The sequence below is a fragment of the Ovis aries genome, chromosome 9 (assembly GCF_016772045.2).
Source record: "Ovis aries strain OAR_USU_Benz2616 breed Rambouillet chromosome 9, ARS-UI_Ramb_v3.0, whole genome shotgun sequence".
NCBI classification, from domain to species: domain Eukaryota; kingdom Metazoa; phylum Chordata; class Mammalia; order Artiodactyla; family Bovidae; genus Ovis; species Ovis aries.
Genome location: NC_056062.1, coordinates 79,032,327 through 79,268,551, shown reverse-complemented (window position 1 = coordinate 79,268,551; position 236,225 = coordinate 79,032,327). Strand labels below are relative to the sequence as shown.

Below are 236,225 nucleotides of genomic sequence, written 5' to 3'. Positions count from 1 at the left end.
ACTTTAATGTCTAGCTCTGTTCTGTTTTGTTGTCTGCAGAGAACAAGAACAGTCATTACCTCAGTTGCTCTCATGCTTATATACTTTCTGGTCACTTGACTGATGAAAACCGATGAGAGATCTGTGGGTTTTTTCATCTTGAAACCCCCAAACCCCATTTTAAGGTCATGGATATTCAGCCCAGCACCAATAGATGTGCAAATGGGCCCACTGATAAGCAGCCTGTGGGAGGGGTTGGAGCCTGTTTGCTGGACAGAGGGAAGAGAAAACCACATCTTTGGGCTTAGATGGGGTCTGCCCACACTAGAAATCCAGCTTCCATCGAACGAGCCAGTCGGGTTTCCAGAATCTTGCATCACATGAAAGGGCCAGTTGACTAACTGCTCCCCTTCCTGTACCTTCTTTCTACATAAACACATGAGCAGCATCTCCCCCAGATTCCTTGTCCCTATCCCGTTCTGCAGGATGCCAGACAGGTTCTCTCCATCCTTTTTTTTTTTTTTTTAAATATTTATTTTTTTATTTTTAGTTTTTTATATCTCTCCATCCTTCTTTCTCCCCCTATTTTTTTAAACTCTAATGGTCCCAAAATTTGTTTGATTGCTTAGCCAAACCACACTTTACTGCATTTGTCTTTTCACCTTCACTTCAGTTCATTAATCAGCAGTACTCAGTAATATTCTCAAGAGACCATTTTTAGAGACACAGCATTCAAGTTTTCTCCATGGAGGGGATGTATTATATGTGAATCATTGGAGTCATCACTGGAGGAAAAAATCCTGCTATACAAATGGGTCTTCTATAAAAACACTATTTCCACTTGAAAAGATGATGTTAGCTTTTGCAGCCAATCTGGAAAACGACCTAAATATTGTGACTGTTAATATTGCTGCTGGTCGCATAGACAAAATTCTGTGTTCTGGTAGGGAGAGGGCAGGTGAGGTGTAACGCCAAAGGACAGCCAGTGTAAAGTGAGACATTTCAATACCAGAAGTAGCACCCGCTTCTGTGTAAAATGGGTTTTGGGCAGCTCACATGCATGTTCTAAAAGGGAAGGAGAAAGGAGGCCTTGCATAGATGTCTCCACACCCATGAAATTGACTTCAAGTGTTTTGCCTGCTGGCCAAGTTTTCTGCCAAAGGACTGGTGTGTGGAAGCCAGCCAGGTCTGCAACCTTCTGCTGAGAAGCCTGTGCATGCCTGCTGCTGAGTCGTGTACAGAAGCAGAAGAGAAACTTATCGCCTGGCCAACCCTGGAGAAGTGACATCAGAGCAAAAGTCTTAGCTCTCTACCCCCATCGATACAACCCTAAGTAGAGGAAAGGGCTGCTGCTTCAGAATGAAGAGTTTGGCTCAAAACAGCATGATGGACTAAAGTTTTATTTATTTTATCCCATCTAAAACCTAACATACTTTTTTTTAAAAAACACATGCTTTAAAAAAAACCATTAGCAGACTGATTCATGTTGAGGTTTGACAAAAAACAACAAAATTCTGTAAAGCAATTATCCTTCAATAAAAAAAAATTTTTTTAAGCCATTAACAACAAACACAATAAAACAAGTTTTTGCTTACTAAGTAGAATTTATTATCATGGGATCTTCAGCTGAGCAAATAGAACATATATATTCCTTGGTGCTGGTCAAGTTGTCCAGGGTATATTGTTGCAGTAGAGAGTTTGGAGAGGAACTGTGTGATGGTGGGTAGATAGGGCATAATTAGCCAGCAATGGGGGCCTCATTTCTCTTAGAAGAGCCTGGCAGCGGATGTACCATCGATTGTCTGCTGCTAGTCACTGTTCAGTTCTCTGGCATATCGAGTCCTGCTGTGAAAAAAGATACCAACAACAGGTGCCGGATTCCTGGGACCCTAAGTTTGGAGCTTCCAGTCTAGACCTAGAGAGCTGATGAGGCTCCCGTCTGTGGTCTCCACCTGAGAAACCCCCGGCTCTGGGAAGACCGGGAACACTGGGTCTGCTTTCTGTGTGACCCACCAGCACAAAGGACAGTGTGCCTTGTGTGTGGGGGGGCCTTCGTGTGATGTCACGTTTCCCCCAGTATTCATTTTAGCTAAGCAAATGTATCCTTATTTAACTATTTTGCTTTCTCAAGATAATTTCTTTAATTCTTTTAAATGTTTGTTCAGTCGCTGAGTTGTGTCCAGCTCTTTGCAACCTCATGGACTGCAGCACACCAGGCTTCCCTGTCCTTCACTATCTCCTGGAGTTTGCTCAAACTCATGTCTGTTGAGTCAGGGATGCCAACCAACCATCTTGTCCTCGGTTGTCCCCTTCTCCTTTTGCCTTTAATCTTTCCCAGCATCAAGGTCTTTTCCAGTGAGGCAGGTCTTCAGGTCATGTGGCCAAAGTATTGAAGCTTCAGCTTCAGCATCCAGTCCTTCCAATGAATATTCAGGGTTGATTTCCTTTAGGATGGACTGGTTTGATATCCTTGCTGTCCAAGTGACTCTCAAGAGTCTTCTTCAGCACCACTGTTGAAAAACATCAGTTCTTCAGCGCTCAGCCTTTATGGTCCAACTCTAACATCCATACATGGCCACTGGAAAAACCAGTAGGTTCGACTATATGGACCTTCGTCAGCAAAGTGACGTCTCTGCTTTTTAATACAACACTGTCTAGGTTTGTCTTTCTTCCAAGAAGCAAGCATCTTTTGTTGCTGCAGTCTTGATATGTCTTTTAAATCTTTCCTGTAGATTAGTGTTAGTCTCTCAGTCATGTCCGACTCTTTGTGACCCTGTGGACTATAGCCCACCAGGATCCTTTGTCCTTGGGATTCTCCATGCAAGAGTAGATTGCCATTCCCTGCTCTAGAGGATCTTGCCAACCCAGGGATCGAACCTGGGTCTTCTGCATTCCTGCATATAGTCCCCTGCAATAAATAATGGCAGCTCTAACCCTGCTTTTATCAACACTTCCAGTCTTCTCTTGATGACGTCAAAACCCTGCTTTTATCAATGATCCCAGTCTTCTCTTGATGACATCCCGACATTAAATATTCACTGTGCCTGAGATGAAGCATTGTTTCCTCTTCCCCCAGATCTGCTCATTTTGACCCCTGTATCTGCTAGTGGTCTCCCCATCATTCCTGTCACCCCCAACTTGAGATCACGGGGCCTCTTTGTCTGTCCCTTTCTCTCTAATCAGCCCCCAGACCTGTGGCTTCTACCTTGCTATCTGGCAGAACGACGTTGACTTTCTATGTGCCAGCCATGCTGCTAAGCCCTTTACACTTATTAACTCTTTATCCTCGTCTTACAGATGGAGAAACAGACTTTTAAAGGAAAATAACTGATCCCAAGTTTCCACAGTACATGGCAGAGCCAGTATTTTGTTGCTGGTTGAGTCCATCTAAGCATCAATTTCATATCTTTGAGACATCAAGAATCTCAGAATTCTGTACCAAACCTCTCAGTTCTTACTAAGAAGGTTGATTGCTGCTAACTGGAATGAAGACATTACAAGAAGGAAGGCAAGTCGTGTAAAGCCATATGAAGTTTGTAAACTTGGGGTGGATTTTTTTACTTGAGGTTTGTATTACACAAGTAAAGCTGTCAATTTTCTATTTAATCAGGCTTAAGCATGTTCTGTGAATATCAGCTTTTAATTCTTATTATAAGGAAAGTATTCAGCTAGGAAGAACGATCAACTGAGGTGGGCCTTTTGGAGCAGTTAATTGTTTTAAGTGAGCAATTTTCTTTTGAGACTATTAGACACTCTTTAAAATGCACTAGTTTATCTTTCCTTTTCTTTTTTTAACTTTTTTTTGTTTTTTTTTTGGCTGTGCTGGGTCTTTGTTGCCGTGCATGGGCTTTCTCTATTGCAGAGCTTCACACTAGCTTCACATCGTGGTGGCCCCTCTTGTTGCAGAGTACAGGTTCTAGGAGCACAGTCTTCAGTAGCTGTGTCTGGCTTAGTTGCTTCTCCGCATGTGGGGTCTACCTGGACCAGGGATCTAACCCATGTCCCCTGCATTGGCAGATGAATTCTTTTTCTTTTTTTTTTTTTTATTGAAGGATAATTGCTTTACAGAATTTTGTTGTTTTCTATCAAACCTCAACATGAATCTGCTGCTAAGTCGCTTCAGTCGTGTCTGACTCTGTGCGACCCCATCAGCAGCCCACCAGGCTCCTCTGTCCACGGAATTCTCTAGGCAAGAATACTGGAGTGGGTTGCCATTTCCTTCTTCATAAAAGAATAAATATGCTCAATTAAAATCATAAATTGTGGATTAATATCAATTAACTATCTGTATTGAAAAATATTTTCAAAGAATCACTATGTACAACACAGGGAATATAGCTAATATTTTACAATAACTGTAAATGAAATGTTACCTTTAGAACTGAATCACTGTATCATACACCTGAAATATATAATACTGTACATCAACCACACCTCAACAGAAAAGCAATATGTAATATTTCATTACAGATCAGCACTTACAGATGAAATTTGCAATCAATTTGGATGATAGGGAACACTAACTTTGAGCCCCAGCTCATTGACATGTTTTTTTTTTTTTTAATTCCATTCTTCTGTCACGTGAGTGTATGTTCCTCGATCCTTTGTCTCGCCACAACAAAGATTTGGAGTGATGGACATTAAAGCCCCGTCCGTCAACATGAATCAGTCACCGGTATACATATTCCCCCTCCCTTTTGAACCTCCCTTCCACCTCCCTCCCTATCCCGCCCCTCTAGGTTGATACAGAGCCTGTTTGAGTTTCCTGAGCCAGAAAATTCCCATTGGTGATCTATTAAAAATATGGAACGCATCATGAATTTGCTAATCTCCTCTGTATCGGTCCAATTTTAGTCTGTGCTGCCGGAGCGAGCACTGGCAGGTGAATTCTTAACCACTGGACCACCAGGGAAGCTCCTGGACTGATTTCCCTTTTAAGAAGACTGTGTGCAGTAAGGTTCCAAGCATAAGTGAGTAGATTAGTGATGTAATGTGTTTACATTATCTTGGAGGAAAAATGGGCCTTGAGACCCAACTCTCTTTCCCTCCCTGCCTGCCCCATAAAGCCTATCTCACAGGGTCTGTTTCCACATTTCCCAAACAGAGGCAGAATACAGCCCTCTCCCACGAAGCTATAGGCTTTCTTCTGCCCTGTGAGGTTAATACACTAAATCATCTATGTCCCTGAGAACCAGCTTCCTTGAACATCTTAGGAGTGAATCCAGGTCTGACTCTGACATCAGTAAACTTGTGCATTTCAAAATAAAATTATATAAGGGAATTTCCCAGTGGTCCAGTGGTTAGGATTTAAGCACTTTCACTGCAGTGGCCCAGCTCAAGGAAGATCCCACAAGGTGCAAATAAAATTGCATAAGTAACATATTGCAAGAAAAAATAGAAAATAAAACCAATAATTTATCCTTTGGCTCTCATCCTGAATGTCACTGCCTTCTGGAAGCCTTATGTGACCCTCTAGTCTGGGAGGGATTCGTTTTCTGTTCTGCCATAGCATAACATGGGCGTCCCTGATAGCTCAGTTGGTAAAGAAATCGTGTGCAATGCAGGAGACCCCAGTTCAATTCCTGGGCTGGGAAGACCCACTGGAGAAGGGCAAGCTACCCACTCCAGTATTCTTGGGCTTCCCTGGTGACTCAGCTGGTAAAGAATTGCCTGCAATGTTGGAGACCTGGGTTCGATCGCTGGGTTGGGAAGATCTCCTGGAAAAGGGAAAGGCTACCCACTCCAGTATTCTGGCCTGGAGAATTCCATGGACTGTATAGTCCATGGGGTCGCCAAGAGTCGGACACGGCTGAAGGACTTTCACTTTCATAGCATAACATACCATAGCATCCCAGTCAAGGCACACCTTACATTCTGATTCCTGTCACCTTTCTCACCTGTCCTCTCCCAGTAGATTAGAAACTCAGACCGAGGCTGTGTCTATGTTCCTTAGTGTTCCGTCCCCCGCGCCTGGCATTTGTTTGGCAGATAGAAGAAGCTCAAACGTAGTCACTAGAATAAGAATAGAATAAACATAGGAGAGGAATTAAAACCATCTGTAACCCCACCCATGGTGAGTGCGACAAATTCTCAACAATTCAGGGGGACTCAAGCTCCACCTGGAAAATCCTATGGACGGAGGAGCCTGGTGGGCTGCAGTCCATGGGGTCGATAAGAGTCAGACACGACCGAGCAACTTCACTTTCGCTTTTCACTTTCATGCATTGGAAAAGGAAATGGCAACCCACTCCAGTGTTCTTGCTTGGAGAGTCCCAGGGACAGGGGAGCCTGGTGGGCTGCCGTCTATGGGGTCACACAGGGTCGGACACGACTGAAGCAACTTAGCAGCAGCAAACTCCACAGAAACTACTTTTTCCAGAAAAGACCCCTGGGGGAATAAAAAGACCTCATTCCTGTAGACGGAACGAGGGAACAAAGAGAGGTCTCTCCACAGACCCTACCAGTGTGTTTACTGTGGGTTGGGGGTGGGGTGGTGTCTCAACCTCTAGAAGTCGTAAAGGTGATGGGCAAAACCCAGCAATACAGAAATAGAAGGCCTGATCTCTCAAGAAAGATTAGAGGACAGCTGAGATGAGGGGATAGATGACACCCTGCTGCAGTTCGCATCCAAAGGGGAAATGGCATTTTTAGCTCTATGCTTGTGATTGAGCTCTTTTGTGTGAATTTAATGCAGGAGGGCTCTGAATGAAGCATTAAATCCCTAGATGTGTGGCTCCCTTAAACTTGCTCCTTTCCCTTTCCTCGTAGATTAGTGTATTGTTAGAACAATCAGTAACCAAGTCTGAGACGCTCTGGAACTCTGAGGACTTGGGGATGTGAGGGAAAATTCCGAACAGCCAACTTGCAAGTCAAGTCCAGCTGATACGTTCTACTTCCTGGGCACTTCAGACTTACATAAAACCCCTGAAACCCTATGTGTGGTAGAGCATGTTTGTCTTTCAGCCTTTACAAGAGTAGTCTCAAGATTCTATCAGGAAAGCTTTGTGCATTTCCCTGTGGCGGGGACCACAAACACTAGCCCAGAAGTCCCCACCAGCTGGCAAGTCCTGTGGTGGAAGACAGTGATCAGAGGAGGAGTACAAACTCCAGGACCGGTGTGTGAGAGCACAGGAATGGGAGCTGAGGAACGGGGCAAGAAGCCCGCCCTGCCCATGTGCGACAGGCCTGCTTCCGGGAGGGAGAGCATTCCGAGAGGGGTGTGCAAACGTGGAGGGGGTGCGGTCTGTTTCAAAAAGAGATGAAAACATGTTTACGTGAGGACCCAGAATTAAAACCTACCATCTTCCCATAAACCCACACTTTATTAAGATGCAGTTCACATGCCATAGAATTGCACGACTTAATGGTTTCTTAATATTATCCAGTCGTGCCACCATCTCTACAATCAATTTTAGAACATTCCCATTACCCTTCAAAGAAACTTCTCATGTGTAAAGAGTCACTCCCCCTTCTTCCCCAAAACTTCTCACCTCAAGGCAACCACTAATTTACTTTCTGTCTTGATGGATTTTCCCTGTTCTGGACATGGAATCATACAGCGTGCAGTTTTAGGTAATCTAGCTCTCACTTAGCTATGCTGTTTTCTAGGTGTATCCATCGTGGTAGCACATATCAGCATTTCAGTCCTGTTTATTCCCAAATAATGTTCCATTTTAGTTATCCATTCATCAGTTGGTGCACATGAAGGTTATGCTCACTTTTTAGCTATTATGAATAATGCTGCTAGGAATATTTGTGTACAAGATTCTGTATAGACATGTGCTTTTATTTCTCTCTCCTACATACCTAGGGGTAGAACTGCTGGATCTTACGGTAACTGTATGCTTAATTTTTTGAGAAGCTGCCAAACTGTTTCCCATGGTGCTTGCTCCATTTCATGTTTTTACCAGCAATATTACTAGGGTACCAGTTTGTCCACATCCTTGCCAACACTTGTTTTTGCTCATTTCTCTCTCTCTTTTGTTTTTACAGTCATCCTAGAGGGTGTGGAGTGATGTCTTGTAGTTTGGTTTTTCGCTGTTGTTTTTTGACTGCACTGCGTGGCATTTGAGATCTTAGTTCCCAGGCCAGGCATTGAACCTGCGCCCCCTGCAGTGGAAGTCTTCACCACTGGGTCGTTAGGGAAATCCTTCGTGTTTCTTTCTTTTAATTAGAGTATAATTGCTTTACAGTGTTGTGTTAGTTTGTGCTGCACAGCAAGGGGGATCACGTGTATGCGTGTATACATGCATCCCCTCCCGCAGCGTCGCTCCCGCCCCTCTCGGTCATCACGGAGCACTGAGTTGAGCTCGCTGTGCTATGTGGAGGCTTCCCACTAGCTGTTTTACACATGGTGGGGTATATATGGGAGAAGGCAATGGCACCCCACTCCAGTGTTCTTGCCTGGAGAATCCCAGGGACAGCGGAGCCTGGCGGGCTGCCGTCTATGGGGTCGCACAGAGTTGGACACGACTGAGGCGACTTAGCAGCAGCAGCAGCAGGAGGGCATATATGTCAGTCCTCACCTCCCCATTTGTCCTCCCCTCCCGCATCCATACGTTTGTTCTCTATGTCCACGTCTCTATCCCTGTACCGCATGTAGGTTCGTCTGCTTCATTTTTCTAGATTTCACATGTATGCATTAATATACAATATTTGCTTTCCTGACTTAATTCACTCTGTGTGACAGACTCTAGGTCCATGTACATCACTACAGATGACCCAGTTTCATCCCTTTTTATGGCTAAGTAATATTTGGACGTGAGTCTGAGTGAACTCCAGGGGATGGTGATGGACAGGGAGGCCTGGCGTGCTGCGATTCATGGGGGCACAAAGAGTCGGACACGACCGAGCGACTGAACTGAACTGAATATTCCATTGTATATATGCACCACGTCTTTTTTATCCATTCATCTGTTGATAGACATTTAGGTTGCTTCCATGTCCTGGCTATTGTAAATAGTGCTTCAGTGAACATTGGGGTACATGTGTATTTTTGAATTATGCTTTTTTTCAGGGTATATGCCCAGTAGCAGGATTGCTGGGTTGTATGGTAGTTCTATTTTTAGTTTTTTAAGGAAACTCCACACTGTTCTCCATAGTGGCTGTATCCATTTACATTCCCACCAACAGTGGAAGAGGGTTCTTTTTTCTCCACACTCTCTCAGCATTTATTGGTTGTGGATTTTTTGATGATGGCCATTCTGACTGATGAAAACAAATCTACGGGCTTCTCTGGCAATCCAGTGGTCCCCTGGTGCCTCAGCTGGTACAGAATCCACCTGCAATGCTGGAGACCTGGGTTCGATCCCTGGGTTGGAACGATCCCCTGGAGAAGGGAATGGCTACCTACTCCAGTATTCTGGCTTGGAGAATTCCATGGACTATTCCATGGGGTCACAAAGAGTCGGACACGACTAAGTGACTTTCGCTTTCGCTTTCATTCTGACTAGTGTGAGGTGACACTTCATTGTAGTTTTGATTTGTATTTCTCTAGTAATTAATGATGTTGAGCATCTTTTCATGTGCTTTTTGGCCATCTGTATGTCATCATTGGAGAAGGAAATGGCAACCCACTCCAGTATTCTTGCCTGGAGAATCCCATGGATGGAGGAGCTTGGTGGGCTACAGTCCACGGGTCGCAAAGAGTCGGATACGACTGAGCGACTTCACTTTCACTTTTATGTCATCTTTGGAGAAATGTCTATTTAGGTCTTTCACCCGTTTTTTGATTGGGTCGTTTGTTGTCTTTTGATGTCTCTTGTGGTTTTCATTTGCATTTCTGTGATGGCAAATATTGTTAAGCATCTTTTCACTTGCTTATTGGTTATCTGAATATCTTCTTTGTAGAAATGTTTATTCAGAAACCTTGTCTATTTCTTAATTTAAGTTGTTGAATTTAATTTAGAGTCCTTTAATATTCTATATACAAGTCTCTTATCAGTCTATGATTAACAAAAAATTTCCCTCATTCTTTTCAAAAAGTTTCCCCCAGTCTTTTCTTGACAGTGTCCATTGAGGTACAAAATTTTTAATTCTGATCAACACCAATTTAACTGTTTTCCTTCCGTCATTTGTGCTTTCAAAGTCATATCCAAGAAACCATTGCCTAATACAAAGTCATGAGGATTTACTTCAGTGTTTTCTTCCAAGAGGTTAATAGCTTTAGCTATTACGTCTTTGATCCACTTTGAATTAATATTTGTATGTGGGATGAGGTCAGGGTCCAAGTTAATTCTTATCCATGTGTCTATCCAGTTGTTCCAGCACCAGCTGAAATTCTTTCCCCCATTAAATGGTCTTGGCACCTTTGTCGAAAATCAATGACCTGTGAATGTGAAGGCTTATTTTTAAACTCTCAATTCTAGTTCAGTCGATTTTATGTCTGTTTTATGCAAGTACTGTGTTACTTTGATTACTGCAGCTTTGAAGTGAGTTTTGAAATTAGGGATTGTGGACGCTCCTACTTTGTTCTCTTTCAAGATTATTTTGGCGACTCTGGGTCCCTTGAATTTCCATATGAACTTTGGCATCAGCTCATTAATTTCTGTAAAGAAACCAGCTGGGATTTTTGATAAGGATTGTGTTGATTCTATAGATCAGTTAAGGGAGTATTCCATCTAAACAATACCAAACCTTTCAATCTATGAATATGGGATGTCTTCCCATTTGTTTAATATCCTTTCATTTCTTTCAACAATATTTTGTAATTTTCAGAGTATAGGTTTTGCACTTCTTTTGTTAAATCCTTTTCTAAGTGACTTATTCTTTTTGATGCTATTTTCAATGGAATTGTTTTCATTTCATTTTCAGATTGCATAGAAATATAATTGATTTTTTGTCTATTGATCTTATATCCTGAAACCTTGCTGAACTACTTCCTTAGCTCTAATACTTTTTTAGTAGATTCTTTCGGAGTTCTACCTACCAGATTGGGCTTCCCTGGTGGCTCATTGGTAAAGAATCCACCCACCAATGCAGGAGACACAGGTTCAGTTCCTGGGTTGGGAAGAGCCCCTGGAGAGGAAATGGCAACCCGCTCCAGTATTCTTGCCTGGAGAATTCCATGGACAGAGGAGCCTGGTGGGCTACAATGAGTGAAGTCACAAAAGAGTCAGACACAACTGAGCAACTAAGCCACCACCACCTACCAGATCATGTCTCCTGCAAATATAGTCTTACTTTTTTCCTTCCAGGCTGGGTACCTTTTATTGCATTCTCTTGCCTTAGCTAGAACATCTAGTCCAGTGCTGAACAGAAGTGGTGAGAGAGCATGTCCTTGTCTTGTTCCTGACCCCAGAGGAAAAACTTTCAGTATGTTAGTTGTGGATTTTTTACAGATGTTCTTTACTAGATCAAAGAAGTCTCTTTATACTTCTAGTTTGTTGGGTGTTTCTATCATGAAGAAGTGTTGAATTCTATCAAATACTTTCCCAGCATCTACTGAGATCATGTGGTTTTGGTCTTTTATTCTGTTGCTGTGGTGTAGTACACTGACTGGTTTTCAGAAATTTTTCTGACATATTCTTTGCTCCGTGATAGTCTGGAGTTAGTGGTGAAGCATTGTTGGTCCGTGCCCTCTCTTTAGGCCTGGCCAGGATGCTGAGCTGTCTTAGAACTTTTGCTTTAACTAAAAGAAAATTTCAGTTCTTTCACACTTTGGTTATTGCATCTTCTTTTCAGCATCTTTTTGTTCACAGATAGTGTTCATGTAGCCAGTAATGTTCTGGCACTTTCTGTACTTGGAAATTGCTTTGTCAATTCTTGCTTTAAATGAGACAAGACATTTCCATTGCTTCTTTTCAGAGTGTTCTCTACCAACAAAAAAATTGTTCACTTTATTGCATTACATCTTATTTTTCTCCATCATATGATTTACTGTGGCTCTCAGGAGTTCACTGCCTTATTCCTTATTCTTTCCACTGGACCATCTGTAGTGTTTCCCCTTCTGTTGGACGCCGGTAATAACTGTGTCCTAGTTATTTTCTCCAGCAAGACAGAACGTAGAAAAGTTCTGACTTCTGATATTTTTGTTATTCTTGAGTTTATTGAGTTCTGCCAGCATGCTAGAGGATTTTATAGGACAGATACACAGACCAATTGCCCAAGTCTCCTGCAGTCTGATTTAACACCAGGCAACCAATGCAGACAGAGACTCAGCAGTGGCAAAAGGTGAGAAGGCAGTTAGCTGAGTGTCACAGACACGAGGTTATTGGCTTCTAACAGCAGACTGCTTTGTGCCAATTCCTGGGCTTCAGGAGGAAAAAGGCAGCAATCTATGTTGCTGAGCGATGCTTCCACGCACAGCAGGTCCATCCTCCACTTCAGAAGTGGAAACTAGTCTCCAGGGAGACGGGCAACGTTTCAGCCTTGTCAATATCCAAGAACACAAGTCAGATTTCCACTCAATCTTGCCCAAGTTTTAAGGCTCCCCAGTCCATCTTCCTATCTCATTTTTGATAAGCAGCCTTATCAGCCCGATTTCACAAAAGACTACTCTAAATTCCAAGTTAAAGCCATAGCAACCCAGTCTCTTCCAACAGCATGGCCTAGGGAAGATGGTAAACAAGCTAAAGAGGGCCTGGTCCCTGCCTTCCGGAACCCCTGGTCCAAGTTCAAGGTCACAGCAACACACTGGAGTCCGCTTTCCAAGGTGGGATATGTTTATTTAGAAATCATTTCACTTGGGGTGATGGTGCAATTAGCCAGCCTGTCCTCAAGGGGACCCTCTGACATGGAACCTGCTGTCCACGTTGAGGGGCATCTGGAAGGAAGCGCTCCCCCCACCCCCGCCGCCCCGCCAGGTGTGAGGGTGCCTCTCCCAAGGCTGGAGTGGAAACCCAGCCACTGCATCTGCAGTGCTCTGCTCTCTCCCTTCTCTCCTGCTCTGACCAGTTGGCAGGTGGCCCAAAGGAGGGAAGGCTCCTCTCCCAGGTGAGACGCCCTGCCCTTCTACTTGAGCGGGATGGGGACGAGCTCCAATGGTTCACATGGGACTCACACGTCAGGCCCCTTCATGGATCCCAGCTTTGTCATGGCAAGGGGGCTTGCATAACTCAATGAAGCTATGAGCCATGCCATGCAGGACCACCCAAGATGGATGTGTCATAGTGGAGAGTTCTGACAAAACGTTGTCCGTTGGAGGAGGGATTGGCAAAGCACTCCAGCATTCTGGAAGACTGCATGGACAGAGGAGCCTGGCGTGCTACAGTCCATGGGGTCGCGAAGAGTTTGATACAGCTGAGCACACACACCCATCAGCAGTCTCTTAGAGAAACACAGGGCGAGTGAGACAACCTCGCAGTTCTAGGTTCCTCTTGGTGTTCTGCAGAGCTTGCCTGGTATGGCTCTACCTTGTCAACAAAAGCGATGTTTCTATTATCAATAAGGAAAAAAAAAATCAGTACAAGATTTATTTTAGGCCTCGAGTTCTGTGAGCCAACCTGTCTGCTCTTTGTTTTGCTTATATGCTGGTCCTCTTCTGTTTGGTAGTCTCATTTTAATCTGCCCTCTAGGAAGGATTCTAATGCAACATAGAACAAAAAGTTCTACTGTTTACAAGGAACCAATGAAATGGGCAAAGTCTGTATTTGAGGCTCTTCATGAACGTGAGGTCTGGGTCAAACGACTGCCCTCCCACCCCCATCCTTACTCCACAATAGACCCCCCTGCCAGAGACAGAGAAGTGAGTTGAACCCAGTATAGCTATCAAGGGGTAAGTCGTTTCAACAGTTACAGATTCTAACTAACTCAAGAGACCTGAGATCCTACACACCGCCGTTCTTGTCTGCTTGTGTGAGTGCCCAGGTAAGAACTAGAATCATAGCCCCATACTTTTTATGAATAAGGTTCTCTACACTAAGCCAGTAGTAGAGACTTTGGTAGAAAAGGCAAGTTTGGACTTTGCCTAGCAGCCTTTATTATTATCAAATTGCATTCACCCCCAAATGTAACTGGGAAATGAATGCCATTGTTTTATTCTGACGATATTTCAGGATACTGAACTCACTTTTGCTTCTCCCTTTTTTTTTTTTTTTCCTTTTTCTGGCAGACCTGAAGATCATTTCACAAGGTAGAACAGCTCACTGACCTATTTGACTTGGCCCTAGACATACTTTGTACAGAGACTTCTTCTGGGGAATTCTGATAGAACTCCCTGGGGCAAAACATCCATCTTAGTTGGCATACACCAGAATCACAGAAGTCTTTTACTAAATTACAATTCGTTAACATTTGGAAGGATTTCGGAATTGCTATTGTTTTCCTGGTAAATTACTGGATCATACTGGTGTCTTGGAATAAGGCAATGCATTTAAACTCTAAGTTTCCATAAACTGTAACTCAACTTCCCCAGCTCCTAAGGGATTTTCACTGGCTCAGACTTAGGAAGAAATTTTCATTTGTGGGATCCAAGACTTCAGAGACCAAACATTTCCTGAAGGCTTTCCTCTGCTTTCCGACCTCCACCTACCTCCTCCCAAAGACATACAAAGAAACTATTTCTGATCAGTGCAGGCAGCCAAGAGTGCCCAGTGTGCCTAAGGTACAGGGTAAGGGAACAGGAATCCAGTATTCTTTCTTGGCTTCATGACACCACTGAGCTGCCTTGATGGCTTGAGTATGTTGACCCCTTGCCTTATGGCTAGAATTTTAATTACCCATCTGAAGCTTTCCTGAAGAATCACTTTTGTACATGTTTTTTTATTCATATTCCAGAAACCAAATCATCAAATAAGAGTGATGGTTCAGTGTCAGGCAGCTAAGAGTGCTTAAATGATCAGACGCTGGCACCAGACATTTCGAAACTCATTAATTCTACTGCCTCCCCCCCATAGCTTGTTAAAACCTGAACTGAGTGGCTGGGTTAATGGTTTGGGGTTATAATTTTGGCGTGATTATTAGAAGATGTCCTAGCCTGTTGGCTTCCCGGGTGGCTCAGACTGTAAAGACTGCCTGCAAGTTGGGAGACCCAGGTTCGATCCCTGGGTTGGGCAGATCCCCTGGAGAAGGAAATGGCAACCCACTCCAGTATGCTTGCCTGGAGAATTCCATGGACAGAGGGGCCTAACAGGCTACAGTCCTCGGGGTCGCAAAGAGTCGGGACAACTAACACACTAGTCTGTTGTACAGACCCCCACTCACCCCAGCTGGCCAGAAGCAGGGAGAGCTGGCAGGCTGGCAGTGCCAGGCCCTTTCCCTGCCACTGACCAGCCCTGTTTCCTGCATCCCTCCAAAATCCCCCAGGGGACCTCTAAGGTCATGTTCCCCTCACTTTACCAAACTGCAAACATCTTTGCCCATAATTTCAAAAGTCTGGCCAGGACCAGACCTCTGCTCCTTCAGGATGGGAACCCTGTTTCCCTTCCCTCCTGGCATCCTGACTCCCCTCCCCACCCGGAGGCCTGGTCTCTGGCCAGTGGACGCTCTGTTAATATGAACTGGCAGCGGTGCTCTGGGCAGCTCCTGGCACTTGTCACCAATTACCCCAATTCTCGCCACTTTCTTCTTCATCGTCATCGTCGAACGACCGATCATGCCCCTCGGTTCAGGACCCGGGACCCTATCACGCCTGCCTTCCTCCAGGAGATGCTCTCCATCGCATCGCCCCAGCCCCCACGCCAAGCCCCCAAAGCTCCTAGCTGTTCCCGAGCCCGCGGCTCCCGACCCTGGGAGTCAGATCCTCCCCTGGGCTCGCGCAGAGCGAGGTGGCAGCAGGCAGGACGCGCGGCCAGGGCGCCCGGTTCCCGGGGCTGCCTCCGGAGTGGGGCGGTCCTCGCGCCGCTCCCTCTCCGCGCCCGCCCCGTCCCCAAAGAGGACACCCCTCCTCCCGCCGGCCGGCTCCCCACCCTCCGCGGCGCCGCCTCCCGCGCCCGCCCGCCCGCCCGCGCTGGCCCCGAGCCGCCCCGGCAGCCAGCGAGCGAGGGGAGCGCTCTGGGATGGGACTTGGAGGAAGCGGCCAAGGAGGAGACAGCGGCAGCGCCTCGGGCTTCTTCCCCGGCTCCCACGAGCGGTCTCCCCGAGGAGAGCCGTGGCTCTCGGAGCGGCGACGAGGCCAGCGAGGAAGACCCGGGCGGCTGCGCCCCTGTCTCGCTTCCCAGGCGCCGGCGGCGGCGGCAGCGGCGGCTGCAGGTGAGCAGGGCGCGCTCTCCCCGGGGCTCCTGCCTGGCCCCGCGGCCCCGAGGCGCGGACGACCGACCGACCCCTACCGACCGACAGGCGAACAGATAGGCAGGGCTTGGGCACCCACGCACGCCGGCGCTGCCCCCAGGCTGGCGCCCGGCCCCCGCCGCCAGGCGCCCCCAGACCACCACCTCTTGCCCAGGCCCGTGGCTCCCGACCCCTCGGGGCAGGCAGAGCCCGAGAGGGACGGCGGCGCTGCGGGACCCCAGGCTGGGGCAGTCGGGCCGCCGCGGCCGGGCGAGTTCCGCGCGCGCTCCCCGCGTCGCCGGGCGCCCAGCGCAGCAGCCACCCCGGGGTCCCGTGGGGGCGCTGTGCCTCGCCGCGGGGACGCCCGGATCCGGACTCCACTGAACCCCGGGAAAGGCAGACTCGAGGAGCACGGATCTGCGGTGATTCCTGTTCTGCTGGCGAGCGGATCGATTCCGACTCCTCGCCTCGGCGGGCTTGGTCTTTTCACGCCCGTGTCATCAGCATTTTGTTCTTGGTTTTCTATGGAGCTAAAGCTCCCGCTTCCTTACGTGCTGGGGAAAGGAAAGAAAGGTGAGGGCATTTGTGGTCGTTGCTACAAACCCCCAGGACAGTAAGGAGAGAGGAGAGAAAAAATGAGGGAAACCCCCCACCCCTCCCGTTAAGGTCTTGGGACTAGCCTCACAGGAAGATAGCTCCAGAGGAACACACTCCGGGCCCTGAGCAAACCCAACTGACCGAGTTTCTGATCGTCATAAATCAGGGAGCTGGGCCCTATCTGCACTAAGTGCATTTAATTGGCTTCCAGCAGCGGGGCAGCCAAGAGACCAGCAAGAGGCTGCAGGCGGGTGGGGGTGGGGGGCATGGTCAAGACCAGAGACTCTGGGTTGGCCTGCTGAGGTTCAGACCCTGGCTGTAAGCGGAGCTTACAGGTTGGTAACCTTGGAGTTACCCAGCTACTCTGTGCCTCACTTTCTTCATCTGTCTAATGGGATGATCATATCTACAGGGCGGTGAGGATTAAATTCAAGTGCTTACAACCGTTCCAGGCATCTTAAGACTAGTTCCATGACCTGATTCTCCAGAAGAGGAAGGCATTTCTTTCTAGGAACACAGTCACCTCTCCAACTCAGGAAGCTAGGCTCTGAGAGGATACCTGAGGCTGGCAGATGATCCACGTGTATTAAACTGGAATTTTGCACTCAGGAGTGCGCCTGCACAGTTCTCCCTGCCTGCTTCCAACAGGACAGCCTCAGAAAATCATATTGCTGTTCCAAGATGAGTTTATGGTCTGGGAAGTTTCCTTTCAAACTTGGAAGTTTGATTCCTTGAAATTCCCTGTTGAGACTGCAGATAGATATCTGTGGTTCTTCACCTCTGTTTCCCCATCTGCCCTTTTTTTTTTTTTTGCTGCCAATAGAATTCAGGCAGGCCGCTCTTCTCTACAAATCCAGGGTCTCTGGCTCTAGAGTCCAGTGCCCCTGGAGGCACTGAGGCCGGAGCTCCCTGACCAGAGGTGCAGAGTCCACCCCGGAGATCCCCTCAGATGGCTGCCATGCTCTGAACTCCACCATCTCCACGTATCTCTGTTCAGCAAGAGGTAGTTGAAATGAGGCTGAAGACTTAAAGAAGAGGGAATCAAAGATTGCTTCTTCATTTTGAAATTTATTTATTTTTGGTTGTGCTGGGTCTTTGTAGATGTAAGGACTTTTTCTAGTTGGGGAGGGCAGGGCCTACTCTCTAGCTGCGGTGCACGAACTTCTCACTGCTGGCTTCTCTTGTGGAGCGTGGGCTCTAGGCATTCGGGCTTCAGTAGCTGCAGCTCCCTTGCTCTGGGGCCCAGGCTCAGTAGTTGTGGCCCACGGGCTTCCTTGCTCCGCGACATGTGGGATCTTCCCAGATCAGGGATCGAACCCGTGCCCGCACCGCCTGCATTGGCAGGCAGATTCGTTACTACTGAGCCACCAGGGAAGCCCCGAAGGTTACTTCTTGAAAGATAGAGAAGGAAGAAGAGGATCATTGAAGGTTCTAGAAAGAAATCCCCCCTTTTTTCCTAGAATCAGCTCTGGCAGGGGCCTAAGAGAAGGCAAGAGGTGAGGGGGGGGGAGATGAAGGAGGGGCAGAGACAGGCGGTGAGGGAGCACCAGGGTCAACGCTGGCCTGCAGGGGCACTGGGCGTGAGGCTGGGCGGGTGGTGAGGGGGACATGCTGGGGCTCAGGGCTGAGTCGCTGTTTGAGAGCAGCCGAGGGCACCAGAGTCTCTGATGCTTTCACTGGGACGGGACTAGTGGCCTCTGGTTTTTAGGTTTTTAGCATGTGCGTTTGAGAGAGTCCTTTCCTGGGACTCCCTGTTTTTAGGGAAACTCTGGAGGGCTCCTCTGTTTGTAACATGTAGGAATAAGTCAAGAGGGTCAGAAAAAGAGGGTGCGGAAGTGCCAACGAGAGATTGGAGGCTATACTCGCTGTTGCTAGTAAACAGGGCCAGGGAGGCCCTTCCAAAGGACTGGTTGCCACTTGGAGCTCCAGCCGTGAGGTCATCTTTGAACCTGCCATGTGGCTCGGCAGACAGCCACCGCTGCCTTACCCGGCAGGACCCTGAAGGGGACTCAGAGAGAGAGAAGGGCAGGTCTGTGCTCCATCCCAGAAGCCTTGGTTGTTGGTGGTAATGATGCAGACAGTGATGAGAAGCTGTGCGGTGTGACGCTGATCTTGGCGCCTGAGAGACTGAGGTTCCAGTCTCAGACCTGCCACTCATTACTTGCAAGGATTGTGAAAAGTTACTGAGACTCCCTGCCTCAGTTTCCTCATCTGTAAATGGGAATAGGACTGTTGGGAGAATTAAATTAGTTAACACAAATAAAAATGCTTCGTGTAATACCTAGCTCAGAGTCAGTGCTCAACATTAATTACCTATGATTATCGTTATCTGAGCCTCAGTTATGTCATCCATCAAATGGGATGATGCCATCTGCATCATAGTGTTGTCATAACAGTTAAATGAGTTAATAAACTGTGAATTAATCTGCCAGTGGGTAGTATGTAATAATGCTCAGAGTGAACTGATTGAAAATAAGATTTATACCAAACTCTTTGCATGTAAAAGCAGTGGTTGAGCAGGGGAACTAGCTATCATTTTTCAAAAGTTCGTTTAAGAGTCTTGTCAGAGAAAACTTTACCACTGGGGGCCGTGGCTCACTCCCCACTGGAAGACCCCACTGCTATTTCTGGTTACTATACCAGTTTCTTATTGCTGCTGTAACATATTACTACAAACTTAGTGCTTAGAGCAGCACAGATTTATTGTCTTTCAGTTCTGCAGGTCAGAAGTCTGAAATGGGTCTCACTGGGCTAACATCAAGGTGTCGGCAAGGCTGTGTTCTTTCTGGAGGCTCCGGGGGAAATCTGTTCTCTTGCCTTTTCTGGCTTCTGAAAGCTGCCTGTGTTTCTTGGCTCCTGGACTTTTGTTCCATCTTCGAAGCATAGCAGCTTCCAGTTCTCCCCTTCCTTCCCCCTTCTCTCCCCCTCCTCTCCCTCCCCACGTCTCTCTCTTATAAAGACCCTCGTGCTTACTTTGGGCCAACTTGGATAATCCAGGCTGCTTTTGCCACAAAAGGCAACAACATATTCACAGATTCTGGGATGATTAGGTCATAGACATCTTTGGGGGCATTATTCTAATAAACAGTTACTATTAGAGAAAATGATGTCGATCAAAGGATTTTATCTCATTTCTGTTTAGGGCGTATCCCGGCACCTTCCCAGTTAGGTGAGTTTGTTTTCACTTGTCTAAAAGATGAGACGCTCAAGACCACAGGGGTCAAGGCTAAGGGTCAAATTTTTTGCGAGCCCTAGGTTTCTTCAAACGCAATTCTCAAGTTGCTGCTTTCAGTTTCTCCCTTTCCGTGACAAACCTTAACACTGGCCCCTCAGAATGGTCTCCTTTTCTCCATCAACAGTGCCTTCTGATTTTTCTAATTCCTTTCCTTCTCCATTTCAGTGAAACATAAAGAATGCCCCCATCCCCCGAGATCTCCTCTGAGAATACCATCACCTTTCTGAGATTCCCTAATACAGACAAGGCCTGTATTAGTTTTCCATTGATGCTGTAGTAGTTTACCACAGACTCAGTGACATAAAACAAGTTTATGCAACCTATATGTCCACTGACAGATGAATGGATAAAGAAGATGTGGTATATCGAGCTGAATTACTCAGCCGTAAAAAAGAATGAAATAATGCCAATTTCAGCATCATGGATGGACCTAGAGGTTATCATACTAAGTGAAGTAAGTCAGACAGAGGACAAATATCCTATGATATCACTTCTATGTGGAATCTCAAAACATGATACGAATGATACAAAACAGACATAGATTCAGAGACGGGAAATAAACTTATGGTTACCAAAGGGGATAATGGGTGAGTGGGGAGAGGTAAATTAGGAATAACACACACACTACTAAATATTAACTAGGTGAATGCCAAGGATCTACTGTATAGCACAGGGGTCAATACTCAATATTTCATAATAACATACTGGAAAAATCTGAAAGAGAATATATATACATATGTGTGTGTGTGTGTAAATATACATGTATGTATAACTGAATCACTCTGCTATTCACTTGAAACTGATACAACATGGTAAACTAACTGTCTTTCAATTTTAAAAAGTCTCTTATCTTCTGTTTCTGGAAGTCACAGGTCTGAAATAGTTCTTGCTGGGTGTTATCGTTCCTTCAGGAGGCTTTAGGGAAGAATGCATCTCCTTGCTTTCTCCAGCTTCTAGACTCCCTCGTCATTGCTTGGCCTACTGCCTCTTGCCATCTGCAAAGCCAGCAGCGTCAGGCTGAGTACTCCTCACGCTGCTTCCCTCTTACGTTTTTAAGGACCTTGACGACTGCATTGGGCTCACCTGGATAATTCAGGATACTCTCCCTGTTTTTTTTTTTTTCTTCTATTTTTTAAATTGAGATATAGTTGATATACAGTAGCTCCCGATTTTTAAAGTCAGCTGATTAGCAACCGTAATTCCCTTTCACTGTGTAATGTAAGATATCCACAAATTCTGGGGATTAGGACATGGACATCTTTGGAGGGACATTATTTTGCACATCCCAGGGCTTAAGGAGTTCCAGGTCAGGACCACCAGTACAGCTTTATTCTTATTAACACCTCTTCCAGTGTGTGCACAGTAGTCCATTCAAGAGAGAACACCCATTAAACTTCCTCCAGAGTCTCTGCTGCAGCTCACATCTCTCCCTGAATCCCTTTGTCCATGGAATGATCTGGGAGCAAGGCGGGCAGGAGTAGGACTGCACACACTTCATTTGTCAAGTAAACTTAGAATCAGAAGCACATAGAAAATGATGCAAAACAACCATAAGGGAGCAGTTCAATGGACCTTTTGAAAATGAACACTCTCATGTGACCGCCTCTCAGATCGGCACCCCAGAAGCCTCCCTTGTACCCTCGATTAATTATCACCTCCCCCAAAGGTAACTGCTATTCTAACTTAGCATTACCTGTTTTTTAAGAAAACATTTTACTGAAGCACACATGTAAGAAAGTGCACTAATCAGGGATGTAGCTGGATTATTTTTCATTAATTGAGTAATCATTAATTTCATTAATGAGTCAGCGCTGAGTAATCCGAAGAACATTTCTAGCACTCCACAATCGGCCCTCAGCTCCTGTCCTTTAAGGACACTTCTCTGAAGTTGTACATGCAGCTTTGACTTCTATCCCCCTGATCCATGTATAGCCACCCGGTAGGGAAAAGACTGAGCATTTGGTCTTAATTCCCACCCATGTTCAGTGAATAAGGGAGGATTTTGTTGCTAAAGAGGAGGGGAAAATATTGGAGGACAACTAGCAATGTCTGCCAAGACCTTTGTAGTCTCTCCAGTGTGAATAAGGGCCAGGTCTAGGGCTGTGACCTTGGTATGGATGGAAAGGGGAGAAGGCATGAGAGACATCGCATGGTAGAATGTGGTGCTTGCTTATTTGGAAGGGAGAAAAGATATGGTAGAAATGCCCTGTATACCAAAATATGAGGTGAGGATATTTCCCCCAGAAAATGATTCCCTGGAAAAGAGGAATTTGCTCTATATTTGAGTTCTTGCGGAAACTCTCAAAGCAGGGGGGGCTCTGTCAAATATATTGAACATATTTGGGATGGAACGTTGGCTTGAAATGTCCTCAATCAATGTACTAATTTTGGATAATACACGTAGAAGTCGACTGACCAAAACAGTAAAAGAAAAATCAATTCAAATTTAGTCATTATTCTTCTGGACACAATTTCACAATTATAAGTGTTGGATGACACTGGATATAATACCTTAAGGGCAACACGATGAGTAAGTTGCAGAGGTGGTGAATTTATGTTTCCAGGACATTTAAAAACCCAACTGTCCTCATATTACATAAGTGGGGACTGGTGGCCTGAGATAAAATTTCCAGTGACAGCATCATATATTGATTCAGAAAGTACTGTATCTCACACAACTTAAACAGAAGTGAAGGTGGCAGAAGACTCAAAAAACATCTTTAGTTCGATGAAATACTGATGTTGGAAAGCCAAGCATTTGAAAACTGTTTTATGAAGTTAGAAAAAAACACTTTTATGAAAACACTTTTCATATGAAACATTTTTAATGAATAAAGCATTATTGCTAAACTAATCTGTATTTTGCAATTTGAAATGTTTTGAATATGCATGTATGATGAAATGGATACTTTAATTATTACAACTACTGCTACTGCTAAGTCACTTCAGTCGTGTCCGACTCTGTGTGACCCCATAGACGGCAGCCTACCAGGCTCCCCTGTCCCTGGGATTCTCCAGGCAAGAACACTGGAGTGGGCTGCCATTTCCTTCTCCAATAATTTATTGATCAGCAAAAGATCAATAAATGTTGAATCAAATTGGCCTTAGTTCTGCACCCACCATCTTGACAAGGCCAAGCAGGTCTTCATCTGTGTACGCTGTTTGCCAGGATGGGGGCGACCCCAAAGGCTCTGCCTTGTGATGGGAGGAAGCTCTCCCCTAGATTTCATATGTGTTCAACATGGCCAAGAAATCTGGGCATAGATGAAGACCTGCTTGGCCTTGTCAAGATGGTGGGTGCAGAACTAAGGCCAATTTGATTCAACATTTATTGATCTTTTGCTGATCAATAAATGTGTTTATTCAGCATTTACCTATTTTCTAAAAGTTCATTTACAAAATTCAGCACCTGGGATACAGAGATGACAAGGTGTGGTTTCATGGAACCGCTCAGAGTCTAGTCAGGGAGGCAGATATGGAAGCAAGAAAAAGAAACCCAGGGCCAGAGCGGACAGCCGACCCATTGCTAAGAGGGTGTAGGAACATCAATCCTCACTGGGAAAATCAGAGAACATTCTGGAGAGGGGCTGAACGTCTGAGCTAAAACTTGAGAAATGAATGCAGTTTTGTTTCTTCTTCTTTTTTTTTTTTTTCCTTTTAGCTGTACCGCGTAGCGTGCGGAATCTTAGCTCCCCTACCAGGGACCGAACCCAGGCCCCTGGCAAGGGTAGGCATAGAGCCCTAAACACTGGGCTGCCAGGGAGGTCCTCCAAGGCAGTTTTGATGAATGTAGACTGGACTGAGGGACCAGCATGAGTGAAGGCACCCAGCTAGGACAGGAATCTGAGTTCCTCCGGCAGCGGTCAAGGGGCTGGGGTGCATGTGGGGGTGGAGGGCGGCTGGTGGGCCTTAAGCGTGGATGGTAAGCAGGCCGCAGTTGGGAAGCCAAGCAGGGAAGGGGCAGGACCCCAGGCGGTAGGAGCAGTTCCAAAGCTTCTGGAGGAGTCTGGGTGAGAAATCGAGAACCTCCAGCATTGCTGCAGTGGCAGGACCTGCTGGGAGGTCTGGAGCAGGGAGCCCGCAGATGCGAGAAAGCGTCCACCAGTGGATGTGATAGTGACTCGAGGAAGACACAGGAGCTGAGGCCAAGTCTCCTGTTACCCTTGACCGTGCGTGGACTTACCGTTCCATGAAAGAACTCGAGTCTGTGCCTGGAAAGGCCGGGCTGGCAAGCAGGCCTAGACCATGGGGCGAAAATCACAGTCAGCATCAGGTCAACATCTCAGCATCGAATACTGAGAGCGTCCCAAGCACCATGACCTTGAGTCCGTCCCAGCAGAAGCTGGGCTCCACTTGCCGGCCCTGCGGGAGCTGGGGGTTCCGGTCTAAGGTGGGGGACCGGCAGGAAGGCCTTTGGGGCCGTCCTGTGTGACAGATTCCCGGTGGACACAGCAGCGGTTAGTGTGGACGCAAGGTGTGCCAATGGAGCAGCAGCTTGCGAGGGACAAAACTATTGTATCTGATGTCTAAGAACTTTCGGCTCGGAGGAGGGGACTCAAAATCTCTTTTTTTAGCAAGTAGGCTGGCTGCCTGAGAGATGGCGGGGGTAAAATCTGGGCTTTGTCACTTAACTAGCTCTGAGGCCCTGGGGGAGCATCTTTCCCCATCTGTAGTTCTTGGTGTCCCACCCAAGGAATTGGGAACTAGTCCACCTCACAGAATGGTTGTGGGACCAGATGAGATAATAATACACAAAGTGCCCTGCTCACTGCCTGGCCCGTAGTAGGCACTTGGGAAATACTAGAACCTTAGCCCCTGTCTCATCCAGGGGCAGGGTTTACGGCCTGGGAGGGTGTCAGGTCCAGGCTTCCTCAGGAGAGCAGCGTCGTCCCGGCCTGTTACCTGGTTTAGGCTGGGAAACGTGGCTTCCAGGTCACGCCTCTCATTTTATAGCTGACTAGTTAAAGCCCAGAAAGTTAAATCACCTAACTGAGGTCACAAGGCGTGTGGAGACAGAGCCAGGCCTCTCCTCTCAAGGCCCGGGCATGTGGTGTTGGCTCCCGTGAGATTCTAAGCGCCTGTCAGTTGACTTGGAACAGTGATGCTTAGAAGTTATAGCTAAGATGGTCAGAACAATCTCCTCTCTCTCTCTCCTCCACCCTCTTGTTAAAGCTAAATGAAAAGACTCATTGTCTCATGGAGAGGAGAAAAATTGCTAGAACAAAAGTCAAAACTGGTGTGTGTGTATGTGTGTGTGTGTGTTTTAATATTCTTTCCATGCCCCCAAATGCTTCAAGGAATCTGTTCTGATTGAATTAACCTCTATTTCTCAGTACAACAATTCTTCTCATATGCCCATCTATGAAAAGAACTGTTTCTCAAATATTCCATTTTCTGGTGAGGATTGGCTCTGGCTTCTGTTCTTCAAATGCTAGCAGTTATAAATGCCACACTGAGAAACAATGATTAATGTGGGCTACATGTACTGACTTATTTTTTCTTGTTCCACTGCCATTGAATTGTTTAAAAAGGTCTATCTTGTCAGATATTAATAGTGCCATACTGGTTTTATGTTGACTTGTATACAGTATCCTTTCCCCTATTTCTTTAGATTTTTTTTTTTTAAAACAGCTGTTTTGAAGTTGAACTTGAACAATAAAATTCTCCACTTTGGGATTTTCCCTGGTGGTCCAGTGGTTAGGAATCTGCCTTGTCATGCAAGGGACACAGGTTCGATCCCTGGTCAGGGAACTAAGACCCCACATGCCATGGGGCAACTAACACCTGATGAAGCCAAAAATAAATATTTTTAAAAAGAAAAAAAAAAATCTTCAGTTTTAAGCGTATAATTTGATGGGCTCTGACAAATGTATAGAGCCATGTAACCTCTACCACAATCATGGTGAATACTTATGTCACCCCCCAAATTTCCCTCCTGCCTCTATGTTGTTGTTCAGTCACTCAGTTGTGTCCGACTCTTTGTGATGCCATGGACTGCAGCACGCCAGGCTTCCCTGTCCATCACCAACTCCCGGAGTTTGCTCAAACTCATGTCCATTGAGTCAGTGATGCCATCCAACCATCTCGTCCTCTATCGTCCCCTTCTCCTCCTGCCTTCAGTCTTTCCCAGAATCAGGGTCTTTTCCAACAAGTCAGCTCTTCACATCAAGTGGCCAAAGTATTAGAGCTTCAGCTTCAGCATCAGTTCTTCTAATGAAAATTCAGGATTGGTCTCCTTTAGGATGGACTGGTTGGATCTCCTTGCAGTCCAAAGGACTCTCAAGACTCTTCTCCAACACCACAGCTCAAAAGCATCAATGCTTCAGCACTCAGCCTTCTTTAAGATCCAACTCTCACATTCATACATGACTACTGGAAGAATCATACCTTTGACTAGATGGACCTTGTTGGCAAGCTAATGTCTCATGCTTTTTAATATGCTGTCTAGGTTTGTCATAGCTTTTCTTCCAAGGGCAAGCATCTTTAATTTCATGGCTTCAGTCACCATCTGCAGTGATTTTGGAGCCCAAGAAAATAAAGTCTCTCACTGTTTCCATTGTTTCCCCATCTATTTGCCATGAAGTGATGGGACCAGATGTATGATCTTCATTTTTGAATGTTGTTTTAAGCCAGCTTTTTCTCTCTCCTCTTTCACCTTCATCAAGAAGCTCTTTAGTTCCTCTTCTCTTTCTGTCATAAGGGTGGTGTCATCTGCATATTTGAGGTTGATATTGATATCTCTCCTGGCACTCTTGTTTTCAGTTTGTGCTTCATCCAGTCCTGCATTTTGCATGATGTACTCTTCGTATAAGTTAAATAAGCAGGGTGACAATATACAGCCTTGATGTACTCCTTTCCCAATTTTGAACCAGTCTGTTTTTCCATGTCTGGTTCTAACTGTTGCTACTTGACCTGCAAAATTTCTCAAGAGGCAGGTCAGGTGGTCTGGTATTCCCATCTCTTTAAGAATTTTCCACGGTTTGCTGTGATCCACACAGTCAAAGCCTTTAGTGTAGTCAGTGAAGCAGAAGTCGATGTAGCTGACCCTCTTTTCCCATCCAATCCCCTGAGATCGAATCAGAACCATTGATCTCCCTTCTGTCGTGGAGTGATGCCCTTTGTTGGATGTCACATAAGTGAAACTGTTCACTATGTGTTCTTTTTGTGTCTGGCTACTTTCACTCAGCCTAATTAGTTTGAGATTCATCTAGTATATCATTCCATTCATTGGTATTAGTACATTTATGGATGTACCACAATTTATTTATCTGTTCATTAATATATGGACATTTGTATTCCCAATTTTTAGCTTTTACAAAGAAAGCTTCTATGAGCATCTGAGTATGTCTTTGTGTAGATGTGTTTTTATATCTTTTGGATAAATATGTAGGTTTCTGCTTGGCCCAGTTTGCCCAGGACTGAGTTTTCTGGGATAAAAGGCTTTCAGTGCTAAAACACAGGCAATTCTAGGCAAACCAGGCCAGTTGGTCACCTTGTGTTGTCTCATTTGGGAAATGTATGTTGAACTGTATGAGCAACTGCTATCTTGTTTCTCTAAATGACTGTATCATTTTGCATTCTTACCAGCAACATATTAGAATTCCAGTTTTTCATATTTTTGTCAATGCTTGGTTATATCAGTCTTTTAAGTTTTAGGTACTCTGGTGAATTTGTCATGGAAGGTCATTGTGATTTTTAATTTTTTTAAATGTTTATTTATTTTGGCTGCTTGGAATGTTAGTTTTAGCTTGAGGGATCTTCGGTCTTCATTGTGGCACTCAGGATCTTTAGTTGTGGAATTTGAGATCTGGTTTCCTGAGCGGAGATTGAACCCAGGCCCCCTGCATTGAGAGTGCAGAGTCTCAGCCACTGGACCATCGAGGAAGTCCCTGTCATTGTGATTATTAATTTGCATTTTTCTAATGACTGAGAATGTTGAACATTTTCTCATATGTTTATGTGTTATCTGAACATCTTCTTTGGTGATGTGAGTGTTCAAATATTTTGCACATTTTCAAGTGGGTCGTTTGTTTTTGTGTTGTTATAGAAATGTATGTGTGGAATATAAATGATATATAGATATACAGACATATAAGGATATATGTCTTGGAAATCTTTTCTACCAGACTGTGACTTGCTGTACCACTGCATTTTGAAAAAGGAATTTTAAAAATTTATTTTATTGAAGCATAGTTGATGTACAATGGTGTGCTAATTTCTTTGTGCTCTACACAAAGTGACTCAGTTATACACGCATTCTTTTTCATATTTTTTTCCATCATAGTTTATCACAGGACGTTGACCGTAGTTCCCCGTGCAGTACACTGGGGCCTTGTTGCTTACCCAGTCTATACATAGTAGTTTGCATCTGCTGACCCTAAACTCACCCACTCCTCTCCCTGTTGGCAACCACAAGTGTGTTCTCTCTTCTGTGGGTCTGTTTGTTTCATAGATACGTTCCCTGTGTTATATCTTGAATTCCACGTATGAGTGGTATCATATGATATTGTCTTTCTCTTTCTGACTTCACCTCAGTATGACGATCTCTGGGTCCAGCTGTGTTGCTGTAAGTGGCATTATTTCACTCTGTAGAAAGAAAGTTTTAAATACTTTAAGATACTAACTTGTATTTTTAAATTATGGATTTGTGTGTCATTGTTTTATTACAGTAGTCATAAGTCAGCATCAAAGTTAATATAAGGTTCATTAAGTGGCTCAGCATGACAAAATCAACAGTGTGCACTTCATATTAATTGGTTTGATGGCATAATGATAATAATAATAAAAAGTAGCTGTCACTTTTTGGACACTTACTATGTACCAGGCAGTATTCTATGTGCTTTATTTTTAAAATTTATTTCATTTTAATTGGAGGATAATTGTCTTGCAATATTGTGTTGGTTTCTGCCATGTATCAACATGAATCTGCCATATGTCCTGTCCTCTTGAACCTCCCTCCCACCTGCCACCTCATTCTATATGCTTTATATCAGTCCAGTTCAGTTCAGTCGCTCAGTCGTGTCCAACTCTTTGCGACCCCATGAACTGCAGCACACCAGGCCTCCCTGTCCATCACCAACTCCGGAGTTCACTCAAACTTACATCCATCGAGTTGGTGATGCCATCCAGCCATCTCATCCTCTGTCATCCCCTTTTCCTCCTGCCCCCAATCCCTCCCAGCATCAGAGTTTTTTCCAATGAGTCAACTCTTCGCGTGAGGTGGCCAGAGTACTGGAGTTTCAGCTTTAGCATCAGTCCTTCCAAAGAACACCCAGGGCTGATCTCCTTCAGAATGGACTGGTTGGATCTCCTTGCAGTCCAAGGGACTCTCAAGAGCCTTCTCCAACACCACAGTTCAAAAGCATCAATTCTTCAATGCTCAGCTTTCTTCACAGTCCAACTCTCACATCCATATATGACCACTGGAAAAACCATAGCCTTGACTAGACGGACCTTTGTTGGCAAAGTAATGTCTTTGCTTTTGAATATGCTATCTAGGTTGGTCATAACTTTCCTTCCAAGGAGGAAACGTCTTTTAATTTCATGGCTGCAGTCACCATCTGCAGTGATTTTGGAGCCCCCCAAAAATAAAGTCTGACACTGTTTCCACTGGAGCTTATTTAATTCATACAACAACCAGGTTAAACTTTATTATCCCCAGTTTAAAGGTGAGGAAACTGCGGCAGAGAGAGGTAAAGTAACTTGCTCCGGGTTAGACAACTAGAAATGCTTAGTTCTGTTCATTCTTTTTTTAAAATGTATTCATTACGGCTGCACTGGGTCTTCGCTGCTGCTCGCGGGCTTCCTCTATTGGGGCGAGCTCTTTCCACTTGCACCCTTTGGTTTTGGGGCACAGGCTTCTGCTTGCCCGGTGCGGTGGCTTCTTTTGTTGCAGAGCGCAGGCTCCAGGGCGCTTGGGCTTCCGTAGTTGCTCAGCTTTCAGGCTTAGTTGTCCCTCGGTAAGGGGAATCTTCCACAGCAGGGATCGAACCCATGTCTCCTGAATTGGCAGGCAGATTCTTAACCACTGGACCACCAGGGAAGTCCAGTTCTGTTTATTCTCAACTCCCTATCGCTCACGTATCTCCAGGGCCTTCTGGTTAGCAATGGCAACTCGAAAGTGCAAACACCTCTTAAAATCCACAGTAAACCCAAGCCACATGAAATGGTGTTTGTTTTTTTGAAAATGATCATTATCCACCACAACGTGTTCTAAATGTTTGGATTTTAATTCCAGATGCGTCGGGATGGACGTGGACCCTTGAGAGCATGTTGTATATATTTTGAAAGGAATAAATGTGGATGTTGCGCATATGGGGAGAAGGAGACCATCACTAAAATAATAAATCACATATAAATGACATAATACACTTAGAATTGATAAAACCAAGGACACTTGAAATAAACAGTAGATTTAGGATCAGAGAAAGAGGGAAAATCTTTTTTCTTCCTTTTCTAAAATGGAACCTCACAGGTTAAGCTATGAAAAGGGACCAGTTAGTAAAGAGTTTTATTTTGTTATAAGGGGTGGGCATAGTTATCCATAATGAACTAGCAGTGCTCTGGAGCTTCACCCCTTTATCACCTGCATAATCTTAGGTAAATTATTTAACTACTTACTGTAAGAATTAAATGGCTAAATACATTTAAAACACTTGGCTCAATGCCTGGCACATAGTAAGCTGAGTAAACATCTGCTATTTTTAATGGCACCTTAAGGCAGAGTGAAAAGTGAGCTAGTGCAACACAGCAAGTGTGAAAAACTGTGGTCTTTGAAGGCCAACAGGCCTAGGTTCATCTCCAGGTCAATTCCTGAAAGCAGCTTGCCGAACAAACAGTTCACTGAATTACTAAGGTGTTCCCCCCCCAAACCCGCCACGTTTTGGGAAGTGATCCCTGCGCTTGTCCTGCCCTGATCCCACCTCTGATGGTGAAACAGCTATGGCTTTTCATGAATTGACTTCTGGGGGCTTGACTTGCAGCTAGCCAAGTTTTCTGTTAATTGGTGAATTGGTAAATTAGCCGTTTACCCTGGGTTTGAATCCCTTCTTTGCTACTTATTTTAGCTGGGTGAGCTCAGTCAAGTTACTAAACTTCTCTGAGCCTCAGTTTCCTCATCTCTAAAAAGGAGAAACAGTAATTCTGATTGGTATGAGGATTAGGTGAAATCAATTGGATGAAATGGCCAAGCACAAGATGCTGCTGCTGCTGCTGCTGCTGCTGCTGCTGCTGCTAAGTCGCTTCAGTCGTGTCCGACTCTATGCAACCCCATAGATGGCAGCCCACCAGGTTCCGCCGTCCCTGGGATTCTCCAGGCAAGAACACTGGGGTGGGTTGCCATTTCCTTCTCCAATGCATGAAAGTGAAAAGTGAAAGTGAAGTCACTGAGTTGTGTCCAACTCTCAGTGACCCCACGGACTGCAGCCTACCAGGCTCCTCCGTCCATGGGATTTTCCAGGCAAGAGTACAAGACGAGGACTTAGTAAAGAAACTTTACAGGCAGATGATCTTCCTTAAATGTTGTTCCTCCTTAAATATTCCCTCCTCCCCACTAATTTGTATAAATTAATAATTGCTTATGACATCCATCGTGGTGACTGAAACTAGAAGAAAAACAATTTAAACCTAGTCCCAGGACACTGCCTTCTCCATGAGGGTTTGCCAGGCAGAAAAGCCCATATCATTCATCACATGGCAAGTGCCTTTCTCATCCCACGTGAGGCACTGACACTGGCCAGCCTGGGAAAGCCTGGATCTGATCACGTCACTTCCCTGCTCAGAATCTTGTCTCCAGAGCCTTCAACAGTGGCTACTCTGCAGGACCAGCACAGAAAACGGTTCAAGTCTGGTCAAGAGTGTGCTACTCCAATTGAAACTCCCTCGCCTTTGTGGATATCTGAAACTCAACTCAGGGCTAAAATTCTTTCTGCATCTGAGAGCTTCTTGCTCAACATTGCAATAGATCTTGTTCTTCTCTGGTCTCCTAACACTTTTGCTTGCTTGCTTGCTTGCTTTTCCCTACCTCCCCATGTGTGCCAGACACTATCCTGAATGCATCAGTTACACAAATTAAGTCACTCATAATATTACCCCATATTCCCACATGGCATGGGGAGGTTAAGTAGCTTGCCCAAGGTCGCACACAGTTAGCAAGTGTCAGAGCCAGAATCCAGAGCCCGGGAGTCTGGTGCCAGAGTTCAAGCCTTTAACCACTGAACCACGCTCCCTCTTAATAGACACATGTGGGAGGCAGGGAGGCTGGGAGGCTAAGTCATGTTAACTTATTGCAACTGTATGTGAATTCCTTGGGAAACATACAGATTAATTCCTGCCATCCACCATTATTAGACTAAGAAAATATTGTTACTTGGACTCCTCGGGTGGAGATTCTCCTTTTTCAAATCCAGGATATAGAATGTGACTACGAATAACTGAAAATAAACTTGATTGAAAAGAAACTTCAGGGTAGACTTTTTTCCCCCTAAGTTTTCCGTTCAGTCTTATGGTGACCAAAGTGGTGAAAAATTCCAACTATGCACGCCCTGCTCAGACCATTCAAGAACCTACCAGTGGGGTCTGAGGGTCACACACACAAACGGCATTTTAAGTACCAGCGGCACGTCTGATTGGGGAAAGGCAGGTGGGGAGGGGGCGGGGGTCCACGGCTTGTCGGGTTCAGGAAGACCCGGAAACCTCACCCAGCCCTCTTCTCCCGTTGTGTTTGTCACAGCCTAGCCCCTCTTCCTCTTATTGAAGATGGAGAAGATGCTGGTGGGCTGCTTTCTGCTGCTCTTCGGACCGACCCTCCTCCTCCTCCCCGCTGAGGCCAGGGAGCGGCGGCCTCCTCCCAGGTCCATCTCCAGAGGGAGACAGGCTCGGACCCACCCTCAGACGGCCCTCCTGGGTGAGTGACGGGTGGGCGGGGCTCCGCCCCAGAAACAGGCCGAGATGGTCGAGGGCGGGCCTCCGATGGGGGTGGGGGCCCGCCCTGGGTGCCCACTTTGGGTGTGCTAGGGGAGAGGGCATCTCGTTGGCAGGGAGTCATCCTGCGTTGAGGATGTGGTTGTACATTGGTTTTCAACTGAAAACCTCTTCTATTGCAAAACTTTCCATTTAACCTGAAGCTCCTGACTTCTCTCCAATAAGCAAGGGAATGGGTTTTCATCTGAAAAGGTCCTGGTTGGACTTACCTGGACAAGGGTGTTGTAAAAATGTTTTCTTGGGTCTGTCTGCTGATCTGTATTGATAATGCTTCCCTACCTGGCACCTTGGGAAGAAGAGCAGGTTTGTGGAAGGTGGCATGAAAGAGAGATGGAATCAGGAAATTAGAAATAGAAGATGTCAGAGGTCTGTATTTCTCTCCTAGTGAATGTGTTTCCTTCAGGTGAATTTTTTTCTTTCTCCAAGAGAAAGGAAACACATAAGATATAGAGGAATGGGCCTGGTTCTGAACGTGGGCTCTGGAAGGCCAAGGATTCAGGGGGAACAGGAAGGCTGGCCAGTGGCAAGATGGTGGTTTTGGCACAGACCTGGCTTCGTAAACCTGGCCCTGGTGCTGACCGAGTGGGTACACTTGGGCCACGTCGCCTCTCTGAGGTTCAGTCTCCTCATCCATAAAATGGGAATGCCAACACTGATCTTTGTGAGAAGAAGGCCTGGTAATGAATATATGTGAATTATAGGTATGCAATGAATGAAAGCTTTCCCACAAACGTCATTCCATGAAGTTGTTCTCCAAAACTGTGGGGTTTTTTTTTGCTACATGGCATGCAGGATCTTAGTTCCTCAACCAGAGATCAAATCTGTGCCTATGTAGTGAAATAAGAAGTCTTAACCACTGGACCTCCAGAGAAGTCCTTCCAGAACTGTGTTTCATGTTGGTATCTTGTTGGCCAGCCCCTAAAATCTGACCCCCTCCGACGGCCACTGAGAGAACTGCTATGTGTCTGGTTGCCTCAGCATCTGAGATGACAGGAGACCGGAGGAACCAGAAGCTCTGTGCTGAGAGGTCTGCATCTTTACGGTGCTATAAGCAATGACCCCAAGGATGCTGGCCCTCCATGTCTTTAGTCTCCTGAGAATCTGTTTCCATAGTGACATAAATATGATTTCTGCAAATGTGGGCAGGACTGGGGGATGTTTAGTATACTGATTAAAGGGCTTTTTAAAAATGTTTCAAGATGATAAACATACATCATCATATGATAAACATATCTATCTATCATCCATCTATCTATAAAGAGAGGTGACATAGGTGTGTGAGTGTGTGAGAGGGAGAGAGAGAGAGCTCGAAATGCCTGATTCCTAGATCAGCAGCAGTGATTATACAGTCGGGTTTCCAATGGGGCTGTTTTTGGAATGAACCACCCCACACTTCGCCAGAAGAGCATACAGGCACCTCTTGGTATTAGCTATCTCTGTGCCTACTCCCTGCCTCTCTCTCTTCCCCCCACACATACTTTCTGATACACACATATGCACACAGGCACACACACTCACACACTCTCACCTCCCCCCACACACAGACACTGGGCCTTCCCTAGTGGTCAGCATTCACTGCTCTCTCGGGCTCTGAAATAGAAACCTCCTGGTCTTCGCACGTAAGAGATCCTGTTTTGCTAAGGGCATCAACCCCGAGTCTAGCATCCTCCCCGTCCACTTTTCTGATTTTGCAGGAGAATGTGTCAGGGACAAAGAGGGGGTAGGATATGACACCCCTCTGCCCTCCAAGGAATGGCGTCGCCACTCCCTGATGTGCGGGAGGGCAGCCTGACTTGGGAACGTGGGGAGTGAGTGCGAACTATGAAACTGAAGGCAAACGCCCCCGTGCTGGCCTGGATTCTCTAGCGCCATCTGCTTTCAGTCTACCTTTGATGGCGAACAAAGATGGAGAAGCTGGGCTCCTTGGAGTCCTTGCCCTGACCGCTTTTTTGATGGCTGGATCTGTGATATCCACTGCATGGTGTATTTCACCAATTACTTGCTTGCATGACTGTCTCTGAATGTTTGACAGAGTAGAAGCAGACTTGTTTCTTAGGCTAATTTTTCATTTGAATTTTCTGATTTTTTTTCAAATTTATATCTAAATTCAAGTGAGAGGCTGGGTAACAACTCAAGCCTATTAAAAAAATTATGCAGATATTTTTCTACCTTCCTATAGATGTTTGCATGTCACTCAGGTGGTAGTCCGTGACGTGTGTCCAGGAGGGCTTACCTTCTACTTCATTCATTTATCTGGAATTTCTGCTCTGTGCCAGACTTGAGGGAGTTAAAGTACAACCAAGAAGTACACATGCAGTGGGGAAGACAGACGTGTGAAAAGGTCATTAACTTGGTGGAATGTGTGTGCGATGGTAGAGACATAGCTAAGTTACAGCTCTACTCTGCCTGCTGTTGGCTCTGTTTAAGAAAGTGGTTCTCAAACTTTTGGATCTCAGGACCTTTGTATACTCAAAAATTATCAAGGATCCCAAAGGGCTTTTGTTTTTGTGGGTTAAGTCTACTGAGGTTTACTGGATCAGAAATTGAAATGGAGGGACTTCCTTGGTGGGTCAGTGGTTAAGAATTCACCTGCTAGGCTTCCCTCGTGGCTCAGCAGAAAAGAATATGCCTGCCAGTGCCTCAAGGCAGGAGACTCAGGTTCAATCCCTGGGTCAGAAAGATCCCCTGGAGAAGGAAATGGCGACCCACTCTAGTATTCTTGCCTGAAGAATTCCATGGACAGAGGAGCCTGGTGGGCTACAGTCCATGAGATCTCGCAAAAGAGTCAGACACAACTTAGAGAGTGGTGTGGATGCATGGGTGAGCACTCAGTTGTGTCCAACTCTTTGCAACATCAACAAAAGAGAATCTACCTACCAATGCAGGGGATAGAGGTTCAATCCCTGGTCTCGGAAGAGTCCACATGTCACAGAGCAACATGCGCCTTAACTACTGAGCCCGAACTCCAGAGCCTGGTAGCCACAGCTAGTGAGCCAACACACTGCAACAAGAGAAGCCACCACAGTGAGATGCCCACACACTGCAGTGAAGACCCAGTGCAGCCAAAAATAATAAAGTTTAAAAGAGAAATTGAAAAGGAAAACTATAAAAATATTAATTAATTTTAAAATAACAGTAATAAACACACAGAGTTTCCCTGGTGGCTCAGCTGGTAAAGAATCTGCCTACAATGCAGCAGACCTGGGTTCAATTCCTGGGCTGGGAAGATCCCTTGGAGAAAGGAAAGGCTACCCATTCCAGTATTCTGGCCTGGAGAATTCCATGGACTATAGTCCATGGAGTCGCAAAGAATTGGACATGACTGAGCGACTTTCATTTCACTTCAATAAACACAAAACCTGATGCATAATGCAAATAAAAATATTTGTATAATAATACTTTCAAAATAAAAATATTATGAGAAGAATAGAGGATTTTACATTTTTGCAACTCTGCTTCACGTCTAGCTTAATTAAAGACACCTGGATTCTCATTTCTCATTCATTCAGTCTGTCATGAAATACTGTTTGGGTTGTGTTACTTGAAGAAAATATGGCCTCACACAGATATGTAGTCAGAAAAAGGAAGAACTTAATCATAATAGCCATTTAAATGAGTATGGATATTCTTCTTTGACATGACACCAAAACTTGACAAATGATAGTTTCTTCAAGATTAATAGTAGTGTGGACTCTAAAACCACCTCAGTATACATTTTGAACTATATACACACGTAAGAGAGAGTATAAAAGGTAAACATCAGTGTTGTTACACAAATAGTTTTGATTTCATGGACCCTCTGGTGGGGGTCTCCAAACCACATGTTGAAAGTGGCTGGTTTAGGGGAGCATTCCAGGGAAAGTTGAGACTGTGTGAAGCTGGGAGATGAGGGGCCAGGAAAGGAATGAGGATGGAGCATGGAGGTGGGGGCTGGTGAGGCCATCACGACCACCATGTCTGTAAGGCAAGGGGTCTGGGCTGGAGACAAGCCCAGAGGAGGTAGGAACCAGGTAACTTAGGACCTTGGGGGCACCAACAAAAAGTCTGGGCTTTGTGCTGCAGAGGTGGGAGCCCGGAAGACTTGAAACTGGCAACAGTGGTGGTCACTGCTGATTCCCCTTCTACCCACTGTGCCACCTGGACAGCCCAAGCAGGGTGTGCTGTGTGTGTGTGTGTGTGTGTGTGTCCGGCCCTTTGCAACCCTATGGATTGTAGCCCACCAGGCTCCATGGAATTCTGCAGGCAAGAATACTGGAGTGGGCTGCCATTTCCTTCTCTAGGGGATCTTCCCAACCCAGGGATCAAACCTGGGTCTCCCACACTGCAGATAGACTCTTTACCACCTGAGCCACCAGGGACACCCAGGATGGGCTGTATGCAAAGCTAAGCTCATGGAAGCTGTTAGATTCTTCCCTCTGTACCTCTCCTGCCTCAGCGGCACCTGTCCCCTCCCAGACTCCCTCTTAAGTTCCCTTCAGAGTGGTGCTAGCTGGAAGTAATGTTGCTCCCACTCCTAATTACCGCCTGCTCTGCGTCTGCACACTTTTCTCTTTATTGTATTACAATCATGTGGGGATGGAGCTGTCACCAGGGCCACCAGTGGGGGCATATCAGCCTTTTTGGAAACTTTAACCCTCCTTGCCTAAAGTCCCACTGTATCGGCGATGCCCCTCACCCTTGGAATGAGAGTACATGCAAACCGTCTGTGCGCTTCTACCTCCTGGCTCCCCTGTTTTGTTTGTCTTTTACGAGGTCCTGTTGACATGTGCTGTCTTTTCTAAATTTACCAAGCGCACTCATTTTATTTCTACTAACTAACCTTGAAAGCTTTTCCTTTCCCTGCAATAGACTCCCCTTTCAGATCGATGGCACCCGCAAAGAATTCGTGTTTGTGATTTAAAAGAGCACTTTGTGACAACAGAACAGTAGGTTTGAGAAGTGGGAGGTGGTGCCCCAAAGTGTGTTGGAAAGGGGATGGTGGGAGCTGACTTCCCATCCCCTCAACTCTGCTAGGAAAAATTCCAGAGGTGTTCAGGGGGTAAAGGTCATGGAATTTAGTAAAATTTCTTCCAAACAGTTAATTCACTACTTAAAAATAAGCTAATGAAGACAATCAAAGAACTCACAGTATACAGGCCCAGATTCTGTTCCTGGGAAGGCATAGTACGTTGCTGCTAAGTCGCTTCAGTCATGTCCGACCCTGTGCGACCCCGTAGACGGCAGCCCACCAGGCTCCCCCGTCCCTGGGATTTTCCAGGCAAGAACACTGGAGTGGGTTGCCATTTCCTTCTCCAGTGCATGAAAGTGAAAAGTGAAAGTGAAGTCTCTTAGTTGTGTCCGACTCTTAGCGACCCCATGGACTGTAGCCCACCAGGGTCCTCCATCCATGGGATTTTCCAGGCAAGAGTACTGGAGTGGGGTGCCATTGCCTTCTCCGGCATGGTACATTACTAGGCATTTATTTCCAATTTTGCATACGTCTCTAATTAAACCTGATCTCAGAACATCAGAAAAAAATGAAATGTTTCAAACAAGGAGCTGAAGCCTAAATTAGCAATGTGACTGAAGGAATTGGCTGGCCTAGGGAATTAAGTGTAAGAATGCCCTACTCTGTGTTGCCAATGGAGGTTCTTGCCTAGGCTGATAATTATTAACATTTTCAAGCATTGGCTGCCAGTAAATGAATTTCCACATCCTGAAACAATCCCCTTCATTGACATTTGTTGGCACCATCAGTGAGGGAAGAAAAGCAGATGCCAGAAGCCTTCTGAACTTTTGGCTTCTGGAAGGACAGACCCATTGAGGCCACCAGTCTTAACATGCCCTGAAGCCGCTCTGTCACGGATACAACTTTTGTCTCCTTCTCCAAGCTTTCTGGGGCTTTGTTCAGCCTCTTCTACCTGGAGTATTTTCCCTTTGTTGCTGTTGTTCAGTCACTCAGTCGTGTCTGACTCTTTACGACCCCATGGACTGCAGCACACCAGGCTTCCCTGTCCTTTACCATCTCCAGAGTTCGCTCAAACTCATGTCCATTGAGTCGATGATGCCATCCAACATCTCATCCTCTGTTGTCCCCTTCTCCTCCTGCTCTCAATCTGTCCCATCATCAAGGCCTTTTCTAATGAGTCGGCTCTTTTCTTTCTGTAAGGCTTATTATCAGCCTTGGAGAAGGAAATGGCAACCCACTCCAGTACTCTTGCCTGGAAAATCCCGTGGATGGAGGAGCCTGGTGGGCTAGAGGCCATGGGGTAGCAAAGAGTCGGATACAACTGAGCGACTTCACTTTCCCTTTCACTACTGTCAGCCAAGGGCAGGTTAAATGCCACCTCCTCCCCCTGCCAGCCAGGCAGGACCCTCCCATCCCGAGATGGGCCATAAGCACTCAGATCCTCTGCCAATATGTCAACTCACTTTGCTTTATATTCTGAGGGGTAATAATGGCACCTGCCAAGGATTCCTATTCTGGTTATTTTTGTACTTGCCTTGTTTTTAGCATCAGATTGCAAACCCTTGAAGGAGGGGACCGTTTTTCATGTCTCATGACACCTCTGGAGGTACAATCACTTACTGAGACCTTGCTGTGGATAGGGACAGGCCCGCTCATTGGATTTATGTAAAAAAGACAAAACACTGCAAGGTGGTTATAGGTTTATCTCATTTTCGGACAAGGAAGCCCAGGAGAAGAGAAGTAAAGCGATTTGGTAAATTTGCTAAGGCTTCTGAAAGTTAAAGTCGCTCAGTCATGTCTGACTCTTTGCGACCCTGTAGACTATAGCCCGCCAGGCTCTCTGTCCATGGGATTCTCCAGGCCAGAATACTGGGGTGGGTAGCCATTCCCTTCTCCAGGGGATTTTCCCAACCCAGGGATGGAACCCAGGTCTCCTGCATTGCAGGCAGATTCTTTATCGTCTGAGCCACCAGGGAAGCCCAAGATACCACAGTGGGTAGCCATTCCCTTCTCCAGCGGATCTTCCCTATGGAAGAATCAAACCGGGTCTCCTGCATTGGCAGGTGGCTTCTTTACCAGCTGAGCTACAGACTTCTGAAAACCCAGAATGAAAAGTTGTCCCTCCCAGCCCCACCCCACTCCACCAGAGGATGCATGGCTAAGGAGTTGTATGTTTGAGCAAAGAAATACTGAGCAGACCACGATGTGCCCATCAGTCTTTGGAGGTCTTGCTGCTACTGCAGGTCACACTGGGGTCGCTGACTTCAAGCCCACTCTTTGTTCCCCCGCACAGTGGAAGCTCCGTGGGTGTTGGACCACAGAGAGGATGAGGCATACCGATGGCTGATTTCATCCTCCTGTCCATGGTTGCAGTCTCTTAGCACGTGACTCCAGGAAAGCTGCTTTTTCTTGTCCAGTGTATTCACCTATAAAGGGAAGTGGCTGGAGTCAGGGATCTTTCATGTCTCATCTGGGGCAAGGTAACATCACCTATTCCCGCCTTCTCATTGTCCCTTCTCCGGCTCCTGGTAGTGAACCTCCTCTCGCTGCCATCCCCGATGCTATCTTTGGCTATCTTTCCTTCTCTCTGGATGAGAGGGAGAAATTTTAAGACAGAAGGGATGGGGCAGTAGAATCAGGCAGGGGGTTGGTAGCGGGTAGGGTGCACAGTAAGATCTGGGAGACTGAACACTGGTCCTCACACCTAATTGTCTCTCAGAAGCTCTGAAAGACTCATTACACACAGACCGCTGGTTCCCCGGATCAGAGTGCTTGATTCAGTAGGCCTGGGTTGGGGCTTGGGAAGCTGCCATTTCTGGAGACCTCAGTTTGAGAATCTTTGCAGAGAAGAAATCTAGGAGTTGGGTTGGGGATGGGCAGGAGGAAAGGATCTTAGTAAGAGATGCTAAGCATGAACCAGAGAGACAGTGCGGGATGAATAACATTTGCTGAGAAAATTGCAGCTGCAGAGTATAAGCGAACTGTCAGCTGGGTCGACTCTTTCTGTGGCTTTGAATAGGCTGCAAGCATTTTCCTACGCAGGGGGAGTTAGCAAAGTGGGGGGAGCCTCAAGCCTCTTAAAGCACAGTGATTAGCACACATCTAAAAAAGCCAGTGGCCGACGTGCATCTTTATCATCAGAACTGGTTATAAAAATGAAGGTTGATGCATAGAGCTGATCGAATTATTTTTAAGTATAGCAAAGGCTTAAAAAAAAATAAACCCTTTGAAGTGAGATCACACCCTCTTTATCAGTCTCCCTCTGTGCATCCTCTGTGACGTAGTCAGGGCCCAATTACGGACCTGACGGAGGGACTGTCGTGGCGGCTGCTCAGAAAGTACATCTCGTCTCCTCGCTCTCTGCCTGTTTTATATATAAAGCAACGTCTCTGTTATTATTCAGTTGTTATAAACTATATGAAGTGAATTCTTCATTCCTATCTTGTGATTAATACTGAGAAGCTCCAAAAAGAATAGTATCTGACTTAAGCCACAGAGTTAAGAACGTTCCTAGCCAATGAATACGTAACTTGACTTTCTTTCTTCTACAGAGTCTCTCCCCTTCTCTAGTAAACTCTGTCCGCTTCCTTTTCTGTAACTCTTTTATCTCTTCTTCTCCACTTCCATCCCTCCCTCATTTCCTTCTCAGTTCCAGGATGGCTGATCCTCAGCTTGCCCGTGTGTTTGGCACCTACAGTGTGTATGCGTGCATGTCCTTTCAGTGGGGGACATAGCCACTTTTTCTTTTCTCCTCTTTGATGGCCGCTGCTCTTTGGGGGCAGAGCATACCGCCTTACCCTTCCAGAGCCAATCAAGTGCCAGGTTTCCCTACCAGATGATAATAATAACAACATTAATGATGGCTACCCCTTTTGAGAGAGCATCTACTATGTGCTAGGCAGCTCACCCTTCCCTCTACGTGGTAGTAATATTATTATCCCCATTATACAGATGAAGAAACTGAGGCTTAGAGAGGTTAAATGTTTTGCTCAAGATCGTGCAACCACTGAGCAGCAGAGGTGGGGTTGGAGAAGCCAGCATTACATTTCCTTTGGCTCAGATTCTTTTCTGCAACCCTTCTCCTCTGTTCCAGCCAACCGAATTGGACTCATCTTTCAAGTGTTCATGGAAATGGCCCTAATTTCTCAGTTGGGATTTATTAATAATGCCCCAACAACACACCCCTGCAGCAGGCTGTCTGCCCCAGCTTTTCAGCCTGGACAGTGATTGCCAGCATCATTGTCTGCATTGTATCAGCGATGCTGATAATGTGCAAGGTACATACAGACACAGTGAACACCAAGAGAAGGAGCAAATGAACCAGTGAGCAAAGAGGAAGAGTCTCCAGAGAGGAGCCACTGGACTGGGGGATGTTCCTGAAGCCAAGGCATGTGGAAAAAAGTTGAAAGATCTGAGGATGTTTAGTTTGAAAAAAAAAAAAAAAAAGAACATGAAAGGCTCTGAAGGCTGTGTTATGGCAGAGTTTAGACTTGTTATTAAGACCATCAGACCTTAAAGAGGAAACGAAGACCCAATTACCTGAGTTTTTAAGGAAACAGATTTTTTTTTTCCATGTGAAACTTTGTCACCACCAGATTAGCACAGGGAATGAACTGCCTCCTCAGGCTTCAGGGATATCAAAGGCCTTTGTGCAGGGGGTTAAATAAACATCTCATCTGTAAACTGCCACGTTCCAGGATTCTAGGGAGGTGCCTGCAGAATTAAGAAATGAACCCAAAGATAAGGACCTTCTCCTCTACTAAAAAAAAAAAAAAAAAAGCTAAATATTTGCTTTCCAAGAAAAATCTGCCTTAGGAACCTTTGAAATAATGTTTTTTAAGCAAGGGAGAAACTAGGACTTTTTCAGTGACTGGCAACGTATAATTTGTCGAATTCCTGGGTTTCTCTTCTGGCAATGTTAAGTGAATGAATGAAAGAATGATTACAGGTAAATTGCCTTAGCTTTTTTAGTTAATTCAGTGTAGACCTTGCAGTCAACAAAAATCACTAAGCCTTTATTACAGATGCTTAGTATCAGATAGCAGACTTTTTTTTTTTTAGCTTAAGTGGAATACTTTAAAATTTTTTGTATTAAATTTTACCTTGTTTAGGTTCATCATTCTCAACGAATACGCTTTTCCTCCTTAGCAAGCTCGAATCATTTCCAAATTTGATGAAATATTTTCTGTATCTTTTTCCAAGTCCCTACTGAAAATATGAAAAGATATTGATATCTTCTATTCTTTTGAAATTATTATAAAGAATGATTAATGATCATCTTTACTTAAAAAATTGATGTCTAAATATTTAATGACTCTTAGATACTGAAAATACAAGGAGAGCTAGTTCCAAAATTGTCTAAATAAGCAACCCATAAACGTTTCATGTATTCTTAAGAGGAAATATTACGGAGACTTGAGCTGTATATTCGTTTCTAGGGCTGCCATAACAATGTGACACAGACCTGAACGACAGAAATTTATTTTCTCGTGACTCCAGAGGCTAGAAGTCCCAGATCAAGGACTGGATTCTTGGTGATGTTATCAAATGCAAATTCATGTGCCTGAGGCACTGTGAGGCCCCAAACCCCAAATTGTTGGAGTCTGAAGCTGAGAAAGGTTTATCGCAAGACTGAACAAGGAGACCAGGTGGCTCATGCCCAAGAAACACCTGAACTCCCTGAAGGGTTTCAGCAAAGTGCTTTTAAAGGCCAGGTGAGGAAGGGCATCCCAGGGTCTGAGGTCAGCTCATGCATAATTCTCTTGTTGGTTGATGGTGAAGTAGCAGCATGGTTAACAGTGTCAATCCTTAGGTGCCAGGAAGTCTGGGGGCTGCTTGCTCATGATCATCGGGTAGTTAGTTTCTCCCATTTGGTGGTTTTTAGCATCTGAAAAACTCAGGAAATATGCAGGAGATCCCCTTCTCTGGGTGCTTCAAAGAGGAGCTGGGGGATATGCGGGAAGGGTCTGTCTCTGTGGAGTCCTGCTCAGTTAAGTGAGGCTTCTCCTCTGGGTTTGCAGATGACTGCCAGCTCCCTGTGGCATGTGGGCTTCCCTCTGTCCCCGACTGCATCCACATTGCCTCCTCTTATAAGGACACCAGTCACATTGGATTAGAGTTGGCCCTAACCTTTGTCACCTCTTGAAAGACCTCATCTCCAGATACAGTCATATTTGGAGATACTAGACTTCAACTTACGAATTTCCCAGTTTGTGGAAGACAGTATGTCTTCTCTGACACGTTCCTAAGTAGCCTCTTTTCCCTTTCTGATTCACCTCACCTTCCCGTTTCAGGGTGATATAACTGTTCCTGACATGTTGAGAGACTCCAGCGGTGTGGTTCTTATTAGTTTACCATTGTGTGTTCCTGAGTCTTAAAAGCAGGTCGGACAAGCCCGATGGGTTGGGCAGCCAACATCTTCGGGCTGCAGATGGGAAACCAGTACCATCTGGCCAGGATGTGAAACCAGGTCCAAGTAAGATCTTTCAAAAGCCAGGAATTAAAACCACTAACTCAGAAAAGCTTCCTTTCAGTATACCCAGAGAAGGCTGATTTATAGGCAAGGATGAAAGGAGGGTAGTGTGTGTATTTTGGCTCCTTGGAGGACGGTGAGGCCGGGAGAGGAGGAGGAGGGAGACGTTTTCGTAAGCCCGCAGCCAGCCAATGAGTAAGAACATCAAAGAGGAAGCTGGACGGCCAGATACACAAAGAGCTGATGCAGGGGACAGGGCTGGGGGAGAAACCGGAGGGATCTGACCACTTGGGCTGGGAGCCAGGAGGGGCCTTTGGAAAGGCACGATGCAGTATGTGCAGTGAGCGACATTTGGCCTTGAGAAACCCTGGGAGGATGAGCTCCAGAGGCCTTTCAAGTCAGGCTAGACCATGAAGTAAACTGCGGAGGAATCCGGTCCAAAGGGCTCAGATCTGGCCAAACCTATGAGAGGCTGCTTTCCATCTCCAGCTCTTCATTCCCCAGCCCTCACCCTGGGCCTTCTCCTAGTGTACTCCATCCATTCATTGAATAAATATGTTCTGAGAGCCCCCACCTTCCAAGCACTGTGCTAAGCCTGGTGCAAAATGAAGAATTCCTACATCTTTGGGAATTGTTAATGGGACAGCCAGGGAGGTACCCCCTCCTCCTCAGGATCCCATTCACCAGTGTCCTGCAGCTGTCCTGGCTGGTTGTCCCAACCAGTGAAGGCAGCCGGCTCCTTCACTCCCCTCTTCCAATCCAACTTGAATTTGTCTCCTCTCTTCTAATCAAACCTGACTTTGTTGCCAAAGCGAAGAGGAATAGGCAGACCATCCATTTTACCAGCTGTGTTTCCTGTACCAAAATAATTTAGTTCTAATACATGATCTTCATTTAATGATTTGTCTTGGTTTTTTCATTTATTCATTAATTCAAGGAATACACATTGAGTATCCTGGCAAGGCACTGTTTAGATGCCAGTGATACTGCAGGGTCAGGCCTGGTCATAGCTGTCTCACTCATGCTTTAGGGTCTGGTACACATTCCACAGTTTTCTGGCAGCATGGGTCTTTGGGGGGAAATAGAATCAGTGAGGGAAGATGCCCTCAAGAGCCAGTAAAACTTACTCATAAAACCATCTGGGCTTGATGCCCTCTGTAGAGAAGATACATTTGACAACTCATTCAATTTCTTGAAGAGTCATTAGTCTGTTCAGGTTTTCTATTTTTTCTTGAATCTATTTGATAATTGGTATTTTCCTTAAAAATGGTCTGATTTTTGTATTTTTGAATATAAGTGAAATATTTGTATTATTTGTCTGTATTTTTGAATCTGCTGGCATAGAGTAGTTCACAACACTATATGTTAACGTGGCATACATTCTATTCTTTGATTTTCTCTTTTTTGGGGTTTTTGTTGAGGTTCTTGGGCTCTGCATTGCAGCATGCGGGCTTTCTCTAGTTGACTGAATGGGCCTAGCTGTCTCACGGCATGTGGGAATCCCCATTCCTCACCCAGGGATCGAGCCCATGTCCCTTGCATTGGCCTTCAGACTCTTAACCATGGACCTCAGGGAAGTCCCAGGACATGCTATTCTTTAACAAAGAGTGCAAAAAATGCCCAGCATTTTATCCCCGGTAGTCCATAGAGCTCTGAGCAAAAATTCTGAAGGAATGCTGAGCCCTGCGGGACAGGTGTGCAGACGATAGGGAAGGTATCTTCATGTACTCAGGTTTCCCTGATACTATGTGGTATTTGCAAGAGAGCTTTACAGTTTTACAAAGCTCCTAATGAGTGACTCACACACACACACACACACACACACAATGCTTTCCTTACTTCCTTTTCCTCACAAAGCCCTTGAGAGATAGATTTTGTAATAATCACCAGCTACAGATAAGAAAACAATCCAATCAGAGATGTTAATTTTTCTGTGATATTCAGATAAAGCCAGAAATCACTCCTAGATCACACCATTTTAATTAGAAGAGAGTTTAGAGATCATCTTGTTAAAAAGTTTCTAACCTGGGGTCCATGGGCCTCCAAAGATCCCTTGGAGAGACTTCAGTCAGTGCATAATCTGGATGGGGAAAAAAATAACATCCTTTCCCACTGACCTCTAACGGCAATTTAGCATTTCCTTCTATTATAATCGTAAACCACAAACCACAAGAGCAGCAGCAGTGCTTTCTCAGCGATAGAGATCACAGACCTGTTCATGGTACGTTACAGTCGTCAGAGATAACTAAAATAGTGCTTACACTGCTCCCTACTTCAGACTTAATGCTTGTCAGGTACTCGCCTTTCTACCTTGTTATTTAATGTCATTTTAAAAAGTCCATCTGGACCCAGAAAGATGTTCTGGGGAGGGAGGTGGGAGGGGGTTCATGTTTGGGAATGCATGTAAGAATTAAAGATTTTAAAATTTAAAAATAAAAACAAACAAACAAAAAAAAATAAAAATAAAAATAAAAAGTCCATCTGTTACTCTATTCCCAGTTTTTTTCTTTTAAATATCTTGATTCACTGTAGTTCAAATAATTGACCTCCTTTTACATCCTAGGCATTAAAACATTTGTATTTATTGTGCTCATATATGCATAACATAAAATGAGCCATTTGAGTCATTTTAAAGTACACTGTTCAGTGGCTTTAAGTACATTTACATTGTTTTGCAACTATCGTCACTGTCTATTTCCAGAACGTTTTGAACATTTCCATTATTCCCAAGCAGGAGTTTTCTATTCATTCAGAAATAACCCCCAGCCCTCCCTCTCCATCCCTCAAGAGTTTCTTTCCTACTGTCTGTCCCTATGTTGCCTATTTTAGACACCTCGTGTAAGTAGAACGAGGCCGTGTTTGTTCTTTGGGCTGACTTTTCTCGCTTAGCGTCACGGTTCTGAGGTTCACGCGTGTTGTAGCATGTGTCTGAACGACATTGTTTCATGGCTGAGGAATATTCCAGGGTGTGTCTATACCGCGTTTTGGTTGTGCATTCCCCTGCTGATGGACACTTGGGTCGTTTCCACCTTTGGGCTACTTGAATAATGTTGCTATGAACACTGGCATATAGGTATCTGTTTGAGTCTCTGCTTTCATTTCGGGGGGCATATGTACCAAGGAGGGACTCGCTGGGAAACGTAGTCATTCTGTGTTTAACTTTTCTGAACAAATGCCAGACTGTACCACAGTGGTACACTTTGCACCATTTTGCATTCCCACCAACAGTGCACCAAGGTTCCAATATTTCCACATCCTCACGAACACTTGTTATTCTCCTTTATTTTTTTTCCTGATAGCCATTCTCGTGAGTGTTGCATTTCATTTTGGACTTTTAACAGCTGTATTCTGAGAAAGCATCATGGGCTTAAACTAGACTGCCGTGGAAGTCCCTGGTACAAATAAGGGTTAAGTGAGGGAGCCAGAGTCCAGAAATACTGTTCCTTGCTCAAGGTGAAGTAATTGACCAGCAGCAGCCTTGGGCTTCACACCAAGTTGTCTAGGGCTCAGGGGAGCACTTTTCCCTCCTAACACATGGGCTGTTCTCATGTAGACATTTGCCTCAGCCAGTGGTCAGACTGAGTCAGGGCTGGAACAAAGCCATCAACCAGCCAGTCACTGAAGCTGAGGCCAGCCCCAGACGCAGACGAGACGGACAGAATCCCTGTCTGCAAACCACTGCGACGTAAAACTGCCACATGCAACCACGGCAGCTATATCTTTATTTGTTCAACAAACATTGAGTGCCTTGTGTGAAATCAAACACCATATTCAGTTGGAGTGTCTCAGGGGCACCCAAAGGGACATCCCTTGGAGATGCTCAACTGATAGTTTGGTTTCCGGGTTAAAGTTCAAGAGGGAGAAATAACCCTGCCCATGGTTCCTTTCAATACAGAATGGTGTCCTGACCTGTTTTTTTCAGACCAGGAGCCTCTAGTTCTGCAGAGACAGCTTAAGATGGCCTCAGTCTTATGGCCTCATTTTCTTACTGACCTTCCAATCAACCATGGCTCCTGAACCTTTCCACACCTGCCACCACACTTGTCAGCCTGGTTTTATAAATAACCATAGCTAAGCTCAGTTGGTAAAGAATCTGCCTGCAATGCAGGAGACCCAGGTTCACTCCTTGAGTTAGCAACTGGGTTCAATCCCTGAGTTGGGAAGATCCCCTGGAGAAGGAAATGGCAATTCACTCACTCCAATATTCTTGCCTGGAGAATTCCATGGACAGAGGAGCCTGGTGGGCTACAGTCCATGGGGTCATAAAGAGTCGAACATGACTGAAGAGACTAAACCACCACCTACTTTTAACAAGTATAAATTCTAGCTTTCCATCATGTGACCATGGGTAAGTAAGCAGAGCCATTCTAACCCCAGCTGTGTTGTCTGTGAAACGGGGATGATAGTCACACCTCCTCCAGAGTGGGAATGAGGATGGGATGAGATCCTACAGATAAAGGGCTTTGCACAAAGCCTGGTATGGAGTTAGCTTTCAATACCTGCTTATTGCTGTTATTGTCACATTTTTAAGTTTATTTAAAAAAAACATTTTGTACATTGCAAATTGGTGTTAACAGCTCCCACTCTACTGTGAGATCTTTAAAAGTAGGAGCTAGGTCTTTTCATCTCTGGGTATAAAGCATCTGGTGTAGTAGCCTCACAATAAATGTGAAGAAATGAATGAGAGATGACATTTATTAATATTATTAGTACTGTTACCTTTATTTGAGCATCTACTTATTTAAATATAAAATACCAGTTTTTTTCTTTTTCAACTTTAAATCAGGTATTGATCTTAGAGAAGAATGTCTAAAAAACTGGTTACATGAGCATTTCAGAAAATACGTGTAATTAACCAAAGAGTTCAATTAAATTTTATTCTTAAAATGTCAGAAGGTGTACCATGAAATTCATTCATTCATTCATAGAACACATTTCTGTTGAGTAACTACTCCACAGCAAGACTGGTATCAGTAGTGAAATCTCTGTCATGTTGATATATGGCAGAAACCAACACGATATTGTAAAGCAATTATCCTCCAATTAAAAATAAATAAAGTGGAAACTTACATTACCGTATGTTAAATAGATAGCCAATGGGAATTTGCTGTATGGCTCAGGAAACTCAAACAGGGGCTCTGTATCAACCTAGACAGGTGGGATGGGGAGGGAGGCTCAAAAGGGAGGGGATATGTATGCCTATGTATACCTAAGTATACCTGTGTATACCTATGACTGATTCATGTTGAGGTTTGACAGAAAACAACAAAAATCTGTAAAGCAATTATCCTTCAATTAAAAAATAAATTAATTTTAAAAATAAAAAAAATTAAAAGTAGTGAAATATCTGGATATTAGTTAGGGTGCAGTTGGCATAAGCTAACAGTGTTTTTATTAAAAGATATTTGAATATCTTACAAAAAGTCTGGAGGTCAGTGATTCCCGGTTCGTGGCAGTGGCTCAGCTTCATCACTGCGACCAGGGTTCTTTCCAACTTTAAGCTGCCTCATCCTGGGATATTGACTTTCCTTTCTTAGGCCTCAGCCTTTATAGTCACAAGATGGCTGCTGCAGCTCCAAACATCACATCCTTCCACGGTTATGGTCAAGGCAGGAAGAGAATAGGGGTGGAGGAAAGATTTTTTCACCCCTTTACGTACTCCTTTTATTAGAGACCAAAATCTTCAGTACCCTTTCCTTTCCTCCCCACTAGCGAAAACTGCATTGCCTGCCTATCCAACTACCTCATCTGGAGGCTGGAATAACCATGTCCTCCAAGGAGTCATTCCTGGCAGGGGATGAGATATCTCCTCACAGAGATGATGGTCGCTTCTTTGTTCCTTGGAATCTTAGCAGGGGAGCAGGAAGGGAATGGGGAAGAAATGAAGTTTAAGAAGGCATCTACTAGTGTGATCCACTCTACTGTGTTAAGCCATTTTCTTGAAAGTGGCAAGGATATAGCTTCTGAATCCAGGATTTTCCAGGCTCACCTGGAGCATTTAGAAACAGCAATGCCAGGGTAGTGTGGCTCAGGGGAGTAACATGGTCCATTCTAAAGGAGATCAGTCCTGGGTGTTCTTTGGAAGGAATGATGCTAAAGCTGAAACTCCAGTACTTTGGCCACCTTATGCGAAGAGCTGATTCATTGGAAAAGACTCTGATGCTGGGAGGGATTAGGGGCAGACGGGGAAGGGGATGACAGAGGATGAGATGGCTGGATGGCATCACCAACTCGATGGACCTGAGTTTGAGTGAACTCCGGGAGTTGGTGATGGACAGGGAGGCCTGGCGTGCTGCAATTCATGGGGTCGCAAAGAGTCGGACACGACTGAGCAACTGAACTGAACTGAATTAATATTAGCTATCATTATATATGTATCTAGTCACTTGTAAAAGTCAAGGTATATCTCTATTTAACTCATTTTTCTTAAAACCATAGCATGCAAGAGCTGGAAAGGAACTGAGAAATTATTTAGTCCAACCCTAGAGATCAGAGTAACATAGCCACCCTCCCTCCAGAAAAGAAGAAGGTTTTGTGGCCACTGTTGTCTAGCAGGTGGCAGAGGGGAGACCAGAACATGCGTCTCTGGGCTCCCAGTCCACAGCAATGCTTTCATTGCCTTGCCATGTTGCTTCCATGCAGCCCTCAACACAATACCAGGTAGAAATAATACTAATAACAGAAATAATCATTTGACTTTCACTTCATGCCAGGCACCATTGTAAGCACTTTATACATGCTCACTTATTTAATCTTCATGGCACCCCTCTGAGATAGGTACAGTCATTGTCTCTGTCTTGCAGAAGAGGAAACTGAAGGTCAGAGAAAGCAAGGACCTTGACCAGGAAGGAGAATGTGTGTGGTGTGGGCCGACAAGGGGTCAGAAGGCTGCTCCAGGGTTTACCCTACATGATCTTCCCATTTGTAAAATAAGGAAACTGAACCCAGTCTTTCAAGTCCCTTTTCAGCTTTAGAATTTGCATATCCTCAGTGCTTTGTGATGATTAATTCTGCAAGAAATACCGTTTCAGTTCATTAAATTTGCTGTCTTATTAAGTGCTCTTCATCTTAATTATCAGCTGGAAGAAAGAACTATTTGTGAAACTGCCTAGAAACCAAAGTCACCCAGTCTGTGAGGGATTCCTGAAATGTTATTTCGGGTTTCCATGGCAACCCTAACATTGGGTGGATAGCTTAATGGAGTCAACTGCAGCAGCTGGAGCCCAGCATTCGCTGCAGCACCCGAGTGATGAGGAAACAAGTCTCTGGCTCAGTAGATTTCCTTTTGTGTCGACTGTCTCAGTGTACTTAGGGAGTGGAAACCCAAGCCAAGCTAAGTAAGAATGGAGGAAGTGGAGTAGTGTCTCAGAGTGGAGCAAGAAGACAAGTTTCCAAATGAAATAGTGATGAGAACAGTTCAGCTGCCTGAGGAAGTCACTGCAGAGAGGAGGTGGGGTAGGCATACAGAGGCTTCAGGGGAGGGGAGGGGAGGAGAGTTAGCTCCACTTCCGCAAAACTTGGATGGACTGAGCCTTCAGGTGAGCTTCGAGAAGAGGACTGAGCATGTCCTGTTATGTTTTTTTTTGTTCCAGTATATTTGGAGTTTTCATCAGGTACCCACTGTGGATGAAGGAGGCATCAAGAAGGCAGATATACTGAGGAGCTGAGCGGACAGCCGGGGCCAATGCAGGAAGCAAAGCTCTCTTGGTATATTAAGCAGAAAGGGATTTCATACAGAGAATTAGGTGCTTGTGTAATTTTGGAAAGGTTAGAAGAGTGGAAGTTCAGGGCCATCACCTAAGAACCATTGCTGGAATTGGGATGTTGTTGTTGCTGTAGCTGCATCTGTGAAGCTGCTGGGCTGACACTAGAACATGGAGTCTATGTTCCTACAACCTTACTTGCCAGCAGAAACAGGCTCCACCTCCCTTCTTCCTTTGTGAGTGTTATCTAGTTGATGTTACCTAATTCTCACCCCGAACCCTAGCTGCAAGGGAGTCAGGGAAATGTGTTCCCTGTGTTTTTAGCTCCTGCAGTATAGAAGTGAAGTGAAGTCGCTCAGTCATGTCCAACTCTTTGTGACCCCGTGGACCGTAGCCTGCCAGGCTCCTCTGTCCATGGGGTTCTCCAGGCAAGAATACTGGAGTGGGTTGCCATCTCCTTCTCCAGGGGATCTTCCTGACTCAGGGATTGAACCCAGGTCTCCTGCATTGGAGGCAGACGCTTTAACCTCTGAGCCACCAGGGAAGCCTCTGCAGTATAGAGGACTCATAAAAAGAGGTGGAGTTCATGCGGAGTGCCACTTGTCATTCAATCCATAGTCATTTCCTTGAAACATTGAATTAACTAGGGAAAGAAATAAAGGAAGAGGTGTTGGACACCCAAGAGGGATGAGTTGGAAGGGCCCAAATGCTGACCTAAGTTTTCTGCTCCACCAGCTGAAAGGCCTTCGCTCAATCCAGGATTAGGTAACCAAGGGGCAGAAACTCAACTCCTGAACACAAAGGAGTTGTCTTTAACATACAGATGGCTAACAAACACATGAAACGATGCTCAACATCACTCATTATTAGAGAAATGCAAATCAGAACTACAATGAGATATCACCTCACACCAGTCAGAATGGCCATTATCAAAAAGTCTACAAACAATAAATGCTGGAGAGGGTGTGAAGAAAAGGGAACACTCTTGCACTGTTGGTGGGAATGTAGATTGATACAGCCACTATGGAAGACGGTATGGAGCTTCCTTAAAAAACTAGGAATAAAATCACCATAGGACCCAGCAATCCCACTCCAAGGCATATACCCTGAGGAAACCAAAATTGAAAAAGACACATGTATCTCATTGTTCATTTCTGCACTATTTACAATAGCTAGAACATGGAAGCAACCTGGATGTCCATCGGTAGATGAATGGATAAACAAGTTGTGGTACAAATACACAATGGAATACTACTCAGCCGTAAAAAGGAATGTCTTTGAGTCAGTTCTAATGAGGTGGATGAACCTAGAACCTATTATACAGAGTGAAGTAAGTCAGAAAAAGGAAGATAAATATTGTATTCTAACACATGTATATGGAATCTAGAAAAATGGTACTGAAGAATTTATTTACAGGGCAGCAATGGAGAAACAGAACTAGAAACTAGACTTAATGGACATGGGGAGAGGGGAGGAGGGGGTGAGATGTATGGAGAGAGTACCATGGAAACTCACATTACCATATGTAAAATAGATAGCGAACCAGAATTTGCTGTATGGCTCAGGAAACGCAAATAGGGGCTCTGTGTCAGCCTGGAGGGGTGGGATGGGGAGGGAGATGAAAGGGAGGTTCAAAAGGGAGGGGGTATGTGTATACCTATGGCTGATTCATGTTGAGGTTTGACAGAAAACAACAAAATTCTGTAAAGCAAGTATGCTTCAATTTAAAAAAAATTAATTAAAAAAAAATACAAAGGAGTTGTCTTTAAATTCTCCCTAGTGCTTTCTCTATAGTATATACATAGGGGGCATCTATTTACACCTGAGACCTGGCTGGGAACTCTGGCAGGAGGGCCTTTGGGTTATCTAGGAATGGAAAAGACTGAAGCCTGGGCTGAGTGAGGAGCCCTTATAATGTGCCCTAAAAGAGGATGGACACATTTAAAAGCCTTCTGTGTCTCCTTAATGGAATCCAAACTTCTCAGTAGCAGGCACGTGTGCTCCTTCCATCCTTTAAGACACACCCAGGGCACCCCATCTGCATCACCTGAGCACATGGTACCCTGCTTGTTCTGGCTCCCAGCCCTTTGCTCATGCTGACCCTTTGCCTGAAATGCCCACCCCGACTCTGCCTGACCAGTACCTGCTCAGCCTTTGATAGTGGAATAAGATTGTAAGATATAATATAATATGGTACCCATCAGCTTCTTTAGGAATCTTCCCACCCACCCTCTTGGGATCAAGCTCTCCTCCAGGCTCCAGCTGCATGTGCTTTTTGTGAGTCTTATGAAGCTGTCTTCTCTACAAGGTTGTAAGTGTCTCCCAGGCTGAGATCGTTCTTGTGCTGTGTCCCTAGTGCCTAGCACAGAGAGGGGTGTCCTACGGTGTGTGCATAACCCAAGTAAACGAAAATGATGAATTTTTCCTTGGCTGGTGCAGGGCTATGGAAGCTTCCACCCCTGCCTCTGTGTGCCTGCACCCCTCTCCTTCCAGGGAAGAACTACAAGACTGCATTCAGCAAGGCCCCTTCCTGTGGTCCTCATCACCCCCAGCCTGACGTGGCTTTGTTATTATTCACATGTCTCTGCCCTGTGCCCAACTTCCATCTGGACTCTCAGAAAGCTGATGAGGCCATTGCTCAATGTACTAAGTTAAAATGCTCCTAGGGGCTGAATACCAGTTTTAAAGCTCTTTTTTCACTTCGAAGAGAGGCGAGATCACCTGTTTCCCTGTGCTTTCTGTACTGTCTTGTATTGGGGGATGGGCACTGTGTGTGTGTAAATAACAGTTTTAAGTGATGAGTCGTTTCTCAGTTTGAGCAAGAAGGAAACCTGGTGAGAAGGGTTTTGCTAGAGAATATCAAATCAATTCTGTATCTATTCAGTCAGCTCAAGGAATTTTAAAACCGTTGTCTATTTCAAAACTTCTTTATACTTCTTTTCTCAATTAGAAGAAAGCTTATATTTGTAAGACACTGAGAGGAGGTGTGAGGGGTGTTTTTTGTTTGTTTTTGTGGTTTTTTAGCACAACTTAAGCAAACTGCTTTACCTTGCAAGGAAATTCAATTCATTGGAAATTGTTTTTCTCTCCAGGGCTAAACTGGGGCAGCTTTCTTTCTGGCTCCCTTGCAAAGAAAATTGTCCAGGGTTCTGGAAACCACAGTTGTTGAACTTCATACGATGGCCCTTTTCTTTCAGCTCATGTAACAGTTACGAGAGGAGACTGGTGTGATGTGGCATGTTTTTTCTTTCTTCGTGTTTTTTTTTTTTTTTCTTTTCCATTTCACTGGCTCGTTGGTGCAAACTCCCTGAGGACTTTAGAAAGCTGTGTTCCTAAAGGAATTTATGACAGTCTGCAGGGAGAATAGAAATTTGAGCTGGTGTCAGCCTAGGATCCCTCAGGGTACTACTGGCCCATGTCTCTGGTTTACGGAGCACCATTGCTAGCCAAAGATGCAGGCTCATCCACAAGGACCTTCTTTTAAACAAAAACAAACACATCATGACATTGGCAAGTACATTTTACATAAAAACTTCCCAGTGAGGATCTCTACAGGCAGACAGAATCTTTCCTGCAGGGGCTCTTCTTGGTTTGGGTTAAAGTGTACACAGATCAAATCTGGCAATGAGTTTCACCATGTGCCACAGAACTTTGGTGCTGCTCGTAGGTGTTGGAAAGAAGGTGATGGAATGAAAGTTGACGTTCAGACCATATCTCAGTGCTTGAGGGAAGCGCGTGAATGCTATCAACTGGCATTCAAAGCAGGTCTGTGTGGGCAGACGACCACAGAAACCACCTCCGTGGATGTACACGGTTCCTTTTATCCTCAGGAATGGGCCAAGACATAGAAATGTATTTGCTCTGTGTCTTTGCTGGATTCATGCCTCTGTGTTCATAAATACAGTGTCTACTGACTGTTCTTTGTGGTTGAAGGTTCAGCTGTTCTGGCTAAGCATATGTTATGCTTACCGAATAATAATTCATTTTCCCTGCCTCATCCTGCAGTCATCTGTATGTGTGTGCCACTGACTCCCTGGACTGCGGCCCTGTAAGGCCAAGGACTTCACTGTCTATGTGTCAGCAGCCACACAGCACCAGCACTGTACAGACAGATCTTGTTTTATTGGGCTTTGCTTTATCGTGCTTCACAGATACTGTGTTTTTTTGACAACCCTGCATCAAACAAGGGATCGAACCCGCATCTCTTATGTGAAGAGGACTTTGCACTTAGGAGAGTATGTCTTGAGTTGAGCTTTAACTCCTGAGTCTCATTCGAGTCTTTGCCACTGGCCCTCCCATATATTTAGTTCAGTTCAGTTGCTCAGTCGTGTACGACTGTTTGTGACCCCATGGACTGCAGCATGCCAGGCTTCCCTGTCCATCACCAACTCCCGGAGTTTGCTCACACTCATGTCCATTGAGTCGGTGATGCCATCCAACCATCTCATCCTCTGTCATCCCCTTCTCCTCCTGCCTTCAATCTTTCCCAACATCAGGGTCTTTTCCAGTGAGTCAGTTCTCTGAATCAGGTGGCCAAAGTATTGGAGCTTCAACTTCAGCATCAGTCCTTCCAATGAATATTCAGGATTGATTTCCTTTAGGATTGACTGGTTTGATCTCCTTGTGGTCTGAGGGACTCTCAAGAGTCTTCTCCAACACCACAGTTAAAAAGCATGAGTTCTTCAGTGTTCAGCTTTCTTTATAGTCCAATTCTCACATCCATACATGGCTACTGGAAAAATCATAGCTTTGACTGGATACACCTTTGTCAGCAAAGTAATGTCTCTGCTTTTTAATAAGCTGTCTGTGTTTTCTTCCAAGGAGCAAGTGTCTTTTAATTTCATGGCTGCAGTCACCATCTGCAGTGATTTTGGAGCCCGAGAAAATAAAGTCTGTCACTGTTTTCATTGTTTCCCCATCTATTTGCCATGAGTGATGGGATCAGATGCCATGATCTTAGTAATGGTAAAGAATCTGCCTGCAACGAGGGAGACCTGGGTTCAATCCCTGGGTCAGGAAGATCCCCTGGAGAAGGAAATGGCAACCCATTCCAGTATTCTTGCCTGGAGAATCCCATGGACAGAGGACCCTGGTGGGTTACAGTCCATGGGGTTGTAGAGTCAGACACTTTCACTATCAATGTGTTAACTGGTGACTGGGAGGATAACTTCATTAGGCTCTTCTCTGGGACATTTTTCTGTTCAGAAGAGACACTTCATGCTAGGTCACCTGCTGAGAAACAGTGGCTAAAAATGCAGGCACCAGACTCAGACTGGCTAGGGTGTGAAATCTCTTCTCCTCACCATTCATTCTTCTCATGCCAGCAGACTTGTCATTTAGCCTCTCTAAGACTCAGCGCCCTCAACTGTAAGTTAAAGGTAATAATTGTGCCTATTTTGCTTTTACTGAGTCTAATCAAAAGCCAGGAAACAACTGACCTGTGCATGATCTGACAATGAATCAGAACACACGAGAGGTAGGAGGGGGGCTCAGGATCGGGGAACACATGTGCACCCATGATTGATTCATGTCGATGTATGGCAAATATCTCCACAATATTGTAAAGTAATTATCCTCCTATTTAAATAAATTATTTTTTAGAAATAAAGGAACCCACGAGAGAATATAGGATGTAAGGTTTCCATATTTACCAGGTTGCTCCTGGCCTGGGGGAGGGAGGAGGGTGCTGGGGCATAAGAAGGGGTCTCTTCTAGATTCTTGCTCCCTGGCCTTTCTGATGGTCTGTTAGGCGCACATGCCCCTTGGGGTAGAGTCTTATTCGCTGCACCTAAGAATCACCAGGAACAGTTGTCTAAGTGCAGATTCCTGGGCCTCAGCCTCAAAGACTCTAATTCGCTGGGTCTAAGGTGCTGCCCAGGATTCAGCATTTTAAATAAGCACCCCCAGGTGCTTCTGATGTAATCAGGACATTGAAGGTCCCCACTGTGGGCTGTGTTTATTGCACCTGCACTGACCAGCTGCCACAGCCCACTGTGCAGAAGAGAGTCGGCAACTTCTCTTTTCGCTCTCCCACACCTCCCCCCACATATGCACATTGACAGAAAGAAGCCAGGGCAAACTGAGCATCTATGTGCGTTGCACTCTGCTGGGTACTAGGGATTTATAGAAGACACTGCACGTGGCCACTGTCTCCATACACGAGATGCTGGGAGGAGAATGCTTAAGACATAGGTGACCACAGGGCTGAGTCTTGGTTGAGGAGGTATTTGAAGGAGCATGGTGTATAAAGAACTACTGAGTTGGCCAAAAAAGTTTGTTAGTTTTCCATACCGTCTTATGGAAAAGCCCGAACAAACTTTTTTGGCCAACCCAATACAAACCATTCGATTGCTGGGGTTTAAGGTATAGGGCAAGGCAAGGTGGGTGGGTCTAGGAGGCTCAAGAGTTCATTAGTTCACTCTCCCATGACCTTGCTGTCAGTGACCTTTAGGAGGGTGGCTGTTGGAGAAATTGCTTTGAGGAGAGAGCATCCTGGGCTGGTTTATACTGAGAACTCACAACTGCCAAATTGAGCTACTGTGACTGATGAAACTCACCAAATATTTATTCAGAGGAAAGTTCTGCTATAAAGAGGGGAAGAGTAACGTCCATTTGTTGGGAGAGTCTCTCTTATCTCCCAGGTCAGGAAAGCCATTGCTGAGATGATGGGGCCTTAAGGTCTGGAGAGGGATCTAATGGGAGGGAGCGGAAAAAATGGCTGGCTGGGCAAATTGGTTTCATCTTCGTAAGCCCCCTGGCCCCCTACTCCAGGCACTGGGTGGTGCAAAGGGGGTGAGGGATATTGTGCTGAGAGGACTCCTGCAGCTGAGCTTCAGTTCTGAGGCTGGAATGGATTAGTGCAAGGGGAGGGGGCTGGCATTCTTGGGGTCCATGTGCAAGGCTTGGGATTTGCTCTCCTGGCTGGAGATTTTATCATGAGACTGGCTATCAATCCGGTTGTCTCCTTTCTGTGGTTTATACAGTTGATTTTTTGAACTTTATGTGCAGGATTTGACATTTATACCACTTAGATTTCCTCCTGTTAGTTTTGACTCATTATTCCAGCCCTCAGAAATACTTTCTGGCCCTGACTCTGTTATTCAGCTTTTTACCGATTCCTTCCAACATTGTGTGTAGTGGTGTACAGAGAACCACAAATGCCCCCAGAATTTGGAAAACGGTGTGGAAAACGTTACCAAGTGGGGAGTGACTTGCTAATGTGTCTACGATATGTCTTCAATCCCATTAAGAAGTCCAGGGTGTCTCCCTAATATAATATAATCAACTTTTCAGATCACTCCCCAGGGGTTCTTTAGGGAGATGTGAGTGGAGTGTGATTGATTCGGAGAAAGCCATGGCTCATCAACGGCACTGTAAAATGGCTGGCGTGAGGTAACTCAGCAGCTGCTGACTGACTAATAAGGGAATAAGGGAAGGGAAGAATTGAAATGTAGTCCTTTCAGCCTTGGCCAAGGACCACCGTGCCCCAGTCAAGTGCCCTAAGTACAGCGCAGTTGCAAGCTAAGTCTCACTGGGAGCAAAAAGCAACGGTGCTCCAAACTGCCTCTGAAATACCCATAAAATCACCTGCAAACCTCAGGGCTGGTCACAGTTTGCAGGCACAGAACACTGGCGCATAGGGACAGAACACTGAGGCAGCCGCAGGGGCCACACCTCAGGCGTCCGCGAGCAGGCGCTCATTGAGTGTAGTGGTGGGTGTTACAAGGTGGTCTTTTCTCTGTCTGTCTTTGTTAAGCCCATCTAGTTCAATACACACAGACTAAATGCTTATGGGATGCAATTTCCTGAATTCCAACGTGCTATTTTATATTCTTGTAATGGAGAATACATACCACTTGTATAGCCTGAGGAGACCATTTCTTAGGACTTTTCTATTTCCTTTGCCCTGACCCCATGCCTGCAGCAGCCCTCCATCCCAAGTGTGTCTTTATGTAGAAGTTTGTGTGCACATCGTCCACATGGCCACCCTTTTTATTTCTCATTGGAAAGTAGTAAGTTAGCACTAATTATCAGATAATGTCTCAAAAGTACGGTTAGCTAACTTACCTTTATTCGGTTTCTTAGAAGTGAATAAAATTGAGCGCTTCAGCCTTTGTTGCAGAGGCCCCCGGACTCTGGAACCAGGTTGGCAAAATGATTCCATTATTTGCAGGGCAGTGTTGATGGTATCCTGAGGCTGAGTCCAGGCTGAGTGGGAGAGGACAGGAATTGATTAGTAATGTCTGCCAGGGACAAGGGAGGAAAAGGGGGCCTTGCTGAGCCTGCCTTAGAGCCTGGGTACCCACACCAAAGACGGCAGTCACGCTCTCCCTCTCACTCTGAGCCCTCTGTTTATCTTTTTCGTCTGCCTAGTTTATTCAATTCTATTATCATTATTTGTCTCTGTGCCTGCTATTCACAATTGGGAGTCTTCCCTTCATTCTATTCCCAGAGCCTGACACACAATAGGTCCTCACTAAATATTTGTTCAAAGATTGGCTCTACTTGAGTGTTCTACCTAACTGGTCTGGATATGTGGAATCTGCATTTTTTCCCCCACTGTGCGTGTGTGTATGTGCGCGCATGCGCACGCGCACACCCAGTTGCTTCAGTCGTGTCCGACTCTGTGCGACCCCGCAGACTGTAGCCCACCATGCTCCTCTGTCCATGAGATTATCCCAGCAAGAATACTAGAGTGGGTGGCCATCTCCTTCTCCAGGGAATCTTCCCGACCCAGGGACTCAACCTGCGTCTCCTGCACGGGCAGGTGGATTCTTTACCTCTGAGCCACCAGGGAAGCCCCTTCTTTCTCACTGGAGTCAATTAATGGCCTCGTTGAGATCCAAATGATAAATCTCCTCTGATTCTCCTGGTCTATCCCATCTAGGAATAAAAACATAAATTGTGCATTTTTCCCCCTTCTCAATCTCCTTCTGGTTCATAAGCATCAAGTTCTCCCTCCCCCTCAGGCCCCCACCCCTGCTTTCTCTAATCATAAAACTGCTTTTCTCCCTTTGAAACTCTTGGTGAGCTAGTTTTTCCTCTGTCCCATTGTGACCTTTGAATCATGTTTCACGGTGTTTCTGGTTACTCTTGGGAATTTAAGTCCTAATAATAAGAAGAGCTTTAGCTCTTGGCTCACTGCCACTGTCTCCAACATTACTCTTAAAATAACCACATGAATGCTCCCTTCTTCGCGGGATCCTTCCTGGAGTATTCTTGTCCCCCACCATATCTCAGCCAGTGACCTCTCTTATACTCCTGCCCCTGTGATTACGATAACTGCAGTTCCTTCATAATCTCCATTTAAACCTCCTATTTTCCCTCAGCTCGCCCCTTCTAGGATTCCAACTTCAACAGTCCTTTGACCGTATCTAGACTTTCAATCCATTGGCCCCACTGCTTTTCCTCTGCCCTTCAACCCTTCCTATCTTCTGCTTCATATTCCCCAGCTTAATTTCATGGGAAACCTTATAGTGGCTCTGCCACCTACCTTTGTTGCTTTCCTGATCCACCAACTCTTGGCTGCACGAGAACTCTGGTTGTATCAACTTCCTCCTGCTTTCCTCCTGTACCCGTGTAGCCAAGTGTAGCCGGCGCAAAGCACGCAACCATGCTATCAGTGTCCCTTCCGGTTCATGCTCGCTACCCTCAAGTTGGCCTTTAATGCCTCCTGGAAGTCCTATTCCGGTGCCCTTGTCCATCCACTCTTGCGCTGTCCTAGAAATTACTCCATTTCCCCCCTTGTGTCATTCCTTTTTTAAAGTTCTTTTTTTTTAAATATTCATTTGTTTGGCTGCGTCAGAGCTCGGTTGCGGCTCTCGGGACCGTCGTTGCCTCGTGCAGCGTTTTTCGCTGGGGTGCACAGCCTCTCTGTGGCTCGGTCTTCAGTAGCTGCAGCACGTGGGCTTAGTAGCTCTGTGGTGTGTGGGAGCCAGCTCCGACCAGGGATGGAACCTGAGTCCCCTGCATTGCAAGCCCGACTCTCCCCCACTGGATCACCAGGGACGTCCCCACAGTTCTTTTTCAAGTGCCCACACACCGTCTACTTGTGGGAACTTTGCTGGGAATTGTTAGGAAGCTCCCACTTTCTGAAATTTGTCTCCCTTCTCCACCCCACCTTGGGCATTTGCCTGTGGTCCAGGTCATGCTTCTCCTGTTCCCCACAGCCCATCAAAGGCCAGTGACCTTGACTTTCTATCTCCCCCAGGGCCCTGCTTCTCCTGATCTCGCAGGAGGCACTTGTCAAGCACAGGAGAATGTGAATAACCAGCAGCTTCATTTACTGAGAAGCTGCTCTTCAGGGAGGCAAGCATCTGTTTTCATCATTTTATTAAATTAAAAAAAAAATTACAAATAGGCATTTAGCAGGGGGAAAGCACTTGGCAGGAGGCAGGCAAGTTCGAGCCATAGCTTCAGGCCCTGATTCCAGGGAAGGAAAGAACTGACCTCAGAGAGCCAGTGCTGTTCTGGTGCATCTTGAGTGTGCTGGGAAGGGCAGGTCTAAAAGGACAGAATCTTTTCTGAGCATTGCCTGGTGGTTAACAGCATGGGCTATGGAGCTGGGTTCAGATCCTGGCCCCTCTACTTTCTAAGTATGAGACCCTAATCTAGGCATCTAACCTTTCTAGACTCACTGTTCTCATCTGTAAAATGGGAATAGTACCTACCTGCTATAAATTACTGTTATATTCTCTTTGAGTCTCACGATAGCCCTGTGAGGTATTATCATCAGTTCACAGAAGAAGAGCCTGAGGGCCAAAAAGGTGAAGGGGAGGCAATAGGCCGCATGGATGGTAAATGGCATTGGCTGGGCTTGCCCTGAGGTCACAGGCCAAGCCTGTGTTTGCTTGTTTCACTAAGCATTTGTGACCTTTGAATCATGTTCCATAGTGTTCCTGGTCACTCTTGGGAATTAAAGAAACCCCTCTGGTTGGTCCTAGTAACAAGAACAGTTTTAGCTCTTGGCTCATGGCCAATTTCTCCAACATTAGAGAAATGTTGCTGTTTCACAGAGTCCCTTTCAGTGTCTGGATGAAATTATTTTACCCTCATCATGGAGATTCACATACCTTCCTTCTCCAAACATGCCCTGACCTCTCTGGGCAGATGGTACCAAATATTTGCTGTACAATTACATGGCTATAATTGAATTTAGCCGCAGCAAGGGAGACCGATTAGCAACAAATCTACAATCCTGAGAGGAAGGAGATGGTTCCAAGGCTGCACATTGTAATCCTGCTGGGGTGGGAATGTGGCTTAAAATTGTTCTGGCTCAGGTTCACCTTCTCTGCGGGGGAAAGAGACACTTGTTTGCCCAGTGAGTAGGCTGTGGAGTTGAGCTGACAGAACTGGAAGTACTGTGCACAAGGCTTAGACGGTCACTTTTTGGTTTGGGGTATGGTGTTTTGTTGGAGAAGGCAGTGGCACCCCACTCCAGTACTCTTGCCTGGAAAATCCATGGATGGAGGAGCCTGGTAGGCTGCAGTCCATGGGGTCACTAAGAGTTGGACACAACTGAGCGACTTCACTTTCACTTTTTTCCTTTCATGCATTGGAGAAGGAAATGGCAACCCACTCCAGTATTCTTGCCTGGAGAATCCCAGGGATGGGGAAGCCTGATGGGCTGCCGTCAATGGGGTCGCACAGAGTTGGACACGACTGCAGTGACTTAGCAGCAGCAGCAGCAGCATGGTGTTTTATGATGTGCCCAGATACCCTCTTCCAACTGCTGCAGAAAGTCTACAGTGAAAGGCAAGATGGAAGAGTATGTGTGTTCTTCTCTTGGGCTAATTAGACAGGGATGCTGTTTATCAGAACTGATATGTGAGAGGAACACATACAGAGGAGATGTTTCTGGAAACATCTCTCAGTAGTTCCCAGGTGGAGAAACTGTGAAGGCAAATATTTCAGAATGTCCTAGAGTGTTTACAAAGCTCATATTGCAATGCCAGCGGTATCGAGACTTTTCCCAGGGACCCGGATGGTCCCAGGCCTGACCCTAGTGAGCCCTGGGGTCTCGTGGAGGTGGAGTCACCTCTCTGAGCCTCAGTTTTCCCTTCTGTAAGGTGAATAACTTGGACTCCATTTAGATCCTTCCAGCTCTAAGACTTTATTGGTCTGTGAGTTCCTGGACCAAAAGTTAGAAAGTGACTGTTCCCTCATAAAGTGGCAAAGATTTGAGTCCTAGACTCAGTAGGACCTAGACCTGAGGAGAAGGGGACGACAGAGGATGAGATGGCTGGATGGCATCACTGACTCAATGGACATGAATTTGAGTAAGCTCCAGGAGTCGGTGATGGACAAGGAGGCCTGGTGTGCTGTGATGCATGGGGTTGCAAAGAGTCGGACACGACTGAGTGACTGAACTGACTGAACTGAGACCTGCTCTAGCACTTTTTGACTCTGATTTGAATCCATCTCCTTGAACTGCCAGTTCTGACTCAGTCCCTTCCACCTGAAGCCTTGCTCCATCACCTGGAATTCCGCTTAATTCTACAAACGTTGACTCAAGACTTAAACTGTATCCCCACTGCATGGCTGCAGAGATGACCAGTTTCCCACACTGGGTAATCCACAGTAAGATATGAGGTCAAGACTTACCAAAACTTCCTTTCTCCAGAAATCTCTCTAGGTCCTACACTCATGGTTTCGCAGAGTGTGGTCCTTGGACCAGTGACATCGACTTCACACAGGAACTTGCTGGAAATGCTTATTTTCAGGTGCCAGCCTTTATCAACAGAATCAGAAACTCTGGAAGTGAGGCCCAGAGACCTTAGTTTTTAACAAGTTCTTCAGGGAATTGGGAGACACCTGGAGTCTGAGGACTACTGAACTAGCCCTTTCCAGGACAGGCTGCAAAAGCTATGTCTCTGAGCTCTCAAGGGACCTGAGGAGATGTCCAGGAGAAAGTCGGTCACTTGGGCCGACTTGGATCACCTGTTGTTTTCAACTCTCAGCCACAGCTCCCTGGAGGGTCCCTCCAACACCGTTTCTAACCTCTGAGGTGGTTTTGTGAATGCCAGGCGTTGTGAAAAACTCACTTGTTTTGATGAGGAGTCCAGCAGAGCACATCATTCCTTGTGCAACTTCCAAACTCCCCTTTAAATTGATTGTGATGCTTGCCAGGATGCAAGGGGACCAAGACCCACAGAAAGAATCCCAGTCCCGGCAGGACCCCTGCTTCCAGAGGAAGAGCGTTCTTAGGGAGCCAATGTGCCGTCTCCATGCCACCCTCCCTTCCAAGGAGCCTTTTGTTAATATCCTCCCACATGGCTGGGTCCAGGCTGGTTCCAGTCCTTCTGAGCAGGTGGAGATCACTGGGTCCTGTTCTCCCTGCAGTCAGTTCAGACTGAAGCTGGTAGAGCAGGGGGTGTGTGTCCAGCCTAAGTCCTGGGAGGTTTATCATGTGTTGCCTGGACCCAGGGCCACACGCTAGACCACAGACACTTCTCATGGAAATCAGAGAATGGCACTCCCTCCAGGGGCCTCCCAAGTGGACACAGCCCCTGGGGCTCAGGACTGAGCCCTCGCACTTCCTCGGGCAAGTACACAGCTGTCCGCGGCCACCCTGCCCCTCCCCAGCCGGAGCCTGGCACAGGGAGGACTGAGGAAGGAGAGGGGTCGGGGGTATTGTGGGTGGAGCAGAGCCTGCCTGTGAAGCTCCCACATATTGTGGGGGGGTCCCGCCTGCTGGGCCCAAGACTCAGCTCTTTACCCGCAGCTAATCCTCAGAGCCTCGGTGAGGTGTTGTCCTCCACAGAGTTTTTCTGTTCCTAAATTATAAGAGATTTTCAAACTCTCAACACCTTCATGCTCTCATCTATCCAACGGATATGGTTCCCTTGCTCTTCAGAGCTTGTTCTGGAAACCACAGGAGACCATAGTGATGAAAGCTGTCTGGAGTCAAGATGTTAAAATGTCACGGTTGATATTGATCTTATCCCTGGGTTCTCAAAGGCAGTTTCTGGAGGCTCTGGTTTGAGAAACTCACCTTAAATTCACCCAGCCCCCAGTGTTATGTGTGGGTGCCACCAAAGGTCGGCTTTCTGCCATGATGCTGGTCTGAGGGGTGGGGGGTATGTGCTTCTGCCCCTAAAATTGTTAGGTGTGTGAGGCTGCAGTGCACGAGCTGTATGTGAGCAGGCGCTCAGGGGAGAGGCAGGGCCTGGCAGGCTGGCCTGGACAGGGTGACCTCACTGGCCTTTCCCACTTGTCATTTCAATGACTGGGCGAACTGCTTCATTTTTGGCTTTTTCCCTCTTTTTTGCAGCTGCACTGATTGGGATTTAGGGCAGGCATTTGAGATCCCTCTTCTAATCTCTGTCAAATTGGGATTTACCAGTGGGAAGCCTGGGAAAGGGAGGGAGGAAGGGGAGAGAGGCTGAAGGCCGTCGCTTAGTACATTGGAGAAATTCCAGGAGGAACGCCCAGCCTCCACCTCCACCCTCTGGGGCAGAAGGCCTCTCATCTCATTCTCTTTCCAGAATGCCTTCTTGCTTCAGCACTGGAGGAGTAAGCCTCACAGTTGCGCTGGTAACGGAGAGACTCTGATACTTGCCTTTTTTTCCAGCTTAACTGTGCCCTTTGTTGAAATGTTTCTTGGCCAGGTACTGTCTCCATCTCCACTGCTGCCCCCACCTGCCAGCCCCCTACCCTGGTTGAGATTGTTTCCTTCTCAACCAGATTAGTGCAGCAATGGTCTGGATTGTCCACACTGTGCACCCGTACCCGACTCAACTGACCTTTTTTTTAAAAAAACTGAGGTATAGTTGATGTACAATATTATATAAGTTACAGCAACATAGTGATTCGCAGGTTTTAAAGGTTAACCTCCATTTATAGTCATTAGAAAGTATTGGGAAATTCCCTGGCAGTCTAGCAGTTGGAACTCTGCTTTCACTGCCTAGAGCACAGGTTTGATCCCTGGTCAGGGAACTAGGATTCTGAAGGTTTCGTTGCAAGGCAGAAATAAATAAAATGAAACATTGACTATATTCCCTCCATTGTACGATATATCCCTGTAGCTTATTTTATGCACAGAAGTTTGTACCTCTTAATCCCTAACCGGTGTATTGCCCCACCCCTTCCCTGTCCCCACTGCTAACTGCTAGTTTGTTCTCTATAGAGGACTGTTTCTTTTTTGTTTTATTCACTAGCCTTATTTTTTAGGTTTCACATATAAATGATAGCAGTTTGTCTTTCTCTGTCTGACTTGTTTCACTTAGCATAATACCCTCGAGGTCCATTCATGTGGTCACAAATGGCAAAATTTTCATTCTTTTTTATGACTGAGTAATATTTCATTGATTATATATAGCATGTCGTCTTAATCCATTCATCTGTTCATGGACACTTAGGTTGCTTCCTTATCTTGGCAGTTAGAAATAATGCTGCTATGAACATTGGGGTGCCTATATCTTTTTGAATTAGTGTTTTTGGGTTGTTTTTTTTTTTTTTCAGATAAATATGTGGGAATAGAATTGCTGGGTCATATGGTAGTTCTGTTCCTAGTTTTTTGAGCAACCTCCATAGTGTTTTCCACAGTGCCCGCTCCAATTTACATTCCCACCCACCATGTATGAGGGTTCCTTTGTCCATATCCTCTCCACAAACTTCTGGCCCATTCAATTGACCTTTTATTACATAACTTCCCTGCGGAAGAGATAAGTTACATAATATAATGCTAATCATATTATGCCCATCAGCTGTGGTATCAGTACAAATTCCAATCTGAATTGAAAGTCTTTTTGTAACTGACTTCAAGCTACCCCTCCAACTTCATTGCTATCCATAACTCTTAGCAGTGCCTTCAACGCTCATTCTATTGTCTGCTATATTCATGCCGTCTTGGGCTTTTGTTCATGGGCTCCTCTCCACACGTTCCTTCTCACAGTCCAGACACTATACATCTGTAAAGCCAGCCTGTGTCCCATCTCCTTGACCCCAGCCCAGTTCTCTGAACACTTATCATCTGCACCAAACAGTGTCATACTAATTATTCTTTCCTTTTTCTGTTAAGTCTCCCCAGGTAGACTGTAAACTCCTTGACTTGGGTCCCCACCGTAAGCATCTTCTATACTTCCTGCAGTATCCAGCTGAGCTAATGTGCTGTGCAGTAAATAACAAAGTAATTTTGACGCTGCTCAGATGTTTGCCCACCTAAAAACTACACTGATAACTTTCTAGAAGCTGAAGTTCACTTCTTTTGTAAAAAGAAATAGTATCTTGTTTGTTGCCGATACTCATGATCACCCAAACACATATACATCCTTACAACCTTCCAGAGTGAAGGAAATGATGAAGATTTGAAAGGCGACCCCTGGCCCTAGGATTTCCAACCTGCATTGGGTCCTTAACAATCTTATTTTATTTATTTTTAATTGAAGTATATTCGATTTGTGATATCATGTTAGTTTCAGGTATATAGCTCAGCAATTCAGTTATGCAGATATATATAACTTCTCCAGATTCTCTTTCCTTATAAGTTATTACAAAATATTGAAAATAGTTCCCTGTGGTATACAGGAGGTCTTTGTTGGCTATCTGTTGCTAATTTATTGTTGTTCAGTCACTCGGTCGTGTCGAGCTCTTTGCAGGCCACATGGACAGCAGCACGCCAGGCTTCCCTGTCCTTCACCATCTCCCAGAACTTGCTCAAACTCATGTCCATTGAGTCAGTGATGCCATCCAACCATCTCATCTTCTGTCGTCCCCTTCTTCTCCTGCCTTCAATCTTCCCAGCATCAGGGTCTTTTCTAATGAGTTGGCTCTCTGCATCAGGTGGCCAAAGTATTGGAGCTTCAACTTCAGCATCAGTCCTTCCAGTAAATATTCAGGACTGATTTCCTTTAGAATGGACTGGTTTGATCTCCTTGATAACTTATATATAGTCAGATATTTATGCGTAATACTCTTATGATATGTTTGGCTTCTCCCTTTTCCCCAGAGAGCACCTGTGAGAACAAGCGAGCGGACGTGGTCTTTATCATTGACAGCTCACGCAGCGTCAACACCCACGACTACGCAAAGGTCAAGGAGTTCATTGTGGACATCTTGCAGTTCTTGGACATTGGCCCTGATGTCACCCGTGTGGGCCTGCTCCAGTATGGCAGTACGGTAAAGAACGAGTTCTCCCTCAAGACCTTCAAGAGGAAGTCCGAGGTGGAGCGTGCCGTCAAGAGGATGCGGCATCTGTCCACGGGCACCATGACAGGGCTGGCCATCCAGTACGCCCTGAACATCGCCTTCTCGGAAGCAGAGGGGGCCCGGCCCCTGAGGGAGAACGTGCCTCGGGTCATAATGATCGTGACCGATGGGAGGCCCCAGGACTCGGTGGCCGAGGTGGCTGCAAAGGCCCGGGACACAGGCATCCTGATCTTTGCCATTGGTGTGGGCCAGGTGGACTTCAACACGCTGAAGGCCATCGGGAGCGAGCCCCACGAGGACCACGTCTTCCTGGTGGCCAACTTCAGCCAGATTGAGACGCTGACCTCAGTGTTCCAGAAGAAGTTGTGCAGTAAGTCCTGCTCCCCTGTGGCCCTTCTGGAGGCATTGTTGGGATGAGGTCATTCACCTTCCCGTGTTCATTCTGTGCTACCTGGTCCCAGGTACTGTGCTGGCAAGGGGTCTTTAGCAAAGGTCGAGATAAGACACAGTGTTCCCTTGGGGCTCACACTCTGGCCAAGGACGCTCATTAAGGATGCAATTTACAAATAAGTAATGAACTGTAGCTGTAAGTGTAACGGGGGAAGAATTCAGGGCAGGACCTGACCTAGGCCAGGGGCTCAGGGAGATTTCCCTGGGGAAAGGACATTTATACTCAAGCTGCTTAATGAGTCAGAATAGGGAGGGGAAGTTTTCCTCCAGCACCGTGGATTGGCCTGGCATTACCTAGGTTGGAATTCATGAGTTGGAGTAAGCATGAAAATGGGGAAAATGTAACTTCTTCTTGGATGGCGTGGAATACTAGGCATTTTTGCTCGACAGTGGTGCTAGCTGGGGATGTTTTCTCAACCCAGAGAGAAGCCTAGTGTATCGGGGGTGAAGACGTGCTCCTGGTGCCCCCTCACTGGACAGGATGGCAGGTGCCTCCCAACTTCTTCTGCAAGGTCATGCCTCCCCAAGTCCTTGAGCTGCCTTATTCTGCGTTAGAGGTCTTCTCCCCCTTCTTGCTTTCCAGCCCTGCTCTCCCTTCCTTGCCAGACTCCTCCCAGGAGCTGCCAGGCTGAGCTCCTGTTTCCGCTCTCCCAAAGGCCAGCTTGTCCTCGTCTCGGTCTCCAGCTTCTGCCACTGTCTTCTCGTCCTTTCTTCCTCCAGAAGGGCAGGGGCCCAGGGTGCCAACGCAGGCTCTGCGCTGGTCCCTGGAAATGGAACAGGCCTCCTGACCTGGTAAAACACTGTTCAGTCCTGCCTTGCCCACCCCAGTGGCCTCTGTCCCCTCCAACTGCCTTGCTTCTTTGAAGGGAAAACAAAAGCAAGTGTCTATTCTGAGATGACTAGTATTTCCCTGGAGTCTGAGTGGAGATTGACCTTATGGACCAAACTCATCTCCAACTCCCCAGGAGCAGGAACCTTTGGATCACTTCTCAGAATGTGAAAAAGTCCCTCCATCACCTCTCTCCTGCCCCACCCCATCAAAGCCTCAGGAAGGAAGAACAGTGTGCTTTTGATGTGTCTTTAAAGTTCTCTACTGAAACTGACTTCAAAAAGCAGAGAGCCCGTTGATTTTTTACTCCAAAATCAAAAGGTTTACTTGAAAAATCAATGCCATGAAGGAAAAAGAACCTTTCGCTGTGCAATGTCACTTGGAAAATATTCAGAAGTGCCATTTCCCTGGTGCCACAGAGGGTCTGGGCCGCTACAGTGTGCCGTGGCCTGAGTCACCTGGAAAACTTCACCTAGTAGAATGCGCTGCAAACATTTTTAAGGTTTATGACTTTAAATGACTTCTGCAGAATTTATGCTCCCCCTTTCCTGGAAATATTTTTAAAAAAGAAAGAAATTGGTCCTGTAACAGTTTTGACAGGTTTATTCATTTGTCTCGGAAAAATGTTAATGGAGGAGCTCTGCTCTAAACGCTCTGAATTGAGCATCGAAGGGAAAGGTAATATGACGAGGGTGAGGTTGTGAACTTGCTCGTAGAAGAACCTTCTCTCTGCTGTCTGACCAGGCAGCAAAACTAAAAGACAGTTTGGCTACCCACCTCATTTCTGTAAGAGCTCTAAGAGAACATCAGTATTATGCCATTCATTCATTCCCCAGGGCCCAGAGACTGAATCCCTCTTCCCACCCTGCAGGAGGCCAGCTCCTGAATCTCCGCATCACAGGGCTCCACTGAGCAGAGCCGTCAACTGTCTCGAAAGGTTAAGGGGGCCCCAGGGCCTCTTTGTCAACTGTGCAGTAAAGATCGCAATAACTAACATTTACAAAGTTCTTTCTCTTGTGTTTTCACACTTGATCCTCACAAAAATCTGGGGAGGTGGCACGGTACTATTCCTCCCTTTTATAGGACTGTAAACTTGTCAAGTGGATTCCCCAAGAACAAGCAGCCAAGAGATGGGGGGCGGTGGGCATTCTGCTTCCAGACCTCTTGCTCATTTCACCTCTCTTCGCATTGGGAGGTAGACATTCCTCTTTTAAGGTAAACGGTTTTCTGCGAGCAGCATCTGCACAGTCCAGCCACGCTAGGTCCACCAGCTCTGAGGTCGACATTCACCTTGGAGTTGGATGGGAAGCCTTTGTAGCGGGGGGAGCTGTCTCAATGACCCCCCCTGCCAACTGTGCAGATGCTGAGCACATCTGTAAAATGGGGGTTTTACCCGCAGAGCGTAGATGCATGAACAGATGGCATTATAAGCTGTAGAGTCCTATTCCATGTGCACCGTGGTGTGTGTGACTACAGTCAGACACACAGAGGACCAGCAGGGTAGGCAGATGGCCTTGGGTTTGACCTGCTCTCCAATTCTCAGACAACAGCAATGAGTGACTTCCGTGTTTCAGACAGCAGTTCTCTGGGGTTTTGGAAATCTCGTTTGTTCCTTAAACGTTTATTGAGCTACACTCTGATAGTATAATTACAGCTAATTTTGTCCTAGGCTAGGTACCTTCCATACATTATTTGACTGAACACTTATAACAGCCCTGTGAAGCAGGTATTATTATTACCCCATTTTACAGAAGTAGAAACTGAGGCTTAGAAAGGATAAGCAGCTTCAAGTGGCAGAGTTGGAATCTCTCTGGTTCCAGAGTACTTTCCCTCCACCTGCCAGGCCCAAGGGTTTCAGGATGGTGGGAAAATGCTCTTATCACAGATAAACAGGACGTTTGCTGTATAAAATGTACACTTCAGAGACCTTGGGAAGTCACCTGGAACTGGGGGACCTCTGATCACAGAATGCTTGGTTCTGTCTAGGGAGTCCAGGAGAACTTTAAAGAGGAGATCATAATGATGATAGCTTTTATTCTCACAACAAACCTGTGAAGTGAGTGCTCCCATAATTCTCATTTTACAGAAGAAACAGCGACCCAGAGACATTCAGTAACTTGACCAAGGTCACACAGCATTTGATGGTAGAGCTGAGGTGTGAACCCAGGCATCCTGGCTCAGAACCTACATTTTAACCACGATGTGCTACATGGATGTGAAAGGTGAATGGCAGTTTATTGGATAGAATGTGTAGGAAGGGTGATTGCAAGGAAAAGAATGATATTTTTAATAGTTTTTTTCTCTTTCATTTAAAAACAAAAACAACAACAAAAAACGAGTCCAGAGTCTCTGTTAATTTCATGACTTCTAAGGAGACACAACTCACAGCTTGAGAAGTGGTAAACAACAGGCTCGGCAGGGACACAGAGGTCAATAGACATGGAGAAGAGGTTTCAGAGGGAAGATGGACTAAAGCTGGTGTGCTTTGGGCGGAAGTGAAAAGCACGGCTGGATCTGTGGATTGGGAGAGAGACAAGGTGTCTTCAGGTATGATGAAAACAGACACTTTTATTGTACAATTAGAAGGTCTGACCTTGACTGGGAGTCCTGGCTCTGGCGCTCACTGGTGTGGACATGAACTCAGGCACAGCAGTGGCCTTGTACCCACTGGTAGTGAATCCCTATACCAGCCACAGCTGAGGGTGGGGGCCTCCTGAGGTTGCATTCTCAGGCTGCCAAGAGAAACTTAGAGGCCTGGTGCCCTGTGAATGAGGCCCTGTTTGCAAGGTGACCAAAACCTACCCGTGCTGAGGCCCAACGTTTTTGCCACCCAGTGAGAGAGGACACTGAATTTAGAGGCTGAAAAATGCGTGTCTATCCTGAGCCTTCTGACAGCTTGTAACCTGGGTAGGCTGTCAGTTTTCTTTCTTTTTTGTTTTTTGCTTTTGGCTGCACCAAGCCACTCGCAAGATCTTAGTTTCCCCGACCCGGGATTGCAGCCGGGCCCTCAGCAATGATAGCACAGAGTCCCAACCCCTGGGCCACCAGGGAATTCCTAGGGCTGCTTTTAATTAACCTCTTGGCATCGGCTTTATCAGCTTAGCCTGGTATTTAAAGCCTGGAGGTTGGTCGTTCCTATGCTAAGAGCCCCACCTTACCCAGGCACCATCAAAGGCCCTAATGGTGTTCCTGGGCTTCTCTGGTGGCGCAGTGGTAAAGAATCTGCCTGCCAGTGCAGGAGACGCCAGAGACACAGTTTTGATCCCTGTGGAGGGGTCAGGAAGATCCCTCAGAGTAGGAAATGGCAACTCACTCCAGTAGTCTTGCCTGGAAAATTCCATGGACAGAGGAGCCTGGTGGGCTACAGTCCACGGCATCACAAAGAGTCAGACACGACAGAGTACTCAGTCACTCGATAGTGTTCCTAAGACACATTTCCCATCAACCCGCCTGGATAAAGCCCGCACTTACTGCAGTCCTTCAAGGCCCTGTCACTCGGTGGGAGGCCAAATCAACTTCCACATACCTTGACTTTCCATGCCCAGTAATAGTTCAAGACCCCCAGTCAGCCCACCCCTGCTTTGATCATTCATTGGTCAATCACACATCCATTAATAAGCATTTATGAATGTTCAGACTTACTAGTTAAAAAAATCCAAAATCCAATCCTGCCAATGACTTAGTGTGCTTATTAGTGATTCTTTCTCCTGAACTCAAAGCCTTGTTCCAGCTTCAACCTACAAGGCCTTCGAGGTGTGAGACCCCTGCAGGCCAGTGTAGGAGGCAGGACAATCCCCCTCCCTTCGGTCACATCACAAAGGCTCATCCCCCGGGAGAGGAAGGCTCTAGGGTCAGATGCTCTTAGGATCACTCATTCCTACCTATAGAATTTCAGAGACGGAAATTTTTATACGACCTTAGTAAAAACGTTTGGGATTCTTTTGATTGAAAGTAATAGACGTTCAGCTTGAGCTAGCTTTAGAAGTGAGGGGATTGCGTTATATTACTCATGGAAATAAGAAGGGTAGTGAATGACAGTCCAGCTTAGCTTCCATCTCCACTCTCTGCTTCCCCTTGGATTTATCTGGTTCCCTGGGCAGACAGCATGTACCCTGTCAGCCCTCAGATATTCTTGCCCTCGGTGTAAGCGCCCCCTTCCTCAATTCTTGTGCCTAAATGCCAAGAAAAGACTCCAATTGACAAACGCTATACACTCAACAGTGGCCAGGGGTGGGACTGCCTCACACCAACACATAGTTCCCCCTGTCATCCCACATTTAGAATGAGAAGGAAGGACAGCTTCTAAAAAATAGAAGTGTCTGTACTGAAGGCCCCTAGACACCAGACATGCCTTTGTTCTACAGGTGAAGAAATAAGTCAGAGACAGCTCCCCAACTTACCTGAACGTCCCTCGCTTGTTCTAGGCAGAGGGAAACTGGAGCAGAGGTCTTCTGGCTTCTAATCCAGTGCTCTTTCCATTACACCAAATTCCTGGTTCCAATTTCTTTTATAGTACCTAGCCAAAACAAGCCTTAGTAACAAGCTGTCACTCCAAACCTTATGCAGTGGTTCTTTTAATTTCCCTATTTGACAAGTGAAGAAAGCGGAGCTCAGGGAAATTAAGGAATTCATGCAAGGTCCTGGTGAAGCTTGGCTTTAGTCTGTTCCCAGAAGTCGTCCGCTATGCTGTCTGCAGCTGAGCAGTTATTTTCTCTGCCTCGCGTCTCCTGTCTAAGTAATCCTGTCAGGGTCTCCGTGAGAAGTCAGGCAGCGGGCTCATCACTTGGGCCTCGCACCAGTGGATAGCGGCTGTGTTGCTGGTTGCCTAGACTTCAGATTTCCTTCATTACAGAGGAGAATCACGACACGCTGAGAGTTGCACAAGAACCCCCTCTGTGTCCGTGGGTAATTTGATGCCAGCAGCCTGGAAAAGAAGAGAGCTTTTCAGGGTGCAAAGCAAATGCAAATTAAAAACAGGATAATGATTTTTCCCTGTCAAAACTTAATGTTTGCTAATCCTGAGAGCTAAAGTTTGGAGGAAGTGGGAATCACTACTCTCATGCATTGCTGGTATGAGCTACCTTACAAGGCAATCAGGTGGTATCTGTTTAAAGCAGGACCCAGTCCTAGAGAAACAGTTGCACATGTGCTCAAGGAGATGTGTTTGAGAATGCTTATCACAGCATTGGGAAAGTGAAAATGTGGACTGGTTGGGGAAATGGCTAAATAAAATGAGGCATAGTCAATGACCAATGGATAAAGCAATTCAAAGGAATAAACCAGACCTAATGTACTTGATCACCTGCTTCCCAGGTGGCACTAACGTGCAGGAGATGCAGGTTTGATCCCTGGGTTGGGAAGATCCCCTGGAGAAGGGAAATGGTGCCCCACTCCAGTATTCTTGCCTGGGAAATCCCATGGACAGAGGAGCCTGGAGGGCTACAGTCCATGGGGTCGCAAAGAGTCGGACATGACTGAAGGCGACTTAGCAGCAATGTACTTGATCAAATCTAAGATGTACAGTTGATTCTCATTATTCTTGGTAATAATGTTCTATAAAGTCCTGGTGAATACTGAATTACTAAGTATGAACCACTGCTCCTAGAGGAAATACAGGGTTAGGTTCCTCTGAGCCTCTGGTCCAGCATTATTGTCAACTGATCAATACATTATCTTGTTTTATGTATGTTTCTGTTTAAAGACACCATAAGGACTTCCCCTGTGGCTTACCTGGTAAAGAATCTGCCTGCAATGCAGGAGACCTGGGTTCAGTCCCTGGGTTGGGAAGATCCCTTGGAGAAGGGAAAGGCTACCCACTCCAGTATTCTGGCCTGAAGAATTCCATGGAGTGTATAGCCCATGGGGTCACAAAGAGTCAGACATGACTGAGTGACTTTCACTTATTTATATATTGTGGATTCATTAACATTGAACTCACAGCCAACAGCACTATCACTCATGCCTGGATGAAGTTTATTAAACACACATTTTCTCTGAAACGCACCTCACAGCCTTCTCGCACTTAGGAACACCAGACACACTTCACTTCAGCAAACACCAGCACTTCAGCACTACGCTTGGGGCCATCCTAAACAGCAAAATCACCAACAAAAAGCACAGAAACACAAGAGGTGTGGCACCTAATAGGCCTTGAAAAGGACACTTGTTTCCAGCCTGAGAGCAGAAACAAGAGGGCAGGGCATCACCTGTGCAGCTGCAGGTGGGAGTGAGAGCATCAGGCAACTTACATTTTCCATCGCTCTGCATGTGTCCTTAAATGATGTTGAAAACACTGTGAATACTGATTTTAGGGTTACAAATAAATTCTTGCAAGTAGGCAAATTTGCAAATATGGAATCTGTGAATAATTAGGATCAACTGTCTGTGTCCTCACGTTTGAACATCTCCGGAAACTGGACGGATCTTAGATTCCATGAAAGGGAGTATATATCAGTAGAGATAGAATCTGTTATTGATGTTGAGTGAAAAGCCAAGTTGAAGATGAATATATATAGGATGAACCCAAACATGTAAAATAAAAGCCCACCACACTTCTCCTTTGCTACATACAGTTAATGCATATCAAACATTCTGCTAGGGAGTGTTCTAAGCTTAATTTTAAGCTTAAATTTAAGCTTTACCATCTTAATTACTTTAACCCTTACAAGGCCCTTATGAAATTAGTACTATTTTTACTCCTATTTAATATTTTAAAAGTTAAGAAAATTGCTCATGGTCACAAAAACTGATATTTCAGGACTTCTGGGGTGGTCCAATGCAGGAGCATCAACGCTCCCAATGCAGGGGGCCTGGGTTCCATCCTGGTCAGGAAACCAGATCCCACGTGCACAGCTGAGAATCCACATGCCACGCGAGATCCCGTGTGCCACAACTAAGACCTGGCACAGCCAAAATACATTAAAAAATAAACAAAAAAATCCCCAGCTATTTCTTTCACACTGAAGTAAAAATGACTGATTTTAATCTAGAAGCTTTCCTAACGTTATTTATGGGCTTACCAGGGGGCACGAGTGGTAAAGAACCCACCTGGTATGCAGGAGACATAGAGACACTGGTTCAATCTCTGGGTCAGGGAGATTCCCTGGAGGAGGGCATGGCAACCCACTCCAGTATTTTTGCCTGAAGAATCCCATGGACAGAGGAGCCTGGCGGGCTACAGTCCATAGGTCCCAGAGAGTCAGACAAGACTGAGGCGACTTAGCAGGCACTCAGTGTTATTTATATCTTAGGAATTAAAACACAGACAATTGTAAACTCAGAGCAATCACAATCATTCCAAATTGTAATCTTATGAAATAAAAAAGTTTTACCTCCATTTACTGCCCACCATGTTTCTTACTTTGAAGTAAAGGGACATATACTTAGGATATGCCATTGATTTAATCAGAAGCTGAGTTTTCCAACACAGGGTTAAGAAGACTGTTCTTAGCTTTTGAAAGCCTCTTCTGTTTTGGCTTTATAAAAATAAATTTCTATGCATGGACGTCCTTTTTGTTTATGAGAACATTTGCATAACTTGTACTCTGTTTATACTGATACTTGTTAATTTTAAATATGTTCAGGTTGAATTATATGAAGCCAAGTAATAAATTTAAGGTGTAAAAAACAATAAGAATTTTTGTGAGCTCTGGACAGACTTATGCAAGCATTGATGAATCTGAAAGCTGAGGTACTTCAGAAACTAAATGTGGACATATTTATAAATTGAGACATAAAGATTATGGAAACATATGAATGCATTTTTTTACTCCAAAAATTTTATAACATTTTGCCTATTAAAAAATTACATTATTCTTTGGATTGCTGAGCCTGAGACATTGGTGATCTTTAATACATCCTCATTTAACTAATAACTTTTCCTCCAAGCCCATTTCTGCGAAAAACCCATACACTAACCAAAGCCCTTTCTGGTATCAGTAAACCCTCTGCTCACCAATTGGATGTTATTAATTGCACTGTGAAATGTCTGTCTTATGACAGTGACCTATGGTCACTTTTGACCTGTTTTTAGTTGTTGTTGTATTGTTTAGTTGCCAAGTTGTGTCCAACTTTTTTGCAACTCCATAGACTGTAGCCCGCTAGGCTTCTCTGTCCATGGGATTTTCTGGGCAAGAATACTGGAGTGGGTTGCCATTTCCTTCTCCAGGGGATCTTCCCCACTCAGGAATCGAACTTGCGTCTCCTGTGTTGGCAGGCAGATTCTTTACCCCTGAGCCAGTTGGGAAGCCCCTGTTTTTAGTTGGATATCAGCAATTTCATATGACTCAGCCTAACTTCATTTCCCTTTGACCCTCCATGGCCCTCTAGCTATACATATTTTTTTTTATTGGAGTATAGTTGCTTTACAATGTGGTGCTAGTTTCTGCTGTACAAAGAAGTGAATCAGCCATATGTGAAGTGCTAACTTCACATGTCCAACTCTTTACAACCCTGTAGACTATAGTCTGCCAGGCTCCTCTGACCATGGGGCTCTCCAGGCAAGAGTACTGAGTGGGTTGCCATGCCCTCCTCCAGGGGATCTTCCCAACCCAGGGATTGAACCTGAGTCTTGTACCTCTCCTGCACTGGCAGGCAGGTGCTTTTCCCCTAGTACTGCCTGGGAAGCCCCATATGTATACATATATTCCCTCCCTTTTGGCCCTCTCTCTGAACCCCCTCCCAACCCACCCATCAAGGTCATCACAGAGCACAGAGCTGAGCTTCCTGCGCTTTATGGCAGGTTCCCACTAGCGATCTATTTTACACATGGTAGTGTATAAATGTCAATCCCAATCTCTTAATTTATTGATGATGGCATTTATGTAGAACTGTCTTGTCCAACCAAAGGCTGTAAACCCCCCTTGAGGGCAGGGCCTGCAGCTTGTTTCTCTTTGGGTCGTGCTTGCTCCTTCACTGTGTAGCTTCTGGATGACTGTTTGCCGGAGGATGAAGTTAGAGAAGGCATTGTTGCCCTAACGTCCCACCTCTTCCCTTTCAGCGGTCCACATGTGCAGCATCCTGGAGCATAACTGCGCCCACTTCTGCATCAACACGCCTGGCTCATACGTCTGTAGGTGCAAGCAAGGCTACATCCTCAACTCGGATGAGAAGACCTGCAGAAGTAAGATTGCTTTGCTGATGTGTCCGTTCTGTCCTCCTCGGCTTTCTCGTGCTTTCTTCTTTTATCTGGGCCCATTTAACTCACCTGCGACCCCCACCCAACCAAGTCATCATTTCCCTGAAGAACAGAAACAAGGCTGTCTAAGATGCATATTTTGCCCTGCCCACTCAGCCTTCACAGCACTAAGGCCAGAGCCGGGCACACAGTAGGCCATCAGGAAGGGTTTGGAAGCTCGCTGGAGGCTCCTTCTCAGAAATAGCTTCCTTGGATTCTTGAGCTACTATCCTTGACTTCCAAGCTGTTCTTTAGGGGATCTGCTGAAGAGCCTTTTCATCCGTGGTCTTTATGAACTGTGCCCTTGTCACCAAAAGGGGGTCTGGCTGCTCACCACCCAAAAGCCAATAAACAGGCCAGGCTGGTGGAAAGGAAAGTTTGCTTTATTTCAAATGGTGGCAAATGGTGGGGGGCAAATGCTGGCAACATCTGTCCAAAGGCCAGCCCCTCCAGGGGCAACCAGTGGGGCAGGAGCTTGTATAGATGGAAGGAGGGGGCTATGTACAGAAACAGCACGATCGGCTCTGACACCTTCAAATTGGTCAGGGTGGTAGCGTCATCATGGTCGTTTCAGGTCACATTCAGAAAACTAAGATCATGGCATCTGGTCCCATCACTTCGTGGGAAATAGATGGGAAACAGTGGAAACAGTGACAGACTTTATTTTGGGGCTCCAAAATCACTGCAGATGGTGACTGCGGCCATGAAATTTAAAGACGCTTCCTCCTTGGAAGGAAAGTTATGACCAACCTAGATAGCATATTCAAAAGCAGAGACATTACTTTGCCAACAAAGGTCCGTCTAGTCAAGGCTATGGTTTTTCCAGTGGTCATGTATGTATGTGAGAGTTGGACTGTGAAGAAGGCTGAGTGCCAAAGAATTGATGCTTTTGAACTGTGGTGTTGGAGAAGACTCTTGAGAGGCCCTTGGACTGCAGGGAGATCCAACCAGTCCATTCTAGGGGAGATCAGTCCTGGGTGTTCTTTGGAAGGACTGATGCTAAAGCTGAAACTCCAGTACTTTGGCCACCTCATGGGAAGAGTTGACTCATTGGAAAAGACTCTGATGCTGGGAGGAATTGAGGGCAGGAGGAGAAGGGGACAACAGAGGATAAGATGGCTGGATGGTGTCACTGACTCAATGGACATGAGTCTGAGTGAACTCCGGGAGTTTGTGATGGACAGGGAGGCCTGGCGTGCTGCGATTCATGGGGTCACAGAGTCGGACACGACTGAGCGACTGAACTGAACTGAACTGAACTGAACTGAATCTGCAGTTCCAGGGTCCATTTGTTCCCATTCCTTTGAGGTCAGTTCTTGGAATTGTGACAGCGTATGTCATGGGTACAGTCTGATCATCGTGTAGTTAACTTCTTCACCCTGGTGTGTTAGTAGTTATAAGCCAGCTCACAGGATATGGCTCAGAATATTATCTGCAGTCCTTGAGAAGGAACTAAAGGTCCTTGACTATACTTAACGACTATAGTATTATTATTTGGTCTCCTTTGACTGTTCTCTTTTGTTTCTGTATTTCTCATTTCTCTGATTAAACTTATTCGTTGACCAAAGTTTTCTACAGATAAAAGGCAGGCAGAGGACATGGGGTGGTGGAGGGAGGGGTTAAAGACCATAGGGTCCTGCTCTGTTTCACCCTGAGGAGTTGTTTCTGTATTTTTTTTTTAATCTTCCTTGAAGCATGGATTTAGGGTGAGTTATTAATGTTGGCTGGGAATGATTATTCAAGTTCTGTTTTAGAAGAGTGCAGGAATCTAATTGGTCTGGTGGGGGACGCTTTATAGGTCTCCTAAATAAAAAAGGGCAAACAGATATAAAGTGTTAATAGAATTCACATTCTCTTTTTTTGGCCAAACCCCTGTACTGGACAATATACTGACATTAGAGCCGCATGACGTAATCCGCCTCTTAGAGGAGAGAATTACACATACGTTGAGTGTTGTGCCTATACTTTTTTTTTTCAAGTTATAAATAAAGACATTAATAGCCTAGAAAACAACCAGACTTCCTCAGGACATGAAGGAGACCAGCCCACGTGGAGGCAAATAAAACTCAGCAAATCTGACATGTAGGTCATGTAATGCGTAATTGTGATTATACTGCATGGTAAGTAATTAAGCCCTAATGGAAAGCAGTTTGCACAAATGGCTGTAATTAGTATCGCGTTTATGGAGCCAAACCACATTTTCCTTTTGTCTTCTCACTTTTCAGTGGGTTGAGAGTGGTTGGCTAGGGGCCTCCCTGCCCCCCCCAAGATTAGGGAACATCTGCTCCACTCCTCCGGTTGGTGGCCTGTAGAAGCTCAAAGCACCCAGACTCTGTGAGCCCCCCCTGGGGGAGGGGTCCCTGTGTTCTCCAGCTGCTCCCGGAACCCAGGATCCCAGGTTGCTTGTTGAGTGGAGTCTGAATCATCCTGGTCTTCCGCTTGAACCCCTGACCCTTCTTTGGTTTTCACAACGAAAATCACTTATACCATATGCTCATGGGTTGAATAGAATTTACTGGAGGACTGAGGGAGCTCAGGCAGAGTCACCTCACACACTGCTCAGCAAACAAGCTAAACATCTCAGACATGCCCTGTCCTCTCCAGGAGCCTCCCCCCACTCTCCCCCTCCCACCCCAGCAGGGTTTCTCTGCAGAGCACTCAGCCTCCCTCCACTTTGCTAACTCCTGTCCTGCTCTTCCCTTCTTTCAGTTCAGTTCAGTTGCTCAGCCGTGTCTGACTCTTTGCGACCCCATTGGACTACAGCACTCCAGGCCTCCATGTCCATCACCAACTCCTGGAGCTTACTCAAACTCATGTCCATCACATCAGTGATGCCATCCAGCCATCTCATCCTCTGTCGTCCCCGTCTCCTCCTGCCTTCAATCTTTCCCAGCGTCAGGGTCTTTTCCAATGAGTCAGTTCTTCGCATCAGGTGCCCAAAGTATTGGAGTTTCAGCTTCAGCATCAGTCCTTCCAATGAATATTCAGGACTGATTTCCTTTAGGATGGACTGGTTGGATCTCCTTGCAGTCCAATGGGCTCTCAGGAAATTCTTGCCTTTGTCTCCTGCTCCCTTGATCTGCTGGGATCCCGGCATGTGCCAGGATCCGTTTTCCATGCTCTGGCTTAGTCAGTCCAGAGATATCTTGAGATCAGCAAATGAAACATAAAAAGTTCTCCCCCTGATGTCATGAGCAGGCCTTCCCCACACACCAGGTTTGCCAGACCCCCTGCCTGGCCCCACCTCAAGTTCTGAGGCCCCAAGCTCTCCCGGGTCTGGGGCCTGTGTTCTCTCCAGTTCTGGGGCTGTGGGTGCATCACACGGCATGAGGCAGAAACTGTCTGGGCTTCTGACATACTGACCAGGTGGAGGGGGGGGGAGGCCCAGCTCGGAGGGGCCTGAGCCCAGGTAGTGGTTCTCAAGCTTCAGTACCGGGGGAAGAGACACCCAGGAAGCTGACCCCTGACCCCGCCCACCTCCCGGCGCCCCCAGATTGATAGTCAGCAGCTCTGGGTGGGACCTTGGCATCTGCATTTGCTATGAACTTCTCCCATCCAAGTACTAACCAGGCCCGACCCTGCTTAGCTTCCGAGATCAGATGAGATTGGGCGTGTTCAGGGTGGTATGGCTGCAGACTGTTGTGAACTTCTGACCTAGGTTGCTGCTGCCATGGTTTGAGATTCCCTAGCTTCAGCCAGCCAAGGCAGTTGGGAGGGAACGGAGCAGGGTAGGAGGGGAGTAGGGCTCAGCTGTCCCAAGTGACTCCGCCCCCCTTCCCAAGTGACCCCGCCCCCTTGTCCCAGCTGACCCCACCCCTCGTCCAAACTGACCCCGCCCCCATCCCAGCTGACCCCGCCCCCATCCCAGCTGACCCCGCCCTCCGGTCACCTGGAAGCAGAGGAACTACCTTTATTGTCGGCGCCGGACTTACCTTAATATGTCCAGTCAAAAAGAGCATTTTCTCTCTCTCCCAGGAAAAGATCATAATAATGACTCTTGTTTGCCCACCTGAAATTGTACACCAGCGGGCCTTGTGGAAGGATGAAGGCCTTCAGAGTCTGCGGACCCTGACATTCAACCCTCTCAGTTTCAACTGTGACATTCTAGCTGTATGTCACCCTGAGCTGGTGATTTAACTCCTTGACTCAGCTTCCTCACCCACAAGAGGGGAAGGGTGGTGACAAACCATCAACTGATCCTTGTCAACCCTGAGTTTGGTCTGGTGGACAGTTCAAAGTTGTGCAGAGGGGAGTCTGGGCCAGACCCTGACCTCTGTTTCTGGGCTGCTCTCTGCCAACACGGAGAGGAACTCTCTGGACCTGGAGAGGAATGAGACACAGCCCTTTCCAGCTTTGAGCCTTTAAGATGTGCCAGGCCCTGGGAGGTCCTGGCAGTCCAGTGGTTAAGACTCTACACTTCCTCTTCAGTGGACATGGTTTGATCCCTGGTCAGGGAACTAAGATCCTGCAAGCTATTCAGCATGAAAAAAGCCGGAGGGGGAGGGGGGGTAGAAAAAAAAAAAAAACAACCTTCTAGAAATGAAATAGTACCTAAAACATCAATATTCCTGCTCTCTTGAAGTTACATTCTTGCATATGTATCAAAGTCAAATAAATGACCAAGATAACTGCAGCCCAAAGTGATTGCAGGCCCTGCTTAGCCCAGTATGCTACACACAAGGTCAGGACTAACTATAATCACTTACTAAGTGTTTATACCGTGTGCCAGGAGCTCTCCTGAGTGTTCTATATTTGTTATCTCATTAATTCTGACATCAAGCTCTTAAAGTAGGTTTAGCATTTTATTTTACAGATAAGGAAAATGAATGCCAGAAAGGTTAGACAATTTACTTGAGGTCATAGGGCTAGTAATGAGACTAAGCCAGAACCCAAGTCCCGTTAGGTATGACTGCATGGTCCTGGCTTTTGCCCATCATTCGATGCTTGCCAGCATCGCTTGTCCCATGATCCTTGAGGTGGCAAGCAGTCCTGCAGCCAGAGACACTCCTCCAAGCACAAGAGGACAGGCAAGTTCAAAGCACTTCCTTATCTCAGAGGAGACTCAGAACCAGTTCACCAGGTCTGACATTCAAATGATTGTCATTCCCACAAGTTCACTACTAACTCCTGTGATTCTGTCATGTACAGGATGATTGTGAGAGGCGATGGCCTCCAAACACACACATACACACACGCTATAGTTGCCATTTTCTAGTCATACCCTGCCTGTGTGGAGATGGGAGGTAGACATTGCTGAGTCATAGGTTCTTCAAGTGGAAACAGACCTTGTCTATCAGACTGTTAGCGTCCTCTCCCTCTTAGCCCAGGAATTCTGTTTCTCCTTGGTGTCCCAGAGTGATGATGCCTATCCATCCATCGTCACCCATCTGGAACGCAGATCATTACAAAGCACCCGTATCCCACCTCCAGGGTAGCTTGGGTCAGTGGTTGAGCTGAAATCCTACTCTTTGTAATTCCCACCTTTGATCCTATTTCTGAAGGATCATATACTGAAGTGTATGGCCAACTGAAGCCATATACTAAAAAGTTTATTTCCTTTTCCAGCTAAAAAGAGAAACCCTTTGATTATTGAAGAATGTAATCGCCCCACCTCATTTAATTTTCTCTTTTTCAGGGGAGGCATGAACACATCTTTAGGTGACCTGGATTTGGGTCTCTTCATTGTCCAAACAACCCTTTTTTGGACATCAGTTAGTCAGTGTCTCAAAATATGCCCCTTTATTTAAAGACAAGATCAAGTACATTAAATAATTTTACCTTTAACATTTTGTCCATACCATATGAGCTATTTGGAATGTACTGGAGGCAACACTGTAAGATTCTTCGGTCTCCAAAAAGTCTTCCCCATCCAAAGCCATAATATATACATAAAAGCATTACCAAGTGCATAACCCATATGGGCTCAATAGAAGTTTATGTTCTTCTCTTTCCCCATTTAAAAATGTGAGGGGGAGTTGGAATCCTCATGAAATGCGCCTGTCTTCATATATCTCTTTTCCTCCACCATTCCCCTATCCTTGAATTCTTTTCTCATTAACAAGAACAAACTTTATCTTATTTTAAAAAAATAAGGAATTTTCCCTTTTTGTCTCCCTTCTGGAATATTTAATCTGTCTGGAAGAATAATGAAAATGCAACACTTAGAAAACTTCACTTGGCAAGAAAATGTAAACTTTCTTGTCCAGCTTTCTCATTTTTTCTCAAGAAACATATCAAATGCATTTTACAGTTTTATTGTTCAGATATGTTCCTGAGATTATTTTCCCAAGTTATATAAGCAACTTAATAGCTTTTATATTACAGTTTAATCAAAGGACATGACCCCTTTGATGTGACAGAGAAACAGCCACATTATTAAAAACAGAAAATAAAGCAATAAGCAACATTCCTCATGAATGTGAATGAAAAAAATTCCTAAAAACTTCTCAAATAGAATCCGTATATATAATGTAATCAAGACCAAGTAGGATTTAGTACAAGCATTGGTTTAACATCAATAATTAAAAATCAATAATTAAGGCTTCCCTGGCTGGTAAGTGGTAAAGAATCCACCTGCCAATGCAGGAGACGTGGGTTCCATCCCTGATCTGGGAAGATCCCATGTACCACAGAGCAACTAAGCCTGTGTGCCACGACTGCTGACCCTGTGCTCTAGAGCCCAAGAGGTGCAACTTCTGGGCCCACATACTGAAGCTACTGAAGCTGGTGCTCCCATGTTCTGCAACAAGAGAAGCCACTGCAAGGAGAAGCCCGAGCACCGCAGCTACAGAGCCGTCCCACTCACCACAAGTAGAGCAAAGGTCCAGTACAGCCAAAGACAAATCAATGAAGCTTTTTAAAAAATGAATTAATATATGACTGATAGTCTACGTAGAAAAATTGTAAGTGTGCCACCAGAAAACTGCTAGAACCCATTAACAACTTTGGTTGTTCAAGGCAATCTACAGACTCAATGCAATTCCTATTAAAATACCAATGGCATTTTTTTTGAACTAAAACAAATAATTTTAAAATTTGTATAGAAACACAAAGACCATCAATGGTCAAACAATCTTAAAAAAGAAGAAAAGAACTAGAGGAATTATACTCCCTGGTTTAAGACTATGTTAAAAAGCTGTAGTAATTAAAACAGTATGTAATCTCTCTCTCTCCTCTCTCTCTATCTCACACACACACACACAAACCTCACAGACTGATGGAACAGAATAGGTAGTCCAGAAATAAACCCATGTACTTATGGTCAATTAAACTATGACAGAAGAGATAAGAATATACAGTGGAGAAAAAAGAGTTTCTTCTAAGTGGTGCTGGGAAAACTGGACATCTACATGTAAAAGAATGAAATTAAAACATTCTCTAACACACCATACAAAAATAAATGCAAAATGGATTAAAGACCTAAATGTTAGATCAGAACCACAGAACCACTCCTAGAGGAAAACATAGACAGAACATAAATCATAGCAATTTTTTTTTGAATCTCTCTCCTAAAGTTAAGAAAATAAAAGCAAAAATAAACAAATGGGATCTAATTAAACCTAAAAGTTTTGTACAGTTAAAGAAAAGACAAAACAAAAAGATAACCTTCAGAATGGGAGTAAATATTTGCAAATGATATGACTGATAAGGAGTTACTATCTTAAATACATAAACAGCTCATGCAACTCAACATCAAAACAAACAACTGAAGTGAAAAAAGAAAAAAAATGGGCAGACCTGAATAGGCATTTTTCCAAAGAGGACAGGCAGATGGCAAACAGGCTCATGAAAAGATGCCCAACATTGCTAATCATTAGGGAATTGTAAGTCAAATTCACAATGAGATATCACCTCGTATCTCTCAGAATGTCTATCATCAAAAAAGAAAAAGAAAAAAACCCCACAAATAATAAACACTGGTGAGGATGTAAGGGAAAAGGAATCCTGTTAGTGTAGCCACTGTGGAAAACAGTATAGAGGGTTCTCAAAAAACTAAAAACAGAACTATATATGATCCAGCAATTCCACTCCTGGGTGTACATTGTAAAGAAACAAAAACACTAATTCAAAAAGATATGCACTCTGTTTTTCATAGCAGCATTATTTACAGTTGCCAAGGTATGGAGGCAACTTAAGTGTCCATCAGCAGATGAATGAATAAAGAAAATGTGGTATACACACACAATGGAATACTTCTCAGCCTTAAAAAGGATTAAATCTTATCATTTGCCACAACATGAATGGACCTGGAGACTTTTATATTAAGTGAAATAAGCCAGACAGAGAAAGACAAATACTGGGTGATATCACTGATATGTGGAATCTAAAAATGTACAACAAACTAGTAACTATAATAAGAAAAGAAACAGACTCACGGGTATAAAGAACCAATTAGTGGTTACCCATGGGGTGAGGGGAAGGGGAGGGGTAAATAGGGATAGGAGATTAAGGGATACAAACTGTTGTGTATAAAATAAACTGCAAGGACATATTGTACAACACGGGGAATATAACCAATATTTTATAACTTTAAAAATTGTGAATCACTATATTGTATACTTGTACATATTAACTATACTTACACAATATTGATTATACTTCAATAAAAATTAATATAATTTAATTTACCATATTAATAGCCTAAAAAATGTAAAATCATAAGATCATTTTAACAGATGTCCAAAAAGCATTGGCCAACACCCAATGTTCATTCATGATAAAACACTCTCCAATAAACTAGAAATAAAAGGGAAATTCCTCAACTTGATAAAAAACACATATGAAAAGACCTAGAGTTAACATCTTGGAAAATATCATGATGCTGGAAAAGATTGAGGGCAGGAGGAGAAGGGGGCAACAGAGGAAGAGATGGTTGGATGGCATCATCAACTCAATGGACATGAGTCTGAGCAAACTCCAGGAGATAGTGAAGGACAGGGAAGCCTGGCATGCTACGGTCCATGCAGTCAAAAGAGTCAGACATGACTGAGTGACTGAACAACAGGAGTTAACATCATACCCAAGAGTAAAAGACTAAGTGCTTTCCTTTTAAGATAAGGAACAAAAAAGTATGTCCTTTGCCATACTTCCATTCAATGTTGGACTGGATGTCTTAACTGATATAATAAATCATATAATATTTATATGAAATAAAAAGAAATTAGAAATTAATACAGATTGGAAAGGAAAAAGTAAAACTGTCCTTACAGACTATTTGACTGCATATGTAGAAAAGCTAATCGGATCTTCAAAAAACCTCCAAAATTTATTAATGAATTCATCAAGGTTGCAAGATAAAAGGTCAATATACAAAATTATTTGATTGTATTTATTTATTTATTTATTTTAATTGGAGGCTAATTACAATATTATAGTGGTTTTCGCCATACACTGACATGAATCAGCCATGGGTGTACATGTTTTCCCCATCCTGAGCCCCACTCCCACCTCCCTCCCCATCCCATCCCTCAGGGTAATCCCAGTGCGCAGCCCTGAGCACGTTGTCTCATGCATCAGATCTGGACTGGTGATCTGTTTCATGTATGATAATATACATGTTTCAGTGCTATTCTCTCATTATTATATACTGCAACAAAAATCTGAAATAGACATTTTAAAAGTTTTACAATAGTATAAGAAATATAGAAATTAGAGATAAATTAGCAAAACGCGGCATGATCTATACATTGACGAATACAAATGATGTCTGCAGGAATTAAAGAAGACCTAAAGAAATGGAAAGATCAGCAAATCATCAAATAGAAGACTTACTATTGCTTAGATGTCAATCCTTTCTAAAATGATCTATAGATTTAAAGCAATCCCTATCAAAATCCTAGCAGACATTTTTGAGTAGAAACTGATGACCTGATTCTAAAATATAGATGAAAATTAAAAAAAAACAATTGAATACTCAAATAAAATCACTGCTTATTACTCACAATAGTTATAGTTTGTAAGTCTCTGTGAACATTGAACTAGTGGTTACTGGATTATGGTTCCTAGGGGAAATATAGAGTTAGTTTCCTGCAAGCCTCTGGCCACAGTTCAGTTCAGTTCAGTTGCTCAGTCGTGTCCAACTCTTTGCAACCCCATGAATCGCAGCACACCAGGCCTCCTGGTCCATCACCAACTCCCGGAGTTCACTCAGACTCAACGTCCATTGAGTCAGTGATGCCATCCAGCCATCTCATCCTCTGTCATCCCCTTCTCCTCCTGCCCCCAATCCCTCCCAGCATCAAAGTCTTCTCCAGTGAGTCAGTTCTTCGCATGAGGTGGCCAAAGTACTGGAGTTTCAGCTTTAGCATCATTCCTTCCAAAGAAATCCCAGGGCTGATCTCCTTCAGAATGGACTGGTTGGATCTCCTTGCAGTCCAAGGGACTCTCAAGAGTCTTCTCCAACACTACAGTTCAAAAGCATCGATTCTTCGGTGCTCAGCCTTCTTCACAGTCCAACTCTCACATCCATACATGACCACAGGAAAAACCATAGCCTTGACTAGATGGACCTTAGTCGGCAAAGTAATGTCTCTGCTTTTGAATATGCTATCTAGGTTGGTCATAACTTTTCTTCCAAGGAGTAAGCGTCTTTTAATTTCATGGCTGCAGTCACCATATGCAGTGATTTTGGAGCCCCCAAAAATAAAGTCTGACACCGTTTCCACTGTTTCCCCATCTATTTCCCATGAAGTGATGGGACCAGATGCCATGATCTTCGTTTTCTGAATGTTGAGCTTTAAGCCAACTTTTTCACTCTCCTCTTTTACTATCACCAAGAGGCTTTTTAGTTCCTCTTCACTTTCTGCCATAAGGGTGGTGTCATCTGCATATCTGAGGTTATTGATATTTCTCCTGGCAATCTTGATTCCAGCTTGTGTTTCTTCCAGTCCAGCGTTTCTCATGATGTACTCTGCATATAAGTTAAATAAGCAGGGTGACAATATACAGCCTTGATGTACTCCTTTTCCTATTTGGAACCAGTCTGTTGTTCCATGTCCAGTTCTAACCGTTGCTTCCTGGCCTGCATACAGATTTCTCAAGAGGCAGGTCAGGTGGTCTGGTATTCCCATCTCTTTCAGAATTTTCCACAGTTTATTGTGATCCACACAGTCAAAGGCTTTGGCATAGTCAATAAAGCAGAAATAGATGTTTTCTGGAACTCTCTTGCTTTTTCCATGATCCAGTGGATGTTGGCAATTTGATCTCTGGTTCCTCTGCCTTTTCTAAATCCAGCTTGAACATCAGGAAGTTCACGGTTCACGTATTGCTGAAGCTTGGCTTGGAGAATTTTGAGCATTCCTTTACTAGCATGTGAGATGAGTGCAATTGTGTGGTAGTTTGAGTATTCTTTGGCGTTGCCTTTCTTTGGGATTGGAATGAAAGCTGACCTTTCCCAGTCCTGTGGCCACTGCTGAGTTTTCCAAATTTGCTGGCATATTGAGTGCAGCACTTTCACAGCATCATCTTTCAGGATTTGAAATAGCTCTGCTGGAATTCCATCACCTCCACTAGCTTTGTTCATAGTGATGCTTTCTAAGGCCCACTTGACTTCACATTCCAGGATGTCTGGCTCTAGATGAGTCATCACACCATCGTGATTATCCAGGTCATGAAGATCCTTTTTGTACAGTTCTTCTGTGTATTCTTGCCACCTCTTCTCAATATCTTCTGCTTCTGTTAGGTCTATACCATTTCTGTCCTTTATTGAGCCCATCTTTGCATGAAATGTTCCCTTGGTATCTCTAATTTTCTTGAAGAGATCTCTAGTCTTTCCCATTCTGTTCTTTTCCTCTATTTCTTTGCACTGATTGCTGAAGAAGGCTTTCTTATCTCTTCTTGCTATTCTTTGAAACTCTGCATTCAGATGCTTATATCTTTCCTTTTCTCCTTTGCTTTTCACCTCTCTTCTTTTCACAGCTATTTGTAAGGCTTCTCCAGATAGCCATTTTGCTTTTTTGCATTTGTTTTCCATGGGGATGGTCTTGATCCCTGTCTCCTGTACAATGTCACGAACCTCATTCCATAGTTCATCAGGCACTCTATCTATCAGATCTAGGCCCTTAAATCTATTTCTCACTTCCACTGTATAATCATAAGGGATTTTATTTAGGTCATACCTGGATGGTCTAGCAGTTTTCCCTGTTTTCTTCAATTTCAGTCTGAATTTGGTAATAAGGAGTTCATGATCTGAGCCACAGTCAGCTCCTGGTCTTGTTTTGTTGACTGTATAGAGCTTCTCCATCTTTTGCTGCAGAGAATATAATCAATCTGATTTTGGTGTTGACCATCTGGTGATGTCCATGTGTAGAGTCTTCTCTTGTGTTGTTGGAAGAGGGTGTTTGCTATGACCAGTGCATTTTCGTGGCAAAACTCTATTAGTCTTTGCCCTGCTTAATTCTGCATTCCAAGGGCAAATTTGCCTGTTACTCCAGGTGTTTCTTGACTTCCTACTTTTGCATTCCAGTCCCCTATAATGAAAAGGACATCTTTTTGGGTGTTGGTTCTAAAAGGTCTTGTAGGTCTTCATAGAACCATTCAACTTCAGCTTCTTCAGCGTAACTGGTTGGGGCATAGACTTGGATCACTGTGATATTGAATGGTTTGCCTTGGAAACGAACAGAGATCAGTCTGTCGTTTTTGAGACTGCATCCAAGTACTGCATTTCGGACTCTTTTGTTGACCATGATGGCTACTCCATTTCTTCTGAGGGATTCTTGCCCACGGTAGTAGATATAATGGTCATCTGAGTTAAATTCACCCATTCCAGTCCATTTTAGTTCACTGATTCTTAGAATGTCGACGTTCACTCTTGCCATCTCCTGTTTGACCACTTCCAATGTGTCATGGATCTGACATTCCAGGTTCCTATGCAATATTGCTTTTTACAGCATCAGATCTTGCTTCTATCACCAGTCACATCCACAGCTGGGTATTGTTTTTGCTTTGGCTCCAACCCTTCATTCTATCTGGAGTTATTTCTCCACTCAACTCCAGTAGCATATTGGGTACCTACTGACCTGGGGAGTACCTCTTTTAGTATCCTATCATTTTGCCTTTTCATACTGTTCATGGGGTTCTGAAGGCAAGAATACTGAGTGGTTTGCCATTCCCCAGTGGACCACAATCTCTCAGACCTCTCCACCATGACCCACCTATCTTGGGTTGCCCCGTGGGCATGGCTTAGTTTCATTGAGTTAGACAAGGCTGTGGTCCTAGTGTGATTAGATTGACTAGATTTCTGTGAGTATCTGGCCACAATATTTCACAAATCAATACAGAACCTTATTTTAGGGGTGTTTCTGTTTAAAGACACCTTAGTGATTCCCTGGTGGCTCAGACAGTAAAGCGTCTGCCCGCAATGTGGGAGATTTGGGTTGGATCCCTCGGTTGGGAAGGTCCCTTGGAGAAGGAAATGGCAGCCCACTCCAGTACTCTTGCCTAGAAAATTCCATGGATGGAGCAGCCTGGTGGGCTACAGTCCATGGGGTCACAAAGAGTCGGACACGACTGAGTGACTTCACGACATGACTTTGATCGAGTATACATTGTTGATTTATTGACATTGAACTTACAGCCAACAGCACCGTTACTCATGCCTGAATGAAGCTCATCTAACATTCTTCCTCCCTAAGGCAGAGCATGGCCTTCTTGCCTTAGGGACACCAGACAGCACTTCAACACTACTCGGAGGGGCCGTTTTAAACAGTGAAGTGACCAACAGACAGCACACAAATTCTAAAATTATGGCTTTAAGGGGAGCACAAAAAAGATACTTGTTTATAGCATGAGTGCCAAAACAAGAAGGCAGAGCACTGTTTGACTTTCACTAGGAAAGTGCAGTGGCTCAATAGTTTCACCACTCTGCACAGATCCATGAATGACCACGAAAAGGCCTAAGTATCGTTTCTAGGTTCCCAGTACCTTTTATAAAGTAGGTAAATTGGCAAGTCTGGAATCTGCAAATAATGAGAATCAAGTAAAACTTTGAGAAAAATAAAGTTGGAGGGGTCAAATTATCTTAAGACTGACTATAAAGCAGTGGTAATCAAAGCGGTGTGGTAGTCATGTAACAGTGGACATCACTGGCACAGAATAGAATCCAGAAGCAGACCCACACATTTACGGTGAAATGATTTTTGACAAACATGCCAAGGAAATTCATTGGAAAAGAATAATGTCATCAACTAATGGTGTTACAACAATTGGATTCCCATGTGTAAAAAAAAATGGACCTTGACCGTTACCTCATACCATATACAAAAATTTATTTAAAACTGATTTTAAATGTTAATATAAAGGAGAAACATATAAATGTCTAGATTAAAATGTAGGGAAAAAATAGATGACCCTGGGTTTGGCAAGGATTTTTTAAATAGGGCACAGAACACAAAAGAGAAACTCAGTAAATTGAACATCATCAAAATTAAAATATTTGCTTGCAAAATACACTGCTATTAAACTGAAAAGGCAAATCACAGACTGAAATTAAATATATCCAACAAAGGACCTTAGAATTTATAAAGAATTCTTATAACTTTATAATAGGAAAATAAACAGCCCAGTCAAAACGGGCAAAAGATTTGAATAGACACTAAACGAAAGAAAATAGATAAAGAAGAGATGCTCAACCTCATTAGTCAAAAAGAAAATACAAATTAAAGCCATAAAAGGATACCCCCACTCTACTTCCACTAGATTGAATACATTTTAAAATATTGACCATGTCAAGTAATGGCAAAGTTGGAAACAGAGTCATCATTTTTCCTGGCAGGAAGACAAAATGGTTCAACCACTTTGGAAGACAGATTAGAAGTTTCTTACAAAATTAAGTATGCACTTACCATGATATCGAACCATTCCACTTTTAGCTATTTACTCAAAAGAAATTAAAGTTTAAGTTCAAACCAGGATTTGAGCACAGATGTTTACTTGTAATAAGCCCAAACTGGAAACAACTCAAATCAAATCAAAACAACTCAAATCATCAACAGGTGAACTGATAACAAATTGTGAGACATGCATACAGTGTAATACTAGTGGGCAATGAAAAGAATGAACTACTGACACATGTTGGAGAAGGAAATGGCAAGCCACTCCAGTGTTCTTGCCTGGAAAATTCCATGGACAGAGGAGCCTGGCAGGCTACAGTCCATGGGGTCGCCGCAGAGTCAGACATGACTGAGCGAGTGAGCACAGCACACTGACATGCAGCAGGTTGGATGAACGTCAAGGCAGCCCAGGTGAATGAAAGAAACAAGACCAGAAAAAGAGTACATACTGTAGGATTCCATTTATATGAAATGTTAGGGAATGGTAACTAAGCTGTGTGATACAGATCAGCAGATGAGTGGCTGCCTGGGACCAGCGGGAGGGATGGGGCAGGTGGAGGGGCTACCAATGGCAACTAGGAAACTGGGGATCTGGAGGTGATGGGTATGTTATCTTGATTATGCTGATGATATGTTGCTATGTCAAATGTATCAGACTGTATACATGAAACATGTGTAGTTTATGGTATAGTTTATATAGACACACACATACACACAGAACAATGTGGTTTGGGAAGGTAAGTGGTACTGAGACAGAAGGCTGCAAGAGAAGAGATTAGAGAGCCATGGAACAATCAGGGCTTGGGGAGGAAGGGATTTTCTAGCAAGTCAAAGAAGAGGAAAGAACTGCAGGGCTTGTGGTCTTTGGAGGATGCTAACTAGAACAGACTGCTTGTTTGGAAGAGCATGTTTGGGGCATTAGTGGGGGATGAGAAAAGGAATTTAAGCTGGAACAAATTATGGGGTGATTTGATTTCTCAAGCTGACTTCCAGCTGCAGTCTTTGGTGGATAGAGGGGCTGAATACAGGGTGTCAGAGGGAAAACCACATTTTAGTACATTGACCCTGGCAGTAATACATAATGTAGTATTAGATTTAGGTAGAGAATGAGTGCAGAAATCTACCTATCCCCTCACTCTTTCCTTTATTCATTCAGCACTTACTCATTCCCCTCTATGGGCCAGACACTCTGGTGGGGTGTGGGAGAGAAATAAGCTTGTCTCTCATATGTTGGAGATCCAAGGAATACTCAGATCTTGGCTTCCCTGGTGCTCTGCACGTGCGGAGCAGAAGGTGGAGGATGCAATCAGTTTACAATTCAAATCAGTTCAATCAATTCAGTGCTGATGTTTCTTATGCCCGTGGAATTAATTAGATCATAGCAATAATCCCCACCCAGGGGAAGAGTTTATGACCTAAGATGGGGAATAGTGGGTGAAGGGTGTTTGCTAACTTCAGTTATCAGAGAGGAAACCTGGTTTTGCTGGGGAAAGCAAGAGCGAGTCTGGGCAAGAGCCCACTCTTGGTTGGGTGCAGCAGGAGATGGGGGATAGAGTTAAAGGAAAATGCCTGGCTGGATATGCTTGGGGTGGTCATTGGCCCTGAAAATGCATGGAATCTTGGAGGGAGAGAGGGAGTGAGGAAAGAGGTGGTCGGGGTCTCAGCTTGGGGCAGCCCACAGAGCTCAGACCTAGTGCTAGAAGGAGAAGACTGCGCATGCGCACACAAGCGGGCGGCTTTGTGGGGGCGGGAGCGGGGGCTTGTTAGGAATGCAAATTCCCGCGCGGTACCTATCCCAGACCTACTGAATCAGGGACTCTAGGGGTGTGGCCCAGGAGGATGTGTTTTAACAAGCCCTCCTGGGAGTTCTGATCTTAAACTCGAGTTTGAAAACCACTGGCCCAGCTATTTTAAGCTAGATCACTCCCTGAGAGATGGCTGCTCCGTAGGGAGTTCATAATGAGAAAGGGATGCTGTGATTGACAGCCGTTTAGAAATTGCAAAGCGCTCAGCAAGACTAGGGCCTTATTCGTTCACGCTTATTTCTGATTTCGATCAACCTCATTCGGTCAGATACACTTATGTTTTCAGGCTTTGTTTTGGGGCTCCTCCTCTTTTTCCCCTCTCAAACGGAAACTAAAATCTCAGTTCATGAATAGGATAACTGATTGAAAAAGCATGAAGCTTTGGGGGAGGAGGGATGCGAGCAAGGCACAGCTGGAGTTTGCCTGAAAGGACAGGTTTGTTTTTGTGGGTGACATTGGCTTGCTTTTGTTTCTTCCAGCGTGGAAGCACAAGGCTGATGACTCACATTAACTGCTGAAAGTCTTTAAATTCAAACAGCAGCTGTCAAAATACGATTAGGGCTTTCAGACATAATGAAAGAAGGGGGATAGTCCCTAAAAATGCAGGCTTGGGTTTCTCAGGCTTTTGCGGAGCCTTAGCTCCAAGTGAGATTTCGGGTTGGAGCAGGCAGAGATCCCATTGTTTCCCAGCAGAGAGAAATAGCAGCTCTAATAATACATTTCTCTTCTCTCTTCCTGTGATAAATAATTTCTGATTTCTCCATCTCAGGCTCAATAGCAGCATGTGTGTGTACTAAGTTGCTTCATTCGTGTCCAACTTTGTGTGACCCATAGACCTAGACTGCCAGGCTCCTCCGTCATGGGATTCGCCAGGCAAGAATACTGCAGTGGGTTGCCATGCTCTCCTCCAGGGTATCTTCCCAACCTGGAGATCGAACCCTTGTCTCTTACATCTCCTGCATTTGCAGGCAGGTTCTTTACCAAGAAAGTAGAGCATGTCTTTAAAGGTGTTCATTTTGCTTTAACTCTAAAGGAGAGATTAGATTGTCACTGGTATCAATAGCATGCCATGTGGCTTGTATAAAATTCTGAAAAGTCAGTAAAAACCCTTTTATTTCATCTAGGATGATGTCAGCTGCAACCGCTACAGTCTTTGTCCCGTGCTTCTTTCTTGTCCGGGGTAACCAGATGAAAGTTTTCCAAGTTCTCTGGGCTGAGGCCCTGTGCCAGGCTTTCAAGATTACACATGGAGGAAGGCCCTTAAATCTAGAATGCCTGTGAGCCTCAGGGGAAACACCAGGGATAGATGTGAGCACAGCCCCGGGGCTCTTAGTTATCAAATCCTCCCTGATTTATTTCATCGGGGAGACCGAGCAGATGGGGTTTACATCCCTCCTAAAACTCTCCAGGAAGAGAAGCCAGCAGATTTTGCTGACTGTCAGCTATATACTAACACATGCCCTCTGGCAAGGCATTGTTTGAGTTTGTTGAGATCTTTTGCTGTAAAATTCAAAATTGCCTACTTTGCTGTATCAGATCAAGTCAGCCTAGAACTCACAAACTAAAACTTAGCCAGATGCACTGATGTTGTTTAAAGTGATCTGAATCTAGTGTCCACATGTGGGGGTTTCATGCTGCTGCTGCTGCTAAGTCGCTTCAGTCGTGTCCGACTCTGTGCGACCCCACAGACGGCAGCCCATTGGGCTCCGCCATCCCTGGGATTATCCAGGCAAGAACACTGAAGTGGGTTGTCATTTCCTTCTCCAGTGCATGAAAGTGAAAAGTGAAAGTGAAGTCGCTCAGTCGTGTCTGACTCAGCGACCCCATGGACTGCATCCTACCAGGCTCCTCCGTCCATGGGAGTTTCCAGGCAAGAGTACTGGAGTGGGATGCCATTGCCTTCTCTGGGGGGTTTCATAGGCACCCAATAAAGTGATGTTGTATTAAAATTGTGATGTAGGCAAAATCTGGTTGGGGTCACCTCTTCGCCAAGCTTAACTAGGCCTGCACTCCTAAGACATTTGGCACTAGTGGTAAAGAACCCGCCCACCAATGCAGGAGATGCAAGAAATGCAGGTTCAATCCCTGGATTGGGAAGATCCCCTAGCATAGGAAATGGCAATCTACTTCAGTATTCTTGCCTGGGAAATCCCATGGTCAGAGTAGCCCAGGGCCTGCAGTCCATGGAGCTGCAAAGAGTTGGACACGACCAAGTACAAGAAAAAAGGAAGCTTATATTTGCTGAGTACCTACTATCTCTCAAGTACTTTATCATCTATATTATCTCATGTAACCCTGCAATAAGATGTTTTCTTGACTTAATTATTTAACCTCTGTGAAAATTCAGTCTCACGGAAATCACTTATGCGAAGTCACACAGGTCACCTTGCTGAAGCCAGGTCTGACTCCAAAGGCAATATTCTTTTCATCCTATCTGATCGCCTCCCTTGTACCCTATGTAAAGAAACATGGGACTTCCCTGGTGGTCCAGTGGCTAAGACTCTGCACTCCCAATCACTCATGGGACTTCCCAGGTGGCCCAGGTTTGATCCTGGTTGAGGGGACTAGCTCCCTCATGCCACAACTAAAGATCTGGTGCAGTCAAATAAATAAATATTTTCTCTAAAAAAGAAGAAGAAACATAACTGCCCCTTATCTCCTCCAAGATTCAGTCCTCCTGACCCCTGCTTTTTCATATTACCTGCCTCAGGTCCTGGTATACAGTAATCTTTTCTGTGAGCTGGCCTTCTGACCACACTGTGTAAAACAGAAGCTCCCTTCCCTCCACACTCCTATTGCTCTGTCCTGCTTTTGTTCCACAGTACTTCTAAGTAATATATGGTTTAAGCTGTTCATGGTACATCTGGCCGCTGTCCATGGTATGCTAGTGAATGTTCAACAACCAGATCTCCAGGGGGAAAATACCCAGTTTGTAACGTTCACCAATTCCTGTGGTGTCAATACTGCCACCATGGCTGATTTCACGCTACCCACTTGGCCTTGCTGAATGCAGAGTTGGGAAGAGGTGGGCATGGTCCGTCAATGTGAGTCAATAGGAGCCGGCTTCCCACTCGGATATCAACTCCATGGCAAGAGGGATCATTGATTGTTTTAAAATCAAGGGATCAATTATTTCGTTCACTGTTGTTTCCCCAACAGTTTGAACAATTTGATGAATGATTGCATTCAGTCATTTAAATATATTTTAAAAAATTGACCACATGCGAAACACCATGCAAGTTGAGCTGGAGGGCTGAACAGAACAAGCACTGGCTTCAAACGGCAGGGGAAGTTTACATTAAATTATCAATTGCAAATTAAGCGCTACATCGTAACTGTGGTAAGGGAAACCATGACCGGGAACTTGACCTCTAACAGGGAGTGGTCAGATAAGAGCCCTCCATCGCGGAGTACTCCAGGCTGGCTACTCTAGAGTCAGTTCAACACACGTCCACTAAGCACCAGCTGTGTGAAGCATGTGGGTATCAGGGGTACCCTGAGAACCACCAAGACTTACCCTGTGCCCCTCAGAGCTTACAGCCTGGGTAAGAAGGATGAGCGAGGAAAGCCTGACAACCCTGTGTTTGTCATTCACCCATTCACCCATTCCCAAGCACTTGATGAGCTCCTGTCATGTGCCAGGCAGTGTGGTAGGCACCAGGGATGCAGGAGACAGCAAGACAGCTGGATCCTTAGCTGTTGTGAGGATTCCCAGTGTCTGTAGCTGGAGACCGGCTCCCTGATGTCACTGTCCTCTGCTGGGAGAGGACTATCTCTTGCTGGGGACGAGGAGAGGTACAGAGACTCGGGAAGAGTTTTGTTCCTGTCTCACTCATCTTCCCAGGACCCAGGACCCCATATCTAGTGGAGGAGATATTGCAGGACTCTAGGACATCCCTGTTGGGAGGCAGGGGGGTTGGGACTCTGTCACTGTTCTTTCAGCAAATGAACACTTATGGGACACCAATTCCATGCGCTAGGGCACTGGGGAATCAAATTGAGTCACATCAGCTCACTTTCCCGTGAGGCCGTCAGACTTGTGATCGGGTTCTTCTAATACTGTGGGATAAATACTGTTACTAAGTTTTGGTTTGTGAGTTCAAAGTGCCTACTGTGGGATAATACTGTGGGATAAATGCATAAGTGCTCTAGTAGAGCCATGTGTAGAGAGCTCAAGGAGCCCAGGGGAAGAAAACGTGAAGCCCCGCCAACCTGGAGAAGGCTTCCTGGAGGAGGTGACGTCAGATTGAAGTCAGTAGTCATGAGTGGGAGTCATGGGGTAGAGAAGGCTTGAAAGGGTAACGGGAGCTCTGAATTTAGAGCTTTTCCCACCCCCCACAGTTTTATCATCCTTCACTGAAATCTACCCAGGCTGTGAGAAAAAGAAGTGCTATTTCTCTAAAGAATAAAGAATCATCCAAAAACATCTGTATTTGTTTCCAATGAAAGCAACCACTGCCAGAAAAACAACAAAGTTGTTTTGTCAGAACCTAGTCTGTATTTATTCCTTTGTCTTTGTTTAATTAAATTAATCCCTCAATGGTTTCCTTTGGGACAGTACAGATCACTAGTGGCCATAAATCCCCAATGTTCTAAAAACAATATGAAAGGCCCGAGGCCAACTGGCAGGCCTGCTGTTTGTGGGATGTTCTTCTGGAATGCAAGCCATGATCCTCCTGTTCCTACCACACTCTGCGCCCTCACGTAGCGTCCAGGGTCTTTCAGACACTTGGAGAGAGGTCCAAGGACAGGAAAAAAAAAAAAAATCGAGATTTGTTTAAAAGAATCTGAGCCTGGAGACAGTAGACAAAGGCTGACTCTTGTGTCTTTCCCTGGATGAATATGAGGACTTTTTACCTGGGAGTTTCAATGACTCAGCCTGGCTGCACACTTGGGTTATCTGGGAGCTTCGGGAACACTGCTGCCTGCACCCCGGCCCTTGCTGCCTGATTCAAGCTGGGCGTATTTGCCGAAGGGCCCTAGATGGTTCTGATGGGCCACTGAGGGGGTGCACGCTGCTCTGACGGATTGGACCCTGCAGGGCTTCAGGGCTGTCCTGTCCCAGAAGGAAGGAGCACCTCGTGACCTCTCTGCCTACCCTGTTGGAGGGAGTCTTGGGGGAGAAATGGTTATTGCTTCAAGATCTTGGTTCACTGCTTTCATCCACATTTTTCAATCTATTTCAATTGGGATTGGAAATTGGCCGCAAGCTTGGGACTTGGGGGTTGGTTGTACCAGTGTCCTGGGGTGTCATTGTCCAGCCATTAGGAGTTCATGCAGAGATGCTCCTCTCCTGATTAGGGAGCCTGGCAAGGGAGATACTTTATTCATTTATCCATACACTAAATCCTTTCAATTTCCCAGAGCTAAAGTAAACTGTGATGCCACCAAAGTTACTCTTCCACAGCACAAGTCAGGTGAGACAGCCCTTGATTTTTTTTTTCATTATTATAAAAACTCTTGGTATAAACTCTTGTTAGAAAATTCAAAGACAGATAATTATTGCTTCAAGATCTTGGTTCACTGTTTTCATACAATCTACATTTTTCAACCTATTTCAAATGGAGATGGGAACTGGGCCTAGAGGGATAGACGTAGTTCAGGGTACTATGTCTGTGTGCTAAGTTGCTTCAGTCTTGTCTGACTCTTTGTGACCCCGTGAACCATAGCCCATCAGGCTCCTCTGTCCATGGGATTTCCCAGGCAAGAATACTGGAGTGGGTTGCCATTTCCTTCTCCAGGGGATCTTCCCGACCCAGGGATCAAACCCGGGTCGCTTTCATCTTCTGCACTGGCAGGGTTCACTGCTTTTAAAATGCTTCTTTCAAAGAGGTTCTTTTGTAACATTGATTTTTTTTCATTATTATAAGAGCTCTTGGTATAAACTCTTGTTAGAAAATTCAAAAGCAGGTAATTATAAATAACAGAAAAAATGAAACTCTCACCCCTCCTTGGTAACCACTGTTAGGCAGGGTTCCTGCTGGACAAAGAGAGGAGGCAAAGCAACTGTGGGAGCTGAGCAGGGGGACCCAGGTGGAGGAGTTCCCACCCCACCTTCAGAGATGGGCTTGAGGCTTGGGGGCTGGCTGTTCCAGTGTCCTGGGGTGTCATTGTCCAGCCATCAGGAGTCTGTGCAGGGACGCTCCCCTCCTGGTTAGGGAGCCTGGCAAGGGAGACAGGGTATATACGTCAGTATATAAATGCCTATGGCATTAACATGGTGATACATGCCAGGAAGGGCTTCCCAGGTGGTTCAGTGATGAAGAATCCACCTGCCGATGCAGAAGCCGTGGGTTCCCACCCCGTGTCGGGAAGATCCCCTGGGGTAGGAAGTAGCATCCCACTCCAATATTCTTGCCTGGAAAATTCCATGGACAGAGGAACCTGGCGGGCTTCAGTCCATGGGGTCACAAAGAGTCGGACACAACTGCATGACTGAGCACGCACGCACGCACACACGCCAGGAGGGAAAAGTCAGAGGTGCACAGACACGCGCTGACAGCCAGTGGGTGTGGCCAACAGCTCTGACGGACAGTGGAAGGTCCTCGTGTCAAGAAGTTGATTTTCCCGTCCGCACACGCGCAAACCAAAGCTACTTTGGCATGGAAGTCAGAGAGCTACCACTTTGTTCCCAAAGAGGTGGCTTTCATTTATCCGTACACTAAATCCTTTCCATCTCCCAGAGCTAAAATAGACTGTGATGTCGCCAAAGTTACTCTCACAGCACAAGTCAGGGAAACGGCCCATCTCCCTTTCTGAGACGTCCCCCGATGAGCAGGGTTGAGACCAGGCAGCCTGCTCCCAGGCCCTCTGCCGTCGGTGTCAGTTGTCCTTCCGACGCCCCCTCCTGCTGCTTCCCTTGGAATTCCCGGAACGGGGGTCAGCTCCCCTATCTGTCCTGCTTTTTCCTCCACTTCTGCACGTTTACTGTCCCCTCAGCTCCAGGTGGATCCTCTTCCTTTTCTCCGCGTCTCTTGCTGGCCTCCGTGTCTCTTGCTTGCCTGCCAGCCTCTTCTGATTGATCCAGCTTGGGCTGGCCGTAATCCATCCCCGTTCTGAACTCCCGTTGTATCAGCAGCACCTCTCTTGTGGATTTCTAGCATGTTCTGTTTTGTATTTTAGTTATTTAGGGTGCATCTGATAGCTACTCTGGCTCTCCCAATCCTCAAACAGGGCTAGTTTTTTCCACATGAATGCCTTTTGCATCCACTGTTCTTTCAGTCAGAAACACTCACACACATATATGGTGGAGGCGGTGGTTTAGTCACTAAGTTGCATCTGACTCTTGTGACCCCATGGATTGTAGTCCACCAGGCTCCTCTGTCCATGGGATTTCCCAGGCAAGAATACTGGAATAGGTTTCCAATTCCTTCTCCAAGGGATCTTCCTGACCCAGGGATTGAACCGGTGTCTCCTGCAATCCAGGCAGTCTCCTGCATTGCAAGCAGATTCTTTATTGCTGAGCCACAAGGGAAGCCTATACATACATACACACACACACACACACACACACACACACATATATATACTAGTTTAGTTTCAGGTATGCAATATAGTGACTCAGTATTTTACATTTCCACTGCATATATTATGAAACAATCACCACAATAAATCCAGTTACGATTTGTCACCATATTAAGTTGTTATAATATTGCCTATTATATTTCCTATGTGTACATTATATCCCAGTGGTTTATTTATTTTACAGCTGGAAATGTGTACCTCTTAATCCCCTTCACTGATCCATATCCCCAATCTGTACCTTCTGGCAACCACCAGTTGGTTCTCTGTATCCATGAATCTGTTTCTGTTTTGTTATGTTACTTCATTTGTTTTATAGATTCCACATATGAATGAGATCATGCAGTATTTGTCTTTGTCTGATTTATTTCACTTGGCCTAATACCCTCAGGGTTCATCCATGTTGTTATAAATGGCAAAATTTCATTCTTTTCTATGACTGAGTAACATTTCATTGACTCTATGTAGCACGTCTTTATCCATTCATCTGTTGATGGGCACTTAGGTTGCTGCCATATCTTGGCTATTGTAAATAATGTTGCAATGAACATAGGGGTGCATATATCTTTTTGAATTAGTGTTTTTGTTTTCTTTGGATAAATTCCACTTCTGTGTTTTATCAGAAATGCTCTTCTTAGAACTTCACCTTCCTAACTCTTAGACTACAAGCTGCATGATGGCAGGAGCCCCTTTGTTGGTTCACACTACATCCCCAGTGCCTGGGACAGAGTAGGTGCTTTGTTGATTCAATAAATGAAAAGTATTTGATGGTTCCGATTTTTCTTGTATCTCTGGCTTAGGCTTGTAACTAACTGTAAATTTTGTCATTCTTCAATTATTCACTATGATTTTTGCATGAGCTGAAGTTTCTTCTGATTATTGTTATTTTCCCTATATCTGGATCCATGGGAAATATCAATTGGAGTTCCCAATTGGAAATATAAGATAGAAATAAGATAGGTAAAGAAAGGAATTTGCATCTGTAATTTTTTCATCTACTTCATTGATTTAGGAGTGAAAATAATTCTTTTAGCATTTTAAAACCAGAATCCTTCTTTATGGAATTTTAGACCTAAATATTTTTTAATCTTATGATGTAGCTTCTATTTTTTAAAAAATTAATGCATTTGATAGAGGTGCTAAATATGTCAGCTTTTATCTTTTTATCATTTGATATTCTACATTTATCAAAAAGTATAATAAACTATAAAACTCAAAGACCTAGGAGGTTACAGTAAAGTGTAGTCACTGGATTCAGGGATTAATCAAACTTTCTAGTGAATTAAGTTTTTACCATAGCTGTCACAGTGATAACTTTTAACCAGAGGAAGAAAAAATTTTTAATGTATTCAATCCCTTTAATGCTCTCTGATTTTCTCCAAGTTTAATGGTAAAGTCACTGAAAGAGCTAGTTATGAAACCAAGTCATGAGAAATAATGTCATAACGTCAGCCAATTTCTTCAAAGGGGACACTGAGTCGATGAAGGATTAAAAATGCCTTTAAACTTTTCATCCTCTGATATATTCTTAGTTCTGTGCACTACTGTGAATGTATTCTTACATTGCATTTGAATAAAGAGCCAGAGCTCAGCACCTTGTGGACACATAATAAATATTTGACTGGAATAGCATTGTTAATCACCATAGAGGAGCCTGTTGGGCTACAATCCTACGGGGTCACAAAGAGTCGGATGTGACGGCATGACTTTCTCTTCTCTTCACTTCAGACCATATATTGATTTCTCCCTATCTTTGTTATCTCTACCCAAATTCTTCTGGCTTCCCATTTTCCTTCTTTATTACTGGGATGCATAAATGGAACACAAAGAGGATTTTCAAACATCCTTCTGATAGAGAAATGGAATGAGGGAAAGTATGTCCAAAGAGACCAAGGCAGACTTGGAAATAAGGGACTCTTCCAGACCTGCTGTGTTTTTGGTGGAGTAGCAGGTCTTTTCACCGTGCTCTCTCCCAGCTTCTGCAAAATGTCAAAGACAGCACCAAATGATCTTGTTGAGACTGTGTACATAGGTGGGTGCATTGGTGAGACTGATTACAAAGCCTTTAGGTTCTCAGAGAATACGAATGGTACTTGATTCGGACAAGCACAAAGGCCTGCTCATGATAACTTCAATCCTCAAGAACCATCCATCATTCTCCTTGACATGAGAAAAATACATATTGATGTTAATTTAAAAATTTCTAATGCATTTAATAGAGAAGAAAAATTCCAGCTTTGAAAAATGTGCTTTTATGTATACATAAGTGGCTGTGTGTGCTCACTCACATCTGTCTCTCTGTGACCCCATGGACTATCGCCCGCCAGGCTCCTCTACTCTAGCCATGGGATTTTCCAGGCAAGAATACTGGAGTGGTTCCTACTCCATTTCCTGCTCCAGGGGATTTTCCCAAGCCAGGGATCGAACCCCTGTCTTTTGCGTCCGCTGCCTTGGCAGGTGGATTCTTTACCACTGCACTACCTGGGAGGCCCTTACATACATAGAAACTCACCCAGCTATTAACAGAGGTGGTCTCTGGATGGTAGGACTGCAGGTGGGGAGATTACAGTTGAATTTTCTTTTCTTTTTTTTTTTTCGTTTTCCAAAATTTCCAAAATGTTCCAAAATTTCTTATATCACTTTCAGTCAAGAGTTATTTTGCCAAGCGCTGTAGAGTTGCTCATTGACAGCCCTGTGCCAAGAGTCACCTCCTTCTGAGCCAAGTTCTAATGGTGCCGCTTTGCCCCAGTCCAGGATCTGTGTGCAGCGGACGACCACGGCTGTGAGCAGCTCTGCGTGAACCTGCTGGGCTCCTTCGTCTGCCAGTGCTACAGTGGCTACGCCCTGGCCGTGGACGGAAAACGGTGTGAGCGTGAGTGTCCCGTCCAGCCTTGCCTGATGGGGAAACACCAGGAGGGAAGAGAGAGGGGAGGCCACGCAGCCAGTTGCTCTCCTTTGAGTTTCAACCAAGTGCTCCCAGTTCTCTGTCCTAGTTGTTAGTCACCATTTGAATTTTAAAGACTTCGTTTGTGGCTGAGCTTAGCATTTTCCCAGTCTGGGTCCTCAGCAAAAGGCATATTTATGATAATCTAGGTTAATAGATCAATCCATTACTGCTTCCCTTGGCAAGGACTGGGTGGATTTGCATTCAGTTTGGAGCGGGTGTCTGGGCTGGTCTGCCTTCAGTAGAGTTCAGGTGTTATACGCGAGGTTAGGTGGTGATGGGTGGCGTTGCTGAGTGGCACCTCAAAGAGGTGGGCAGCCTTCCTTCTAAGCGTGGATCTGCAGTTCAGAGACGGTCCCAGGGACCGCCAGCTGTGAGAGGCCAGCTGTGGGTAGTAGTAGCGTTAGTCGCTCAGTCATGTCCGACTCTTTGCGATCCCACGGACTGTAGCCCACCAGGCTCCTCTGTCCATGGGATTCTCCAGGCAAGAACACTCTTGTGAAAAAAAAAAAAAAACAACCACTCTTGTGGATTGCCATGCCTTTCTCCAGAGGATCTTCCTGACCCAGGGATCAAACCCGGGTCTCCTGCATTGCAGGCAGATTCTTTACCATTTGAGCTACAGGAAGACCAAAAAACAAACAGCAGCCTCCAACACTGGCCGCAGCTAGGAAGTCTCAAGGGCAATACTTGGAACCACAGGCACCACTTGCAGTCAGCTGAGTGGCTTCCCACTCAGGCGACTCCACATTTCAGGGGCTGTGAGAAGGGGGGTGGCATCTCATTTCTTCAGTGACAGGTAATGGTTTTCCTCGGCACCTGTAGGGCAGACCAGTGAATCCCTAATATGCATGTGGCACCTCCCAGCCTGTCTGCAAAGCCCTTTAAACCCGCACAGACTCATTAGTCTTTCCACCAGCAAACAGTGCCTGGCATAGTAGGTGTTCAATAAGCTGAGCCAGGGTACTTATGAGGCAGACAATCCATAAGGAAAGGAAGGAAAAGGACTTGATTGGCATCAGAACTGGAGCCTTCCTTTTCCAAGTCTAAATCCTCCATTTCTTGTTCCCTGTTCCATTGGTTTCAGAGGACCTGTTCTGTCTTGCTTCCCACAAACAGTAAGTGATGATTTGTTTTTGCACATGGAACTTACACTTTCCAGCAAACTGTGATTCTTAGCTGGGAATGTGGAAGGAAAAAGCAACAAAACAAAAGTATAGGTGGAAAAAAAAAGTAAAGGTGGTGGCCTAGTCTTTGCAGGTGATGATGAGAATAAAATGGGTTTGTTCGCTTGCTTTTACACACTGATGGAGATGGAAAACCAGCTGCATCAGAAGTCTACAGTGGAATTGGTCTCCTAAGCCTTAGAGTTGTTTTTTCCCCCTTATTCTGTCTGTGGTGACCATGATAGGTAGCAGGGTACCACATCCATTAACAATGGCAAAACAAGAAGTCAATCTGGAAACACCAGCCCTTTTTTTTTTCACTACAATAATTTTTATTATGCAAGTACCTATTTTCATTGAGAAAGTTAGACGAGAAAATCACTATTATAGCTTGTCGTATTTTCTGCTGCTGCTGCTGCTGCTAAGTTGCTTCAGTCGTGTCCGACTCTGTGCGAACCCACAGACAGCAGCCCACCAGGTTCCCCCATCCCTGGGATTCTCCAGGCAAGAACACTGGAGTGGGTTGCCATTTCCTTCTCCAATGCATGAAAGTGAAAAATGAAAGTGAAGTCACTCAGTCGTGTCTGACTCTTTGCGACCCCATGGACTGTAGCCCACCTGGCTCCTCCGTCCATGGGATTTTCCAGGCAAGAGTACCAAAGTGGGGTGCCTAGACCCACAGAAATATCTACTTCTAGACATTTGGTTAATGCTTAACAAAATGAGGTCATATGCTCTATCTTGTTTCACATACTTTTCCCCTGTGTGCCTAGTCACTTAGTCATGTCTGACTCTTGGCAACCCCATGGACTGTAGCCCACCACACTCTTCTGTCCATGGGATTCTCCAGGAAAGAATACTGGGGTGGGGTGCCCTTTTGTCCTCCAGGGGATCTTCCCGACCCAGGGATTGAGCCCAGGTCTCCTGCATGGCAGGCGGATTCTTTACCCACTGAGCCATCAGGGAAGCCCGATTTTTCCCTTCAGTTCAGTTCAGTCGCTCAGTCGTGTCTGACTCTTTGCAACCCCATGAATCGCAGCACGCCAGGCCTCCCTGTCCAGCACCAACCCTTGGAGTTCACTCAGACTCGCGTCCATCGAGTCAGTGATGCCATCCAGCCATCTCATCCTTGGTCGTCCCCTTCTCCTCCTGCCCCTAGTCCCTCCCAACATCAGAGTCTTTCCCAGTGAGTCAACTCTTTGCAACCCTTGAAGTGAAGTCGCTCAGTCGTGTCCGACTCTTTGCCACCCCATGGACTAGTAGCCTACCAGGCTCCTCCCTCCATGGGATTCTCCAGGCAAGAGTACTGGAGTGGGTTGCCACTTCCTTCTCCAGGGGATCTTCCCGACCCAGGGATCGAACCCAGGTCTCCCGCATTCCAGGCAGACGCTTTAACCTCTGACCCACCGGGGAAGCCCCTTCGCAACCCTTACCGGTTGTTAAATGGGTAGAAACTTTGGGTGCTGTTGGGTCAGAAGGAGATTCCACCATTGGAAGTAAGGCCAGGGGATGAGCTTCAGGAAACAAGGCCAGGGCGTCTGGGAACTTAGGGTGAGGGAAGGAGCAGGGCAGGCCCAGAGCTTGTGTGCATGACAAGGGTCAGGGGCAGTTGGAGCCAGGGCTGGGGCAGGGGACCTGCCGTGGCCCTTGAGAAACTGGAAGGCAGTGAGAAGCCCAGTTCTCTGGATGTTGCCAAATAATTGTCTAAGGGTCCCTGTAGTGGAGAGCCTTTGAGTCTCTAAGGCTTTTGCTGAGACTTCTGGAGTTTGACATTTACTGAAGAGTGTCAAGCATGAGAGGGGAAGCTGTGGTTGCCTGGAAGCTGTCATGGGCCGTGTTTGCTAGAACGTGCTTTGCTCTCGCTGCCGCCGTCAGCATGTAAGAATGTCCACCCTCCTTGGAGCCGGGGTCAAACCGAAGAAGAGGAGAATGGGAGAGACTATACGTGACTCCAGCCTCATCCATCAGATGTTATCCTCTTCCTCGTCAACCAAATATTTGACCCATTGGAAGCTGAGTGTGCAATGATTGAGTGGCCGTGGACCTCTGTTGCCAGTTACTTTGGTTAGGGAGACTGAACACAATGCCAAAGTGTCAAGTGCTGCTCCGTGAGGCTGTGCTGAGTACAGAGCAAATGATGGAGATATTAATAGAGGCTCCAGGAGGTCAGAGAGGAGGGAATCCTCATGGCCAGCGTGGGGAAGATCTGGGTGAGGAAGGACGGGTAGCGATTGGATAGATGTCCAAGGCGACGGGAGACATGAAGGGCAGCGATCATGTAGAGGAGGCCGTGCTCTCGAGGCTTGAGGACTGAGACCACCTGTGTGTCGGGCCGGGGTGGGGGTGTGGGAGGGTGGCAGACAGAGATCTAGTAGATGAGAAAGACTGTCACCGCAAGAATGCCAGGTTGAAGGCTATAACCTGAAGACACCAGTATGAAGGGACTTGTTAAAGATGGCATGGCCAGGTATCATTACAGCAGGGAATTCAGAGGAGAAGCAGAGGCTGCTAGGGACCCTGGGAGCCTTCCTTTAGCCCCTGCTCTAGGTGGTCTGGATGTGGATGGGCAGAGAACGATAAGACTGCAGGACATTAATCCCAGTTCATCCAGAGGGATCCCAGTTTATGGCGGTTGGCTCAGTTCTCGATAGCACTCTCTCTCACTTTGAAGGGGATTCCATTCTAAATGAGAGATTATAAGGTCACCCTAGTTAAGGCCAGCCTGACTCAAACAGCTGAAACGGCTAGCTCTGTTGAAGCAGAGAATTCCTGTAGGTGCAAAGCAGGAGATGGAGTTGAAGACATCAACCAGAATATTCTGGAACCAGAATATTCAAGGCTTTGAACACCAGGCTGAAGAGTCTGAACTTCATCTCTGATAAAAAGACACTAAAGGGTTTCTGATTGGGACGGATAAAGGCAATGCCTCATTTTAGAAAACTTGGTCTCATGGTGCAGGACAGGATGGATTCCAGGAAGAAGAAAGAGGGCTGGAAAGACCGATTAGGAGACTATGATAGTCCTCTGATGGAGGGTGACCAGGGCCAGGTTTGAGTAGTGACTGTAGAAATGCAGAGAAAAGGAAGGGGTTGAGAAATGAAAGGAGGTGCAGGAATGAAAGAAGGCATGATGAATAAAGAGGAGGAGGAAAAGTCACGATCGAATCCCAGGTTTGAGCTGCCATGATTCTGAGAGTGATGGTGAGAGTGATGGAAACAGATTTTGTTTTTTAATGTTTTCATTTCCGGCTGTGTCAGGTCTGAGTTGCTGCATGCGGGCTCTTTATTGATGGACCCTCTAGTTGTGGCACACAGACTCAGCAGTTGCCCCGCGAAATATGAGATCTTGGTTCTCCATCCGGGGATCAAACCTGAACCCCAGTATTGGAGGGCAGATTTCTAACCCCTGAACCACCAGGTGAGTCCTGGGAACAGATTTCTTAGAGAAGATAATAAGGATCCGGTGGGTTTCAAGCTGAGATGGGACACCTGCAGGGACACGAGGAGAGGGAACAGAGGCCGCACCAACGCCAGGAGGGGAGGGTGGGACGAGTGGAGCAGGCAGGAGGCAGCGCAGCCGGTTCCTTCTGAATTTCCATTTCCAGCGTTCACGTCTGTGTTTGTTTTGAAAGTGTCTGGACCTTCAACACAGTAAGACCTGGGCTCAAATCCTAGTTCTGCTACTTGCTAGTCATCTGTCTTTTATTTCCGAGCCTTGGTTTTTTTCATCTGTAACACAGAGTAGTAATACCTACATCACAGATTTGGTGGGATTAAATTAGATATCGAGTACAGTTCCTAATACACTTGGGCAACTGTTGCTGTTATTGTTATTACAACACATGTGATCACCATCATTGTTTCCTGGATGCCATGAAGTATAGAGTTAGGAGACAGTGAAGCCTGAGCCTTGGGCTCAGTCACAACATGCAGGGAGCAGGCGGGGGACATGGGGGCAGGGAGGATATCTGCGAAGAAACCGCCTAAGGTGGGGATGGAGGAGTTGAGGAGAGATGGGCAGGAGAACCAGAAGTCATGCACTAGGATGCGAAAGAGAATTTCTAGGCCAGGTCAATATCAGGGTCACGCCCCAGCGAGGCCAAATGGAACAGAACATAGAGAAAAAGCCACCGAGTTGAGTCACTGGTAATTCATCTCAGCCAACATTTCCAGACTCTCTGCCAGGCACTCTGCTAGGCGTTAGGGACCCAAAAATGACCAGGAGGCCATTGCTAATGATCAAGAGGGGTGAGGTAAAGGGCAGATTTCAAGGGGGGAGCAGTGAGGGGGTGAGAAAGTGGGGATAGCAAATCTGACCTCACGGGAGGAGATTTGCTAGAAATTCACCAAGGCCAGCTACTGTGAGTGGACCCCACGGGAGTGCTTTGACTCATCCCAGAATTATGACAGTGGCTGCATGAGAAGTCAGTTCTGAGCCAGGAGCAGGACCTTTGAGCCAACATTTCCACACTTTCTGAGTTAGTGGAACCGTAACTTCATTTTTTCTAACTGCTCATTTAACTCTGGATGGAACTGAATTTGTTTCAACATTCAGGTGATCAAGGGTGGATTACTCACTACAGAAAGTCCTCATTTTGCTTTGGTGGAGTCTTGGTATTTGTAACCCAGCAGCTTCCACTAAAGCTGTATTAATTTCCATCCAAAACTGTACATTTTTCAAACACCCTTAGGCTTCTGTAAAGCAGTTGAAGGGCAGAGTCTGTACATTTTTAAGAAAAATTTCCTGGTCCTTTACATTTTTCATCCATGCCTGGTTCTAGAGTAATTTTGGTTAGCAAATTGCCTTAATTAAGCTCTGTCTCTGAGAGTGAGTTTTTTGCTGTACTTGCTCTCCTGATGTTTACTTACTGCCTTGTCTTTTTGGGTAACCTGGGTCCTGTTTGCATCTTACCTGCCCAAGCAGACTGTAAACCCTTGGGGTGAAGAAGGTACAGAAGCCAATTCCTTTAATTTTCATCTTTCACAGAAAGATGACTTGTAAAATGTTTTTCTTGAATCATTAAGATTGACTAATCACAATCTCAAGCATTCGTTTTTCTAAAAAAAGCTTTTCTCCTTGATTGATTTCTAAATTACAAAATCAATTTTTGTTTATTTAAAAAAATCAGAGTACATACAGATGTGAAAGTGAAAGTCACTCAGTCGTGTCCAACTCTGCTGTCCATGGAATTCTCCAGGCCAGAATACTGGAGTGGGTAGCCTTTCCCTTCCCCAGGGCATCTTCCCAACCCAAGCATTGAACCCAGGTCTCCTGCATTGCAGGCAGATTGTTTACATTGAACCCAGGTCTCCTGCATTGCAGGCAGATTGTTTACTAGCTGAGCCACAAGGGAATCCCAAGAATACTGGAGTGGGTAGCCTATCCCTTCTCTAGGGGATCTTCCTGACCCAGGAATTGAACCAGGGTCTCCTGCATTGCAGGCGGATTCTTTACCAACTGAGCTATGTGGGAAGCCCGCATACAAAGCCCAGATTTCTATGAAATCAAAACCTGAAAGACATTCCTCCTTAATTTCACTCCATGGAGATAATCACCACTGAAAGCTTGGCCTCTCCTTCCTGCTTTTCTTCAAAGATGACTTACTACCTTATGATGTTCTTTGCTGGTCATTACATCCAGAGTTTAGCACAATGCCTGACACACAGTAATTGTTCAGTAAATGGTCATGGAACAACTGAATGGTATTAAGATATCTCTTTACTCCCAAATTCAAACCTTATTTTATTAGGCAGGCAACGTGATAAAAAATAATTTATACTCCTTTAATGTTACTAAATTCCAGGACCTGTGTGAAACATTTTATATATAACTGAGGCCATCCTTTGAAGTAGGTACTGTGGTCACGCATATTTTATAGGTCTCTTCCCCTGTCTGTTTCACAGACTTCATCTGTAAATTGAGGATAACAATACTTACCTCCAGGGGTTGTTGTGAGGGTGAGATGAGTTAATACATGGAAAGCCTCACTGACTCTGTAGAGACCTATATAGGAAAAGAATCTAAAAAAGAGTGGATATGAGCATAACTGATTCACTTTGCTGTACACCTGAAACTAACACCACATTTTCAGTCAACTGCACTCCAATTAAAAATTTTATGTATATGGCAAGCACTTGGAACTGTAGTATACATGGGCAACTGATACACGTTAGTTGAATTTGCATCTTTTATGAATTTTTATCTTCTTATGAATGCTTGCATGTAATAATGCATGAAACATGGGGTACATTTGAAAAAACATTGAGATCCATACCCCGAATGCTGGTGGCATTTAGCACTGGTGTTTAGCCTGCTGCTACTGCTGCCTTCAAAACTTCCTTCTATATTCTTCTATACCAGTCACCTTCAATGAGAAGGGAATGCTAAGTTGCTTCAGTCGTGTCTGACTCTACGCAACCCTATGGACTGTAGCTCACCAGGCTTCTCTATCCATGGGATTCTCCAGACAAGAATCCTGGAGTGGGTTACCATGCCCTCCTCCCGGAGGCAATCTTCCCAACCCAGGGATGGAACCTGCGTCTCTTACGCCTCCTGCACTGGCAGGCAGGTTCTTACCACTAGCGCCACCTGATGGCTGATATTTAAGTTGGTGATTAGGGATGGGAGGATCAATCTTTGTACTGAAAGTCACATTTTTACTTCATCAGCTTACTCCTCATGCTTAAAGCTTGATCTCCCATGAATGCAAAGATTTCTCCATGCCTTAGTTTGCGAGGGCTGCCTTAACAAACTACCGCAGAGTGAGTGGCACCAGAAGTTTATTTTCCCAGTTCTGGGGTTAGAAGTGCAAAGTCCTCGTGTCAGCAGGCTTGACTTGTTTTGAGGTCTCTCTCCTTGGCTTGCCGCTTCTGCATGTGGTCTTTGCTCAATGCCCAGGCATCCTTGGTGCCTCTGTGTGTGTGTCTAAATTTCCATTTCTCCTGAGGACACCAGTCAGATTGGATTAGCACCCACCTTAATGGCCGCATTTTAACTTAATTACCTCTTTAAAGGTCCTTTCTCCAAATGCAGTCACCGACTGACCAACTGGGGATTTAGAACTTCAGCAAATGAATTTAGGATGGGACATTCAGCCTGGAACATTTCCCTATTGTTATCAAAATCAATAGGAAACTTTCTCTGAGTTTTAAACTCCTACATATAGGAATCCAGTCATGCCCTGGGAAAGAGGTTTGTGAAGCTGACTGTGCGTGTATCTGATATATACTCAGCAAGTAAATTGGTTCTAAAATTTCTCTAAATGACATATTGGTTTTTCTTACTCTGTCATCAACAAGCTAACAAACCCAAATGCTACTCTTTAAAATATCCTGTTTCTAGTAAGGCCATCCTCTTTGCAGACTAATCCCTGCTGAGGAGACCTTGGAATTCAACTAGATTATAAATCAGAGACTGTCAATCTTAGCCTTTATTCAGTTCAGTTCAGTTCAGTTGCTCAATCGTGTCTGACTCTTTGCGACCCCATGAATTGCAGCATGCCAGGCCTCCCTGTCCGTCACCAACTCCCGGAGTTCACTCAGACTCACATCCATCGAGTCGGTGATAACATCCAGCCATCTCATCCTCTGTTTTCCCCTTCTCCTCCTGCCCCCAATCCCTCCCAGCATCAGAGTCTTTTCCAATGAGTCAACTCTTCTCATGAGGTGACCAAAGTACTGAAGTTTCAGTTTTAGCATCATTCCCTCCAAAGAAATCGCAGGGCTGATCTCCTTCAGAATGGACTGATTGGATCTCCTTGCAGTCCAAGGGACTCTCAAGAGTTTTCTCCAACACCACGGTTCAAAAGCATCAATTCTTTGGCACTCAGCTTTCTTCACAGTCCAACTCTCACATCCATACATGACCACAGGAAAAACCATAGCCTTGACTAGACAGACCTTAGTCGGCAAAGTAATGTCTCTGCTTTTGAACACGCTATCTAGGTTGGTCATAACTTTCCTTCCAAGGAGGAAGCGTCTTTTAATTTCATGGCTGCAGTCACCATCTGCAGTGATTTTGGAGCCCCCCAAAATAAATTCTGACACTGTTTCCACTGTTTCCCCATCTATTTCCCATGAAGTGATGGGACCAGATGCCATGATCTTCGTTTTCTGAATGTTGAGCTTTAAGCCAACTGTTTCACTCTCCTCTTTCACTTTCATCAAGAGGCTTTTAGTTCCTCTTCGCTTTCTGCCATAAGGGTGGTGTCATCTGCATATCTGAGGTTATTGATATTTCTCCTGGCAATCTTGATTCCAGCTTGTGCTTCCTCCAGCCCAGCGTTTCTCATGATGTACTCTGCATATAAGTTAAATAAGCAGGGTGACAATATACAGCCTTGACGTATTCCTTTTCCTATTTGGAACCAGTCTGTTCCATGTTCAGTTCTAACCGTTGCTTCCTGACCTGCCTACAGGTTTCTCAAGAGGCAGGTCAGGTGGTCTGGTATTCCCATCTCTCTCAGAATCTTCCACAGTTTATTGCGATCCACACAGTCAAAGGCTTTGGCATAGTCAATAAAGCAGAAATAGATGTTTTTCTGGAACACTCTTCCTTTGTCCATGATCCAGCGGATGTTGGCAATTTGATCTCTGGTTCTTCTGCCTTTTCTAAATCCAGTTTGAACACCTGGAAGTTCACGGTTCACGTATTGCTGAAGCCTGGCTTGGAGAATTTTGAGCATTACTTTGCTAGCGTGTGAGATGAGTGCAATTGTGCGGTAGTTTGAGCATTCTTTGGCATTGCCTTTCTTTGGGATTGGAATGAAAACTGACCTTTTCCAGTCCTGTGGCCACTGCTGAGTTTTCCAAATTTGCTGGCATATTGAGTGCAACACTTTCACAGCATCATCTTTCAGGATTTGAAATAGCTCTGCTGGAATTCCATCACCTCCACTAGCTTTGTTCGTAGTGATGTTTTCTAAGGCCCACTTGACTTCACATTCCAGGATGTCTGACTCTAGGTGAGTGATCACAGCATCATGATTATCTTGGTTGTGAAGATCTTTTTTGTACAGTTCTTCTGTATATTCTTGCCACCTCTTCTTAATATCTTCTGCTTCTGTTAGGTCTATACCATTTCTGTCCTTTATCGAGCCCATCTTTGCATGAAATGTTCCCTTGATATCTCTAATTTTCTTGTACCTTGCACCAAATATGGTTTATCCTTGGAAACAGCTGAGTGCTTTCTAGCGTGTTAGGCAGAGATTGAACACAGCAAGACTGGCTTCCAACCCTGAGATCTTAGCGCTCTGTGATCCAGGGTGGGCAAAGGACTGCAGCGAGAAACTTACTCTTTTGCTTGTCTCAGGCAGAAAGACCAAGGAAGGATTTTGTTGAAGTAGGAGAGGACTTGGAACAACAGAGGATCTCTTGAGTTACACACACCGATCACCTCCATACATCCTCCCTCTAAACTTGGCGTCTTTTTATAAGTACAGTTTTGCAACTAAGGAAGTTGTGCAAAGAACCTAAAACATGCAGCGAAGGATGACAGAGTTGAATGGACTGGAACTCTCTCAACCTTAGGAAGCTTTTGGTTCACGTGGGCTCCTCCATGTCTTGCAATCGCCTCATCTGCTGTCTTCAGAGACCTGGCAGAGAGCAGTAGGTGGCCCTCAAATCAAAGTGGGATTTTGACACCTTTAGGTTTTGCGGGCCAGGATCTTGGACCCATGAATGCTTGAGTCCTGCCTTGCCAGTCTCTCCTCTCCCCTTCGGTTCCCCCAGAGAGCTGTGCACACGAAAAACAAAACCAGCAGGAAAATCGGAGTCCAGAAGAAACCTTCTTGTCGTGTGAGATCAGCTAAAGAGCAGAATCATGAAAAGTGCATATCCAAACCTACCTGAAGTGTTTACATTTTCTTCAGAACACATACTTATGCTTTTAATAAAACTTCTTTTGAGTACACCTCCAAAAATTACTAATTTTAAGTTCATTTAGAAAATATGATTTAAAAACATCTTTCTTGGATAAACATACCCATAATATGTTGTCTGTGGTTTTCACCTTTGATTTCTTTAAGTTGGAGCAAGAATTTGAAGACTTCTATAAAGCAGTCTAAGGGCAGAATCTGTAAAATTTTTATGAAAATTTCCCTAGTCTTTTACATGTTTCGTCTATGCCTGGTTCTAGAGCAATTTTAGTTAGCAGGTTGCATTTAAGTGCCAAAAAACTTCGATCTGTTCCAGTGCTTGCTTATATATTTAATTAGTTTTTATAGTATTTCAATTAATTACAAAAAGGTATACAAATAGCACATAGAGGTTTGGAAATAAAAATAACTTTGACTCATTTTAACAATGATTTTAAAATTTTCACATGCATCAGTGTCACCTAGAGACCTTACTAAAGCATATATTCCTGGGCCCCATACACAGAGTTTCTGATTTAGTATGTCTGGAGTGGGGCCTGAGAATTTGCATTCCTAACAAGTTCTCAGCAGTGGCCGCAGGACTGGAAAAGGTCAGTTTTCATTCCAATCCCAAAGAAAGGCAATGCCAAAGAATGTTCAAATTACCATACAATTGCACTCATTTCACATGTTAGCTAGATTATGCTCAAAATCCTTCAAGCTGGGCTTCAGCAGTACATGAACTGAGAAATTCCAGGTGTACAAGTTGGATTTAGAAAAGGCAGAGGAACCAGAGATCAAATTGCCAACATCCACTGGGTCATAGAAAAAGCAAGGGAATTCCAAATATTTCTTCTACTTCATTGACTACGCTTAAGGCTTTCTGTGGAACACAGCAAATTGTGGAATATTCTTAAAGAGATGGCCAGACCATCTTATCTGTCTCCTGAGAAACCTATATGCAGGACAAGAATCAACAATTGGAACTGGACATGGAAAAACAGACTGATTCAAAATTGGGAAAGGACTACATCAAGGCTATCTATTGTTGCTTGCTTATTTAACTTAAATGCAGAGTGCTGCTGCTGCTGCTGCTGCTAAGTCACTTCAGTCGTGTCCAACTCTGTGTGACCCCATAGACAGCAGCCCACCAGGCTCCCCCGTCCCTGGGATTCTGGAGTACATCATGCAAAATACTGGGCTGGATGACTCACAAGCTGGAATCAAGATTGCTGGGAGAAATATCGACAACCTCAGATATGCAGATGATACCCACTTTAGAGGCAGAAAGTTAAGAGGAACTAAAGAGTGTCTTGATAAAGGTGAAAGAGGAAAGTGGAAAAGCTGGCTTAAAACTCAACTTTCAAAAAACTAAGATCATGGTGCTTAATCCCGTGTGCCATGAAGTCCCATCACTTCACAGCAAATGGATGGGCAAAAAGTAGAAACAGTGACAGATTTTATTTTCTTGGGCTCCAAAATCACTGCGGATGGTGACTTCAGCCATGAAATTAAAAGACGCTTGCTCCTTGGAAGAAAAGCTATGACAAATCTAGACAGCATAATAAAAAGCAGAGGTATCACTTTGCTGCCCAAAGTCCATATAGTCAAAGTTATGGTTTTTCTGGTAGATATATAAGGATGTGAGAGTTGGACCATAAAGAAGGCTGAGTGCTGAAGAACTGATGCTTTCGCACTGTGGTGCTGAAAACTCTTGAGAGTCCCTTGGACTGCAAGGAGATCCAACCAGTCAATCACAAAGGAAATCAACCCTGATTGTTCTTTGGACTGATTCTGAAGCTGAAGCTCCAATATTTGGCCACCTGATATAAAGAGCCAACTCATTGGAAAAGACCCTGATGCTGGGAAAGACTGAGGGCAGGAGGAGAAGGGGACAACAGAGGATGAGATGGTTGGATGACATCACTGACTCAATGAACATGAGTTTGAGCGAGCTCTGGGAGATAGTGAAGGACAGGGATGCCTGGTGTGCTGCAGTCCATGGAGTCACAAAGAGTCAGACACCACTGAGTGACTGAAAAACGACAAGTTCTCAAGGGAGGATTGTTGGAGCTAGGTCACCACCACATTTGGAGAACTGAATAAGCGTGCAGCAAGTCCATAGGAAAAGTACACAGGTGCTCTGGGGCATGTGTTCCTCCGAGGCTGCTTTATAAGCATGCAGCCCAGCCAATGAGAGATGTGCACAGGTATTCAAAAACATAGCTATTCCAACAGCTTCGAGCATTTAGCATGTTCTGGGCGTCAGGTCCCATATTTTTCAGAGGTAATGAAAAGCAATGATTGATCAGAAGTTGGTTAAGTGTTGGTCAGTTAAAAGAGCTCCTTCTGTGCAACTTTATTAACACCTGATTCAACATTGGATACCCTGTTCTAGAACATTCTGGGGGATAAAAAAAGGTGAGATCGGAGTATGTGGCTTAGACTTTAGGCCCAAGCAAAGCTTCTGGTCTCTCCCCAGTCTAATATGGGACCAGCACACGCAAGTGTCTCTCTGAAGAACAGAGATGATTGGGCTCAGAAATTCCAGAGAGGGGTAGTGTCTGAGTTTTAGGCTTTTAGGTACAGTGACCTGCCCACTCATCACTGTGGTACTGTCAGTGGCCTGGAACATGGACGTCAGATAGATCAGCAGCTATTTCTGTGGAAGGGACACTGTTGGCTGGCGAAATCTTGGCTTTCTCTGCCCACTGAAGCCAAATAACAATTACAGAGACAGAATTTGGAGGAAATAGAAAGGTGGCTTTAAGCTAGCGGAGAAGGAGACACAGTCGGCTGATGCCTCAAGAACTGTGTCCCCCCTCCATGAAGAGTCTAGGGCCTTATATAAGATGAGGGCTCACAGTCAGGAGTCAGTGGTGAGGAACTAAGGTGATAGGATCTCGATTTCTTCCTCTCCTATTGTTGCAAAGACTGGCGTCAGTAGCCCAGTGGTTGAGTCTGGTGGTTCGGGGGCTCTGCAGCCTTCTTTCTGATGTATAACTACAAGGCGAAGGGTGTTGTAAGGGTAAGCACCAGATCTGGGATGTATTTAGCTTAGAATCAAAGGAAAATAGGTGTGAAGTGTGTAATTCCTGCAGAATGAGGGGGCAGAAAAGCAAACTTAGAGACATGCAGAGTTTGGAGCAGTTAAAGTTAAAAAAACCAACTAGGAATGTTCAGCCCGGCTCACTGTTCTCTTTATCTTCTTTGTTCCCAGGAAAGGGAAAGAAAAAACCTCATTCCTCTTTTTTTTCCTTTTCACGGCAGCAACACTAACAAGTGGGTAACCTGAAGTCGGCCCAGCTAGCTGACAGCAGATAGCCATATCCAGGGTTGGGAGATTTTCAAGACAGCAGCTGGGGCTCAGGGTGAGGAGGCTGGAGGTGGGGAGTTGTTGTTGTTCGGTCGCCCAGTTGTGTCCAACTCTTTGCGACCCCATGGACTGCAGCACGCCGGGCCTCCCCATCTCCTGGAGTTTGCCAAGTTCATGTTCCTTGCATCGGTGATGCCGTCCAGCCATCTCATCCTCTGATGCCCTCTTCTCCTCCTGCCCTCAATCTTTCCTAGCATCAGGGACTTTTCCAATGAGTCGTCTGTTCACACCAGATGACCAAAATACTGGAGCTTCAGCTTCAGCCTCAGTCCTTCTAGTGAATATTCAGGGTTGATTTCCCTGAAGATTGGCTGGTTGATCTCCCTGCTGTCCAAGGGATTCTCAGGAGTCTTCTCCAGCACCACAGTTCAAAGACATCAGTTCTTTGGCATCCTGCCTTCTTTACGGTCTAGCTCTCGCAACTGTATGTGACCACTGGGAAGACCATAGCCTTGACTGTACTGACCTTTGTCAGCAGAGTAATGTCTCTGCTTTTCAACACACTGTCTAGGTTTGTCATCACTTTCTTGCCGAGAAGTAATCGACTTCTGATTTCATGGCTGCAGTCACCATCTGCAGTGACTTTAGAGTCTAAGAAGAGGAAATCTGTCGCTACTTCCACCTTTTCCCCTTCTGCTTGCCATGAAGTACTGGGGCCAGATGCCAAAACCTTAGGTTTTAAAAAATCTTTAGTCTTACGCTGGTTCTTTCACTCTCCTCCTTCATCCCCATTAAGAGGCTCTTTAGTTCCTCTTCACTTGCTGTCATTACAGTGGTATCATCGCATATCTGAGGTTGTTGATGTTTCTCCTTCCTGTCTTGATTCCAGCTTGTAACTCATCCAGCCCAGCATTTCTCATGATGTGCTCAGCGTATAGGTTAAACTAACAAGGTGACAGCAGACAGCCCAGTCGTACACCTTTCTCAATCCTGAACCAGTCAGTTGTTCCATACAGGGTTCTAACTGTTGCTCCTTGACCTGCATACAGGTTCCTCAGGAGACAGGTAAGATGGTCTGGTTTTCCCGTCTCGCTAAGAGCTCTTCATAGTTTGTCATGACCCTCATAGTCAAAGGCTTTAGCGTAGTCGATGAAACAGAGATAGATGTTTTTCTGAAATTCCTTTGCTTTCTCTATAATCCAGTGAATGTTGGCAATTTTATCTCTGGTTCCTCTTCCTTTTCTAAACCCAGCTTGGACATCTAGAAGTTCTTGGTTCACATAATGCTGAAGCCTAGCATTTTAAGCATGACCTGACTAGCATGAGAGATGAGTGCAATTACGCTCATTACTGCTGCTGCTGCTGCTGCTAAGTCGCTTCAGTCATGTCTGACTCTGTGCGACCCCATAGACGGCAGCCCACCAGGCTCCCCCTGTCCATGGGATTTTCCAGGCAAGAGTACTGGAGTGGGTTGCCGTTGCCTTCTCCAATTACACTCATTACTGTCACCCAATTACTGACAAGTGGGTGACCCAAAGTGGGCCCAGCCGACAGCAGACAACCATATCCAGGGTTAGGAGATTTTCAAGACAGCAGTTCAGGCTCAGGGTGAGGAGGTTGGAGGTGGGGACTGTCTCCTGCTAATACAGGCTAGTGTGAGCTACAGCAAGGCCCGTCCTGTGACTTGCAGCCTGGGGCACGTGCCAGGGCTTGGTGTCCTTCACCTCTGTGCCCTGAGTGTCCCCAGCTATTCATTTAATGATATATTAGTTCTTGAAAGCTGATACATTAATTTTTAGAAAGATCTGGTGCTAGCTCAGGATTTATGTTGTTACTCAACTCCAGCAGCTGGCTGACGTCCATGACTTTCAGATCCTGAGACTGTGTGAACGCACTGTTCCCACCAAAATGGCTTGTGTGTTAAAACCACAAGTAACAGGCCTTATTAGAACTCTTTAGGGAGGGACATTAGAAAAAACAACACCTTAACAGAAACTTAATGAAGCCTAGGAGCAAAAGAATAAACACAACACACATTATCAGCCTTTAAAAATCTTTAGCTTTTCCCTTTGTGCCTTTTGGTTACTGTGTTTGTATGTCATTATTTTCTCAATGCCTGGTTTTGCTTTTTAAAACTGTACATGCGCATTAATTTGCAGATTCAATTTCCTTGTTATTATTTACAAATTTTTTGGTATTCAGATAGCCTAAGTCGTTATTTAGAGGGAAGCATTTTTAAGGAGGAAAAAAAAATCCATAATCCTACCACCTTAACACAGGAAGCAAAGCATTTTTATTTTTAATTTTCAGGTTTTGCCTTAGAGCTCTATTGAAAGTGGATCTAATCACTGTAAATATACAACTTTCAAATCTACTTTTTTTCACCAAATTTTATTTTCCTATTTACGTTTATGTTATGCTGCTAATAACTACCTACTGCCTCAAATGGAACTCCTGAGTATTCCCTACAAAACCCACCCCACTTGCACCTTCCCCATCCCCGAGTCAGCCTGAATCCCTTTCTTTCTCCCTTTACCTCTAATATGAAAGGAATCTGACTGGCCCCCTTTCAGCCTGGTGCACTGTCCCCTAGGGTTGCCAGAACATAGAACCACACAGGTGACTGCTACCCACGGAACTGCATTGTCTCCTAGCTCTGGGAGGCAGAGGTCTGACAAGCTGCTGGCAGGGCCATGAGCCTCGGAAACCCATGCGGGAGAATCCTTCCTTGCTTCTGATGGTGGCTGTTGGTCCTCGGCACTCCTGAGCTGCAGCTGCTTGCTCTCGTCTGTCTTCATGCTGCGTTCTTCTCTTCCTATAAGGACGCCAGTCACCCTGAATTTGGAGAAAGAGAAGGAGACCCACTCCAGTATTCTGGCCTGGAGAATTCCATGGACTGTATAGTCCATGGGGTCGCAAAGAGTTGGACACGACTGAGTGACTTTCACTCACTCACCCTGGATTAGGCCCCAGACGGATGACCTCATCTTAACTTGATTGTATTTGCAGAGACGCCAGTTTCCAAATAAGATCACATTCACAGGTACCCGGGCTCAGGACTTCACCATATCTGTGTGCAGAGGGTGGGGACACGCAAGTCCACGAGAAGCACCCGGAGCACCACGCCTTTCTCTCCTCCCACCTCCTTCCCACGCTGCGCCGGCTTAAGTCTCTCCCACACTTTCCTCACTGGGGTTATTATAGTAACCTCCTAACTGGTTTTCTTTCTGTTTTTTCTTCTGGCTGTGCTAGGTCTTTGTTGCGTGTGCGGGCTTAGTCACCCTGTGGCATGTGGGATCTTGGGCTTCCCAGGTGGCGCCAGTGGTAAAGATTCTGCCTACCATTGCTGGAGACCTAAGAGATGCGGGTTCGATCCCTGGGTTGGGAAGAGTCCCCTGGAGGAGGGCATGGCAACCCACTCCAGTATTCTTGCCTGAATCTGGTCCAGAATCCTATGGACAGAGGGGCCTGGCGGACTACAGTCCGTAGGGTCACAGAGAGTCAGACACGACTGAAGTGACTTAGCACTCGCACACATATGGGATGTTAGTAGTTCCCCCAGAGATGAACCCGCATCTCCTGCACTGGAAGGCAAATTCTTAACCACTGGACCACCAGGGAAGCCCCCAGCTGGTGTTCTAGTCCCACCTGATGCTATCGGCGCTTCTCGATTTCTTTGTTCAGAACCCTCCCCCTGGGGTGTTTCCCCCTGCTCACCCAGAGTAAAAGCCAAAGTCCTGGCAACGGCCCTGCGGGCCCTCCTGACCTGCAGTCTCTCTGCTCCAGAGATGCTGGCCTCCTCGCTCATTCTCCAGCTCACAGGCGTGTTGCCATCTCTGGGCCTTTGCCCCTGCTGTCGTTCCCTTTGCCCGGGGTGCTCCCTCCCAGTTGGTGCTCCCTCCCAGTCATCCTCCTGGCTCTACCACCTGCCACCTTCCTGGTGAGCCTTTCCTCACCACTGCTGTTACATCACACCCTTTCTCTTACCCCCAGACAGCCTCTTTTCCTTTTCACCATTTTACTTTTCTCCAAAACACTCTCTACCTTCTCAGAGGCTATGTTCTTTACTTACTTATTTTCTTTTTTATCTACCACCAGCATCCAAATGTAAGCTTCTCAAGGACTGGAGTTTTCGTCTGTTTTGTTATTTCTTCCGTTTTAGCACTGAATATAAGGTGGGGCCCAGAGTAGGCAGACAGTGAATATTTGCAGGATTAATGAGTAAAGAGGCTGGTGTATTTTCTCATAAACTACTAAACCGTTTATCCTTATTAAGTGTTCATCTTATTTTTCAGAATTTTTTGGTCACTTGTGAATGATACTGCTATAAATAGCTTATTTCATATTATTAATTTACCCTTTTTTTTCAATTATGTTTTGGGGTCACAGTTCCAGAGTGAATATTGTCAAATGTCCTTCCAGAAGAGTTTTTATCGGTTTATAATGCCACCCACTTTAAGTAAGTCTGACTCTGTTTCCCTGCTGCCTCGCCACCATGGGTTTTATCTCGTCTTTACTTTTGCAGTTTACTAAGTTTGCCTTGTGATTATTTTGCTTTGCATTTCTTTAACTTTTAAACACAATTGTTAGGGAATGCCCTAGAAGAAGGCAATGGCGCCCCACTCCAGTGTTCTTGCCTGGAGAATCCCAGGGACGGGGGAGCCTGGTGGGCTGGCGTCTACGGGGTCGCACAGAGTCGGACACGACTGAAGCGACTTAGCAGCAGCAGCAGGGAATTCCCTGGCAGCCCAGTGGTTAGGACTCCGTGCTTTCAATTGTTCTTATGTTCTTTAGTACTTTCTGGTATGAATTGTCTGATCCTGACTCCTGATTTTTTTTCTCAAGGGGGATGTTTTAGTTTCATGTTTATTTATCCATCTTCTTTTGGGGGCAACGGTATTAATCCTTGCTTATATTTGTTGCAGGTATGCTTCCAATCTACCATGCCCTTTACCTCTGTTTGTGTTTCTACCTAAACTCTGTGTTTTCATCTCTACAGCTGTGGACTACTGCGCCTCAGAAAACCACGGATGTGAACACGAGTGTGTAAATGCCGACGGCTCCTACCTTTGCCGGTGCCCGAAAGGATTTGCTCTTAACCCAGATAAGAAAACGTGCGCAAGTAAGTTACATGAACTTTTTTATTGCTGTTGCTAGGCAGCCCAGCCGTGGAAATCTTCCAGGCAAAGAGTAGCATAGGATTTTGTGCTGGAGTTGGGGGACCTTACGCCTTCTGCCCCTGTTCCTCCTCTGTCAAGCCTTTCTTCACTTGTCCTAAGACCACAGCCCAGTCGAGCTCAATGTCACCCTTCCCAGCATCTGACAATGGTATGTATCTGTTATCAGAGGCCACATGTGGGAGCGCCCCTCCGGCATTTGCAGAGGATGCTGGCGATCAGATGGTATTACTTCATGCTGGCTCAGCCTGGCTGTGCCCACCAGTATTAACAGGCCTTGAGAAATTCTTTCACTGAGGCTCTGTGGCTTGTGGGCTTCAGCTCGGACTTCACACAAGTAGAGGAAAATCTCCGAGCCAGAAGGAGTTGACTGCGGTTGCCCCTGGGTGGGGGAGGGGTAGGTGGAGGGCATTTTGCAGTGAAACTGCTCAGTCTTTGTTTAAACTCTTTAGTTCTATTTGATTCCAACAATACACATCCACCGGAGAAGGCAATGGCACGCCACTCCAGTACTCTTGCCTGGAAAATCCCATGGACAGAGGAGCCTGGTGGGCTACAATCCATGGGATCACAGCACTGGAGACAGCTGAAGCGACTGAGCATGCAAGCATACGCATCCACCTCACAATTAATTTGACCTCCCCACATGGGACCAATTTATAAACGGAGGGTCGTCACTCATTTTGCCAAAGGATTCCAAAAGAGTGTTTTTGAATGTGAAGCTATGTCAGAACATTCAAGGGATTGTATATAGATAATCATCATGCTGTAGAAAAGTTCACTTGAGAGAAGTTTGTTTTTAATGGATCAGGACCCAGTATTTTTTAAAAGTGAAGTTTAACAGCAATTTAGAATGTCACCTCTGAAGCATACATCAATTGGAAAACAAAATTTCAATTCATAAAAAGGTCATGTACCGACCACCTTTCTAAAAACATGTATTATGTAAAGCAGGATGTGCCTGCACAGTTTGAAAAAGCATCCTCCCAAACTCCTGGACCATCACCTTGCTCAGCCCCCGTGCCTGTCACATGCTCAGTCTCACAATCATGTCCGACTATTTTGCAGCACCATGGACTGTAGCCTGCCAGGCTCCACTCCTCTGGAGTGGGTTGCCATTTTCTTCTTTAGGGGCTCTTCCTGACCCAGGAATTGAACCTGAGTCTCCTGCATTAGCAGGTTGATTCTTTACCACTGAGCCCCCTGAGAAGACTGGTGGCCCTTCAATCCCTACATCTCAAACAAACATCAGAGCTGGCATCAGGGGTGGAGGATGGAACTATAAGGGACACAGGAAGTCAAAGCATGGATTTCTGGAGCCCAAACCACATGCCGGTAGCAATGAAGAAGGCCAGGTCCTTCCTAGAGAAGATATCTTGGCTGAGTCTTGAAGGCAGAGCCATCCTTCACCAGGTGAAGAAGAGTGAGGTGGAGGTGGCTGGGAGGAGGTAAGATGTGCAAAAATATCAGCCAGACAGACTCAGTGCCACGCCTGGCACCTGACTGGCTTACAGTTGCTTATTGAAACAATCAATGACTGTGTGAATGGACTGGGCTGTCCCTAGTCTCCCGTCCTTTGTGAAGCTATGACCCAGCAGCCTAGGCCACGGTAGCATTCAGGGAGTTGTGGTTGCTGGGCTGATGAGTCAGTTCTGTCCATCAAAGTGGAGGCCATTGGCACCAAGGGCACTTCCAACCCCAGATCATCTGTTTTTGCTAGGTGATCTTGGGCAAGTCGTTGATGCCTCAGTTGCCTCAACTGATATAGGGAATGTATTACCACCTATTTTGTAGTGTTGTCTTGAAGACTAAATGAGAGAATTCCTCTAAACCATTTAGCTCATGACCTGGTGCCAAGCAATTCTTTTAAGGCATGATACTGGCTTCAAAGACTTTAAATCGGGACTTACTGAGCATATACTTGAATATTCATTGGAAGGACTGGTGCTGACGCTGAAACTCCGATACTTTGGCCCCCTGATTTGAAGAATTGTCTCATTGGAAAAGACCCTGATGCTGGGAAAGATTGAAGGCAGAAGAAGGGGATGACAGAGGATGAGATGGTTGGATGGCATCACCGACTTGATGGACATGAGTTTGAGCAAGCTCTGGGAGTTGGTGATGGACAGGGAGGCCTGGCGTGCTGCAGCCCATGGGGTTGCAAAGAGTCAGACACAACTGAGCGACTGAACTGAACCGAGCATATACCACATGCCTGGGCTCTGTTTAATAGGGCATAAAAAATTCAAAATTCAAGACTTCCACTGGAGGTTGGTTGGGAACACAAGCCAGGCGGAGCAGCTCAGTCACTGGCAAGGTGTTACATGACTGAAAGCTCCCAGGGTGATGCAGACAAGACTCTAGGCAGGAGTTAAGGGAAGGAGGCCAGCTGGATTAGAAGAGGTGGGGACGCTGCTGCCACCCTGGGATGAGGCCCGGAGGAAGGCATGGATGCCATCCAGTCTCCTTCCTGCCCCTACAGAATGGCTTCCCGGGCCAGGCTCGCCTGACCTCACCCCAGCCCCTGGTCCCAGAACCTCACCATCAGCATGTTCCGTAGCCCAGAATCTCCCAGGATGTGGAGAATGACAGGCCCCAGGGGAGCAGAAACAAGGAGGCCCCAGAAGTAGACAGCACAGTGCAGGGAGCCTGGGAGAGGCATTCGGCTGAAAGTCAGGTGCGGTGGGGAGGGTGGCAGGCACTGTCCGGCTGGGAGGTCTCACCGGCTAGATGCAGAGGCCGGCAGGTCAGCTGTCTCTCGGCCTTGTTGGAGTCAAGACCCAGAAGGGGGCCACCCGCGTGTGTGGGCTGAGAAGAGTAGCTAGGCAGTCAGCCTGTGGTAGACTTGTCCCCTAGAAGGGTCCCCTTCTTGCTGTGCTTGGGGCAGGGCAGGGAGCCCAACCTGGGGAGGGGACTGGCATGGGAGCAGAGGCCCCCAGAGGACACGGGGCGCTGTAAGCGTGGGCGACAGGCAGTTCGATTGTAAGAACCGAGACACCTGGGAATGTTCCAGATCTGTGAGAAAAACAGGAACGCAAGCTGAGAAACAGGAATGGTTAAGAGGACAGACACAGGATGGAGGTGGGAGCTCAGATATCAAGGCAGGAGTCCTGTTAATGATTCATGAGGTGTCGCGTTGCCGTCCAGCCAAGCCAGAGCCTGGCCACTGCTGTGATGTTGAGAGATTTAAAACAATCGCTTTCCATTCCTCATTAACTTGCAAAAAATGAAATAAAAGAAAAACTTAGTTCTTTAATTTTGAGTCTCTATTTTTAATCAAAAATATATTTGAAAGCTAATCCAATTAGTAAGTGTGCAATTACTGTCTAGAAAAAGTAGACTAGTCAATCTAATAATATACCAAGCATGATTAATTTATGATACATAATAGAGCTTTATGTTCCTGAACAAATCATATAATTAAAATACGTAAGTAGCGTTCAAAAAAGCACCACCTTTTATATCAGTTCCTTACCCTAAAGCATCCCATACAAATCTATCTGAATATTTTCTAGACGGGAGAAGGCTATAAATATGCAGGTGCTGTCAATCTGCAAAATATTGGCAAGACTTTTTTTATTGTAGTAAAATATACATAATATGAGATTTATCATTGTAACCATTTTTAAGTGTGCAGTTCAGTGGCATCAAATGCATTCCTACAACCATTACCATCATTCAGCTCCAGAACTTTTCATCTCCCTAAATTGAAACTCTGTGTCCATTAAACAGTAATTTGCCCCTCCTCCACTTTCCCCATCCCCTACCCCTGGCAATCACTTTTTAAAAACTCTTTATGAAAAAAAAAAAAAAAACTCTTTATGTGTTTTAAAATACATAAATATTTGTGTAGAAGGCCCTGTGCTGGGTCTTCGTTGCTGTATGGACCTTTCTCTAGTCGCAGAGAGCAGGAGTTCCTCTCCAGCTGTAGTCCGAGGGCTTCTCATTGCAGTGGCCTCTCTCATTGCAGAGCAGAGGCTCTAGGCTTGCAGGCTTCAGTAGCTGTGGCTCCCAGGCTCTAGAGCAGAGGCTCAATAGTTGTGGCCCACGGGCTTAGCTGCTCCATGCCACGTGGAATCTTCCTGGGAGTCTGGCAGACTACAGTCCACAGGATCACAAAGAAGCAGACGCAGCTGAGCACACAGGCACATCATACGGTCGATGAAATAGAAGAGATCAGTGTTTGAGTTTCCTAGACAGCTTTTCATTAACCTGCTGAGCCCCAGTATCTTCCTGCCGTCTGCAACGTGCCACTTAGAGTCTGCAACATGCCACTTCCTACCGTCTACAACGTGAGACCTGTGTGCATGAATCAAAGACTCTTGGTAGAAGTAGAGTTGCCGTATGATCTAGCAATCCCACTCCTGGACATATATCCAAACACAACTATAATTCTTAAAGATACATGCACGTCTATGTTCATGTATTCACAATAGCCAGGATGTTGAAACAACCTAACTGTCCATCGACAGATGAATGGATAAAGAAGATGAGGTGCATGTGTACGATGGAGTATTTCTCAGCCATAAGAGAGAAAGAAAGAACGCCACTCGCAGCAAGATGGGTGGACCTAGGGCAGTAAGTCAGAAATGGAAAGATACATACCACATGAGAGCAGTTATATGTGGAATCTGAAACATGACACAGATGACCTTATCTACAGAAACAGGCTCACAGATACAGAGAACAGTTATGATTGCCAAGGGGGAGGGAGGGCTGGGGAGGGGTGTGTTGTGAGTCTGTGACTAGCAGATGCAAACTATTATATATAGAACGGATACACAGCAAAGTTCTTGTGTATAGCACAGGGAACTCTATTTAATATCCTGTGTTAAACTATAATGGAAAAGAAAATAAATGATTTTTTAAAAAATGACCCAATTGGAAGAGGCCTTCAGGTTCAACCTACTTCTAGCCCAACCACCCATCCTACAATATCCTCACCATGTCATCATCCAGCCTCCACTTGAATACCCCTAGTGACAGGACACTCACTACACCCCCTGCAGTGCATTCCACTTTGTACAGCTCTGCCTCTTAGAAAGTGAGTCCTTACACTGAGCTGATCACCACTTTCTTGCGCTTTGAGACCAACAGATCAAATTAAGCATCTCACATTTTCTTGGTCACTAAGAATGAGTCGTAGCAGAATAATTTTATTTCATTTAGTAGACTAGCCAGGCATAGAAAATGTGGGAGCCACTATCTAGACTGTAATAGACAGTCTATGGGTTTGCTAAAGAGATCCCTGTGCCCTGTAGACCAGATGGAGAAATGTGTGCTGGAAGAATCATTGGTTGAGTTTGTAACTGGCTGAATGTCTCAACTGAGATCCTCCTGGGGGGATGTGTTTAAACAGCCTGGCAGGAAGAAGCATCAAGGAGGGTCCATGAGATGTCTTCTACTCTTAGTGACTCCTTGTTAGTTCTTAGTGGGCAATGTTTACACATCTAAACTTTCAGAAAGCACTTCATTAAGAGTAATACCAATAACCATTTATTTATTCAACAAATACCTATTGTTCACCTACTATATCCTAGATAGTTTTGTAGACACTGGGAATGCAGTGAATATAACAGACCAAGGACCTCCTGTTCTTATGGAGCATACATTCTATTGGGGCAGAGTGACAGAGGATTACAGATCGCAACAAGAAAGTCCCATTTGATCAAAGACTTGAAGGAGGTGAGAGAAGGAGGAGACTTTTGAAGCAGAGGAAACACAGCACCGGTGCAAGGGTCCTGAGGCCGAAACTGACGCCAGGCAGTGTTCAGGAACAGCAAGGAAGTCCACATGACTCGAACAGAGTGAGAGATGGTGAGGCAGATGGTGTGGTCCGTGGAGCATATAGCTTGCCCTCTTCACAGTTATCCATTTGCTTCCCATCTCCCCAAATTCCTGTATTACCTGGAAGCTCATAGTCATTTCCCAAACAAACTGGTTTTGTTTGCCTGTGTCTTGTATGTCTGATATAGACATCAAAAGCAACACATACTGTTGCCAGCAGGTTCTCTGATTATTTTCTTCTCCAAACACTGGGCACCTCCCACATTGTTCTTTATTCTATTTTACTTCTGCCATTATCCATAGCAACTAGTTCATGATTATGTATGTATATATTTATTTTTAACATTTTTCTAATTGCAAAAGTAATATAGACTCATTGTAGAAAACTGAATAGTATAGAAATGAAAGTGCATGAAATGAAATGATCTGTACTCTTGTCACCCACCAATAACCATTGTTTAATATTGATTTGCTACATTCCTCCTGGTCTTTCTTTTTAATGCATATGTACATATTTTTATAGAGTTGAGATCATATAGTGTAACATAAAGGGCTTCTCTGGTGGCTTAGATGGTAAAGAATCTGCCCACGATGCAAGAGACCTGGGTTCGATCCCTGGGTTGGGAAGATCCCCTGGAGGAGGGTGTGGCAACCCACTCGAGTATTCTTGCCCGAAGAATCCCCATGGACAGAAGAGCCTGGTGGGCTACAGTCCATGGGGTCACGAAGAGTCAGACACAGCTGAGCAACTAAGCACAGTGTAACATAAAATCATGAGCATTTTCCTGTGTCGTTTAAACTTTATCAAAATCATTTTAATGTCTGTATAATATCATATGTATGTTTCACAGTTTATACAGCACTTTTTTAACTATTCAAATTGTATTGTGATAAATGTTCTTGACTATAAATCTTTGCATTTCTGTTCATTTTCTTAGGAACAAAGCATGAAAGGAAATGTATTGAGTCAAAGGCTATTAACACTTTTAAGGGTTTTGATGTATATTACAAAATTATTTTCCAAAACCCTTGTACTGATTTTTATGCTATACCATAAAATTGCCTGTAAAATTTTTTTGCTGACTTACTAGTTCTCATCACTTTATTTATTAAGTCTTTAGTTATCATTGCTTCATAAAACTATGTATGTTCAATTTATAAATGTTTATTCATTGGTGTCATTTGATTAATGAACAATCTGTTCCATCATAAGAAAGTATAAGTGACTCCTATTAGCTCTATGAGGAAAAGGACTGTACCTTTTTGCCCACTGCTGATTCCAGTGCCTGACCTATGGTAGATGTTCAGAGAATATTTATTAAATGAATAAGTGAATGAGTTAATGAATAGTGAGGTTAACACTTTTTCACATAAATTAATTGATGTGCAAAAGAAAGGAAATAAATATCTGAGCTGAAATTAAAGAAATAGATGATGGGTAACCAACAGAGAAAACTAGTAAAATCAAAAAGTGTTTTTTTGAGATTTAGTAAAATTGATTAATCTGTAGCCAGACTGGTCAGGGGGCAGGAAAGAGAGAAGACACAGATTTCCAGCATCAGGAATGAGAGAGTGGACATCATTATAGATCCTATAAACATTGAAAGGATAATAAGAGCAATTAGTGAACAAATTTATGCCAGTAACTTCAGCAACTTACATTAAATAGACAAATTCCTTGAAAGACCCAAACTGCTCATTTTTTCTTTTCCATTTTAGTTTATTATACGATACTGAATATAGTTCCCTGTGCCATACAGTAGGGCCTGTTGTGTGTCCTGTCTATCGACAATAGTTTGCATCTGCTAACCCCAAACTTCCAAGGCATCCTCCCCTGCACTCCCTCCCCCTTGGCAACAAGTCTGTTCTCTGTGTCTGTGAGTCTTTTTTTTTCACAGATAGGTTCCCCTTGTCATACTTAAAATTCCACATATAAAGTGATACTTGGTTTTTATCTTTCTCTTTCTGGCTCTTCTTAGTGTGATAATCTGTAGATCCTTCTATGTAACTGCAAATGGCATTACTTCACTCTTTTTTATGGCCAAGTAATATTCCACTGTGTGTATATATACCGTATCTTTATTCATTCATCTGTCAATGGACATGGAGATTGTTTCCATGTCTTGGCTATGAACTTTGGAGCGCATGTATCTCTTTGAAATATAATTTCATTTGGATGTGTGTCCAGGAGTGGGATTGCTGGATCCCATGGCAACTTTAATTTTAGTTTTTTGAGGAACCTTCATATTGTTTTCCATAGTGGCCATATCAGTTTACATTCTCACCAACAGTGTAAGAGGATTCCCTTTTCTCCACACCCTCTCCAGCATCTGCTATTTGTAGGCTTTTTAACCATGGCCATTCTGGCCAGTGTGAGCTGGTACTGCATTGTACTTTTGATTTCCATTTGTCTAACAATTAATGATGTTGGTCATCTGTATGTCTTCTTTGGAGAAATGTCTATCTGCATGTATCCGTGCTAAGTCGCTTCAGTAGTGTCCAACTCTTGTCCATGGGGTTCTTCAGGCAAGAATACCTGAGTTGGTGGCCGTGCCCTCTTCCAGAGAATCTTTCCAACCTAGGGATCAAACCTACATCTCTTATGTCTCCTACATTGGCAGGCGAGTTCTTTACCACTAGCACCACCCAGGAAGCCCCTGATGTCTATTTGGGTCTTCTGCCAATTTTTTTATTGGGTTGTTTGTTTTTTGTTATTGAGTTGTATGAGCTGTTTGTATATTTTGGAAATTGAGCCCTTGTTGGTTGCATCATTTGCAAATATTTTTTTCTCCCAGTCCATAGGTTTTCTTCTAATTTTGTTTATGGTTCCTTTGCTGTACAAAAGTTTATAAGTTTGATTAGGTCCCATTTGTTCATATTTGCTTTCATTTCTGTTGCCTTGGGAGACTGACATTGATATGATTTATGTCAGAGAATGTTTTGCCTGTGTTGTCTTCTAGAACTTTTGTGGTGTCTTGTCTGGTATTTAAGTCTTGAAGCTATTTTTGAGATTACTGTTGTGTATCATGTAAGGATATGTTCTAACTTCACTGATGAATGTGCGGCTGTCCAATGTTCCCAACACTACTTGCTGAAGAGACTGTCTTTTTCCCATTGTATAATTCTTACCTCTTTTGTCCATAGGCATGCATGTTTATTTCTGAGCCATCTATTCTGTTCCATTGACCCATATGTCTGTTTTTGTGCTAATACCATGCTGATTTTTGGAAATATTTTATTTTAATTAATTAATTTATTTGGCTATGCTGGGTCTTAGTTGTAACACATGGGATCTTCAATCTTTGTTGCAGTGTATGGGATCTTTAATTGTAGCATGCAGGATCTTTAGTTGAGTCATGTGGCATCTAGTTCCCTGACCAGGGATTGAACCCAAGCCCCGTGCTTTGGGAGCACAGGGTCTTAACCACTTGACCGCCAGGAGAGTTCCCCATGCTGTTTTGATTACGGTAGCTTTATAGTTGTTTTCTGAAGTCTTATGTCTTCTGCTTTGTTCTTTTTCCTCAGGATTGCTTAGGAATCTTTATCTTCCATATAAATGTTAGGTTTATTTGTTCTAGTTCTGTGAAAAATATGAGTAATTTGGTGGGGATCATATTAAATCTGTAAATTGCTTTTAGTAGTATGGCTATCTTAACAATATTAATTCTTCTGATCCAAGAGAAATGGGATATTTTTTCATTTCTTTAAGTCGTCTTCAGTTTCCTGTAACAGTGTTTTATAGTTCTCAGCATATGAATCTTCCACCTCCTTGGTCAGGTTTATTCTAAGTATTTTATCTTTTTTTGATGTAATTCCTTTTTTTTTTTTTCATCTTAGAATAGCACAAATTTATTATCTTATAGTTCTATAGGTCAGAAGTAGAACATAGTCTCTCCAGGCTAAAATCAAGGTGTCTGCCTTCCTTTCTGGAGGCTTTTGTTTTTTTTCTGTGTGTGATAAAAGCAATTTTAATGATTGGTGACTTATCATCAAAAATTGTGGAGGCCAGAAGACAACTTTTTAAAAGGAATTGCCTTTTCCTTTCCCTTTCTGACATTTCATTGTTACTGTAAAGAAATAAAACCAGTTTCTGTATGTTAATCTTGTATCCTATTACCTTGCTGAATTTATCAGTTCCATTAGTTTTTGTATGGAGTTTTTAAATATATAGTATTATGTTATCTGCATATAAGGACAGTTTTGCCTCTTCCCTTCCAATTTGGATACTTTTCATTTCTTTTTCTTTTCTGGTAGCTGTGGCTAGGACTTCCAGTACTATGTTCAATCGAAGTGGTGAAAATGGGCATCCTTGTCTAGTTCCAGATATTAGTGGGAAGGTTTTCAGCTTTTCACCGTTGAGTATTATGTCAGCTGCGAGTTTGTCATAAATAGCCTCTGTAATCACTTTGGTAAGAGTTTTTAATCCTGAATGAATGTTGAATTTCATCAAATGCTTTTTCTGCATCTGCAGAGATGATCATGTGATTTTTTACTTTTCTTTTGTTGATGTGGTGTATCATATTGATTGGTTTGTGTGTGCTGAGCCATCCTTGTGACTCTGAGATGAATCCAACTCCGTCATGGTGTATAATCTTTTTTACATGTTGTTGGATTCACAAACTTCTAAAGTGAACTCAGGAAGACATAGGTCATCTGAATAGGCCTCTCTCTAGTAAAAGAAATTGAACTTATAAACCTTCCTACAAAGAAAATTCCAGGGCTAGCTGACTTAACTGGTAAGTTCTACCAATTTATACCCATTTGAGGAAGAACTAATGCCAGTTTTATACAAATTCTTCCAGAAAATGGGAGAGAAAGGATCATTCTTCAACTTATTCTATAAGGCCTGCATGATACCAAACCCAGAAAGGGACATTATAAGAAAAGAAAATGACACAAAAATCCTTCATGAAATACATGCAAAAGATCTTTGTTTTTAGCAAATTCCACAATATATGAAGAGGATAATACTTCCTGAGATTTATCCCAGGAATTCAAGGATGATTTAACATTCAAAGCTTGATTAATGAAATTTAAAATATCAGCATACAAAAAGCAGAAACTGTATGATCCAATTCAGTATATACAGAAAGAGCTCTAGACAAGATCTGACACTCATTTGTGATTAAAAGAAACAGAAAGACTCGCAGCAAACTAGGATTGGAAAGAACTGCCTCAGTCTGATAAAGTGCATCAGCGAAAAAATTATCCGCTAACATCATGCTGACTGGTGAAAGATTGATTTCCTTATTAGATGAGGAATAAAACAGGAAACCCACTCTCACCACTTCTATTTAGCACAGCCTGTAAGGTTCTGAGGGCTTCTCTTGTGGCTCAGTTGGTAAAGAATCCGCCTGCAGTGCCAGAGACCTGGGTTGGATCCCTGGGTTGGGAAGATCCCCTGGAGAAGGGAAAGGCTACCCTTGCCAATATTCTGGCCTGGAGAATTCCATGGACTGTATAGTCCATGGGGTCACAAAGAGTTAGGTACAACTGAGCAACTAAGGTTCTAACCGTTGTAATAAGGAAGTGAAAAAGAAAGAAAGAAATGAAATCTAGATTGGAAAGGAAGAGTTAAAACCGTCTTGATTATGGTAACTGTAAGTAGAGCACTTTCCTGAGTTCTACTGAGAGGAACTAGTTGTGGGTACCCCCAGGATTGTAGGTGGCTGTGCAGAAGTGAAGGTAGGCTGGGCAACCCCTGAAAACTGGTGTCTGAAGTAAGGGCAGTCTTGTTGGGGACCTTACACTTTACCTTGTGAGACTGGATGTTAACTATAGGTAGTTAGTGTCAGAACTGAATTAAATTACAGGGCTCTAAATTGGTGTTGGAGAATTGCCTACAAAACACAAATTGAAGCAAATGAGCCTAACTGTAAATCAAGTTGTTGGCATAATCACCAAGAGAATTATTTTAAGTGATGGGCATGGAATATATTGACGTTACATTCCAAGTGGCAGATATCCAAAAAACAAAAGAGCTTTAACTGTTTCCAGCAGTCCTAGCATTAATAGAATTGTTATTCTTACTTTGAAATTATACATATACACATATAAATATATGAAATGATAAGTATATGTAATGTTAATGTCCCATTGACCTATATTTTCAGTATAATGGAAAATAAACCCAAATGTAAAATCAAATGTTTAAATTTTTTTAAAAAAATTTATTGAAGTATAGTTGATTTACAATATTATGTTTAATTTCTGCTGTATAGCAAGTGATTCAGCTATATGTGTATATGCCCTTCATATTCTTTTCCACTATGGTTTATCACAGCATATTGAATATAGTCCCCTGTGCTCTGCACCTGTTGTTTATCCATCCTACACATACTAGTTTGCATCTACTAATCCCAAACTCCCAATCCTTCCCTCCCTACCTCCCCTCTCCCCTGGCACCCCCAGGTCTGTTTGCCATGCCTGTGAATGTGTTTCTCTTTCACAGATCTGATCATTTCTGTTGTGTTTTAGATTCCACATATAAATACTGTCCTATGGTATTTGTCTTTCTCTTTCTGACTTACTTCATTTAATGCAATAATCTCTAGGTTCATCCATGTTGCTGCAAATGGCATTATTTCATTCTTTTTTATGGCTGAATAATATTCCATTATTTATATACCTGTATACCCCACCCCTTCTTTATCCATTCATCTGTCAATGGGCATTTAGGCTGTTTCCATTCCATTTTAATTTAAATGGCTACAACAGACAACATGGTTTCCAGATTAAAGGAGGCTAAGCATACATGAAATTAAATATAATCTCTGACCCTTTACTATATTCTATACTAGAGGGTAAAAAAATACTACAAAGAATATTATTAGATCAACTGAGAAGACTAAAATGTGGATGGTAGATTAAATAAAAGTCTTGTATAAATGTAAATTTATGAAGTTATGGCTACACTGTGGTTATATCACTGGCAAATACATGGGGAAACAGGGGAAACAGTGTCAGACTTTATTTTTCTGGGCTCCAAAATCACTGCAGATGGTGATTGCAGCCATAAAATGAAAAGACGCTTACTCCTTGGAAGGAAAGTTATGACCAACCCAGACAGCATATTGAAAAGCAGAGACATTACTTTGCCAACAAAGGTCCGTCTAGTCAAGGCTATGGTTTTTCCAGTGGTCATGTATGGATGTGAGAGTTGGACTGTGAAGAAAGCTGAGCGCTGAAGAATTGACACTTTTGAGCTGTGGTGTTGGAGAAGACTCTTGAGAGTCCCTTGGACTGCAAGGAGCTCCAACCAGTCCATCCTCAAGGAGATCAGTGCTGCGTGTTCATTGGAAGGACTGATGTTGAAGCTGAAACTCCAATGCTTTGGCCTCCTGATGCGAAGAGCTGACTCATTGGAAAAGACCCTGATGCTGGGAAAGATTGAGGGTAGGAGGAGAAGGGGACGACAGAGGATGAGATGGTTGGATGGCATCACCGACTCAATGGACATGGGTTTGGGTGGACTCCGGGAGTTGGTGATGGACAGGGAGGCCTGGCATGCTGCAGTTCATGGGTCACAGAGTCGGACACGACTGAGTGACTGAACTGAACTGATACCTACTCTTAGGAAGTACTCTGTGTTTAAGGAAAAAGGGTGGCAATATGTATAGCTTTGGAGAGGGAAACAGCAACCCACTCCAGTATTCTTGTCTGGAAAATTCCATGGACAGAGGACCCTGGCGGGCTACAGTCCACAGGGTCGCAAAGAGTTGGGCACGACTGAACTACTAAGCAACAAGTGTATAGCTTACTCTCAGATAATTCAGAGATGAACAAACGATACAGCAAATGGGGTAAATATGAACAATAGATGAGTCTGGATAGAGAGTCTATAGGTGCTTCTTTTACCTGTCTGCTTGTATTTTTACGTTTGAAACTTTTATAAATTTAAAATCATTTCCAAATAAGAAAGTTTTTTAAAAATACTTTATAGATGATTGTGTATTGCAGTTATATGTTTAAAGAGTTCCAGTCTTTTAAGGATACATTATGAAATATTTATGGACAAAATGATATAACATCTGGAGTTTAGCTTCAAGTTATATGGCATCTTTGCACGGGATATAGGAGTATCCAGGAAACAAGGTTTGCTGTAGACTGATTCTCTTGAAGCCAAGTGATATACATGTGGATTTATTATACTGTTCTTTTTTTTTTAATGTTTAAAATTTTCCATGACTTTAAATTGGGAAGAGTTGGCATCCTCTCAATATTTTTCCTTTTGAGAATACTGTGCACTTTTCTCTCACTCATTCTGTTTCCTTTGGTATGGGCTGGGAAAACTCATTTATACCAAATGCTTCATTATGAAAATAATATATGTAGTTCATATGTTCCTTGAAACAATGAAAACCCTCATTGAAACAAAAAGACTTCTCTTAAGACCCCATTAGTGGTCACTTATTTCAAGCAGTTTTAGACAATGCATTCAAGTTTCAGACCCATCAGTAGAAGAGTCCCATTCCATATCTACAAAACACTTACACAATAATATCTCATTGTTAAAAATTCCATGTGACCTTTTTTCTATTTTGATTTAAATTAATGTGTACTTGGGCTTTGCTGGTGGCTCAGTGGTAAAGAATCTCCCTGCCTGGGTTTGATCCCTAGGTCAGAAAGATCCCCTGGAGGAGGAAACAGCAACCCACTCCAGTATTCTTGCCTGGATAATCCCATGGACAGAGGACCTCGTGGGCTATAGTCCATGAGGTCACCAAAGAGTCAGACACGACTTAGTGACTAAAACAACCACACTGTATACCTAGAGATGTGAAATCTTGATATGATTTAAGTGCAGATGAGGCCAATAATGTAACAGGGAGGTGTTTTGCCTCAAAGGATGCCTTTCACTGTCAGGCCTTCTTTTTTCCAGGATTTAATTTCGTATACTGCTTGGCTAAGTGTTTCACTCAGTTAAGTGGTTTGAAGTCATTGTTTCAGTTGCATGCCTTCTGTAAAACATTCAGCCAGGCTCCCTCTTCCCAGCCTGCAACACAACAAACAATGCTTATGTTTTGGTGGCTCTGACATGAACCAGGACAAGGAAAGCCTCTTCACAAGGCATAAACATCTTGTAATATGTCAAGAAAGTCCTCTTCCTGGGAGGCCGTATCCCTAAACACAGAAATAGCTTCATTGAGAGATCCCTCGATGGCCTGAGTGTTTTGAGTGTTTGAGGTCATAGGAATGTATCTGTTTAGGGAAAGTTAAGACTGCGAGTCCTTTGGTTTTCCTATGCTAGATTTCTAGTTGGGTTCATCATTACGATTTTTCTTTCTTTGCAGAGATAGACTACTGTGCCTCACCTAACCACGGATGCCAGCACGAGTGTGTTAACACAGATGATTCCTATGCCTGCCGCTGCCTGAAAGGCTTTACCCTGAATCCCGATCAGAAGACCTGTAGAAGTAAGTTGCGCTGCGTGTGGAAGAGGGGCTTGTTCCACAGAGGGCCCCGTTGGCTTTCCATTTTCCTGCAGATCTCCAGCAGATGTGCTTGGTCTCAGCATTTGTGCTCGCTGACATCATTCTGCCCCTTATTTTACCTTTTGTCTCGCCTGATCCTGTGATGGGGGTGATTTTTAGCCAGTGCACAGACTGGGTTTGCCCACTGGTTTCCTTTAGTGAAGTCGAGGCACCAGCTGAATCTCTCGCCTATCTGAAATGAGGACGCATGTCCCCACCTCCTTACCCTCACAACACGTATTTGGGACTTTGAGAAAGAAAAGGCTGGGTCCGGAGTTGGAGGGAAAAGGAGCTGGTTTCTTCCTGTCCTACCTGATGAGACACTTTTTAAATTTAATGTTTACTTTTATTTATTTGAGTGTGCCGGGTCTTAGTTGCAGCACGCCGGATTTTTGATCTTTGTTGCAGCATGCGGGATCTTTAGTTGTGGCATTTCGCATATAGTACCCTTACCCGGGATGGAACCCAGGCTCCCTGCATTGGGAGCTCAGAGTCTTAGCCTCTGGACCACCAGGGAAGTCTCAAGATGAGACACTTGAGGGTCGCTAAGAAGGGGGGCATTGTATCTTTCCTTGATATAAAGGAAGAAAAAAAAATAGGAAACTCTGGGGCAACCTCGCAGCATTGGAGAGGTGCCTGGTGTCAGCAGGGTGATATTAAAGATGTGCTGAGTGGCTCAGATGGTGTCCTCTGGCACCTCAGAGGGCTTTATGGGGGGTCTAGAGCATGAACCTCCAGTGGGATCTCTTTAAGTGACCTGTCCCTGAGAGACCCCCTGGAATGGAAGGTCTACAAGGACAGGGATTCTTTTCTTTTTCTCACTTGTGAATCCTCAACACCTCAAGTATTCAGCACATGCTGGTGTGGCACAATATTTAGTGAATCAATGAAAGAGCACATGGATCTCTGAGATTTATCATCCTGGAGAAACAGCAACTGTCACCCGAATTAATCTTGTTAGAAAGGTGGCCTTTGTAAGGCACATAAGTTGCGATTTTTTATCAAAAAGCATTCCCAAAGTTAGGCCACACATATGCACACTGAGCTGTCCCCATTCTCCCAACTGTTGATTCACAGAACTCCCTGGAACTCCCACTGAGGCGCAAGTCCCTCATCCCCTGCTTCCTAGTGGTAGGTGCAGCAGTGTTCTGCACCACAGGACTGGATTTTTAAAAGGCTGACCACACATCGTTTTTTGAAAAGCGCCGTGGGCTACTGAGCTGAATCCATAAGCCACAGCCTGCCCACAGCACATGTGGACTCACGTGCTCATTCTACTACATATGAGACCTTGGGTGGTTAAAGGTGGCAGAGCCCATATTTTGCAACTGAGCCTCTCTTACAAAAGAGAATTCCCACCACCTTGCCTGGATGCAAACTCTGGCGACGTTCAGGCATCAGATGGGAATTTTAACTGGGAGGTTCAGAATGTGAAAACAATTAGATAGACTATTTTCCATCAGACCACACATGCCTGCAGTCCGTGGGAGAGGCCAGCCCGGCCGCTCCTGCCTGTGCTATGTACACCTTTTTCTCGGGGCGAGTGTGTCAGCGGCTGGCTACCCCCAGGGAAAAATCACTCACCAGTGGGACTCAGCTGTGGGCCTAGACCTCTTCCATGGGGGAAAATTAGATCTGCTCCAAGTCAGTCGCTGGAGTTGCAGGCTTCACTGTGTGTTGCTAGTGGAGGGAGGAGGAAGTGAGCTGGGCACGTGGCCATTGGTGGAGGGGAACTGGCTTGAAGTTCCACATCACTTACAGTCATCTGAGATTCCCTTGCCCTCTGTCCCGCCCTCCACATCCTGCCTGGAGAGGCACTTGGAATAAAAGAAGGGTCCAAGCAGTGCTTGCATCGTTATCAAGGGAGGAGAGAGGCCAAGAACAGAAGGATAAGTGGAGAGGAAGTGACCATTTGGAAGCAGTGTGACCACCACAAATTAGCCTGGAGACAGGCCTGTCTCCAGCCCAGAGTCCTTAACACTCATGTATATATATTCAGGGATAGCTCCATTTCCTCTTCAGCCAGGTGCCCTAGTTTTTCATCCAAGAAAAATGGAATTTGTTTCTTAAAACCCAATGTCCTCATCAGCCCTTCTCCCAACATCCTGCCTCGTCATTACTTTTTCCATTGTCTTTGCTGCAAACCCAGCCCTCCACTGCAGAGATCCCTCTGAGAGCCACTCCTGCCCTGATGTGTGCACGCTGGCGATTATGGCAGACAGCTGCTAACGGAAAGTGAGCGCTCAGTGGCTCTCTGGAGCATTCCGTGGGATCAGGAAGCAGAGAAATGGGGTTTAAAATCAGGGCTTGGTTGTTAGGAGCCTGAGGATCTTCAGAGCGTTAACCATCTCGAGCTCAGAGTACAGCCATTTACATTTAATGGGCAGTTGATGGATGTGGGCTGTTTGCAAATCTAATAAGAAATCTATTTTTCAAAGGAATTTGATGTCATCCAATTAAACCGGGGGGTGGGGGGTGGGAATTCAAGGCACAATCCTACTGAAGAAAATACTCTTGGCCTGGATTTGTTCTTTCTCCTCATCCAGGCATAATTTCTTTTTCTGGAAAGTGCTGTCATCGACTTAAAGCATAAATTATTGAGGCAAGGATGCCGAACATAGAGCCCAGGATGTACTGTCAAGGCGGGGACCCCAGGGTGGAGTCAGAGGTGGGTGGGACCCCAGGATTGCTCATGCTGGCACTGAGCCTGGCCCCCTGCCCCTACTGAAGGCATCATACTCTAAGCAGCAGGGTACAGGGTGCACAGGTTGAGCTGAGTAAGGGGGGCAAGTCTTGGCAGTGTCACCCATCCTGGCCATGTGACCCTGGACAGACTGCTTTTGCTTCTCCGAACCTCCGTTTCCTAAACTGAAGGAGCATGACTTTCTGCTTTCACATTTTGTAGCCTGTCCCATCTTTCTAAAACTTCCTCTCTGTGCCACTCAGTTGGCATGACAGCCTGCAGTGACCTATCTCTGATCTCTCGTGTTTTTATGTCTTACCTTCTCAGTGAGGTCTCCAGCTCCTTTTTGAGCTGGTGCTCATATGTGCCGTTTAGTTGCTGACAGCCCAGCCGTCTCATCTCGCAGGGTTACTGGACACTCCGGGCTTTGCCAGATAAACCCACACCCAAGCCTGGCCTACGTGTAGCTCATCACAGTTAATGAGCAGACTGGACCAGAGGTAGGGGGCATAGTGGGTACCCAGTGAATACTGAGCGAATGAGTGAGTAACTTACATACATGTGAAGAACTGTGATTCAAGCACATAAAGAAGACAGAGCTCTCTACAGGTCACCCTCTGTGGCAAGGAGCCATCGGAGAAGAGGCATTTGGGAACTGCGGTTTGCCAGATAGCTGAGTGCTAACCTTTTTAAGAATCGCCATGTTTTAAAATTATTTATTTGTCTGTTTTTGACTGCGCTGTGTCTTTTTTTTTGCTGTGGGGGGCTTTCTCCGGTTGTGGCCAGCCGGGGCTACTCTCTAGCGGTGGTGCTCGAGCTTCCCGTTGCGGTGGCCTCTCTTGTTGCAGAGCACAGGCTCTAGAGCTTGCGGGCTTCGGTGGCTGTGGGACGTGGTGGGCTCAGTAGTTGCGGCTCCCAGGCTCTAGAGCGCAGGCTCAGTAGTTGTGGCCCACGGGCTTAGTTGCTCCATGGCACGTGGGATCCTTGCAGACCAAGAATTGAACCCATGTCCCCTGCCTTGGCAGGGGGAAGGACTCTTTACCACTGATTCACCAGGGAAGCCCCAAGAATCTTCATGTTTTTGAATTTAATTAGAGTATGTAAATCTTTCTTAAAGATAGTGTTGGCCCTTTAAAAGTTGCCATAAAATATACAGAATAAGGGGCTTCCTGGGTCACTCAGTGATAAACAATGTGGCTGCAATGCAAGAGATGTGGGTTTGATCCCTAGGTTGGGAAGATCCCTGGAGGAGGGCATGGCAACTCAACTCCAGTATTCTTGCTTGGAGAATCCCATGGACAGAGGAGCCAGGCGGGCTACAGTCCACGGGGTCACAAAGAGTTGGACACGACTCAAGTGACTGCCTACAGAACAAAATTTACCACTGTAGCCATTTTTAAGTGCACAGTTTGGGCTTCCCTGATAGCTCAGTTGGTGAAGAATCCGCCTGCAATGTAGGAGACCCCAGTTCAATTCCTGTGTCGGGAAGATCCTCTGGAGAAGGGATAGGCTACCCACTCCAGTATTCTTGGGCTTCCCTTGTGGCTAAGCTGGTAAAGAATCTGCCTGCAATGCCGGAGACCTGGGTTGGATCCCTAGGTTGGGAAGATCCCTTGGAGAAGGGAACAGCTATCCACTCCAGTATTCTGGCGTGGAGAATGCCATGGACTGTATAGTCCATGAGGTTGCAAAGAGTCGGACACGACTGAGCGACTTTCACTTCGCATCACTTCACTTCAGTGGCATTAAGTACATTTTTATTGTTACACAACCATCCTCACCATCCAGCTCCAGAACTGTATCTCCCCAGACTGAAACTCTGCACTGATTAAACAGTAACTCCCCACCCCTCTCTCCCCCAGTCCCGGCGATCACCATTCTATTTTCCATCTCTATGACTGCCTACTCTAGGTACCTCATATAAGTGGAATCTTACAAGATTTGTCCTTCTGTGACTGGCTCGTTTCACTTACCATAAGGCTCATTCCACGTCAGAACTTCCTTCTTTTTTGAGGCTGAATAATATCGCATGTCCTGTATTTGCCACGTTTTGCTGATCCATTCAGTAGACACTTGGGTTGCTTCCACCTTTGGGTCATTGTGAATAAAGATGCTGTGAACATAGATATGTTCAAGGCCCTGCTTTCTGTTCTCTTGGGTATAAACCCAGAAGTGGAATTGCTGGATCACATGTAATTCTAGGTTTAATTTTTTTTTTTTTTAATTTTGAGGAACCTCCATACTGTTTTCCATAGTGGCTGAATGCTGGCTTTTTAGAACAGCACTTACTGAAGATAACTACTTTTCTCTGATGGTGTGATGGAGACATTCCTGTAGGTCCTGCACTACGTGGCCCAGTCTGTGGGGCCCTTTGTGTTCTGTGCCTCTTTACTTGGCTCTTTGTCTCTTTGCCTGTGGCCGGTGTTTTATTGCTAGGTCTGTTTTTCTTCACGGAATCTCACTCCTTGTTTTCTGACGTTCGCGTCCGTTTCACACAGGTGAGGCTGTTGGTGAACTGATAGCCGCACACAGTGAACAACTGTCTGCCTCTCCTCGTGCAGAAGGGGTGAAGCACAGAGAGTGTGCCCAGGGCCTGCGGCTCGTGGCGGTGTCTCTTCTCTCAGGCCAGCCCCTGCGGGTCATGGGAGTCCTCTCTGTATGCAGTCTGCAGCCACTTCTCTGCGCATGGAAAGTTCCATCCACCAGTCATGTGGGAGGGCACAGCATGGACCCTTTACGGGATGGTCTGAGGTCCTTTGAGTATGGGTTTCATTTCATTTCTTTTCATACATCTTTGTCTTCTCAGGAAGAGACATCTTTCCTAGGGGCCGCAATAAATTCTTCTGTCTCGTTGGCGAGAACTAGGCATCTTCCCACCTCTAGACCAATTCCTGGCAAAGGAGAACATGCTTGCCAGGCTGGCTTATACTACTCATGACTCATGCCTGGGGGGGTCAGGGTTCTGGTTTCAGGAAGACAGGGTAATGCTTGTTGGCAAGGCAACCAACAGTGTCTGCTGCATCCCCGGGAAAAAGAACAATGCAGCTAATGGCTCCAGCTCAGCCCCTGAGGTTGGTGACCAGTCTCATAGAGGCCTTCCGCAAGCTCATTTTATTTCCCTTTATAGTTCTTCGTCTCTTCCATTACCTTCTCTGTGGGGGAGGGGGTGGGGGTGATCCAGCTTGCGGTTTTAGCATTTTCTACCAGAAAATGAAACTGCTAATTGACTGCTGGTGCTGATGCTGCCGATGTCTGCCGGCAGAAATGCAGCTTGGATGGGGGTGAATAGGGCAGAGCTGTAACAACCTGGGCCAGCCTCAGAGATGCGTCTTCTCCAGTTTCTTGATTATGGATGGTGTCACGCTGTCACCCAGAACCCAGTGGGGCTTTGGACCCTTCTTAATATAACTGCTTTTTCCTGCCTGTCCAAAATCGCTGGGTATCTTGCAAGATCAGCTGCTGTTTATTCTGCCTTGTGCCATCCCATGTCGTTGTCAGATGTCACTGCCGGCAGCAGCTCCATACATGCTTTGAGCCCTAGTAATCAGGTTAACTGGCAGAAGAGATTGAATTTTCCCAGCGTTTCCATCATTCTTGGGAGGAGATGGGCTGGGAACCGTGGTGCTCAACCCATTTTGTTGCAGGAAGGGGGACCCCTTCCAAGGCCTGAAACTGGGCTCTTGTCTAACACTTGGAAATGAATTATCCGAGGAGACACATGTGCTGACAAAGCAAGAGATTTTACTGGGAAAGGGCACCCGGGTGGAGAGCAGTAGGGTAAGGGAACCCAGGAGAACTGCTCCGCTGCGTGGCTCGCAGTCTCGGGTTTTATGGTGATGGGATTAGTTTCCAGGTGGTCTTTGGCCAATCATTCTAATTCAGTCTTTCCTGGTGGCGCACACATCGCTCAGCCAAGATGGGTGCTAGCAAGAGGGACTCTGGGAAGTGGATGGACACGTGGTGTCTTCTTTCGACCTTTCCCGAACTCTTCCGGTTGGTGGTGGCTTATTAGTTCTGTATTCCTTATCAGGATCTCCTGTCATAAAACAACTCATGCAAATGGTTACTATGGTGCCTGGTCAGGGTGGGCGGTTTCAATCAGTGTGCTTCTCCTAACCATTTCACCAGCGTTTTGGCCATCTATTGAGGAGGAGACCCCTGCTGGAGAGTGCAGAGGGACATACCCCAGGTGCCAGGTTCTCCCAAACAAGCTCATGCAGAACTGGAGCTGCCATCTGTGTCCCGTGGAGCACCTTCCTTACTGAATATTTGCTGGGAGGGGCCAACCTCAGCCCTGGGAGAAGCCCCAAGCCTGAAGGAATGTTTGCCCTTTCTCCCTTCAGGGATCAACTACTGCGCACTGAACAAGCCGGGCTGTGAGCACGAATGCATCAACACGGAGGAGGGCTACTACTGCCGCTGCCGCCGGGGCTACACCCTGGACCCCAATGGCAAGACCTGCAGCCGTGAGTGTCCCCGGGTCAGGGGCTCATGGGAGGGCCAGGTTCACACACAGGCCCCGGGGCTCAATAGCAGTCAGTCACTTCTGAAGCTCCTGGGTTTCCTATGAGCCTGATGGTCCAGCAGCCTTAACTTTCCTGGCCTCAGTTTCATCGTCTGTAAAATGGGACTACTCATGCTGCTTACCTCAGAGACTGGATTGTGAAGAGTGAAAGAATCAGCATGTAGAAAACACTTAGAAAAATGCTGCTAGACACATAATAAAAGCCCAGTAAATATTAACTAGGCTTCCCTGGTGGCACAGATGGTAAGGAATCTGCCTGCAATGCAGGAGTCCTGGGTTCGAGCTCTGAATCAGGAAGATCCCCTGGAGAAGGGAATGATTACCCACTCCAGTATTCTTGCCTGGAGAATTCCATGGACAGAGGAGCCTGGCGGGCTACAGTCCATGGGGTCGCAAAGAGTTGGACATGACTGAGCAACTAACACACACACAAATATTAGCTAATATTACCATTTGCTCTTGAGAGCCTTGATTAAGTCAGACCAGCCTGATTTCATCCAGACTCTGCCTCATACTAGAAATGTGACCCCAGGTAAGGTATTAAAGTTCTCCAAGCTTTGACTTTCCCATCCATTTAAAAAAGGGGAAGATGATAACAGCATTGATTTTCTGGAGTTGTTAAGGGGAATCATGAGGACTATTTCAACCTCTTAGCACAATGCTTGACACAAGGAAAACATACAATTAAAAATAAGAGCTCTTTGTTGCCACAGAGCCTGGGACAGGAACCAGAAAAGAGACAGACCTCAGAAGGCCCTTGGGCCACTGCAGACCTCATCTGAGGGCAAGCTGAGAAACATGGGACTTTTTATGAAGCGTTGTCTTCATTTTCTTGTGTAAGAGGTGAAACACAACTCGGTCTGGTGATGTCAACATGGAAACTTGCAGGATGTGCCAGCTGGATGGTTCCATCTCTTTTTTACGAGGCACAGTCTCCACTGGTCCAAGCCAGCAGGGGTGGGGCGCGTGACACGGCGGGGGACGCCCTGACCCTGGGGGGTGCCAGCGAGGGGCTTGGTGACACGGCTGGCACAGAAGGGGCCCTTTGTGTAGCTTTCCACCCAGCGAGCTGCACATCTGCTCCAGCTTTGGGGACAGAGATAGATTGTGAGTGAGAACAGTACAGCTGTTCAGTATTTGGACCCTCCACCGCCTGGAGGGGAAGCTTCACAGATGAAGTATTAGGTGCAGAGCAGTCCTCGGGAGACCTCGTGCCCCTTTCGGTCTTCAGAGGAAACAGAGTCCTCGATCGGGCTTTCGAAGCATCAGTCTCGGAAGTCAAAGCATTTTTGAACCAGAGAGTTGGCACTGCTCTGCACTTGCCTCTGGAAGTCTCTGAGTCCTTGTGAGAAGCCAGTGGTGAACAAGGGTCCTTCCGCTTGACGAGGAGACGCCCCGGTGAAGATGGATCTGTGTACAGCCTGCCTGCCTTCTCTTCCAGGAGCGTGGGGCCTGCCAGCTGACAGCTCTGACAGGCATCCCAGGGCAGGCTAGTCGTGACCTGGATGAGCCCACGTAGAGCCCCAGGGCCCGTGACCTGCCTCCCCCTCCCTGCACGCCTTGGAGCAGAAGAGATTGAGCCATCTTTTCTTTCTGGAATCTAGTAAGAAGGACCATCTAGTCGGCTTCAAAAAAGTATAAACCCAGCTATTTCTTCCTAGGGGTCCCCAGAGATAGCCTGGTAATCCTATTCTCCATGGGGGCTCAGGGAGCCCACAAACCATCACGATAGGAAGCCCTTATGAGGTGCTTGCTCCATGTAGGCGTGGCTGGGATCACTTCCCAAGTACTCACTCACTTTATCTGCACCAGATCCCAGTGAGGCATCAATATTCTTACCCCCATTTAAAGTCGGGGAAACAAGCGCAAGGAGATTAAGTTACGTTTCCCAGGATCACGTGACGGGTAAATGGTGAACTAAGATGTGAATAGAAGTCTCTGGCTCTTGAGATTTTGTGAATGTTTACAGTAGGCACAGCCACAGGTGGAATGTTCCAGAAGGCATAGTCCCAGGCCCTGTGGGAGTCAAAGAGGTCCACCCCATGGCCCTGCACAAGGCCTCCAGTGTCTCTCCAGTCTCCGGGTGTGCATTTTCTCCATCAAGGAAATCTGGGAGGCAGCCTGCAGGGCTGTCTGGTGGGAACCAGTTCACCGCAGCTGTGTGTCTGTTATCCTAGCTGGGCCAGCTGTGCAGGGCTCGGGTGCCAGGACTGGCCACACACGCAAGGCCTTGGCGTTGGTTTGTTTTCTGAATCTGGATGTCCTGGTTATGGGGGATAACAGCACTTTTTCTCTTTCAGATACAAAGGAACTATGCAGTTCTTTCTCCCCTAGCCATATACTTTGTAATGACAGGCATTCACAAAGTGATTATGCGTGCCAGCCACTGTCCTGAGGGTTTTAGGTGAATCCACTCTTCCCACCATGTTCCTAGAAAAAAGCGAGCCTCAACCCCATTTCTCAAGTCATGAGATGCTGGCAGAGAGGCCAAATGACCGCCCAGCAAGCATCTCACAGCTGGGAAGTCAGTAGGGGGAGGTGGGATTTGAGCCCAAATAGTGTGGCGTGGAGCCCTCCCCAATCCTGAGACAGGGCTGTCAGCCTCAGGGAGCCGGTGGGGTCCGCGGCTCCACCTTCCTGAACATGGTTCTCCTCTCTGTGCCATGGGGAGGGCACCTTCTCGCAGCGGTGCCCCCGGGGATTGCAGGTGATGCCCAGACCTGGCCCAGGTGCAGAGGGCTGCTGTCCTTACCGCCTTGGCTGGAGTCCCATGCACCTTACTCCTCAAAGAAATACGAAATAAAACCAGGCTGGTGGCACAGGAAGGAAACCATACACCTCTCTCTTTGGGGCATCAACGGAGTGAAACTGCCGGGCAGCCGCTCCCTGGGGAGGTGGTTTTGTTCTCTGATGCCCTCCTGGCTTACTTCAGGGGTTTTCCCTGTGTGGTCGCCCGCAGGGGTGGATCACTGCGCCGAGCAGGACCACGGCTGTGAGCAGCTGTGTCTCAACACGGAGGACTCGTTCGTGTGCCAGTGTTCGGAAGGCTTCCTCATCAACGACGACCTCAAGACCTGCTCGCGTGAGTGCCCTTCGTGCTTCTCTCACAGGGAAGAGCTTTGCCACCTGCGTGGAGAACGTGACGGCCGTAGGGGACGGCGGGCTCCCCTCTGTCCTCTGCTCGTTGCTCCGGGGGAGATGGTGGGGCTGTCCCCTGGGGACCGCGCGCCTTCCCGGGGCAGGAGGAGGAGGGTTAGGGGGGCACACAGGTCCGTGATCTGATTCCCTGGCTGTGGGATTTTGCAGGAGTGGATTACTGCTTGCTGAGCCACCACGGTTGCGAGTACTCCTGCGTCAACACGGACAGATCCTTCGTCTGCGAATGTCCCGAGGGACACATGCTCCGGAGTGACGGCAAGACCTGTGCCAGTGAGTGTTGTGACGTCGGAAGAGGGGGACCCGGCACGGGCGATCGTGGGTAGGGGGTGCCGAGGACAGTGACCACGGGTGGGTCTGCCCCTCCCCGACCCCGGGTTCATGGCTGAACGTGTGCGAAAGCCCCCTCCCAGCGATGTCAGCCTCGGTGGCTGCCGCTTTCCTGCCCCAAGACGGCTTCTGCCTCTTCCTTCCCGGCCCGTGGTCATTTCTGAGCGGGCATGAGTTATAGTGAAGTAGATGCCTTCCTGACTGCGGACTTTCGGCTGCGCTGCCCGCTGAGCGCGTGCTTTCTCTGGGTCTCAACCTCAGCAGAATCCTCACCTTCAGACCAAGTGAAAAGCCTAGTGACCAGCTGTTACGGGGTGGGTTCAGACTCTGGACTCTTGTGACTCCAAAGTCATTTCTGCGAGAAGGGGAGGCTCCTGAGAACCCCGTCCCCTCCCCCAATCCAGATAATTTGGCAGCAGATGGGTGGGGGGTTCGGTGAGGTTGGCAGTGAAGTTCCCTGGGGACATATTTCCCGGCAGCTGGTCCCAATTCCTGTCTCCATTACTTTAAAAAAAAAAAAGCTCCCAGATGCCCTCCTCTTCACTGAAGGGTGCTATGTTTTCTGCCTTGCAGTCCTGTTTCCAAGCGGACAAAGATTAAGACTTAAAAATAGTCATTTTGAGAGAAGGGGTCAAAAGTGGAGGAACAGGATTGCCATGTACCTTGCGGGTCCTGCTAGTCTTTCCATAGGACCAGGTTCCCTGACCACTGATAGAACTGTGGTCACAACCTAACATGTCCACCTTTTTATGTCATCTGTTCACTTGGGCAGGTGCCCTGATTGCATAGCTGGGTGTGCCTCTCTAACTCCGCCGGCTGTGAGAAAAGGTTTCCCCCGTTTGGGATGGAGTCTTGAGTTTTATGGCTTGCTTGTGGCTGCCTGCCCGGCTGTCCTGGCCAGCACAGCCAGCACAGGGAGGAGCTGGACATCAGGGTGCAGAAAGGGTGGGTGTGTGGAATTGCATGTACATTTGACTGCATGCCAAGGCCAGAAGCCTGCTTTTTAGCTGACTTATTTTAATTCTCATCATCTTAGATTATCCATGCATTTGTTTGGACCTCCCCATTGCTGTGATAACCAAGACCTGACTATAAGATAATTGCAGGACATCTAAGAAATTTTCATGACCCTTCCAAACAAATGCTGCCCCTCTTCCTTACAATTGCGTGTCCCACTCCCTTCTTCGAGCCACATCTGTTATGGCCACTGACACTTTCAAATATCCATCTTCTCATTTATAGGGCTTGTAGCTAATGATACAGTGATATCATCCATTTGGGTAAATGTGCAACAATACCATTAGAAGTGAATTTTGATATGTATTTGTTCATTATATATGGTGTGTCTACGTGAGATGGTCAGATGAGTTAGAATTATCCTATCCTTGGGCAATGGTTGGAGAAGGCAGTGGCAACCGACTCTAGTACCCTTGCCTGGAAAATCCAATGGACGAAGGTACCTGGTAGGCTGCAGTCCATGGGGTCGCTAAGAGTCGGACACGACTGAGCGACTTCACTTTCACTTTTCACTTTCATGCATTGGAAGAGGAAATGGCAACCCACTCCAGTGTTCTTGCCTGGAGAATCCCAGGGACAGGGGAGCCTGGTGGGCTGCCGTCTCTGGGGTCATACAGAGTCAGACACGACTGAAGCGACTTAGCAGCAGCAACAGCAGCAGGCAGTGGTTGGAGTAGGAAATGGTGAAAGAAAGTGAGTCACTCAGTCATGTCCGACTCTTTCCAAACCCATGGACTGTAGCCTACCAGGCTCCTCCGTCCATGGGATTTTCTAGGCAAGAGTACTGGAGTGTGTTGCCATTTCCTTCTCCAGGGGATCTTCCCAGCCTGGGGATCAAACCTGGGTCTCCTGCATTGTAGGCAGACACTTTACCGTCTGAGCCACCAGAGAAGTCAGGGCCCCTTGATAGCTCAGTTGGAAAAGGAAATGGTAATCCACTCTAACACTCTTGCCTGGGAAATCCCATGGACAGAGGAGCCTGGAGGGCTGTAGTCCATGGAGTTGCAGAGTCAGACATGACTGAGCGCACACACAGACAATGGTGGTATTTGTAAGAGATGCATTTGACCCGCGTTCTGACACATATCTGTTGAGCTTGTCCCCTATTTGAAGCCTGTGTCTGCCCCGGGTTGATTCTGTCTAGCTGCTTTGTTCTGTAATCATGGGCTGTGTTTTCAGTGTGGCCACAGTAAACTGGGGTTGGGAATGTGTGTTTCCCAGCTCTGTACCAAATCACAAAGAGCCTGACACCATGACTGCATCTTTTTTGAAATCATGCTGGGCTGTGGGTGGGGAGCCTGTTGGAGTTCAGCCAGGCCTGCTCAGCAGATATGGGTATCCTTGGCCCTTCATAAAGGCAGCCTCCACTTACCGCCTTGATAGCAGGTGGCCTGAAGAATACTCCGCTCACTTTCTGGAAGGTTCTTGGAAGCATGGTGAGCAGGCGCAGTTTCCCAGGGCCCTGGAAGGAATGGACCCTGTTATTCTCACAGCCCTGCAGGCACCTTGGGCTTTCTGGCCTCTGGAGTGACCCCACCCTCCCTTCCTCTTGGTCCCCTGACCCCAAAGCTGAGATCACCCCTTGGAGGGTTGTTCCACAACCCTTAATGGGGTTGAGGTGGGGAGGGAAATCAGGGGGTCTCTCCTGCAAGCTGCAGCTGAGAAGACTCCTCCCATCTCTACCTCCTGGAAATTTCTGAAATAAACCTACTTCAAGCCCATCTCAGCATCAGGAAAGACTCGCTAGTCTAGATGTGCATGGAGCACACAGCCCACAGGCCTGCGAGCTTCTGGAGGTTAGAGACCCTTACTCAGAGACTGAGTTCCAGGCCTTACCCACAGGAAATACTCCATAAAGTTCAACGAATGTTGAGTGAATGGGCAGAGACCACCTGTGTTTTCATCCTGTGGCACCTGGCACAGGGTCCATCTTCTGTTCCAGACCCTTCAGTGGACCTTGACTTGGCAGGTGGCAGAGAGCACCTTCCTCCATCTCCTGAGCCCCACCCAGGTCTTCTTCCCCGTTCCCTCCGGTTCTTCAAAGGAGGCAGCTCCCCTCTTCTCTGAGCAGGGCCTGAACCTCCAGCCCAGCCTGTCTCCACTTAGGACAACTTCCATATCCCACCTCTGCTGGCAGAAACCCAGCCCAGGGCCAGCATCACCTCCACGGGGAACTTCCTGCCCTCCTGGCCTGCTGGGAGCATCTCTGCTCCACCTGCTGCAGTGAGACCCCATCAGGACCCTTCCCTGTGGCCATCTGTGCACAGATCTAGAATCAGCATGGCAGAGCAGAAAGAACACTGAACTAAGAGCCCGATGAGTGGGCTTAAATCTTGGGAGGGAACTGACCTCTCTGGATCTGACTGCATGCATGCTAAGTTTCTAAAGTCGTGTCTGACTCTGTGACCCTCTGGGTTATAACCTGCCAGGCTCCTCTGTCTATGGGATTTTCCAGGCAAGAATACTGGAGTGGATTGCCATGCCCTCCTCCAGGGGATCTTCCTGACCCAGGGACCAAACCCACATTTCTTAGGTCTCTTGCCTGCATCTGACTGTTCACCTATAAACTGGGAATGATCATTTATGCCTCCTTCTCAGGGTCACTTTGTGGCACAGGGAAAGACGTTCACTGAAGTGCTTGGGAAACTTGTAAATTGCCATAAACCTGAAGGTACTCTTGTTGAAATCTTACTTCCCACTGTTAGACGGCCCCACACTAGGAGAGGGCTAAGGTAGCCTGGAAACCCACTCCTGGTAGGCCTGGCCTGCCCTCCATGTGGTGACTAGCTGGGAGGAGTCAGACTCAAGAGCCCAGGCGCTACCTTCCTCTAGCAAGTGGCTGGTGCTGATACAGATCTGAGTGACAAGCATAGAGCACTGGGCATTTCAGCTGGGGATACTCCTACACTGGCCACCAGAGGCGGGTGTGCAAAGGCTTTTTCCTACCTGAGGCCTCCTGACTTTGACGGACCTAAGCAACCCTGAGCAAGACAAGAGCAGTGTGTTACTGTATTTAGGCAGTATCAAAAACTGCATGCTTGGTGACTTAACAGCCAAAATGCAATTATCTGCAGTTCTGGAGGCTGGACGTCCAAGATCAAGATGCCAGTGTGGTCAGCTCTGGTGAGAACCCTCCTCTGAGCTTGCAGATGTCTGCCTTCCTGCTGTGCCCTCCCATCATACACAGACACACACATAGAGAATATGCTCTCTTGTTGTCTCTTGTTAGAAGGGCACTAATCCCATCGTGGGGGTCCCATGCTCATAACCTCATCTAACCCTAGTCACCTCCCAAAGGCCCCACCTCCAAATACCAGCACATTGAGGGTTTGGGCTTCAACTCGGAATTTGAGGAGAACACAATTCAGTCCATCACAGAGACTGCAGAGAAAAGACCACTTTATCCTCATGTATTTACATTAGAGGTTGAAAGGAACAGAAGGAAACTTGGAGATCTTTTCTTTCTTTTGTGGCATGGGGAGAAAACTGATGCCGCCCAGGCTGACCCTGGGGGTCGACAACAGAGTCGGGGCTAAGACTGGGGTCCCCTGACTTCAGAATCTCTTACCCGGGGTGACCTCTAAAAATATGTCTCAGTTGAGCTGCTTCTGGTTTGTCTGAGGAAAAAAAAAAAAACAAAACCTACACAGAGTTAGCAAATGAATGGCTGCTGCTAGATTTATTATTTTTTTAAATGCCAGCAAATGGTGTAATTCTGTCTCTCAGCCTTGGTCACCCTCTTGGCAGGCGGCCACTGTGGCTTTCTCCCTCTGGGGTTGGGGTTGGTTTTATTAACCTCCTACGTGGAGCCCCAGACACAGAATTGCTGTCTGTCATCACCACAGAGGTGTGAGTCCTCGGAACACATTACCCCATGATTGCTGCACCACAGCCCGTGCATGAGTCACCAGATGTGGAATCCAGATGTGAGGAACAGACTGTATCAGTGTGTGGGGCTGTGAGACTCAGGCCCTAAAACCTGTGCTATGTCCTAAAGCGTCTGCTCGGCTTGATCACGAGTGGTGCAGACCCCCTTCATGATAAGGCTTTAATTAATATGTAGACCTGCCTTCTGACATGTTTTTTGTTTTTTTTTTTTAAAAAGAGGATCCTTCTCTAAAGGGAAGATGTTTCATTCTTGCATCCTGAGATCTCTGCTAAGTCCTTACACCCACGTCACATGAAGTGGTGGTTCCGTCTGTACTCACTCTCGTCTCTGGATTCGAGTCTAGGTACTTCTGGCTCACTGATGCTCAGTTTCCACGAAGCACTTCCTGTGGACCTGTGTTGTGCTGGTCATCTTGTGCTGACCCTGGGCCACTGTGGGGTTGATGCAGGTTCAGTTTCTGCCCTGAGAGAGTTTAAAATTTCTCGAGGAAGAAGGATATTAAGGATGGATCTTCCATTCTGTGTGATGAGAGTTATGATGGGGGAAGGAGAGGTGTCATGGGGCATCTGGCAGGGGGACCCTCACCTGGTCCAGAGGAAGTCTTCCTGAGAAAGAGGTGTTTGATCTGACCTTTAGAGACTGATGGAGGGAGCTATGCAGAGACGGAGGGTGTTATGGACTGAATATTTGTGCCCCCACCTCCAAATTCATATGTTGAAAGTCTAACCGTGGAAGGTGATGGTGTTAGGAGGCAAGGCTGTTAGGAAGTGATTAGGTCATGAGGATGGAGCCTGCGTGAATGAGATCCCTGCCCACAGAGCTCTCCAGTCCCTTCTGCCATGTAAGGATACAAGAAGTCTGTGACCTAGAAGAGGGCTCTCACCCAACCTTGCTGACATCCTGACCTCAGACTTCCAGCTTCCAGAACTGTGAACAATACATTTCTGTTGTTTATAAGCTAGCTACTCAGTCTGAAGTGTTTTGTTAGAGCAGCCCCAAAGGGCTAAAATGGAGGGGGTGGTCTTCCTAGGCACAGGAAATAGAACATGCCAGCCAGGGTCCAGAGAGTGAACTGAAAGAAGCTGAGGGTACGGAGTACTAAGTACTGAGTACTAAGTATTGAGTACTGAGTAGTAAGTACCGAGTGCTGAGTTGAGAGGAGACTGGAGAGATGTGAGCCTGGAGGAGCCACTGAGACAGACCACTGCAGCATTTAGAGTTACATTATGCTATTTGGAGGTTCAGCTTCCCTTGAGAAAACTGTTTTAGTTTGCCTTCTGAGAATCTATCAGCCTATCTGAGCAGCCTCTGCTGAGTCTGCTGGGTGAGGATGACCCCTGGACCACAGAGGTGACAGACCTGTGATCTAATCACACCTCTGCCCCCAGCACGGCTGAGACTAATCATCTCTGCAGGGCAAGGGGCTTTGGGAAAGTCACGCCCGCTCTGTGTCCTTCAGTTTCTGTGACTTTAAAGGAAGGTGTTGGATCAGTTCGTCCCCAGGGTCCCTTCCAGCCTGAGAATGAGGGTAGAGGCTGGCAGGGTAAGGGCTCCATAAACACTCACTGAATGAATGAACTCTTGTCGGAGTGCCCACCATTCTCCCCAGGCTGAAGGCCCCCTGTAATCGTGAGTCAGGGATGTTGGCTCTCTTTGCCTGTTAGGGAACCACTGACATGCTTTCCCAGCAGGGAGTACCCTTAGCTCCAGAGAGATGCTGACTCCAAGCTGGTTTCCAGACTTGGTGACTGAAAGGCAGCTGAAAGCCTGTGGTCGGGGAGTTAGCTAGAGTACAACTTTGGCCTTCTCTAATTTACCATATGTGGTTCTTTAATTATGAGTGACAGGAATGTCCCTGATGTGCAGAAACTGGACGTTTTGCTGAACAAATGCGAATCGCACTCTGCAAGGCTGGAAGGAGGGAGAGAAAGGGGAGCCCTGCTGACCGCCACCATCCACACGGCGTGGGTTCTCATTTAAAACTCTCGTGACCCTTGGTTTTCAGAGTAGAAAGCTGAGGAAATGTTTCCTTTAACTCAGCAGGCATTTGCTGAGGACCTGCTGTGGAGGCCAGGCATTAAGTTAGGAGCTGGGAGACGCAGCAGAGGAGGGCAGGTGCAGCCCGTGGTCCCCTGGAGGTCAGAGCCCGTGTAAGTGTCGTCCAGTGAGGAGGCGGGCATAGGTCCAGAGCAACTAGTAAGTGTTTGGTGATAGCTGTGATGCTGGGCTTTCCTATAGCTCAGATGGTAAAGAATCTGCCTGCAGTGCAGGAGACCTAGGTTTGATTCCCTGGGTCAGGAAGATCCCCTGGAGAAGGGAATGGCAACCCACTCAAGTATTCTTGTCTGGAGAATCCCATGGATAGAGGAGCCTGGTGGGCTACAGTCCACGGGGTCGCAAAGAGTCAGACATGACTGAGTGACTAATACTACTGCTGCTAGCTGTGACATTACCAGAGGGAGCAGGGGCCTGGGACTGAGCAGCTCTGTGCAGGGAGGTCCCAGAAGACACCTAGAGGAGGTGGAGGCAGCAGATCATCGGCTGGGCAGAGCCCTGTAGGGGGAGGGCTTCGGGCTTGGCGGGCTTCCCTGGTGACTCAACTAGTAAAGAATCCCTCTGCAGTGCAGGAGACCCCAGTTGGATTCCTGGGTCAGGAAGATCCACTGGAGAAGGGATAGGCTGCCCACTCCAGTATTCTTGGGCTTTGCTAGTGTCTCAGCTGGTAAAGAATCTGCCTGCGATGCAGGAGACCCGAGGGTTTGGTCCCTGGGTTAGGAAGATCCCCTGGAGGAAGGGAAAAGCTTCCCACTCCAGTATTCTGACCTGGAGAATTCCATGGACTATAGTCCATGGAGGTTGCAAAGAGTCGGACACGACTGAGCTCCTTTCACTTTCTGGCTTGGTCCTGAGATACTGAAAGAAAGTACTCAGAGGTGGGGGGAGCGTGGCTGAGATGAGGCAGCGGGCAGGTCCTGCGAACCTCACCAGTGAGTCCTAGCCAGACTCTCAGGAGGCACTAAAGGGTGTCAGGCAGACGGAGGGAGGGATGTCTGCAAGCACGCTTTAGAAGAGCACTCTGGCTGAGTCCAGGAGAGTGGGCTGCAGGGGGTGAAGCAGGCCTGTGAAGACCTAGTTGGTAGGTAGAGTAACAGCCCAGGAGAAGGATGATGGCAGGTGGTTCATGATGCTGGAGGAGTGGCATCACCCCTCTGGACACTTGGGAAGGTCTCTGAACCTACGTTCTGGGTCCCACGCTTGCATCTTACTACTGGCAGTTTGTTGGTGTCATCCGTGGGGCTTTATAAAACGTCCCTGGACCTCCCGAAATAGAGATTATTTTACGTTGACTGATGCAACCTCCTTGCAGGACAATTTGAAAAATATTTATCTGGGGGTAAATGTTCCTACCCTTTAGTGAGGCAGTCCTACTTCTAGATGTTTATCTTTCGGACTTGCTTTCCCGTTGTATGCAAAACTACAGGCACACGAGTATCCCCTGCAGTAACAATTGTAACTGCAAAGCCTAGGAACCACCTCAGTGCGCTTCCAATAAGAAACTGGTTAAATGAATCACGGTGCTGCCTTTAAAAAATAATGACGTAGGGTGTCAAAGGTGAGAGAGAAGGGTACTTGTATAAGATTTTTTTGTCTGTTTAAATCTGATTTTATTTGTAGAATGTTAAAAGGTATACATAGTTTAAAAATCAAAACAATATGAAAAGACGTGCATTAAGGAGTTTGGCTCCCACTCTTGCCCACCCTTCCATCCCCCTGCCTCCCTCTGATTCCCAGGTAACAGGTGGTGGGCAGCCTCCATCCAGGGCAGCCCCTCCTGGATTCACACATGTGTGTTCCTTCCCTCCTTCACTGTCCGCCTGCGTGACCGACAGCATATGGAAAGAGCGGTGCTGTGTCACGTCTCCAGTGAAGTTATCAGACACTGTGGCTGCTTTCTGCGAGCTCTCTCTGGCTTCTTGAAGTCGTGTTGGCTTCACTCTAAGGGAAGCTGTGTTGGGAGCAGCCCTGTGGAGAGGCCCACATGTTGAGGGACTGAAGCCTTCGGTCAACCGCCAGGGAGGAACTGAGGCCAGTGCACACACCACTGAGCTCAGAAGCAGATCCTCCAGCTCGAGTGGAACCTTGGGATCAATGCAGCCCCCAGGGGACCAGCTTGACTGCAGCCTCACAAGACACTCTGAGCCAGAACCTCCCAGCTGAGCCACGGCTGGCTTCCAGGCCCTCAGAAACTGTGTGACATCACACATGTTGCCTTAAGCTGCTAAGTGTTGGCATACCTTGATTCACAGCAACGGATAGCTGCTGCTGCTGCTGCTGCTGCTGCTGCTGCTGCTGCTGCTGCTGCTGCTAAGTCGCTTCAGTCGTGTCCGATTCTGTGCGACCCCAGAGACGGCAGCCCACCAGGCTCCCCCGTCCCTGGGATTCTCCAGGCAAGAACACTGGAGTGGGTTGCCATTTCCTTCTCCAGTGCATGAAAGTGAAAAGTGAAAGTGAAGTCGCTCAGTTATGTCCGACTCCTAGCAACCCCATGAAGTGCAGCCCACCAGGCTTCTCTGTCCATGGGACTTGCCAGGCAAGAGTACTGGAGTGGGGTGCCATTGCCTTCTCTACAATGGATAGCTAACATTCCATTTTATTTCCATTCTGTTCCTGTTTCTTTGGGGCTTCCCTGGTGGCTCAGCTGGTAAAGAATCCACCTGCAATGCCGGAGACCTGGGTTCGACCCCTGGTTTGGAAGGATCTCTTGGAGAAAGGAACGGCTACCCACTCCAATATTCTGGGCTGGAGAATTTCATGGACTGTATAGTCCATGGGATCACAAAGGGTCGGACACGACTGAGCGATTTTCACTTTCACTTTTCTTTATATGAATAAAAGCCAATACAAATATCTGTTTATATTTTTCCCATTTCCTTAGGCACACACAAAACGGTGCACTATGTACCACATTCTATGCCTTTTTTTCTTCACTCAATGATATTTATTGGAGATTTCTTCAAACCATTACATAAACAACTTCCTTATTTTATTTACAGCTGCTTAGCGTCTCATTGGGATTTCCCTGGTAGCTCAGCTGGTAAAGAATCTGCTTGCAATGCAGGAGACCCTGGTTCAGTTCCTGGGTCAAGAAGATCCCTTGGAGAAGGATAGGCTACCCACTCCAGTATTCTTGGGTTTCCCTGGTGGCTCAGCTGGTAAAGAATCTACCTGCAATGCAGGAGACCCTGGCTCAGTTCCTGGGTCGAGAAGGTCCCTTGGAGAAGGGATGGGCTACCCACTCCAGTATTCTTGGGCTTCCCTGGTGGCTCAATTGGTAAAGAATCTGCCTGCACTGCAGGAGACCTGGGTTCGATCCCTGGGTTGGGAAGATCCCCTGGAGGAGGGGCATGGCAACCCACTCCAATATTCTTGCCTGGAGAATCCCCATGGACAGAGGAAGCTGGCGGGCTGCAGTCCATGGGGTCACAAAGAGTCAAACATGACTGAGTGACTAAGCACAGCGTCTCATTGTGTAGAATATTTGTTCAGCTTGTCTCCTGAGTAGTCGTGGACATCTGGATTGTTTCCCACTTTTCATTATTACAAGCGATGCTGCTGTGAATGACTTGAAAGTATATCTCTTCATATGGTGCCCGGGTATCTGCAGGAGAGGATCCCAGAAGTGAAGCTGCCAGGTCAAAGGTACCTTTTGTACTTTAGGCAGATACCGCCAGATACCCCCTCCAAAGGGGACATCTCCCCTTAGTATGTTTGAATTTTGAATCATGGGCCCGTTTTGCCTTTCAAATAATCTCTGCAGGTGACTGGTGTTCCCCTGAGATGGAGAACCATTGCTCTAGTCTCTTGATCAGATGCCCTGAGCGGGTAAGAAGGGAAAAGTTAAAAACTCAAATTCTCTACATGCTTTTAAAGCATGCACACAACAAAATTTCCAAGCAGCTATTAGTACAAAAGCCCAGGAGAGCTCAGAGGCTGGGCTGGGAGCTCCCAGGATCGTCTGCAGCCAATGGTGAGGATGCCCCCTGAGAACAGTGCTTTCAGGCTCAGCAGGCTCCCGAGAGAGGAAAGCAGTGCCCCTCTGCCAAGTACAGACTTGTCCTGAAAGAGCCTGGGGGGCCAATGACCTTTCAGGATCCTTGTGGAAAGACTCAATCACTCTTCAAAGCTGCAGCCTGAGATGAAGCTACAGAGACAGGACAGGGCATGGGGGATGCTCCAGAAAGAAGGGGCGTGCTCAGGGGGGCCTGTCTGCATTATGGCTTGACAAGGCTGGCCTGAAAGAGTTATAGCTATTTTATTACATTGGAAAATGGAGTATTCTTAATATAAATTCATGGTGAAGAAAAAAAACCGCTCACCTCCACAGCCAGCCAGCTGTCTGTATTATGGATCACTCAATTGTATTTCCACTCAACACTACGTGAGGGATTACCCCAAGCCATCGAGAAATGTTCTGCATCAATAATGAGTCTAGATTGTGCCCGGAGAAGTAAGTCATGTTCCGAGCAAAGAGCAAGGGCCAGCTCTGCTTTGACTCTCGTCTGCAGTTATAATTTCAGTTGATGCAACGCTTTCCCACTGTTCAGATTTTGGCGGCCCTTCTGCCCAAACGAAGACAAAATTCCCTTCATGTTTGGAAGCTTACTTTAGAGTATAGCAACGCAGTGTAGCTGAGGAAAACATGGTATTTATTATCAGAAGATTACATTTTTAATCTGGTGCTGTCACTTATTAGCAACTGATGTTGGCAAGCCATTAATCTTCCCAAAGCATAGTTTCCCTGGCTGGTAAATGAGAATAACAACAGCTGCTTTAATTAACCCATAGGGTAGTTCTCAAGACTCCCCTCCAATAAAAATACTGCAAAAATGCCTTAGAAAAAAGTGTATGGTCTGTGCCTGGCTATAAAAGTGATTATGCGCTTTGGAGCATTCATTTTAAAACCTCACTTCAAAGCCACCGTAGAAATTCTGCTCCATCTGAAATGATGGTGTTGACTCTCAGAATTATGTTTGGTTCTTAGAAAAAGTCCCTTTCCATCTGTCCTCAGTATCAGGCTTTAACATATCAGCCTGGATTTTACAGCCTGCTGTCACAGAAGCTGCCCCAGCCCCGTCTATGGCGATGCCATTCTTCAGTGGCTCAGCCCTAGGACCTCAGGGTCACCCATGACTCTTCTGTCATATCCATGTGAAGATGGACTCTTTGTACTAACCCATCAACAAAGCTTGCAGGCTCTGCCTTCAAAGTCCAGCCGCAGTCTGACCCTCTTACCCACCTGTCTGGGCCACCAGTGCAGTGGCTCTCTTCCCACTCTCCTTGCTCCAGCCTTACCCATGGCCCTTTCTGTGCACGGTGGTCCTTTAAGGAAAAAGTCAGTTCATGTCACTCCACTGCTCAGAACCCTCCAGTGACCCCTTCTGACTTAGATGCAACCACCGCGTGTGACCCCTTCTGACTTAGATGCAACCACCGCGTGTGACTCCCACGATGTCTGTCCTGGCTCATCGCCTGCCTGGTCCCCTGATCTCCTTCCCTTTCCTGAAACCAGCCGCACCCGCTCCTGCCACTGTTTGCGGATGCTGTACTTCCTTGGGTGTCATTCTTTTCAAGCACCGCGCATTCACTCGTCTCTTTCTCCAGGGCTCTGCTCAGTGTCACCTTCTCTGACATGGCATGGAAAAGAATAAGCCCTCCACACGCTCCAAATCAGCAGGCCCCCTCCATCCTGCCATCGCCCTCATCCTGCTTTTCTCTGGAGCACCTTCTCCTGACATATACCTTTGTCTGTCTGTCTTGCCCCTCTTTCCTTCCACCCCTGCCACCACATGTAAGCTTCACAAAAGCAGAAACTTGGTGTTACTCATTGTTACGTCCCCAGAGACTGGAAGAGTGCCTGACTCAGAGAGACGGAACTCACAAAATATTCCACAGATCAGTGAACAAATGAATGACTGAATGGATGGAGGGAGGGATGACCAAAGTAGGACGCATACATGCACACATAAGCAGATACGCAGATAATGATGGTTATCTGATAATCTGACATTATGGTTACATGATAATCAATGATGTGGAACTTATTTCTAATATTTATAGGCCATTTCTATCTCTCCTTTTATAACTTGTCTTTCCGTGTCTTTCGATTATTTTTCCTACAGAGATGACAGTATTATTTTATTTTATGTGCTTTTTATATATTAGGACATTTTGCTCATAGACATGCTTTCTATTTTGAAATGTACCCTCTAGGATAAAGTACTGCTTTCATTTAAGGTGTCTGAAATATCTTAAGAGATGAAAGAAGTCACTGATGTATGAATCATTTCCTTCTTTTGTTTCTCTGTTTCCACCTGGCTTCTCAGAACTGGATGCTTGTGCTTTGGGCAAGCATGGTTGTGAGCATTCATGTGTAAGCAGTGGAGACTCTTTCGTGTGCCGATGCTTTGAAGGGTATATACTCCGTGAAGATGGGAAGACCTGCAGAAGTAAGTTCCTATTGGAGTGGGTTCCAATTATTATGTCTGATCTCTGCCTGAAATCTACCAGCCTGATCTCTGTATAAATCAGTTACTCTCTAAAACCATTGCCACAAGACCAGTAAGTGTAATGTGGGATCCTAGATCAGAAAAAAAAAACAAAACCTGACATCAGGTTGAAAACTAAGGAAATGTAAATTAACTATGGGCTTTCTTTGATATTACTGTATCAGTATTGGTCCATTCATCATAACAAGCGTATCACACTGATGTAAGATGTTGATACTAGGGGAATCTGGGTATGCAGTTTATAGGGAATCTGTATACTGTCTTCTCAATTTTCCATAGATCTAGAACAGTCCTAAAAAGAGAGAGAGAGCCTATTAAAAAGAAAACAAACAAATGGACAAGTGACAAAAGTCAACGCCAGAGCCACAGCTGAACGTGACACGCCCCGTGACAAGAAACAGTGTGCTCTACTGGAAGGATGTCCAGCCCGAAGCCCGGGCTCTCTCAGCTTCCAGAGCTGCCATTTATTAGCTAGGCAAGCAGCGTAACTTCTCTGAGCCTCTGCTTCTTTATCTTTAACAATATTGTTGCTATTGTTTCTGGTGGCACAAATCCCTCTTAGAGGCCCCCTTTTGATGAGCCCATTCTTACATCTCAGAAAGCAAGGCCTCTTCCACAGGGCTAAGACACGTCTCCATCAAGTCAAAGGGGAGTGTGTAACCCTGAGCAAATGATTCCTGCCCTTGTCAGTCATCTTCTCAAGCTTCTCAAAGCTCTCTTTATTAAGAGAAACTCATATTGATGCATTTAAAGAAAAGATGGGTACCTGGAAGTATTACTCTCATTTTTCATAAAGGAAAGGGAAACCTGCAAGAGGTTAAGTGATTCTCCAAAGGCACGTTGTCAGGGAAAAACTCAAAACTAGATTTCGGCATCACCAGTCCAAATTGAGGTTTAATGTCCTAAGTAATCATACCAGCGCCTGCGGAAGGCCCGTGATGGACTGCGTTTTTACAAGACACTGAAGTAGGTGCTGGTGGATGGCGGTGGCTGTGACAGTGAGGAAGCTCGGAGAGTGAACCCGAGGTAGACCTGCTGAGCTCAGATGGGCCTGGAGTCCAGGGGCTGAAAAGGATGCATCCTCCCAGGTGAAGCCCAGGGGAAACTGACATTAGTGAAATTTTTAACCTTGCTGTCCTCAGGGAAAGATGTCTGCCAAGCAGTGGACCATGGCTGTGAGCACGCTTGTGTGAGCACGGGGGAGTCGTACGTCTGCAAGTGCATGGAGGGATTCCGGCTGGCCGAGGACGGGAAACGCTGCCGAAGTAAGTCGCTTCAGCTCAGGACAGTTAGGGAGCTTCTTTTAACGTTGGAAGTTTTCTGTTATAATCAGTGTCACTATTTTAAGTTCCTGCCTTGGATGCTCTGAAACTGCTGTGCTCGTGATCAGTACACTGGACCCTCAGTGCTTCAGGAATTTCTCAGCCAGGGTCCTGAGTTGTCAGGCTCTTCGCTGCTTTCACTTCTCCCAGTTGTAGCCCCTTTCCACAGGAGTTGTGTGGATGCGCAGAGCCTAGCAGAGTGCCTGGCTAGTCATTGGAAGGGATTAGAATCTGAGTCAGCAATCACGGTGAGGGTCAAAGCATAGTTGTAGCGATTTTTCTTCTTGGAAAACCTTGTAAGTAAGGGCAGAAGGTGAGAGAAGGAATGAAGGGGGTTTTTTTTGGGGGGGGGGGGGGGGGCGGGGATCTGGATTATCCATTAACATTTACTTCGGTGGGTCACTCAGAACAGATTACGAGAGTTTTCTTAGAAGGTATATTGCTCAGGGTTCTCCAGAGAACCAATAAAGTGTGTGTGTGTGTATATGTGTGTTTGTGGATAGATGATAGATCAATAGATAGATAAGGAATCTGCTGGGTGGGTTGGTGGCCCAGGGAAGAGCTGATACTGCAGCTCCAATCTGAAGGCAGTCTGGAAGCAGAATTTCCTCTTCTCTGGGGGAAATTCAGTCTTTTTCTCTCTAAAGGTCTTCAAAATAGGGCCCACCCATATTATGGAGGATATTCTGCTTTACTTAAAGGCTCGTGATTTAAATATTATCTCATCTAAAGAAGTACCTTCACAGCAACATTTAGACCAGTGTTTTATGCAACAACCAGGTGCCATAACCTAGCCAAAGTGGCTCATAAAATGAACCATCACAGCCCCAAGAGGGAGAGACGGGGACACATGAGCTCAGTGAAGTGGGCAGGAGATGAGCACGGGGTCAGGATTTCCACCCTCTGTGAGATTCTGAGGTGTTAACCCCTATTTTCGGGGGGTCTTGACATGGTATACTTTTTTTTGTGATACTCTGCTCCAGTGGGCAGGATGGCCCTTCTTTAGTTTTAAAAAAGGACAAAAAAAACCTCATCTGCGGCAGAGGTTGATTTGAGGGAATTGATGCTTTTGAACTGTGTTGTTGGAGAAGACTCTTGAGAGTCCCTTGGACTGCAAGGAGATCCAACCAGTCCATCCTAAAGGAGATCAGTCCTGGGTGTTCATAGGAAGGACTGATGTTGAAGCTGAAACTCCAATACTTTGGCCACCTGATGCAAAGAGCTGACTCATTTGAAAAGACCCTGATGCTGGGAAAGATTGAGGGCAGGAGGAGAAGGGGACGACAGAGGATGAGATGGTTGGATGGCATCATTGACTCAATGGACATGGGTTTGGGTAGGCTCCGGGAGTTGGTGATGGACAGGGAGGCCTTGCGTGCTGTGGTTCATGGGGTCACAGAGTCAGACACGGCTGAGTGACTGAACTGAACTGAACTGAACATCACAGATTCCTGAGATAACTTGGGGCTTCCACAGGGGTAAAGGAGAACTCACTCCTCATTATTCCTCCAGGAGGAGGGGCTTTTCTGCCTTTAGCAGGAAGTTCTGTTTGCAAGACCGATTCCTGGGATGCCTGTGGGTCCAGGGCCTGGCTCTGTGGGGCACCCTACACGAGGCTATGTTTGCCTTCACACGGCGGTGTCCTTCTGCGGGGACCACGGCTGCAGTTCTGCCCATTATGTCTTCCTGAGCCGTTCGTTCATGCTTCTGCTTTTGTAAGAATGGAACGCACGTGTGCATCATTTCTACACTCAACATGCTTTTTGCTCAGTAGGTTGAGCTTGTACAACTTGTACCCAAGGCTCAACTTCTTCCTCTGAAATTTGATTGCTAAATCAAATCCTTCCAGAGGGATCTGTAGTCACTGATTGCAACTTTATAGGAAGCTTCTCAGGGAGCTAATGACAGGAAGGAAGCAGAGAACAGAAGGCTTTCATACTGTGGAGGAGGACCACTCAGGACGCTTCCTGGCTCAGCCAAGTGGCTGTGTGACCTTGGGCCGCACTGTCAAACTTCGTTTCTTCATGTATCCATTGGGCGTGACTATCCCTGCCCTCCTCTCTCCACAGGATGCTGTGAGGATAAAAGAGCTGTCACTGCTTTGAAGAGTCTGAAGTGCCTCACACATGAGAACTGTACATTAGACAATTGAAACTGGGATGTCTATGGGGAAAAATCGGTAGAGTGGGAAAATCAAACCTCAAAGTACATTGAACAATTTTAAAAATTATTAAATCCAGGACACCTGATCACCCAGCTTACCATTCAGTTTCATGGAAACTCGAGCTTTCGAAGAGGAGATTTCCTTTACCATGCCCTCTCCTGAGTATTAGACTGAAAGGGGGGATGTTATAGAGGAGGTTTGAATGGAGGTCTTAATGGTTTATTTCCATGATCTGTCCTGACATGACTGTTCAATCCAGCTCGTTTCTACACTGATGGGGTTGCTTCACTTCCTATGTTACCCTCAGGGAAGGATGTTTGCAAATCGACCCACCATGGCTGTGAACACATTTGTGTTAACCGTGGCAATTCCTACATCTGCAAATGCTCAAAGGGATTTATTCTAGCTGAGGATGGAAGACGGTGCAAAAGTAAGTGATCTGAACTGGGTTTTTCTTGCTTTAATTTGGTTTGGGAGCAATTGCTTTTTGGAGTATGTGCAGGAAGTAAATCCCTCACCTCTGCTTCTACCATAGATATAAATGTGTATGCATAGATAATGAATGGGGAAGAGAGCTTAACTGCACCTGTGAAAACACTTTTGGTTTCAGTTGACAGGAAGTTCACTATCAGCTAAGAGGCTAGAGTGATCCTAGCTGAATAAGAATATCAGGAATGAGGGAGGTAAGACTTGTGCTTTTAAACTTAAAAAATAATATCTCTAAAGTGGCAGAAAAAGCCTTGAGAGAGTTATTTTATAATCTCAGAGTAGAGAATTTTCTGAACATGACATAAAAGAAAAAGGAAAATGTATAATGAGAGATTAAAGCTACAATACATTTTCTACCTTTTGGTTATCGGAGTTCAGTAAGTTTGATGATTCCTTACATTGGCAAACATATGTTGTAATAGGCAATTGTAAATTTATCACTAGGTGTCTGAATTGGTACAACTTTTAGGAGGGCAATTTGGCAGATATTTTAAAGGCAGTTCCTGCCCAGTCCTGGTGTATGAGTGATTCCCTGGCCCAGCAAAGGGACCACGTTTCCAGAGCTCTGAAAGCAGGGAGTAACACCCCAAAGTATGGCCTCATTTTCCACTCTAGCTTCATTGGCCAAGCAGCTGCCAAAAAACAAAGGCTGCATCTCCTGATACCTGGCAAACAAATGTGGGACTGCCTCAGGAAATGGTTGCTTCTCTGAGGTAACCCCCGGCCCCAGTGTATTTGGGGAGGAGCTTCGAGAACAAGTTGGGGAGTGGCTGTCCTTCTCTGAGACGGGAGAGATTCCACAAAAGAATCTGGATGTCGTGGAGGAGACAGTGGTTCAGGCAGAGGAAGCAGCTGATGAGATTCCTAGAAAGCTGGAGAAACAGGAGAAGAAACGCTTGAAGAAGGAAAAGACTGGCTGCCATTGCCCTGGCATCGCCAGAAAAAAGCAGTGTGAGGAGACAAGTGAAAGACCCAAAGAGAATCGAAAGCCCCAGAAGGCTCCTCAGGAGGATGGGATGGAAGACCCGTCTGTCTCCTTCTGCAAACCCAAGAAAAAGAAACCTTTTTCCAAGAAGGAGCTGGTTAGTAGTGATCTTGAAGAGACAGCCAGCAGTGGAAGTCTTTCCAAGAGGAAGAAATCTTTCCCCAAAGAGGAACCAGTTGGTGACCTGAAAGAGTCAGGAAACAAGAGGGTCCCCGAGAAAAAAGAGGAAAAATTCTTTTCCAAGGGGAAGCCACTCTGCAGCGGACCTGAAGATGCTGCTACCAGCAAGAGCAGTGGCTCCAAGAGAAAGAAAACACTCTGAAAACTATCCCAGGAAAAACAGAATGGACATTTCCCTAGTGGGGCGTAACTTGCAGAGTTATTTCCCTAGTGAGGCATAACTTGCAGAGTTATTTCCCAACTATCCCCTAGAGCCCAATAAAAATAAAAACAAACTCACAGGAAAATAAATAAAGGAAGGCAGTTGCAGTTCTAGGAGTTTATGCTGCAGAGAAGTACATGTGTCCACATATGAGGGAATATTTTGCACAGTGTTATTTGTAGAGAAAAATGGGAAATAAGTGCCTATTCATAAGATGCTGATTAAAGAAATCATGGTGCATCTATACATTAGAATACTATACGGCTGGTAAAAGGAACGAAGCAAAACTTCCCTGGAGGTCCGACGGGTAAGAATCCACCTGCCAATGCAGGGTTCACGGGTTTGATCCCTGGTCCAGTAGGACTCTACATGCTGCGGGGCAACCAAGCCCTGCATCGCAACTACTGAGCCCACTTGCTGCAACTACTGAAGCCCAGGCACCTAGAGGCTGTGCTCAGCAATAAGAGAAGCCACTGAGACGAGAAGCCCGAAGCACTGCAGCAAAGAATAGCTCCAACTAGCCACAACAAAGACCCGGTACAGCCAAGAATAAATAAATAAATATGAAAAAAGGGAATGAAGCAGCTCTAAATATATCCTCAAGATATTTTAAATGAAAAAAGCATGGTATCGAGTGGTTTTTATAGTGCTACCTTTGATGTATTTTGCAAAAGGCTCCCTCTAACATACTCTCTCTCTCAAGATAGGTATCGCTATAGAGGAGGACGTAGATAGAGAGATTTAGATATAGATAACCTTCGTAGTGTTTGAACTTGGTTCCATGTGCATGTAATATTTTTTAGAAAAAAAAAAAGAAAGATAAAGGATAGAGACAAAATCTAGAAAGCATCATGGTGAAGAAGTTCAGTATGATGTCAAGTGAAAAATAAAGGAAGAAACTGGGGATCTATGTAGAAAAAGAAAGACTTGAGGTACCTTTCAAATACCAAAGTGACAGTCACCTCATCCATTATTTATAGGGCATCCCCCAAACCCTGGGGAAAGAAAGGACATTGGAGAAAAGCCACAGCTCAGTACAGGGACAAAGACACTTTGTCTCAGAGAAACTGTGTGATTAATTAGTTAAGATCATGAGCTTTGATCTTACGGATTTTCATGAATTTGAACCCACTATTCCTACATTAGTGTGACCTTGGAGAAATTATTTAACTGCTCTTGAGTCTCAATTTCTTCCTATGATATTAGGATAACACCTTATAGAATCGTCGTGAGAAATACATGGCATCGTGTGTTTACAGGTGTTTAGCCCAGTGCTGGCACCATCTCAGTGCCTGAGAAATGATAGCTACTGTCATCCTCACCGCAGAGCTGTGAGCAGACGGGGCTTCCGTGGTAAGGCGGTGAGTTCCGTATCAGAAGAGCTGTTCAGGCCCAGGCTGAGTGAATGGCAATAGAGTTGCAGTAAAGATATGAGCAACAGCGGGGCTGGACCAGTGACCTTTAAAGGGGGCTGGACCAGTGACCTTTAAAGGGCTTGTCCAAACCCGAACTTCTGAAGCTCTGAAAGTTAAGCTCAGAAAGCAAATCACAGCTCTGCTCCAGTCTCACTGACTCAACTACCAAAAGAAAACATTCAAGGAAAGCTGAGTGACCTTCCTGCAGATAGGTAGCCAGCAAGCCGGGCTGTCAAAGTGAGAAAACGGCACCTCCCGCCCTGGTGCTGTTCCGCTCCATCTAGGATCCTTGTCTCCTGCTGCTGAAGTCGTCTGCTCCGCTCCCTGCAGGGAGGCTGCAGGTGTTCGTTTTATTCTCTAAGAAAATAATATATGAGGGAAAAGAGAAAATAGATTCGCTGCTGAAAAATTATTCCACTATTTATGAAATCTGCTAGAGAGCCAGGTGCACGCTGCCTGAGATTCAGGCTATGAATGAAAATGAAGTTCTGAATTGGCCATTTCCTCTTTCACTAGCAAGAAGTCAATAGGTTGAGTAATGAGGACAAGCGCTTAAAAGGGGAAAGACGGGAACCCAACTCTTCCAACACACACACACAATTATTTTAGCATGTTAGTCGGGCCAAGAATAGAAATACTTTTGCATGTGTGTGTCTTTACTTCCTAATATTGCTGTGCTTCACTTTCAAGTGTTAGACAACTGCCTTGATATGTAAAAGAGAATGTTGCATACTGTGGACCGCTTGATATGAGATCATCCATCTGGGGTCTGTAAATTTTTCTTACGCAGCCCTAAATAGCAAAAAAATCTCTCTATACCCAGCTTGCTAACATATTTGCATAAAGCTTTTACTGTCAGCCATCTGAAGTGCCTGGAAAACGTCCATGTAGGTAAGGAATTCACACTGACAGTTCATTTTAAAACTTCAAAAGGTCAATGATGGGGCCCTGGCGGTCCAGGGGTTGGGACTTCAGCTGTCACTGCCAAGGGCCTGGGTTCGGTCACTGGTCGGGTAGGTAGGATCCCACAGGCTGTGCAACGGGGCCAAAAAAAAAAAAAAATGGTGAAGAGGGTACTTAGCGGTTGTACTGCCGAATGGATACCACCTCCTTCGTGTATTTTGTCAACAAGCATTTTTGGAACAACTATTGTGTACCAGGTACTGGAAGTACAGAAATTAATGAGAAATGGCTCCTGCTGAGCAGGAACTGGTGCACTAGAGGAGGAAGCTGACACTCAGCTAGCCGGCTGTTGTGCAGTGTGGCACGCTGCATGCTGCACTATGGACAACACGGTGTGGGACTCTGCCTTGGTCACTTGTGGTCCTGCCGCACTGACTGCCTTACACAAAGCAGGAGCTCAATAAACAATTTTTGTTGACCAGATTAGTAGTGTGAGGGCTACACAGAGAGTAACAAACACAAGCTGGGCTATGAGGAAAGCTCCCTAGAAGATCGAGGTGACTGAGCTGAACTGGAAGAATCTCCAAGTCTGGTGTGTGTCAGATGCCAGCCCTGGGGTGATGTCACTCTCCTGGAGTAAAGTTTTTGGAATCTTTTGGGGGTGCTATCAGGCCCTAAAGGTACTCTACACACAGTCCTGACTGCTGGTGATCCGGGGTACAGTGTGGGTCTGGTTTCCAATTTGTGTATCTGCCATGTGTTTTTGCTTGTGGAAAATGCTATTTTTAACAATTTGACAATTGTTTAAAATTGCCACACATAAAGGCAGTTGTGAACATTATGGTTGTTTGTGACTCTTCTAACACTTTGTGTCTATCTCGTGTTACTATCTAAAGAATAAAAATAGCTCTCCAAAATAGTTATGCCTCCAGTGGAAGTGTAATTTCCTTCTCTTCTTGTGCATAATTTTTTTTAAATCATTTAACCATTACAACTTTCCTTTTATTCCCGTAGGATGCACTGAAGGCCCAATTGACTTGGTTTTTGTGATCGATGGGTCCAAGAGCCTTGGAGAAGATAATTTTGAGATTGTGAAGCAGTTTGTCACTGGAATTATAGATTCCTTGGCGATTTCTCCCAAAGCTGCTCGAGTAGGGCTGCTCCAGTATTCCACGCTGGTCCGCACAGAGTTTACCCTGAGAAACTTCAGCTCGGCCAAAGACATGAAAAAAGCCGTGGCCCACATGAAATACATGGGCAAGGGCTCTATGACCGGGCTGGCCCTGAAACATATGTTTGAGAGAAGTTTTACCCAAGTAGAAGGGGCCCGGCCTCTCTCCGCACGGGTGCCCAGAGTGGCCATCGTCTTCACGGACGGACGGGCTCAGGACGACGTCTCCGAGTGGGCCAGTAAAGCCCAGACCAGTGGTAATATGGGATGGGATGTGTTTTGCCCCACTCAGGGTTCAGGTTTCTTAAACTCGCTTGGTGGTCACATTGGGGTGGGGGAGCATGGGAGTGAGATTCCTTGAGGGGACAGAATGGCTTGCGGTTACACACCTTTACTAAACTGCCACCTAGTGGCCTTAAAGGGACCCCACAGGGATGCCAAAGTCTTGTGGACTGTAAGGGAGTCTGCACACAGGTCACACCTGAGTAATCATCTCCTGTGACAATTTACCAGCCAGGCTGTGACCTCCAGAGCAGAGAATCAACCCTACATGTGCTGTTTAACCAGAAAAATAAACAATGCTTCCCAGACACTGGTCCGGTTGTTTTAGAATCACCTGAAGAACTGGTTAAAAATAGATTCCTAGTAGGAGGAGCTCTTACCAACATTTTTTTAATTTTTAAATTTTTTATTGGAGTAATATACCTTTTTTTTTTAAGCAACACTACCAGTGAACATACTGGGAGTGCAGTAGCCTTTAAGACAGCAAGTAGTCTTGTGTTTGCAGGAGGCAAAAGTGAGCTTTTGAGAAAATCAAAATGTCGGATGAGATCATGACTCTAAACTCTGTTGCTCAGTAAAGCTTAGCCTCTTTGAGGTTTGTCTGACTCCATGTATAATGCCGGGGGGACTTGAGGTTGCTTTAGATGTTTGACTATGCTGCTTTTGAGGTGTGACTATAGATGTCAAATGTGGCAGAGGAATATGGCTCTTGGCAAAAGGAAACCCCGAAGCTAGGATGGTGGGTAGACAGCCTGAGGGAAAGTGTCTGGATTCCTTGGGAAGACGGGAAGACCTGAGGGTCGTGAAGCAGTTTGCTTGAACGCTGTTTCTTTAAGAACTTGTCGAGAGTACATGGCTTCAGCAGTTCCTATGAGGGGGAAAGTGTGTGCACCAACTTTATGGAGTCAGTGCCTCAGTCAGGCCTGGAACATACTACCTGTGTGACTAATCCTTGCTGAGTGAAGGAACAAAGGATCAAAGTGCTGAAGTGCCGCTGGTGAGCTCCGTTCCTCCTCACAGAGAGGCTGGTTCACCTCAACCTTCAGTCACCGCCTTTGTGAAGGGGCCATTTTACTGACACTGCTTATTCACTCTTTATTCTTCTTTTCTGAGCCCCCAAAGCACAGGAGCCCCCAAAAGTGTCCTGCCTGAATCAGCCGGGTAGATTGTAAAACTGGCTGCTCACACCTGGTTTCCTTGCTTCTGGACTAGCTTAGCTGAGCTCATGTCAAACCCACCAACCCCTCTAGCCTGCATTCTTAGAATGTACTGGGGCAACACCTTGTCTCCAAAGACAGTGGTTAGTCCTTTTATCTGTCTTATGGAAGCCAACCTACCTTACTCTCTCCCCCACTCAAATTTCCACAAATCCTCCAAAGGCGGGTGGTGGGAGAAACAGATATATGCTTGGTTCTTAAATCAATTAAGACTTATCTAAAGTGACTTCCTCTGATTAATTTAATTACTCCTATGTATAATGAACACAATCTTAAAATAGTAGTTATCCTTTTTAGGAGACTGTGTGTAAAGTCACTGGGCTCTCAAACAAATATGCTGAACTTGGCTGTTGACCTTACATAGACTTTAGAATGAGGCACAATTCTTGCCCTTTGACTTAAAGGGCCATTTTATTGTCTATTTTTTTTTTTTAAATCTAGTTTAATGAATTAGCCAGAGTACGATATCTGCTGAGAAATGTTGAAAATCAAGCAGAACTTAAGTTCTTATTAATGTTTAATTTTCAAATGAAGAGGATATTGGAGAAGAGAATCTAATGATTAATTTTGTTTATAAAAGCTTTTGGAACACTCTCACATGCCTGTTGAAATCTAAAGTTGATACTTGTGTTTGTTCTCTTTTTTTTCACTTAGATTTCCAGTGGTCTGCAGATTCTCCTTTTCAGCTTAGCACCTTCTTACAAGGCTTTATCCTCCCAAGAGGGGTAGGCAGAAAAGGTTCATTTGGCCGCAGGTCACTTACTATCTGTACCTTTGACAAGTAGAAACTAGGTTACAAGGTCATAAACTGACCTGTTTCTTAAGAATTCTCCCAGAGGAGATTCTTATTTAGTAAGCCATGAGATAGTGTTCTTTTTGACTTTATCCACAAGACTAATTCAGGGGAAAGTTGAAGATTTGCGAATGACCTTGTCCGGAGCTGAGCAGGTCGGTGGTCAGGTTCCCCAGCCTCTCCTCAGTGCCCCCTCTTCCTCTCTGGGATCACTGTCTTTTGCTCACAACGCCAAAATAAAAATGGTGGAAAAAGCAAGGGAGGCTGACATGGATGCCTCACATCACACCAGTTATTAATATCCAGCTGGCTCTGAGGGCAGAACATACAACTTCCAGATGCTGGGAACACAACTCTCACTACTGTGTTTGTTTGTTTTTTAAGTTGGCTTACAACATGTATTAGTTTCAGGTGTACAGCAAAGTGATTCAGATAATACATACATATTTTTTATATATATATATATGTATATATAAAGTAGACAATAAGGTCCTACTGTATAGCACAAGGAACTATGTTCAGTATCTTCAGATTCTTCCCCATTATACAAGATGTATAGTAGTGTATCTCTGTTATATACCCAAGCGTCTAGGTTATCCCTTCCCCTCTGGTAACCCTACGTTTGTTTTCTGTCTGTGTAACTACCCTGTTCTTCATTTGCTTTGTACCTTAGGTATAACTATGTATGCTGTGGGGGTAGGGAAAGCCATTGAGGAAGAGCTGCAAGAGATCGCCTCTGAGCCCACAGAAAAGCATCTCTTCTATGCGGAAGACTTCAGCACAATGGGAGAGATAAGCGATAAACTGCAGAAAGGCATCTGCGAAGGTACTGCAGGTTACGTCTAGCAGAGAGCTTAGCAAACAGCAGCGCGAACCCTTGAATGAGAAATTCTCAATCCGTTCCTTCAAAGTGCTCAGAAAAGTGCCTCCCTTGTGGGCAGGGCCCAGTGCTGTCTGGAAACAGTAGGCACAAAATGTAGAATAGGGGAGAGAGAAGACAGTAATAGCCCACATTGAAAATGAAAGTATTAGTCACTCAGTCGTGTCCGACTCTTTGCGGCCCCATGGACGGCAGCACGCCAGGCTTCCTTGTCCTTCACCATCTCCTGGAGTTTGCTCAAATTCATGTCCATTGAGCTGGTGATGCCATCCAACCATCTGACGCTCTGTCATCCCCTTCTCCTCCCGCCTTCATCTTTCCCAGCATTAGGGTCTTTCCCAATGAATCGACTCTTTGCAGCAGGTGGCCAAAGTATTGGAGCTTCAGCTTCAGCATCAGTCCTTCCAATGAATATTCAGGATTATTTCCTTTAGGGTTGACTGGTTTGATCTCCTTGCTGTCCAAGGGACTCTCAGGATACTATACTTATTAGCTATTATTAATAGCTAATAATAATGCTAATAAATTGCTTGAGCATTTGCTCTGTGTTGAACAGTGTAGTCAGTGTTTTAACACATGGCATACTTAATCCTCACAAAAACCCTACGGAGATGATCATGTAACTACAACCAACAGTTATGTAAATCAGGAAAGCTGATGCACAATTTCGGGATACACCTGTAATTAGAGTGGAAGGGATGGAAGTCCTTCCAAGCCCACTGATAAAAATGTAAAGAATGCCTCTTGCATGGACTGCTTCAGTTTACAGAACATTAGGCTGCCCTTTGGAACTTAGATGTTCTTATATATAGGAGCCCCTTGTGCTTTCCTCCGGTTCACTATGGTGCCGGTGTGCTTATAGAGAGCAGTTCTCCCAGGTTTGTCTGACTCCGTGTATAATGCAGGGAGACCGGAAAAGCAGTTCTGCCCATTTTTCCTTTTATTCCCATCCCAGGTTCAGTGGCCAGTAAAATCCCGGTCAAAGTGATGTGTCTTATTCCTCCCCAGCAAAGAGCACTGGGATGAAGGGGGCCAGGAAGGGAAGGCCTCTCGGATTTCTAATGCAACTTGATGTTTAGCCTCCAAGCTCTTTTATTTAAGTGGAGCTGCTGCCAATGCAACTTAGTAACTGGACAAACTTTTTTCCCACCCTACTTTCCAGACATAATATTTAGGGGGACATTCTTAAGTAAGAAGATGCATTTAAAGGGTCCAGGCTTCTCTTACAGGAGAGAATGCCTCTGCAAGGTCTTGGGTTATTGGGGTAACCGACTGCTTTTCTGAATTGGTGGTGTTACCGAATCAGACCAGAACATCCTGGGTAGGGGCAGGCAGGTAAACAGTAGGTCTGGGACCAGTTTCCTAAGAACATATGCACCCATGTGGACAACTATCACTCTTCTGGTTGCCTTTTACCTCTCAGCTCTGGAAGACTCTGATGGAAGACAGGACTCCCCAGCAGGGGAACTGCCAAACAGGGTCCACCAGCCAACAGGTATGTTTTTTAAAAGCAACATTTTTAGAATCTTCGGTGGCTGCTTCCACCCTGGTTTCCCCTCAGACAAATGAAGTGTAAGTAAGAAAGATCTGAATTACATTAACTATGGCTTTTCCCCCTCCATCACATAGGAAACATTTACTCTACCCTTTTTTAGCCATAGTTGCTAAAAGCCTCTCTGCTGATGGTCTTTCTGCCATCGTTATGTCCTAAAGAAAAGCTATGTACCTCATTCTAGGAATAACAAGTGACCTACTCTGACAGCTGATGGCTGTTTTATAACCACAACCATGTTAAACAGGTTTGACTTCAGTTTTCTTTCTCTTTACAGAATCTGAGCCAGTCACCATAAATATCCGAGACCTACTTTCCTGTTCTAATTTTGCAGTGCAACACAGATATCTGTTTGAAGAAGATAATCTTGCACGGTCTACACAAAAAGTTTTCCATTCAACAAAATCCTCAGGTAATTCCAAGTAAAATATTACTATAAGGTAGCTTGCTATCAACTTGCCAACAAACTCAGCGTCAGGGAGGACAGGAAAGGAGCAAGTAGGTGGTAGGTGGGGTGGGGAAGAGAAGAACTTAAGAAAAAGGAGAACTAAAAAAATAAACAAGAAGAAACTGCAGCAGCCTTCCCGCAGTCCACAATAAAGGCCACTGCAGCAGTGGACGCATATACAGCTCTGATATCTACTGGATCTTGCCACATGGAAGAAGTTGAACATTGCTTTCATTATGGTTTCCTCCATGTGCTGATTCAGTCCTATCACAGTTGTGTCTGGGAAGTCTGGTGGGTTATAGAGGTGAACACTTTCCATCTGCTTTCTTAGGAAGTCCTTTGGAAGAAAAACAGGATCAATGCAAATGTGAAAACCTTATAATGTTCCAGAACCTTGCAAATGAAGAAGTAAGAAAATTAACGCAGCGCTATATCCTTTTCTAATGTTATGCCTCTGTATGGAATGCAAAGAATACTATCACAACCTCAAACACTTCTATATATGGGTATATTTCAAATGAAGTCACCTATAAAGTCAAGAATAGTGAACCCCAGGTAAAGCTATTTCTTAAGCAGTCTGACAGGTGCTTGAGAACCGAGGGCAAGCCAAACTGCTGACAGGGGTCAAGCTCTCTGTGGTTGGTTCTAGGAGGTTGAGCAGTAAGGCCAGTTAGCCAGTCAGTATGCAAAGTAAAGAAAAAACATGTTTCCTTAATTCCCTCTTTGCTGGGAGGAAATGAAAGATAAAACTGAAGTGCATCACAGATACAGTACATGTAGGCAAAGATATAGATACAGATCTGAAGTGCATCAGAGATACAGTACGGGTAGGCAAAGAATGCTGTAGAATGAAGAGGTTTCAAATTCTACCTAAACTCCAAACCTCTCCTTTCGTCCCAAGCCACCCCGCCGCCACATTTGGTCAGTGTGTAGTGTGTAGAGGACTGGGGTTGGGATTTTTCTATTTGGCAGCAGACAGATTTTATATCAGCAAAGATGAAACATTCTACCGAGGGAACAGCAGGATCCAGTGAGTCATTAAAATAGAGTTACAAATAAAAGGCATGCTTTGGGATGGTGGAGAAATGAGATTCAGTGCTTTTATGCACTGAACACTCCGCCAACTGTTCTGAACTTAAAACTGTAGTAAGCTTACTAAAACTGCCCGATAGCTAGCTCAACATTTATCAACTAAAGGGAAATGGTTTAATTCTGAACTATTTCTGTGCCAGTGGGTTTACAAAAATCAGCTTATAGCCATTTTCTTCCTGAAAACTGGAAATATGCTTCCTAAAGGAAAGTAAAATAATCTGCCTGCCCGTGGTTAATCTAGACGATGAATCCAGGCTCTCATGCTGCCATGCAGGGGGCAGGTGGAGGGTACTAAGCAGCTTCAGGAAGGAAGGCAAATGTTTATTCTAATGCTGCTCTTACTGTTTAGTTGCTCAGTTGTGCCCAACTCCTTGCGACCCCATGGACTGTAGCCTGCTAGGCTCCTCCATCCATGGGATTTCCCAGGCAAGAATACTGGAGTGGCTTGCCATTTCCTTCTCCAGGGCACCTTCCCAACTCAGGGATCGAACTCCTGTCTCCTGCATGGGCAGGAGGATTCTTTACCATTCCAGGATGCCCTAATGCGCCTCTACTCTGCCTTCTCCCGGCCCGCCTCTGAGGGTTTACTGCACAAGGTACTAAGGAAGTTGTATGTGTCAGACGTCCTCAAGGCTGCTACCCTATGGTCTCATCCGGCCTCATGGGTGAAAACTCCCCACTTTCTTCTCTTCTGATGTCGTATCTTACTTTCCAAGACCTAATCCTTTTTTTTTTTTTTCTCCTCTCCTCATTCCCAGCATTATCAGTTCAGCTCCCAGAGGTGTGCTATGGTAAATTAATTTATAAGCAACAGGGGAGTGAGTAGAATTCAAATTTTTAAAAAGAAAAATGTGAACTGAGCTATCTGGATTTAATGTTTTAAAAAAAAAGTATTTAACCCAACACAGATCTATAGTCTTAATCGTATGTACTAATGGGTTACTATAAACTTGTCAGAATTACAGAAATGGAAAAAACAAAAGCCCTGTATTTTGCAGGACACAAATTCGTTTGTAGATTAATCAAGTTGCATTTGAATGTAAATACGCCTTTCAGATTCCTCTTCCTTAATTTGAGATTTACTAGAAGAAATGACACAGAGAATGGAAGCCCTGGAAAATCGCCTGCGATACAGATGAAGATTCAAAATGCTCTACGTATTTGTACGTCATTGTATCAAGGATTACAGTGAAAACAGTTCAGAGCCCTCAAAGCTCAGGCTGTCACTGATTCTGTAAGGTTGTAAAGTAAAACATAACAAGAGTTGAGAAAGCTGGTTTGCTATAGAACAAAGGCAAAAAGTACACACTAACTTGTATGAATTCATTGAGGAAAAAATAACACCTGTCAGAATCCTAAAATGAGTTTTATCAAGTGAGAACAAATAAGCTATGCAAGATACTCTGTAACATACTGTGGACATCATTTGCTTTGGTCTTGTTCTGCCTTAGTGTTACAGTGTCATTTGACAACAAAATAAAATCTGCACAGTTTTACAGACTTAACTCCCGTAAAACACTGGCCATGGGAAAGCTATTTTTTTTTATCAGACTTTACCTTGATATATGTATATGGATGTATGCATAAAATCATAGAACATATGTACTTGTATAAGAAGTTGGATTTTTTTATACAATATTAAAATGCACTTCAGAGAACAGTATTCTGTGTAAAATTCTTAATCTTAAATGCAAGATAGGTATACATGAGAAATGGCTAAGATAGGTATGAAAAAAAACATTGAAGCTCACTGATAATCAGGAAAATGCAGGTCAAAGCAATCAGCTTGGCAAAAGTTACTGTGTCTTGACGACAGTGTTGGTAAGGCTGAGGAAACATGGGGCTCCCACACACCGCTAGTGAGAACACAAATGGGCAGTCTCTGAGGAATAATCCGTCCCTACCTAGTAAAACTAAGAATGCAGCCCCACCCTGTACTCTAGCAACTGCACTTACAGGTATCTAACTAGATGATTTTAACACAAACACACAAGGAGGCCTGTATGAGAATGTTACTAGAGTTTGTAAAAGTAACAAATTACAAATAACCTAATCATCACCAGAGGGGGAACAGATAAATTGTGGTACAGTCCGTAACTCAGAAATACTATGCTACGTTTAAAAGAATGTACTCAATCTACATGTACATGGTAAAACTTGAAAACAAAGATAAAATTTAAAAGCCAAGGGAAGGACTTTCCTGGTGGTCCAGTGGTGAAGAATCTGCCTGCCAGTGCAGGGGACGTGGGTTCAACCCCTGGTCCAGGAAGATCCCACATGTCTCAGAACAACTAAACCCACGTGCCACAGCTACTGGCTTTCCCGTGGTCTAGAGCCACAGAGCTCCAACGACGGGGCCCACATGCAGCAACTGCTGAAGCCCAAACGCCGAGAGCCCGTGCTCCGCAACGAGAGAAGCCGCTGCACAGAAGCCCGAGCACTGCGATTACAGAAAGCCCATCCCCAGCACCGAAGACTCAGCGCAGACAAAAAACCACCATAATAATGAATAAAAAAACCCAAAGGGCGGTGTAGCGGAGTAGGAAGACCATCTCCTAGGCCTCAATCTTATCTGGAACCATCTAATTCTTTCCAAGTATAAAAGTTGTGATTCGAGGTATTAAACCTTCAGTTTATATTTATATTTTAGTCCTCCATGCGATCCTGAAAACGGGTTTTCACCCCAAGTGTGGATTTGGGTTGGCGCTGCCTTTTGAGACGTGATCCCAGTTTAGCCCTTGCTTCCAGCTGTCTCCAGCCTGCTTTGCGTTGAGTCCTGGCTCCCCCTAGCGGCTCTAGACGGCGTGCACACCAACACACGCGGCCGCTGCCCCTGCCCTCCCCCCACGTATGCTTTAGCTGTTTAGGACATTTCACTGTACCGTTTTCAACTTTCTTCAACTTGGGAAGGAAGGTGCCTTCGTGGGAGACAAAACCTCCAACTAATCCATTAAATTCACATAGTAACCCAAGATATTTAACTTGAGAATTGTCTAAAATTTAAACTAGTTCCGGACTTCCCTGGTGGTACAGTGGATAAGAATCCGCCTGCCAGTGCATGGGACACCGGTTCGATCCTTGGACTCGGAAGATTCCACATGCCGTGGAGCAAGTGAAGCCCGTGCGCTGGAGCCTGTGTTCCCCAGGAGAAGCCACTGCAATGCGGCAAGAAGACTAACCAACATTCACTGCAACTGGAGAAAGCCCGCGCACAGCAATGAAAACCTAGCGTGACCAAAGAGAAAAAAAAATAGTTCTCCATTTCTCGTCTGCTCTCTGTATGTCTCAGGTACAAAGGTTTTGCTTTCCACTTTCACTGTTTGTGTGACCATCCCTCATCTAATAGTAGTAACTCAGGGCACTAATCAAGACGGTGGAGTATAAGGATGTGGAAATCATCTCTTCCCACAAATACATCAAAAACACAGACACAGGCAACAGTTCTCACAGAAGACCTACTGAACACTAGCAGAAGACCTCAGACAACCTGAGAGGAAAAGACCTCCACACAACCCCGGGTGGGACGAAAGAGAAAGAAAAAGCAGGAGGGAACCTGCGCCCCTCGGAAGGGCCTGTGAGTCGCCAGGACAGAAAGGGAGCTTCAGAGGCGAGTGTCACAACCAGTGTGTGACAGAGAAAGAGAGCTGCACTCTGTGCACCTGCCTGCGCTGCCCAGCCCGAGACGCACGTCTGCGGGCCCGGCTGGGGCCGGGTGCTGAAACACAGAGCTGGGGAGAGGGCTGGGGCTTATCGGCTCGGAGACAGCCCGAGAAGCCAAATGCGGTTGTTAGGTGGGGGGTGAGGGCCTGCCCGAGCAGCCTCTTTCCTCCCTGCACCAGCCGCCGTCCTGGCAGGCTCCGGAATCAGGTGTCAGAGGGTTGCCCAATGTAGGAAGCAGAGCTCAGGTCTCTCCCTGTGGCTGTGCCAGACGCAGACGGACACCCGCACTGCCAGCCTTGTAAACTAAGCTGCAGGATGTGGTTCAGTCACCCAGTTGTGTCTGACTCTACACCTACACTGCCTGCTTTGTAAACTCAGCACTGCGCGACATCCAGGTGGAAAACAGGTGCTTCCGTGGCTGAGATGGAGCTACTCTTGGCAGCTGTGGGCTTCCTGAGTGCGTCCCTGGGGGGCTAGGCTGGGACAAGGTCTGGGCTGCCTCCGTCACTCCCCGACGGTCCAGGTGCATGACTCTGCGCTCCTGGGACCTGACTAGAGTGGATCTGTGCGGGTGGCCTCGTGAGCCCGCACACTGGTGACAGTGCAGAGCACTCTCCCTGCGGACAGCTCTGGTAGAGGAATACTCAGTGGCTCTTCTCCTGGTGGAAGCGCTCCAATTCTGCCTACCTCACACCACAGCTCAGACAGGTGACTCAGAAATGGATCTGGGGGCCTCTACTCCAATAACCAGGGAACAGACTCTGTCTCCAACAGGGCTGTGGCAACCACAGAGCAAAGAGGAGACCCCACTCAACATCCACTACAGACTGGTCATCATATCAGCCAGACTCCTCACCAAAGGGATATTAAGGCCAAGACACACTGAGGAGAGGCAGCAGGCATTCATACTAAACACAGGCCTCACATCAAAAATATTAATAAATATTTTAATTAAATTACATTAAATGATATTAGTATAAATATATATTAATATATTAATAATTATATTAATAAATTATATTAATATTAATAAATATTAAATCCATGCAGGCTACACATCCCTCCAAAATCACAGTAAATAACTGTTTCTCCTAAACTCAAGAGTAAGAGAAATACAAGTAAAATGAACCAGGACCACTCGCAGTTAAAAAATCAAGAGTACTCCCCTGAAAGAACAATGAAACAGATCTCTTCAGTCTGACAGACACCAAGTTCAAAAAGGAGATAATGAAAATACTGAAGGAATTAGGAAAGTCTATGAATAGAAATGCAGATTACTATAAAAAAAAGAACTACAAACTATAAAGAGGAGCCAAGAAAAATCAGAAAACTCATTTGCCAAGATGAAAGCTAAACTAAAAGGCAGTGAAGAGCAGACTGAAGACTGCAGAACAAATAAGTGACCTGGTAGATTGCACAGAAATCACCCAATTAGAACAGCAGACAAAAAGCCAGACTGGAGGGAAAAAACATGAAAGCATTATGAGACTGGTTCAGTTCAGTTCAGTCGCTCAGTTGGGTCCGACTCTTAGCGACCCCATGAACTGCAGCACGCCAGGCCTCCCTGTCCATCACCAACTCTGGGAGTCCACCCAAACCCATGTCCATTGAGTCAGTGATGCCATCCAACCATCTCATCCTCTGTCATCCCCTTCTCCTCCTGCCCTCAATCTTTCCCAGCATCAGGGTCTTTTCCAATGAGTCAACTCTTCGCATCAGGTGGTCAAAGTATTGGAGTTTCAGCTTCAACATCAGTCCTACCAATGAGACCGGTAGGATAATATAAAAGTGTGCCAATCTACACATACATAGGAATTCCAGAATGAAAAGAAAGCGAAAACGAGGTTTTAAAAAAAATGTATTCTAAGAAATTATGGCCAACAACCTCCCAAACCTAAGGAAAGAAACAGATATCCAGGTGCAGGAAGCAAAGAGCCCTTCAAGTATTTTTTCTGACCACAATGACATGAAACTAGAAATCAACTGCAGAAAAAGAAATGAGGGGAAAAAATGGTTACACGGAGACTAAAACAACATGCCGTCAGAAAACCAATGAGTCAAAGATGAAATCAAAGAAGAAACTAAAAAATACCTTGAGATAAATGACAATGAAAACACACCCATACAAAATTTATGGAATACAGCAAAGGCAGTTGTTAGAGGGAAGTACATAGTGATACAGGCCTTCCTCGAAAAAACGAGAAAAATCTCAATCTTACCTATCACCTAAAAGAATCTGAAAAAGAACAAAATCTAAAGACAGCAGAAGGAAAAAAATAATGAAGATCAGAGAGGAGACAAATAAGATTTTTAAAAAATTGAAAAAAATCAATAAAGCCAAGAGCTGGTTTATTGAAAGGGTGCTCAGTCGCACCCCACTCTGTGGGCCCATGGACTGCAGCCTGCCAGTCTCCCCTGTCCATGGGATTTCCCAGGCAAGAGTACTGGAGTGGGTTGCCATTCACTCCTCCAGCGGATCCTCCAGGGATCGAACCCAGGTCTCCCGCACTGCAGGCAGCTTCTTTACCACTGCGCCACCTGGGAAGCCCTTGGGAAGGGTAAACATGGACAAATCTCTATAGTCATGCTCACCAAAAAAAGAGAAAACCCAACAAGAGAACGAGGCCTTCCCTGCTGCTACAGTGGGTAAGAATCCACCTGTCAACGCAGGGGATATGAGTTGGATCCTTGGACAGGGGAGACAGCATAAGCCAGAGCAACTATGCCTGTGTGCCACAACTGCTGAAGCCAATGGACCCAGAGCCTGTGCTCCCCAACAAAGTCGCCGCAGTGAGGCCACAAACCGCAACTGGAGTAGCCCTTGCTCTCCTGCAACTAGACAAAGCCAGTGCCTGGCGACAAAGATCCAGTGTAACCAAAGTCAAAAATAATAAAAACAAAGGAAGAAATGAAAAAGAAGTAACAACTGATACCGCAATGGAACAGAATACAGAGCCCCCAAATAAACCTACCTACCTATAGTCAATCGGGGCTTCCCTGGTTGGCTCAGACGCTTGCAATGTGGGAGACCTGAGTTTGATCCCTGGGTCAGAAAGATCCCCTGGAAGGAACAGCTAGCTACCCACTGCAGTATTCTCGCCTGGAGAATTCCATGGACAGCAAAGCCCGGTGGGCTACAGTCCATGGGGTCACAAAGAGACAAAACTAAGATACCAACATGCTGACTTTAAGTTCAGCAAATACTCGACTTTTTGGACAGTGTATTGAAGGCATTCACATCTCCTGTGTCTCATTCCTTTATCATCAAAAACTGCCTTCACACATTGACTGACTCTAAAGTCAAAAAAACATTTCTAACACTTCTGCAAACTTAGAACCCAACACAACATGTCCTGAGTATACCCCATCAGCAATATTCAACTCTATAAATCTGAGTCACCATTTTCCCCTAATTCCTTTCAGTGTTTCAAAGGGTATTATTAGATGTGGGAAAGGGTTACACAGGACATACTTGGGAGACGTAGTATGTGGTATCCCCCCAATCTGAACGTCAAACCTACTTCACAGTACATCTTTTAGGACTGAAAATATATAAAACACGCTTTGCGAAACTGTGAAACACTTTAGATCTGAGAATATTCTGAAGTTGTCCCAAGTATATTTTTCCTACAAAGGCTTCCCAGTGACAGACTTATTCGCTTCAACTCTAAAATTATTGCAGATGGTGACTGCAGTCATGAAAATTGAGACAGTTGATCCTTGGAAGAAAAGCTATGAACAACCTTGACAGTATACAAAAAAGCAGGGACATTACTTTGCCAACAAAGGTCCGTCTAGTCAAAGGTGTTTTTCCAATAGTCATGTATGGTTATGAAAATTGGACCATTTAGAAAGCTGAGGGGTGAGGAACTGATGCTTTTGAACTGTGGTGCTGGAGAAGACTCTTGAGAGTCCCTTGGACTGCAAGGAGATCAAACCAGTCAATCCTAAAGGAAGTCAGGCCTAAATATTCATTGGAAGGACTGATGCTGAAACTCCAATACCTGATGTGAAGAAATGACTCATAGGAAAAGACCCTGATGCTGGGAAAGATTGAAGGTAGGAAAAGGGGCCGACAAGAGAATAAGATGGACATGAGTTTGAGTAAGCTCCGAGAGTTGGTGACGGACAGGGAAGCCTGGCGTGCTGTAGTCCATGGGGTCGCAAACAGTCGGATATGACTAAGTGACTGAACTGAACCGTACTACTACAAACCCTTAAGTAAGACCTTGCTTCATTAAAGTTCAATAGAACTTCTCTCACCCTGTGAAAATCTGGAGGTGGAAGGAACATATTTCACTTAATCCTCTTTGCTAATGCTGGTTAGATTCTGGGTATTGACCCTTGTTGCCTCTGACATACTCAACAAAATGACGATACCAGAGACTTCTCTAGTGATCCAGTGGTGAGGAATTTGCCTGGCAATGCAAGGGACACAGGTTTGATCCCTGGTCGTGGAACTAAGATTCGACATGCCGCAATTAAATCTGTGTGCCTAACCGCCACTAAGACCCAACACAGCCAAATAAACATTTTAAAAAATGACAGCAATATCCTGGGACTGAAATTATGAAAACTAAGTTTTAAAAATCAAGTACTGGAAAGGAATTCAGTGCACTCCCTTTACAAAAACAGGGAAAGTGAAACTGGGATACTGGGCTCTTTACCCACAAGTTTTACCACTGTATCTTGATGCCCCATCCTCACTAATCTAGCTTCAGGCAAGTATACTGGGACAAGAAGAAATAAAAATAAATAACTGCAACGAATACAGTGTTTTTAAAACAAGCTCTGGCCAGTTTTATTAAAGAAAAATTGTACATGATTTACTTTTCACCAGTCTGTTCTGGCATGCTTCTAATAATATCAGAATCACCTAAAAAATAAAACACAGTAATTTTTACAACTTATTTAGTGGCAACTGGTAATCATCAAACTAGCAATGGTTATCTTCAAAAGTTATCACACTAGCTGTGCTACCATTTCTCAAGGTTGATCAGATACCTAGAGTCACAGACATTTCCCACACAAGATGTGTCATGTAAATCAGACTTGGTATATCACCAGCATTTATAAAACCAGACCTAGGCAAAGAACTAGGTCTGGGGACACATGCATGGTCTTAATATAGCGAATGTTTAGCCTGCCCTGATTATTAAAAAAATCAGAACAGCGAGAATATTCGCAGTAGCTTCATGAATTAGAAATTCTTAAGTTCAAAACATGATGTGTATTTGTAGGCCCTTTCCCCTCCCCACCCCAATCTAATTTTATCCATCTATTCTCAGGCAGCCAGTAAGGACTGCTTTCTTCTACTGTTTCACCTGATTATTCTCCCCCTTTATAATTCCACCTTTTACCAAGGCCCTAAGATGTAATTTCTTAGGTGCGGTATGAAATTAAACTCATGATCTCAAAGTAAAAAGAATTTCATTTATAACAAAGATAATTATGTATTGACATTCACTACTAACTCTCCATGACATAAGCCTGCAGGATATCCCTTGCTATATGCAAATTCTCAGTAACTGAACTTAGGAACCAAAGACATTTGTATAGGAAGAAATCCTTGTATTACATCATAAAGGAAAAAGACTTATTTTATGACTGAAAAAGCATACCTGGATCAATGATAGCCAGTGTGCATACTCTGTAGTATTTTCCACATGCTGTGCCCAATTCAATATTATTGCCACTGTAGTGATGGACACCAGTTTTGGCCAACATGGCGTAATACTCTATTTCAGATTTCCTTTGGGAATTTAAAAAAAAAAGGCAAATAAATACCATACCAACTGACACAGATTAAATGTTACTTCTCTCATTAGTTCCAATGTTGTAAGACCGTCAAACAGTAAGCCATTTATTCTTCTTAAAAATATATTCATTATCCAACACCAACCATCCTTTGGATCCTCTATAGTATATATTTGTGCTCATGGAAAAAGAGGGTACAGAATAAAAGCATCATTTGCTTAGCATTTACTACCTGCCAGACACTACAGAATTCCCATGACAATGTCTAAGCCATTTCTATCACCCTCTGGTGCTGAGTCCTAGATGGAGAGTAATAGAACAGGTATACCTCAGATACTGCAGATTCCTTCCAGACAATTGCAATAAATCAAATATTGCAATAAAGCTAGCCAAAGGAATTTGTTAATTTCCAAGTGCATATGAAAGCTGTTTAACCTATATGTAGCCTGTAAGTGTTCAACAGCATTATGTCTAAAAAAGAACCCCAATGTACATACATAAATTAAAATATTTTATTGCAAACAAACAAAAAACCCCACCATCACCTGAACCTTCAGGGAATTGTAGCAGTAAAATCAAAGATCACAAATTATAACAACAAAGAAAAAGTCAGCACCTACAGACTTATACAATGCAAGGTTGCCACAAACCTTCAATTTGTATTAAAAACAAAGAGCAACTATGAAGTGAAGAAAAGCTAAATGCAATAAAATAACAGGCATGCCATAGCCTTGCACTTGCCCAATTAACATTTTTTGTGACCACCAAGTAGGTAGAGAGCCATCAAGAAGCTTGTTAAAAATGCATCAGGCCCCAATCCAGATCCATTAAATCTGAACTTGCATTTAAACCAAATTACTTGAGACTGTATGTACATTCATGCTGAAAGGCACTGCTCTAATAGGTAAGTGTGAACTGTTTGAAGTAAGACCAAAGTTTTGGGATGAGATGCAAGAGAGCTCTCCAGTCTTTGCCCATTTGGTACAGACACCCTGTATGAAATGCTCCGAGGTTATGCATTACCATAGAAAATAAACAAGCACAGGGCTGAAAATATGGCTGATACTCTGCATGGTCCAACTTGAACTTATGTACACCTCATAAGATCAGTTTCAAAACAGTGAATCAGGCAAAAACTGGGTGACTGGGAGCATGCAGATCCACAGGCCAGCCTGAACTCTTCTATCTTAGCTTCTCTATACTACAAGTAATTCATAAAATGAAGTCCCTTTAAAACACCTCAAAGTAGAAAGAACAAGCAAAAAAAGGCAGGACATAAGGAAAAGCCATTTACGTTTCTGCACTACCCTCAAACTTTGCCCTTCTTTGATTTCTGTCACACATTTCTCCTAAGGAGAACCACACAGGAGAGACTATGAAGGGGAGAAAAATCAAGAGCCAAACACAACAGAAACCCTTAAATTATCCTGCAAATGTGTCCCTGTAATACAAATTCTACCTGACATCCAGTTCATGCTACCCAGATGCAAGCTCACTCTTCCTGGATATTCACTCAGGACGAACTTACAGTGGAAGACACACACCCCCAGGTTCTTTCAATTACCTCAAGGCTGGGCAGTTGTTGGCGAGGATGACCAGTTTCGCTTTGCCTTGTCTGATCATTTTCAGAGTCTGTTTGTACCCCAGCACGTACTTTCCACTTTTCATAACCAGCTGGAGCCTAGAGTTGATCGACTCCAGTGACTTTTTCTACAAAGCAAACATTTAATACCAACTTGAAGGCCTTGTTTGTAACCACTCAAAACTGGATCCAGGGACCTCCCTGGTAGTCCAGTGGTTGTCTCCCCCGCTTCCAAGCAGGGAGCACGGGTTCCATCCCTAGAAAGGGCACTAAGATCTCGCAAGCCTCGGCCAAAAAAAACTACAGTGGATCCAGTTTCCTGGAACCAGAGCCCCTTAATAAATCTCCGAAGTAGAGGGTTCCAAAGCACTGAGAAGGTCTCTCGGATTCTTTCTGGAAGCCTCCAAGGCCAGCGGGAACGCTGTCCGCCCAGAGAGCTCAAAACTGCCCGCCCCGGCCAAGACTCATCTCTCCACGTGAAATAGGCTTCCGGCCCTGGCCTGCTTCACTCACCGTCTTCTTTGCGGCCACCATCTTCCTGCCTTAGATGCGGGACGCCCCCAACCTAGAACACAGAGGACAGGACAGGAAGTTTACGATCTGAAGTTCCAAACCGGCAACTCCCTGGGCACCGGGCGCTGCCAAAACCTCGGCCCGGAGGAGCCCACTCACCAAGAGCAGCCGCCAAGATGGCCGGGGAGCGAGAAAGGAGAGAATTCCCACAATGCCAAGCTCTTCACGGCGGGGCGGGGCGCCGTCACGCCGAGACCGGAAGCGGAAGCAAATGTCCAGCGGAAGGGGCGGGACACGAAGAGGCGGGCTCGTGCTGGTTACTCTGGCTGCTCAGTCGTGTTCGGCTTTTTGCGACTGTAGCCCGTCAGGCTCCTCTCTGTGGAGATTCTCCAAGCAAGAATACTGGCGTGGGTTGCCATTTCCTTCTGCAGGGGCTTTTCTGACTCAGAAGTCGAACCCAAATCTGCATTACAGGCAGATTTTTTTTTTTTTTTTTTTTTTAGCCGCTGGAGCCACCAGGTTTTGCAGCCGAGTGGTCTGAAGTCTCCCCTTGCTGCTCTGAAGCGGAGCGCTGCGGAACTGAGGGAAGTGGAGCAGGACGGGAGTTAGAGAAGGCGACTGAGAGTGAAGGGGAAGGGGCACTGGGAAGAGGCGGCGTCTGGATCTCGGCCTCAGTGCCACAGAGCGCACCTCTGCCCGAAACCCCGGCTCTTAGGAGACGCGGGGAGGACCCAGGTGCGCCTGAGCTCCTGGGATTATCCTCTGCCGCTGGCTTCCTTGAATTCACCTCTTCTGTAGCGTGTAAGCCGAATTTTCGGAGACAGCGATAGAACAGGTCTAACTAAAAATCTTTTTGTTGTGAATGTTGGATATTAATTAAAAAAAAAAAAAAGTCCAGTGACGAATCACTCAGAATATTAGGCACAGGAAGTCTCACCACCACACATGCAAGCAAAAAAAAAAAAAAAAGGTAAAAATCAGACAAATAAGTAAGCTGTCATCATGTGTCAACTTTTAGGAGTCTGTCCTAAACAGGCAGTCACTCGTGCCCAAAGACATATGAGAATAGGGCTGTTTGTTTCAGCATTAGTTTAAATAGCAAAACAAAAATGGAAACATCAGATGTTCATTATTCTTAACAAATATATGTGTTTGCATGTGCAGAAAAGTCATGTCTTGGGACTTCCCTGGTAGTCCAGTGGTTAAGAATCCATCCTGCAGTGCAGGGGACACTGGTTGGATCCTTGGTTGGGAAAACTGGGATCCCACCTGCCATAGGGCAACTAAGCCCAGGCACCACAACTAGAGAGCCTGCACAGCGAAAGGAAGACACAGTCTAGGACAACAAAATAAATAAAATAATCTTAAAAAAAAAAAAAGAAAATCCAAATCTTGGGAATTGCCTCGTGGTCCAGTAGTTAGGACTCTACGCTTCCACTGCAGGAACACAGGTTTCATCCGTAGTCAGAGGACTAAGTCCACATGCTGAATAGCCAAAAAAAGGAAAATTCAAGTCTGGAAAGTTAATCATTGAAAGATATCTTTGGATGAGAGATGAGCAGAGTAGGTGGTGAAAAAAGAACATTTAATTGTACTTTGTATGTCTCAGCATTGTTTGAATTATTTAAGCATTCATTGTTATGTAAAGAGCTCATTTTTAATAAAATAGTGGTTGATTTAAATAAATCTTATGAAACTTCACTTATTTCTTAAAGCAGTAATTTTCAAAGTATGGCTTCCAGATGACCAGATTCAGAATCACTTTGATTCCCAGGTGTGTGAAGAAATCCTTGGATGTGGGGCCTGGAAATCTGAGCTTAATAAGCAACCTCTTTGATTTTTTTTTGTTTTATGTATTTATTTGACTGCATTGGGTCTTAATTGTGACTCGTGGTATCTTTCATTGGGGTGCCTGGACTCTAGTTGTGGCTCGGGGTTAGTTGCCCTGTGGCATGTGGGATCTTAGTTTCCCTACCAGGGATCAAAGGCGCATCCCCTGCACTGCAAGGTGGATTCTTAACCACTGGGTCACCAAGGAAATCCCTCCATGGTTCTTAGAAATACTGAAATTTGAGAAGTAAGAATGAAATAGCCCAGTTGGTTTTGAGGAGTGCATGCTTAGATAAAGACACTAATGGTGCCTTACACTTTTATAACGAGCTCTGTACTTTGAATGTTTTTTAATATCTACTTTTCCTCACAGTAATCAGCATAAATATTACCCCCATTTTAGAAAGTAGATGATTAAAACACTTGAGGTGACTTTTCTGATGCTTTTCATTTGATCATACCAAGTTTCTGGTCCTTAATATATGTCCTAACAATACTTTTTTGGCGTGTAATGTCCTCACTATATTTTAAAGGATGATCTTAGTTGCTTTCTCACAGGGATCTTACAATGGTTTTATACTGGAAGCCAGGGATGTCTAAAGCACTCATTCATTCATACACTGATATATATGAATCATGACCACAAAATGTTTGAGAATTTTACCTACAGAATCCTAACTGATCTTGTTATATCTCTTTGGAGATAGGTTTAGGTTCTTGCTGCTTCTATTCAATACCTGCAAGACTTGGTTCAAACTGTCTAACTTCTAAGCTTCAGTTTCTTTATCAAAAAGCTAGAATGATAATCTCTACCTCGTGGTGTTGTGAGGATTACAGTAAACGTAACGGTGTATGAATCGCCTAGCACAGGGCCATGTACAGTGGATGTTAGCTTTCTTCCTCAATCCCACTCCTGTCTCCCCAACCTCCCCACTACAACCACTCACACACACCCAAAGTCATTCACTGCATTGCGAAACCCAAACACTTGTGGAAGAAACACTTGCCATGCAAGAATGACAGTCAAATCCTTCGGCTTGTGAAGATTTCATAACTATTTCCACACTTGTATTTATTAGCGCTGGAGTCGGCAAGCTTTTTCTGTAAAGAGCCAAATAATAATAAAGATTTTAGACCCGGGCTGTATGGTCTCTGTGGCAACTACTCAACTCTGCTGATGCAGCACAAGAGCAGTTAGACACAGTATGTAAATAGATGAGCATGGCTGTGTTCCAATAAATCCTTCTTTACAAAGTCAGGATTTGGCCTGCACGCCATAGTTTGTTGACCCCTGTGTTGGAAGATTACTTTTATTTAAAATAGCTACTTTAAGTCATCCCTTTTCTAAAGAGATACATGTTGAAGTATTTTATGGTGCCCCCTGCAGTGGAAGCCCAGAGTCTTAACCGCTGGACCACCAGAGAAGTCCCTGCAACTTTCAAATTGCTGAATAAATGTAAATAAAATCCTAAAATAAATGTAGATAAATAGATGGAGTAAAAAAATAAATAAATAAATAAATAGATGGAGTAAATGCAGCAAGTGAAAATCACTCAGTCATGTCTGACTCTTTGCGACCCCATGGACTATACAGTCTGTGGAATTCTCCAGGCCAGAATACTGGAGTGGGTAGCCTTTCCCTTCTCCAGGCGATCTTCCCAACCCTGGGATTGAACCCAGGTCTCCTGCATTGCAGGCAGATTCTTTATCAGCTGAGCCACATGAAAGCCCAAATGCAGCAAAGAGTTAATAATTGTTGAATTTAAAGTGAAAGATAAATGAGTATTCATTATACTATTCAACTTTTTGTGAGTTTGAAAATCTTCATACCAAGAAGTAAAAAATACAGTGTATCTTTTACCCTTACATGACATCTCATTTTGGAATAATGACATTTAAATATTCAGGGTTATCATTTCAGATTACTATAGAGATGGGCTTCCCAGGTGGCACTAGTGGTAAGAACCTGCCTGCCAATGCAGGTAGATGTATGAGACGCGGGTTCCATCCCTGGGTTGGGAAGATCCCCTGGAGAAGCATGGTAATCCACAGGACCTGGTGGGCTACAGTCCATAGCGTTGCAAAGAGTCAGACACAACTGAAGCAACTTAGCACACATGCATGTGTTTTTATTTTTTTTAATTGAAGGATAATTGCTTTACAGAATTTTGTTGTTTTCTGTCAAACCTCAACATGAATCAGCCATAGGTATACATATATCCCCTCCTTTTTGAACCTCCCTCCCATCTCCTGCCCCATCCCGCCCCTGTAGGTTGATACAGAGACCCTGATTGAGGCTGAGCCCTACAGCAAATTCCCATTGGCTATCTATTTTACATATGGTAATACAAGTTTCTCAGAGAAGACAATGGCATCCCACTCCAGTACTCTTGCCTGGAAAATCCCCTGGACAGAGGAGCCTGGTAGGCTGCAGTCCATGGGGTTTCGAAGAGTCGGACATGACTGAGTGACTTCACTTTCACTTTTCACTTTCATGCATTGGAAAAGGAAATGGCAACCCACTCCAGCGTTCTTGCCTGGAGAATCCCAGGGATGGGGGAGCCTGGTGGGCTGCCGTCTATGGGGTCACAGAGTCGGACATGACTGAAGCAACTTAGCAGCAGCAGCAGTGCAAGTTTCTATGTTATTCTTTTCATACACCTCATCCCCTCCTCCCCTCTCCCCATGTCTGTAAGTCTAGTTTCTAGTTCTGTTTCTCCATTGCTGCTCTGTAAATAAATTCTTCAGTACCATTTTTCTAGATTCTGTATATATGCATGAGAATACAATATTTATCTTTATCTGAATTATCACTCTGTATAATAGGTTCTAGTTTCATCCACCTCATTAGAACTGACTCAAAGGCTTTCCTTTTATGGCTTTTATGGCTGAATAATATTCCATTGTGTATTTGTACCACAACTTCTTTATCTATTCATCTGTCAGTGGACATCCAGGTTGCTTCTATGTTCTAGCTATTGTAAATAGTGCCGCTGTGAACAATGGGATGCATGTGTCTTTTTCAATTTTGGTTTCCTCAGGGTATATGCCTAAGAGTGGGATTGCTGGGTCATACGGTGGTTTTATTCCTAGTTTTTAAGAAATCTCCGAGCCGCCTTCCACAGTGGCTGTATCAATTTACATTCCCACCAACAGGGCAAGAGCATTCCCTTTTCTCCACACCCTCTCCAACATTTATTGTTTGTAGACTTTTTGATGCTGGCTATTCTGACTGGTGTGAGGTGATATCTCATTGTAGTTTTGATTTTCACTTCTCTAATGCATGCAATGCATGCATCGCAAAGAGTTTTGAGAGTGGTCACTGAAGCTCACTGGTCAGAAGTTTAACAGCTCCACTGCATTGCCAAAGAAACCATGTGTTCAATTGAAATATGGCTGACTAATAAAAAGGAATGAGGGCTTCCCAGGTGGTCCAGTGGTTAAGATCTGCCTTGCACTGCAGGAAATGGGTTTGAGGTATACAGGTATTCATCAAACTATTCAACCATTTGTGAGTTTGAAAATCTTCATACCCAAAAGTCGAGGAATGTGTATGTTTCAAGAAAGGACTTTGTGGACTTCCCTGGTGGCAGGGACAGTGGACAGAAATCTACTTGCCAACGTAGGGGACACGGATTCGATCCCTGGACTGGGAAGATTCCACATGCTTCGGAGCAACTAAGCCCATGTGTTCACAACTACTGAAGCCAGCATGCCTACAGCCTGTGCTCCATAATTCCACAAGAGAAGTCACTGCAGTGAGGAGCCCTCACATAGCAACTAGAGAAAACCCATGAGAAAAAGCAACGAAGACCTGGAACAGCCAAAAATCAATAAATAAAAATAAATTTTAAAAAAAAATAAAGGACTTTTCCATCCAGACTTTATTATTCCTGGATGCTAGTCTGAAGCATTTCAAAGTGATTTAGAAGGAATACCAACAGGTCAACGTGACAGGACAGGCTCTCTAGTTCTCCTTCACCAAAATCGCTGCTCCAAGTTTCTGACAATTCTCCCGGCACCTGCGTTATTGTGTTTCTGCTTTTCACTTGGTGTGAGAATGAAAAGTGACAGCCTGCATTCCCTGTTAGAGCAAATACTAACAAGTTCATCTGATATTCACTGGTTCAGTACACTGGCCCATCCCCTTATTGTGAAGCAGTTAAACCTATCATGTTCATTACCATCAACTATTACTTATTCATTGTCCAGATTAGGAAGGAGCTGGTTGGTTACTTGGAATTCTACTTGTCTAACTCAACCTTCATATTCTTCAGTTACCGTAGGTGTTAAAAATGCTCAGAAATATAGCAGGGAGAGGGAGGGACAGTGAATCCAAGTGAAAAGACCCCGTAAACTCTGTGAATGTTGACGGCCTTTCAACTAACTAAACACATATACACTGATACATGAATTCTGAAACTACAGGGGACAAGAAGGAATGAATCCGTACATATTCCTCTCTACCATTTCTGCCTCCACAATCATGAAGAATCCAAAATAATTTCTTCTATACCCATTCCCATTCAGACTGGGAATACTCCAGACTGCCCTGGATTAAAAATAGACCAGAGAAACACTTTCTCCTATTTTCTTAAAAATCACTTGTCCATTTCTTAAAAAGCATATGCTTTTTGTACTCTTGGATACAAAGAAGTCAGAGCACTTTATTCACTATTTTACTGTGGAAGAGTGACACTTTTGGAAAGTAGATTGGTGTCTATAAAGGCTTACTTGGAGAAGGAAATGGCAACCCACTCCAGTATTCTTGCCTGGAGAATCTCGTGGACGGAGGAGGCTGGTGGGCTACAGTCCAGGGGTCGCAAAGAGTCGGACACGACTGAGCGACTTCACTTCACTTGTATTTCTTAGAGTCAGTTGTTGAAATTTTAGTAGAAATGGAATTCCTGTCTAAATGTTCACAAAAGTATGACACTTTACATTTTATTTTTAATAATTCGAAAAGTCTGCCATTTGGGACCTCCCTGGAGGGGGGTAGGTTGTCCAGTGGTTAAAATTCCATGATTCCTTTGCTGGAGAACTAAGATCCCTGGTTAGGGGACTAAGATCCCAAGTGCTGAATTGCTCAGCCAAAAAAAATAATAATAATTTTTTTCTTAGATTTAAAAAAGAAAAGTCTGCCATGTACTGTTATCCTTAATAAAGCTGTAATGTATAGGCTAAGACATCAATTTTTTGTTGTTGTTTTGCTTTTAACTAGAACTTAATTCTGATCAGAAAATGTCACTGATTACTTAATGGAGTAAAAGAAAACAAATGCAATTTTGTGACAACATCAAAGCATGAGTATGTCTAAGAAAAATGGTAAAAGGAGTCCTTGAAGGTAAGAAGATTCATGAACTATACCTCCAAGATATAACACCTTTAAAATCACAGTATCAGTTATGATTCAGTATTATCAAGAAAAGACTAAAGGAATAAGAATGAGCGTGGTCTGTGAGAGGAAAGGTAGTAGGCATTGTATCTCAGACTAGATACTTATTTGTAAGCAATAAAAACAAGTTAGCTCAGGTAAGCAGAAATGTGTTTTGTAGTCTACCAAATGAACAAGACCCCATCTAGGAATACTGGTTATGAGGAAGCCACACTATTGATTAGTCATTAATTCAGAGCAAACCACAGGAAAGCACCCCTTCAAAAGTCCTTTATTTTGACTATAACCGAGGGCCATCCCATCATTCTACAGGTTTACCTTCTTCTGGATGATGAAATATAATGAAAGACCAGTAAATCACATAGAAATTAACCTATTACCTTACTTGTCTCGTGGTAAAGTGAGTTTTTGAAAAGATATGATACTAAATAGTGTCTTGATGGATGTGTGATGTCCCTAAATTGATGATGCTGTTAGAGGCATGATGAGCAGGAAATGCAAACCTAATCCAGTATCTATTACAATAATGATTCTCCACTGTCCCCAAAGAGGTCGAGTCACTCTTCCATGAAGACCTTAAACAGGAAGCATAGCATTTCAGAGGCTTACAGTTGGTCACTCTCGCTGCTGCTGAATTAGGCACTCAGTCAGGTAAACCATGGTAAGTGGTCTGAGCCCAAACATGGTTTCTATCCCTGTCATTTTATCCCTGAGCCCGCTGAGCAGGCATGGGGATGGCCCATGAGAAAGACTTCCTACCATACACAAGGCACTTGGTGACTCAGATTATTGTTCACTTGATTATAAAATGCTTCCTCTGAAGGAAATGGCTTGACTAACAAATTATCTCTGAGGAAAAATAGGATACCCAAGTCTACTCCTAAAAAAATACTTAATAGGCTCAGTAAGCCCTGGTTACTCTAATACTTTGGCCACCTAATGCGAAGAGTTGACTCATTTGAAAAGCCCCTGATGCTGGGAAAGATTGAAGGCAGGAGGAGAAGGGGACGACAGAGGATGAGATGGTTGGATGGCATCGCCGACTCAATGGACATGAGTTTAGGTAAACTCTGGGAGTTGGTGATGGACAGGGAGGCCTGGCGTGTTGAGGTCCATGGGGTGGCAGAGTCGAACAATTGAGCGACTGAACTGAACTGAAACCCTGGTTTAGCATGAAAGCATTAATATTCAAGTTATGTATTTATGTTTAATCTTTGAGTTATTGCATCTCTCTCTCTCTCTTTTCTTTTTTATTTCTTTGGCTGCAGGGCATATGAGATGTTAGTTCCCTGACCAGGGACTGAACTCATACCCTCTGCAGTGTAAGTTTGGAGTCTTAACTACTGGACCAGCAGGGAAGTCTCTTGCACCTCTTTTTGTGACAGTGGAGTTTTGAAATTTTTCATTATCTAAATAAAATTAAATGTGACTTTAAAAAAAAACAAAAAGAATCATCTGAAGTGGGAAGAATCATCTGAAGTCAGCTATGACCTGACTTGTACCCCTACGCCAAAGTCTTATTTCAACCTAACCCCCACTGTGACTCAATCTGGAGTTAGGGATTTCAGGAGTTAATTAAGGTTAAATGGGGTCATCAGGTTGGGACCCTAATCTGATCTAACTTAATGAGAAGAGGAAGATCTATCCCCTAACCCCTCTTATGAACACACAGTGAGAAAGCTGCAATGCACAAGGTGGAAAGAAATCGAATAGGCCAGGATCTTGGTCTTAGACTTCCTAGGTTCCAGAAAATGTGAGAAATAAGTATTTTTTTAAACCACCCAGTTTATGGTGTTTTGTTATGGCAGCCCAATCTAGTACAGGGCCTGATAACATTATATAGCACACAAATATTTCCTAAATCTAGGCCTATTCCACATTCCTCTCTGCTAAACTTCCTGGTACCAATCCTGTAATTATGTTCTTAACAATCAGCTCACAAATCCCTTCAAGGGAAGAAGAGACTGGGTATCTATGAAGAAATACATCTGACAACATTACAAATATAGATTGTGATTCTTCTCCTTCCTTCTGTCTGGGGTTACTGTGCCCATGGGACAGAAGGAAGGAGAAGAATCACAATCTCTTCCCTTGAAGGGATTTGTGAGCTGATTGTTAGGTGGTCAAGGTGTCAATGAGGCTTGCACTGCAGAAGGGAGACAGAGATGAAGATGGAGAAAGAGAAAAGAGAGAGGGACCAGGAGAAGGGAGGATGGGAATGAAGGGAGGGAGGAGGGAAAAACCTCTAAACATATGCTAAAGACCATGGCTATGTATCCTATGACTCATATAGGGAAACACGACAATTTCAGGCAATTTGAGCATCAAATAAGTAAAGATGATGTTATGGGCTGAATCATGGCCTCCTCCCAGTTCATATGTTTAAGCCCTACCCTCCTATACCTTGTAATGTGGCATATTTGGAGCTACTGTCTTTAAAGAGGTAAGTAAGGTAAAATGATGTCAATTCAATATGACTGGTGTCTTTATAAGGTTATTGGGACACAGAAACAAATGGCAGGAAGACCATGTGAAGGTACTGCCATCGACAAGCCAAGGACACAGGCCTTCAGGAGAAACCAACCCTGCTGATACCTTTATTTCAGACTTCCAGCCTCAGAACTGGGAGGAAACAGATTTCTGTTGTTTAAGGCACACAATCTGGTACTTTGTTAAGGCAGCCATAGCAAATTAACACAGATGGTAACATAGCTCACTGAATAATGTAAAAATAAATATTCATTTATTTATTGCTATAAATAAATGAATAATAAGTGGAGGGAAAGGGAAAGTGCTTCCTTAGAGTAGCATAATGAGAAATTAGGAAATTACAAAAATCACCATTTAATAATCATAGCTGTAATTGATCCAAGCAAGACTATTAATGCATGCTAAAAGTAGCAGATAAAAGTTTGATGAGATAAAGGATACTTAGTGTTAAACTCTCTTCCCATATATTCAGTTCAGTTCAGTTCAGTCGCTCAGTTGTGTCTGACTCTTTGCGACCGCATGAACTGTAGCACGCCAGGCCTCCCTGTCCATCATCAACTAGCGGAGTCCACCCAAACCCATGTCCATTGAGTCGGTGATGCCATCCAACCAGCTCATCCTCTGTTGTCCCCTTCTCCTCCTGCCTTCAATCTTTCCCAGCATCAGGGCCTTTTCAAATGAGTCGGCTCTTCGCATCAGATGGCCAAAGTATTGGAGTTTCAGCTTCAACATCAGTCCTTCTAATAAACACCCAGGACTGATCTCTAGGATGGACTGGTTGGATCTCCTTGCAGTCCAAGGGACTCTCAAGAGTCTTCTCCAACACCACAGTACAAAAGCATCAATTCTTTGGCGCTCAGCTTTCTTTCTAGTCCAACTCCCACATCCATACACAACCACGGGAAAAACCATAGCCTTGACTAGACAGACCTTTGTTGGCAAAGTAATATCTCTGCTTTTTAATATGCTATCTAGGTTGGTCATAACTTTCCTTCCAAGGAGTAAGCGTCTTTTAATTTTATGGCTGCAATCACCATTTGCAGTGATTTTGGAGCCCAGAAAAATAAAGTCAGCCACTGTTTCCACTGTTTCCCCATCTATTTGCCATGACGTGATGGGACCACATGCCATGATCTTAGTTTTCTGAATGTTGAGCTTTAAGCCAACTTTTTCACTCTCCTCTTTCACTTTCATTAAGAGGCTCTTTAGTTCTTCACTTTCTGCCATAAGGGTGGTGTCATCTGCATATCTGAGGTTATTGATATTTCTCCCAGCAATCTTGATTCCAGCTTGTGCTTCTTTCAGCCCAGCGTTTCTCATGATGTACTCTGCATGTAAGTTAAATAAGCAGGGTGACAATATACAGCCTTGATGTACTCCTTTTCCTGTTTGGAACCAGTCTGTTGTTCCATGTCCAGTTCTAACTGTTGCTTCCTGACCTGCATACAGGTTTCTCAAGAGGCAGGTCAGGTGGTACTAAGTGAAAAATAGTAACATTTCAGTGGAGAAACCTGGCAGACACTACCTTAACTAACTGATCAAAGTTAACATCACCAATAGGGCAAATTGATATTATGGGCCTGTTGATACGAATCCACAGACAACAGTATTCCAGCCAAACTGCATAAACTGAAAACAATCATGAGGAAACATCAGACAAGCTGGAACTGAGACACCTACAAAATAAATGGCTTATTTTCTGGAAAAAAAAAAAAAATCAAGGTCACGAAAGACAAAGACTGAAAAACTAGTTTGCTTTAGTTCGCAGTCCATGGGGTCGCAAAGAGTCCGACAGGACTGAGCGACTGAAGAACGAACTCCTGAATTGGACACTTGACCACAGTTGAATAAGGAGTGGATTAAATAGTATCTTCTCAACGTTAAACTTCCCCGTGGTAACAGTCCTGAAGTTATGTAAGAAGCCTGTCATCACAAATCCAGTCACCAATCAATAGCCACTGGCCACCATCGCCTCCTCCCTTCCCCAGCTATTTAGGGATGACAGACGTGAGCCCTCCCAAGCCCTTCGCCCCCTCTCCCAAAACTCCGCATCTTTATCCCTGCTTCTGAGGCAACTTTCTTCTCTGCCTTTACCACCTTCTCCACCTTCGCCCTACCTGGCTCCTTTCTTGTCTCTGTCCTCTTCTGCGTCCCCGCTGTCCCCTCCCTGGCACCTTCTCCCCACAGCGGCTCGCCTCCCTCTCCAGGTGCGCGCCCCCACCCAGCGGTGGGCGCCCGGACCCAGCGCTCCGCTGTGCGCTTGCGCTCTGCAGCGCAGGAGCCAGCCGCTCGGAGTTGAAGGAATTTGTGCCCCGTGAGCGTTTCGCGCGGGATCCCGGCTCAGACTCCCCAGGCCGCGCGGTCGCCGCGCTCGCCCTCCGGGCGCCCTCCTGCCCGCGATGGGCTGCTCCAGCAGCGCCCTCAACAAGGCCGGCGACGGCAACAGGCTTCGCAACGGTGAGCAGGGGACCCGGCCCCACCGCCAACCCGCCCGCGCCCTGGGGCTTGGGTGGGTTTGCTCCCCCGGGGTCCGACGGGTGTGACTCGTGCCCACCCCGCCGGGCAGGGGGCGGCTCCTCCCTAAGGATGCGAGTGAGACCCAGAGCGGCGCTGCCGTGGCCCAGGATGCGTGCGCTCCGCCGCCCACGGTGCCCCACGCGGGAGGGAGCCCAGGCGTGGGGAGACCCTGCTGCCCGTGGCAGCGCGGGGAGTTGGTCTTAAGTCCCTAACGCGGTCAGCCACCGCGCTCTGTTAAACAGATGCAGAATTTCCTGTCCTTCAGTGTACAGGATTTCAGATTACTGTGCAGATGGGCATTTACTCAGCGCACAGGTTCCTGAATTTTTAAAGAGGTCAGATGCACTGTCCACCATCCTTGGATTAAGTATTTCTCGATGAATACGAGTGCGATGAAAAGTGGTCCTCACTGAAACTTACGTAAAAATACACCACACGCTTCTGACTGTCTCTATACAATAGCCAGGTGCTTGGCTAGGTGCTGAAGATGCAAAGACCCTACTCCTGGGGTCTGGGATGGGGATGGGGAGGAAGACGGACATCAAACAAGGTGAACAGGTGATTGCCATAGTTTCTGACAGTGATAAGTGCTGTGAAAAGAATGAAAGATGAATGAACCAGAGAATGTCTGGGTTTTATAGCAGCTTCACGTCTTAGATTTTGAGTGGCTGTTGCTTTGAACAAAGCTCTGAAGGTTAAGCACATTCCTTCAAGTTAATTTACAGTCTTCTTCAAAGCTAACTTTATGAGAAATTCTACACAACGGTTAATTCCTTTTCACAAGTTTTCTTTTAGTACCTTGTGTTAGTCCAATAACATGTCTTTCTGATTTTGTAGTAGGGAGCGCGCAGGCTTTTCAAGAACGCTCTTTCAAAGCTCAGACACTGTGTCTAGTCAGAAATAGGCATTGTTACAGTCATTTTTGTGGTGTGTAATAATTTATTTTTAATTTCATAGACAACAGAAAGCAATAGAAATGTGGAAGTAGGCCAAATATTTAAAGCCCTATATAAAAGTGATTCCAAACCCTTGGTGAACTGACAACAATGTGAAGAGATGGAAAAAATCCATTTCTAATGTACAGGGCTTGCTAACCTTTCTCCTAAAAATGATGAACACTTCTGTCCTCAAAACCTGCTCTCTGGAGGCCAGAGCAGGGAATAATTTCTTTGATGTTTTATGAAATCAGATGGATTCTGTTTTTTTTGCATTCCATTCCATGATCAGTCCTTGTTGGTTTCAGTATGAAAAACTGATGCTTCAGGAAGATATACTTTGGTTTTTCTTATCCCCCAGCCACACCCCCAGATATCCTAGGAATTTAAAAAGCAGAGCACTAAATCATCATTGTAGATTTGTTTAAATGATAAAAACTTGTAGGGAATGTTACTCTTGGGGAGGGGCAAAATGTTCAGTGGCTGGAAGGGTTTTTTAATCCTCTTAGAAAATAATGAATAACCTTATTTTAATAAACATTTTATCACCAATATAAATAACTATCCGCATGAGTCACACTGTTTCATTTTTTTTATTCATGCTTTCATTGCAGTTCGAAGTTTTCATGGATGTTGTTCTGAAAGAAATGTTAAAACAACTGACAACCAGCTTTTGTGCATAGAAAATTAATTAATAAATTGCTTGATGCACATATTGAATCAATCAACAGGTGTATTTTGCATCTGATCCTCAGACAGTATTCCCTTGTAATTGGATACTATTGTATGTTCATCAACTTTTCAACCCCATGGACTTGGAGGCCCTATAAATAATTCATTCCTGTTTCTGTAGCTCAAAACTTCTTTAAAGTCTGTATACAACCCAAAGCCTGTTCGTATGTGCTTTTAGATTAAAATAGTACAAGTTTATTAAATGTCTGGCACATGCATTTACTCACTGTACCCCCAGTGCTTAACAATGCTTGGCACATATTTGTTGAATGATTATGTTTAATCTTTATAACAATGCTCTAACTAAGTTTTATGATTGTTCCCATTTTACAGAGAAGAGTAATTTGCCCAGCTTCTGGGGCTCCTTGAGAGTCAGAGCTGAGCTTTGAACTCAAGTACTCTGATTCCATAATTTGACTTCTTATCTGTTCTTTTCCTCCTTAAATCTGTTTGTGACAACTTGATTTAAACCTCTTTTTGTCTTACATTATTCTGGATCCCCATTAGGTGTATGGTCATTCACTGTGCAAACAACAAAAGAAACACACGAAAGTATAATCGAGTATCTACTATGTAAATTTAATATTATAAGAGTTTATTATAATCCCTAAATGAAATATGTAATAAATATAATATTCACCTAGTATACTAGCATGAGTAAAATATTTATTTATCCCTAAATAAGAATCAGTGAAATATGAAGTTATATTTGCTTCCAAGTTTAAACTAGGAATATTTGGAGGACATGTAGCTTTAGAGGTATTTTCAACATTGATATAGAGAAGTTTCCAGTGGCCTCCCATTAGGATACAGACAATCTTCATATCATAAGAGATTCTTTTAAAATTCACAATATCATGAGTTAAAGCTGTGTGGTTTGTTAGTTTCTCAGTCATGTCCAACTCTTTGCGACCCCATGGACTGTAGCCCACCAGGCTCCTCTGTCCATGAAATTCGCCAGGCAAGAATACTGGAGTGGGTTGCCATTCCTTTCTCAAGGCGATCTTCCTAACCCAGGGACTGAACCTGGGTCTCCTACGTTGCAGCACATTCTTTATTGTCTGAGCCACCAGGGAAGCTACCATGAGTTAAAGCTGCTGCTGCTGCTGCTAAGTTGCTTCAGTCGCGTCCGACTCTGTGTGACCCCATAGACGGCAGCCCACCAGGCTCCCCCGTCCCTGGAATTCTCCAGGCAAGAACACTGGAGTGGGTTGCCATTTCCTTCTCCAATGCACGAAAGTGAAAAGTGAAAGTGAAAAGTGAAAGTGAAGTCGCTCAGTTGTGTCCAACTCTTTGAGATCCCATGGACTGCAGCCCACCAGGCTCCTCCATCCATGGGATTTTCCAGGCAAGAGTACTGGAGTGGGATGCCATTGCCTTCTCCGGAGTTAAAGCTAAAATATATCAAATCAGCTGCAGACTGTATCTGTGTTCGGATAGTTCTGCTTAACAACTTTCTGTAACTGGTTTAAGAACTATTATATATAAATAGTATTAACCTGGAAGCAGAAGAATAATAAAATAATGGGTTGGACTAGATTACCTCTGAGATCACTTATAGCTCGATAATTCTGTAACACTGAAATATGGAGGCACTTATTTTCTGGGCTCCAATGAATCAGATAGTTACTGCTGGTTAGGTAGCTGTTAGGCTGAATAGGAATAACCCATTCTGTTGATCACATGGAGATGTTTGCTGTGATGCATCAGATAACAAATCCCCCTGAGCTGCTTTTCATCACCCTCAAAGATGACTCACTAGGAAAAGAGATGGTTGGGGGGGGAGGGGACAGGGTTGGAGGGGCAGTGTGGAGACTGGCTCTGATGTAAATAATTACCCACTGCTACTCAAAGTGCAGAACACTACTACTACTTACGTGGTAGTCATCACACATAGATTTTTACTAAATGTCCTGAAATGGGTGAGGAAAGAGGACTTTCTTTCCAAAAGGACAACTAGACAGATGGAGTTTGGAATTTCTCATGTTCATGGAAGCATGTTCTACATATTAGAACAATTTTTGTTCTCTTCAGTGCCCTGGGAGCTTATGAATCTGAACACAAAGATTTTGATGACTTTACAGGCGTTAATGGAACTCAAAAGGTTCCAGGCCTTTGGCATTGAACGTTCCTCCCCATGCTGCTAGCCCTCTGCTTCTCAGTGTAATTGCTGTCCCCACTCTTTCCTGATAAAAATGCCACCCATTTCTTGCAGACTTCTTCCAGAGGTTTTATAGCTTAAACACCAATGCTGCTTCTGCTGCTGCTAAGTCACTTCAGTGGTGTCCAACTCTGTCCGACCCCGTGGATGGCAGCCCACCAGGCTCCTCTGTCCCTGGGATTCTCCAAGTGAGAACACTGGAGTGGGTTGCCATTTCCTTCTCCAAAACACCAATGTGGACAGAGTAAATAGATGGTAATTATTGACGAATTCATTGCTAGGTTCATGTGTACATTTCCACTGACAGCTGTAATCGTGTGTTTGTTCTTATCTGAACTCTCACTAGCTGCTTGGAGTCCACTGCCTAGATAATAAATAGGATGAGGCTTGAATTTCACAGTTATGTGAATTGACCTTTGTGTAGCAGAAATACCTTTAGTTATCAGCCAGTATTTTCACACAGTGATATTTCAGTCCTGAATACTTCTCCTCTGTAATTGAAGAACGAAAATCATAATGTTAAAGTAAGTATTAGAGGCTTTTCTTGCATAGAGTATTATATAAATGGGATTTCTTTGGTTCAAGTGCAGAGTCTCTGGACTGAGTTGTATGTCTTTGTGTTGCCTCTAGAGCTTGACATAGCATGCTTGGTAAGTCTTTGGGTGGGCCTGATTACATACAGCTAATTGTAATGGAATAGCCATAAAACTGAAAACATTTGAAAAACGCACACAGTGAAAAGTCCACCTCCCACCCCAGCCTCACCATCTGCTCAGTAAAATCACATCTATGGATAAAAAGTTTTATTAGGTTTTTTTTTTAAATACATTCATCCAAAGTTTCTTTATGGATTTCAAATATTATTTCCCTCTCCCATCTTTATTCATAAAATGTGGTGTTTATACCCACTATTATTCTTCACTTAATTTCTTTCACCTAAAAATATGGAGCTCTTTCTATAATCTCTCTGTAATACAGAGAACTTCTTTCTCCTTTTTTTTTACCCTTGGTTAAGAATCCACTGTGTAATTTATTTAACCAAACCCCCAGTGAGGGACATTTGATTTGTTTCCAGCAAATGAGGCTGCAGTGAATTCCTTTACACATACATCATTTTGAAAGTGCACCAGCGTAACTGTAAGGCCGTTTCCCAAAAAGTGGCTTTACTAGGTCAAAGGGCATGCACATTTATAATTTTGAGAGCTAACTACCTCAATGCCTTCATAAGGGTTATACCAAATGACACTCTCATCACCAACACATCTTTTTCTAAAATTGAAGTCTTTTGATGTTTAGTACAGTTGCATCAAAACATACCATGGAGCAGAAATCAGGAGACGAGGTAGGAGCACCCACTTGGTTCCAGATACTTGAGCCTGTATTCTCATGTAATCCTCATAAGAACCTTAGTTTCACTGAATTCAGCTAGAAAATTGCAGCCTAGGGGGGATAAGTAACTTGCCCAAGGTCTCAAAGCTAGTGAATGATGGATCTTGTTCTTTTCACAAATTCCAGTCCCATCTGGGTCCAGGCCCGGTTCTGTTAGAACTCATCGTGTAGCTGTCAACATAGAAGACATGCAGTCCACATCGAGGGGGTGGCTGGGTGAATGGATGGACTGACAGAGATGGGGATTCAGGGAGATGAGAGTGCTCCTGAGAAAAACAGAGGGATGGTAGGCATCAGGCCCCGCAGAATAGCAAAGACTGGAAGGTAACATTGGTCCAGCTGGACTTGAGAAGACAGGGTCGGGTTGTGAAGGGACTCCTAGGTCATGCAGAAAAAGACCAACACAGCAAAACAAAGCTTTCTTGTGTTCTCTGAAATCATGCTTCTGCAAGGTTGCCACACGTCCCAGCTCACCTGTACACTTTCACTTTTGTGTTAATGTTTTATAACAAGTTTAAAATAAAAACTTAGTACTTGAAAGGCTCACCAAAACTGATAAACAAAACATTGAACTTGGCCAGTGTATATAAACGTAGATAGCCCGCGTAATGATTTTGTTTTTTTAAAGCTAAATATCTGAATGTAACTCTCTAATTGGGTGTTAATGTCAGGAAAGTACCATGAGACTTCAGAAGCTTCCTTACTTCCCCAGAGCTGTTACTGTTGTTCACATTCCTTAAACCCTTCCTTGGGAATTGCCCTCTGGCCCTAGACTTGATTCTTTTGTGTATATTCTGGGGTGTCAGAGCTGTGTCCTTTAAGGATGAAGATTGGGAGGGAAGCCCCCCCCAAAAAACCCAAATCAAAAAACCTCACATCATTTTCAATAGCTAAAATGCCATGGGCATTACACTTTATGAAAGTGGGTGAAATAAGCCAGGCAATGCTAGCGTGCTCAGAAACAAGGGGGGTCATGGGAGATAGAGAAAAGGGCAGTCAGTGCCATGGGGTCAGGTTCAGCTGACACCATTTTCTTCCCCATGGAAGGGCCCGCGGGGCTCTGGGGTCCTCAGGGTAATCGGGCCGGGCTCTGGTGAGGTGCTGAGTGCGTGCTGACAACCCGAGAGGGACGACCCTCTTCTTAGATGTCCCACTCGACCGTCCTTGAAGCCCCTCCTCCAGCCTGGTTTTTCAAATAAGACAAAAGACCCTGCCTGAGGCCTGATAACATGCTCTTTATTCATACCAAATACTTCTTGACTTTCAAATCTGTATGATTTTACTTGCTTTGAGACCATCAGATTGTATTATGTCTGTTTAGATAAATTCAGTTCAGTTGCTCAGTTGTGTCCGACACTTTGCGACCCCATGGACAGCAGCACGCCAGGCCTCCCTGTCCATTACCAACTCCCAGAGTTTACCCAAACTCATGTCCATTGAGTCAGTGATGCCATCCAACCATCTCATCCTCTGTCGTCCCCTTTCTCCTCCCACCTTCAATCTTTCCCAGCATCAGGGTCTTTTCAAATGAGTTAGTTCTTCACATCAGGTGGCCAAAGTATTGGAGTTTCAGTTTCAGCATCAGTCCTTCCAATGAATATTCAGGACTGATCTCCTTTAGGATGGACTGGTTGGATCTCCTTGCAGTCCAAGGGACTCTCAAGAGTCTTCTCCAACACCACAGTTCAAAATCATCAATTCTTCGGCAGCTTTCTTTATGGTCCAACTAACACATCCATACATGACTATTTAGATAAGAGACATGTCCAAATGAGCATTAAGTAGGAAAGTCAAGATATAAAAAGATGTAAGAAGCATCATGACACATCTGCCCTATCTATCTACTTTCCAGGTCACCAGAAGTCAAATTTCATTTACATACTATTTACTCTATGGCCATGCCAGTATAATTCAGAGTGGACATCAGGATAGCACCAGTTATCATCATCTAAGACAGATAAGTACAAAATAAACTTGACTTTGTAGGCTAAGGTGACTCCCGGTCAAGAGACTGCTCAACAAGCCTCTTCTATGACCAGAGCTCTCTGCCTCGGCCAGCTCCGTTGTGGCTGTTCCAGGTCCCCCCATGCCAGGCCCCTGGGAGATCAGTGATAGACCTGCCTCCTGTCCACTGAAAGAAAGGCTATCTGCTTCCTTCCCTTACAGGCATAAGGATGTACCATCAAATCAAGTATTTATTTATTTTTGTCTATCAATTAATTTTCTGCTCCCTTCACCAGGACACTCATTTCAAGGACATACTTTTACAAGCCTGTAATGTGTTTGTCTTCATACTTAGTGAAAAAGCCCTTTCTGCTCTCCCCAACAAGCAGCTTTTCTTTCAAACGTAGTCCTAAAAGGCCCTGCAGGATGAGAGAGTCCAATCTTCGCAGACCACCTTGCTTCGTTTGCCTTCTCAGCCTTGCCCAGCTAATGCTTCTCTGGTCTGTCTTTGGTGATTGAAATACATCTTTGTCCCCTGTGTTGTGTGTGTGCTTCCCAGCCTGTGAGCGTGGGATCCAGTGTGCCAGCCTTCCTCCCGGCCTCTCGGGCCGCAGGGCAGGGTCCAGATGGCCCGAACCCTCTCAGCGTAGCTTTGTCTACTGCTCTGTGTGTGGCACAAATACCATATTCCGTGTGTGCCGTGACATCAAAGAGATGGGAGGCCCTGGGCTAGGCATTTGACTGCTCTGTCAATTTCGCTCGTAGTTTTTCTTCCCAAGAGAGGGCTCCTGCCTTCACTGTCCCAGTGAGGACCTCTGTTGCAATGTCCTCCCCAGTTGCTCTCCTCACTTCCTTCTCACTGTCATCGGTAATGATAAGGAACGTTTTCCCCCCTACTTATTCTAACCTTTTTCATTTCCCTAAAACTGATAGGAACCACATAATTTCTTTTGGCTAATTTCCTTTTCCTTTGTTTGCTCTGGAGTAGTCCCTACAGACTAGATACTTATGAGAGGCTGTGATCACCTTTGGGGGCTTCCCTGATAGCCGGTTTGATTCCTAGGTGGGGAAGATACCCTGGAGAAGGGATAGGCTACCCACTCCAGGATTCTTGGGCTTCCCTTGTGGCTCAGCTGGCAAAGAATCCACCGGCAATGTGGGAGACCTGGGTTTGATCCCCGGGTTGGGAAGATCCCCTGAAGATGGGAAAGGCTACCCACTCCAGTATTCTGGCCTAGAGAATTCCACGGACTATACCCATGGGGTCACAGAGTCGAACGCGACTGAGCAACTTAGTGTGTGTGTGTGTGTGTGTGTGAAAGAGGTTTAGAGTGGAGGGCACACGTGAGAGAGAAAATTTCGGCATGCTAAGAGACAGTATAGAGTTCCAATTTAAAATGTGGGTCTGAGGTGAGACTGGGTTCAAATCTGGTTCAGGGTATCAGAGGGTCATTTATTAGTTGTATGACACTGGGCCACTCAACCTCTTTATGCCTCAGTGATGTCACCTGTAAAATGAGATTAACAATTAGCTCCTATTTCCTCATTTGTTCTGAGGAATAAATGAGTTAATATGTATAATGTACCTGGAATGTAGTCTAAGTATTGCCTGTAGCAGGGGGTTGGCAAAGTGGCCTGTTGGCCAAACTCACCCACTACCTGTTCTTATTTTAATACCAATGTTTAAAAATGTATTAAGCTGTACCAGGTCTTAGTTGCAGCATGTGGGATCTAGTCCCCAGAACAGGAACCAAACCTAGGCCCCCTGCATTGGGAGTGCAGAGTCTTAGCCACTGGACCAAGAGGGAAGTTCCCCCACGACCTTTTTTTTGGTAAATAAAGTGTTTTTGGAACACAGACATGCCCATTGATTTACATATCGTCTAAGACTGCTTTCTCACTGTGATGACAGGTGATAGAGTTGAGTAGTTGTAATAATGACCCCTGTGGCTCAGTGGTAAAGAATCTGCCTGCAATGCAGGAGCTGCCGGAGACTTGGGTTTGATCCCTGCTAGGGGAATATCCTCTGAAAGAGGGCATGGCAACCCACTCCAATATTCTTGCCTGGAGAAACCCATGGACAGAGGAGCCTGCTGGGCTACAGTCCATAGGGTCTCAAAGAGTTGGACACAATTGAAGTGACTTAGCATAAACACACGCAAATAATGACCCCATACCTGGCAAAGCTGAAAATATTTGCTCTCTGTCCCTTTATAGAAAAAAAAAAATTCTGACCCCTGGCTTGGAATATCATCTAATAAGTCCTTAATAAAGAGAATCTCTCATTGATATCAATTTTAGTAAATCTCAATTTTTCTTTATTGCTTTTCCTAGATAACAATTTGATTTTTTTCCCCCCTCAAGATCAAGTTCTAGATCTCTAAATGTTTTGAGTTCCTGAATTTTTTTTCCTTTCTGGTAAATTTGTTAAAGGAAAGTGTCACAAATACTGTTAGTAATAGCATTAATGGTACCAAAATATTCAAAAATCATAAAAATGGTTATCCAGATGGCTAAAGTTTTATGAAACAGTTTTTCTAAGGCTCCTGGAACTTATTTTACTTGCTTTTGTGTTTTGCTACTACAATTTTAAAAAAATAGATGATTTTAGGATAGTTTTAGATTTACAGGAAAATTATGAAGATAGTATAGAAAGTCCCACATCTACTTCACCCTCTTAGTTCCATCTTATATTAGTAGGGTGGCTTTGTCACAAACAATGAACCAAGCTTGATACATTATTATTAACCAAAGTCTACCCTTTATTTGGGCTTTCCGGGAGGTTCAGACAGTAAAGAATCCGCCTGCAATGCAGGAGACCCGAGTTCAGTCCTTGGGTCGAGAAGATCCCTGGAGAAGGGAATGGCTACCCACTCCAGTATTCTTGCCTGGGAAATCCCATGGACACAGGAGCCTGGCGGGCTACAGTCAGTGTGTGACAGAGAGTCAGACATGACTGAGTGAACGAGCACGCACGCATGCTTTTAGATTTCCTTAGTCCTTCTCACATGTCCTATTTCTGTTCTGGGTTCCATCGCCTGCATTGCTTTTGGTTGTCACCGTCATGTCTTCTCACACTCCTCTTGACTGTGACATTGTCTCAGGCGTTTTGATGACCTTGACAATTTTGAGGAGGTCTGGTCAGCTACTTTGTAGACTGTCCCTCAGTTGATACTTGTCTGATGTTTTTCTTGTGATAAACTGGGATTATGGGTTTGGGGAAGGGAAAGAGCAGAGGTATAGGACCCTTCTCATCATATCATATCAGGGGTATGTGTTCTCAACATGACTAACCACTGCCTCCTAAATTTCTCTGATACTCTTTTTGGGGACTCTGAGCCTTGAAGAGGTGGAGAGTAGATGTTTGTTTTATACTCTAGTCTTATTGAAATCTTCCAGTTTAATTGTTTCTATGATTCTTGTTTCAACCTGCTTCTTCCTGGGTCCAAGCCTTTTCAATGCTCTGCTTAAAAAGAGAAGTTCATTCAATTTAGGTTTCAAGTGTCTGGGCCAGAAGCCCAGTGCTGGCCTCAAAGTGCCTAGGCTGGGGAGAGGAAGACTTCTGCTTTGTTACAAGTGACTTTTCATTCTGGGAAACAAAGCCCCTCAGTTCCCTTAATATGATCAGTACTGACTGTGGCAGCAAAGTCATCTGAATTGTATATGGATCCCTAGCCCGAGATCCCTAACCCAAGAGACGAGTAACAGTAGTCAGCTGAAAGGCCTGGGCTCCAGTCCTGCTTGGTCTGCCCACTGCTCTTTCTAGAACTGGACACTCTCAGGGTGTGCTAACCACCAAGACTTGAGGTCCAGATGTCTGAGGTAATTGACTGCTCTGTTGCAAAATTTAAGTTTCCATCCCAGCCATGGACTCACTAACTGAATACTTCCTTCTCGAGCACGCAGACCCCTGCTCTTGGCCGCTGATGCCCTTGTACATCACAGGTTGACACCCTGATGGAGTCAGACATGGACTCAGTGGCTGATCTGGGAGTACGGCCACCACTGTGAGCATCAGTGGAGCCCCTTGGTCACTGCCCTTAGAGGGCAAGGCACAGCAAGTGTAAACCTTCATTTCAGATGGGAAATTAGAAGACCTCTTTGTCCTGACCTAGCTGAGATGGAGGCTTAGCAAACCCGTCCAGCTCTGTGGTGTGAGGAAGCATGAGAGAAGTCTTGCTCCCCGGTGTGGAGCTCTCTTAGACCAGCTCTGACCCTTGCTTCACTGTTGAATCAGCTTGCTCACCTCATCTTCTGTGCTGCCCATGACATGCTAGCGTGAGGACAGAGACCAGGCCCGATGTCTGAAGCTGGGCAGCAGTGCCAGTGGCTCTGGGGTCGGGCCTGTGAATCAGCATTGAAACAAAACCCCAGAACCTCCCATGAAACACTGATGGTATAGGTTCTGGGGCTGCGGTTTGCCTGAAAGCACATAAATATTCAAGGTAGAATCCCACTTCCTTGGGCTCACATCTGAGACTCTGCTGCCTCTAACTGGGTGCTCTTCCTAGATAAAGGTTCTTAGTCTCTCAGTGTCATATTTCCTCTGCTGTATAATGGAGATAATAATGACTTACTTTGTGGAGTTGTTGGGAAGGTTGAATGAGATGATCCCTGTAAAGCTCTAGGCACCGTGCCTCAGTAAATGTTAGCCACTCTGGTTCCTAGTGAAGAATCATGGGTGTGACCCACTTAGCTTGGTGAAGGGTCACGGTGTGTGAATATCAGAGAGATAATCTTCACTTTGTCTCTCTTCTTCCTTGTTCATTGAGACGTCTTTGATTTTTTAGACTGCATTTCTGCCCAAACATTGGATCCCCATGTGCCAGTAATGACTGTCGATCAATGAAACTAGCCTTTTTAAGTGCAACTACTGCTGATATTTTTTAATGTGATGTTTAATGCAACACCTTTTTTGAAATAAGAGTTCATCTTATAGGAGTCTAGAGGAAACCAAAGACAATGAAACTGGAAAGTTGTACCTGAAGGAGGAGACTATTCGTCATGGCTTGAGGACTGGCTCTGCAGCTCTTAAATGTCAGCCTCTCCCCTAGGCGGAAGCCCCTCGCCCCATCTCTATGTGTACTTATCAAATATTCCAGTAATATCTTTCCAACTGCATGTTCTTGTTTCTCTGTACTTAAATTTCAAAATTAGATTTACCTTCAGACTTTAACGCATTTACCTCATGATGTCAAAACTAGTTTTAGATATGTCAATTCAGGTAGTACTACTAAAAAATGAAGAGTGGTTTGTCTGACCTTTATTTGCCCTCTGTAGGGTTTTTTTTGGCTAATGGTTTCATACTCCAGTTACATGGGATGTAACTCTTCAAAATGAGTGCGTTTTTAAAAAATTTTAATTTATTTACGTATTGTCTGTGCTGGATCTTAGTTGTGGCCCACGGGATCTTCAATCTTCATTGCCGCATGCAGGATCTTTAGTTACCGCATGTGGGATCTTTAGTTTCTGCATGTAAACTCTTAGTTGTAGCATGTGGGATCTAGTTCCCTGACCAGGGATGGAACCTAGGCCCCCTGCAGTGGGAGCTCTGAGTCTTAGCCACCGGACCACCAGGGAAGTCCCAAAATGAATGCCTTTTTAAATATCTATTGACTGATAGAACACACCCTTGGGGATTAGCATTTGTGCCGTTGCACACAGGGTCAGTATCTTTACATACTTTGCTGAGGGAAAAGGAACATGGAGTATAGCCCCACTGTTAGCTCCAGAAGAATTTGTCGGATGGATGGAGAAATGATGGAGTGGAATTGAGGAGAAAGCAAAGAAAGAACATGAGAAGTTGAGTTGGACTCTTCCTTTAGAGTGGATTCATGCTGTGTCCCTGGTTCCCAAAACTCAGAAGCTACCAGAACCTAGAAATGGTGGCAGCAAGGGAAAATATGAGGATCCTGCTGTTCACTAATTCTCTAGAAAACTCAGCAGAACATCCAGTGAGATCTTTGGGATGGTTGATATGTTCTAGCCATGGAATAGGAAATATTGACCTCAAGTTTTTCTCTTTGCTGGGTAGAAACTTCATTTTTGATTAGAGTAATGAATGGAGTAGAAAAGCTTCCACCATAATGTGAATTTCAGGTATGTTAGCTCTGGTTCTAATCCCTTCTGTAATGTTGCCTAGTATTTAATTTCTTTGTGTGCCTATCACAACGGTGCTTGCAACAAGGGTTCTGTTAGTTCAGCTGTCACAACAAATTTGTGCATGGATCAACTTACAACAGAATCAAGAGAGATAATGAGCACCAAAGAATTACGCCCAGAGCAGTGTATGATTTGATAAAATGTAGGGTTCAGAAAACAGACATATCCTTAAACAACTTTGGATGTGGAAACAATGCATCTGTCCACAATATTTATTACATAATAATACAGATTAGGCATAGAATGTCTCCTGTTTGTGAACAAAAGATGTAGAACCTTCTACCTACAGGAGGTATATTGCTGCTGCTGCTGCTAAGTCGCTTCAGTCGTATCCGACTCTGTGCGACCCCATAGACAGAAACCAGCCAGGCTCCCGTCCCTGGGATTCTCTAGGCAAAATTACTGGAGTGGGTTGCCATTTCCTTCTCCAATGCATGAAAGTGAAAAGTCAAAGTGAAGTCACTCAGTCACAAAACCGTGTGGATGGAGCATGGAGATCCTTACATAAGAGATTGTGCCTAGGTACCAAGTTGTGTTTAATAAGGGAATGGATATTATTTGAATTTCCCTGCAGACAAGGAAGTCTAGGATGACAAGGACCAGGTCTTCCTTGTTAACTGCTGTAACCCTTGTGCTTAGCCCAGAGCTGGCATATAGTAGGCACTTCAATAAATGAAATCAAAGCCAGCAAACAGAATGAAGCATATTTATTTATATAGCTCAGTTGGTAAAGAATCCACCTGCAATGCAGAAGACCCTGATTCAGTTCCTGGGTCGGGAAGATCTGCTGGAGAAGGGATAGGCTACACACTCCAGTATTCTTGGGCTTCCTTGTGGTTCAGCTGGTAAAGAATCTGCCTGCAATGTGGGAGACCTGGGTTTGACCCCTGGGTAAGGAAGATCCCCTGGAGAAGGGAAAGGCTACCCACTCCAGTATTCTGGCCTGGAGAATTCCATGGACTGTATAGTCCATGGGGTCTCAAAGAGTCGGACACAACTGAGCGACTAAGCACAAACACATTTATATAAAAGCTAACATTGGTTTTTATTGATACCAGTCAACTCCAGTCAAATCATGGCTGATGCAAATACTACTCCATTATCTGTCAACAATCTGATTTAAAACTTACCATGGTAACAACAGAATTTTATAGGTCAACAGTGACAGCTTTATAGTGTTTAGCGGATTGTTTATCCGAGCTCTTTAATGTTGCAGTTCATTCTTTCTGTTGCAGAATTATCTTTAATTGATTGACAGTGCCATCAGTAGCCCACAGAGGACCTTTATGAAATTAGAAAAAGCTGCCCTTCCCACCCCTGAGGTCTGCACCCTTGCCAGTGCACACGGCTGGGGTTCAGGCCTCCCTTGCCCCTTCAGCAGGACACCACCATGCAGTGAGAAACCTGCAGAGCCATTTGCTTCATCCCTTGTTTACTGAGTACCTCTCATGTCTCATACCACGTTGGGTAATGACACATATAACCCCTCAGAATTATCAATTATCCTGACAGTCCTGAAAGGCAAAGATCACATAAGGAAACTGAGGTACGGAGAGTTTGAATTGCATGGTTAAGTAAATGATGGGTCAGGATCACACTCAACAGCAGAACAGTCTGGAACCCCCGGCTCCAACTGAAGAGGAAGGAGGATGATTAGATCCAAAACATGTCCGTCGTCAGCAGCTGGGGATAAAAACCTTCCTAAGGATAAGAAAGGGAGTGCGGTGGTCAACATTGTCTTTTTTGTGGCATTCTCTGAGAGTTGGTTTGAAACAAGCATTTGTTTTCCAACCCCTTTCACTTATCTACTCTGATGTTCTGTCCTTTCTGAATAGGCTCAGAGAAAGGTAGTAGGATTAGGATGAATGTAATGACCTTCCCTTTCTTTGTGTCCACCAGGACCTCTTCCGTGCTGGGGCTGTCACGTGAAGTGTAACGCTCACGATGGCTGACTTGACTGATGCTCAGGGGGCACCAGTCACTCTGCTAGTGGCTTTCCAGGTGTTAACTCGTGTAATCCGCACAACAGTTCAGCTGCCCCTCTTCCCACTCTACAGGTGATGAAACTGAGGCACAAAGAGGCTGAGCAAAGCTAGTAAGTGGAAGAACCAGGGTTCAGACATTAAGAGGTGTCATTTTCAGGGTCATAAGGTATCTGTCCTCCCTTTAGAGCAGCTTATTCTCTTCTATCACGTAGGAAAAAAAACCTATTGAGTGATTAGTGAGAGCTCATTACCTCCAAAATACATTTATTTCAAAATTCAGGGTACAGTTAACCAACAGGAATCACCAAATGAGTGTGTCACTACACATTCAGCATTTTCTCTAGTTTTCGGTGATCACTTTGAAAATGTTTTAGCTTTAGGGGGCAAGCCCCCAAAGTATTAGAGACAGTGACTTCTTTTGTAATATTGCTCAGCTCGGTTGACTATTTTCAGGTTGCTATATAAGAATATTATATGTCAAGGACATTTTCCTACTTCAGGTCTGCCAGTAAGATTAGGAAAAGTACATAAGAATGAAAATTCATACTGTGACCATGGGCATAAATGTTCTAATTATGGAAGAAATTGATAGATCCCTTGGACACTTAAGACACCATGTGTGGATAAATAAATTTTCACAAAGCATTTTGTTTTTTGAGAAAAAAAAACCTTGACTTATCCTGATAGCCCAAGTTCATATGGATTGAATCAGTGATGCCCTCCAACCATCCCATCCTCTGCCTCCCTCTTCTCCTTTTGCCTTCAATCTTTCCCCACATCGGGGTCTTTTCCAGTGGGTTGGCTGTTCGGTGCTGCTCAATGGACATGAATTTGGGTAAACTCTGGGAGATAGTGAGGGACAGGGAAGCCTCGTGTGCTGCAGTCCATGGTGTCACAAAGAATCACATGACTTAGCGACTGAACAACAACAGTCCTGATAGCACAATATATGTTTCAAAACATGAAGTTGAGTGGCTATGATTTGGGTGTGTCAACACATTATTTTCCCCACAGCTTTCTGTTCTAGAAAAATGATGACATTAGAGTGCACCCACAGCTGGCACTGCTGGCTGAAAGTCATTTGTCTCATTTAACTGACAGTGCTGATCACTGTAATAACTGTTTTCCTAGAAAATATAATTCGGAAGACATTTGTGATTAGTATAATAGTACATTTCCTTGTCAGTTCCCTAAGGCAACCATCACCGAAACATCCTTTGTGTGGCATCTAAATGAATTGTCTCGTCATAACGAATTTCTTTATAGACCTGAGAAATCACTTTTGTTTAATTGCCTTCTCTGCTGTTAATTTGAAGGCTCCATGCATGATGAGGTCAGAGTAGGGGGAGTGAAGGATAGCCCTCCTCCCAGCTTTGTCCCATGGACCCCCAGGCCCACAGCCTGTGCCCCGTGTCTCACAAAATCCTCCCTAGACTGTGCTTTTCCAGCTTCATGTCGAATCCCTCTCCATGGGGGGATCCACACACATTCTCAGCGATAGGCTGGGAGACTGTTTGAGGTGAGTAAATGTATTAAAAAGAGAAACAATTGGCAGTGAGTTGAACTCATCAGAATACATAAACTAAGGAAGTAAAGAACCATGACAGTTACTAACTCAGGGAAAAACAAAAAATTGAATAGCTGACTACCTGGCTCAATTCTTCATTGCAGACATATTTATTATATGTACATGTAACTGAATATCGATATAATCTAAATTACAACATGATTACTATTTTATATCAATACTAATGTGCAATTTCTGAATGGAGGCTAGGGGAAAAATGTTTTTCATAGTAGGAATTAATTGAAATAGCCAAACTAAAAAACAAAGAAGTAGCAATTCTCTTAGAAATATAGGGGGGGAAATCCCTCCAAAAACAGCTAAAAGAATGAAAATATTTAACGCTAGAGAAGGGGAAATGGGAGAGGAGACCTGAGTCTTAGTTGTATATCTTAACTTACATTAGATAAGCAGATAGCTCTTTAAACTATGTACCTGTATAACTTAGGTCAGGGGTAACCTAGGAAAGAAAAGAAGAAAAAATATTTTGGGGGGGAAAAAGAAGAGGAAATATATCATCTAGAGGCCCATTTTAACATGCTGGCTTATTTTCTTCAAATATCTCCCTTTCTATTTTTTTTGTTTATCCCTTCCAATGATCAACACTGTTGTAATTATACTAGATATAAAATTGATAGCTAACTTATTGAACATTTAATTGCAAAACAGGCCTTGTGGTAGTACACATTTTCTATGCATTATTTTACCTGATAATCCAACTAGAAGTGCTGATTTTTAGCTTATTATATAATCATTATCTTATTTTAGCATATGGTCAGCATAATCACCCTTTTTCATGGTACAATAATATTCTACCTAATGGATTATTGATCTTTCTCCTAAATTGTTAGACTTTTAAATTGTTTCCCCAGTATTTTGAAAGAATACTGGGCTGATACACTTTCCCCAAAGCATATTACTGATATTTTTGTTTTTAGGATGAATTTCCAGAAGCAGGATCACTGGGTCAAAGGGTGTAAGCATGTTGCCATGCTGCTTTCTTAGACTGTTCAGAGAATATTTCTGCCTTCATTGTTTAATGTCATATGATGCCTCATGCAACTATGACACAGGTGGGAGAAACAGATTCACTGCCATTTTACAGACATGATTACTGGGAACCAAGTTCCCAAGGTTACAGAACTGGAGGAAGAGCCAGAAATGCAGGGGGAAAAAAAATGCATTCTACCCAGCTCTCTCTTGAGCTCTCTCCCAATTGCCCCTCCCCCCAAATGAACCGTGCCTGCTACTTTCTCTCCCAGACATCTCAGTCTTTATATAGTAGAGCTTCTCTGGCATGGGGCCTTTTCCATTCATTGAGGGCCATTCTGCTTTCAGTTCAGTTCAGTTCAGTTGCTCAGTCGTGTCTGACTCTTTGTGACCCCCATGGACTGCAGCACACCAGGCTTCGCTGTCCATCACCAACTCCTGGAGCCTACTCAAACTCATGTCCATTGCGTCAGTGACGCCATCCAACCATCTCATCCTCTGTCCTTCCTTTCTCCTCCCGCCTTCAATCTTTCCCAGCATGAGGGTCTTTTCCAATGAGTCGGTTCTTCACATCAGGTGGCCAAAGTACTGGGAGTTCTAGCTTCAGCATTAGTCCTTCCAATGAGTATTCAGGTATGATTTCCTTTAGGATTGACTGGTTGGCTCTCCTTGCAGTCCAAGGGACTCTTAAGAATCTTCTCCAACACCATGGTTCAAAACCATCAATTCTTTAGCTCTCAGTTTTCTTTATAGTCCAACTCTCACATCCATATATGACTGCTAGAAAAACCATAGCTTTGACTAGACAGACCTTTGTTGGCAAAGTAACGTCTCTGCTTTTTAATATTCTGTCTTGGATGGTCCTTCTACTTTAAGCAGAAGATAAGACCTCTCTAGCAGCCCAAGGGCCACTACTTAGGCTGTGAAATCTTAGCCTAAGGAAGAGAAAGGGCAGGACAGAGGAAAGAGTGTGAGGAAACAAAATATACTAAATTAGAATATGGGACAGGAGCCACAAGCAGGTGCACAAGGAACAAACAGGGAAAAAGAATGTGATTTTGAAGGATTTCATGTTTAAGATGAGGTATTTGAGCTGAAAACAATAGAGAGACTTGACTTGTGGTGTGTTAAGGGCATAGTATAGCCTTTCTGTATTCGATTCTACCTGAGACTTTCTTGAACTGTTAAACCTGCTTCTTCATAGCAATACACTTTCTCAGAATGCTGCCGCCGCCAAGTTGCTTCAGTCGTGTCCGACTTTGTGCAACCCAATAGACAGCAGCCCACCAGGCTCCCCGTCCCTGGGATTCTCCAGGCAAGAACACTGGAGTGGGTTACCATTTCCTTCTCCCATGCGTGAAAGTGAAAAGTGAAAGTGAAGTCATTCAGTCATGTCTGACTCTTCGCGACCCCATGGACTGCAGCCTACCAAGCTCCTCCATCCATGGGATTGTCCAGGCAGGAGTACTGGAGTGGGGTGCCATTGCCTTCTCCATTCTCAGGATAGAAACTGAATAATAATTTGTATTTTTCTTTTCAAATGAATAATAAAAAGTAACTTCAAATATCTATTTTTCAGCCACAGAAGAAAGTGAGTCCTGCTTTGTCCAGCCAAAACCACGTGCACTGGGAAGAGAATCTACTTTGTGTGGCAAAGTACAAAAGGAAAGCCTTCCTCCATTAGACAAGCTCAAGATCTCAGCCGCGTCCACAGCTAATGGTGTTCAGTCCCTCCCTGAACAGCCCCTGGCAAAGGAGACTGTAGACCCACCCGGAGCCACAGAGGAAACTCAGTCTCTGCAGGGACCGAAGGGGTCTGAGCCACCTCAGCCAGGTGGCAAAGATGGTGCTCCAGGAGCAGAAGGAAAGGAGGAGGATGCGGAAGCGGTGACAGAGGCTCCGCCTTTGAAAGGAAGTGCTGAGACTGAACCTTTAGGAGCGGAAGCCGAGAATCAGCCTTTGATAACAGCGGGAGAGAGGGACTCTCCTGGAGCAGTGGAAGGTACTGAGGATCCACAAGCTGCCGGAGAGATGACGCCTCTAGGAACAGCTGAGAGAGTTCCTCTGGAAACAGCCAGAGAGCCAGGATCTCAAGAAGCTGGAGGAAAGGGTGAACGGTCCCAACTCCCAGAGACAGTTCCCAAGGAGACGGAATCTCCGGAGATGCTGGAAGGCAGTCAGCCTGTGGAAACAGCTGAGACGCAGCACCTTCAAGAAACAGTTGGAGAAGATGAGCAGTCCCAACTTGTAGAAACAGTTCCCAAAGAGAATGCATCTCTGGAAGTGTCGGACGGAAGTCAGTCTGTGGGAGCCGAGAGAAAAAAGCAACCTCAGGAGACGCTGGGGAAAGATGAGCAGCCCCAGCTTCGAGAGACGATTCCCAGAGAGCATGGCGGACCGGAAGTGTCAGACGGAAGTCAGTCTGAGGGAGCCGAGGAAGAGAAGCAACCTCAGGAAACGCTGGGGAAAGATGAGCAGCCCCAGCTTCGAGAGACGATTCTCAGAGAGCATGGCGGACCGGAAGTGTTGGACTCAAGTCGGTGTGTGGAGACAGCTGTAAAGGCTGATTCACTCCATAAAACTGCGGAAGGTCCTGGGAACATGCAGAAGCTCCAACCTGAAGGAACAGTTGAAAGCATGGAACATCTGGTGGAAATGGCCAGGAAAATTCACACTAACGAAGAGGACCAACACATTGAAGGTAAAAGTCATGCTGTCAGATCAGGTTGTTTAGATGTGCTCCGTAAGAGATCATCTCTGGGGCGTGGGGGAGGCTGACACACAGCTCCCCCACCCCGGAGTCTCTCAGTGGTTGAAGTTCCCGTGACCCAAACTAAAAAAGCTTCCAGACTTGAACAACAGGCACTTGGCTTTCCAGCAAACGTTTTCTAAAGCATAGTCTTTAGAAAAGTATCTAGATTTTTAACCTAGTTTCATTGTTAAATGAAATGGGATACTGAAGGAATGTTAAAATTTCTGAAATTTTCCAAGTTCACTCTTCATCAGGCCCCGTGTATAGTATGAGGATCCAAAGTAAAGATGGTCAGTGGAGGAACTGACTTTTTAAAAATATATAATTTTATTTATTTATTTATTTTTGGTTGCGCTGGGTCTTTGTTGTGTGTGGGCTTTCTCTAGTTGCGGCCAAGTGGAGGCTACTCTCTATACTTGCAGTGCGCAGGCTTCTCTCACTGTAGTGGCTTCCCTTGTTGCGGAGCACAGACTCTAGGTGAGTTGGCTTCAGTGCTATGGCCCGTGGGCTTAGTTGCTCCGTGGCATGTGGTATCTTCCCAGATCAGGGATCAAACCAGTGTTCCCTGTATTGCAAGGGGGACTCCTAACCACTGAACCACTAGGGAAGCCCAGGAACTGACTTTTTAATGAAAGAACACACGAATAATGCCTCTTAAGAGTGTCATTTTCATCTTAATTACTGTCAATCTCCTCTTGTCCTCCTTCTCTGTTTATGAGAAGACTAGAGAAATGTACTATGTCTTAGCAAATGGTATTTTTTAAACATGTACATTACCTGTATAAAGAAAATGGAATCTGTACTGTTGTTTATTGGAGTTACAATTAAAAAATTCTTCTGGGGCAGGATTTACATTTTGTTAAATTTTAACTTCATCTTACAGTAGGATTAAGTGAGACATTCGTCAGTCTATTTCTTAATTTTTTCACTCGTTAATGCAGCAGTTTTTGAGTGTCTAATCATTTGCTTGGTGCCCAGTGCAGGAGTAAGGGATAGTCCCTGTCCTCAAAGGTCTCACAGTCTAGTGGGGAGAAGGCAGAATTTAAACAAAATACCATGATCTATTGAGGTAAATGCTTTAATGAAGGTGTATAAAAATGCTCTGGAAATCAGAATGCAGAAGCAAGTAAAAGCATATATTTGTTATACAGGCTTGGCACACTCAAGTCTTTGGGGCCTAGGATGATGGCAGTGGGTGAATTGAGGGGCACATGTAATGTTGTGGGGAACCCCAGGGACCTTGGTGAACAGGAGCACAATCCTATCAAAAGAGGCAGCTGCTTCTTGGCTCCATTCAAAACATAGGGGCCAGTGTTGCCCAAACTGACTTCTTATGGAAACGTTTGTATTTGCAATACCTGGACTTTTAAATATTTCAGCTCTGTAAAAGTTTGATGATTGTTTTCTTTAAACACCAGAATGACCAAACAAGACAAGTTTCTGGACACCCCTAGACCATATTTTGAACTTTCTATTTGTAATATGTTCTGCCATCACTTCCTGGGTAATTCTGCATCCTGATTTTATATGAGAGTGCCAAGACTCAGAAGTGGTGACATCGGCCCTCTGAGGATCTCAGAGACACAGGGTGATGGCCTTTCTTGACATCCCTAGAGAAACCTACTGTTTAAAGAGCAAGAGCTGCCCCTGTTGGAAACCAGGTATGAGGCACTTGGTTGTTAATACTAAATAAGTATCTCTTAATATCCCCTTTGGTTAATTTTCCAGGTGAGACAGGAGAAACGGTTGAAACAGAGATGGAGAGTGAGAAAGTCGGTGAAGCAGCTGAAACAAAAGAAGAAGAAACAGGAGAAGCCATGGATCTTTCAGCAGCCACACAGATAGGTCTGGATGGAAGGGTGAAGGGACACAGCATGTTGTAACAGAGAAGACAGAAAACTGCAGTGAAGTTTGGTTACAGATGCTATCTTTCAACATCGACATGTTTTATACCAGGAAAATGTGGTTATCATGTTCTTCATTACATTGTTCCATAGAACTGCTAAGCTATAAATGGTTTTCTTAGCTACTTAGAATTCAGAACTACAGTAGCCAGAGCCGGTACTGACTAGAGTATATGTTCATTTAAGAGTGTGAGGGCATTTTCTTCATTGTGGCAATGGGTCCATTCAGTGTAGAAGAGTGAGACCCTAAAAGAAAGCATACACCTCTAAGTATAGGTGACTGGAGAAAGGAGTTAAGTAAAAAATTTTAGGCAGCTCATGATAATGAAATCATACAGAATTAGGATGGAATAAGAATGATCAACAACAATGGGGCAACTTATATCTAGTATTTCTTTCCTATCACAGAATTTAAAGCTAGTAGGAACCTGGGAAAGTGTGTCATTTAATTATCTTCTTACCTTAAGTCTGTCTACTACCAAGGATCCTTCATGATCATGGTGTATGAAAAATGGTAACAAAATTCTCATAAAAGGAATACAGACTCTGGTGCTGTTATAAAATTAGGCATTTTTCACAATGAAAGGCTACACATTTTTAATGTGCCATTTTGAATCATTTAGTAATTTTATATGTATATGAGGTGTTTCAATTTGTGTTATTCCTTTAACTGACATTAAAGGTATTTTAAATTGACGTTTAAATATATTTCAGAGGCAACAAACAGCAAGAATTAAAAACTAGATTTGTTGACTATGTGGAGTCTATTCCTTGGGCTCTATTTTTTTAAAAGATTACTTTAATATTAGACTTTAGAGGTGGGAAAGAGCTAAAAAATCAAGATTTAAAAACCATTTACAATATTTCATTAATGTTAAAATGATATAGAAAGTCACCTTTCAAGAATTCCTCCGAAGTTGCCAAGGGATTTTGGTAAGTTATTATCTGTGATTATATGTGAATAAGAATAATGATAGCAGTCTTTTTCACCAGTGAGTGCCTTGTGCTTATGAATATCAGGATAGAATTATATTCTGGACACATTTAGTATCTTTATCTTATTTGTAAATATATAGTTTAAAAATAACTTCTTAGATGAATTAACTAGACTCTTTTACTTTAGCTTCTGTATCAAACTATGAAGATGATATAATTAATTTTAAGAACATAGAATAGAGGGGAGAATTATCTTTACTCTGATTTTAATGTTTTTATGTTCCTGACAAGCTGGATTGTGATTTTATTGAGAAGGACTATTTTATGTCTTTGAATTCATGCATTTTACTCTTTTAATGGAAAAGATGGGTGCTTTCATGAAAATGATAGGTGCTTGATAAATATGTTAAATCAATAAGTGAATAACAAGTACCAAGGGTTCCCATTTATACTTAACATTAAAAAAATATTTAAAATATGGATTTGTGTGATTCTAATGTTTTTATTCCAAAGCCGGTCAAGCTTAGTAACACTAAATATTTGGTGTAGTTCCAAAACTAGCTATAATTTGGGGTCAGAAAGTTATACAACTCAGAACTGATATAACATCTCTTAGGCTACGTTTTGTCATTCAAAGGTGTTTTTCCTGACCTAAAGATATCTTTGTATAGGCATTTAGTAAGTAGAAAATGTCAGAGCTTAGTGTAAAATATGAATGATCACCTTAGAAAGTGATTGTACTTTGTATCAAGTACTGAAATAGTAGGATTCAATTACTTAATAGGCATAAAGGTCCGTTCTTCATTGTGTGGATTTTGTTTTTAATCTCTAGCATATGTTAAAGAGATCTATTCAGAACTCATTCTTTGAAGAAGTCTTTCTCAAAAGCATTATTATAGAGTTGTAAAGTAGAAGTTTTCAAATTATTTATTAATCCCTTTTTTTCCCATAATAACTAAAATAATTTATTCTCAGAAAAATTTAGAAATTTGTATAAATTTCGGATACTTTTTATACTTTTGTTTTTGGCCTTTAATGTGGTTATTAAGACATTTTTAGAAATTGTTCTTATTCTTTTAGATAAATTCAAAACCTAGAAATTTGAAATGTTCTATAATATTTGAATATTCCAATAATATTTGAATATTCCAATAATATTTGAATATTCCAATATTCTAAATAATCTAATTAATTTTTAAAACAAAACTAAAGTAATAATTGCCTGTAGTAAAAGTCAAATAATACAAAAAGGTATGAAAAGTTGTTCCCCCCATGTCCTTTAGTCCTTCTATGAAAAGATAATAAAGCTTCTTGCTTCTAATTCTTCCATAAGAAGGTAATGTATATGCCAGGCTATATGGATATGCTAAAACAGAAGTGTATGTGTACACATCCACATTTTATAATGTAAATGATAATTTAGCCCTTATATTGTGAAAAAGTGCATATAAAACCACAAAACCATCCCTTCCTATGCTAAAGTTTTTTTTTTCTTTTGCCTAAAACTGATATATCATAGCAAAGTACACTGATTCTTAGTTCCCAGACTTTGAGAGAAGTTTATTAATTTTGCTTCTAGATTCAAAATGCAGAAGCTGGATTAAGACTTGAGCTATTTTAAATGAATTAATAGAAAAACTACCATCAGGGCTGGATTTTCTTGCTGTTTTTTAAGTTTTTATTGAATTTGTTACAACATTGCTTCTGTTTTATGTTTTGGTTTTTTGGCTGAAAGGCATGTAGGGTCTTACTTCCCTGACCAGGGATTGAACCCACACCCCCTGCATTGAAAGGTGAAACTTAACCAGGAAGTCCCCAGGACTGTTTTCTAATTCCAGGATGCTGTATAGCCACTTTGTAGTCCAGTTTGTGTTCTGTTTAGATGATTGCAGAATTTTCTGTATGTAAATGGGAAGGAAATGGTGAACAAATGATTTGCCAGTTGGCATCCCCATTTGGACTGCAAAGAGATCAAACCAGTCAATCCTAAAGGAAATCAACCCTGAATATTCATTGGAAGGACTGATGCTGAAGCTGAAGCTCCAATACTTTGGCGACCTGATGTGAAGAACTGACTCATTGGAAAAGACCCTGATGCTGGGAAAGATTGAGGGGACGACAGAGGATGAAATGGTTGGATGGCATCACTGACTGGATGGACATGAGGTTGAGCAAGCTCCAGGAGTTGGTGTTAGACCAGGAAGCCTGGCGTGCTGCAGTCCAAGAGGTCGGAGAGTTGGACATGACTGAGCAACTGAACTGAACTGATCCCCATTAGGGAGAGAACGTTGGCTTTTACCGACAGGGTGCCAGTTGCCAATCTAGGAATTCCCCAATCCAGACTCCAGACTCTTGGTCAGAGGTGCTCTGCATCATCTCCTGGGGGACCCACAGGATAGGAGTGTGTGACCAACCTGTGACCTCACTGCTTTTTCCATTCAAACTTTGGACTAAGAGTCTTAGCACAGCTAATAGCCTTGAGCAATCAAAACACCCACATCATTTATTTTTTAATTTTTTGGCCACGCAGAATTGCTTGTGGTATCTCAGATCTCTGACTAGGGCTCGAACCTGGGCTCTTGGCAGTTAAAGCACAGAGTCCTAACCACTGGACTTCCAGGCAATTCCTGCACATCATTCTTATTGTTTTGTTTTTCATTTTCTTCACACATCATTTTTAACAGATGCTTTATTTCACACTTGGCCTTGAGTTAAGAATGGCTTTTAAAGGAAAAAAAAATTTTTTTTCCACATTGAAGTAATCAAAGAGTGTTGGATGGTCATGGTCAAATAATCTGTGTTCTTTTGGCAAATACAATAGATGGTCAGAGCATCTAACATTACAAGCATCTCATTATTATAAAGCTAATTTGGTGACCCAATTCTGAATTGTTTCACAAATGTCAACATTGTGAACATCATAAAGCCGTTTCATGTAGCCCATGTGCCTCTGTTGGGTAAAAGGAGAGTGATCCTCTAATAGCAAGGCAGGGCTGTGTCGGAAAAGTTGAAAGCCTTTGCTCACAAAGTGTCATTTCACCTAAAACTTTGTCAGCTCCTCTTGTCCCCAGAGCTTATAAAGTTAAGGAGTGAGACTGCGTGTAATCTCAAGGTTTTAATTGCAGGAACAGAATCAGTATAATCTCAGAGAGCTGTTGACAGATACAGAATTTCTCTTTTCAGTTCTTGTTACTTCCAGCAAAAGTTAAGGAATTCCCTGGCAGTAGTAACCCACATGAAGTCAAACTGGAGACCTTCAGCTTTACTTCAGAAACACCACCTAGCAAATGTATTGGGCAATAGCTGAGATACTGCAAGCTAACAACCATATCGTTATTTCTGCACCTACTGAAAGAAGTCTGCAAACATCAAAGCCAGGCTTTAATAACTGTTGAAGGTCGAAGTGGGGCCAGTGTGTATTATGTTCGTCTAAATTATCCTTTCAGTTTAATAGTGTGCAATTGATGTGAATAAACACACAATTCTATCCATTACTAGGACAGAGAGCTGCCTGCCTCACCGGTTTCCAGAAAAAGAGTTCTGAGAAACCAATTAGGGACCATAATTGTGGTTTGAAATCTCATTTTTTTCTTTTACCCCAAGGAGGGGATGAAGTAAAAAAGAATAGTTTTATTACTTTACCAGGCATAGGAGGAAACAGATAGCCTCCTGCCTCCATTTCCTCCATCCGGGAGGATTTGATGAGAGGTTTTTTAACAATGTTCAAAGCCAGGGTCTGTGACAAGATTCCGGTGCGTGCAGGGCTTGCACTCCCTTAATCTTGTCTCAGGTGGTTGGCCTCTTAATCTTAAAAAAAAATTTTTTTTTACTTGTAAAATATAGATTGTTGTTGTTTAGTTGCTAAGTTGTGTCCAACTCTTTTGCGACCCCATGGACTGGAGCCCGCCAGGCTCCTCTGTCCATGGGATTTTTCAGGCAAGGATGCTGGAGTTGGGGGATTTCCCTGGTGGTCCAGTGGCTGGGAATCTGCCTGCCAATGCCAGGGACACTGGTTCACCCCTGGTCTGGGAAGATTCCAGTGTGGCAGAGCCACTAAGCCTGTGTATGCCACAACTACGGAGCCTGCCCTGTGAAGCCCGTGTTCTGCAACAAGGGAAACCACTGCAGTGAGAAGCGCGAGCGCTGAAGCTAGAGAGTAGCCCCGACTTGTTGCAATTAGAGAAAGTTCGAGCACAGCAATGAGACCCACTGCAGCCAAAAATAAATAAATAAAATTTAATGAATAAAAAAAAGAATACGGGAATGCGTTGCCACTTCCTTCTCCAGGGGATCTTCCCCACCTGGGGGTCAAACCCACACCTGCATTGCAGGCAGTTTCTTTACCACTGAGCCACCAGGGAAACCCAAAATGTAGTTCTCAAATTTTTCTTAACAAAATAGAAGTAACTAGCGAGATATAATAATTCATACTATCATATAAATTTATGAAAAAAATAATGCATATTATATTGAATCAATATACGTGATCCTGATTCCAAATACGTAAAATTCTTCAGTGACAAAAGAGGCTGTCAACTGCAGCTGTTCAGTTGTATAGGGGCTTTGGGCTGGGAGAGTGTTTCAGCCCAGCATCTCACCAGGAAGTCATAAGGTTCAAAGGTGAACTCATGGCAGTTCAGTGTGGGGACTAACTCAAAGTTTCTTTTCTTTTTTTTTTTTCTTTTCAAAGTTTATTTTCAACCGTAGTTATTTAATGGATCACTATGGATTTGCTTCAAGTTTTCTGGATATCAGAGCTTTGTTAAAAGAGTTTTTTTTTTTTTGAGGGATAAAAACTGCTTTTATCTAAGTACTTGTGATACAGTGACTGCTTACTAGTAATTGCAAGAAAGAATTCCTTTATCATTAAAATTTTTTCTTAGTAAAAAAATGGATACATGTTCATATTAGAAACTTCAGAAAATATAAACTCCAAAAAGAGAAAATCTAAATATTATATGTTGCTGCTGCTGCTAAGTCGCTTCAGTCGTGTCTGACTCTGTGCGACCCCAGAGACAGCAGCCCACCAGGCTCCCCCATCCCTGGGATTCTCCAGGCAAGAACACTGGAGTGGGTTGCCATTTCCTTCTCCAATACATGAAAGTGAAAAGTGAAAGTGAAGTCACTGTCATGTCCGACTCTTAGCGACCCCATGGACTGCAGCCTACCAGGCTCCTCTATCCATGGGATTTTCCAGGCAAGAGTACTAGAGTGGGGTGCCATTGCCTTCTCCGACACGTAATTCAGTCAAAAATCATGTTGATGTATCTGAGGGATTATTTTTTTGTGTTGCAATAGCAAGATAGCCAAAGCACAACTATTAATAGAACTTTATGTCTATTGAACTGCAGAGCATAGCACTTCTGAATTTTCCTCACTGGAATCTATTGAAGATAGTAGGTTACAGAGATTGTTCCAATAATACTTTGCTGTATTAGTAAATAGTGATTAGTGTTATAGAGAGAGCGATTATGCCCAAGCATATTAGCACTTAGCTAACTACAATTTATGAGAACTAACTGACATCTTAGAAAGAAGCACTGAAACTAAAGTTTTTATTTGAAGTTATTTTTTAATGCATTCTAACTGTTGACCAAATGTTAGCAAAAAGATTGTTAAGCCCTTTGGAGCAGGGAAAGTGCCTTATAGGACTTATACAAATTTCACGTTCTGAATACTTGTTGATGCTATTTATTAATAAATGCTCTTTATTCTTACATAATCATGGTAATTTCCTCAGAACTAAGTATAACTTGCTATAGGGAAAATATGGCCAAAATTTTTATAAAATTATTTTGTACTGCTGGTTCAGTATTTACAATTTTGATTGAATGTTATTAAAAATAAAGTGTTGGAAAGCTTCTCTATGTGAATTTGTGTTATAGAAACATATTACTTTTGACTTGTGTCCTTGAGAAAAACATATTTTAAACCACACACTTCATCAAAGGTAAGGAGTATAACACAGGGAAATATGGGTGACTCTTTAGACATCTTGTGATCATTTAATAACACTTCAAAGAGATTGCTGTGTTTTTATGTTTGAAAGGCTAACATGCAATGTATTCCTTTTCACATTGAACACAATCATAATTTTCCTTAAAAGTGTGGGATGGACACTCAAAATCCCAGCCACTAACAATCAACTTGGATACCAGCATTTTATTTCCAGTTTTCTCACTGCAGAGTTAGAATCTGAAGTCATGACTTATCTATAAGAATGCTCCTTGGACCCTTATTGGTCAGTTTTATTTGATTTCCTGCCTACAGTGATTGATTTAGGAATGGGTCCTTAACCTTGGCCTGGACCAATCAGAAGCTTCTCAGACTCTCCTGCCTGCCTTTCTCCTGGGGTTGTTACCTTGGTGGTCTCTACACTGAGTCCACAGCATCTTCCCCTTGAGACAGATGGAGCCAGGAGGTTTTTGGAACACACATACCTAAAGTCAGCTGTACTCTGGATTTCTGTTACATGATCCTATGAATTCCTCTTTTTTCCCTTTTTATACCAGTTGGGTTTCTGTCACATACAAATAAAAGAGTCTTAATATTAAAAGCAGAAAGAAGTGTCTTATATATAACTTGGAGGAAACATTAAATACAAGAGCAGAAATTAATGCTAAAGATAAAAGGATAAACAAAAAATGATTCTTTAAATAGATTAATAAAATGGATAAACTTCTGGACAAGGCTGATTAAAAAAATAGCAAAAATAAACTATATTAGATGAAAAGAAGGCATTGAATACAGATGCAAGAGATTAAAAGGTAAAATGTAGATGAAGTGTGCAAATTCTATAACAAGGTAAATGACCAAAATCTGAATGTTCCCGTTACCATTAAAGAAACTGAATCAGTAGTTTAAAATTTTTTCCCAAAGAAAATATCAAGCTCCAACAGTTTTATAGGTAAACTCCATCACACGTTCAAGGATATTTACAACAATGAACACTTATGTCAAAGAAGAAAGCCAGTTTCACGGGTGAACGTAACTGCAAAGATCCTAAACAAGATACCTCATCTTGAATTTGAGTGCATGAAATATGTTATAAATATGTATGTTGACCAAGGGGAATTTATCTAGGAATGAGAGTTGGTTCTATACTACAAAAAACTCATTACTATGGGTATATTTTCCCATTATTATTAAACTAAGTGAGAAAAATCATATGATGATCTCATTGTAGTTGTTGCTAAGTTGTGTCTGACTCTTGGGACCTCACGGACTGTAGCCCACCAAGCTCCTCTGTCCTAGGCAAGAATACTGGTGGTGGTTGTTCAGTTGCTCAGTCATGTCCGACTCTTTGCGACTCCATGGACTGCAGCATGTCAAGCTTCTCTGACTCTCACTATTTCCCAGAGTTTGCGCAAACTCATGTCTATTGAGCCACTGATGTCATCTAACAATCTCATCCTCTGTCGTCCCCTTCTCCTCCTGCCTTGTCTTTCCTAGCATCAGGGTCTTTCCCAGAGTTGGCTCTTTGCATGAGGTAGCCAAAGTATTGGAGTTTCAGCTTCATTATCAGTCCTTTCAATGACTTTTACTGGTTGATTTCTTTTAGGATTGATTGGTTTTATCTCTAGTCTTCTCCAGCACCACAGTTCGAAAGCATCAGTTCTTCAGGCTCAGCGCTCTTTATGGTCCAACTCTCACATCTGTACAGGACTACCGGAAAAACCATAGCTTTGACCATACAAACCTTTGTCAGCAAAGTGATGTCTCCGCTTTTAATATGCTGTCTAGATTTGTCATGGCTTTCCTTCCAAGGAGCAAGCGTCTTTTAACTTCCTGGCTGCAGTCACCGTCCACAGTGATTTTGGAGAAGAAAATAAAATCTGTCATGGTTTCCACATTTCCCCCTTTTATTTGCCATCAAGTGATGGGACTAGAGGCCATGATCTTAAGTTTTGTTTTTCTTAATGTTGAATAGTGCTTATGACATTCCTTTGAAAAGGTGCAATTATTATCTTTCAGGAAACTGCGACTTAAAAGAGGTTAAATAATTAGCTCAAGGTCATAGAGATAATAAGTGGTAGATCTGGGCCTTGAAGCCTGCTGGAATTACTCAAAAGTCTGTGGTCTTCAAACTGCTCTTCAGAAATGCTTCTAACATTATATGTTGGTGACCAAACTTTACAAATTAGCAAGACATTTCTAAAACAACTTGAAACAAATAGGTATATGTAAAATGCTACATGTGTAAGTAAGAATGTTAGAGCACACTGATATGAT

At 44.7% G+C, this 236,225-nt stretch overlaps 3 protein-coding genes, 1 long non-coding RNA gene and 1 other non-coding gene across 7 annotated transcripts; 3 read left to right on the top strand and 2 right to left on the bottom strand.

The window, feature by feature from the left end:
* Window positions 1–15,916: 15,916 nt before the first annotated feature.
* On the top strand, window positions 15,917–182,458 carry MATN2 (matrilin 2). 2 transcript variants are annotated; one of them, XM_027973190.2, is made up of 19 exons: window positions 15,917–16,107; window positions 32,688–32,861; window positions 69,010–69,579; window positions 79,487–79,609; window positions 106,567–106,689; window positions 126,096–126,218; window positions 141,354–141,476; window positions 148,560–148,682; window positions 151,701–151,823; window positions 152,048–152,170; window positions 165,518–165,640; window positions 166,843–166,965; window positions 169,494–169,616; window positions 174,375–174,788; window positions 177,497–177,649; window positions 179,127–179,198; window positions 179,590–179,667; window positions 180,035–180,133; window positions 181,879–182,458. In XM_027973190.2, exons 2-19 carry the CDS (start codon window positions 32,714–32,716, stop codon window positions 181,932–181,934), a joined length of 2,820 nt encoding a protein of 939 aa, XP_027828991.1. In that variant the 5' UTR covers window positions 15,917–16,107; window positions 32,688–32,713; the 3' UTR covers window positions 181,935–182,458. The 2 variants fall into 2 exon arrangements, with proteins under 2 accessions (XP_027828991.1, XP_027828990.1); XM_027973189.2 differs by having other exon boundaries at window positions 179,533–179,667.
* Window positions 182,459–189,229: 6,771 nt separating this feature from the next.
* Window positions 189,230–192,504, bottom strand: RPL30 (ribosomal protein L30). Of its 2 annotated transcripts, XM_004011820.6 has the most exons (5): window positions 192,467–192,504; window positions 192,308–192,359; window positions 191,777–191,922; window positions 190,077–190,207; window positions 189,230–189,331 (listed from the first exon to the last, which is right to left on the bottom strand). In XM_004011820.6, exons 2-5 carry the CDS (start codon window positions 192,326–192,328, stop codon window positions 189,282–189,284), a joined length of 348 nt encoding a protein of 115 aa, XP_004011869.1. In that variant the 5' UTR covers window positions 192,329–192,359; window positions 192,467–192,504; the 3' UTR covers window positions 189,230–189,281. The 2 variants fall into 2 exon arrangements, with proteins under 2 accessions (XP_004011869.1, XP_060249916.1); XM_060393933.1 differs by having other exon boundaries at window positions 192,308–192,504.
* LOC114116536 (small nucleolar RNA SNORA72) lies at window positions 189,511–189,643 on the bottom strand. The gene has a single exon (XR_003590435.1). It is a non-coding gene; the product is annotated as a small nucleolar RNA SNORA72 (small nucleolar RNA).
* Window positions 192,505–192,576: 72 nt separating the features above from the next.
* LOC132657231 (uncharacterized) lies at window positions 192,577–195,277 on the top strand. The gene is made up of 2 exons (XR_009595091.1): window positions 192,577–192,714; window positions 192,811–195,277. It is a non-coding gene; the product is annotated as an uncharacterized LOC132657231 (long non-coding RNA).
* An 8,764-nt stretch (window positions 195,278–204,041) lies between these two features.
* Window positions 204,042–233,856, top strand: ERICH5 (glutamate rich 5). The gene is made up of 3 exons (XM_004023595.6): window positions 204,042–204,479; window positions 223,981–225,102; window positions 226,882–233,856. The coding sequence occupies exons 1-3, from the start codon at window positions 204,422–204,424 to the stop codon at window positions 227,034–227,036; spliced, it is 1,335 nt and encodes a 444-aa protein (XP_004023644.3). The 5' UTR covers window positions 204,042–204,421; the 3' UTR covers window positions 227,037–233,856.
* The last annotated feature ends 2,369 nt before the right edge of the window (window positions 233,857–236,225 follow it).

Bases quoted from the DNA above. Each gene is read 5' to 3' on its own strand.
- ERICH5 (XM_004023595.6), top strand. From the start codon at position 204,422: ATGGGCTGCTCCAGCAGCGCCCTCAACAAGGCCGGCGACGGCAACAGG. The intron at 204,480-223,980 runs GTGAGCAGGGGA...TCTATTTTTCAG, and splicing joins CGGCAACAGGCTTCGCAACG to CCACAGAAGAAAGTGAGTCC. The intron at 225,103-226,881 runs GTAAAAGTCATG...TTAATTTTCCAG, and splicing joins AGAGGACCAACACATTGAAG to GTGAGACAGGAGAAACGGTT.
- MATN2 (XM_027973189.2), top strand. From the start codon at position 32,714: ATGGAGAAGATGCTGGTGGGCTGCTTTCTGCTGCTCTTCGGACCGACC. The intron at 32,862-69,009 runs GTGAGTGACGGG...CCTTTTCCCCAG, and splicing joins CCCTCAGACGGCCCTCCTGG to AGAGCACCTGTGAGAACAAG. The intron at 79,610-106,566 runs GTAAGATTGCTT...GCTTTGCCCCAG, and splicing joins GGATGAGAAGACCTGCAGAA to TCCAGGATCTGTGTGCAGCG.
- RPL30 (XM_060393933.1), bottom strand. From the start codon at position 192,328: ATGGTGGCCGCAAAGAAGACG. The intron at 191,923-192,307 runs GTGAGTGAAGCA...TTTGCTTTGTAG, and splicing joins TGGTGGCCGCAAAGAAGACG to AAAAAGTCACTGGAGTCGAT. The intron at 189,332-190,076 runs GTATGCTTTTTC...TTTATTTTTTAG, and splicing joins ACTGGCTATCATTGATCCAG to GTGATTCTGATATTATTAGA.